The sequence below is a fragment of the Rhinolophus sinicus genome, linkage group LG11 (genome assembly GCF_036562045.2).
Source record: "Rhinolophus sinicus isolate RSC01 linkage group LG11, ASM3656204v1, whole genome shotgun sequence".
Taxonomy (NCBI): domain Eukaryota; kingdom Metazoa; phylum Chordata; class Mammalia; order Chiroptera; family Rhinolophidae; genus Rhinolophus; species Rhinolophus sinicus.
In genome coordinates, this window is record NC_133760.1 from 39,743,383 (window position 1) to 40,023,776 (window position 280,394).

At 51.7% G+C, this 280,394-nt stretch overlaps 9 protein-coding genes and 1 pseudogene across 31 annotated transcripts in view; 4 read left to right on the plus strand and 6 right to left on the minus strand.

Moving 5' to 3' along the window:
- Window positions 1-21,761: 21,761 nt before the first annotated feature.
- MMP15 (matrix metallopeptidase 15) lies at window positions 21,762-41,646 on the minus strand. Its single transcript, XM_019754714.2, has 10 exons — window positions 40,931-41,646; window positions 30,318-30,466; window positions 29,601-29,729; window positions 28,052-28,359; window positions 27,580-27,741; window positions 26,518-26,771; window positions 25,931-26,069; window positions 25,133-25,283; window positions 24,879-24,994; window positions 21,762-23,786 (listed from the first exon to the last, which is right to left on the minus strand). The coding sequence occupies exons 1-10, from the start codon at window positions 41,222-41,224 to the stop codon at window positions 23,320-23,322; spliced, it is 2,169 nt and encodes a 722-aa protein (XP_019610273.2). The 5' UTR covers window positions 41,225-41,646; the 3' UTR covers window positions 21,762-23,319.
- A 1,085-nt stretch (window positions 41,647-42,731) lies between these two features.
- Window positions 42,732-61,199, minus strand: USB1 (U6 snRNA biogenesis phosphodiesterase 1). 8 transcript variants are annotated; one of them, XM_019754700.2, is made up of 8 exons: window positions 59,598-59,748; window positions 59,353-59,401; window positions 58,581-58,747; window positions 56,893-57,076; window positions 55,688-55,741; window positions 53,325-53,430; window positions 51,991-52,074; window positions 49,790-50,888 (listed from the first exon to the last, which is right to left on the minus strand). In XM_019754700.2, the coding sequence occupies exons 1-8, from the start codon at window positions 59,665-59,667 to the stop codon at window positions 50,784-50,786; spliced, it is 819 nt and encodes a 272-aa protein (XP_019610259.2). In that variant the 5' UTR covers window positions 59,668-59,748; the 3' UTR covers window positions 49,790-50,783. The 8 variants fall into 8 exon arrangements, with proteins under 8 accessions (XP_074170909.1, XP_019610259.2, XP_019610251.2 ...); XM_074314808.1 differs by lacking the exons at window positions 49,790-50,888; window positions 59,353-59,401 and adding an exon at window positions 42,732-46,692 and having other exon boundaries at window positions 59,588-59,752; XM_019754692.2 differs by lacking the exons at window positions 59,353-59,401; window positions 59,598-59,748 and adding an exon at window positions 60,851-61,199.
- On the plus strand, window positions 60,316-66,669 carry ZNF319 (zinc finger protein 319). Its single transcript, XM_019754644.2, has 2 exons — window positions 60,316-60,768; window positions 62,802-66,669. Exon 2 carries the CDS (start codon window positions 63,041-63,043, stop codon window positions 64,796-64,798), a length of 1,758 nt encoding a protein of 585 aa, XP_019610203.2. The 5' UTR covers window positions 60,316-60,768; window positions 62,802-63,040; the 3' UTR covers window positions 64,799-66,669.
- Window positions 66,670-71,787: 5,118 nt separating this feature from the next.
- CNGB1 (cyclic nucleotide gated channel subunit beta 1) lies at window positions 71,788-145,571 on the plus strand. The gene is made up of 35 exons (XM_074314810.1): window positions 71,788-71,837; window positions 86,940-87,115; window positions 88,748-88,805; window positions 89,091-89,163; window positions 89,951-90,041; window positions 90,155-90,197; window positions 90,395-90,431; window positions 91,054-91,129; window positions 91,403-91,442; window positions 91,823-91,982; window positions 92,558-92,633; window positions 93,922-93,958; window positions 99,517-99,682; window positions 100,530-100,613; window positions 104,758-104,845; window positions 105,523-105,550; window positions 107,157-107,414; window positions 111,334-111,496; window positions 114,535-114,642; window positions 116,649-116,806; window positions 117,910-118,065; window positions 119,077-119,285; window positions 120,348-120,398; window positions 120,681-120,767; window positions 123,029-123,093; window positions 123,878-124,000; window positions 127,962-128,103; window positions 128,877-129,036; window positions 130,748-130,845; window positions 130,946-131,029; window positions 133,882-134,000; window positions 134,272-134,418; window positions 140,378-140,591; window positions 142,854-143,728; window positions 143,902-145,571. The coding sequence occupies exons 2-34, from the start codon at window positions 86,948-86,950 to the stop codon at window positions 143,094-143,096; spliced, it is 3,810 nt and encodes a 1,269-aa protein (XP_074170911.1). The 5' UTR covers window positions 71,788-71,837; window positions 86,940-86,947; the 3' UTR covers window positions 143,097-143,728; window positions 143,902-145,571.
- On the minus strand, window positions 73,852-81,041 carry SPMIP8 (sperm microtubule inner protein 8). Its single transcript, XM_074315906.1, is given in 10 exon segments — window positions 73,852-74,020; window positions 75,126-75,158; window positions 75,546-75,610; window positions 75,832-75,880; window positions 75,959-75,971; window positions 76,355-76,529; window positions 76,789-76,850; window positions 79,944-80,193; window positions 80,900-80,938; window positions 80,940-81,041. Coding segments are annotated over 10 exon segments (819 nt in total). The 3' UTR covers window positions 73,852-73,989.
- On the plus strand, window positions 107,429-110,315 carry LOC109459805 (small ribosomal subunit protein eS25; annotated as a pseudogene).
- Window positions 145,572-163,894: 18,323 nt separating the features above from the next.
- KIFC3 (kinesin family member C3) lies at window positions 163,895-226,914 on the plus strand. 11 transcript variants are annotated; one of them, XM_019754527.2, is made up of 22 exons: window positions 163,898-164,187; window positions 195,487-195,691; window positions 198,280-198,422; window positions 202,099-202,234; window positions 205,301-205,503; window positions 214,786-214,851; window positions 215,388-215,531; window positions 215,653-215,892; window positions 216,406-216,579; window positions 217,130-217,277; window positions 217,359-217,489; window positions 219,267-219,378; window positions 220,629-220,810; window positions 221,657-221,761; window positions 223,048-223,178; window positions 223,739-223,862; window positions 224,093-224,222; window positions 224,312-224,541; window positions 224,826-224,960; window positions 225,386-225,494; window positions 226,036-226,063; window positions 226,255-226,914. In XM_019754527.2, the coding sequence occupies exons 1-21, from the start codon at window positions 163,945-163,947 to the stop codon at window positions 226,038-226,040; spliced, it is 3,096 nt and encodes a 1,031-aa protein (XP_019610086.2). In that variant the 5' UTR covers window positions 163,898-163,944; the 3' UTR covers window positions 226,041-226,063; window positions 226,255-226,914. The 11 variants fall into 11 exon arrangements, 10 of the variants coding, with proteins under 10 accessions (XP_019610093.2, XP_019610086.2, XP_019610077.2 ...); XM_019754518.2 differs by having other exon boundaries at window positions 163,900-164,187; window positions 202,096-202,234; XM_074314813.1 differs by lacking the exon at window positions 163,898-164,187 and adding an exon at window positions 179,358-179,373 and having other exon boundaries at window positions 202,096-202,234.
- An 877-nt stretch (window positions 226,915-227,791) lies between these two features.
- KATNB1 (katanin regulatory subunit B1) lies at window positions 227,792-247,318 on the minus strand. Of its 3 annotated transcripts, none has more exons than XM_019754618.2 (20): window positions 247,190-247,318; window positions 245,808-246,108; window positions 241,748-241,878; window positions 238,740-238,857; window positions 233,797-233,897; window positions 233,415-233,456; window positions 232,696-232,779; window positions 232,366-232,481; window positions 231,858-231,929; window positions 231,548-231,698; window positions 231,247-231,437; window positions 230,999-231,129; window positions 230,563-230,613; window positions 229,839-229,906; window positions 229,598-229,666; window positions 229,360-229,509; window positions 229,056-229,132; window positions 228,901-228,975; window positions 228,551-228,667; window positions 227,792-228,211 (listed from the first exon to the last, which is right to left on the minus strand). In XM_019754618.2, exons 2-20 carry the CDS (start codon window positions 245,845-245,847, stop codon window positions 228,079-228,081), a joined length of 1,917 nt encoding a protein of 638 aa, XP_019610177.1. In that variant the 5' UTR covers window positions 245,848-246,108; window positions 247,190-247,318; the 3' UTR covers window positions 227,792-228,078. The 3 variants fall into 3 exon arrangements, with proteins under 3 accessions (XP_019610177.1, XP_019610157.2, XP_074170917.1); XM_019754598.2 differs by having other exon boundaries at window positions 229,598-229,717; XM_074314816.1 differs by lacking the exon at window positions 247,190-247,318 and adding an exon at window positions 246,300-246,620 and having other exon boundaries at window positions 229,598-229,717.
- A 3,199-nt stretch (window positions 247,319-250,517) lies between these two features.
- Window positions 250,518-268,750, minus strand: DRC7 (dynein regulatory complex subunit 7). 4 transcript variants are annotated; one of them, XM_019754504.2, is made up of 19 exons: window positions 268,678-268,750; window positions 266,891-267,073; window positions 265,925-266,156; window positions 265,356-265,530; window positions 264,102-264,227; window positions 263,168-263,362; window positions 261,436-261,594; window positions 260,300-260,518; window positions 257,799-257,927; window positions 256,557-256,629; window positions 255,527-255,655; window positions 255,210-255,338; window positions 253,967-254,187; window positions 252,926-253,141; window positions 252,233-252,343; window positions 252,032-252,142; window positions 251,700-251,894; window positions 250,879-251,018; window positions 250,518-250,784 (listed from the first exon to the last, which is right to left on the minus strand). In XM_019754504.2, exons 3-19 carry the CDS (start codon window positions 266,119-266,121, stop codon window positions 250,691-250,693), a joined length of 2,619 nt encoding a protein of 872 aa, XP_019610063.1. In that variant the 5' UTR covers window positions 266,122-266,156; window positions 266,891-267,073; window positions 268,678-268,750; the 3' UTR covers window positions 250,518-250,690. The 4 variants fall into 4 exon arrangements, with proteins under 4 accessions (XP_019610063.1, XP_019610056.1, XP_074170919.1 ...); XM_019754497.2 differs by having other exon boundaries at window positions 265,925-266,159; XM_074314818.1 differs by lacking the exon at window positions 265,925-266,156.
- A 5,769-nt stretch (window positions 268,751-274,519) lies between these two features.
- Window positions 274,520-280,394, minus strand: part of ADGRG3 (adhesion G protein-coupled receptor G3) — a 15,494-nt gene continuing 9,619 nt past the window's right edge. The window contains exons 8-11 of the mRNA XM_074314819.1: window positions 278,389-278,669; window positions 278,105-278,198; window positions 277,128-277,402; window positions 274,520-274,874 (exon numbers count right to left, since the gene is read on the minus strand). Coding sequence (XP_074170920.1) covers window positions 274,759-274,874; window positions 277,128-277,402; window positions 278,105-278,198; window positions 278,389-278,669 — 766 coding nt within the window. The 3' untranslated portion in view covers window positions 274,520-274,758. The remainder of the gene's footprint in view (window positions 274,875-277,127; window positions 277,403-278,104; window positions 278,199-278,388; window positions 278,670-280,394) is intronic.

Sequence of the window (280,394 nt, forward strand, 5' to 3'; positions counted from 1 at the left end):
AGGAATGATGGAGCTGCTCTCCCCTTCTCATAGGGAGAGGGCTTTGCCTAAGGACCTCGCACTGGGCCCCGTCAAACTGCAAGGGAGGGATTGGGCCACCTGAAGCTCAGCACTGCCTCCAAGGGGCACCTTGAGAGCATTCCCTGAGGGCTGAGTCCTTCTCTCCTGGGCAGGGGCCTCGTGTGTGGCTGGCTGTCACAGGGAGGTCAGGAACACACTGGTTAAAGGCATGGCTTTTGGGGTCAGACGCCTTGAATCTGAATCCCAATTCAACCTCTTTCTCACAGCATAGCTTGAGAAAGACCCCTCAGTTCCCAGATGGAGAACATGGTGCCTCCCTGTCAGGGTAGCAGAAAGGGGAAATGCAATGATCTGTTTTATTCGTCCATTCAAAGTAGTGTTCATTGTGCACTGGGACGTAAAACAAATGAAATAAATGGATGTAAGTTCTCTCATCAGACATACATTCTAGCTGGGAGACCGACAATAGAACGTTGACATGACAAATTACACGACAGACTGGAAGGTGGGAAGGTGGGATAAGGGAAAGCAGAGCGGGGGAGGGCGGGAGGGAGCAGTCAGAGTGGGCTCCTTTGAGAAAGTGGTGAGCAGTGCAGACTCTGAGGGAAAAGCGTTCTAGGTGGAAGGAACAGCATTGCAAAGTGCGGGGTGGGCTGTGCCAAGTGGTTCAAGAAACAGTGAAAGCGATGGGTGAGGGGAGAGCAGGTGAGAGTGCGGTCAGCGAGGTGGGGGGACTGCCCCCTCTGTGACCAATCCCACAGGAAGTTGCTCCTTGGCAGCCGTGAAAGGTCAGAGCCTGTGGACACAGGACGCGGCCGATCTAGCTCCACTTCCGCATCCTGCAATTTGAGTGTGTCCTTTCTCCTTTCCTGCCATCACATGGCCTCTTCCTTAGGTCCTAGGGCCCAGAGGCTTCCCCAACTGTGACCTGTGACAACCCCCACCCGACCCCCTGGGCAGAGCCTCCTGCCACCGCCTCCTACTTGGGGAGGGCTCTGCGTCTGCTCTGGCCAGTCTGGGAGCACTACAAAGGCGCCTTTCACCAGAGGGCATTGTAGGGGGATGGGGAGGGATGTGGTGCCCTCCTGCCTATGGGCATAAAGACCCCCTTTCTCTTCTGCTGCGCCAGCCCTCCTGACTGGCGGGTGGAGCAGTGGGATGAGGGAGATTCCTGTCCTGCATGAGCAGACAGGGCCCGGCCAGACAATGGTGGCGATTTACAGTCTGCTGGGCTGCCGGGCCGTCTGTCGGGGTGGCAATGGCCAGCCAGGAGCAACTAGGCACAGGGAACCCCATGAGCAAAGACAATGCTGGGTCTGGGGGTGCCTGCCTAGGATCCCGCAGTGGGAGTCCCGACTCACCTGTCAAGTGAAGGAGTTGGGCTGGAAATTTCAGAGCCAGCACCTCCCTCCCCTCCCCGGCCCAGAAGAGGGATGAGCCTGCAGTGGAGATGTGGCTGTAGTGGGCGAAGGTGCCTGGCGAGGTTGGCGGGGGGTGGGGGGTTGGGGGGAGCAAGTTCTGCACCGGAGAAGGGACCTCATCAGGAAAGCAGTGGGCGCTCACCAGGGGTCTGATGTGAGCCTGCAGAAGGAGGAGACTACAGGGGGCGACGGAAGCCAGGAGATGGGTCACAGCACAGGGGAGACAAGAGCAGAGCCAGTGGGCATTGGGGGGGTGAGGAGGTGGTGTTTTCGCCCCTGATGGGGCCCAAAACTTAAGTAAATGGTACCAACTCAGGACAGTGCCTTGGGTTCTGGCCTGGGCAACAGACGAGCTGGGGGTTACACCAGTGGGGCTGGGATCCTGTGGGGGGGGAGGAAGGAGGCTGGCTGAGGACTTGGAGGAACAACATGGCGACATGCCCACAGGACAGCTGAAAGGCGGTGGGGTAGTGCTGGAGAGCGGGAGGAGAGAGACAGCGGGGGAGGGAAGGATGGAGAGACAGAAAAAGAGAGAGAGAAGGGGTCTTTCCTGAAGGAGAAAGCCAAGGGAAGTGAAAGTGAGTTGCTCGCACATAGAAAGAGAGAGGGGACACAATGAGAGGGAACAAGAGTTAAATCGATTGAGAGGGAGAGTGAAGGAGAAAGCACAGGGAGAAGGCAGGAGGGGAGAGGGAGAGGATGAAGTAGAGGGAGAAGGAGAAGACGGGAAAGAGCTGGGCCAGAGCTGCAGGGAGTAAAAAGCAGAGAGAAAAGCCGGGGGACTTCTGCTTTGTCCTTGCTGGCCTTGACCTCCCCCTGCGCTTGGCGCCCTGCCCTGCACCCCAGCCCCCGGCCTCGATGGCCCGGGGAGGGAGGCAGGCAAAGTGGACGCTAGTCTGTTCCCCAGCTCATAGAGGAGGAAGTGAGGCGATCCAGGTGGACACAGCATCGATTTCGGGATTAAGCAGCAGAGCAGGCCCACAGGGAAGTGGCCTTCGCCACTTGACACCTGGCCTTCCTGAGGCAGGGGACTGGCCACGTGAACCCTTGGAGGGCGTGGACTGTACCATGTTACTCTAGGTTGACAGAATCCAATGTGGAAGAAGGTGGTTTTCAGACCACCTGCCTCAGTTTGTCTCCATGAGGCAGAGTTAGGGGCAGGGGTTCAAAGGTGGGGTGGGGCGGGGGCTCTGGAGCTGAACTGAAGCCGGGCTGGTGAAGTCGCAGTGTGTTCTCATCCAGGTGGGCCTGGGAAACTTCTCCTCTCCAGCCCCAGCCTCTGTTCCAGGAAAGGACAGCAGGGGAAGAGGGGTGGAGGGCAGGAGTCCACTGAGTGTTTCCAGGGAAAAACTGATCCTCGTGGAACACGTACAGGCAGCTGGCGCCTCCCCCCCCCCCTCCCATCCTACCCGCCTCCCGCCACCGCCTCCATTCCTTCCTCCCTCACTTTCTGGCAGAAGGAGCCCAGCAGCTGCAAAAACCATGCTCTTCTCCCAACTCCCACCCTTAACACTGCTGGGCCCAGGGTGGCCCTGCAGAGGGGGCAGGGTGTGTGTGTGTTTGCGTGCTGCCTGGCCGTCATCACCTGTAGCTATGGGGTGGGAGAAGCAGGGTGTATCAATGAGGAAGGAAGCAACCACCTGGGGCCTCAGTTTGGTCATCTGAAATATGGGCGTGACCCTTGCCCTGTTTCCCTAAATAGAGCTGATGTGAGGGTCATAGAAGCCATGGTGGGAAGGGCAGGCACCTGTCCCTGAGCCTCCCGGATACCAACCCTCATAGCAACCAACAAGGCAGGTACTGTGACTGTCCCCACTTCCCAGTGAGGAGCCTGCACCTCGGAGATGTCAGTGGCCCACAGCTGGCAACTGGTTGACCTGAGACTGGAACCCAGATTTGACTGACTACAGGGTTACTGACAAGGTCCCCGAGGGATGGGGAGGAGGCGGTCACTTCTTCCTCCCTCCGAGGCGCAGGCTGCGTGTCCGCCACCTGGGGAGTTGCCTGTCCCCTGCCTGTAGGACCTGAGGGCCTTCCTGACTTAGAGACTTTCTTCAGGTTGTTCCAGGCCATGAGCTGTTTTTCTCTCTTCCTTCCTTCAAGCACTAACGGGTTTCTAGAGGGGCTAGCCTGGTCCCTGGTATGACTTGTGTAGGGCTGATGCCCGACAGAGAGAGGAGTGGGAGGTAGATAGGGCTGGGGAGAGGTCCAGAACACCCTTTGCTTGACACACAGCCAGGCTGACCCACCTGACCAAGAGGTGGGAAGGTGGGACCTTCCAGAAGGAGGTGAAGCCCAGGGGCATAGACTCCAGGCCTGCTGGGAAGGAACTGTGGCAGGGTGTGACGCCCACAAACCTGGGCTCAGGCCGAGAAGTCAGCCACGACCAGAACTGAAGCTGCTGCCCTAGGCTCAGCTGTTTTTCAGATGCTAAGTGCTCTTCGGTGCCCGGCTCTGAGCTCCGCTGTGCCTCAGATACCGCACCTGCCCTGGGCAGCTCACACTAGGTGGGGCCCTGGACACACCCTGCCGCAGGTGCTGTTCACATCTGTCCAGATCCCCAGGCTGGTGTCCCCTTCCCTCAGCTGCTCTCAGTTCACCCCCTTCCAAAGGCTGCCGTTGGGTGATGGGCGTCACGTTACCTGGACACATGGGGGAGGTTCTGAGCAGTGACTGAATGATGTGCGTGTATAGCAGCTCTGTCCCTTTGCCTCCAGAGTCCACAAATTCTTTGGTACAATTCACAGTCCGGAGCTCCCCAGGGGACCAGGCTGAGGCAAGATTTCTCCTGATTCCACGTCTGGCTCAGTTCGTCCTCTGCCCGGCTCTCAGCCACTCACACAAAAATTGTGTCTCCAGCTCTGCTTCTAGGGAGCTTGACCTGAGACACCCACAAACTTGACCTGGTGGTCTTTCTTGCAGAACGTTATCAGGGCTGGATGGGGGGGTACGGCCCAGTCTTGGGGGCACAGGAAAGCCTCCCAGAAGTGACATTTGAACTAGGGCCTTAAGTAAGAATGGAAGAATGGTGGAGCTGAACAGTGTCTGCTCCATTTGAGAAATCTTGCCTGATTTAACTGCTGGGGACGAGGGACAGACATAAGAGGCCAGAAGTCAACCCGAGCCAAGGTTCTGAGACAGGGAACGGCAAGGCCTATTTCAAAGAGAGCGTGAACCTGCAGCTCGAGGGGACGGCAGGCAAAGCAGGAGGAGACGAAGCAAGAAGGAAAGTTGGGGCCAGAACTGTCACCATGCTGCAAGCTCGTGTCACTCACCATCACACAGCGGCCACGGTAGATGGACTGTCATACTTTTTCTTGCTCAGCCCAGATCGAGCCTTCGAATCTTCACCCTGCGCCTGGCAGACTCTCTGAATCTATTGAATTAGCATGTGAGGTGACATCCATCTACTGTCCCTGCCTCAAGGCAAGCCCAGGCTGGGCCTGTGATGTGCTGTGTGGCTGAGTCCAGAGGCCTGCAGAGGATGGCCCAAGTACAGTAAGGGCCTCCCATGGCAGCAGCCATTGTGGCCCATAAATAGGTTAGGCGGTCAGGAAACAGGAAATCCTGACAACACAATGAAGCCTGAGGCGCAGGGGTTTCCTCCAGGCTGGAGGGCTGGACCAAGGATGCTTCTTGGGCCAAAAGCCTTGCTGAAGCAAGACTCCCTGACTGCTGGCCCCAGGCGCCTGGCCCTTCCCACAGTCCTCAGGGACCTCAGGGCCTAGCCTCACCCGACCCGGCCCAGTCAGGGCAACTCAGGACAGGCCAAGACAGGCCAAGACAGGCCAAGACAGGCCAAGGCAGGCCAAGGCAGGCCAAGGCAGGCAGAGGAACCCTGAGGAGAGAGTGATTACGGGCTCAGCTCCCAGCTGAGCCTGGAAGGAGGCAGTGGGGGTGGAAGGGTGCTGTTGGGGCAGTCAGACCAGGGACCAGGCTAACCAGGTCCCCACCAGGATCAGGGGGTATTTCCGCCAGACCCTCTGACCCCAGGAACCCCAGGAGCCTGCACACCTCTAATGTCTGCATCAGGGGCCCTGTCCCTGCCCTGGGCTCTCCAAGGGCATAGCAAGCACCAGGCTGACCCTCTCTGGACCCTAACAATGGAGAAATAATATGGTTCCTTATTAAAGAACCAGGCAGCCTGTAAAACCACATCCCAGAAGAATTTTATTAAGAAAAGCAAGTCACAAAACACGATATCCTATAGGATCCCAATTTTTAAAAAATACACACATGTGAAAATCTGTGTGACTGTGTGTGTGGCTGCCCACACTTGTGCACAGAAAACACAGGAAGAAGGGCCAACGAAATGTCAAAGTGGTAGGTTTTAGGGGATTTTATTTTCTTCTTTATTCTTTTCTGTACATTCTAAGTTTCATACAGTGAATTTTGTAATCATACAAAACCCGACCCAAATCCTGCAGTGCCTGTTTTCTTTGAAGTACAATGTGTACAAAGCTTTTAAAATGGGGAAACGTGGATCATGTAATGCTGAGGGGAAAACAGGATACAACATTGTATACATCACATGTAGGGGACGAGCTACTCAGGGCAGGAAGGGGACAGGAAGGAAGCACACGGGGTGTCAGGGCTGATGGCTTTGGCAGAGCCACCAGCGCAGCCCCAGCCACCTCCAGTATATGAGGATCCCACACTCTTGTGTACACTGGGTATCACAAGTCTCGAACATTTTTGGCGATCTGGTGAGTGGAAGTTAGAGTCTCGTAATTTGATGGAATGGTTTGAAGCTGGAGTCTTGTAATTTGCACATCCGTGATCACGGAGCCTCTCCCCGCCCCAATTTTTATTATGAAAAATTTCAACATACAGAAAAGAATTGTACAATAGTACCCATTTACCATCTATGTTCTGCAATTAACGTTTCACTAGCCTGTGGCTAATGTGAGATGAGCCACTGGGGTGCACGTGTCGCTGAACCAGTTTCAACCCTTCCAGTCTCTTATTCACTAGGAAGACACACTGGGCAGGCACAATTCTAGGGGGTAGCAGAGGCGGTCGGCCCCCTGGTCTTTACTGGCTTAGGCATGCCGGCCCCACTTCCAGAGGCCAGCTCCTGTGCTTCTTTAACTTGCTGTAGCTGCAGGAGAGGTGAGGTCCAGACAAACAGCAAGACTGAGGTGCCAGAGAATTGACACTCCCCTCACCCCCCCAGCAGTTGTTGATGGGAGTTGGTGTTTGGTATCCCCAGCTCCTCCACTCTGAGGCGGGATGTCTCTGATGTGTGTTCTACATCAGCCCCCAGAGTTCTTTAGGGGGATTAAGCTCGGGTTACCTGCAGTGGTAACCAGCTTGATAACATACTCTTTATTTTCTGTCTTCCCTTATCACTTTTCCGGGCCTGTACTCTGTTCTTGGGTCACCAGCAATAGTACTTTCCCTGGAACCCTTGTCTCAGGGTTGGCTTCTGGGGGAACCCAAACTAAGACGCAGGCGTATCCTTGCAGCTGCTTTCATTGGTTTTGAAAAGCAAATCATTGGCAAACTTCTGGTGAGAAACAATACAAATTTGTGTGACTCGGAGCCTAAAAGAGTTCCAAGCCTGGGGAGCGACCGTTTTGAGGAAAGTATTTTTGACTGCCTCTGTGGAGAGTGGTATAGAGGAGAGGCGACTTGGGAGGGGAGTCTCCTAAGAGGCCTGAAACAGGGCTCTGTGTGGGAGTGGCTGCTATGGCCCTGGAGGAAGGGTGGAGGGACCTCACTTTGCACGCAGAGGACCAGGGACACTAGAAGGGCGCATTACAAGATGGAAGCATTTGATCACATGCTGGCATGGTGTGCGTATTGGGGAAATGGGCACTCTGACACACTGTTGGCGTTGCTAAGAATTGAGGCAACCTCTATGGGAGACATTTGGTGAATTTAAAAATGCACATATCCATTGATTCAGGAATTTCACTTCTAGAAATGTATCCCACAGACATGTATATTTGCATATGTATGTTGGGATTTAACACATTGCCCAAATATACGACAATCTTCTGTTTCCAAAAGAGATCAAAAACAAAAACAAAAGCAATATCACATCTAGGATGTGACACTGTCACTAGGATGGCCACTGTGAAAACCCAGAAAACAAGTGTTGGCAAGGATGTGGAGAAGTCGGAACCCTTGTGCACTGTTGATGGGAACGTAAAAGAGCGCTGCTGTGAAAGCAGTGTGGTGGCTCCTCAAAAAGTTACAAATAGAATTTCCACACAGGATCCAGCAATTCCACTTCAGGGTATGCAAAAAGGACTGAAAGCAGGGTCTCAAAGAGATAGTTGTGCACCCAATGTTTATAGCAGCATTATTCATGATAGCTAAAAGGCAGAAGCAACCCAAATGCCCATTGATGGATGAGTGGATAAGCAAATGTGGTCTATCCATACAACGGAACGTTATTCAGCCTTTAAAAAGAAGGGAATTTTGATACTTGCTACACTATGGTTGAAGGACACGAAGCTAAAGTGAAATAAGCTAGTCACAACATGACATACTATATGAGTCCACTTATGTGAGGTAGGTAGAAGTAGTTAAAGTCATAGACAGAAAAGCAGAATGAAGGGTGGTTGCCAGGGGCTAGGGAGAGGAGGAAATGGAGAGTTATGGTTTCATGGGGACAGAATTCAGTTTTACAAGATGAAGAGTTCTGGAGAGGGATGGTGGTGATGGTTGCACAACACTGTGAGGGTACTTCACGCCACTGAGCTGTACACTTGAAAATGGTTAAGATGGTAAGATTTCTGTTATGTGTATTTTACTACAATTTAAACCAATAATCAAAAACAAAAACCAACAACATATTCATGGGCCCGCTCAGATCTATAAATTTTAGATTAAATATCAAATACTTAAAATATTTAATGTATTAATTTAGCTACACATATATATTTTAAAATCATGTATTAAATAAAAGAATACATCACTTCAGAGATAGCTTTTGTCCACTCTGTCACATTCCATTAAGTAATTATGTTCTACTTTTTGCATTATACTTCTGCCCACTCATCTCTGTCCTCTGTTTGTCACTGTCACTGTGATCACCCTCAGCTTTCCAGTGTTACTGCCATCTAAGTGTTTGCAACAGGCACCTAAGATGCTGTCCCCCAAATTTAACCCAGGTCCCAATTAGCCATTTTCAAAATATTAGTTTCTCTAGGTATATGTTCTCTCTTCATATGCATACAGAAAAACACACAAATATTTTGATGAATTTCACAAACAGAACCCATCCATGTAGATCAAGAAACAATACGCCCAGCCCACCAGAATCCCCCTCACGCCCCATCTGGCCAGTCTCCCCCACCCCAAGGGGAACCACTCTCTTGACTTCTGACGCCAGAGGTTTGGTTTGGCCTGGGTTTTTTCCCCCTCTTGACTTCATTTCTTTATTTGCAACACAGGGATCTTTTCTTTTTTTAAAAAAAAAAGTTATTTATTGGGGTAGCATGCATACTTTTAAACTTGCCATTTAAACCATTTTTCGGAATAAATTTAGTGGCATTAATGACATTCACAATGTTGTGCAACCATTGCCATGACCTATGTCCAAGCTTTTTCATCATGAAAACAGACCCTTTAAGTCCCCATCACCTCAGCCCCTAATAATCTCTAATCCACTTTCTATCTCTACAGTTTCATCTTCTAGACATTTTGTATAAATGGAATCATACAGTATTTGTCCTTTTGTGTCTGCTTCCTTTCACTTAGCATGATGTTTTCAAGGTTCATCATGTTTTAACACGAGTCAGAACTTCATTCCTTTTATGGCTGAATAATAGTCCATAAAAGGACACATGTTCGGACATAGCGCATTTTGTTCATTTGCTCATCTGTTCATCAGTCGTATGACTTTTTGGCTAGCTTGGCCTGCTTTTGAATTTTATACAAATGGAATCATATAGCCAGCACTCCTTTATGTCTAGCTTCCTTTAATCGTGTTTTTGAGAGTCTGACTTGCCATTACCTCTAGTCCGAGTTGTTCAAGTTCAATGCTCTATATATTTGTATGCATATTCCACAATTATCCACAGTGCTATGGGTGGATACCTGGTTTGTTTACAATCTTTGGCTGTTACAAATAGTACGTCAAGATCCTGACACCATTTCTGCTGTGTGTTTTTTTCAACACCACTAAGAATGAACTCAATTCTGACACTGTCTACCTGGAGATAGCATTAGATTCCCACAGATTAAGGGCTCAGTCCTACAAGACTACCAGTCAGACGCCAATCAAAAGTCCAGGTTGTCACCTGTGCTTCTGCCCAAGCAGCTATAGATCGAAGGTTCCAGCAACCACCTCCTTGGTGTTGGTTAATTCGCTGGAGCAGCACACTTGATATTGTCTCCCTGCTGGCTCAGGAAGTTGCACGTGTTTTCTTATGCTTATTGGTCATTAGGATATGCTTTTTAAATAAAATGCTGACCATGTCTTTTATCCATTTTCCTTTTAGATCATCTGCTTTTTATTTCTTGTTGTTTTGTAGGAGATCTTTATATATTTTGGATATAAGTCTTTTGTTGGACACACACATTGCAAGCAATCAGCTTCTCCCGCTCTGCAGCTTCTCTTTCATTCTCTTAATGGTATCTGGTGAATGGACATTCTTAATTTGAAAACAGTGCTTTCTAAAGTAATCTTTAAAAAGTTTGTTTACAGCGTTATTTAACACTTGCAACTGTGAAGTCATATCCCCAGGAAAAACTACTAAATGTGTGTTAAATATCTGCCTTCTTTTTCCCCCCAACAAATTCTGTTGGGTGTCCGCCACAAACCTCCAAAATTAGAATTCACTGAGGTCATTTCAGGCTATTGTGTCTTCCGTAAATAGTACTTCCTTGTTTAAAATAAGGAACCAGAAAGCATCAGGTAACATTAGAGCCTTTATCAGAACTTGTATATAAGGGGACTTCTCTTTTGAGGGATTTTTTTGGATGGAAAAATAAGTTGTCTAATATTCAGGCATAACCAGTCTGTATAGAGGTATTCTCTGTGTTACTGTTGTAATAGAAAAATATTGGAAATACTCACGTGTCCTAACTGTGAATATTCATTCAATGGAATACTAAAGAGCCATTCAACAAAGAGAAGATGGGTTTATGCCTTAAACACAGACTTATATTCCTTACTGAGGGGAAAAATCCGGCAGTGAAACAGCATGTGTGATAAAGCACAGGGATTCACCTCTTCTTGTGCACACACTGTCTGTTTGGAGGGAATTGCACCAGTGGTTGCAAGGGGGCTGGGGGTACTGGGGTGGGAAGGAGAGTTACATTCTTTTGCAAATCATCTGGGGCATGTAAAATATGCAAAATATTTTTTGACCCATGTGCATCTATTATTTATTCCAAAAAACTAATTAAATTTTTGAAAAATACAAAATGTAGCAATTTGAAAGGGAATAACATTTTCCATCCTAAGAAATATATGCAGTTATTTTTGCCTGAGCCCTAAGTGGTTTCCTTCAAAGCCATTTCTGCCCCACTGCCACCTACTATGTGGGTAAGGACCAAGGTGAGGGCTAAACACAAGGGTGTCTGCTTTGGGGGTCTATTCTCAGCCACGTGGGCCCCACGTGTGGCACACTCAGGGCTGACTTCTCCATGAGACAGTGGGGCCAGTGCCTAGGATCCATAGTAGTTTTAGGAGCTCATGGAAATGTTTGAATTCATTTAAAGACAGTAGAAAAAATGAATACAATCCAACCTGGATTATATTTGTCTTTATACCAACACAGTCATAAAATATAATTATATATTATATAATATATATTAAATATTGTGTAGATTATATATAATTATATTTTATATTCATATTATATTAATTTTATTTTATATTTATATTTATTTATTATACATGATATAATTATGTATTATCTAATATGTATTATACTAAATATTATATTATATTATATTATATTATATTACATTATATTATATATATTTTTCTACAATGAAAGTGTTCATAAAGGTGCAAAACTGCCTAGAAAGTCACAATATAGCCCTGGGCAAACTTTTTGTGATGGGTCCCATAGTAAATATATTAGACTGGGGGCCAGATGGTCTCTGTTGTGACCGAACCCTGCCCTGTAGCAGAAAGCGGCCATAGACGTGCACAAATGGATGACAGTAGCTGTGCTCACAAACTTGGTTTACAAAAACGTGCAGTAGGCAGGGCTTGGTGGGGGGCCAGCCCTCTGCAGTGGGTGCTGGTAAGTCTCAGTGTTAGCTGAGTGAATGAATGGACTGGAGGGGAGGGTGGCTGCCAGGCTCGATCCCTGTCTGGTGGTTCAGGTTGGGTGGGTGGGTGGGGTGGACGTCGGGCTGGGGATCAGTTTTCACGCTACCCCAGCCTCTTGTTACGTGGCCTTGGGCAAGCTGCCATCGCTTGCTGGGCCTCAGCCCTCATCTGTAAGGTGGAGGCCATACCTCCCATTTGCTGGACTATGTTGAAAGAATGAAATATTAACAGAGGATACGGAAGTGCCTGGAATAGGAAAAGGAGATTCCCACTGGGCAGCTCAGGGCAGGAACGGCCAGCTTCCTGGAGGCCTGGCAGCCCAGGGAATGTCACTTTGGCAGAGGAAAGAAGGGGGTTGGGGCAGCCAACAGTGTGACCCGAAACACAAACAATCCCAAAGAGAGGCCGAAACTCTCAGCTTGGTGAAAACACGCTTGTCAGGTTTTTGTCCTGCCTCTGAGCTGGACAGGGGAAGGTGCCTCAGGCTGGTCTCAGTTGGCAGTGGCTGTTAGTGGCTGGCAGGGCCTGGGCCCCTCACGTGCTCCTGGGCATGCGTCCAGCCAGAGGTGGCCCCGGTGCCCCAGTGTGTGATTGTCGATCAGCCAGGACACTCGCTCCAGAACCTGAGGTTGCAACTCGGGAGCAGCCTCCCAGCTCCATGGAGGGAGCCCCATACCCCCATTTGTCCTCAGGGCTGCCCAATAACCTGGTCAGACAAGCTGTCATGCGACCTGGAAGGGCAATTTGGAAGCATGTATTAAAATAGACAAAACACATTTCCAGGGATCTGGGAATTTCACCTTCTCTCCAGCTGGATCAGTCAGAGCTTTGGCAGGATACAGAATTCACTCCAGACAGGCCAGACAAAGTGTAGAGTTTTAGTGACTTCCAGAGGTGTGGTTAGGGTCACCGGACAATACAAGGGAGGTCGAGGTCCCAGACTATCCCAGTGGGGTGCCATTGCCACCCTGGGCCTAGAGGGCAAGGGGAGGGAGAGCACGCCTTGATGCCAGTGAGGGCTGCAGTGTGTGGGCCTAGGCAAGGGTCTGGGGTCTGCCTGTGGGGAGCTGTACGGCCATGGCCAGACACTCTGAACTCAAGCAGGGATAGGGCGGGAAAATTACCCCAACTCCTCTCTTCTCCACCCTCCAGTCTCCTACAAGCAGCTCCTATTGGTGGAACCTAACTGAAGCCTGAGGGAAAGAGGAATACAGTCCGTAAGGGCCAGGCCCCCAAGGCAGGTGGAGTGGAGCAGAGATGGATGTAGAGGGACAAATGGAGAAAAGCTTAGAGAAATGCTCGTGAGAATGCACGAGGAGGTGTGTGTGGGAAGAGTAATTGCACCACTGTCTGTAGTGGAAACATGTTAGGGGGATCCTTTTAGTGGAGGGAACTGTTTTAAAAGCGATTACACCCAGACTGTGTCCATCAGGTCAGGCAACATCAAGCTGCAGAAACAACTTAACTCTGAAATTTCCATGATTTAACACATGGTTTTCTGTGTTCTGTGAAGGCTGGGGTCGGGGGAAAGACACATCCTCGGCTCCACAGAGTCACTCAGGGACTCAGGCCCCACCTTCTCAACAAGAGGCTTCAGGAATCAAGCTTCCAGGGGGAGGAGAGAAAGAGGGTTGAAGCCCTTCTTTTAACTGCCTCTCACTGAAAGTGATACTTGTCACTTCTACTCACAGCCCACTGGCTTCCTCCTAAGTACCTAGGAGGTGGGGCTGCCTTCCTGTACCCTCAGGGTGGAGAGGAAAACTTGTTACCCTTATTTCTAGCAATCTTTGCTACACAAAATTGGTAGCATTACAAAGAATGAGGCTGATCTTTAGGTGCTGACATGGAAAAATGTCCAAGACATAATAATGGGTGAAAAAACAAGCTGCAGAACACTGCACCCATTACAACAACATTTATGTTAAGCAGACAAACCCCTCACAAAATAAAACTGTCTCCATTATGAATACATAGATATATAGTATGTAATTGCATAGAAGTGGTCTGAGGTGACGTAAGCCACAATGAAAGAGCGGTTATCTCTGAGGAGTGAGAGGGGATCTGGATTCTAGCATTATCCGTAATGTTTTCACTTTATATACAGAGAGTGCATGCACACGCTGCACTTGAGCAATTAGGAGTGAGGGCTGGGACCTGCTCCGTCCTACAGGGACCACAGGACCATGTCTCAGTCTAACTCTGCCACTAACTTTCTCCAGAATCCTGGGCAAGCCACAGGTGCCTTTTTGGACCTCAGTTTCCCCAACTAGAAAATGTACCAGATGCTCTTGAAGGCCCCTTTCCACTTAGACCCCCCTGTGGTGCTAATTGTCCCTTTTCACCCATCCATCTTCTGTCAGTGCCCAGCACAGCCTCTCTGCCCTGGTGGCCATATTCCATGTTTCTGCATGGACAATTTATGGCATCACCAGCTAAAACTTGTTGCATGATATTCCATCAAAGAATATGCCACAACTTATTTAACCAATGTCCTGTTGTTGGATCTTTTGTTTGTTTCCAGTTACTTCCATTGTAAATAAAGATAAATAAACATTTTTGTGCACAAAGGTTTTCCCATGCTTTGAAAATATACTTCCTCAGTATTGATTCGCACACGGCTCAGTGCTTTTATGACCCTGAACAAGAGCACGTGTTTGCAAACCTTTTGTTAACTTGCAAGGTCACGTAGATGTGAGGGACAGGGACTAGGGCTGCACATCATGTAAACCGGGGGCTCCTGGTGAGCAGGGCATTGTGGCGGGGGATGATGTGTCTGGCTTTCTGTGCCCTCACTCTCCTGCTAAGTTATATCTGACCTGGGATCAGTCTGTTCTCATTGAGCCCTAGACTTTGATGATGAAGGACTGGATTAAGTGACAGTTGTATTTGTATTTGTTTTCAGTTACAAATAACAGAAATTCCAAGTCAAACTGGATTGATCAAAGAGAATATTTATTGACTCTTACAAAAGAGTAAGGGGTGACAGTGTCAGGTCTGGCTGTATCCAGGGGCTCAAACAATACCATCTTTCTGTCTTGTGACTCTGTTCCCTCATGTGATGCTTATTTTCATGCAGGCTGTTCCCATGTGAGGGCAAAGGCCAGAGGGGACTTGAACCATTGCCCATCCCTGGTAGGGATGAGGAGGGGAGAAGGGACTCGCTGTACCTGGGTCACACCTTCCCCTAGAGCTAAGGAGAAGGGCAGCCTTTCTGCAACTCATGAACACATAGTGGGAGAGGGGTGGCTCCCTAGAGGAAAAGCAAGGTGTGTAGCAAAGAGGTGGGAGGATGGGTGCTGGGTGGACAAAAACACTGATGCCACCACAGTACAGACAGCCTCATGTTTGCACGCGTTTAAGTCCATCATTTCGCCGATTCTTAGCACCAACTCTGGGAACTGAATCCCCATGTTACAGCAAAGGCTGAGAGCTCCAGTGAGTTCCCGGATAGAGCTGGGCTCCAGCCCAGCGTTTCTGAGCCCTGATCTAGGACTTTTTCTGATTCACCTCACTGCCTCTTCTCTGATGCCTCCTTAATGTCTGACGGCCTGCTCCTGCAGTCCTGCACTGCATAGAACAGAATACGGGTGCAGGGAGTGTGTGGTAAACCTCCCAATCAAATATGTGGCCCCTCCCATTATCTGGGGACAAGGGGAGAACACGGACACCACCCCCTCATGCTCCACCACCCACCCCAACCAAGAAACTCAGCTCTGTTCCCTGGGACCCATTCCTCCATGGGTGACATCATCCGCACACAGAGCCAGTTGTCTGCAGAATGTCTTCCCAGTAAGAAGCTCTGGTGGGGAAGTGGGTGTGGGGGCAGGGGAGAACCTGGAGGGGCTGGAGGGAGGGGCGGGAATCTCTCTAGGCAATGAACACAACTAGCAGAGCCATCTTTCTAGGACAAGCATGGCTCCAGAGAACTGAGAACACTGATTAAAGCCAATGCCCATTCTTGTCTGAGCCTCAGTTTACCTATCTGTATACGAGGGGCTTGAGTTAAGAACTTTCTAGCTCTGAAACTCATTGAATAACAAAGGGGCAATTTCCTCACACTATAAAGAGTTCCTACAAACCAACAAGACAAGTCACCCCAAAATAAAACGGCAATGGGCATGAGCAGGCAATCCTCTCCTCCCCTAAAAAAATCTCCAAATAGTTAATAACTGACATGAAAAAATGTTCACACTCAGCGACCATCCAAGGACTGCAAGTAAAACCAACAAAGCAATATTACTTTCCCTGATCATATTGCTAAAGATGATCTCATACGAAGTGCGTGTGTCGGGGGTGGGCACTCAGCCACTGGGGGGAGCAGGGAGTACAAACAGGTGCCACTTTCTTTCTAGAGGGTAATTTGTCAGTATGTAATAAAAGCCTTAGAACATTGTGGGCTGGCAATTCCACTTCGATTCTGCTTTTAGGACTCTCTCTCTGAAGGCAAGAATCATGGATGTTTGCAAAGGTAGTTTATACAGTAGCCAGAGAAATATTCTTAAAATCAGATTATGCCACCTTTTCCCCCCATCCCTTAAAATGCTCAGAAGCTTTCTTGTCAGGCTTAGAATAAATTCAGCTCCTCACCCAGGCCCTGCTCCCTCTCTCTCTTCCTCTCACCCCCTTCAGTACCCTGCCATCTCCTTCTGTTCCTCATGCCAGGCCTGGTCCAGCCTCAGGGTCTTTGCACTGGTTGTTCCCTCTGCCTGGGATGCCCATCTCCCTTAAATGTGAGCCCCATGAGCGAGGGTCTCTGTGTGAGTCACTGCTGGATCCTTGACCTGACCCCTGATATCAATAGATGGTCATTGAATAAATAAACAGCTAAGAGCATGAGCTTTGGGGTCAGAAGCAGGTGTGGGCTTGAGTTCAGGCTCCATCATTGATTCGCTGTGTGACCTTAAGCAAGTTCCTTCACCTCTCTGAATCTTGGGGTCCTCCGGTGGGAAGTACAAACAGAAGTACTTATCAGGATTAACTACAGTAAAGCATATAAAATCTGCAGCAAAGTGAGCCCCTGAGAACTATTTGTGATAATTATGGATGTTTCCAAAATATTATCTGTAATTGTCCTGCCATGGTTGAGGAAACTCCTCAGGGCCATCTGTAGGACGCATCCACTGAAAGGATGTTGTAGAAAACAATTCGTGGACATGATAAGTGGTTAAAGATACACTGCTTACTCACTTATGTCCTCATTATGGGCATATAATGCATGGTCATGAAAATTCAGGCAACAAATAAAGGGAAAATCTCCTACATCTCATGTTTCTCATCCAAATCTCATGCTAAATGAAAAAGGCATGACTGCTATGAACTCACGTTTTACAGATAAAATATATTAATACATATTCATAAAGGAAAGCCTGTAGGATTTACCAGAAAATGTTAAGGTTGTTTGGCAGGAGAGTAGAAATTGCTGGCATTTTTCAGAATCATCTTTGGGCTTTTCTGTGGTTTCTTCATTGTCCATGTGTTACCATTTGCAATCTGAAAGAGCCTTTGTAACAGTTAATGGAGCCTTCCTACACACCTGCCTGCTACCATCTGGCTATTTGAGTCCCAGGGCCTCTTGAGAAGACTCAGGTGTCCTGTGTTGTCTTAGGCAACTGAGGTGTTGTGTCAGGGACCCCAGAGCAAGCCTTGTTTCTCAGTAAACAATCAAGGGTTGAAGAGATGGGTGCCTTGTGGTCGGGGTTTGGTGCTATCATGAGGAGAATCTTAGATTGGCAAAAATGCACTAAGCTAAGCACACTTTAGAACTCAGGGTACGCTGGGCATCAGCCAGGAGAAAAGTTAAAAAAACAAAACCAAAAGCAAAACCAACTCACATTGGCTCAAGAAATAAGGGGAGTTTATTGGTACATGTAATTGAAAGCCTAAGGCCCAAGAGCTTCAAGCATGGCTGGATCCAGGTGCTCAAATGGTAACTTCCAGAATCTGCAAGGCACTATTTTCCTCTGTGCTGGCTCTGCTCTGAGGCAGGCTCTCTACATGTGGTGGCAAGATGACCCAGGCTCAGGGCTCATGCTCCAGTTGCATAGCAATCCCACCAGACACAAGGCTTCTTTCTCCCAGAGCCTCCAGGAAGAGTCACAGGGAGGCCCTGATTGGCCAGACTTGGGTTTCCTGTCCACCCTTGAACCATGCACTGGGGCGCTGATTGGCTGGTGCTGGTTCACAAGGTCATCTGGCCACCAACAGGATGGGGTCAGCTCTAGCAGAACCCATGGACTGAGAGGGAGGGAGGGGTTGTTCTCACAGGACAGTGGGGAGCTATTTGCAAAGGGCAGAGCTCAGCTCCACCAGCCAAGTGAAAGGCTGTGCTCCACGAAGCACAGAAAGGCTCTTTATCAGGAAAGCTGGATTCATCAAAACACCCTGCCCTCAGCTCTTCTGAAGAACAGAAGAGGGAGGCCCCATGTGGGGGTGAGGTGTGGGGGTGGCCAAAGGGGGGCTATGCAGGAGAGTCCTGCCTGGGGACTGGAAGACATAGTTTAGAGTCAGTGTCCAAGCCTCAGTCTCCCCATCTGTAAAGGAAGCTTGATCTGACTGAAGCCCACAGTTTTAGGATGGTGCTATGTATTTTTTGATGAAAACTTTAGGGGTACAGCTGCCCTTCCCTTTCCACTGACTCGGAATGATCTCTTAATGGAATCCAGTTTATTGCTGTCATCCATGCTGGCAAGGCAATGATATCGTTTTTCCAGGAGGGGCCTGTTAACTTGGCTATAAGTAGAGTTTGGAGACTATTTCTGGCAAAGACTGAGGTGGGTGAAAATGTGGAGGTGGGAGGTGTCAGGGGCACTTAGGGAGGAAACCTGAGCAGGGCCTCCTGCCCAGGGTCTGGGAAGCAGGGCTGTGCTGGGCTGAGGAGGGGCTGGGCCAGGGCAGCCCAGGCCCAGGGCGGGTAGGGTGAGGCCTCAGCAGCTGGGAGAGGAGCTGGGGGACAGGAATGTTCCTCTTCCCAGCACCTGTCCCAGGCTTGTGACCGTTGACCCTATCCCACCAACGGTCCTGGAAAGGAAGGCAAGGCAGGGAGCCTCCTCAGGGCCCACCAGGTACCTGCACCGAAAATATATTCGTAACAAATCATTGAGACCCATGAGCCAAGAGCTGGTCTAAGTCTTCACAAGGATCAGCTCAGTCAAAACTCACAACCATATGAAACAGGCTTGGCTATTAGCTTCAGGCTACAGATGGAGAATCTGGGAGCATCTCAGAGAGGTAGTGACTTGTCCAAGGACACACAGCCTATGAGCCCATGATGGAGCCACAGTCAGCATCTGGATACCTGTATGGATGGTCAGGCTGGGCTCAGAGGCAAGGGATGGCCAGGGTACAAGTGCTGGGTGAGCCTGAGGGGGAAGGAAACTCAACCACCTTGAGGAGGGAGGGTGAGACTCTGGAAACAACCCTTAATCTGGGCCCTGAAGGATTTATGCAATTTGGACAGGATGAAGTGTACAGAGAAGGGTTTTCCAGTGGGAGGGCAAAGGCATAGAGACAAGCAAAGTATAGGGGACGTGTGGGACAGGGCGAGAAGCCTGGCAGGGACCTCTGCCAGAGTTTTGTGGGTCATGAGGTCACTTGAGCAGTGGGCTGAGGGTGGCATTGCTGTGTCCTCTGAGTGTCTTGAGGCCTGGAATCCCCAGAATTTTCTGGGACAGCCAAGAGGTGGCTGACCCCAACCCATTGTGTGGTTTCAAGGGTTGGGAGGCAAAGCCTGGCAGCCTGGGGCCCCAGAGGCAGGAATGGAAGACGTGGAGGGTGAGGAAGCCTGCTCCTCTCGGACCTACACGGAGGAGTCCATAGAGTCTGGGCGGCTGTGGATGAACAGGAAGCCAGCCATTCCTCCCCGTGAGCTGGAGGAGAATGGCTTCTGTGTGAGCCACAACAAAAAGGCTTTTCTGCCAAGTCAGAGGGGGAGGAAGCGGCCAGCTTGGCCCCTGCCCCAGCCTGAAAGGAGGCTCTGTTGGTGGCCCTGGGGTCTTCGATGCCTAGAATGAGCGGGGAGGGAAGGCCGGCATGAGCAGGGCCTCCTCATTTCTGTCTCAATTCTCCAGCAGCACCAGGGTGGGGTGGGGCTGAGCTTCTGTGCAAGTCAGTCCGCCTGGGTTCTAATCCTGGCACGGCCATGTCCTAGCTGTGTGACCTTGGCAAAGTCACCTCACTTCTCTGAGCCCATTTTCTCATGAGTAAAATCTAAGTGGGGGAGCACGCAAGTCGACTGGGGTTGCACTTGCACACGGACCAAAGTGCTGGCCAGGCACTATCACCAGCACTTTACAGCCACCCGTCCTCTAGTCGTCTTCCCAGCAGCCTGGGAGGTAGGTCCCGTTACCCACTCCATTGAGGTTTAAGTTCTGGCAGCAGCAGGGCTGAAACCCAGGATGTTTCAGACTCTGAAACTCCAAGCTGTGCAAATGCAGAGGAAAAAAATGCTGGAAGGAAACACAAGCTGTCAACAGTGACTGGGATTCAGGTGACTTATGTTCTTCTTCCCTTTGTTTATCTGTAATATCTTAATTGTCTTACTTGGGAATTAGCAAATATAAAGGAACAAACAATGCTGAGGGAATGGAGGCTGTGAGAGTCCCAAGATGAGTTTAGGTTACAGCCACAATAAACAAAAAAACAATTTAAAGATGCAGGCTGCTGTTTAATAGTGGGGAGGAGGGGTTCTCAAGCTGGGGCCACAGGGCTCTCTGGGGATGGGGGGGCAGGCTGGGGTACTCCACCCATCCCTCCCCACATACCTCCTTCTCACATCTGGTCCCAGAGGGAGAAAGGGGCTCCTGAGATGGGCTGTTCCTTCAGCCACTGGGTTTCTTTGAGATTTTACCAGAGAGCTTGAGGGTGGAAGGCTCCTCAGGCAGTTTCCTGAGGAGCTGACGCCTTTGCCAGGTCTCTCCTCTGGCCTGGGCTCTGACGAAGGGCTCAAGGAGAAAGGCCTTTCATCCTCTCCTTTCTCGTCCCTGTACCCCACACTGCCTCCACCCGCTTGGTGACCTCTGGGCTTCTGGGTGACTCTAAGGCATCAGGCTTCAGGCAGACCTGGGTGGGGCCCTGTGGCTTCTGGTAGGAAGGCTGACAAGATGACGTCTGCCCTGGACCCCCATGCCGCCCACCAAGGCCCCTGTGTGTGGGGGTTGCTCACAGGCCATTTCCTAGCTGAGCCTGAGGCCTTTGGGGCTTCCCAGAGCCAGCATTTCCTACCCTCCTCAGCCAGTTTTCAATACAAAGAGAGGAAAGGGTGGGATCACGGGGGGCAAAGGAGGGGGTATGCAGCTGTGGGGGCGGGTGGGGCCTGGAACAGGTTTGAAGGACCCTGCTGAGGCCTTGTGGAGGCCTGAACTGCTCCATGCTTGGAGAGGGGAGCCCACTACAGCGGATCATTGCATTCCTGGGATGCAGGCCAGAACCCAATAGGTTTGGCCCAAAGGATGGACGTGAGGTTCAAGGCTCACCCAGACCTGGGGGAAAGCAGTATTTGTCTCCTGCTCTCCTGGGCATCATCGGCACCCTGCTCAGGGCGAGAGTCTGCTGCTTCAAAATGAGAAGGCAGACCTTGGGTGCCCCCTCACCCTCTGAGCAGAGCATGTGGTGAGGGGAACTTTTGGAATTCACCATTGGCACCATTTCCCATCTTCTTCCTATCCAAACTGGGTCTTCAGTCTGCCCAGAACCCAGTCTGGATAGGTGGAGGGCCAAGGGGCCTGGCCTGGTTCTCCCACCCCTCCTAGACATGCAGGAAATGTGGGAAGCTGAGTTGTCCTTTCTCACCATGAATGAATGGCAAGCATTTTCCCCATTCCTTCCCTGTCCCACCCCAGTGGGGCCACCTCCAGTGCCCTACCTGGCCCTCCTCAGGTCTATTGAGGGCAGCCACCTCTCACTCTTACCCCAGCTCCTCCCCTTCCAGGACCACTAGGAAGGAGCCCCCGCAAAACTGGGAATGAGGTCTCTTTGGTGTGGGGGCAAGTTCCCTAATCCCCGCACAGACTCCACCCTGTCACCTGCAGCCCCTCCAACTGTAAGCTCTGGCGCAGGGCCCCTTACAAAGGATGTCACACTCGCCGGCCGTACAATTTAATCAGTGCAGATTATTTACAGAAAGAAACATATGGGGGTAGACATGGACCCCCCTCTACCCCTTGGCTGACTCTCCTGTTCTGAGGATGAAGGGGGAGGAAGCTGCTGGACCTGCAGTCGGGGGCCAGCCCATGAGAAGCCCCTCCCTGCAAGGGCCTCCTGATTCTGGTGGCAGCCCCGCTTGCTCAGAGCTGTGGGAAGCAGAGGGGACAGAGCCGGCTGTACAGTACCATTTCCCACAGCAGTCTCCCTCTGCTTGCTTTGGGAAAGAAAAGAAGGAGGAAGCGTCTCTGCCCTCAGGGCTGAGCCCAGGAGGAGGGGAGTCTCCAGGCTGTAGACTCCTGGAGCCCACAGCCCTCCCAAAGTCTGCGTGGGGGACAAGCTGCTGACCTCTCCCACCAGTGCCCTGGGGGACAGGGAGCTGGAGGGGAGGAAGCCCCCAACCTGGTATGGGGTGGGCTGTGGACACTCACACAGGTGGGCATACTCTGTGGACATCTACCACCTCAGCCTGGGCACCTATCAGCCCTGTCTCCCAGAGAGAGCCAGGACACTGGCAGCTGGAGACTGAGGATGGCGGAGTTATGAGACTCCTGAGGATGGTGGTGTGGGTGAGACAGGGTGGGAGGAGGCCCCGAAAAGGAGCCCAGGTGGGTCACAGCTCAGAGGAGAAAGTAGACAGGGAGGGGCTTGGAGGCCCAGCCTGGGAGGCGAGGCTCCTGGGGTACAGGGGCCTTGGCAGACCTCTTTTGGTCCTTGATAAGGTGGCCCAGAACCCCTTCTCCAGAGAGAAAAGGAGGCCTGGGCTCAAGGGGAACGCAGCAGCTGGGAGCGTCTGGCTCCTTGGCTGGCCCGCGGCAGGGAGGGGTGGGGTCCTTAGGCACAAGGGGCCCGGGCTACTGGGGTTGTCAGAGGTGGGCTGGGAAGGACCGAAATGCAACAGAAACTCACAGCCAGTGGTCACCTTTTCCTCTGTCCCCTCCCGCCTGGGACTAGCCCTGGGTGAAAGCACTTCTAAGGCAAAGAGACTCAGGTGGGTAAAGACCAGTTAGGCCCCACCAGTCTCCAAAGCCCACCAGTCTCCTGGGGCTCAGGCTGAGGAGGGCCCAGGGTGGGCAGAACCTGGACAGCTCGACAGCATGTCAGCCGCTCTCCCACCTGGGCCTTCTGACCCTCCACTAGGCTGGCTGTTGCCAAGCCAGAGGTGGGTGGGGGCCTAATTCCCTGTGTGGAGCAAAACTCCATTAAGAAAGGTCGAGCCCCCTACCCTGAGGGACTGCCCCTGGTCAGGAAAGTAGAAACAAATGCTCAGTTAGTGTGCAAAAAAAAAAAAAAAAAAAAGATACCTGGGTATAAATAAACAATGGGGGCAGGGCTGGCAGGGATGTTGGAGGGCCTGGGGGGCCCCCCCCCAGAGGCTGAGGGAACCACCAAAGGCCTCTGCTGGGTGCCCCAGGAACCACCGACTCAGAACCACTGGCACCACCGGCACCGCCAGCCTGGCCCCTTAGCACCGTGAGGAGCAAGAGGGGCCGTGGGTCAGACCCACTCCTGCAGGGAGCGCTTGCAGTAGAGGAGCATGCGTGGAGCGCCCTTGCGCTGCAGCTGCACCAGCGCGTAGGTGAGGCCCAGGATGAACAGGAGCAGCAGCAGCGGGGGCACCAGCACCATCACCATATTCACCGTCCGTGTCACTTCCTCCATCTGCACCACCACGCGGCTGCCCCCATCCACGTCCGGCCCCTCCCCAGAGTCCCCCTCCCCAGCACCTGGGCCAGCCTCATGGCCCTCATCACCCTCCTGGCTGTCGCCGCCTGCCCCAGGCTCTGCACCGCCATCGGGGTTGAAGGGCGGACGGGCCACATCAGGCCATCGGGGTCCCAGCTCCACATGCTCTTGGCAGCCCATGAAGTCCCGCAGGATGGACTTGGGGTAGCCGGGCTCCATACGCATGCGCTCGTTGTCAAACTTCCAGTATTTGGTGCCTTTGTAGAAGTAGGTGTAGGCTGCAGGGGCAAGCGGGCCAGAGTGGTGTCAGGCCAGCCAGAGACACGCAGGGACCAGGATACGCTGAAAGGGCCCTGGCTCTAAAACACCCTCCTTCTCACTTGCTTCCCTGAGCAATTTCAAATCTGCCGCTTCCCAGCTTACAGGAGACAGACCCGGCTCAGAGAGGGGCAGGGTTTGTGTCAAGTGCACCACTAGCATCCTGTGCTTCCTAGCCAGGCTGACACTGACTGGGGCAGCACATGGCGGAAGGGTGCTAAGCTTGCTGGATCGGGGGCTGCAGTCAGGGACCCTGCGGTCCTGTTCCAGGACTGGCTTCACCCGACATGAGATAGGCCAGCCTGCAGTGGGCCTGGAGTGCACCTGATACGCCTCGGCTCAGCTCTCTGGCCTTGGGAACTCAGCCCAGGAAGGGCCAGGTTTGAATCATGGGGGAGTCTCTGCTCTGCGGAACACAGTGAGATCAGAGCAGCTGTAGAGTCACGCCGTCACACACAGAAGCCATGTGACCTGCCCGAGCACTGGCAAAGGCCCTGAGCCTAAAAACCTGGAATCTCAGAACCAGGGCTATGGTTTTTCTTACACTCACTAGAGACCCTGCTGGAGAAATAACAGCCACAGCGCCCTGTCATTTGGTTATAAAGACAGAGATTAGGCTTCCCTTCCAGGAGGGTCAGCGGGTACCCCGGAAGGACTCTCACTCCATCACTCTGAGCCAAGCTCAGGCTCAAGGCTCCCTGTGGGCTGTGCAGAGGCAGCTGGACTCTGCGAGGAGCAGGGCAGTTCCAGGCATCAGCTCTGGACACAGGCAGCCCTGGTAGGACTCCTGACTCCACAGCTCATTGTAGGATTTGGGGCCCTTTACTCAGCGACATGTGTTAGTGCGGCTGTCTGTAAAAAGGGGATGGTGACAATGCAGGGAGGACCCGGGGAGTCATGCTCCAGAAGCTCCTAGCAGCCCAGGGACTGACACTGCTGTGTCCCCCATATATGCCATTGCAATGTGTGGTGACCTCGGGCAAGCCCTGTCCCCTGTGTGTGGAGGAGGGGCGTGGTGAGTACTGGGCAGACTGGGGGTGCTGGCCTGGTACCTGCATCATTGCTCAAGAAGGCCCCTCTGGGGGAGACGGGGATCCCTTGCCAGATACTGATGGGCTTGGGGTAGCCAGGATCTCCACGTTGCGTCTCCTCATTGAAGCGCCAGTACCTGTGACCAAAAGCACCAGGCTGTGGGCCTGCTTGGGCCTGGAGTCCATTCCCAACTGGCAGTGAGTTCTCTCTGGGTAGGTCTGAGGGTAGAAGGGCCTGGTTGGGGCCTTTTCCCTTTAGGAGACAGGGTGCTCACCTGTCCTCTTGGAAGAAGAAGGTGTGCCCTGTGGGCTCCCACCAGATGGCCGTGTCGATGCGGTCGTAGGGGATGCCCAGGCCATAGCTGGCCAGCGGCTGTGGGTAGCCAGGCTCTAGATTCGCTTCTCGGAAGAGCCAGTAGCGGTCACCTGTGGGAGGAGCGGGAAGTGGGTGAGGACAGGCCTGGGGCTGAGGGGAATGGGCAGGGAGGGGGCACAGGGACTGCTATTCTGGGCCCACAAATGCATTCACATCCACTGCCATACTGACCACACACACACACACACACAGTTACACATACACACAATTACATGTACACACACTCACACAGGACAGGCCCTGACACCCACATGCCCACGACAACACACAATGCAGCTCACCTTTGCGTCACACCCATTCTGCACACATGGACACCTGTGACACGCTCCTTTACACACACACGTCAGATGCTCACAGCTGTATACACACCATAGTCACACTACACATGGGCCTGCATTCCCATGTGAACGTCTGTCCCCCATACATGCTTCTTGTAGAGAAAGGAAATCGGGGGAGCCCTGCCTGGCCTCTGGGTCTAGGGGCTACATCCCTAGGGCACACCAGTCCATGGCCCAGGGCTCCCCACTTTTGGTATGGGCCCAGCCCTGTCCTTGGGGAGCTCCCCGGGGGGGCTCTGGCCCTGGGGGTGCTGCCCTGATCCATGTAACACAGCTCTTTTGCTCTCCTCCTCAGGCCCAGGTGGGTCAGAGGTCGCGGCAGGAAGGCTGCCCAGCTCCTCCCACCTACCCCAGCTTACCTTTGAAAAAGACAAAACGCCCATCTTGGCGCTCGTAGGCAGCACTGATGTCACTGGGCAGACCACGCCAGAAGTGCCCGATGGGCATGGGGTAGTTGTCCAGGACGCGGTTGTGCCGGACCCGCCAGAACCAGCGGCCCTGGGGAGGGTGTGGGTGTGAGCAGGCAGGGCCTCCATGCTGCCTTGGCCTGGGGGAGGCCCCTCCCGGGACCACTCTTCCTGGGTCAGGGAGTGTCCAGGGGAGGCCACTGAGGTCCTGAGGGCAGCACCAGGGCAAGAGCCCTGGGTGGAGGGGTGGGTGGCTGGGGTGGACCCCTGGGCTTGCTCTGTGACCCCGGGCAAATCCCTCGGGCTGGTTTCTTTTTGGACTAACATCTGATGGCTTTCCAGGGACTGCTCAGTGAGGGAGGGGTGGGGGTGCTGAGTAGCCAGGTGGGGCAAGGCTCTGGGATGGGATGGGGTCCTCTCCTGCTCTGAGCCTGGGCCGAGGCTGAGGGAGGCAGGGACAGGGGCTCTGGGGTGGGACGGGGTGCTCTCCTGCTCTGAGCCTGGGCTGAGGCTGAGGGAGGCAGGGGCAGGGGCCAGACCTTGAACACGAACATTTCCCCGCGCAGCATGGCCACCGTGTCAAAGTCCCCGTCGCAGATGTTGGGGCCATACTGGTCAGGCCGCTCCGTGGCTCGGGGCTGGACAGGGGGGCCTGGCTTTGGGGGCCAATCCGGCTTCCCACCTGGGGGTGGGGGCTGGGGAGGTCTGGGGGGCCGATGGTCTGGCCGGCCTGGCCGCCGGGGTGTCACAGTGGGGAGGGGCCGGGTGGGCTGTGGCTGACCGTCTGGGGTGCCTGTAGAGCCAGGAGGGAACAGGAAGTGAGGGGGCAGCCCTAGAACCCGCCCAGGACTCCAGGTTCTCCTACTCGGAACCCTAGGACCCCAGGGCCCCCAGGCTGGAGAGACACATGCCCCAGGTGAACGGCCCTGTCTGTCCACAGTAGACTCCTCCCTTCCCCCCATAAACCTCAGGAGGACCCTATCCTCTTCTGTACAGTCCCCTCCTTGACTGTAGCCCCACACTGGGCTTGGGTCACTGAGCTTCTGCCTCCACTAGCCTTCAGGTACCCACGAAACTGGCCCTCAGGAGACCTCCCCACTGGAGGCTTTCTCGAGTAAGGCCTGGTGTGTGTGTGTGGGTGTCACCTGCCTCAAAGCCACTGGGAAGTGGTAAAACAACACTCAGCAGAGATCCCAGGACAGACTCAGGCTGGGACTGGCAGTGGGAGGAATAGGGTCCTGGAAACCCAGAGGCACCTCAGTCTAATAGGAATATCATTGAGGCTGAGGAGGAAAGGGGGGTCAGTGAGGGGCCCTGGTGCCACCTGTGTCCCCTAGAAGTCCAAGCCTGGAGCCACTGTGAGAGCTCTGGGTGTGAGACTTGGGTGAGAGCTAGGCCCTAGAGTCGGTTGGCTAGTCCTGAGTTTGATTTCTAGCACCATCAATTACTCACTGAGTGATGTGGACAAGTTACTAATCCTCTCCGGGCCTCAGTTTCCTCATCTACAAAATGGGGACAGCAGTTGTACCTATGCCTCATAGGGCTGGGAGTTGAGAGCAGGCCTGCAGAGCCCACTGGCCACATCCAGGCCGCCCGCTCACCATACAGCTGCTGGATGCCCCGGAGGTCGTCCTCAGGCAGCTGGAAGTTGTCGGTGTCCATCCACTGGTAGAACGGTGCCATGATGGCGCTGGGGTTGTTGGAGTGCTCCAGTCCCAGTGCATGGCCCAATTCGTGCACGGCTACCAGGAAGAGGTTGTTCCCTGCAGTGGGGCAAGCAGCATGGTCAGCTCTGGCCTGGCGCAGGACCTGGCCACCCCAGACTATAGGCAGAGGCTGCAGAGGGCCTGCCCTTGTTTCACTCTTAGAAGAGGCTGAGCTGCTCCGACTTCTGGACCTCCAACTTCCCCATCTGAGAAATGGGTCCAATGATCCCTTCCCTTCTCTACCACCCCTTGACTACAGCCTGAGACCAAGAATCAATGCTCAGAGAACCTCGCAGGGGAAGCTCTTCCCTCCCAACCCTGCAGCTCCTGTTCTGCCCACCCCCCCACGCTGGCCAGCTGATCTCACCATCTAGGTCAGTGCTGGAGAAGGTCCAGGGTTCATCTGCGTCGAAATGGGTGTCCCCACCCAGACCAGGGCCAGGGAAATAGGCGTGGGCCAGAAAGCCACCAGTGCCATCAAAGGGTGAGCTGTCGCCATGGAAACCAGAGGCAAAGAGTACCATGATGTCTGCCTCCTTCTGTCGCCGCAGCCTGATGTCCTCGTAGGGCACCTCCTGGAAGACCAGGGGCGTGGCCTGCTCCCACACGTGGAAGGCCCTGCGAACTGCCTCCAGCGAGTGGTACCAGCCCAGCTTCTCCGTGTAGTTCTGGATGCTGCAGGGGGGTGTGGGGAGACATGGGAGTGAACCCACGGGGTTGGAGGCTGAGACACATGGTTCCAACGTCTGAGCTGGTTAACGGACAATGCCCAGTATCAACCATTAGTTCACTTCGATGTGAATTTGAAAAAGAACTAACACGTCAAATCCAGGAGTTCATTAGGATATCCCCAAATAAGGTTGCATTGTGCCAAATAAGCTTATTTTAAGTAAGAAAACATTAAGTAAATAAAAGTACATAGCTGAGAGAAAGACCTACAAAGCAGGTGCAAATGGCTGAGGTTTGGGGAACACAGGCCATACACGAGTTCTGAACGTTGGGCTCCAGGGTCAGGCTGACCCAAGTTCAAGGCCTGGCTCTAACATATCGGTGCAACCTAGGGCAAGTGAGTTAGTCTCTGAATTTGAGTTTCTTCATCTGTTCAATGGGAAAAGGAGGGTAATGCTTTCGTCATAGGGTCCCTGTGAGGATTAAATGAATTAACGCCTGTAGAACACGTGCTACTGAGCCTGCATGTGGTAAAGTGTGAGGAGCCGTGTCTGTCAGACTAAGCGTCTGCGTGCTGGACAGACTTCCAGTAAAGCTGGTTGGACCATGAATTCCCTCTGGGGGCCTGGGGTCTAAGAGGCCGTGGGAGCTGCTCTTCCTCAAGAGATGGAACTCTGGTGGGGCCATGGCTGGACTGGGACAGGAAGAGGAGCCCTTGGGGACCACCACGTACTGGAGGCTCAGAGGAGTTTCTTGCCCAAAGGCTCAGCAGAAAGGAGGAGGGCGCCTGAATCAGGGTTTCTGTAGGTGATGTGCTGCCTGCCCACGTGAGAGATCCTAGAATTTAGGCCCCCTGCCCTCCTCAACCCTTCAGGTGTCTGAAGCCCTGTGCCCTGCACTGTGGGGGCCCCTAGTTCATGCTGGTGTGAGAACATCTGGGCCAGTGAGCCAGGCTGGGCTGCTGGCGGGTGCGGGGAGGGAGGGGAGGAGGTGAGAGCGGAAGCAGCTCCAAGGTCCTGACCTGCTCTGGAGGGAGACTGCCTGGGGTATGTGGCCCTTATCATGTGGGAGTGGGAGCGGGAGCCGGGTTCAGGCTGTCTATGCCGGGCACCCTGGTGGGTGGGGAGGGGGATCTGCTGGGAAAGGAAGCCTTCCAGACAAGCCCACTGGGAAGGAAGCCTGAGGCCTCAGCCCAGATGGGGAGATGCCCTGGGAAGGATGCCACCCTGGGCAGCTGCGGTCCCTACCTGAAGGTCAGGTGGGGGTTGTTCCACTTCCTGCCGGTGAGAGCATAACGTTTCCGCCGCCGCCGCAGATTGGCTTTCACCCGCACCCCGAACTGGTCTGGCACCCCACAGCGGGGCCGTTTCATCCACCTAGGTCATGGGCATGGAGGGGTGAGCCCAGAGCTTCCTAGAGGCAGCCCACCTTCTTCCACCCTCCTGCCTCTGGCCTTCAGCTGGCTCTTACATGGGTGTGGTGGGCGGTGGGAGACTAGCTAAGCTCAATTTCCTCATCAGGAAAATGGGCACAGCGATCTTGTACTGGAGGACAGGGTGCCCAGCAGTAGCTCCACAAGGGTGAGCCCCTTCGCACCAGTGTCACCCAGGAAGGGGACAGTCCTTTGGCTTTGGGTCACATTCCCTTTGTCAGAGCAAGGCCTAGCTGGCTGTCCCACCCAGGGCATGTGTGCCGTGTCTGCCCATTCCCATGCCTGTGGCAGACATTGCTAATCACTTCTATGCAACTTGTGGCCAAGCCAGGATTTGGCCTCAGGAGCTTTCTCAACACAAGGCCTTAGGCAACCACTCCCAATCAGAGCTAGCATGGAGGACCAAACCACCTGCCATCTCTTATCTAGGCCACTCCTTTCTGGAGACCTCACATGCCAAGGACTCGTCAGAGCAGGCCGGAAGGGGGCAGGTGCCCGGGGCGTCTGGGATGGGCCCAGCAGAGGGACTCACGCCTTGGTCTCTTCGTCGAGCACACCGGTGACAGGGATCCCGTAGAAGCGCTGCATCTCCGCAAGGGCCGAGGCCAGGATCTGGGCGGAGCGCATGGTGGACATGTAGCGACTGGGTTGGGGCAGGTAGCCGTAGAGCCGCAGCCAGTTCTGCAAATGAGAGGTCATGTCCCAGTCAGTGGGTCCTGGCATGGCTGGCTCCCAACATGTACAGCCTGCATCCGACCACTGCCTACCACCTCCGCCATTGTCACTACCACCTCCCTGCTTCCACCTCCTGTCATCTGCTCCCACACAAGAGCCAGAGCAAAAGGCCTTCACAAGTCAGGTCTGGTCTCCTGACTCAAAGACTTCTCATCTCAGAGGAAAAGCCAATTTTTCAGGAGCTACCAGGCCCCACCCGAGCTGTAAGACCCCACTCCTCCCATCCACCCAGCCAGGCCCTCTCCTGCCTCAGGACCGTTGCACATGCTGTTTCTGAGCGCTCTCTCCCAGATATCTCCATGGCCCATTTTTTCAGGTCTCTACTTCCACCTTACCTTACTGGAGGGGTGTCCTCTGACAACACTATATAAAAAAGACCCTGACATGCCATACCCTGTAGCCCCTCTCCTCCTTCCCTGCACTTGTCACCTTCTGACACACCATACATTTCACTTAGGTATTTATCTCCCCCATTAGGTTTGTCTCCCCATTAGGATGGAAGGAGGTGATCCCCAATGAGCCACAATGAGTTCTAATAAGAAACTGCCCACTTCATGCCCCCAAGGCCATGAGAACATGATGACCACTGTGAGAGGCGGGTGGCACTGAGGCCAGGGAATGCTGTGGGCCTTGGCCACATGGAAGTGTGTCCTCTGCATCTTTCCCGGCCCACCCTGGGTCTCTGGGGGCCCCCAGATTGAGGGGACCTGAGGGCCTGCTCTCTGAGAGGCCCTGGAAGGTGAGGTCTGCACATCAAGGACCCACAAGCAGGTTGGTGGCCCGACATAATGGTTGCTCTGGGCGAAAAGCCACGTGTCAGCTGGCCAGGGCCACACCCATAGCTGTCTGCCACCAGTGTCACAGCCAGCTCCTCAGGTACTTGCTCTCTCAATGCCATCCGTCAGCCCAGCCCTGGCATCCAGCCAGGACTCCGTGTGGAGGGACTGTCACATTCCGTGGCTCAGCAGCACCCACACTGCCATTGGAGGGAGCTGCTGCTGAGCCAAAGAGAAACTGCCAGAGAAACTTCCAGAGCCTTAAGGCCTCTCAGGGCCATGGGTCGTAGCCACAGAACCAGAAGGCAGAGACACAACCATGGCTCTGGCTCTGGTGACAGACAGGGGGTGGGGACATATGCCAGCCCAACTTCTGAGACTCTGTGCTTCCCTGTGCCTCAGTCCGTCAGCAGTGAAAGGGGGTTATAGTAGGACCGGCCTCATCTCGGGTTTCTGTGAGGATTAAATGGGGACGTCCACACTAGTGTTTGGCATTGTGCTGGGTATGGGAAAGTGCTCAATAAATGTACCATTAATGAAAGCGGCAGGGGGACGACCTGGTTGTCCCTCGAGCGGCAGCCTTTGCCTCTACCTGCAGGGTTGAAGGTTCTAGGCTCCAGCAGGGCCGGAGCACAGTGTCGCCTCTGGTGAGGGATGGCAGTTGAGGCAGGCAGAGGAGCCCGTGGCCTTCCCTGCCAGCCCCCATCTGCCCTCTGGCCTAGGGCTCCTTTCCTGGGTTCCACCAGACGTTTGCACTGTCGTGGGCACCCTCCCCATTCTTCCCCAGCACAGGAGACCTTCCTAAAGCTCCTGTGTGTACGTAAGGGGGACGCCCACGGTTCTTAACGGATATGGTTTTCCTGAAGAAGCTTGGAAAGATCTAGAAGGCGAGGCCAGGATGCTCCAGCAGTGAAAGGGATCCAGCCGGAGGTGGGGGAAGAGGTGGGGCTGCCTGCTGCTGGCAGATGAGGGCACCTCTACATCACCTATTTGCATAAGGTAAAAATATCTCAGGGAGCGCAATCACAGGCCACCAAGGGACTGATTAGCAGTGTCTGCAGAGTGACAGGGCAGGGAGGAGGGCAGGGAGGCACAGGCTGCGGCCCTGGGGAGAGGAAGGGAGGGGAGCCTGGCCTGTCTGCAAGGGAAGGCTCCAGAACCCAGTAGAGGGCAGTTCAGGGGCTGATGGGAAGGTCTCCAGGGTGCCTGTGGACCCTCCTTCACACAGGTGAGCACCTTTAGTCTCAGGGAAGTCAAGAGCTTTCATCCTGGTATCAGCCAAGCCTTGAACCCTCAGTCTCCTGGTGACAAATGCCTTGTGGCCATTGTCACAGTGAGAAGCCAAAGCTGAGGACCAGTGGTATGGGGGTGGGGGGCAGGCGGTAAGCATAAAATGCTTTGGCCCAGAGCAGCCAAACCTCCAGCTGACAAGGCGAAGACGCTGACAAAGCCTGCCTGGCTGCCAACACGTACTCGGGCTGACCACCAGGTGCCAATCTATGCTACCAGGATAGGGCTGTGGGCTTGTACTTTCCAAGTTTCTAGCACCTTACTGCTGTGCTAAGTGTGTCAAGGCCAGGGAGTGAGGACATGGAGGGACAAGACAGCATGGGACAGGGGTGCACAGGTGCATAGCAAGGGCTGCTGCCTCCAGGTGAGAAGGGGCTGCTTGAACCCTAAGCTCCGGCTTCTCGGGGTATTCTGCTGCCATGGGAAAAAAGTGGGGAGTGATTTCCAAGGTCATGACTGACCTCTTGGTCTCAAAGTAGGGGAGGGGCTGTGTTCAAGCTCTTGCTGCTCCGTCTGTACCTTACACAAAAGGATAGGGCCTCCTTTTCCTCCTATCACCTATTCTCACAGGTAGAGTGAGTCAAGCAGGTGAAGCTTTGTTTCTCAGGTGGGGAAACTGAGGCTTGGGGAGGTCAGGGAGCAGCAGAAGTAAGGACTGCCGTCCTGTGGGAGTCAGGGAAGGTCCTGGAGAGAGGTCTGGGCCCATGAGGGCCCTTCCTATCTGCAGCCCCCCTGGTTCTTTCAGCCATTTCTTTCTTGAGCTCCAGACCCCACCCCATAAGTATTGATACATGCTTCAGGGGAGGGGCTGGCCCCAGGCAAAGAGACCTGGGACCATGAGGAGGCTGAGGGGGGATTCCCGGCCTCCTGCCCCTAGAAGAGGCCATCAATGCAGCAGCCAAGGGCTGAGAACTGCCATGGGCCAGGCCATCTGCTCATCACCCCATTCAATGCTCCCAAGTACCCCATACTCATTATATAGACTGCAGGTTCAGAGAGGGGGGGGTGGCCCACCCATGGTCACACAACTGAGCTGGCTAGAACTAGTGCCCATGACAGTACTATTGGACCATGCTGTTTGTGAAGTAGCATCACAAACAGCATGGCCTGAGGTGGGGACAATGGGCTCTGGCCTTCTCAGGAACAGTGCCCAGCACAGGACTGGGGGACAGCGTCTAATCCTCCCCACACTCACATCTCCGACTGGGTCTGGGCACTGGGCCACATCAGCAGGGCTGCCCCCCAGGACTGCTGAGATAATGCCAACGCAGGCCCGCAGGGAGGGTGTGTCTGAGAAGGAGCTTCCAGATCAATACTGTGCATTAAGCAGCGGTGGGGGCAGGGGGGTGAGTGCAGCCGCCACCACAGCCAGCTCCTCCAGGGCTCAGAGCAGTGGAGCCCCGCCCACAGGCCTTATCAGACCTCGTGCACTAAGGACAATCTCTGCTGGGCTCTGCTCTGCCTGTCACCCACAGCTCTCTGCGCAGTCCAAGCAGACGCTGGCAGGGCTGCCCAGACAGACACAAAGGGCATCTTGTCGGGCTCGCCAGCAATGGACAGACCTTTCAGGATGCTGTGAGGACCTCACCGTGCCTAGCTCCCCACCCGGTATCGCAGTCTGAAGGCTACTGGGCACAGGCCAAAGCCATGCCGGGCACAGGGTTGGTGCTGAATGGAGGATGGGCTGGAAGAGCAGGGCATGGACCTCAGGTCCCTTGGGCCCACCTCTGTTCAGGGGTTCTGAATCAGGACCCATTCACTAGCCAGGTGACCCCGACCGAGCAGGCCTAGACTCTTCCAGTCTCAGGCTGGAAGGGACCGCAAGGCCATCAAGTCCAGCTACCCCAAGGAAGCCTCTTGGACCACCACTGGGCCAGGGACCCATGCAGCCTGCACCCCTGCAGAGACCGAGCACTCACTGCCACCGAGGTACCCCATTCTGTCTCTGGGAGCCATGACTATCAGGTCTTCCCGAGGCTGAGCAGAAATCTGCCTCCCCGGGACATCTGCCCCTTGGTCCTGACTGCTTGTCCACAGAGCAGGCCTTTGAGGAATGGATGAGAACTAAGACAACTTCTCCGAGCCTCTGACCCCTTCTCTGCAAAATGGGGTCACATTTTTCACTTCCCAACTGCCTCACAGGGATGAGAGCACAGATGACATAACTAGCCCCAAAACCAGTGAAGAAAGGGGGCATCAAGCCAGGGCACCCTGTCTGTGGTGGATCATTTACTACCTTTAGAGGCAGCACTAATCTCGTTCTAGAAGAACTGCCCTCCACAATGGGACAGTTGCAGGTGGGGTACGGGGCTTTGGGTGGCAGAGAGAGCGGGCAGGGTGGGGGATGTGCCTCCAAGGACGCAGGAAGGAGGTAGACATCCTGAGTTTCTGCCACTTCTGTACCCTGTGGCCTCCCAGCTTGCCCTGCACTGGAGGAAGAAACAGATGGGTCCTTTTCGCCAGTGGGCAGGCAGAGACGGGGTGGAAAGAGCCCTGTCTGCCGGGGGTTCCGGGGTGGCTGAGGGCCAGACCTGGGGCTTCACCTGGAAACCCCCCTGTAGGGGTTGCCTCCCGCATGCGGTGGTCCACAGGGCAGAGTCTGGGTGGCTGGACGGTTGGGGGGAAGACTTCAGGCTCACCCAGCCCCCCTGCCCCCCCCACCACCTCCTTCCCACTTGGCTTAGGCCCCGCAGGCTCCTGCCTGGCGGCACTTGCACACAGCATGGCATTCTGGGCTCTGACCTGCAACCTTTAACCCAGTGCAGGGGCTGGGAGGTCAGGCTCCAGACCAGACAGACTGGGTTCAAACCCCAGCTCTGCCACCCCCTGGATAGGGAATTGGGCGTAATTCCTCTCACCTCATATGGGGTAATGATAGCACCTGCACTGAGAATCAGTACCAGGATTAAATGCGAACGTGCTTACAAAACAGCTCTAGACGATGCCCAGGATAGAACCAAATATGCTGAAGGTGCTCAAAAATAGCACCGGTCCTACTGGGCCACGTGAGGGCCACTGCACGGCTTTCAGCATTTTACACATAAACACACTGAGTGACCCCTAGAATTCCATCCAGTAGACGCTGTTACTATTCTCATATTGTACAAAGGGAAACTGAGGCTCAGATGGATTCGATGACTTGCCCAACAGCCAATGCCATTTGCTTTTCACTGTCACTGTTTTGCCACTAGCTTGCAAGTGCTTCCTACACACCAGGTGCTATGCTCACAAGAGCTGGACGTGAAACTGGGCTCTCATCCCCCCAGGGTGGCAGTCACTCCTGGGAGGACAGCATGGTGCCCAGGGTGGACGGCCGGCCTGGAAAGCTGATCCAGACCCTGGCCTCTAGGAGCCATAGCTCCAGAAGATCAACCAGCAGATGGCAGTGGGACATAGGGCATCTCCAAGCGCTGGCTCATGCTGGGAACCAGGTCCTCATCTGTCTGTCCAGATACTGGAGGCTGATACTTGCTCGTTTCCTGCTGTGCCCACGCAGGGAATGGGATCTGGCGCAAGGCATCCCTCCTTGTCTCTCTCTCTGATCCAGGCCCAACTCACACACCTCTGCTGCTCTTGCCTAGGGCTGCCAACTCTGTGCCTCCTCCCCCAAAGGGCCCAGGCATCCCTGGAACCAGTGTCCTCCTGGGAAGTGGCCGGCTTCCTGTGAGCCCTAACTCGGGGCTTGTCTGGCCAGCGTGTGCCCGTTGAGTGAGGAAGGCCTGGAGCGTTCAGCCACCTTCAGGGTCCCAGGTCCTCACATTCATCTGTAGCGTCCTCCCAGGCCCCTCTTGGTGATGGAGAAGGATCCAAGCAGAGGGTGGCCCCTGATCCTTCTCTGCTTCTGCTGACTCAGAAAACACATCTGCACACCTGAGGCAGAGCTGGCCATGGGCCTTGGCCCGTGCCTGAGTGTGAGCCGCATAAAGCTTGGGACGGTATTGAAGAGGCCAACTACCTCAGTCCCTTTGGGCTACTATAACAAAAATACCGTAAGATGGGTAGCTTATAACAACAGACATTTATTTCTGACAGTTCTGAAAGCTGAAAGTCCAAGATCAGGGTCAGGTCCTGGTAAAGGCCCTCTTCCTGGTTGCAAACTGCCGGCTGCTCACTGGTGGAAGGGGCCAGGGCGCTTTTTCCGGCAGCTTTTATAAGAGCACTAATCTCATGCTTGAGGGCTCTGTACTTATGACCTAACCACCTCCCACAGGTACCTAATACCTCCTAACACCGCCTCCTAATACCATCACCACCTTGGGAGTTAGGTTTCAACATATGAATTTTGGGGCAACACAAACATTCCATCTTACAGCAACAACTCTAATGTGAGCTGGGGAGCAGAGGTGCCTCACAGTGACCACCACAGCTGGCCTCGGGTAGAAGTCAAACTCGCAGCTGGGCAGAGGTGAAAATGGCAGGGAACAGCTGGATTAGCCACAAAAGGGGCATGAGGGGGTGGCCAGGACCAAGCACCTGGCAGCGTTGCCCTTCGGAGTTGGCATCAGAGAACATGGGCAGTGGGTGCTGGGGTTCAGAGGAAGGCTTATCTGCGGGGGGATCTGGGTGTGTTACTGTGTTGTTTCCTCTCCACCTCCTTGGCGTGGGGCAAAGGAAGGTGTTTGTGTCCAAAGGTCATAATGGCAGGTGGCACCGATGCACTGTTCAGACCAGGAGCACACACTGGGCCGTTCTCTCCAAGGAGGCAGCTGACTAATGGAACCCCAGGGCAGCCCAAGCACAGGGACCTGGCAAAGGGCTGGGCATGAGGGCCACGGCCCAATCGGATCCCGGGTTCCTGGCTGTGTGTGGGGACAGAGCCAGGAGTGCAGTTTCCGAGCTCTCGACCTCACGTGGAAAGTTGCTGGCTAAGGTAGTAAATGGCCATCAACTGTGAGTGGATGGCCATCAGCTGTGGCTAGTTGGCCGTCAGCTGTAACCAGTGAGCCATTGGCTACTAATATAACTGCCGTGGCTACACTAGCAGAAAATGGGGACCAGCAAGAAGATGGTGGCTGAGCTAGCAAGCGCGGATTGCAGTTAGCACGGCGGATTACAGCTAGCAAGTGAGGTTGGTTGGCAGAGAGAAGTGGACGGCAGGTTGCGGATAGAGTGGCTCCTGCTTCCTGTGTTTCCAACCCAGCCGCCAGCGAGAATATAGTGGTATGACTCCCCTATCTATGGCTCCGTGGGTGTTCCTTTTTGGCCTCACCATATCCTGCGTTCTTATGTGGGGAGCGGGAGCTGAGACCCTACATGACACCCTGCATGACACTGTGTCAATCAGCCTAGTTCTCTGGGGTTTTGAGATAGATGGTGGAGGGGTGGTTTGTTAGTAGTAAGAGGACAACAGACTAAAAAGCAGGGATGGGTAGGGGAAAGAGGGAAGATTCCGCTTCTGTAGGTTCCCAATGACAGGCTCTCACATTTTCCTCAAGGGTGAGGATGGGGCATCTGTCGTTTCTGTTCCATACTCATATTTAAGAAAGGGTATTAAGAAGTATGCAGGTACGGGGCCCCCAGGGGCCAGCATGGAAGTGCCAGCAGAGACTGGAGCATAGGAAGCCTGGGGCTATGGCTCATCAGTCATATCTGAAGGTCAAAATCAGAATTCAAGCTGATCCCCACCCCTCTTTTTGCTTCTCTTGTTCAGTTGCCAGGCAGGGGCAAGGAAGGTGTGGGAGTCTGTTCAAGGAAGGTGAGTGTGTCCATGTTTTAGTGGCAGTTGCATCACACCTGTGAACTCAAAGCCTGAGTCACCTGTATGAGGCAGGCTGAGGGCCTGAGGTTATGTCTGGGGAGGACGGGGGGTGGGAAGAGACCACGGCTTCTCTGGTGAAAACCAAAGGCACTTTTGCAGGTGAGGTACTGTAGCCAGCAAGAGCAGGACAGAGGTCTGAAGGGGGTCCTGGACTCTCAGGCCTGGGAGGCCTCAGTCAGCTGAGGCCTTCAGCTGTGCAGGGGAACAAGGCTCTAGCCCTGAACAGCTGGAGACTGGGACCTGACAGCCAAGGGAGGGAGTGTGACAGGGCAGAGTAGCTCAGCGGTGGCTTCCCCCTGGAAGACACCCTTTTCCAGGCTGGGGCCTGGAAGGTTGTACGTGTCTGCTGGCTTCTAGCACATGCCAGACTCCCTGATGCCTTAGTCTAGTCAAACTGCTGTGGTTTCTGCCCTGGGAGGGATGAGGGGCTTTGGCTTAGTTACCAAGATGCTCTGAGAAGTCCCAGCTATGACCTGATCTGAAGTCTGGAGCTGTGGGGATTCTGGGAGGCTCTGGACACAGGATGCAGGCCAGGCCCAGGAGTCGCTAAGGCTTGTGCATGGAGAGTGTGGACCTGAGGACAATTGTCTCACAGCCTCCTGGCAAATGCACTGGCTGCTGAAGCCACTCAGCTCTTTGGGTCTAGATCTTGCTAGACCTGATGGGACTCCAAGGAATAGCCTGTACCCCAAAGCCAATTCTAGGAGCTGGGACAACCCACCTGTCTCTAGCCCTTCATCTACCTTGGCTCTCAACATTCAAGGGTCCCCAGAACCTTTCAGAATCTCTTGCAGCAACAGCAAAACCCAAATTTCCCCCCAGGAAAGAGGCTGCAGGTCACTCACAGAATCTCTGACCAGTGCCACCAAAGGTTTAGGGCCATGGTCTGAAGCCCCAGTGCAGACCCTGGGCTATGGGTACTCTCTCAGCTGGGAGAAGAGGGAGTGATGGAGGAGCAGAAGCAAAGAAAAGAGAGAATGAAGACCCTCAGACCAAAGGTCCCAGTGGCCCAGCTCCTGGCCATCTAGGATGCATGGCCACCAAATTCCAGCTTGGCCCATAATTACCTCCTGTGTGGAGATGCCCTTCCTAAACAGATTATAAACTGCTCAAGGGTGGGTTTGTGACTTGCAGTTCTTTGGTACTCTACTCCAGAGAGTGGCAGGTGGGCCCAAACACTCTTCACCCAGAACTGGGATCACAGGCTGAAGGGCAATCCCCACCAGCAGGAGTCCCCTGCTTGCCTGTCAGTATGAATGAGGGAGAGGCAGCTGGACTGGGCATGGGCTGGGCAACCACCCCACCTCCTGCCAGGACCTGGCTCCCTGCAGCTCTTCTTGGCCTGGCCAGGGAGGGAGGGTAGAGCAGGTGGGGAACTGGCTAAGAGGTGTAACTTGAGCCGGGAGGAATTCCCTGCCCTTCCTCCAAGCTTTTATTAAAGTAGGGCGGGGAAGGGCAGGCTTCCATCGGAAAAATCTCCCAGGCCCAGGCAGTAGGGGGAGGTGGGGAACCCGCGGGGGGCTGGGAGGGAGAACCGGCCCCGCTGCAAATAGAAACGGCACTCAGGCCAGCAGCCGGAGGCTCCAGGCCGGCCCAAGGGCACTAAGGCCTGAGCCTACCCCGAGAACGCAGAGGCGGGTCTCCCCCCACTACCCACTCTCCTCTCCTACTGGTCTGGCGCAGGGAGCGGGATTTTAGAAGTCGGTTAAGAGTGGACGCCGCTTTTGCTCTGGGGCAACGGAGCTGGTGCCCTCACTGTCCCTGCTAGGGAGGAAGGCGCTGGGCTACCCCATGAAGCCGGGGGCGCTGGCTGGACCCAGCTCTGCGCCAGGAAGCCGCGCCTGATCACCAGCGGGACCGATCCAGAGAGGCGGCCCCGTAGAGACGTCAGGAGGGCTCCGGGTTAAAAGATGCGTGGAGTCTGCCTTTTGCGCACCGGGCCTCAGATAGGGAGCTCTGGTGGGAGGAAGCGCCGGGGAGACTGGGTCTCTCTAGTAGACTCTACCTGGCCGTGGCGCGGCTTCCGTGCAAGAGCCCAAGAAAGTCGCCAAAGCGCCCCTGCGACCCGAGTGGAGGTTCGCACCCCTTCTCCCCATCCCGGCCCGCCGCGCGCGGCTCAGTGTCTCCCAGACCAGAGGCTACCTAAGGCGGAAGCACCGCCTGCTCAGCCGTGGTACCTCCAGGCTAGCCCACTCCCCACTCGCAAAGAACGTCATCGCGCCCGCAGGGCTCTCGAGGAATCGGCCTCCCCGGAGAGAGTGCATTAGGAGAGCAAGGGCTGGGGGCGGTAGAAGCGGCTCCCAAACGCTGGCTGGGGCGGATCAGTGCCCAGGACAGGGCTGGAAAGGTAGAGAGAGGGCGCGAGCTACGCCCTCCAAGGTTTGGGAAGAGGTGCGCTGCAGAGAGCAAGCTGGGCAGAGGGACAGCTTGCCTGGCCCCTTTCTTCTGCTCCCCTCCCCTGGGACAGGTGGCTCTTCTCCGCGCCCAGTACCTCCTGGGCTCAGGCTGCGGGCGTGGCTCTTACCCCAGCAACCCCCCTCCAAGCACCCCCAACCCAAGGCAAAGGGACAGGGCTGGGGTCCTTACCTCGGCATTGACTTCTGCGTCCTCCGCCGCTGCGTCGCGGCCCAGACAGCCCAGAAGCACCAGCAGCAGCGGCAGCAGTCGCGGTCGTGCCGCCTTCTCCCGGTCACCAACTAGGCTGCTTGCCCAGACCCGCCGTCCGGGCGCGCTCCGGTCTCTGCCCATGCTCTCGGCGCCCAGCCGGGCCCCGAGCGCTGCACGCGGGGCTCGCCCACTCGTAGGCGCCGGGTCCCCACACGCGGCTCGGAAACTTGCGACGCTCCCTGGCTCCCCGCCCGGCGGGCGCGCGGCAGACATCCCGGTCCCGGTCCCCGGAGCCGCTTAGGTACCCTCGGCAAATTCCCACGCTCGAGAAGAAGCGGGCAGGGCAGGTCCGGGCACAGCGAGCCGGCCCACTTGGGAGAGGGCAGCCGCCGGGTCCCGCAGCCTGGGCACCCGGGGCCCGGTTCCCGAGAGCAAGCGCAACTCCTGAGCCTTTGTTTGGCTCAGCGCTCCGGCCGCCCGGTCCCGCGGCGCCCCCTGCGCGCCCAGCTCCCTCTGTCCATGCCCAGGGCCCGGCGCTACCCAGAGCGCGCGCCTCCCGCCCGGGGACTCTGCTCGCCCCGCGCCCCACCGGGCCCGGGTCCCCGCGCAGTCCCGGGAGGAGGCGCAGGGAGCCGGTCAGAGCGAGCGAGCGAGCCAGGGAACCGGCGCCCGACGTCCCCGGCGAGTTCCGCGCAGCTCCCGGCGCTCCCAGCCCTCCTCCCCGCGCCGCTGCCGCCGCCGCTCTTAAAGGGCCAGTGCTCTCTCGGCGCGCGGCCCCGGCGGGGGCTGGGGGCGGTACCTTAGCCAGAGGCTTCTCGGTAGCAGGTGCGGACGGTGGAGCCAGGCAGGCAGCCCTTTTACTCTACCCAGACAGCGGCAGTCCTCCCCAGCCCGCCTCCGTCACTCCCATCCTTGCTTTTGAAGAGCGGGGGTTGATCCCCAAAGCGACCCCCTACAGAGGGAGTAAGGAGGAATGAAGATTCCTCTTTCTCCCACCTGGTGGGGGGGGGATGGGGATATTGAGGCAGCAGTGTGCAACCAGGAGGACCCAAATGTCCTGTTTTACGCTTAAACAAACAAAAAAAGATAAAAACCTAGAGATTTGTTATTTTCTCAAAAGCCTCAGGGTGTCTTTGGCACAGTGAATTTCTTCAGTTGCAAAGTGAGGAGTTCGTACCTTGGGTGCCCCGTGAGGTGACTCCTGCGTTGCCATTTACCTGCGGCATGGGGGTGGGCAAGTTACTTAACTTTCCTGAGACTCTATGACCTTATCTGGAGCGAGGGGCAAAGTTAAGGGTTAGGTATGCTTTTGGTTCCTGGCCTAGCACACATTAGGTGCCTAAGTAGAGGACACTATTTGTGCAAGTGGAATGTGACAATGCTGCATGACAAGGCTCTGGGCAGGTGGGCAGAACTTCCCACCCCAGTGGAGCTTACACTGCTAGATTTAATTCAATTCCAGGGTCAACTTGAGATCCGGTAGGTGTGGATACAGAAGGCTTGAGGTAGGGGGAGCCGAGGCCTAAGGTCCACAGAGGCTGCGTCCAGACCAAAGGCAGCCCTGGCCCAACAGACTGGTGGCAGGGGCAAGAGCAGGAGGTGAAGGTGAAGGTGCTCCGGGAGGGTAGAAGGGCAGAGATCTCCCCTCTCCTCTGCCACCTCCCAGCTCTGGAAATGGGCACAGATCGGGCAGGGCTTTAGAAATTGACCTGTTCACTGACCTGCCAGGTGAGGGGAAAAAAAGCACCATTAAAGAGGACAGATAGAAGTTAAAGCGGTGATGACGGACTTTATTCAAACAAGAAGAAGAAAAAACTATAGCAATAGGGAAAGAGAGACTCACTATAGAACTGGGCCTGATTCCCACTAACAAGCGTGTGTGAGGGGTGGGGGTCGGGGGGCACAGGTAGATGGAAAATGACTAAGAGGAGACATCAAGTCTGGGGGGATTCTGGCTGAAGGCAGGCCAGGGTGATCAGATACCACCTGAAAGGTAGTGGGGATGGGGCGTTTGATCAGATATCAAGGGTGGGGAATTCTGACTAACCTGATTTAGCAGGATTCTGGATAAACCTGGATTCTAGAAGGAAGTACATGGATGGGCCTTGCTGGGGAGAGGGTTCAGGGAAGCCAGACCAAAGTTTGGTCACGCAACAACTCTTTGTTAGTCCCCCCTCTTGTTTCAGGGAAGAAGAGGCATTCTTTGCTTTGATCAATGTAAGTCCATTTCTCATGTGGTTGCCTTTATTCATGTAGAACCAGCCTAACCATCTGGTGAGACTTGGTGACAGTTGATAACTGCTGTACTATACGACCCACAAGGCATTTAATGAGAGGAATACTTTGAAGATAAATGGAAAGATGAAGATTAGAGGCTAAATCGATTTGTGTGCCCAACTTCATAGACCTTCAGGATCTACCAGAAGAAATCCAGGAGCTATTGTCCTTCCTGGTGTGGTCACCATGGCAGTGAGGCACACATGTCTTCATTCACCTCTCAAACCTTCCTGGTTATGGCAAAGATGTCAGGTAGATTGCTGGGGACAAAGGTGCAGCGCTTGCTTCCGACCACTGTGCAAGTGTCCCCCTTCTGCACCCAGGGTCATATGGAGGGCAATGCAGTTATGGAGAACAGCACACTGGATTTCTCATAGTTGGTGAGTCACCAATTCAAGGCCAGTGGTGAAGTTATCCAGGGAGAAGGTAAAGTGCTTCAGCAATGAGTCCTCCCTTAGCCAGGATTTCACTTTCTGTGGTGTCAGTTACCCGCAGTCAATTGTGGTCTGAAGATATTAAAGGGAAAATTCCAGAAATAAGCAATTCATATGTTTTACATTGTCTTCGTTCTGAGTAGCATGAAGAAATCTCGTGCTGTCCTGCTCCGTCTTTCCCAGGACGTGAATCATCCCTTTGTGTAGCGTATTCACCGTGTACATGCTACCCGGTAGCTTAGTAGAATCTTCTACTAGACTAGCTGAAGAAGGCGTCCTCATGGGCCTTCCCAAGATAATTTCAAAAGATGGTCACTTACCTGGAGATAGGGGTGAACATCTCAGAGTCATAAGAGCAATGGGCAGCCATGGTAAGTCCAATTCTGGCCGGTTAGCCAGTTCGGTCTTGAAGATGCTGTTGTATCTTTCTATTGCGACTGATGACTGAGGGTGGCAAGGGCAGTGGAGACTTGGACTAACGCGTTGTCTTTCCGATTTTCTGTGTAATTTTCCCAAAGAAACATGATCCTCTGTCACTAGAGATGGTAGAGGGGAACCCCAGGTGGGGAAGATTTGTTCCGGGGAAACTTTGGCAACTGATGTTGCTGAGGCATTCGGCAGGGGGAAAGCCTCTAGCCATTTAGAAAACGTGCGCATGAGAGTGAGTACATATTGGTAGCCTTGTCCTTTTGGTACTGGATAGAATCCATTTGCCAGTGAGGGGAGGGTCTGAGGGGAAGCCACTTCCCTTCCTTGCCCACTTTTACAGTTTTTCCAGGGGTGTGTTTCAGCATTTGAGGGAAGTGGCAAATGCTTGGTCCAAAAAAAGACCAAAGGGCCTAAACTACTGTTTATCTGATATGTCACACATTTTGTCCTTTCCATGTGGTGTAAACTGTACACAATACTCCAGAGAGAGACAAAGGAACTGCCAAGCCACCATCTTGGTGTTTCCAGAATCCATCTGAATGGCTTGGTCATCCAGTTCTTTCCCATCCAGTTGTTTCTGAATCTGAGGCTGTTATTTGGGCCATGTGGACAGATTTCTTTTGTGATTTCCCAGGAGTCATCCTAAATTAGTGCTCTCCCTCAAGGGAAGGTGAATAACCCCACTGGGGTCTAGGGCTTCCAAGCAGCCTACAGGGGGCATAGTCCCAAGGCTTGGGAAACACTTGGATTTCTTTGCTGACTGGGGAAGAGGCTGCTAATTTAGCATATTTATCAGCCCATCTATTTCCTTGGATCTCATCTGGATTTTTTGTGCTATGTACCTCAGTTTTAACTGTAGTGGTCTGCTGAGATAATAATACCTCTAGAAGTTCTGCTATTAGGGGTTCATTTTTGACTGGGGTACCAGCTGCAGTCATGAATCTTCTGTGTTTCTATAATGTACCCAAATCATGTATTTCCCTGAAGGCACAGCAGCCATCAACGTAAATGTTAACCTTAATTCCCTCTGCTTTAATGCGAGCCTGAGTAAGAGTAATTAACTTGGTTTCCTGGGCTGGTTTGACATTTGGCAGGGTTCGGTATTCTAGAAGTATATGTTGATCTGTAATGGCATATCCAGCCTGGAAGGCCCCATCCTCAATCCGGAGGTGTGAGCCATCGACATGAAAAGTGAGGTCAACTTGGGGGAGGGGGCTTTCTGACAAAGCCAGCCTAGGGCAGGATAGTAATCTAGTGTTAATGACAGTCATGATGTGTCCCATCAGTGAATAAAGGAAGGCAGGGTTAAGATTTTGATGGTGATATATGAAGATGTGAGAGGGAGAGAGGAGTAAGATTTCACAGGAGGTAAGTGGAGATGCAGAAAAGTGCCGTGTGTTTTCATTAAGCGATAGGGTCTGCACAGCCTGAGAACATGGATGTCAAGCGGATGACCTAATACTCAATCAGAGGTAGCGTGGACAAGTTTGGTGGCTGTAGCCATGGCTCACAGGGGGCTATGCCTTGGCAACTGGGTCCAAGGCCAAACTATAATATCCCAGAGGTCTTTGGTGTCCATTATGCTTCTAGGATAACATTCCAAGGGAATGACCCTTTCGTTCATGCTCAAAGAAAAAGGCAGGGAGTCACTGGAAAGTCCAAGGGGGGGAGGTGAGAGTCGAGAGACCATTGTTGGATGGGGGGTCCCAGACTACTGCATCTGGGGATGCCTCCTTGATCATGGCATAGAGAGGTGAGGCAAAAAGAGAAATTAGGTATCCATGTCCTATCCCGCTAGACCTCAAAAATGTGTCAGTTGTCATTTTCTGTCAGGAAGAGAAAAATGTTGAATAGTAGAGGCTGTCTGTGGCGGTAGCTCTACCTGCAGCTGAAATATCGTGACCCAGATATCAGACACACAGAGAGAACTGTTGAATTTTGTCTCTAGCCACCTTGTGGCCTTTTCTTGCTAATGCCTTAAGAAGGTATGCAATGTCCAAAGGACTTGTCATAATTGTCAGAACAGAGAAGGAGGTCATCTACATAGTGGATTAAAGTGGAATCTCCTGGGAATTTTAAGTCTCCCCAATTGGCATTTAGGGTGTGCAAGAATTAAGGAGGAACCTCAGTAAACCCTTGCGGCATAACAGTCTAGGTATATTGTTGGTTATCCCAGGTTTAGGTAAACAAGTATTGGGATTCCTTATGAAGGAGAATTCTAAACCAGGTGAACATAAACCAAGGACTATGGAATATTGGGTGTTGGAAGGAATAGCAGACAGGATAGTCAGGATTAGGCACCAAGGCAAAGGCAAACCTGGGTTTGACGATTTTGATAGATCTCAGATCTTGGACTAACTCATATCCTTGCCTGTTTGGTTTTTTGGTGGTGACAATGGGAGTATTGCATGGACTAGACATGGGGACGAGAAGGTGAATGGACTGTTTTGTCTAATAAACCTTGGATTATTGGGCGGAGTCCCTCAATTCCTTTTGTCTTTAAATGATATTGGGGAATCATGGGGACAAAAGGTCTAGGTCACACTGATTGTTGCATCTGAGGGTCCGATGGTGGTTCTGATCCAGATCTGAGACATGTCACTAAACACGGTGAAAGAGAACCAGAGATGGACAGAAGTTAAAGTGGCAAAGATAGATTTTACTAAAAAAAAAAAAAAAAAAATCGCAATAGAGCGACTCCAGTAGCCAATGGGGCTCAATACAAACACAACCAGAACAAGTGGAGATTTATAGCCCAGGAACAAATTGTGTGTGGGGGGGAGGGGCATTGGTGGATGGAAAATGACTAAGGGGAGACATCAAGTCTGGGGGGATTCTGGCTGAAGGCAGGCTAGGGTGGTCAGAGTCATGTGGCAGGTAGTGGGGATGGGGCGTTTGATCAGATATCAAGAGTGGGGAATTCTGACTAACCTGATTTAGCAGGATTCTGGATAAAATTGGATTCTAGAAGGAAGTACATGGATGGGCCTTGCTGGGGAGAGGGTTCAGGGAAGCCAGACTAAAGTTTGGTCACGCAACAACTCTTTGTCAGCATCGACAGTGGGTGGACATTATCTGGTCTTTGGCAAAGCTTCCTCAGGGAATGAAAGTTGGGGTTTGGAGAAAAGGTTGGGGCAATTTCACCCATTTCCACTGACTATATTCTCTGTGGAGTCCCTCCTTTGGGAAATAGATTTCTAAATTTTTTGCTTTGAAATTTCCTTTTGGGAAATGTACAGTGGACATCAGAAATGGACAACAGGGTTGTCTCAGTTTCACTGAACTCATCGCAATCTTTCACAATGTTTACTCCCAATCAACCAATTAGAAAACAGTTTGCATTTGGGGGGCTACCTAATAAAGAGAGGAGCCCAGGAACCATGAGCAATGTGCCTCCAGGCCAGCGGTCAGACCAGTTTAGTCAGTGTTTCCTCTAGGCTGCAGCTTCCTCTCTTGGGGAGAATCCTACCTTAAGGAGATGGCACCCCTGTGACCAGACCTTGAAGCTCCCAGTGATTGGTTCTGGCTCCAACAGGTGGCTTGAAGCCAAAGTGGGTTTGTACATCCATCCCTCCCAGGGTGTGGCCAGCACCCCAGGCCTGGGGACCAGAGGGACTGAGATGAGCGAACGCCAGCCCTTTTGTCAGCCGGCTTTAAACGTTAGCCACATCTCGCCAATGTCATTTCATCTAGACCCTGACCTCCCCCACTCCCTTTTTCTCTTGGAGCCTTTTGAATTAAAGCCCAGACACGTCATTTCACAGTAGTTTCCTTCTGAGACCCTGATGTGGTATGAGGGGTTGTTTAAACAGCTCTGGATTAGAAGCCAGGCCACAGGGTTCCTGCCCCAGCACGAATTGAGTGGCAATCTTGAGCAAGTGACGTCCCCTCTTTGGGTTTGTCTCATTTGTAAAAGGAAGGTTCTGGCTCAGGTAGTGGCCGAGGTCCCTTGTTTAGTAAAGGAAAGGCCCAGTGGATTGGGACCAGGACCAGGGCCCCCACCCCCACCCCTGGCCTCCCCACCACAGGCCTCTCAGGCTCCTGGTACCAAGACAAGGAATAAACAAACAAGCCGAGGTAATTTCCCTCTTCCTTGGAAACAAAGCTGGGGTGGTCTGGAGAGGCGTGTGGAGAGCCAGAAGTGCCAGGTGGAAATGGGCCAAACAGGCCGAGGGATGACCAGGACAATCCTTTCCCTGCCCTGCAGGGAACATCTAAGGACACCGAGGCCAGATGTGTTGATTTTGCGCTCTCCCCGGTGTGACACAATCCCCACCAAGAGCATGTCTTTACTCCTTGCCAGCCTGCCTGGGGTAGACCCGGCCTACTCTGGTCGTGCCTCTGTCTCCAAGCACATCTCCTCTTATGGAAGAGCCCCAGCTGCTTCTGCACTGTCAGCGGAGCCTGTTCTCCAGCAGCACACTCAATGTCTGGGCACGTGCCAAGCCCCTGCTGCCCAGCCTCCTCCGGCCCAGCCTGCCGCACACCCCCTCCCAGCGAATCTCCTACTTCCTTCCTCTATCACCACCTTTCATGCTCCATGGAGGAGCCAGTTATTGATCTTGGCCTATTTCTCCAAGTTGCCACACGCTAATTCCATCCGAGCCACATCCTCCCCCGTGGGACCCGTGGGTCTGTCCTCCCAGGATGGTGGTGGTGGTGCTACATCACACCCAGCCTCCTCCCAAGAACAGCGAGCACCCAGGATGGAGGCTGGGTGTCTCCGATGAGAAAAGCCTGGTGATCGGTGCCCAAAGGACCTCCCTTGTTGGACGCTGGCTTCCATCCTAAAATTGGAAACTGCAGGAAATTTGGTGGCAGAGAAGTGCAAAGTTGGGGATGGGGCTTTTCCTTTGCACACCCTGCCTGCCCCCACCCATGCTGAGCATCCAGAGGGCCAGATGAGACTGAGTCACCCGCTGCCCAGGTCAGGAGCTGGCACAGAGCAGGTGTCATTAAGTTCTGGCTGCACAGCCGGTTTGCTGTGTGCCTTGCATGCTGGGAAGGAAGCCTGGCTTCTTTTCTCCAGATGACCTCAAAAGCCAGAGGAACCGACTGACCAGTTAGAATTGAATCAGCAGATCCATGCAGTGGGGTTGGGGAACAAGACACAGAATATGACTTCCTGGGTCCTTCAGTGCAGCAGTGGTTGGGAGTTTGCCTCAGGAAGCACAGAGGTGCAGGAGGCAGAGTGGGGAGCTAGGACGACAGGCCCCCATTCCCCACACCTTTCCCTCAGGCTTGGGGTGGAAAGGGGGAGAGCAGGGCTGACCAGGAGCCTGTGGGCAGGACTGAAGTTAGGCAGAGGTCGGGCCTTGCCTCTGGATTTTCATACGACCTCAGGCAAGTCACTTAACCTGTTCTATACGGGTGGAATAATCATTCCTACCCAGCTTACTTTTCAGGGGGGTTATTGGGAGGAATAGCTGAGAAGGTCCTAGAAAGGGCTTTGAAAAGTGTTCATAGTATCAGGTCTTACACTGATGAGGAATAGGGGTGGCGACCCCTGCTAGGTGCCAAGTCCTGGGCTAGATGTGGTCCGTGCGACCCGCTGGTGTGCAGGCCAGGTGACCCCACCCCATCATTACCGTCTCCAAGGGTCCCCCCGCCCCGTCCCCAAACTGTGAAGCACGCTGGAGAAGGTGGTGTAGAGAAGTCATCTTTTCACCTAGGTGAACAGAAGCAGCCCAAAACAAAATCCAAAATAAAAACTGCAATTTTCATTTGTTGAACATAATTTAAAACGGTAACAAAAATGTCTCTTCATCCATCACCAGAAATCCAGATGGCAACTGGAAAGGACTGGTCCTTCGCTCTGGTGAGGGCTTGAAGAATAAAAATCCTGTGCAATGCCTGGCCCTTCCTCACGTTCCCTCAGAAGACCCACAGGCCACGGCAGGCACTTGGAGGCCGCAGAAAGTGAACTCTGACCGGGGGAAGGCGCCGCTCTGCCTCTTTGGGAAAGCTGATGGGAGCCAGAGGTCACAGAACGTTGGAGGCCTGGCTTAAAGCCACCAGCAAGGCCAAAATGAAACATCTGCTCAAGTCTCCCCAGGCACCTGGCTGGGGGGGAGTGGGAGGAAGGAATGGAGAAAACTCATGCTGAACCTCCAATTAGCACCCTGTACCTGGGCCCTGAAATGTCCCCTGCTGGCATAGGAGGGGATAAGACTAAAAACAAATAAATAAAAGTGGCATGCTTTAAGGCGGGAGGGTGACAGACCCACTGAAGCTTCATCCTATGTCCTGGCTTGAGCAGGGATAAGCCAGGGCACAATGGTTTTAAAAATGCTGGTCTGAGGCCAATGGCATCACAACACAAACAGCTGAAGGGGGGGTGGGAGAGTGTGAGGAGGGGCCATTTGTTGGAGGGACTACAGTGGGAACTGTGGCTGAGTATGGGTGGGCTCACCCAGTGACCCCATTTTTTTTTTGCATAACCACCTCAGACGGAGAACCAGGAAGCCCAGGTTGCCCTCTACTGGTGATTTCTGGGAATGACCACACCACAGCAGGAGGGAACCTGCAAGCCAAAAGGGCCAGGAGAGAACCAGTCCCTGGGACCACCAGGAGGGGCTGTACCTCCAGCTGGGCCTCCCAGTGGTGGGCTGGGAGCATCCCCACCACTTGAGCAGGCTCCTCCATCTCTGCCCGGCCTGTAGCAGGGCCTGGGATAAGGAGGGCCTCTGGTGTCACTTCAAAGGTATCGAGAAGAACTTGTTCCCAGACTTGCAGCGGACCTGCTCGGCGTGCACGCGTAGCAGCATCTCGGAGTCTTCAAACTCATCCACAATTTCCTTAAACCAGGAGCCGGGAGAGGACAGTCACTTTAGGGGAATCAGGGACCCAGAGGGCACTGCAAACAAATCCGGCCTACTGAAATCCTTCAGAGATTAGGCACCGCTGAGGGGAGACCCGAGGGCCACGCAGGCTCCAGAGTCTGCACCTAGTTATCTTGTCTAATCGGCTCTGCAGTCTTGCAAGGTCGGTCCTATCACCCCAATTTTGCAGAGGAGGAAATGGATGCCCTAGATTACAGAATCCAATAAAACCAGAATTGACATCTGGGTCTGCTGGAGCCCCACACCAGAGTTCTCTGCCACATCCAGCACCATCAGGCCAGGAGCAGAGGTAGCCACGTGATGGTGGCCCATGCGATGTATCTACCTAGCGTGCACATGTGTTGTCTGGCTTGCAAAATGATTTTTAAAAAAATACAAATTAGTTGCCAACATTTAAAAATAGGGAGATTATACACAAAAATCTGGATTTCTGGCTTTTCTGGAAAAATAGGAGTGGTAGCAACACGAGGCCCACATTCCTGCACAGCAACACTCCCCACTGCCTCCCCAACCGGAGGCGGAGTGTCAGCTCCTCTAAGGGCTGACGGGAAAGTGAAATATTTCACTTACTTATCAAAATATGAGAAAGGCTACAAGGGTAGGATGTTCCTTATACCTGGCACGTTTCACTCATGTCAAACACCTGCCAGACCTGTGGGCACCCACGCCTTTGACCTCTGGGCGAGGGGCTAGGACTTCAGGGCAGGCCTGCAGCGTCCTCTCAGATCAGCGTTCCAGGGCAGCGCTTCTCACATATGATTGTGTACACAAATCCCTAGAGAGCTTGTTACCATGCGAGTCTGAGTTGTTAGGTCTGGGCTGGAGCCTAAGGGTCTGCAGTGCTAATAAGCTCCCAGGTGATGCTGCTGCTGCTGGTCCAGGGTGGCACTTTGAGGAGCCAGGTAAGGTGGTGGGGTCCCCCACCATGTCAATGATTTCCCTGGGATTCAGGTTGGCATGCCCAACCCCCAGGGCCACTCAGCTCCCGTCTGCTCCCCAACACCTATCCCATTGCTTCTGGAGTTCGGCACCCTCTGCCCCCGCACCGGAACCTCACCTGGAGTTCCCTCAGGCACTGCCCTTCCAGCTGGAGACGCGCATCACCCACACACCACGCCAGGCTGATGTGGAAGGAAGGGTCCTGCAGAGGGGTGGCAGGGAGGCAGGTGGTCACCCAGGTGCTGTGGCAGGCCCAGACCTCACAGCGGTTTGTGACAGAGCTGTCATGGCAACCCTGCTGGATCCCTGGCCTGCTCCCTGGGAGACCAGAACCTCAGTGTTGATCAGTGTTGATGGCAAGCATCCTCCACAGAGGGACAAAGTAGCCCTGATTTGGTCCTTGCTGTGAACTGAACTTGCTATGAACTGTCCACCCTTTCCACTCCAATTCACAAGTTGAAGCTTTAACCTCCAATATGATGGTATTTGGAGGTGGAGCCTTTGTGAGATAATTACGTTTAGATGAGTCATGAGGGTGGGGCCCTCAAGGTGGGATTTGTGCTTGTGTAAGGAGAGCTTGTTTTCTGCTGTCAGCCCTATGAGGACACAGAGAGAAGATGGCAAGTCAGAAGAGAGTCCCCACTAAAAACTGGCCATGTTGACACCTTGATCTTGACTCCAGAATCGTGAGAAAATAAATTTCATTAAGCCGCCCAGTCTATGGTATTTGGTTATGGCAGCCCATGCTAAGCCAGTCCTGTTCTAAGCCAGTCCTGTTCACAGAGGCTTTCTTATACATATCAGCAAGTCATTAAATCTGGGATGTGGAAGACAACCCAGGCTTCGAGTCTATTTTCTGACCTAAAACATCTCAACAGATGACATGCTTTTTAAGATAAAATAAACAAAACCCAAAATGTCTAAAATTATGAAGAAATAGTAATTGTTCAAATTCATACTTACATATGTCAGAATGGTTTAAAAAGAATTTATCGAGCAAAACAAATGGCCCTTTAAAGCCGTGGCATTCAACTTGGAGTTGAGTACCCCTGGAGGGCATGGGGCAAAAGTGCAGGAAGGTATGTGACGCTACAGCCTTCCTGGAGTGTCAATTTTACTAAAAAATATTGGGGAGAACTACTTTTTTAAAAAAATAAAAATAAACGTGAATACAATACGGAGTAGAAGATATACATCATGTATATATTTAGGATCCAAAAAAAGAATTCTAAGATTCTAAGAAATGTTGGACTTTGGCTGGGCTGCATCTGACCACATCTCAGACCCTCAGCTCCCCAGGACTGTGTGTCCTCTGAAGGCTGGCATTCCGGACACTTAATATGGGAAGGTTCTGGAGGGCTCTTCAGTTTGCCTCTAACAAGGGCTACTTGAAGGCTTGTTTTACTCCAGTTAGAGATGGGCCAGTGGAGAAGAAAAGGGCCCGTTCATTACCTGGTAGAAAGTCGTGAGGTCAAATTCCTCCATGACTCTGTCTACTTCTGAAACCAGGTCCAGGAACTGGGTGTGCCCTGAGGTGACCTCGAGCCCAACAAAGGTCCTGGAGGGAGGCAGAAGTGGAGACGACATGGGTGTGAGATGCAACACCTGAGAACATAAACCCTCCGCAGTGGCACAGAGGATGCGACAGCCAGGAAGCTGAGCAGTCTGGACCATGAGTGCTTTCTTACCCCCATCTCCTGGTCGGTTCACTTTCCTGCTCTCTCACTGCCTCGTTCATCCACCCCCTCCTCTGGCTGGAAACCTTCCTTCCCCAGTTCTAACCACACATCTCCCTTCCCTCTCCAGGGTCTAATAACCCTTGCAGGAACGCCTTCATCTGCCACTGCCAAGTCTGCAAGCCCCAGAGCTTCTGCACCCGTGCTCTCTATCATCACTCCTGGACCGTTTCTGGAGGACTTGGCTCTCTGGCACCAGCTACCCTCCCATCAGCACTCATGTTCTCTCTCATCTTTAAAAACCCTCCGAGACCCTTTCCTCTCTCTCTCAAACCACACACTCCACAGTCCTGGTTTGATGCCCCCCTTACCTCCTTGTCCATCCTCCTCCACTGCCCTCTTTTCTTTCCAACCTCTACACGGCCAAGGGTTGCAGAGCTCAGTCCTCAGCCCTCTTACCCTGTTTCCCCGAAAACAAGATGTAGCCAGACCATCAGCTCTAATGCGTCTTTTGGAGCAAAAATTAATATAAGAACCGGTGTGTTGTGTTATGTCGTGTTGTGAGGTGAGGTGATGTGATGTTATATAAGACCGAGTCTTATATTAATTTTTGCTCCAAGAGACACATTAGAGCTTATTTTCGGGGAAACACGGTAGCTGCATCCTCTAGCAGGCAGATTTCACCCAGCCCTGCTTTAAATATCACACAGGCGCATGGGTCCCAAATTTCTATCTCCCGCTGGCACCTCTCCTGTGCAATATAATTGAGTATGTGCCATCTCCTGGGGGTCTAACAGGCAGTCAAATCTAAGAGGCACAAAGCAGAACTTTTGATTTTCACCCCACCAGTGCTTTCTATCACAGAAAAATGTGGCCATTATTTACCCAGTTATTCAAACCCCAAACCTAAGAATCCCCTTACTTTGCACAGGTCCAACTCCTTGTTAATTCCAGTTGAGTCTACCTCTAGTATATTAGGAATGTGTCCAGTTCTTGGCTTTTCCACTGCCATCACCCTAATCCAGGCCACCACTGGTCCTTCACTTGGATGGTGACACCTGCCTCCTCTCTGCTTTCCGTGTCTACCTTTGCTCCCTTACACCTCTTCACCACTCAGCACCAACAGACAGACATGGTGTAGTCACACTGACATTTACAAACATAAATTGGATCATGTCTCTCTTCTGTTCACATCCCTCCAATGGCTTCCATGACACTAAAAATCCAAACTCCCTATCTTGACTTTGAAGGCCCTGCATGAACTAACCCTGCCGAACTTACCGCCTATCGCCCCTCCACCTGCTCCTCAGTCTCCTCAAAATCACCAATTGGACTCTTTCCTGCCTCAGAGTCACCTTGTTTGCTGTGTCCTCTGCTTGAAGGTTCCTACAGCAGCTCTTCCCAGGGTCCCCGGCAAATGCCACCTCTCTGGCTACTTGCCTGGTACCCTTCTTGGCTAACTGCTCCTGACTGTCACATCACACAATAGTTATGAATAATCTCATTTACTTTACTATCTGTCTCCCCTGCAGAATATGAGATCCCTAAGAGCAGAGACTGTGCTGAGCTTTTCATTGCTGAATCTGTAGGTGCTGAATAAATCTGTGTATAGAGTGAGTGAATGAACGAGCCCTCCTTTCAGAGGTGCTCAGAGAAGGCAGCTCAGTGAGTGGATCAGACAGGGAGGCTTGCTCTAAAGCCCTGATACTAATAATTTCTCCTTATATTCACCTAACACTTTAATACTTTTCGAAACTTGTCTGGCTTATTTGAACCTCACAAGGGCCAATGATGAATGTATCAAGGGCAGGCATGTGACAGCCTGGAAACGGAAAGTCACGGAGGTGAAGATATGAGCTAAACATTAAATTGTGGCCAGAGCTGGGCAGGAACCCAGGTTTTCCTTCAGTCTCAGGTTTTTTTTCACTACACCAAGATGTTTTTGTCTACCTCTGCTCCTTCCTGCATGCCCCTCTAGTTATTTCTCTTAATGAAAGGTTCAGATTTGGAAACAGCTGCTTTTGTAAAACACAAACAAACGAAAAACTGCAACAGACAAGGCCAAAAGCAAAGCACCCCCTCAATATTTACTCCAGAGACTCTTCTGGAAATGACTGGGGGCAGAAGGGGGAGACTCACCTTGTTTTCTCTTGATTGGTATAAATCTTTACCCGGTTGGCAGTAAAGCAGAATCTAAAATTTAGAAAAAGAAAAGACCACATTTCAGGAACAATAATAATAAAAAAAATCAGGGAAAAAATTTATGTTAAAAAAAAGGACTTTGAAAATATAGTTAACTCATTTTATACTTAGTATTGTCACCCTATTATACAGGTGGTAAACTTAACCCTAAAATATTAGAGCTGGACAAGACCTTAAATAATCGCCCAGTTTAAGTAATACAGTTCCATCTGGATGCTAGCAAAATTTTTATTTTATTAATAGCAGTTCATTCCATTAAATAATGTGAGACCACCTCAACTTTACTCACGGGAATTGTGAAAGTCTAGTTCACCAAGTAGGTGATAATAGATCATTTAAGGGCCAATCTGTTCCTTGCGGTTTAAAAAAAGACAATTCTGATCTAGTCAAAGAATTTTCCCTGTGTGGCTGAGCTGAGGGCTTTGTGCCTGGGTGGCTTTTTTTGGCTTCTAGAACCAATGTCAGAGGATCTATAAAGGATGGCTTCCGGGCTCCCTCTCACCTGCTGAGTCATTCAATAAACATCCCTTTGATGCCTATCGTGAGCAAAGCACCTGGAAAAAAGATGTGGGGTAATTCAAAGATCAGCTGCATTCCTGGGCCTACAGGAACTTGGGCTCCAAAGGAGAGACGGACACAGGAAAGGCTGGGTACCAGGATGAGTAAAATGAGCTCTAGGGTGTAAACAGCCACAGGACCGGACGATCCCCAGGACTTGGGGACTCTGGGACAGTCTCAGTGAAGGAGCAGGGCTTCGGTCTGGCCAAGCCTCGGCGGAAAGGCATGCCAATTAGGAAGAAGTACAAAATAGTTAAGGGAAAGAAAAGCCCTAGGCTGGCAGCCAAAACCAAAAGTGGGGTCCAGTTCAGATCCTTCGCCAAGTCCCGCTTGAGGCAGCCACCACCACTCCCATGACCTGCACACAGATAAGGACTTGGAAGGCTTCCAGAGCTTACATGGCGTGCCCAGGTCACACAGGATGAGGTGTACAGCGGGTACCTCACGTTCGGTGTTCTAACCTTTAGGTTTGGCCTGCTTGCTGGAATAATACACTCAGACCCACATGCCCACAGTAGCTCAGGACAGGAAGAGGACCTGGAGGGGAGCGAGATGAGAGGCAGAGGGGATCACTAGGGACTCACCTCTGGCAGGAAGCCATGCGGTCTTTCAGAGCCTGCACGAAGGGGAGGATCCAGTGATGACGCAGAACCACGTTCTGGGACAGGCTAAGGTGGAAGACCTCCATCCTCACCAGCCGCGGGACATATGTCTGGGCATGGAGCAGCAATGCGTCAAGCAGCTCCAGGAAGTCCTCCCTGGCTTCATCTGGAGGGGGAGAGTGAAGAGCGTAACACACATATACTCATTGTAAAGAATTCAAGTAATAAAGACATATGCAAAGGAGAAAGCAGGGGCCCCTGAAATCCCATCACCTACAGCAATGGTCTCCAGACTACTGTGATCACACAGGCCATTAATAAAACAAGTTTGCACACATACCTGCAATGAACTTGTATTTATTTATAAATTATGAACGTGTGCTACTCTATAAAATTACGTGTTAGAAAATGCACACTCTCAAGAACAGAATTTAAAGATGAGATAAAAAGATATACCTAAAAACGTCCTAATAGCTCTTCTTCCCACACCTTAATGGATCATTTTGACCTCTCCCCCAGGGCACACACACCCCATTTTGAAGCCACTACCCTAGAAATAAACACTGTAAAATTTGGTTGCCTATTTCCCCAGTCTTTTCTCAATGCGTATACTAATGTATATATTTGATTTGTTAAAAAAGACGAGCGTATACCATTCAAACTGTTCTTCCACTGGTTTCTTCATATAACACTATATGTTAGAGATCCTTCCTCTCAGGATAGAGATCAAGCTCATGATTACAGCTCCACAGTAATCCATAACGAGAAACAGTGCATTTCTTTAATCGGTCTCCTATTACATATTTAGAATCTCCTGATAAGACATTTAGCATGCTCCCAATTTTTCACAAATACATAGAACACTACAATGACCACCATCTTATGTTCACATACTTATTTTTTACCAGGCATGTGCCTAGAGCTGCGTGGTTAACAGTCTGTTCACACCCAGCATGTTACTCAATTTGCCCAAATGTCCTGGTGAGTAGGTATTATAGAGAATCATTCCCATCTATGGCTGGGGAAATGGAGGTTCCAAGAATTTACTTGACCTAACACAAAATAGTAAGAGTCACCACTTCGTCTGTGTATTGTGATAAGAACTTGCATAGATGATCGGATTCAATCTTCACAAAAGTCCTAGGAGATAGGTATTACTATTATCCCCATTTTAGAGATCAGGACACTGAGGGTCTGAGAAGTCCAGTAACTTACTAAACAGCACCCAGGGTAGTGGATAGTGAAGTGAGGTCTGACTGTGAAGCTTGGACATTTTCTACTTTCTGCCTGCCACTCACTTCTTAGGGTTGGGGTGGGACTTAAACCCAGCAAACCTAAGGCCCTCTTAGAAATCAAGAAGTGCCAGCTTCAGCAGCACTCTGGGATGGCCCTGACACTCTGACCTATCCCCTCCCTTGGTAACCTGCTCATGAGCATGGAGAACATTATACCCAGGGTTAATAAAAAATATTTCAGGCAATGATTTGAAAACGGAAACTAATGGACAGAAAAATTCCCGTTCTTGAACTTCATTCTCTCTCTGCTGAGTTGATCTCTTTCCCACCACGAATGTCATGGGCTTCTGGCTTCTTCCTCCGGGTTGGAGTCAGCTTCCTCCCATCAGGAGGCACCTATCAGTCTCACCACTTGCCTCACCACACAGTACTCACACGGTGTGTAGACATGGGTGGCCCAGTTGCCCCGTTCGTGGGGAAAGGTGCGCACGCGGCCCCCATGTTTTGCACTGTCATCTTCAGGCGCCTCCTCGGTGCCTGGGAACATGTGCAGCACACTGTCTGGTACTGGCAACCTCTGGCTGGGAACGGGACTCTGGCCACTGCAAGAGAGTAAAAGAAAACAAGCACATATATCCTCTGAGCATTCTCCACCTCTGTAAACACAACAAAAGTTGTAACCCCTTGTACAGGGTGACTTCATATCTATTTCCCACCAGCTGCTATAAGCAGCTTCTAGATAACCACAGTGCTCTTTCCCCAGGATTGTTTCATTGGGGTCTCCCAGGGAGGTGCGTGGTCCTCACCAGAAACAACTGAGCAGGCAGCAATGTGGGGTTCAGAGGTCACCTGCCCTAACTGGACAGGGATAACAAACTGAGCTGGAATAGCACTTTCTAGCTCTGTCGTCGTGGGCCAGTCGTGTGCCCTTTGTGGGCCTCTTTCCTCTTCAGGTACTTCTACCTGATAGAACTATTGTGAGATCAACTGAGATAATGCTTGAAAAGCACTCAGCAAGCATGAGGCCTGGCACTTAAGAGACTAGGCTCCACGAAGTAAAGGACTTCCATGGTTTTGTTCACTGCTGAGTCCCCAGTCCCCAACCTGGTGCAGAGTGGGTGCTCAATGACTACTTATTGAGTGAATGAAAAAACTCTCCAACGCTTTAGCTATTACTACTGCAACTGTGTTAAATGAAAAAACAGACCTAGAGTGGTAGTGATGCGTGCCGGGAGGTAGTCGACCAGCGGCAGAGGCTGGACCAGAATCCATGTTTCCTGTCTCTTAAACCTGGCCTAGCCAGGGAGGATGGGCACCCAGCGCCCCTTCTCCTTCCCTGCGGAGCAGCCCCGCATCCTCCCATCCTCCCCCAGACACTCTGGTCCTCGTCGGGGTCTCACGCGAACCCGCACTCTCCCACGAAAGGCTGCTTCGCTCCTCACCGCGGGCAGCCTCCAGCCCCGGTCTCGGCCTCATCCTCAGAGCCGCTGCTGCTGTAGCCCACCAGGGGCGCCGCACTCATGGGGCCTCCCCTACAACAACAGGGCAGGCCAGGCAGCAGCCACACGGCGCACCCGGAATTCCGCTGCGCCGGAAGTGCCCCGCTGGGGGCGGGACCTGTATTAGCACCTCCTCGGGGCGCGGCCTGGAGGGGCGGGGCCCGGGACCCAGCAGAGACTCTACCCACCGAGACCACGCTTCCTGACACTCGCTGCGCGTTGAGGGCAACCCGGAGGCTCCCAGTGCCCCCCGGCCTCCGTATGCCCACTTCACAGATCGCTCCGGGAGCTGACCTCTGTCTGCGGCTCTGTCTGCAGCCACTCGGGATCAGACCTCCCAGCCACGGAAGGTGCCTGGGTCAGCGGTCAGCGCATTTTAGACACAGCGGGGATTCCTGCCCGAGAGGCCCGGTCGGGATCAGAGGTCCCGGAGCCCCCTACTCTACACGGCCCAAAGTCCGAGCTCCGGGGCCCCTCCCCTAAGAACACGCTGAGCTGTCAGAGGCGTGTCAGTTCCAGAAAATCAGGGTGTCTAGGAGGCCCCTCCTCTCAGGTGCAGGGGTCGCAGGTGCAGGGGTCGGGCCGGGGGCCGGGTCCCGAGAGCCCCTTCCGGTAAGATCGAACAGGGTGGTCGGAAGCTAAGCGCCCTCCCTGAGTCAGCTGAGGGGTGCGGGCCAGGGCTACTGGAGAACCGCCCCGCACATCCGGCTGTCCGACCCGGCCTGGCCTGGCAGAGGGGTCCCCGGCAGGGGGCGGCCTCGCTCCGCGCGGTCCGCTCCTCCTGCAGCCGCCGCCGCCCCGGCAGCCGCTCCTCCTCCGGCCCCGCCTCCCTGGCCCCCGCGCGCCCGCCTGTCCTCCGGTCTCTGCAAGGCCATCAATCCGTTCGCCCGCCCTCCCACCGCTCCTCCGCTCGGACCCGCTATCCCGGCCGCGCACGTCGCTTCCTCGGTTCCAGCCACCACTAGCCCGTCCCACGCCCCCGGGCCGGCCGCCACCGCTACTCGAGGCCGGGGATTGGCAGCGCGCGTAGGCCGCGTCGCCGCGGATGGAGCCGGAATAAAGGGGCGGCCGAGAGAGCAGCCGGTCGCCACTCGCCCCGCGCCTGACCCCGCGGCCTGGAGCAGGTGAGCGGCGGAGCACCCGGGGCCGCGTCTTAGGGCCACTCCCGCGCCCGCCGCACGCCTTCCGCAGCCAGCCCGGCCTCACCTCCAATCCTCTGGCCCGACCCGGTGGCCTCTGAGCTTCTGGGCGGCCCAGTCCGGCCTCGACGCGCAGCCGCTTCCCGGGCCTGGCCTGCGGCCCCGGGGCCTTCCTCGGGCCCAGTCACCCACGGGGCCCGCGGTCGGGTAGCAGCGGTCTGGCCATTCCCGGCGAGGGCTGACAGGAGGCAACCCAGCTGGGCGGGCGGGCAGTGCCGGCCGGGAGGTGATCGGCTTTCATTCGGTTTCCCAGAGAGGAAGAAGGGCAGGGGTGGGGCGCAGGTGGGGGCCTCCCCTTGCGTTCCTTACCCTAGTCTCTCCTCTTTGCGGAGTGATCAGAGGCCTTCTGGCTGCACCTTCTTGGAGGTGGGCAGTGGAACTGGGGGCCCCGGGTCGGGGACCTTGTGTCTGGCAGCTATTCATGACCGGGGAGGCGGGGTACTGGGGGGGGGGGGAGAAAAACAGTTGAGAGTTGAGTTGGCGCAGCTGGACGTGCACCGTGCTCGGAGTAGCCCTGCCTTCTCTCTTTCCTGGGAAGACTTAGGCACTTGCTTGCTTTTGCAACCTGCTGCCTCCATCCAGAGCAGCGCTCCTTTCCTTCTTCCCTTTCCTGAAGATGCTGAGGATGACAGCTTTTAGCCTGACTTATACTGCTGTGGCAGAACAGTTAGAGGCCAGACTGGCCTGTGAAGGCATCCCCCTCCGTCTCCTCTTTCCCTCAGGAGAAAACTTAGAAAGTTTTCAGTGTTAGAGGCAGAGGAGCTGGGAACCTGAAAGTGGGTTACATATGATTCTAAAAGTTTCTCCCTCTCTGCTGTCATTATCTTATGCTGCCACAAAGTGGTGAGTTAGAGATTTGCCTGGGCTGGATTGTCTTTATCTTCCATTGATTATCTAGAATGTTATAGACTTGGAGCAAGGGAACAACAGGGTTGTCTCAGGAAAGGTGAGGAGAAATCCTCTGTGGTTAGCATGCTACTTCCCACATTGCAGAGGCAAACTCATACTTGCTTACGTCTTCCTGCAGGCCTTAACGCCATCAAATTCAGAGGATTTAGGACTTTTTTTGGTGCGCTGGGAGATGACTAGAGTGGGGAAGTTCTGCTGTGTAGACATCGAGGCTAGGGATGGGGGGGTCTGTGGACTTATCATCTAACCCCCATCATGCATTGGCTTAGGCTTAGGTCCCTCAAGGCCCTCCAACCTGTTGTGTGGAGAGAGAACGTGGTCAGAGTGGGCAATAGTTGAGAGAGATGTGGGCCAGCTTCTCACAGGAGAAGGTTTCTGAGATGGTCCTTGGTTCCATGTAGTTGTTTTAAATATTGACTGACTGAGGCCGTCTGCTGTTGGGCCCTCAGATCTGGGAGGCCTGGCCTCTTAGACCCAGTAGGCTGTTCTCCTGAATTGAGATCCAGGGCAGCAATGGGAGAGGAGCTGGCAGGCCCCAGGGAGGCCTCAACCAGAGCCTCTCTGTTTTTATCTAGATTTTGAATATATTGGGCTTCCAAGTAAGAATTTATTTGCAAAAAAGGTTATGCTGCTAAATTATTGTTTTGGACATTATGGCCCTAACTGATCAGTCTTCCCCTCCTTCTTTTCTTGGAGCATGAGCAGAATTTGTGACTTCTTTGTGTTGTGGGCAGATCCATCCCAGACTCCCACCTGTGAGACTGCTGATTAAAAAGGGTTGGCAGTGGGAGGCTGTGATGCCCTGACCCAGGGATGGGGAACTGAGGGTAGGTGGCTGTGGAGGCAGCTGCCATCCCCTTTGTTGGAGGAGCTGAGCTGCCAGTACTTCTTTAGTGTGTGTGAAGGGAACAGCCCTCCCAGCCCTGAGCCTCTCTCTTTTCCCTGGTGTGGTTCGTATTAGTGTGGCAAGTGCAGGTACGACAGGGAGAGGGCCCAGGGAACAGCTGCGTGTCCCTGCCTCAGTCTCACGATTTCTCTCTTCTCTACAGAACCCATCATCGGGGAAGGCAGAGCCTTCCTGGCGTTGCGGGCACCCTGCCTGGAAGAGCCCCCGTCCTGTAGGCAGAGTCTTAGTTAATGACTGGGGCCGTCTGACCAGTCCCTCTTCTGTGCCTTGTCGGGGGTCCTTGTCCGTCCCTGAGCCCAGGCAACTTCTCTCTGGGTTGGTCCACTTTAAGCGGGGAAACTGAAGCCATTACTCTCCAAACCCTGTTTCATCTTCCCAAGCATGTCAGAAAGCTGGCAGCAACCACCACAGACGCAGCCACAGCAGCCACAGCCACCACAACCTCAGCACCACGCGGAGCCACCGCCGGCCCTCGCGGAGCATGCGCTGCCCCCAGGCACAGCGGAGAACCCCCTGGGCTGTGCCGTGTATGGCATCCTCCTGCAGCCGGACGGGGGCCTGCAGCCGCCACAGCACACGTCCCTGCAGGCAGCAGGCGAGCCGGGCCCCAAGTGTGGTGTATGCGGTCACGACCTGGCACACCTGTCCAGCCCGCATGAGCACCAATGCCTGGCGGGCCATGACCGCTCCTTCCAGTGCACGCAGTGTCTCAAGATTTTCCACCAGGCTACTGACCTGCTGGAGCATCAGTGTGTGCAGGCCGAGCAGAAGCCCTTTGTCTGTGGCGTCTGCAAGATGGGCTTCTCGCTGCTCACCTCGCTGGCGCAGCACCACAGCGCACACACTGGCGCCGGTGGCCTCGTGAAATGTTCCATCTGTGAGAAGACCTACAAGCCCGCCGAGGTGGCGGAGCCCGCGGCCACCGCGGCCCCCTCGCTGCCCCCAGCGCCCCAGCCGCCTCCTGTCGCCCCTGCTGAACAGGCCGACAAGCCCTACAGCTGCCCCATCTGCCAGAAGCCCTTCAAGCACCTGTCAGAGCTCTCCCGGCATGAGCGGATCCACACGGGTGAGAAGCCGTACAAGTGCACGCTGTGTGACAAGAGCTTCAGCCAATCGTCGCACCTGGTGCACCACAAGCGCACGCACAGCTCGGAGCGCCCCTACAAGTGCGCGGTCTGCGAGAAGACCTTCAAGCACCGCTCCCACCTGGTGCGCCACATGTACGCGCACTCAGGTGAGCACCACCTGTTCCGCTGCAACGTGTGTGAGCTGCACTTCAAGGAGTCCTCGGAGCTGCTGCAGCACCCGTGCACGCCTAGCGGGGAGCGGCCCTTCCGCTGCGGGGAGTGCCAGAAGGCCTTCAAGCGGCCGTCGGACCTGCGGCAGCACGAGCGCACGCACAGCGCCGAGCGGCCCTTCAAGTGCGACCTATGCCCCATGGGCTTCAAGCAGCAGTACGCACTCATGCGGCACAGGCGCACGCACAAGACCGAGGAGCCCTTCAAGTGCGGCCTGTGCGAGAAGGGCTTCGGGCAGCCCAGCCACCTGCTCTACCACCAGCACGTGCACACTCTGGAGACCCTCTTCAAGTGCCCTGTGTGCCAGAAGGGCTTCGACCAGTCAGCTGAGCTACTGCGGCACAAGTGCCTGCCAGGCGCAGCCGAGCGACCCTTCAAATGCCCCGTGTGCAACAAGGCCTACAAGCGGGCGTCGGCCCTGCAGAAGCACCAGCTGGCCCACTGCTCGGCAGCTGAGAAGCCCCTGCGCTGCACCCTCTGTGAGCGCCGCTTCTTCTCGTCCTCGGAGTTTGTACAGCACCGTTGCGACCCAGCCCGGGAGAAGCCGCTCAAGTGCCCTGACTGCGAGAAGCGCTTCAAGTACGCATCAGACCTGCAGCGGCACCGGCGCGTGCACACCGGCGAGAAGCCCTACAAGTGCCCCAATTGCGACAAGGCCTTCAAGCAGCGTGAGCATCTCAACAAGCACCAGGGCGTGCACGCCCGCGAGCAGCAGTTCAAGTGTGTGTGGTGTGGCGAGCGCTTCCTGGACGTGGCGCTGCTGCAGGAGCACAGCGCACAGCACAGTGCTGCTGCCGCAGCTGCCGAGGGTGCCTACCAGGTAGCTGCCTGCCTGCCCTGAGGTCCCTAGTGGCCCACACCAGGCCCAGCCCAGCCCAGCCTCCTCTTTGGAAGTCCTCACCCAGCTCACCCAGCTCCGTGTTCTGAGACCTTCTGCATGAGAACAGAAGGGCACTGGGCAAGTGGAGGGGCCTGGTACTCCTGAACCCCCCACCCCTAGAGGTGGGGGTTCCAGATTGCTGTGGCTGGTCTTAATTCTACAAACCACTTTCCCCTTACAGGATTTGCTTTTTGAGAGCCATCAGCCTTCCTTGTGTCTGGGGGCCTGGAACCAGACTGGAAGTCAAGTGGCCTCTCTCCACCCCGAGGAGGGGTTGGTGCCAGCCCAGCCCAACCTTCCCAAACTTTTCAGCCTAATTAGAAACCAGATGGATTAGGAAACAGGATGGTTGTGGTAGGGCCTGGTAGAAGGCCTGGACCAGGAGGTGGGCTGGGTGTAGGGCCCCCCTTCAAGTTGCTGTTTGAGGGGGAAGCCCAGCTTCATAAGGTAGTCTTGGAGACAGGAGGGCAGACCCTGAGCCACAGGCCTCCATCCAGGGGGAATGCATCCTCCAGGTTTCTGACAGGTGAGATGAATGGGAGGGCTGCACCTCTGTGGGCTGGGTCTGCCTGGAGAGCTATCTGCCTAGCCAGAAGGGAGGAGACAGTTCTCCTGTGACACACTCAGCCAGGACAGTGCCCAGTCTGGACAGTGCTGTCCATAGGGAAAGGAGGAAAGGCAGCCTTTGTACCGAGGTCTAATCCTGGTGTTTTGGAAGCACCTCTCTCACCTTTGCAGCATGGTTCCGCTCTCTGGTGGAAATGTGCTCTCAGCCAGACAACTGCTGATGTGAAAGAAGGGAATCATTAGACCGCCTAGTGCCCCCAGAGGAAACAGGCCCCAAGCCCATGATCTTCCCAGTGGATGCGACAAGTGTCCTCCCCCTTGAATTATGTGAACCAAAGCGTCAAGGGCAAGGCCCCAATCCGCACCCAGCCCTGTTTCAGGGCCAAGACCAGCCCTGGGTATTCAGGGTGGGGCAGGTGAAAGGACTGTGTAATTGGCCTCTGACTGTACAGAGCCCACCCACCCATGGGAACCCATCCCCATCAGGCTGGCTGCTGACCTGGACCCCAGAGATCTTGCATTTCCAAGATGCCCTAGACAATATCCAGCTTCTTCCAAGGCCAGAGAAGTCTCCCCTGCATCCTCCTAGGGTCCCCCAGGTCTCTGGCTGACCACAGGGATCATATTGCTGCGGGTGTCCAGGGCATAGGAAGCAGGCAGCAGAAGAGGCTTGTTAAGGAAATCAGTAGGTGGATGGAGTCAACTGGTGTCACTGGGTGGCAGGTACCCTCCTTGGGAAGCCCAGAGGACTTTTGTTGTCAAAATGATGATTTTGAACCCAGCTTTGCTCCTGCCCTCTTCCGGCCCCCTTCCCTGCTGGTGGGTCTTAAAAGAAGACTAGCCAGTGCAGCAAAGGCCCAGAGGAGCTGAGAGCCCTGTCTTGTCCCATCTCACCTTAAGAAGTCTGAAAAGTACACATCCGCCACCTCCCTCTGACCGGGTTCCCGTCCTGTGCCTGCAGAGGGGCTGTTCCTTGCCCTCGGTGCTGACTCTCAGTCACAATGCCTGAGAAGACATGGACCCCAGGCTGACAACAGTCCCAACTGCTAATGTTTTCCTTTCGTTTTGCTTTTTAAAAGCAGTTGTTATACTATTCCTAACATTGTATAGTTAATTTCACGTCATTTTGGCTCTTATATGAAAATGTGAGAATTTGGATTTTTAAAAAGAATGCCTCCCATTTTAGATAGCCCCCTTTAATGTTAATATATAGTGAGTCCAATGTATGCTTTAGAAGTAAAGACATTGACCATCACAGACCAAAACACCACATGTTCTGGTCATTCTTCCACAGGGGGAGATGGGACGTGGGGAGGTAGAGGGAGGTGTGCAGGCTTGGGACTGGGACATAAGGCTGGGTTCACATCCTGAGTTTTGAACATTTTAGTTGTGTGACTTTGGGCGATCACTGGGAATTCCCTCTCTGGGACTCAGTTGCCTGTTTGTGAAATGGGGAGGTCAGCCCTTGCCTTGCTTGGCTGTTGCAAGAATTAAATGGAATCATGTATAGAGGCTGTGGTGGGGAAGCTACAACGATGCTGATGGCACCAACTGCGGGACACCTGGGACCCTCGGAAATGGCCCTGCAGCCGCTTGAACTCTTTGGGGTTTAACCGCAGCCCTGGCAAAGAAGCTGGGTCGGGCGGGACCAGAAGCTCATGGATGGTCAGAAGCTGGGGACAGCCTGGTAAGCATGAGAGCTTGCTCAGCCCCAGTGGAAAACCAGGGCCCGGCCAGACAGACCCTGCCCCTGAGGATCGCCTGCTCTTGCCCCACTCCCATTCTCTCTGTCACACAGCGATCTGCTGTGTGCCCAACCCTGCCGCCTCTCACCTCAGCCCTTCTACACACCTTTTCTTCTGTATGTACCCCTTTCCTGTCTCTCAGTGGACCACTGCGATTTGGGCTCCTTCCATTTCTTAAAGGGAGGGTGGAGGTGGGAAGAGAGGGAGAAACAACCTCCACGGACCTGGGCATCTGAGAGCAAGTGGAAGGTGGTCAGCAGGAACACCCTGCCCTGGGGGTGGTCGTGGGGTGAGGGTAGAAAGTCAGGAGGACAGGGAGCTGCCCATGCCGCTGAGGCTTAGTGAAAAGGCTGCGGGGACCCCAGATGTGACTCAGACCCCACACGCATTCCCTCTGTGTGTTTGGCCAGAGGAGGTTTGGCCTTGAGAGGCCATGTTGTTCCTTCCTGCAGGTAGCCGCCGCTCAGCAAGAGGACACCCAGAGCCCTGTGCCAGGCTCGAATCCCAGCTTCCCTTCTAACTGAGTGGCCTTAGGCAAAACCCACCCACCTCACAGCGATGTCTGGAAAGCACTAGCATGCTTGGTGCTTTATAGTTTCAGGTTGCCCTTCCTGCATGGATGACGGTCTGCGTGTGCCAGAGGCTGGCTGAGCATGGCTGAGCTCACATGGAGCTTGCAATGACTTGTTTTCCTTTGTCCCCACCCCTGCCTCCCCTCACATAGCAGTGGGGCTCCTACAGCTCCCACTGGCCCTCAGCCTCTGTGCTCCAGCCTGAGCCCAAATCAGGACAGTGGATGGAGCCCTGGCCCGGGAGGGAGCCTGTATGCTCAGGTTCAAGTCCTAGCCCTTTGTTGACAAGTGACCACAGGCAGATCTCTGCCCACCTTGGAGCCTTAGTTCCCATCTGAAGCATGTCTTGACTCCTGATCTCTGAGGGTCCTTAGAGACCTGACGCTCTGATTCTGGGAAGGTGAAGGGTCCAACTTTTCCCTCCCTGCCTTTCCTGGCTCTCGGCCTGCTCTTCTCCGTCTCAGTCTGGTCTTTCTTGGTTGTGACAGGAACAGCATGAACTGGCGTAAGCAGCTGCCCATTGCACCTGGCTCACACAGGTACCTCTCCCACCTACCTGCCCAGGAACCCACAGCTTCCTTTCCCATATCTGATGCGACTCTCCCTCTCTTAGAGCATAACATTTTCATAGGGCAGCTTCAGACATTGTGATGAGGGGTACAAACTAGTGCTATATTTAGTCTCTGGGTAATCATTGCTTTGCCCCAACCACTGACAGGAGGGCAAGAGGGTGGTACCTTGGGGTGAGGGGTGACGTGGATGAGAGCCAGAGCTGAGAGGAGCGAGAGGGAGAAGCTGAAAAATTTCACATTTTGGAGTTAGTAATTTCTGCTAGCTAGGGGAAGAGGCATTCTCCCAGGTCCTAGAAGTCGTTGCCAGGGCAGGCGGGGCCACCAAAGACAACTTTCCTAGGGAGCCCATCATCCCAGCAGCTTTGTCAAACTCCCACTGTGCGCTGGCTCTTAGCTGGCGCTGCTCTCCGGGATTGGAGCCTGTGCTCATGAACCACGGTGGCAGTGGCGAGATGTCATGGTTAAGAGCACCAGTCAGACCTGGCTGGAGTCCTGCCTCTGCCACTCCAGCAACAAGGCTTTGGGCAGGTCGTTGGACCTCTCTGAGCCTCCCTTTGTTCATCGGTGAGATGGAGCCCGTAATGCTTTCTTCTGGGCTTAGGGTGAGGGTATAGAGAAATGACCTGTGTGGAGTGTGGCACTCAGTGGCCACTCGGAAGCAGAGCACTGGAAGAGCAGAGGTGGGAGGGAGCCAGCCCAGCGCTTCCATCTGAATGTCACGAGCTCTCCCCTCGCCGCCTCCGACACCCTGTTCACAAGACCTTCCCCATCCACCAGCTCATCTGAGCCTCATGCCATCTCTGAGGTGGGCAGCGCAGCCCTGAGGATGCCCTTCATGCTGATCCTAGAGATGTCCATGGGCTGCCCAAAACCAGCTAGTGATGACAGTGGCCTGGACCTGTGGGGCTTAGCCAGGCAGTGAGGGCCAGGACAGCTTGGGCTCTGAACCTCACAGGCCTCCAGCTCCAGCCACTGAAGCCTGGCTCTGGCTCCAACCCATTCTTTGCTGACCAGGAAGCGGGGAACAATGACCGGGGAACAATGGCACTGGGTCTGGCCAGGGGAGCAGGAAAGCTCTTCTCCCGCAGGCAGAGGGGGTGGCCAGCCCTCTGGCCTGCTCTCAGCTCCTTGAGGGAGTGAAGCCACTGTGTTCTGTCCTCCCATCTGTGCAGAGGCTGCTCCATAGGGAGCCTAGGCCTCTGCAGGCGCCATTATGGGAGGGTCTTCTGTCTCCAGTCCTCCATCCTGACCTCCCAGCCCCCACCTCATTCCTTCCTCCAGAGCCGACCTCAGACAGGACCAGGGGCTGCGTAGGCTTTGGAACTTTGCCCGGGGCCTCCCAGCCTGGGCCAGGCTCCCCATGATAAGCTCTGAATCCCATCCTCAAGCAGGCAGTTTCTTTGTTCCTTAAAGGTCATGCCTCCAGGAAAAACCTTGGCTGTGACTGGTCTTCAGCAAATCTACACAGATTCACGCTGGAATGCCCAGTCCTCCTCTGGGCCTTGCAAAGGTCAAAGGTATAGGCCAGGTGGGAGGGGCCTGTGGGGTCTCCCTGTCACTGTGTGTGTGTCCATCCCCACCCCGGGGCTGCATTTCTGCCTTTGTTCCTCCACAAGCTTTACTGAGGACCTGCTGTTTGCCAGGCATTGAGCTGGTGCTGCAGCCATGAAGCCAGAACTTCAGAGAAAAGAGTTTTGAAGTTTTCATGTATCAAAAGGTCAAAATGTCAAAGCTGCTGATTTTCATATAAAATATTACCTGTGAGAGTTGTCGCTGACCTTTACCACCCCACCCCATCCCCACCCTCCATTGGGACACTTACCCATCCCTGGTCCTCCCGGACTGCCAGCCCCAGGCCCTGGCTGAGGATGTGTGTGGGGACTGAGTCCCAGAGAGCAGTTTCCAGGCTCTTGGCCTCACGTGGAAAGTTGCTGGCTCGGGTAGTAGATGTTGGCCATCAGCTGTTACTGGTTAGCCATTAGCCACAGGTATAACTGCTGTGGCTAGGTCAGTTGGTTGGCAGGCAGAAAAGTGGATGGCAGATTGCGGATTGTGTGGCTACTGCTTCGTGTGTGTGCCTCGCCCGGCTGCCAGAGAGACTGGGGGGCAGGAAGACCCCTTGTTGGGGTACTGGTAGCTGTTTATTTCCTGTGCCTCCAACCCAGCCGCAAGCGAGACTATAGTGGTATGACTCCCCTACCTATGGCTCCGTGGGTGTTCCTTTTTGGCCTCACCATATCCTGCGTTCTTGTATGGGGAGCGGGACCAGAGACCCCGCATGACACCCTGCATGACAATGTGTTTTGTGTTACTTTGTAATAAACACAACTATTACTTTGTAGTATTGTTTCCTTTACTCCTGATCTGTATGTTGGTTCTGGGAGGCCCGGGCCCCAGTCCTGAGCCCCAGGTCCGCTTGGAGAGATAAAAGGAGAGTGCAGTGTTTCCCGAGAGCCAGAAGCTAGGAGTTAGTCCCTCCAGAACAGCTACGGTCCCTGTCCTTGTAGTTTGGGGAAAGAATGGGGTGAGAAAGCAGGACTTGAAAGAGGCCTGCCTGGAATAAGGAGGGTGGGGGCTGGGATTTGGGTAGGAAGAGATGGGGAAAGCATTGCAAGGGGGAAGGAAGGCTTTGAACAAGGGTTAGGAAGCAGAGAAGAGCCTGGGGTATTTGGAACAGCAAGGAGGCTGGTGGTGGGGTTTGTTGGGGTAATACATGCAGGCCCAGAGCCAGGGTCATGGATTGGGGTCAGGCCAGGAAGGCCTGGAGTTGAAGCCATGGAGGCTGAGCTGTCCCCACGGCAGTGGTCACAGGTAGGATTTCTGATGTGATCTACTTATGTTGAGCAAAGAGCGCCCTTAGGCTCAGGGGCCTGTGAGGACAGTGGCCCATCTGGGTAGGGGCGGGGACTCTTTCCATCTCTTGGCCTCTGGGTGGGATTTTCAACCTGCAGACTCTGCCACTGCCAGCAACTCCAGGAGAGCTTTCTGGTGGGATATCTCTTCCATTGAAGCCCTGGTCAAATTCCCTATCCCCAGGAAGCCCCTCTGGTTTCCTCTTCACTCTTAGCTGACATCTGTCTCATAGCAGGAAGGCAGTAGTGTGTGGTGGCCACAGGCTTGGGGGTCAGGCAGGCTGGCTTCAATTCCCAGCCTGTGTGACCTTGGGCCAACCACTTAACCTCCCTAAGCTCTTTTCATCATTTGTAAAATGGGTCTACAATTACCCTCCTCATGGGCCCTGCAAAGTGCTTAAATACATTGCCTTGCACTTAAAAAATAGGAAGTGCCTAATAAATCAGGATCGTTAAGTTCATCTGCTCTGCATTTCCTTTGTTCTTGGGCATGCGTTTTCATATTTATGACATCAGATTTCAAAGTGCAGCTGGTGGGCAAGAACCTTGTTAAGATTGCTGGTGTGGGTTACTGTTCGCAGCTCCTGGGTTTGAGGAACACGGTCTAAGTGTGCTCACGTTCTCACCTTCTGCTTTCAGGTTTGAATCAACTGGGCCTGCCTTTCTCCCCCTAGACTGGAAGTACCTCAAAGGTAGGGATGGCATCTGGTCTGTGTCCCTCCAGCACCCAACGCAGGGCCTGGTGGGGCCTCAAATGTCTGCTGAGCCAAATACCCGGATGGACTTGCCCAGTCAGTCAGTGTCAAGGAAGCAGAGCCAGGAAAACTCCCAGGCACTTGATTCCCTCTGGCATGCTTTCACATGCTCTCTGGCTGTCCCCAGTCGCAGGCCAGGACTCCAGCATCCCTGCTGTGAGCCTTGGGGAAATCCAGCTCTTCTCTGATTTGGCATGTCCAAGGGAGCTCTCAGAGCTGCAGAATGTGGCCCTGACATCCCAGGGGACTCTGCCAATGGCTTCCCAAGGTTCAAGCTAGGTGGACTGTCTGCTGGGCTTGGAGGAAAGGCCTTTTTCCTGCATGAAATAGGGGGAGGCTGAGTACCTCCTGGACAGGGCCCCAAGGAGGAAGGGGGTGTGCCCTGCTTACTACTTCCTGTCAGCTCCTCCCCATGCTCGTCTCCTGCCCTGTTGCCATCACAGCCTCATACTTAGGACAGAGAGGTGGACACCATGGTCCCTCACCTCGTTATAAAAGGTAATGGCCATCACCTCCGCCCCTAAAATAAATTAAAATCAGCCTCGAGTCTGTAAGGCAGGCTCTGTCTGCATATTAGACAACACAACTCACTTCCTTGTTTAATACCCAAGGTTGAACAAAAGACCCCCATTCTGGGAAATAATTCATTGTACAAATATTGAGCACCAACTATATGTGAACACTGTCAAGTGCTGGGACACGCTTTGAGTACTGGGTTCTGCATTTGGCCAGAGGCTCTTTTCCTGATCTGGGCCTCAGTTTTCCCATCTGTGAAATAGGGTAGTATTAGTGCTGCTCACTTTCCAAGGTGCTTATGGCATCCGAGGAGATCAGGGATCACATGATAATGCGTTCCGAACAGTGTAACACGGGGTCCAGAAGTGAGGGGCTGGTATTATCCTTTAAATTCCTTCCATCTGAGACCTGGCTTGCATGTACTAGGTGCTTGGCAAATATTATGGAAGGGGAGGAAGAGCGTGTAAGTCAGAGCTTTCTAACCTTTGAGGGCCCTGACTGTCCTGAGAATCAGATGAAAATAAGGAGCCTTTCCATGGAAATGCACACATATGTGGACACACGGTTTTGCACATGATTTCAGAAGGTTCGTGACCCTAGCACCAGAAGTCCTATTTAAACAGTTCTTGAGATTGGTGGCTATTTTGTTGATCTGGGTCTGTCCTTGAAGACTGCCTAGAGGTGGGGTGCAGGTGGGATATGTGCAAGGTCCAGGAGCTAAGTGCTGATGCTGTCGCTGTGACCCCCTAACCATGCCATAGACGTTCTTCCTTAGCCAGTTTAAGTGGGTGATTCTGGACCAGGCCCAGGAGTGCCCATGGCTGTACTCAGGACATGGCGCCTTCCTTTCTGTAGGTTGGTGGGCAGATAAGGGCTAGTCCTGAAGCCACGTGGACAGAGCAGACAACTTTTTGCTTACATGGTATGTTCATTGGTGATGCCTTGGGGAGCAGGAAACTTTTCTTCTCTGAGTGGTCTCGGGTACCTCATCTTACTTCTATTCTCTGCTGCTGCACTGGGAATAGAGGCCACAGGGCTGGCCAGCTCTCCAGAGCCTGCCTCTACCTCTCAGGGGATCCTGGGCCCAGGGCAAACACCCAAAGTACTCTGGTATGAGAGAGGTGTCTAAAAATACTTTGAACCTCCTGTTTTTCTCTTTAGGGCTCAAGTTCAGAGAACAAGTGGAGGGGGCTTGTTTTTGGGGCTGCAAGCAGGGGACAGGGACACAAGGAAAACCCAACTCTCAGGCCTGCCTCAGCATCCCACCTCCGGCTGGGCCTTGGGGCTTAGATCCTGACTCACTACGTGGGGGTCACTGGATGTCTTTCTCTAGTCCCCCGCCAGTCCTCCAGGAGTTGGTAGTGGGCAGGTAAGGGTAAGACATCGTCATCTTGAGGTCTTGACTTTCTCAAAGCCTCTGCAACACACACACGGGCCCAGTGCCTCCCTGGGGGGGAATTTTGTTTATTTCCAGTCAGGCTGAACTCTTAAGGAGATGGGTGGGGCCATCGTCCACACTCTGTCCTGATGTGGAACCTGAGGTGGCATGGGCTGGCAGCCTCCTTTTCACAGATTAATGCCAGGGGGTCAGGTAGTTGACGCGACTGTGGAGAGAAACAGGGATGAGATGAGGGCCTCCAGGGTGTCCTGGGGGAAACTCAGGTTGTCATTCACTAGGCTACGCTTTAAAACCCACCTCCTGCCCTCAAGGCTCTGAAAACACAGCTTCCACAGAGTCTCTCTGTGGCTCAAGAGCCTTCGATGGCTTCTGATTTCCTCTTATATATTTTCAGCTATTCTGCTTGAGTTTCAAGCCCCACTTCCAGTTTACATCATCTTCGTCTCCCTCTGATCTCCAACCATGTGCTGCTTTACTCATTTTTCAATCCCTTAGTGAACCTACTTTGGCAGGCATCATGTAGTAGTAAAAACACAGGAAGCATAGCCCTGTGTGTGCACAGGGTGAGTGAGAGAAGGCAAGCTTCCCGTCAATTATGACCATGCAATAGTCTGTGGGCTACCAGATAGGGATGCACAGGTGATGACCAACTAGAGGGGGTCTGAGCTGCAGGGGAGAGGCAGAGGGTCAGGGAAGCCTTCAAGGAGGATGGCACTGGGCTTTAAAGACAGGCGCAGTTTTTCAGGTAGAGAAGGATCATCTAGGTGCTGAAACAACTCAAGCAAAGGTGTGCAGTGTTCGGTGGTGCTGGTGGTTTGGGTCGCACCCAGGAGAATGCTGAAGTATAGGGAATGGGGCTGGAGAGATGGGAGACAGCCAAATTATGAAGGTATTTGAATATCTCGCACATTCCAGCTGGGAACACTAGCCCCAGCTCTTACCACCTCTCTGCATCCTGGAAGGCAGAGTCTTGGCTCCCTCCATCCTGTCTGTCTCTCATTTGGCCCTTGCTCTCCTCCCCACATTGGCCTAGTCTGGGCCAAACGGGTGGGACAAACTCTCTGTTCCCCCTACCTCACAGCTCCCCCTACCTCCTAGTGGGCTGCACTTTTGCCTGGAGCGGCTGTCTCCGAAGGAAAGCAGCTGTCGCCCTTTGAAATCACCCAGGGGAGAAATCAATGCACTGGAGCCTCCCTCCAAAGGCCGCGCGAGCGGAGTGGGGTCTGAGAATCTCGGGAGCGGGAGACCATCGGTCCAGGCGGGACCAGGTCGTGACCAGGTGTGGGAAGGGGGTGGAGTCAGTCCCCTACCTGTAGTGCGAGCCGAAGCGTCGGAAAGCGTTCCTGCCAAAGAGGGAGGCGGGTGAACCCGAGGTGGAGGCGCGACCCTCTCAGGGAACCTTAGGCCCATCTGGGGAAGACACCACGCCGCCAAGGACTACACTGCACCTTCGCCTCACCTAAACGCCTCCACCCCGAAAGGGTGAAGTTGCCAGAGATTGGATGACAGGGTGCTCCATTTGGTAGGAGTTAAACATTTATTCATTTTGAAATTGGGATTTTTTTCCTCCCCCTTGCCCCATCCGAAATTGAGATTTTCTTGTGGTGTATTGGAGCCAACCAATTCTCCCAGGTCTTATATTTTCAAGGGCCACTGGGTGTGTGCTGGGAAAAGCGGCCGAGACCCCCCTCCTTCAAGTATGGGGACCCGGGGCCTGTGGCGTCACTTACAGGGAATCGAAAGGCAGAGGCTTCTGTCCATACCGGTCCAGGCTGGGGTTCTGGTTAAGACAGTACTGGGGCGGGCCAGAGAGATGGGGGCTCGTGAGTGGGGGTTTACGGACCCCCGCCCCACGCCCTACACAGCGCTCTCAGCCGGAAATCTTGGCCCTGGAGACTGGGAGACCCTGCTCTCCGTCTCCTTTCCCTGCTTCCCACGTTTAACCACACCACACGTTAGCCGTCCACTCCACCCCGCTGGGCCCCCAGGGACGGGTCACCACGCAGCTCTCCCTACCCGCCAGTTCTGGGTCACCTCGGGCTTCAAGTGTCGCACCGCGTAGCCGCTAAAACTCGCAACTGTAGAGAGAGCGCCCATCTCCAGCCCCCTGCTCGCTCGAAACAAGTCCCTCCCCCGCTCTTACCTGAGCCCCTCCCCTAGATCAAGCCCCGCCCCACACCTGCTCTAAGAATCTGTCCGGCCTCAACTGCCCGGCCAGAACAAGCCCCGCCTCTAGACCCTGCTCCGCGAGTGACAGAACCAACCCCGCGCTCAGTTTCCTCCCCAGTGGTTTCTGGCGGGGACCTGGTCCCAGCCGGATCCCCAAGACGAGCTCCGCCTCCATGTCCCTCAATACATCTCAGCCCCACCCGCTCAAAGTGCCCCCACTGATCCCCAGTTTCCCCGTCTTGTCCTTGCCGGAGTTCACCTCGGATGGCCCCGTCCGTCCGCAGCCAGCGCTCCGGGTCCCAGCTCCAGGGTCCCGGAAGCTTGGCTGCCTTTCCCGCCCCAGGGTATCCTCCATGCCGGATAGACTGACCTCTCTTGCTCGGGCAGGGCAGCTTGAACTCGCCGGCCGAGGACACGAAATGGGACCAGTCCTCGATGGCGCGCGTGAAGCAGGGCCAGTCGACCCGGCTGATGCCTGGCGCGATAGACGCCAGCTTTCCCTTGCGGCACCTGTCGCGGAGCCTCTGGCCGGTCGAGGTGATATCCTGCTAGGGCGATGGGAGTCAGGGTCGCAGGGGTAGGCACAGAGGCCTTGGAGGGCCGACCCAGACCCCTCGGGAAGACGGAGCTGACCTAGGGGCGCCTGAAGCCCGTGATGGAGATGGGAAGGGGGCGTGGTCCCAAGGCGGCCGCTGAGGAAGTGTGGGGAGTGGAGCCCAGGACTGAGGTGCTAAGTGCTGGTGCAGGAGGGGTCTTCGCCCCCTCCCCTGAGCAAACCCAGGGCCAGGGACAAAGGACACTCACTAAGCACTGCAGGGGTTTGTTGGGAATGCCGAGGAGTGTGAAGTAGGCATTGTCAAAGTCATCTGAAGAAGGAAGAGAAAAGGAAAAGAGGTGTCTTCTCCATCAGGAGTCACACAGGAGAGGTTTGGCCCATACCTCTTTAAAATTTTCTTGGAAATATTTGACAATTTCAAAACAAAAATCTAAAATAAAGTAGATTTTTACTGAACACAATTTACAACAGAATAAATTCCAAATAGATCAAACATTTCATTATATAAAAAAAAAGGAAACCATAAAAGTACTAGAAGAAAACATGGGTAAATTCCTTTATAACCTTGGGGTGGGGAAGGCCTTACCAACTCTTATTCAAAATCCAGTAACGGATGTTAAAGAAGAGAGTCATAGCTTTGGCTCCATAAAAAAAAACTTCTGCATGACAAAAGCAACATGAGAAGTTAAAAGACAAATAGGAAAAATCTTTCCACTTATTTTACAGATGAAGTGTAATTTCCCTATTATTGAAAGAACTCCTAGAAATCAAGACCAAAAAGAAAGAAAGAAAGAAAGAAAAACAATGGGTAAACAGCATGCATAGATAGTTCACACACAAGAAATCCAAATGGCCCTTAAACATATGAAAAGGTGCTCATCCTCGTTCATAATAAGATGAATGCATATTCAAAGTACATTAAGATATCAATTTTTGCTTATCAGATTGAAAACAATCCAAAAATTAGTGCGGTTACTGGACACAGGGCATTGCCATATGTTGCCAGAGCAGGTATAAATTGATTCGAGCCTATGGAAAGCAATTGGCAATATCCATCAGAATTACAAATACACATACCTTTTGACCCCACAGTCCTGCTTCTGGGAATTTAGCTCACTTGACAGCTGCCCAACTGGGAAACGATATGGGGAGGTTTACCCATTCCAGCATTGTTTGTAATAGTGAATGACTGGAATCAACTCAAGTGTCTGCCATGTAAGGATTGGTTAAATAAACTGATACACCCTCACTATGCAGCTATCAAAAATAGAGGAAGTTCTCGATGCATAACTATCTGAAGTGCAGAAGTATATAAGCCGTACGCTACGTTTTGCTTTAAAGCCTAAAGCTGAAACTATTGGAGGTAGAAAAGAATACACACTCAGGTCACCACCTTAACCACGTCATCAAACTTAGCATCACACGTAGTGGGACAATGACATTCTGTGCCTCCTGCTGAAGCATTATGGCCAATAGGGCACCCCTCACCTCTGAAAGATTCTGGCCGCTGATGTTTTACCTGGCTAATCAAGTCCCTACACCTAGCTTCTCGTTTACAGAAAATAGATTATCAAGGTAAACAACACCATAAGGAAACACAAGTTTACAATGTGGGACTGTCTACAACATATTTTTTTGAACTCTAAAAAGTCAATATTATGGGGGGAAAATGGAAAGTGGGGAAACTGTTTTTGGCTGAGACTAAAAGGACATAACAACAAATTGCAATGCACAATCCTAGATTGAATCCTGGTTCCCCCCAAAATTTTAAGCTATAAAAGATATCTTGGGGGTAATTGGAGACATTTTAATATGGACTGAATATTAGATGTTAGGAAATTATTGTTAACTATCCCAGATGTGATAAATGGTGTGATGTCATAGAGGAGATTCTTATCATTGGGAGTTGCTTGCTCAAGTGTGTGTGTGTGTGTGTGCGTGAAAGAGAGAGAGAGAGAGAGAGAGAGAGGAAACAAATATGGCAAAACATTAATGGAAACAGGTGGAAGGTAATGGGTGTTCATAGTATTATTCTTTCAACTTTTCCTATGTTTGAATATGTTCATAATAAAAAGTTGGTGAGCAAAATAATACACGTTTGTATTTGCAATAGTAAACAATGAGAGGATACATTAGAAACTAAAAGTGGTTACCCGTAAGTGGGCGTGGGGGAGAGGGAGGAGTAAGACTTGTTAAGCGTACATTGTTACAGCACTTCCAGTTTTAACCATGTGACTCTATTACTTTTATTAAAGCATATACTTGCAATAAAATATATATCTAAACCAAGGGCAAGCTTTCCCTAAAAACCTAGATTCCAAGAGAAGCCAGGAAATTGGAAGAGCTGATAGCTGTGTGGACCCTTCCCACGCAGCACTGGGGTAGGGTGGGGGAGCCCAGTAGCTGCCTCCCTGTGGAGGGGCAGGTGTGGGAGCTCCACTTCATCTTTTGCCCCTCCCTCCCCTCTGCTTCCATTTCCCATATTTGTGTTTCCCATCTTGGCCCTGCAGGGTTCCGTGTGGGACCTCTGGCAATCTCCATGTAGTCTGTGACACGCTCACTGGCCTGTCACTGAGCCAAAACCTCTGTGTCATCCCCACTCTTGTCTCCCTACCCACACTGGTACCAAATCCTGTTACTTTGTCTCCTAAATACCTTCCGAAACCCTTGCCAGTGGCCAGGACACTATCACTCCTTCTAAAGACGGTGGCCCCTCCCAGTGTGCTAACCACGCCCTCCCCACATTATCCACCTCCAGTCCCTCTGGGCCAGCTTCCACCCCCCCACCCCCACCCCCACCCCCCCACCTTCCCCCACCCCCCACCCCCGTGCTTAGATCTCTTTCCTGCTTCAAGTCTTCAGAGGTTCCTATTTCCCTCCTGAGAAAGTCCAGGCCCCTGAACTTAGTTTAGCATCAGGGCCCTTCCTGAGCTGTGCCCTGTCGTCCTTTCCATCATGGGAGGCGTGAGGAGAGTCTGTCTCTTCCTTCGCCAGATGCAGAGGGGGTGGGCAGAAGTTGTTACCATTGCAAATAGTATTGCTCCTGCTGCTGTGACTACTTCTGCACAGTTCTCTCTTCATTCACAATAATAATAACAACATCAACAAAAATGTGCCCAGTTCGTGCCAGGCACGACTTTAAGTGCTTTTCCTGCTTTGCCTCCTGTTAATCTCACACTTGTCTGCGAAGCAGGCCCTGTTATCATCCCCACTTGACTGATAAGGAAACAGGCTCAGCCCTTGGGCAAGGTTCCCTGGGTAGAAAGTAGCAGAGCTGGGACTAGGCCCTTTGAATGCTTTCACCTGCCACTCACGGCTTTTCCCTCCCAGATCTCTCTCCTCAAAACCAGCTCCCCCCTCCCCAAAGGTAGGGGCCTGGCAGCAGCGGGTGAGGTGGCAGGACCTTTGCAGCAGTAGGTTGTGGACCGGCAGTGCTCCTCTGACAAGCAGGCCCTGGCAGAATCCATGTCCATGCGACGCAGGCTGGGCAGGGCCGGGTGGTAGAGCTGCTGCTTCACGCTGGCCAACTGGTTGCGTGGCTGTTCCATCGGGAGCAACATGGCTGGGCACGCGTACACTGCGGTGGAGCCGTCGTCCCAGGGCACCAGGTCAATGATGCGGGCCATGGCTGGGGAGCAGAGAGTAAGAAGGGGCTCACCTGGGCTCAGGTCAGCCAGACATGGGAACACAACCTCGGCCAGTGCCTACTTGTCCACTGATCCAACGTTTACTGACCACCTACTGTGTGCCAGATCCTATTTTTCAGGAGCTCCCCATATGATGGCAGGGGCATTCAGACAACGTGACACACACACACAGGATGTGCTAAGGGCTCTGACACACATCAGTACAGGGCGTGTGTGTCTGGGGAGGCTGGGGTGGGGGCATTCAGGGAATGGTCTAAAAGAAGCGGCATTTGAGTCTGTTCTTAAATAATGAGCAGGAAGCAGCAACAGCAAGTGGGTTCATATTTAGCTCAGAATGCCTCTGGGTAACTAGTTATGAACTTTTGGCTTTAGCTAAGGTATCTGGCATTTACTCAAAATTCTACAGGGAGACAGAAAAGGAGGGGAGAGACAGATAGATATGAACTAGGAAAACATTGCCTCCCTTTAAAAAACAGGTATTCTCAGGAGCCATTCAGCCATTTAAACTTCAGTGAGAATTTGTTGACCCCGTTAGAGGTGAGCGATAGAGGTGGTTGGCAGGTAGGACCATGGAGGAGTAGGGAGAGGGGATGAGAGCAGCGTGGTGGGGGGGGGCCCTGCAGGGGGGAGACAGAGAGTGGAGCAGTAAGAGGAGGGAGGATTCCCTTCTCCTCACCCAACAGAGACAGCGGCTACCTCCTCTGCAGGGCACAAGCCCCAGGTGCACAGGCTTATAAGGATTTTCTGCTCTTCCGACTGCTCAGTGAGGAGAAGAGGCCAGGAGATGGGCCAGGCCCCAGTGCCTTATGAGAAAGTAGGTGGATAAAGGAACATTCCTCATAGACAGTGCCCATTGTAGCCTGATTGTGAGGGCACCCCCTCCTTGGCAACCCTGGCAACCACATGCTCTGTGGAGAAGTACCTGCTGCCAGGGGTCCTGGGCACTGCCCCCTCACCCCCACTTCAGACTTCCCGAAGGTCGCTGTCTCCTGGGCGTCAGCCCAAGCCGGGCGTTTTGGGAAGTGTCGGACAGGGAGATGGGACTCCCTGGGGGTGGCCATGTCAGGGCTGGCCAGGGCAAGCTGTGGGACCCTGGACTGGTTACTGTCTCTTCCTGGGCCTCAAGGCTCCCGTCTGTGTTAGGCAAGGGCCTTACGTCCTGCCGTGAGGGGTGTCTGTGAGCTGGTTCCTGCAAACCTCGGGAAAGAGGGCACTGCCCTGCCTGCCAGCCCTTGGGGATATAGGGGTGGAGATTAGCCATGGCCAGTATCTAGGGCCAGCTTAAGGGGATCAGGGAGAATGATGGCCTCAGCAGGTCAGGGATTAGCAGGTGATACATCATCTCCAGCCCCCTGCAGGTCTGCAGCCTCTGTCCTTCTGTCCCAGAAAAGCAAGGTCACAAAGTACCTAAGCCCAGCACCCCAAAGACTTGGGGAATACCCACCACCCTGGAGACAGACCCCCAGCCCTACCCCAGGAGAGGAAACCCTGGGAGAGCCTCACTTGTTTGCATTTATTGCATACACCTGCCCAGAAACTGAGCCTGTGAGATCCTGTAGGACTTGGCTCCGCAGCTGCTCCCCCCACAATGCTCCATGCAGCCCCAGAGCCGCGTCCCCAAGTCCCGGCCCCAACGTTCCCTGAGTTGATTCTATTCACCGCCCCAAATTTATTTTTTAACTCTTTTAAAGTTATAAAAAATAACAAAATCCAGAAAACGCATAAATAAATAGTGGAACCAATAATCTCTAAAATGACACCCTGAGTAACTGCCACTTAAGAGTCAAGACATGGGGTACTACTTTGCAAAACAGTTTAGCAGCTTCTGAAAAAGTGAAACACACGTTCACTATATGACCCAGCAATTCTACCTCCAGGGATCTTCCCAAGAGAAATGAAAATATACGTTCACACAAATATCCTTAGCAGCATTCTTCATAGTAGACAAAAAGCGGAAAGAACGCAAATGTCCATTGACTTGTGAACAGATAAACAGACTGTGGGATAGCAATACCACGGAATGCTCTTGGGAATTCAAAAGAAACGAAGAACAGATACAGGCTACAATGTGGATGATCCTTAAAAACAGCAAGCTAAGTGCAAGAAATCAGACACAAAACCCTGCACCCATTGTATGATCCATTTGTATAAGCTGTCTACAAACGGCAAACCCTTAGAGGCAGAAAGCCAGTGGTTGCTTGGGACTGGGGTGGAAATGGGCAGGATTGTCATTGAGCATAAGGGATCTTGGGGGTGATGGAGTGTTGGAAATGTCCTAAAACTAGATGGTGCTATTTAATAGTCACCTAGCTCAGGCAATTTACTAAATCACTGGGTGGTACACTTAAAACTTTAGGGTGAATTTTATGGCATATAAATCAAACCTTAATCAAGTTGTTAAAAAATATGCCAGCCAAAGAAAGCAAATAGTGCCCCGCCAGCCCCTAAAAGCTTCCACAAACCCCTTCCCAGTCGCACCCCCAGTCCCCTGCCAGAGGTAACCGCGCTCTTGCCACATAGTGTAACCACAACTTTTGTTTACAGTTTTGCTACCTTTGTTTGCAGCCGTAGACAAGACAGGCTACTCTGGCCCTTTTTGCACTTTGTATACATGGACCACTGGGGTCTTTTGAATCTGGCATCTTTCCATATATATATATCATCCAAACAGGGTGGCTGAGCATTGTTCATTTTCCTCTCCCTACAGCTCTTTCCTCTTCACCCAGGCCCGTCGGATTTTGCCAGCCCCCCAGGGGCTCCACTGTCTGCAGGTTGCCCAACCCAGGGGCACACGTCATGCCTGCGCTCACACCGCTCACACCATGGTCCCCTCGCCACACTGACCCCTCTTGTCGTGCTGCACACTCCACTCCCTAGTGCTTCTCCTCCCTCACTAGTGGCTCCTTCAGTCTCCCATCCTAGCTCCTCCTTTTCCCAACCTCGTCGTGTGCCAGAGTGTTCCGGGAACCATCTTTAGTCCTGTTCTCTTCTTTATGTGGGATTCCCTGGGTGACCTCATCAGTCCTATGGTTTAAGCATCATCTACAAACTGAGCTGATGCCCCCAACATCTCTGTCTAGTCCACAAGCTACACACACACACACACACACACACACACACACACACCCCTCACCACCTACTGCACATTTCCACTTGGATGTCTCTCAGACATCTTAACAAACCAGAGTTTTTGATTTCCGCCCCCCCTTCTTCCCAGCCCCAGCCCCAGGCTTCCCCTTTGTGGTAAATGGCACCACCTGCCCCCAGTTGCCCAAGCTGAGCCCCCTCCACACTTCCCTTTTCCTTCTCCTCGTCTTTCTGTCTGTCTCTACTGCCACCTATCTAGTCCAAGCCCCGTCCTCTCTGTACCAGCCTCTGTTAAGCCAGACGAAGGGTGAATGTCACCCGTGACACAGGCCATCACCTGGAGGCCCAGGCGCAGCCACGGGGAGGAGCCGTGACCCCCTGCAGCCTGGCATATTTACAGAGGACGGGCAGACGCCACCTTGAGCTTTGCCACTGGTGTTCCGCCTTGCTGGCAGAAAGACTCCTCTCCCTCACTGTATCTCAGAGTTCCGGCATAGGCAGGAGAGCCCAGGGGTCATCTAGTCGCAAATTGAATTGTCCCTCTGCAGCCTCCTAAGTAGTTTCCTGCTTCCACATCTGCCTACACACAGATCGCGTCCAGACTCTGTTCAAAACCATCATGGGCTTCCATGGTCCATCAACCAAAACCCAACCTGTTTGCTGTGGCGTACGGGCCCGTATGAGCTGTCCTGGCCTACCTCTGGACCTCATCTCCTGCCACGCACCCTCCGCCCACAAAGCCCCTGGCCTCCTCTCTGCTCCTCAGGTGCATCTAAGCTCATTCCAGCCTCAGGACCTTGACGTTTGCAGTGTCCTCTGCCTGGAACGCCATTCACTCAGATTTTGCTTTTCATGTCTCAGCTCAAATATTTACCTCTTCATAGAGGCCAGCCTAGCCCCCGTTCCCCACCACTATGTACATGTCTCTGCCCTGTTTGTTTTTTCATGGAACTCAGAATAATTTGCAATATTTCTTTGTTCATCCTTAATCTGTTTTGTTTCTGCTTCCTCCATGAGGGCTCGCCCCATGCCCGTCTTGTTTGCATGCTGCCAGACACATGGGAGGGACTAGAGAAATGCTATGAATGATCGAGTCAGATTAGCTCCCCTTTGCTGAACATCGTTTTGCCCTACCCAGCCCCTGTCACCTCACTGAGCCCCCCTCCACTGGGCCTCTGTCCCTCTCATCCTCTCTCCCTTGATCTCTGTCTCCCCTCTAGGGTCCGACTTCAGTTCAGGGGGCCATCTCACACGAAGTCAGTTATCCGTCATTCCCTGGATCCTTTCTAAGGGCCCTGCCCTGGGACCACAGCCATTCCGGTAGAGCCCAAGGCAGGGGCTTCTGAGGCTTTGCCCAAGCTACAGAGGAGTCTGGACCAGAGAGAATCTGCCTGAATCCCGGCATTGTGGTTGGAGAGCTGGGGTGTGCCTCCTGCCACTGCTGAGTGAGAGTTGACAAGCCCCTGCCACCTTGAGGAGTCTCCCAGAATCACATGGGGACTCCAAGCTGTCATTCTCACACCAGCCACTCTGCAACTTGGCCAAGGTATGTGGTGAGCCAGGCCCCTGGTACCTGAGCAGGTCCTCTGGTAACTCATGGTACCGCAAACCTGGGCCACCTGGGGCTCCTTCCCTGGGGCCCAGATGCCTGCTGGCCCCTGGGGGGCTGCTGTTGGCTCCCTGGCCATCAGCAGCTTCTCTCCCACCACCACCTCCCCACCCCTGTTTGGCACCTTCTAATCCTTTGCACACGACCTGGCCCGGCCGCGATTAATCCCCACTGCGTTTGAGAGGCTGCGAGTGGTAGGGAGCAGGCACTTCCTGGCTGGTCGACAGCACCTGAGCAGGTAATGCAGGATGAGATGGCGGCTCAGGGGTGGTGGGACAGCTTATGGGATCCCATGCTCTCCTTCTAGTAACGTGTTTAGACCTGGCGAACCAGGCAAGGCTGGGAAACCCAGGGCTTCCTTCTCCCGGCCTTCCCAGGGGGCTCAACACTTAGCATGCATCAGAATCTTCCAGGGCAGCCTGTGAAATGCAGATTCCGGGTCCCACAAAGGGTTTGGAGGGATGTGGGAATCTGTATATATCCCAGCTTCCCAGAAGATTCTGAAAGACTGGTGGTCCACGCATCACTGTTGTCCTGGACTGCCACTCTCAGGTCCCCTTCTTGCCTGATCCATGTGGCCTCATCTAAGTGGAGTCAGCAGGGACATGGCCAAAAGATAGGAGGGACTTGCAAAGGTTCCCATTCCGGAGGAAACGGCTGAGTCTGGGGGAAGAATTAACATAGGGAATGAGGAAGGCTTCCCTAGTCCTCAGAAGGTTCAGAAACCTGAGCCAGAATTCCTGGCTGCCGGGAGGGGGTTTGCAGGACTGGCCCACAGAGGAAGCAAATGTCAGTACTACCCGGTGTAAATGTGGGACATCTGGAGTCAGGCAGACCTGAGTATAAACTCCGCTGGGCGGCTCACTGGCTGTGTTCTTTGGGCAAGTCTACTGACCTCTCTGTGCCTCCATTTCCTTTGCTGAAAGGTGGTGATGAAAACACTTATTTTTACCGGGGCCAGGTGGGAGGTGGTGAGAATGAGGATGAGGGTGATTGTAGGCAGAGAGAACTTAGGTCCATTTTGGCTTGTGAGGCTCCCTACGGCTTGCTGGGGTCCGTGAAACCCCCCATCCTCACCCGTTACCTTGGGTTCTGCTGACCTGACCCTGGTAATCAATGTACCCCTACCCAACGGGGAAATGAGAGAGGCCATGTCTCTCCCAAGTTCACCTTTTGGGGGACTGAGCCAGAGCTGTCACCACCGACCGCCCAGCCTCTCACAAGAGAAGCTGGGCTGCTGAGGCCAGAGTGGGGACCAAGTTCAGTGCGGACTGAATTCAGAGCTGTGAGTAGAAGAGCAGGCAGCAGGCCCAGGGGCTGCGGGCAGCTGGGCACTGGAGCAGGGCTCCCAGGCTCTGTGCCTGCCCTTTTCAGCCTAGGGCCAGCGTCCCTGGCAGAGGAGGGACAGAGAAGTACTCCGCCAACACCTGGCTGCCCATGCTGGGGCACACACTGAGAGCTTAATAAATGTTGGCTGTGACCATTACTTGGTGTCAAGTAAAAATGCTGATTGTGGCATATTTCAGTTTATTTCATTCTCACAATCACCCTCACAAGGTAGGTATTATTACTGTCCCATTTTACAGACAAGCAAACCGAGGCACTGGCCTCTGTTACTTGCCTCTCAAAGCAAAGAGTTTAACTCATTTGCTCATGACTAGAGACTAGACCATGTACATTTTTCCACGTTGGTTCAAACAGATCTACTTTCATTAATGGCTCCATAATGTGCCATTATTGGATGTATTATAATTTATTTAATATGTGCCCATCTTACCGGTGAACATTTAGGCACTTTCCAATAACCAGTCTTCTACTGATGGATGTTTGAATGTTTTTCATCTTTTGCTATAACACTGTTGTGACCAACCTCTTTATATACATATGTTTGTGGGATTGAATATTTCTATAAGATAAATAAATACCTGAAGATATAATAGCAAAAATATTTTAAAACATGTGAGGTTAGGGAAATGTGTAACCCACAAAAGTGGTCCCCAAGGCGTAGGAGCAACTGGGAGCACTGTGGGAGGTCTAAGGACTCTGTCCCCTACAGGTGTTGAGATGTTGGCCTGGATCCAGAGGGTGCTGCCTCAGCCCCCGGGGACCCCTCAGAAGACCGAGATGGAGGAGGAGGAGGAGGGGCCAGAGCCTGTGCTGGAGGCGGAGCTGGAACCAGAGCCCCAGCCTGAAATAGCCGTCCAGGAGGCAGAGCTAGGGGAGGAGCCCCTGGTAAGAAACAGGGCAAGGAAACACACCCTGGCTGGCCTTGCTGCTCAGGGACGGCCCAGCTCGGGGCAGCTGCCCCTATGAACCTTCCACAACAGAGAAGTTTGGAGCCAGAAGGAAACGTGGAGGTCACCTGGTTCTGTAACACACTGGCCAGTAAATATTTTCGGCTTTGTGGGTCATGCCATCTCTGTTAATTACTCAACTCTGCCACCGTCCTGTGAAAACAGTCATAGACAATATGTAAATGAATGAGCATGGCTGTGTTCCAATAAAATTAATTTACAAAAACAAGCAGCAGGCTGAATTTGGCCCACAGGCCATGGTTTGGCAATCTCTAGAGCAGGGGTGTCCAAAATTTTTTCAACATTTTTCACCAAGGGCCATATGCGGTAAAATACACAAACAGCCGGGCCACTCACTCAAGGTGAAGTACGTATTGCCTCACCTGGTTTATTTAAGTAAACTAAATATATTTTTGGAGTTTGTTGCGGGCCAATAAAAAGTGGATTGCGGGCCGCAGTTGGCCCGCGGACCGCAGTTTGGACACCCCTGCTCTAGAGTCTAGAACGGAGGTACTGGAAGTAACCAGTCCATGATGAGATCCAGAGCTTGCTAGAATGTAAATCTATCATGTAACTAGGCATACCGCTTAGTTTCAGGTGGTATTTGTTTTGCAGTAAGACTTTCTTAGTGAAGGAAGTAGTATGTTGATATACATTCTAGTACAATCTGCTCATTCACTGGTAACAGTAACAGTTTGCAGACTGACACTGGTCCATGGACCACAATCTGAGTAGCGCTGCTCTAGAACTTGCCTTCAAGCAGATCAAAACCTGCCAGTCTGCATCTCATTCATTCAGGAAGCTGATGACAACTAATTCAGAAGCTCAGTTAAACAGATTTGATTTAGCTTTTAATAGATGCCAGGCTCTCAGTGCTGGGAGCATAATGACTAAAGCATTGTCCCTGAGAGGTCAGCAGATGAGTACCTGGCCAGGTCATTCTACAAGGAGACAGAGGTGATGAGGAAATGCGGTGAGCTCCAAAAATGGCCTCAGCTCTACTCTTCTGGGAGGGCCAAAAAAGCATATCAGACTAAGAACTGTGGGAGCTCAGAATAAGGAGTCATCTTATCTTTGGAGATTGAAAGATGGCAGGGTGTGCTTCCTTGACACAGCAGGCTGAGCTGAATTATAACTGGAGTTGACGAAGCAGTGGAATATCCTAGCACAGGAAAATGTATTACTGGGGTAGTGCATGCTGTGTGTAGGAAACAGTGAGCTACTCAGGTATAGGATTTGTGTGCATATGTGTTTGCATGTGCACACATGTATGTATGTATATGTACATGCCATGTGTTCTTAGTAATATGTTTGTGCATATGTATGTATTTACAAATTGGGTGTACATGACCACATGCATGCATATTTATATGTGTGTATGCACAAGCATAGGTATCCACACGTTTGTGTGTATGTGTATATACATTAGTGTGTCTGTAGTTCCATGTGCATGTGTGGCATGTTAGTGTGTGTATATGCACATGTTTCTGAGTCTGTGAATGTATGCATATGTTTGTGTGTCTGTACTGGTCTGTCTGAGGGCTTACATGGTGCTGTTTGAACCCTCCAGCCACCTGAGGAGCCGTTTGAAGGGGAAGAAGTAGCTGCAGCTGACCCAGGCCCTCAGGGTAAGTGCCAGAAGCCCACACTGGCAGGACCGGCAGTGGGAAGGGGCTGTGTTCTCCCTTGAGAACCTTGCAGAGGAACCACAAGGCTGGCAGGCCCATTTTATAGATGAAGAAACTGAGGCTGAGAGAAGCGAAGGGTGGGCTCTTGGGGACTTTTTAACTGAACTGAGCTGGAACCCCCTTGGGGTTCTCCTCTCTCCCCTGCCTCTGACTTGACCTCCTCAACAGTGCAGAAATGGGCCTCTCAGAGGCTCCAGATCTAAAGTGTGAGGGACTCTTTTCCAGACATACAGAAGGCTGTCTCTGCTCCACCCACATCCCTCCAGGCCCAGGTCGCTGTGGTTCCTGAAGTGAACAGGTACCTACCACCCTCCCTTTCCTTAGGGCCAGACCCAATGCAAGCTAGGGAGCCACTGGGTGGTGGGGCCTGCAACTGCTCTCAGGCCCACAGTCATTCCCAGGCAAAGTTTGGGACATCTTGAGAACTGGCGGAAGGGAGCCTCAGGCAGAGGCTGGGGGTCTTGTGGCCCAATGGGCAATGTGACCAAGAGAAATGGAGGGTGGGGCCAGAGGTTTCTCAGTGCTTGGGTGAAGTGCTTGTTCAGTGTGGTCAGAGCTTGTGATTTTTCCCCCTGAAGCCAGAAATCCAGACTTTTTCTCAACATCTCCTAATTGGCTCAGACATTTTGGACCATTGGTGCTCGTCCTAGCGAGCCTGTCCGCGGCTGGGACTGGCCTCAGGCAGTGAGCCTGTGACCCTCACGTTTAGACTGATCAGCCTCCGTTACAAGGACCCCCTCACCCCCCAGGAAACCTTCAACCCTTCTGGAGCACAGATGTGTGCCAAGTGCAGGACGGGGACCCCTGGAGCCTGACTAAGGGTGATGGAGAGAACTGGCTGCTCTTGCTGGGCATATGATGAGGGTGGGCTTGGGATGGCACTGGGCATGCCTGACTCACCAAGGGTTGGTGTCCCCCTCTTCCCAGAGAGGGACACAAAGCTCAGGGGGAAGACACGTGGCTGAAGTCTCACAGTGGGGACATAGAGGTTTGTGATTCAAACCAAGTTCTTTAGCTGCGGACTCACTCTGACCAGGTGGGGGCTGGGGAGTTGACCGGGGGCTGGTATCTCTGTCCCTCCCCAGTTCCAGAGGCTGGGTGCTGACTTGGCTCAGGAAGGGTGTGGAGAAGGTCATCCCGCAGCCTGCTCACAGTGGTTTGGAGAGCTCTGCTCAGGTACTGCTGGGGCTGGGAGCTGAGGCGGGGAGTGAGAGCCCAGCACCTGGGCTTTCTGCTGACTTCTGTCTGTCTGTCTGTCTGTCTGTCTGTCTGTCTGTCTGTCTCAGCAGGCAGGAGCACAGATCCTTGGGCACTGCAGCACTGGGGGCTTAGGTAAGGCCAGGAGATAGGATGGCTTTACAGGGGTGGAGCTGAGGGGTGGTTGGGCTGGGCCCTGCCTATGGGGCGAGAACACAGGAGCAGGGCTTCTTATCTGACTGGCCCCGGGTTTCACACCTGGTTTTGAGTTGGGCTGCCTGGGGGGCTCTGGGCAGGTGTCTTGCTGCTGACCCCCTTCCTTTCATCTGCAGATGGACCCAGTGAGGCTGATAGGGTCCAGGATACTGGGTGAGTCCCCATCTCTGAATGCTGGTTTCGGAGCCCCTGAGCCTCATCTGTAGTGTGTGTGGTGGGGGAGCAGGGTGTTCAGAGCCCAGGGTCTTGTGCTTAAGGGCAGATCCCACCCAATCCACCACCACCTCAGTGTGTGATCTTGGACATGCCTTCCGTCTCTTCTGGACCTCACATTTCTCATCCAAAAAATGGGGAGGATGGGCCCTGGGCTACCCATGGTTTGTTGTATTGTTTACTGGGAGATCCCCAGGTGGGGGCCACCTTCTGAGGATAGGAGGAGGCATGGAGGAGCTGCGCATGGATGGGTTTCATGTTGGGTGGGTGCGTGTGGAGCCCAGAGGCAGGGCCTGGGCCACTGTGGGGACATTAGGGTGCCCAGGTTGGCCTCACAGTTGGCAAAAGCTTCAAACTTCTCAGAGCTGACCGAGACAGGTGGCTACCTTGTCATCAAGGGTGGCAGGCTGAGTATGAGAGCCACTGAGCAGAATGAGAGCCGAGGGTGAGGAAGGGCTGGGTAAGGAAGGGCTGGGCGAGGCCTCGGACCCCAGCAGGCAGTCAGGACAGTGTGGCTGGCCACTCTGTCAGGCCGCTCAACTGACCACCATCCCCTCTGTAGACCCGGGCCCTGGCTACTCAGGTGGTTTGAACAGAATCTAGAGAAAGTGTTGCCTCAGCCTCCAAAACCCTCCAAGGTAAGTGGGGGAAAACGGGTAGCAGGAAACTGACCACATGGGAGGATATTTGGGGTCCCAGGAAGGGCCCACCTACTCCAGCCGTCTATCCCCATGCCCCATCCCCAGGGCCGACGGAGGGGGTGATCTCCCCCTTGGAGGGTCCTTGATGGGAAGAGTGACTGCAGAGGGACAGGGGCTCAGAAGAAGGACAGTCCAGGGCACAGCTGGCCAGGGGAGGGAGTGCACAGGGCTTGCTTCTCTCCGTGCCCTCACTCCCTGTTTATGATCTAGGGCTGCAGAGATGGACATGCAAATGCTGCCTTGGGCCCAGGTACAGGTAGGGGACCAGGGAAGGGACTGCCTGGGATGGTCATAGGCTGGGCTGGGGGTACAATTGGAGCCTGGGGATCCTATGGAGAGGTTCAGTGCTTGCTTGCCAGGAGTGGGTTGTTATGGGGGGCTTTAGAACCCCCGCCCCAATCCGGACTGGGAAGGCAGTGGCCTGGGACAGCCTTGTGAGGTCTTCGACAAATCTGTCCCCCTCCCTGGGCCTCAGTTCCATGTCTGTCTGATGACAGGTGTGGGTGGGGGTGGTCCCAGTGGGCTCCCCAATCAGTCATGTTGGCCCCTCAAATCCGGACCCCTGTGCCCTTGAGAGCTCCCACGGAGCCCTGCCGTGTCATCTTTAGTTTCCTGCTCTCTGCTGCTTAGAGCCCCCAGGACCACCCTTAGAAACGGAGCCCAGGCTGCAGGCCCCAGAGAGCCTCTCGCTGCCCACTCCTGGCCCCCTGGAGCCCGAGGAGGAGCTGACTCCAGAGCCCCAGCCTGACTTCCAGGCTTCCTCCCTGCTGCCCCCGAGGGACCCTGCCAGGTGAGCCCCCCAAATACCACACCTTCCATGGGAAGCAGGATCAGTGCCTCATCCCTGCCCAACACCTAACCTGCACCAAACTGGTTTGTTAAATTATAAAAGTAACACATGCCCCTGGGAGAAAACTGAAAGGGGTTTCCAGGGCCCCTTCCCAGGGCAACTGAATCGGCAGCTTCTCTTCCTTCCCCAGTTTTCAGGCACAGACGAGCTTGTCAGTACATTTCACGCTCCTCTGACAATAACAAACCACATATACTGTTCTGCATCTTGCTTTTTTCACCCGATAATATATCTTCGAGGAGGTTTTATGCATCTAGGTCTGCTTCATTCTTTCCACGGCTCAGTAGTGCTCCATTGTATGGATGTTCCAGCTTTTATTTAACCATGTGCATTTGAGCAGCAGTCAGAGACTTACCCAGGGAGGCCAGGGAGGGGAACAGTAATCTTTGGGGGGAGACCTGGTTCCAGTCTGCCTTCTGGCAGGCTTGCTGTCTGCCTTTGGGGGCGGGTGGAGGCGGAATCTGACTCTGGCCTCACTTTCCCACCCGGTCACGGCTGCTCTCTCCCACCCACAGGTTGGTGGCCTGGCTCCTGCATAGGCTGGAGATGGCCCTGCCGCAGCCAGTGCTCCATGGGAAGGCTGGGGAGCAGGTGGGTGCTGCGCTGGGGGAGTGGGGACCGGGGGTGGTGGTGGGAGGGGTCTTGGGAGCTCAGGTAAGGGTGCGATGATTGACCGGTGTCCGGGCTGGGGGGTGGGGGGCAGTCATATAGAAGGAAGAAGGGAGCCTGCAGCGGGAGCCCAGCCTCCCTGCCTGCCTGTCTGCACAGCTCACATTCATTTTACACACAGTCTCTGAGGCACTGGCCACAGGGCTGAGGTGTGCTGGCCCAGTCCTGCCTGTTGGGAGGTCCCAGTTGCACAGTTGGTGGGTGAGGTGTTTCCCTGATGGGGAGCAGAGAGGACGTAGGGTGCAGAGGAGGCATCTCCAGGGAGCATCAAGGAAGGCTTCCTAGTGGAGGTGGTTGCAAACTCAGACTTGAAGAAGTACAAAGTGGGAAGGTGAAAGTGAAGGCAGGTGGTTTGGAGAGTGCCGTTGAGGCAGAGGATCGGCATGTGCGAAGGCCCAGAGAAAAGAAAGAGCTGAAATGTTCTGGGAGGAAGGGGGGCTCTAAGGAAGCCCTAGGGTCTCTGTGTGCATCGTGACAACCTAGGGCTCCAGTATGTCCATGTCTCTTCTTCCTCTCCCTCTCCAAGAACCTGGTCCCTGCCTTTCTCCCTTGGGGACAATTGGACACCTTCATAGAAGCACCTGGAACTGGGAGGCAGGAGGCCTGGTCCCAGTCCGGGGCAGAAGGAGTCGGACAGGCAGCCTCAGGGCCCCTTCCCTGCAGGCTGAGCCCTCAAGCTCTGCATTCGTGCAGCCTCTGCAGGTGGCAGAGGAAGCCTAGCTCTGGAGTTTTCCAAGAGGAGGAAAGGGGGCCCTGGTGGCAGGAAAGATTAATCCGTGGAGATGCCTTCACAGAGAGGAGAGGTCCCTGAGGATAGGAGTGGGGGGCAGAGAAGGTGTGGTGCTGGGGACGGAAAGGCCTTTGTGCAGATGGAGCTTTGAGACAACCTCTCAGGGAAGGATGGGAGGAGGTTTATTAATGGAGGGAGAGAACCAAGGAGAGGGCATTCCAGACACGGAGCCCAACCTGGGCAAAGGCGCTGAGGTGGGACCAAGCTGTGGTCCTGGTAGGAGAGGGACTGGAGCAGAGGGCGACCTCTGAGGCAGGAGAGGAGAAGCAGAGAAGAGATGAGCCTGAAGCAAGGGCATCTTCTGTGGGTGTCCTAGGGGAGGAGGAAGACCCTCCTGCACCTGCGTGAGCTGGGGGGTCGTTGAAGCAGGAGGCCAGTGAAGAGGCCACAGCAGTTGTTTTCCCCTTTGTTCCTATGTAGGAACCTGATTCCCCTGTGACATGTGACGTGCAAACTAGTAAGTGACATGTGAATGGGTCCTTGTGTGTGTCTTTGGGAGGATTGCTGGGTCTGAGCATGCGTGGGTGAGGGGGCTGTTTCTAGCCAGGCCTGGACTTGCTCTGGGGGCACATTCAGGGTCTCCTAACCTGGGGCTGTGGGAGCCCATGGTCTGTAGACCCCATCTCAGGTCAGCCTGGCCAGGTAGCCAGAGCATAGCCCAGAGCCAGATGGTGGCTGGAAGCCCCTGCTGGGGGCTGGGGAGAGGGTGGGGGGGAGACCTGGCCTGCCTTCCTGCTTCCATCCAGAGGAGACAGTTCTGAGGCCAAGTCGATGGGCCTCCTTTCCTGCTGACAATACCCAGAGAGAGCTCCCCACGACCCCCTGGCAGCTGGGCCAGTGGGTTTGGTTAAGCAGAGTCCCTGGTTGGGGGGTGAGAGGAGAGGGATGGGGTCTCCCTGGGGAACTGCATCCCATAGACTCCAGCTCCCTTGAGCTGGGAGGGCACCCCCAGCTTATGGCTGGATTAGGGAGGTGCATGCTACCTTTCATGCCAGCCCTGCGCCAGGACCGGGGAGCAGACTGAGGCCAGCAGGGGAGGGCTAGGGTCCAAAATCTGCTCTTCCTTCATCTCATGGCCTTTGGAAAGGCATGTGGTGTACAGAGCACCCATCCATCCATCCATCCATCCATCTGCAAAGGGCCATGGAGGGCCTGCTATGTGCCAGGCCTGTGATGAGAGCTAGAGGTGAGCAAAGTGGAGTTCAGGGCCTGTGGGTAGTGGCCCTATTCCACCCTGACACAGGCCCCATGACACGCTCCTCACGTGTCTGCAACCCCAGCCCCACTGGGCCGATGGTGGTCTTTACGAGCACCCTATGACCCGGAGAACAGACAGGCCAGCTGACTATGGATCTTGGGTCTGAGAGCGGCCATGGGAAGAGATGGGGTGTGTATACTTGTGACTACTTTGTGAGGGGAAGGCCTCAGAGCAGGGCTCACTCAGTCTCCTGGAGCTTGTGCCTATCCTCGAGGGTACAGAGCAGGGACCCCCATGGCTGTTGGGGCAGGCAGAGGGACAGAGACAGGCCCAAAGTCACAGAGCAAGTTCTCACGGAGCAGAGATTAGAGTCCGCTTGGCCTGGTAGCAGTTGCTCAGTCAAGCTGAGGTTAGTGAACAGAAAAAACAGAGACCCTCCCAGGGGCTGCTGAGAGCTCTGAGGATACAATTCCTGGCCCTTCTCATCCTCCTCGCTGCTCCTCTGGAGGGAGGCAGGATCCACAGGCAGCTGTGGACAGGGCCTCCCTGTGTGCAGGAGTGTGGGTGTCAGGGGTGGGAGTGGGGCAGCAATGGGGCGACTCAAAACCAGGGCCAGAAACTGGGCATTAGTTTCCTGGGACTGGCGTAACTAAGGACCACAGACTGGGCACCTTGAACAGCGGAAATGTGTTCTCTCATAGTCCAGGTGGCCAGAAATCCAAACTCCAAGTGCTGGCAGGGTTGATTTCCTCCTGGGGCTCTGAGGAATAAACTGTGCCCGCCCCTGTCCTGGCTTCTGGTGGCTGTGGGCCATCCTCGGTGCCCCTGGGCTTCTAGCTTCCCTGTGATCTCTGCCTTTCCGTCTGTGTCTGTCAAATATCCCTGTCCTTTCCCTTATAAGGATACCAGTCACTGGATTGAGGGTCCACCCCGAATCCAGGATGATCTCTTCCTGAGATCCTTAACTAATGACAGCTGCAAAGACCATATTTCCAAACAAGGTCACACTCCCAGGTACCAGGAGTTAGGACTTGGATTGTTTTGGGGGGATACTATGAAACCCACTCACTACACGGGGTGACCCTAAGGGTCTGGGGGTGAGTGTCCCTCCACTCTCCCCACTCCATCCCCCAGCCCCCCCTTCTTCACTCATTCAGGCGCTCATTCATTCATTCCCTCTACCTGTCCACCCAGCCACCCATCCTTCTGTCTTCTCCTGTGTTTCAGGGATGGCAGCAGCTGGAGGCCTCTGAAACAAGGGAGAAGGGAGCCTGGGAGAGTGCGGATGGACAAACGGACAGATGGATGGAAGGAAAGAAGGGTGTCCTGAAGAGAAGATCTGCAGGGAAGGGGAGAGGGGTGACCGTTGACCTCCCACCCTCCTTGAACAGTGACCCCTGAACTTCCCCAGGCTCCCAGGCAGGACGAGGATGAATCAGAGCAAACTCCTCCAGTCCCAGAGTTGCTTCTCGGGGACCAAGGCCGGCCCCTTTCCAGCAGAGCAAGGGGAGCCTGTGGCACTTAGGCTAGACAGCAGGAGGACTTCCCACCAGAAGGCGGGGAAAGCCTTTGAAGGAAGGGCTGAGGGGACATCTGCGCAGCGTGGTGCCTGCCACACACTTGGTGCCCCCCGCCCCCCGGGACAGATTTTCCCACAAGGCTTTCTTCTCAGGCTTGGCCATGTTTTCTCTCTCAGAGGGCCAGAGCCACCCATGGATGGCAACCGATGCTTTCGTAGATATTAAAAGCATAAATTAGCACGTTGAACCTGTGATTGCATGTTACTGCTGCAGATAAGCTAAAATGAGCACTTAGGCTTGAAAAGTGGGAGGATGAAATGAGGCCGTGATATGGGGGTTGCAGGGAGGAGCAGTAGCCAGGAGTCCTGAGCCGGTTGCCCTGGGTCCCAGCTGGCCCACGGGTGTCTGTGTATGAGGCAAGGAGGGATTTTAAAAATTAGAATTAGTTGCCAACATTTAAACATCAGGTGGCTTTACGTAGAAGTCTGGCTTCTCTCGAAACCTGGGAAGATCCAGTTGTAATGGGCTCAAGCTACACTTGTGAGGACAGTCTGAGCAGCAGCTGCCTCCTGCCCTCCACTTCACCCATATGCACCATCTCCCTGGAAGGGTGGGCCTTTGAGTTTGAGAACCCTGAGGTCTCAAACTGGTGGTGAAGGGAGGGCAGCCTGGTAGAGGAAATCAAGTGAGCAAATGTCTACAGGTAAGAGAGGGAGAGTGGTGGGTACTTCAGCGAATGCCAAGTCCTTGATGCAGAAGGTAAAGCTAGGGACTGATTTTAGGGGACTAGGGTGTAGGCAATGGGGAGCCATTTAAGGTGGTTGAGCAGGGGAGTGACTTCACAAAGGTTACTCTGAGGCTGAGCAAGCGTTGGTGGCAGGGAAAGTGATCAAAGCAGGGTTCTTGAGCTTTGGGCCCCATCTGAAGTGTCTTGGACTTTGGCCTGCCAAAGAGGGTAGAGGCTTTGAGCCACGGCTTGGGCTTTGCCAACAGCCCAGGGTCCAGGTGGGGCCTGGAATCTGTGCCCCTGGCTCCCTGTCCGCTGGTCCTGGAAACAGGAGCTCTCTCCCGAGATGGGGCTGATAATTTTCACAGCTGGAGTCAGAGCCCCAGTCCCCATCCAGCGGCCCTAAGGGGCATCTTAGGCTGGCAGAGATGATGCTGGCCAGGAGGTGGAATGCCCGTGAGGGACTCCAGGGGCAAAGTTTAAGCCCTGGATGGAGCAGCAGTTTCCACATGAGCTTGAGCACCCGCAGTGCTTTAATGGGCCATCTGTGACCTGAGTACTTGGGGGGCCTGGAAAAGCCAGGACAGCTGTGAATCAGATGCCTGAGGAAAGGGGGTGAGACGGTGTTTTCTTCACAAGGCCCACTCGGGGCTCTGAATCAGGATCAATGTGGCCGATTGCCCTCGGGCTGCCCTTCCTGGCTGGTACGTGGGGCACCATCCTTCTCAGCACCATAGACTCTTTGACTGTAAAACAGGGATGTTTTAGGGCATGCCTTGAAGGCCTAGCACAGAGCTGAAAGGAGAAAATGCTTGTAAAATGCTTACTCACTAAATAGTACATAAAAAGAAAAGGTTAGTGAAAAGAAAAGTGGAGATGTAAGCAAGGGTGCATCAACTCTTCAGGACGCCAAACGCTGGGCTCAGCGAGCACCCATTACGGAGAGGCTGCCAATGCCAGGGAGGCCCTCATGGGGCACATTTATCACTTGGGATAGCACATCAGGGAAAGAGGCAGGAGTCAGGAGACCTGGCGCTGCCTCCAACATCCTGTGTGGCCTTGGACAAGTCACTCAGCCTCTCTGAGCCGCTCTCTGGTCTATAAAATGGAGAGAGTACTGTTCTCAACCTGCAGGGTTGCCGTGAATGCTAATAAGCTCACATGCCAGGGGATGTTCTGTCCCCTGCTATGTCAGGCAGGAACTTGTACCATCGTTGGACAGAAACATAGAATGACGTACGACACATCCCATTACCGGATTTAGGGTCACATGTGGAGAAGCCTCCCTGGTCAAAGCCCAGGGCTGCTTATTGGGTCAGGGGAGCCAGGACCAGCCGTGGAAAAGGCTAGTTCAAGGTATATGTGGGAGGTTTCCCTAGTGGGGAGGCAGGTGCTCCTCTGTGAAGCAGTGTAACGTCTGTACCTAGAAGCCAGAAGGCAGGAAGCCAGGAGTGAGGTGACTCTTAGAAAGTATTCAGCCTCATGCCTGGTGCATGGGAAGCACCCCATAAAAGGTGTTGACCTGTGTCTCAGTTTGTTTATCTGTAAAATAGGGTATAACATATAAAAGAGGGAAAGTCAAATGGGGATAATAATTATTCCCACTACAAAAGGTTGATGTGAGGACTAATTGAGTTAATCGACGTACATCACTTAGCACAGGGCCTGGCACATAGTAAGTGCTCAATAAATGTAACTGCTATTAGTATTATTAGTATTATTACTGTTCTACAGTAATGAACAGTAACTTCCAAAGTCACAGGGTAAGACTGGAGGCCAGCTTCCATTTAAAGTCACCATTAGTAATTCATGCTTGGCTTGGGTGCCACCAAGGCCCCTGGAGCTTTTTGGAAACACCTAGTATCCAGGCAATCACTCCCTTTCTCCCTTTCTCCTGCCTGAGATGCCCCTGCACCCACTTCTGCCAAGCTCACAGCCCCACAGTGTTTTCATTGTCAGGGAGCATGGCACTTGGAGAAGTGTTGAAAACTGCAGACTCCTCTCTGAAGGTGGGACCAACTCCATGAGAAAGTTGAACCCCTCAGAGAGTGGAGCCTCTAGGTCCAGCAGGGAGAGAAAGACTCCCAGAAGCAGGTGTTGAGATAATAGGCATGTAGTATGCTGTCACCAGGGGGTGGCATCTAGAGTGCCGGCAGTGGGGAAGCTCTCCCTGCAGCCCTTGGGACATTCCAGGCCACCTGGATGTGGCAATTGAACCCTGAGCCTGGGTCTTTTGGCATCACCTGCAATACCCTGGTTAGGAGCATTGTTTCTGCTTCTGCACAAACTTCAAGGAGGCCCCAAGGAGACTAAGACTACCTGTAATGGAAGCTCTGTTTCAAGAGGAAAAAGAGGGGGAAACTAATGGAAGAAGATAGGGCAAACGATCGTGGACTTCAGCCCATCAGGTTAGCACCACTCTGGTTGCCAATGTTCCTACTGATGATGGAGGCGTGTCCTCTGCTTGGCTGAGAGCTGGTGCATGGCTGGTGATGGCCAAGGCTCCCTGTGTGGTCCCTGGGACTCGGAGCCCCAAGCCCACTCTCCCTCGCACCCTGTGTCCCCTGCAGTCAGCATCCTCCCTGGAAGGCCAGATCAGCCGGATCTTGTCCTGGAGGAGGTTGACCCTCTGGGGGACATAGAGGACGAGCATCAGGATGGCAGCACCAGCCGGCAGGACTCAGAGGCAGCTCCAGCTTGTGACGCGGAGAACGAGGCCGGGGAGGAGATGCCCAGGTAGGAGCCAGAGAAGGCCCTGAACAAATGATTGGGAAGATAATAAGCACATAGTGTAGAAGCAAAGGCATAAACGGGCATAGAGTGTGAACAAAACCTGCCTTCCCCTCCCCCTCCCCCCAGACACCCATCCTTCTTCCCATGGGCACAGCAGCTGCCAGGTTCTCTGCCATCCCAGAGACCATCTGAGGATATACAAGCATGGATGGACTCCCCTCTTTTTCTTTTCTTTCTTTCTTTTTTTTTTTTGCACGAAAGATAACATATCACATGAACCTACCTATCTGCACCTATATTCATTCAGCAATGTACTTTGAGGTCTTTCCACCTTCAGTATGTAGAGATCATCGACATTTTCTTTTACAGCTGCCATTGTAAAAGAGGGAAATACACTGCCATTGTATTCCATTATATGGAGGTCCCAGAATTTATTTAACCTGTCCACTACTGATGGACATTTAGCGTAATTCCAAAATGGTATTATTATAAGCAATTCTACAATAAACACTCTTGTACATGCATATGAGTACATCACAGGATGTCTCGGGTTCTCTGGTCCATGACCTACGTTACAAAGATGGGGAAACTGAGGCCCAGAGAGGGTCAGGGGCTGACCTCAGGTCACCACCAGGATGGTGGGGGCTGAGACAGGCCCTTCATGTCGGGAAGAGGCCTTGTTGCTAGAGAGAGCCCAGGGCTGCTCAGGTGGGAGGCCCCAGGTTGATTCTTGCTTGAGGAGGCCAGGTCTGGTCTCAGCGGCCACAGGACATCCTACTAAACATGGGGCAGGAGGTAGACTCAGGTGCACTGCAGGTGGGCTCACCTCTTGCCTCTGACCTCATCTCAGGGGGCTGCCCCAGATCCAGGAAGAGAAGGAAGATGAGGAAGAAGACAGAGAGGAGGAAGATGAGGAAGAGGAGGAGGACCCTGAGTAAGGCGCTTGTGCCCCTGGCTAAGGGGTGACCCAGGGAGGTGGGGTTACAGGGAGGGGTATCTGGCTTCTGGGGTAGGAACGCCTTCCTTTCTTCTGTGCTGTGTGCCACGGGGCACTGACCAGAGGGGCTGGGGAAGCTGGGGTCCCCCCCTGTGCTCATAATGACGTCGGACTCAGTACCCACTACTCAGCACCCCTCCACACACACACATGTGTACAAGCAGACACTAGCACTGTCTCCATGAGGGTGGGGAGTTTCGTCTGTGGTGTTCACTGCCATGTTCCCAGAGCCTAGAGCAGTAGCTGGTTGAATGCACGGGTGGATGGATGGATGGATGGATGGATGGATGGATGGATGGATGGATGCATGGATGCATGGATGCATGGATGGATGGATGGACACACGCAGTGGGCTCCTGGTTCTTCCTGGGATTAACAAAGCCAAGGCACAGAGCTTTCTTTCTCCCTCGCTGCCTCCCCAGTGGTCAGTCCCATCGTTGCCTCTGATGCCTTGTAAGTCTTCCTGGATTCTGCTCCAGTGGCTGATTCTCCACCCACACCCATAAAGTTTGCAACATCCACACACACACAAGAGTCCAGTTAAGTAAAGGTTAAAAATGGAGATCAGAAACCACTAAAAGTTATAATCATCAAATGTGCTAAAAGACTAGATCTTAATCATTCCGCAGGAGAGGACCTTCGACGCTGCCCAGCTTCCTTAGTGCAGCCTTGCTTGCCCTCTGCTTTCCACCTGCCTCTGTGTACAAGAGCACACAGTAGGGAAGTTGTTCCCCCACTAAACCTGTGTGCCCTGCACAAAGGCCTGAAACCCCCTTTCTGGGCCACTCGTCTTGAGCTGAAACACCCCCTGAAGGCCAGTGAGCCAATGTGCTCACACACATGCCTATTCACTAACTACACGTGTTCTCTGTGCACAGTGCACACAGGTACATATGCTCGTACACACGCTTCTGCACTGCACATACACAAACCGACACACACGCCAGGTTAGGAACACTTTATACCCAGGCATAGCCTGCATACATGCACAAGCACACACAACACACTCTCGTGCACACATGTACACTCACAGGCACACACGTACACACTTGCACATACCCACACTGCATGCTCGCTCACCAGCACATGCATACAGTTACCCACAATGCTGCAGGCACACACACGCTCACACAAACGTTTGCCCAGAGTTTCAAACTCAGGGAACTTATAGGTCCTGGGGCCTCAGGTAGGGGCGGGGACACTGGTAAGAGAGTGATCCCAGAGCCAGGGCCAGAGGGTCTGGTGTGGGCAAGAACCTGGGCTGTCACAAGCTGGGGAAGGATGCTCCTGGCCTGCTTTGCAGAGGCACAGGGGTTACTGATGACGTGCGGGCCCTGGTAACAGATAGATGGTCGCCTAGCGACCTGGTCTCTGCTGGCAACAGCTCAGCTTTTCCTAGCAACCACAGCCTTTTGGTCCCCACCTGGCCTCCCTGGGGTGTTTCTGTGAGTTCCCTGCACATCCTCTCAATCTGATTAGAAGCAGGAAGGATCAGTGGCTCATCCACCACCCGAGCCACACTGGCTCCAGAGCCAGTCTTGCAGGCTCAGGGCTGGGCTGGTACTCTCCAAAGTCTCTTTGTATGCACTGTCCCGGGGCTTGGGATGAATGTCGCCGTCCCCAGCTGAATACCTGCACCATGGGCGTCCTTGTCGGCAAAGACAGCGAGACCCAAGTAGGTGGCTGTTCCTCCTAAGGGCTCCCCTCCTTCCTTCTTTTGTGGTTGGAGTGCTAGGTGAAGAGTCTGCTGAATGCAACAGTGAGAAACTTAATTTGGGGGCACAGCCTGCTGTGTGACTTGGGGAAGGAAGAGTGGGCTATAAACCCTTGCAAACGGGCTGCTTCTGCTACTCCCTGCACCATTAACTTGGAGAGCCGGGGTTCCTCTGGGATGCCCACCTCAGCCAATCTGATCCTATACTTGGAATTCCCTGGGATTTGGAACCTTCTAGAAGTCAATGGCCTGGTACTTCTGGGCCAGACAGGAGGGGCTTTTGGCAGGCACTGGGCATACTGCCGACCAGGGGCAGCATGGCTTCAGGTACATAGGTCCCAGGACAGGCCCTGGTGCTGCTGGCAGCACCATGGTAGGGCTGGGTAGGTGTCTCAATAGCTGGAGATGTTTGTGAAAAACATTCCACAATCCACATGCGTGATTCATAATCCTGATGAAGGCTGCCTCCTCTGGGATTAATAATAATAATAACAAAAACAATCACTATAACAGCTGCCATTCAATTAGCACTATTTCCTATGCCAGACATGGTGCTCAGGCATCTGTTATTAACCCCATTTCATAGATGAGAGAGCCCAGAGAGGCTCAGAGACAGTACGCTACATGTCCAGGGGTGCCTGGCAGCGAGTGCAGAGCTGGGCTTCTGTCCCAGGTAGTGCTGGCTCCAAAGCGAACACTTGGTACCACAGACAAGGAAAGCTGCTGACCAGTCTTGACCAGAGTTGAGAATGACCCCTGACATGGGGAGTCTTTTTTGACTTTTCCATGAGACTCTCAGTGGCCTTTCTGACCTCGCCCAAGTAAGTCAGGCTGGGCAAGTCCAACCCACTTAACAGATGAACAAACAGAGGCAGCCCAAGGGCTTCCTGGTGACTTGTCCACGGCCACACAGTGACTTCCTGGCTGATTCTGGAATAAACAAGACCCAGAGAAGCCTCTGAGTAGACTTTGGAAAGCTCGTTTCCTGGGCCTGTCTGCTCTGAGAACCCAGGAGGGCATAGTTCCCACAATACTTTTAGGAGCCCACAAGAATCTTTTACTTTCTTTTAAAATCAGCCCAACAACAACAAAAAGCTTTTAGATGGAAAAGAATATTTTAATATATAATATGAACATAAGAATCTTCACGTAAATATAGTCACAAAATATAATTTTTAACGTATTTTTATGGAGGAAGTGGCCCGTGAAGGCTAATGTGCCCATGCCCCATGAAAGTCATAACGTGCTCTTGCTTTCATAACTGGAATCTCTTTGAGGCAATCTGTTTCTTCTTGGGCAGGGTAGAGAATATGACCCTGATAATTCAGGCCCCACATGATGGAAATAACCATACAATGAAGAGAAATACAGGTGTGTGAATCCTCCAGACACTCACGTCACTCTTCCACGTCACGTGTTGCTGTTTAGACACTGAGAGGCAGGCAGCGGAGTGTTAAGTACGTGGCCCTGGGGTCGGAGACACCTGTGTTTCATCTACACATGCCTTATACAGGCCATGTGACCATGGACAGGCCACTGGACCTCTCTGAGCCTCCGATTTCCGAGGTAGAATGAGATGAGTCGCAGCCCTGGTCTTTCAGGGTAATATTTGGGTGAGGGTTCAGGGAGAGCTGAGCATGCAAAGTACTGGGCCCAGAGCCTGGCACACAGCCTGTGGGAGCAGCTGCGACAATACGATTGCCGATTGCCGGTTGATTCTGCTCCCAGGCTGCTGACTCCAAACTGACTGGGGCTGCCGTCTGGGCCCACCGCCCCGCCCACCTCGGGAGGGCCCAGAAGAGAGGATGGGGAATCCAGGTTTTCTGTGGGATTTTGGTCAGGTCAGTTCACCTCTCTGGGCCTCACTTGTCTCATACTCTCTGCCCTGCCTACGTCACCAGGGTTGCCTGGAAACTCTCAGAGGGGAAATGCCAGGCATATATTTTGAACACTATCCAGCGCCCTTTGGTCACACCCCAGAGGACAGTTTCTCAGACCGTCCTCCGTGCTTTCTTTACGCGTGATCGTCCCCTTTCCTGATGCCCTTCCTCACCTATTTCTCATGGTCAACTCATCATCCGTGAGGCCCAGCTCACAGGCCACCTCCGCTGGGGGGCCCTCCTTCCTAAGCAGAATTGTGGCTGTGCCTTTCACAGCCCCTTGCTCCAGCACATGTCAGACTGGGAGATGGTTAGCAGGTCATGGGGTCTGCCACCCGCCCTGTGCTGGAAGCCTCATGCGGGCGAGGACCGATTCTCAGGAGTATTTGTGTCCCAGCTCCCAGCACAGAGCTGGCACTCAGCAGCGTTTAGGAAATGTTTAATACCCCTAACTCCAACCCTTTCCTTCTCCCTCTCTGGGTCACAGTGTGCTGCTGGAGAGCTGTCTGGTGACACAGGCCGGTGAGGACCTGAGCAGTGTAGGCGGGACTGAGCCCCGGAGGGCCTCACGCCAGGTATGGATGGGGTGGCACCAGGCCTGGCACCTGGCTCCCTCGGAGGCCTGGGCGGGTGTAAGCGGAAGGGGCTGGGTCCCCCAGGGGATGGTGACAGCTCACCAGATAGAGGGGAGCAGGGTGGGGGGGTCTTGCGAAGCCCTGCTCATACCAGGGTTCAGATGGTGTTAGCAAGGGCCTTGGGTGACACAGCTGAGGGTGGGGAACCTGCACTTCAGTCCCCACATGGCTGTGCCACCCTGGACAAGTCACCGCCCCATTCTGGACCTCCGATTCACTCAGTGGCCACCTTTGTAAAATGGGGCTAAACCCCCTCCCAGGGTGTTGTACGTAGCTGTACACTGTGAAGTGCAGTGCCTGGTGGGGAAGGCTGTGGGGCTGCTTTAGTTGCTTTGTCCCCACATACGCAAAGCTGCATAAGAGCCCCTTGTTATGTGTGACAAGTCCAAGTGTTGGGGCCTGGGGATCCTGTGTGCACCGCCCTCTGCAGCATGGAGGCCATCTCCCTGGATGCCTCAGAAAGTGGGAGGGCAGGGCCTGGCCAGCTGGGCAGGTGAGGAGTGGACTTGGGGCCCAGGGGGACCCCTGAAGGCAGATCTCCTGATAGGGGCGGGGCTGGATGAGGGCTGGGCAGGGGCTTGATGGTCACAGCTCTGTTTCCACTTTATATTTTGCAGGAGGAGGCCGTGGACGCCAGCTCAGGAGGTAGTTGTGTGTGTGTGGGTGGGGGGCAGGGCAGTTATAGAATGTCCAGGATACTTTCAGGCTGGTGGCAGCCTGGCACAGGGGCACCCTACCTCCTATCCCTCCATCTCCACCCTCCCTACACCGCTTCACCTGTCCCATCCTCAGGCAAACCCCTCCTCTGGGTCTTGGGGCCACATTATCAGAGCCTGGTGATGTATTTCAAAGGCTCTAGGGGAATTACCCTGAGGTTCCAGGGTTCCAGCAGGCCTGGGGAAACCCTGCTCCCAGCCAACCCTTCCTGCCACCTCCCTCACTGAGAACACAGTTTTCCGGGCTACCAGCCAGCAGCGGTTTGGCTCAAACATGACATATCTGAGTCAGAACTGGGGCCAGAGCTTGCTAAGGACATGTTCTAGACTCCACATCTCTCAATGAGCTTTTTCTTACTGCTAAGAGCTCCAGGCTGGACCCAGCATAGGCACTTTGCTTTTATCACCGCCTCCGATCCTGAGACCCCAGGCACTGGAGGGACAGAGTCCAGGGGAGCTGAGGACATCTGGACACTGAGTGAGGAAACAGTAATTGTACCATGATGCTTGTGTCCCAGCCGGCCAGGGATTGAGATGGGATTGGAGCCAGGGATCCTAAACCCAGCATCTTGAGCTTGTTCCCCATCTGGCCTTTGAAAAACATCCCTGTCCATTTCAACATGCATCTGTAGGAAACCTACTAAGTCTGCACCCACATAGAGAGATAAGGCCAGGCTCACCTGGGTGCAGACTCGGGTTCCAGGGCCTCTGCCCCTTCCTCAGGTCATTTGGAAGCAGGTGGTCTGGGCACCACACTCTGAGAAACACTGAGGCACGGCCGTTTTCTGCCACTACTCAAAAGTGTGGCCCTAGAACCAGCAGCTTTGGTGTCACTGGGAGCTGGTTGAAAATGCAGAAGCCCAGGCCCCATCCAGATCTGTTGAACCAGAACCTGCATTGTAACAAGACCCTTGGTGATTTGTCTGCGCATTAGTGTTTGAGAGGTGACGGCTTTGAGCCCTGGTTCTCACACATGCCCGCATATCGGAATCATTTGGGGATATTAAAATTCCTGGTGTCCAGCCTGACCCCAAACCATTACATCAGAATCTCTGGGATGGGCCCCAGCCTCAGACATTTCTAAACCTCCCCACGTGATTCTGTGTGCAGCCCAGTTGGGAACCAGGGCCCTAGGAGAAGTTACTGCTTCTGTTTGAAGTGAAATTAATTAAGCTCCAGGGTTTCTTTGGAATGGAAAATCCTACCAGGCGAGGAAAGTTTGAGTTCTGAGTCTGTGAGTCTAAGGGTCTGAGGAGTTCCGGGTTCTTTGATTCTGATTTTTTGAGTCTGAGGTGAGAAATGCTACTGGTGGTTGGTTAGCAGAGAGAGCACAAGCGTTGGGGGGCTCGGGCTGTCCCTCAGAGCTGTGGGGCAGACCAGCCACATGACATGGTGGTGTGTTCGCCATTAAACTCCAGGGACGAGCGTGATGCTCCAGACGTTGGGTGTAGCTGCTGCAACTGCAGGTGGGCACCGGGCTGGAGCCCCACTTCCCCTGCCTCCCCCAACTCTGTGCTCCTCTGTGCCTTTCCCAGGGCCGCGCTTCTGCCTGAGACCCTCTGGCCTCAGCACCATGGCTAAACCAGGCCAGGATACGGAGCTGAATCGCCTGGTCCAGGACCAGCTGCCTGGCCAGGTGGCCCCCAGCCTGGCCCCCCCAAACCTGGTGGACCACCTCCCCAATGTGCCCCGCTACCCCCCAATCACCCGCATCCCTGTGCTCATCTCCCGGAGGACCGCCTTGTCCAACTCCAGCTTCGCCAAGGAGACCAGGAGCGGTGTCCGTCGCCTCGGTAGCGTGAGCTCAGCCACCCACATGCTCGTGCCGTGGTGTGTGCTTTGCATGGCTTGGGCGTTCCCCGCATGGGAGCCATGGGTGTGGTGTGGGAGCATGGATCCTCTTCCTCTGCTGACCAAAGCCTTCATCGTGCTTTGTGGCGACTTGAGGGCTATTAGTTCCAGTCTCTCTGTGCCTAAAATTCCACAGTTAGCAACTCGTTTCTTTGGGTTAAACATTGCTTTCTTCAGATCGTCATTTTTCTATACCAGTAGTCATTCAGACCCCGGTTTAAACAAGTCACTCAGATCTCCAGGTCAAGAGGCTTGGGGCAGGGAGCTGGGCAGGGGAACAGCGGAGAGGAATGGAGCAGAAGAAGAACATGGAGATTCATTGCAGACACTCTTCTGATCTTGAGAGTTTGCTGGGAGCTAGAATTTCTGAGGACCGTTGATATCTGCCCTGAAAATTCCATTTCAGGAAAGGAGAGGCTCCCAGGTGCTGACAGGTAGCCCAGGAGAAGAAACATCCTCAGGGGCCAATGCAGCCGTTTAATTGTGACAAGTTCCCCTCAGGGGCCTCCGGGCTCCTGCTGCTTGCTGCTGCCTGATGACAAAGCCCTCAGGAACACACTGGCACCTCTGGGCAACCCCTGTCACTTTCTGCCTTACTCAAGCCAGGCCTGTCCACTTTCTCTCTTGATTTGATTGTTTATTTTGGAATGACACTGGGCTAGGTTGCCTCTGAGATCAGCAAGTAGGCAGAACTGAACATTTCATGAGACAAGATCCACTGGTACCTTCTCTCCTCTTCCTGGCTTGGCGTGGGCACAGAGTGGGGGTGAGGTGGCACCCTGTCATCCCCACGACGAAGGAGGACACCCAGGGTCAGTCTTCAGGGCAAGCCCAAAATCCACTCACTCCAAAGGGTCCCCCCACCCCGCCCTGACCTCCACCCCAATATCACTCTATGTGTGCTATAGTCTGTACCAATTCACTTTTATTTACTTACTAGTTTTTGTTCAATGGATTCTCTTTGTAAATTTAATTCAGTGTATTCAAACAAGAAACTCGACATTACCATTAAAATGGGAAACCAGCATGACTTGCCATCAACAGGAGGCAGAAATAGAAGTAACCCCAAGTACAGTGAAAACCAAGGCGTGTTATGTTAGTGTCTAGTGAAATATGATGGCAGCCGAAGGCTCACAGCTGAGGCCCGCTATCTCAGCCACAAACTGGGAGTAGGGTGAGGCAGAGGGGTGTTAAGGCCACGGCAGCACTCACCTAAGTCTCCTTCTCTGGGCACTCAGGATCTAGAGAAAGTTGAAATGGGAGGAATATTTTCATTATATGCCGTGCTTTACCTGATCTGTGCCATCTAACGTCATCTTGTGTCATCCCTGGTCATAGGGAGCCCCACACTTTGAAAAAATATTCCCAGTGACACATTGGGACAGGGGACTGAACTGGCTGTGAGGTGACACTCAATGATTTTAGATGCTGCAGACAAGACAATGACAGCGCATAGTAAGATCATTAACCCCATTTCAATGATGCTGCTTGGCACCCAGTGAGGTTTTGTTTAAACAGCCACTTCTGTGTGTGCTGGTCCCCAACCTCAGGATGGGGTGAGAGTTTAAGCTCTGGAGCCAGGCTTATCCTGCCTGGGACCAAATCCTGCCTCTGCGGCAGGTTTCTTACCCTCTCTGTGCTTCAGTTTCCTTTCCCACAAAATGGGGACAGCATAGCAATAACCTAACAGCGTGGCCAGGAGGGGTCAAAGAATGAATGTATATAAAGCTCTTACCGTTTAGTAAAACGAATGCCTGACAGACACATAGGAAGTGCTTAACAGTAAACATTTTTATTCTCTAAGCCAATTTAATCATGACTATTATTCTTTATGTTCTTAATCATATTATTGTTGTTCTATAATTCAATATAATATCAACCAATATAATTTCTACTGTGAGTTCCCAATCTCCCAAGTTGGTAGGATACGAAACACCAGGCCTAGGCGTTTTCTCTCCTCCCCTGGGCGATCGAGTTTGCAGGGTCTTACTCAGGGGGTTGGGAAGTACCTGCTCCCTCCCGGGCTCCCTGAGGCAGGCTGGATGGGGAGGCCAGGGCACTTTCTGCTGCCTGGCAGTCACGCTGGGGGGCATTGTGGGGCCCTGAGCACTTGAGAGTCCTGGCTGACTCCATGCCCCCCGCCCCTTACCTCCAGCTCACCTCTCCAGGAAGCAGGGTGAGGTACCCTCTGCTCACGCTTTCTCCTGCTTTCTGTAGCCTGGGGCATCTCTTGTTAGTCTGACAAAACTTCTTCAGTTTTTAAAAACTTCTCAATTCCTGCTCATCCTCTTCTCCTGGGAGCCCAAGGCCTGGTAAAACAAATGCCCTGAAGTCTCGAGGCCTGCTCAGGTTCTCTCCACCAAACTCCACAAAGTACTGGCTGTCCCCGTGGTGGCCATTTAAAACGAAAAGTCACATAGGACATCTTAGCGAGGCAGCAGTGGTAGCATCTGCTCTCCGAGCTTCACTATGCCGCCCGTGGACGACGAGAAGAACAAAGATGCCGAAAAGTCGGCCAAGGAAGACCAAGCCCCAGCGATCACATCTGGGGGCAAGGCCAGAAAGAAGACGTGGTCCAAGGGCAACGTTTGGGACAAGCTCAGGAACCGAGTCGTGTGTGACAAAGCGACATATGACCAGCTCTGTGAGGAAGTTCCCAACTATAAACGTATAACCCCAGCTGCTGTCTCTGAGAGACGGAAGACCCATAGTTCCTCACCAGCTCCCTTCAGGAGCCCCTTAGTACAGGGCTTATTGAACTAGTTTCAAAGCCTAGAGCTCAAGTCATTTCCACCAGAAACACCAAGGGTGGGGGTGCCCCAGCCGCTGGTGAAGATGCATGAACAACAGGCCCCACCAACTGCACATTTTGAAAAATGAAACTGTATTAAATCAAAGAAAAATAAAGGCACATATCCCCGTGTTTCCAAATGCTTCCCCTCCCCATTTAGGGGATGTACGCCTGCCTTGCTGGTACCCAGGCCTGCACCTGGCTGCGATGGGAAGGTCCTGCCCACGTGTGCCTAGGAGTCGGGCACCATCTGAGCCCCTCGGCATCCTCCGAACTCCGCCTCGGGGCAGACCTGTCCCCACAGTCCCTGGTGAAGATAACGAAGGCTAAAGTAGGGCCACACCCAGGCTTCCTAAGGAGGACCCGATTCTTGAGATGGCAGATGCGGCACTGGGCCTCTCAGAGGTTGGGAGAGGGGTTGGGTTAATGAATTTTGGCATGCACGAAAACAAGGAAATACCAAAACAGGTACCCAAACATGGGTAACACACACTACAAAGGCAAGTATTTCTCTTGACTAGAGGAAACTTCCAAATGTCTCCATCTGAGGCCCTTTAAGAGTGTGAGGCCATGTACCTTCTTGCCCCCTGCCCTCTGGCCTGGGAAAGTATCATCACCCCTACCTTGGGACGGGGAAACTGGGTTCAAGAGACGGGAAGCAGCTGATCCAGGTTGCGCGAGTCCAGGTCCTGGGACTTGGGACCTCTAGGCTCCCCATGCCCTCTCTGAGGACCCCAGGGTACCCCCCTTCCCCAAGCTTGAGTCCTTAATTGGGCGTCTTCAGACCCAGGGAAACCAGGTGGTATTTCAGAGACCGGGACTCCAGGCTGGGTCTAGGTGCTCCAGTGTGGTTCCTGGACTGGTGGCTGGGGTGACATGGTCCTCAGAGGCCACTGGGCTCTGCATTCTTGCACCCCCTGCATGGAGCTCTCCTATGGGCCCCATTGGGAGGTGAGGCTGCCAGAGGCTGCTCCAAACATCCTGTCTGTGTCTTCCTTGAAGAACACCAAGGCCCCTGGGACCTGGCTTCTCTCTCTCTCTCTGACTGTCTTCTCCTTCCTCTCCCCAAGTGCCTGCCACGAAAGAGCACCCAGAAGTGCAGGTGGAATATGCTGATGCTGACAGCCACCCCCTCATCATTGAGGACAACCCACCCTCACCCCAGCTGCCACCACCTTCTCCTGCCAAAGCTGACACCCTCACCATCCCAGGATCCACCGAGGGAACCCACAGGTTAACTTTTATGCTTCTCCTGGGCTTTTCACAGCACTGTGTCACCTGTCCATTTGGCAGATGAGGAGACTGAGGCCAGAGAGGGAAAGCAGTTGGTCCAAGGTCACTCAGCGAGTTGGTGTTAGAGTGGGGACTAAGCATCCCTTCCTGTTTCTCCTAGTTCCTGGCATAGGTCTCTATAGAGAACTGTCCAGGGAAGCCCTGTCCCAGATACCCTCAACTGTCTGTTAGAAGGGGGTAATAAATGTGGCGAGGCTAAATTCTAACACCACCCCCGTTTTATTATTAAATAATACAATGGAAATACCAAAGAACGCTAGAAAAATAATCATCTATAGTCTCATCACACTAGGTGGTGTTTTTATTTTTCTGTTTTCTCTTTCATTCCTTGATTGTGGGCCCATGCTTTTGTGTGGTTTTAATTGAAGCAGTGATTTGGATCGCATCTCATTTGAGACGACATCCCATTCAGTGATCCCTTTTGTATATTGCTGGGCTGTCTCCTTAACACACATTTGTGATTGTGTGACATTCTTCCAGTTCCATGTGCCAGAATGGACTTAAATCCCCTCTTATTGGTCACTGTCCGTAATCGTGCTGTGAACAGCTCTTTGGTCTTCTGCTCTCTGTCCTTGGGCTCCTTTCTCAAGAGTGGGATTCTTGGTCAAGGTTGCACGCATTTTTATGCCTCTTGAGATCAATTTGTTGCTGCGTGGTCAGAGTTGGTTTTGGGCGACCTGAGCCAGATCCTGCATACAGCTGTAGGCAGACTGCAAAGTACAGCACAGTGCTTTGTGAATGACTATGTTTAAGCTGAAGAGGAGCTACCAACGCTTCTCCCGCACCGGCTGGATTGAGAGATGATTCTTTTTCCTTGATTAATTTTTGCTCCCATCCATGGGTCCTTGAGTAATTTCTCACAGAGGCCAGGAGCCTTCCAGAATGGAGATGGCTAGATGTGACAAGCAGGGGACTCTCAGAATTTAAAAGTAGAAGAGTCATAATCTTACCCAGCCTCAGAACACAGATCACAGCTCCATCAGTCCTCATGTTTAATTCACTGAATTACATACAGAACACAGACAGCAGAAGAAATGGTGCCACTATGGTTGGAGACATCTGGTCTACCTCCTTCTGTTCTCTTTATAAGGGTAGGGAAACTGTACAGGCTGGGGTGGGGTGGATATTGGGGGGCTGGGAGGGGGCTAAGATCACTTGGAACTAGAACCCAGGCCTCCTGCCTTCTGCTTATGGGCTGGGCCTGTGAGGTTCCTCTTATCCCTATCATTCATTCATTCATTCATTCATTCACTCATTGTTTTCATCTGCAAACATTTACTGAACGTCTTTCATGTGCCAGGCTCTGCTCCAGGTGCTGGGGATGCATCAAGGAGAAGCCTGACAGGGGCCTGCCCTCACGGAACTGACATGCTAGTGGGGCTGAGATAGACAATGACCAAGTAATCAAACAAACAAAGAAGACTATTCCCGAGAGTGCGGAGTAGAATGTGATTGCGAGAACCTGGGGGAGCCTCTGCCTGAGCTGGGCCCCGAGAGCGGAGAATTCTGATGCCCGATGGGGAGGCCAGTGGGGCTGCCTATGGTCAGGGATGGAATGAGCATTGGAGGCAATGGATGGGAGCAGAAAAGCCACCAAAACCACAGGGTCTGACAGAGGGGCACGTGGGCACGGCCCTTCTCACAGCTGAAAGCCGTGGTTTGGAGTAAATCCCAGCTCAGCACTTACCAGACAGAAGGCTTGAGGCAAGTCATTTAACCTTCCAAGGCCTCCATTTTCCCATTGTATGATGGGAAACACCACCTGTCTACCAGGATTGTTGTGAAAACTGACCCAGTTACTGCACGTGTGGTGCTGAGCACGGGGCCAGGTCCTAGGAAGTGCTGGGGGAGCTGGCTGCGGATGTAGTTCCCCTCATCGTTCCCAGGGGCAGCGTGTGCTCTCCAGGCTTGGGAGAGGGCACCAGGCTGGGCACAGGAGGACTGAGTTTGGGTCCCAGGTGTGGGACTTTGACCCCATTCTTCTTGTGTGGATGGCCGTTGTATTAATTAGAGTGTGAAAGAGATGAAGCCATGCATTTTGTTCTCCTAGGTGAGTTGGCAGAAGGTAATAGGATAGTTTCAGGGCCTTCTGGAATAAAGCAACTGCTACCCATCCCTCCTACTGTGCCCCTCTAGAAGCCCTACTGGTAGAATCCAGAGTCACGGGGTTGAGGATGAAAGAATCCCAGGTGGATTCCAACCTAGACATCACCAGCCTAAACACCAGTGTCTCCAAATATAGCACCTCATGGCAGACTGGGACTGAGTGACGGGATAATTTAGTCTTCATTCCTCAGATAGGGAACCTGGGGCTCCAGGTGGGGATGGGCTTGTCCTGGGTCCTACCATAAACTAGAAACTGGACTCCATGGCCACGGACAGTTACTTTTCTACCTGGTTCACATCTGCAAAGGGAAGGAGGCTGACCTTCCAGAAGATGGAATGAGAGCCCTCCAGTCTTCATGGTAGCTGAGAGCGTGGTGTGATAGAGAATGGAGTGGGGTGAGATGGGGAGGCCAGTGGCTTTAGACTAGACTCGGAGGGGAAAGGGAGAAGGACATTTAAGCTGAGGCCTGACTGAGTGATAAGTATCTGGTTGAATTGGGCAGATTTAGTCCCATTTTACAGAATAGGAAACTGAGGTGGCTCAGAGAGTTTAAGTAACTTGCCAAGGTCACGCACTGGTAAGAGGCAGGGCTGGATACAAACTCAGGTTTGCCTGAGACCGGGTCAGTGCTGTGACGTTTATGCCAGGCCATTGAACAGATGTGGAGACTGAGGTCCACAGAGTGGCTGTGTCCCTCCCTTCTCCCTTTTTGTCTCCCTGCAGGCAAGTGATGACCCTTAGGCAGCACCATCCCCTGTCTCATCCCCTACCCAGGATTTGGCTCTGAGTGGTCTGCAGGGGTCAAAGTTGGCTCACTTTCCCCAGGGCCCCTGCTCTCGCTGAAGGCCCCTCCACGCCTGTGTCCTTGCAGGAGGCGGCTGCCCTCCCAAGATGAGGAAGCTGAAGAGCTAAAGGCGCTGTCACCAGCTGAGAGCCCTGTAGTCGCCTGGTTGGACACCCCCACCCCACAGGGCACTGAGTGAGTGGGGACGGCCTCTGGGATCTCAGAGAGTCAGAAGGCTGGGTGGGGATGGGTGGGTGAGAGGAAGGAGTGTGGGGGGAACATGGATGCTTTTAAAACCTACCACAAGGCTGACTCTGCTAGTGGCTTCTGGGCAGTGAGACAGGGCTGGGTCTCCGGCACAGGCTGCTTCTGGCTGGCCTGGGAGTTCTACAAAACCTGCAGAAAGGGCTCATTCACACTCTGGATCGAGCTGTGTGCATGACATGCGGTACCCAGAGGAGTAGGCGTCTCTGTGCAAAGGCTCTGTTGTAAAGGAGAGGCTGAGGGGAGCCACAGGCAGGGGTTGGGTCCTGTTCCTGAACCCCTAAAAGAGTCAGTGGGGAGAGGAAGGACCATGAGGATATCCAGGAGGCCCCAATCTGGGGAACTTGTTAAAAATACAGACACCTGGGCCCCCCCAGACCTGCTGGATCAGAAGCTCAGTCAGTGGGCCCTGGGGAATCCATCTTTCCAAGCTCCCCAGGTGAGCTGATGCAGCTGGTGTGTGGAACAATGTGTAGAGGCCACTCACTGCGAGGGCATTGGGACCTGTGTCTCTGACATCTAACTGTCCCAAGGACTGGGCCAATGGGAGATGTTTTCCTGAAGAGTTTTCCTGAGTAGCCGAGTTGATGGTGAGTCCTCCCCACCCCACCCCCGGGCTCTGGTGTGGAGTCTCCATCCTGCTCTCAGCCACAGCTCTGGAGTAGCCACAGGACACTCTGAGCTTTCCTTCCAGTCTTTTCTTTCTATACATAACTTTTGGAATTTATGTTTAACGGAGTTATGGAAAGTTCAGAAAAGTTAAAGAAGCAATTAAAAAAGAAAACACCCCAAACCTCACCCACACTCCAGTGGTCTGTTTCACCATACAGTGGACTCACATCTGATGCAGTAGGTAAAGAAAGGGCTAGGGCGTAGTATCAGGAAATAAGGCAGAAATCAGTCGTAATAATAAAAGTTACCCTTGGAAACTCTCAAGGAGGTGAATAGGGAGACCCGTGTATTAGCGAGGTAGGCTAAGCGGCTGTAACTTTTAGACCCCAAAGATTCAGTGGCTGAAGGAGCAAAAGATGTCACATATGTCATAGTCATGTCACTCGCTGAGTGTTTCGGGTCAGTGGAAGGCTCTGCTCCATGCAGTTGCTTAGGGACCCAGCTGACAGAGGCTCTACCACCTTCGTATGGCTCCCCAGATCCTGCTGGTCACCATAGAAAGGGAGAATGCCAGGCCACTCTTGGACAAGGAGGCCTGGAGTAGCACGGAGCATATCTACTCATGTTCTACTGGTGAGAGCTCGTGTGGCTACAGCCAGGAAACGTAGTCTCTCTCTCTCTCTCTCTCTCTCTCTCTCTCTCTCTCTCTCTCTCACTTTGAGTGTATACCGTTTAAACTTCTTTTTTTTTTTTTGCGATTGAAGTTTATTGGGGTGACAATTGTTAGCAAAGTTACATAGATTTCAGGTGTACAATTCTGTACTACATCACCTTTATCTCACATTGTGTGTTCACCACCCAGAGTCAGTTCTCTTTCCATCACCATAAATTGGAGGTTTAAATCTCTATACGTAAAAAAGATGTATAATGTATCTGCCCTGTTTTTTCCACCAGCTATTTCTGAAGCCTAAAAAAGTAGTCCTGTCCCCTCTCTAATCTGTCCCAGACACGTATCCCACGTGAACCCCACACTGGAACTAACAGCCCTGAACTGAGTTTCCTCCTAAATCACAAGTGGAAGCAAAGAAGTTTCAGATCTGCCCATCTGAATTAGTGCCTGCGTGGTACATTTTCTAAAAGCTGGGTCCCCAGGTGTTATCTGCAGATCGAATGTCCTCCTAGGGGATATTAAAGCAGGTTTAACAAAAACTGGAGCAGGATTCACGTCCTTCAGGCCAGGTGGGACACAGATGCTGCTCAGCTCTTCCCTGGGGGCACTAGGTCCCTTCCCACTCAGCCCACTCACCTTTGGGTGGTGTTTCCAGTGGCCAGGACCGGGCATCCTCCACGGCCAGCCAGAACAGCACCATCATCAATGACCGGCTCCAGGAGCTGGTGAAGCTTTTCAAGGAGCGGACAGAGAAGGTGAAGGAGAAACTCATCGATCCCGATGTCACGTCCGATGAGGAGAGCCCTAAGCCCTGTGAGTCCAGAGCTGAGGGTGGCCCGCCCAGCCAGGAGGGGGATGGGGACCCGAAAGCCCCCTGTCAACTCATGGTCAGGGTGGCCCCCCAAGGAAATGGCTGAGGTGCTTGAGATAAGCTCAGATCCCCACTCTCTGGATTTTGGGGTTCCCGTATGTATGGGTGTAGCAGTAGACCCAGAGTGGGAAGGTTGAATCTCTGACCAATGACCCAGTTGTACTTGGCTCCCCCTCTTACAGGGCAAGTATCCTCATTGACCCTTCTGCCTTTTTCCCCGCTGGCAGGCAGGTGGTCCACCCTGGGTATATCTTATGGTCTCACACTCAGATGGTGTCCATAACCCACTCTAGAACCACACAGTTTTATTTTTCAGAGGCCTCAGTTGCAAGGTTCTTATGAGGCTATCTGAAAGTTTTCTGTTCTCAAGGTACCAGGAGGAAATAAGAAATGTGCTCTGTTGTAGTGGGGGGTGGGTTCTAGGTCTTTCCAAAGGAGACATCCCCACCTTAGCACTTACGATGGCAATAATGAACCTCGCAGAGGCTGACTTCACAATCTTAAAGCTAGAAACAGCCATATTGAGCCTGTAAGAGCCAACCTCTAGGTCACCAGTACCACCGTAGATGCACAGGGAGGCTGTGGTCCCATTCAGCGTCTTGTTTTAGAGACTGAGGAGCTGAGATTTCTGTGCTGAGAAAGCTGGAGCAATGTTTCCCTCATTTCTGACCCTGAGTGGCAGAAATCCTGGGTATGAAATGCTTCCAGCCCTCAGAGAAGACCAAAGCTATCCAAACACAGACACACAAGCAAGCACTTAACTGGTACATCCAACTTGCTCAGAAACACTTCATTTTCAGCAGTTCCAGATTGATAGCCAGGGAGGGTTTCTAGACAGGGGCCCAGGTGGCTGTTAGTGCGGGAGCTGTGGGGTTTGCTCCAAGAGAACACCCTGGTTTCTGCACACACAGCTTGTAGCAGGTTGTGGGATGGTGCCAGAGTCTCCTCAGCTTCGGGTTCGGGGACTATGGTTGGGAGCCTTCTCTCTGCATCCTGTACCTGAGCCTCAGGGTGGGGTCGGATGGTCACCAGTGTTATCCCATAGCCCCAGCCAAGAAAGCCCCAGAGCCGGCCCCGGACACAAAGCCTGCTGAGGGGGGGCAGGCCGAGGAGGAGCATTATTGTGACATGCTCTGCTGCAAGTTCAAAAGCCGCCCCTGGAAGAAGTACCAGTTCCCCCAGAGCATCGACCCGCTGACCAGTGAGTCCTGGGGGGGTAATGGGCATTGCTACCATGTAATATGAGAGGGCAAGAGATTGGGAGGGGAATGGACGGGGCAGTGCAAGAGGTGAGGCAGTGCAACCATGGGCAGCCAAGGTTCCTGACCCCAAAACAAACAAAACACCCCTGGAATCAGAATATAAGATCAAATCCATCTTACAGACAAGGGAACTAAGGCACAGAGGAGTTAATGAGTCTAAAGACATAAAACTGCGCAGTGGCAGACCCAGGACTCGAACTCCTGACTCTTGGCAAAGTCTTTCTGCTCTGCTCTTGCCGGTTCCTTCTTGGAGCTGCTGCTCTCAGCAGGAAAGGAAAGAAGTTCTTCCGATACCTAAAGTGAATCCCCTCTCACTTCCCTTTTAGCCCATTTTATACGCCTCAAGAGTAACAACCTTTCATATGTGCACAGTACTTGACAGTTCACGAAGGCTCTCCCTGCCTTTCTTATCTGACCTCCGCTTGTGACTTCTTGGAGGAGAGTAGGGCAGGTGCCAGAGATAGACTTTCCTAAGTTTACACAAGAAGTCATTTAGGGGACAGAACTCCAACTCCGGTGTCCACTGGGCCTCTAAAATGACCAGGTGACCCAGTGGTATCCATCCGTCTGTCCATCCTTCTATATATCCATCTATCCATCTTCTATGCATTATTTACTGTTGTGTATGTAAGCCTTTCCTACTAAGTCAGGAAATAGATTTTTGGAAAAATTTCAACAAGAATGAAAGCAACAGGGTTTTCTAGTTAGCTATTATCTAATAATGCCCCCATATCCCCTCCTCAAGATGCTCTGATTTATTAGGGCCTAGCTGTGATTTATTTTTAAATCAAAGATAGTTTTACACCACCACCACCCCCAAGTGACAGAAGTGTCACATATAGTGCTTACAGGAAAGTACAGACAGACGAGTGGAAAAGAGAAAGCTCCCCCGTGAGGAGCCCTTCTCCAGCTGATGTTCTAGCATGTTCCTGCCCCTCCCTTCTGCACAGACCTGCTGTACATCCTGTGGCTGTTCTTTGTGGTGATGGCCTGGAGCTGGAACTGCTGGCTGATTCCTGTGCGTTGGGCCTTCCCCTACCAGACGCCAGACAACATCCACTTCTGGCTGCTGATGGATTACCTGTGCGACCTCATCTACTTCCTGGATGTCGCCGTGTTCCAGATACGCCTGCAGTTTGTCAAAGGAGGGGACATCATTGTGAGTCACAGGCAGGTGGAGGGCGTGACTGGCGGCAGACTCTGTAGCCAGAGCCTTCAGGGGACCAAACCCTGATGTTTCAATAGACAATAAGATAAACGAACAAGGAAATCTTGGAAACATCTGCCCTTGCTTGTTCAACAACATGGTTACTTATTTTGCACACCTTTGATATATTCAAATTACATGCATCAAATACCATTGCTGGGTGAAATGATTCCTGGATCACTTGATGGAATTAGAGATGGAGACGTGGTCCAGAGAATGCCCTTTAGCACAGGCAGACCTGGTTCAAATCCCAGCTTTACCACGACTAGCTGTATCACCTCTCTGAGTCTCAGTTTCCACATCTATAAAGTGGGGATAGTAAATATCCCCTCATAGCATCACTGTGAGGATTGACTGAGGTGATGCATGCAGAGTGCTCAGCACAGGTAACTGCTGGCAATTGACATTTCTTGGGGGTCCTGCAAAGAGTATGATACTTGGACCAGTTTGAGACCCCGTGCTCTGGTGTAGACCCTACTTACCAGAAAAGGGACTGAAGTCCTGATTTGGGACTTGACAGAAGCAGGAGGCATGGTTCCTATCTTCCTGTGCAGGTCACTTTTTAAAATTCCACACTGGCACCACCTGCTCCTCTGTGTGCTCACAAATTGAGCTTGTGCCTCTAAAACAATTTAGAAGAAAAAGCATTTCCTGGGCAACCCCTCTCCTGGTCTGATCAGAGCCATGCCAGTTCCTCAGTAAATAAGGTGGCAAATGGGTCCAGTAAGACCAACATGCTGAGAAAATGAGCTCAGTAGCCTTGCCTTCCATCCCAGAAGTTGGAATCTAGCTCGGTGACCTTGGACAGCTCCCGCCCTGCTGGGGGCTTGACCTCCCCATCTATAGACTGTGAGGCTTTCACCAGAGCTCAGCTGGTCCCTTGGGCTCTCTTCCATGGGGCTGTTACTCTGGCAGGAAAGTAAAGGGTGTCTGGGGATTTCCATTGTTGCTCCCATGGGATTAAAGGATTAAGCTCTCAGGCCATTTCACGGTCATTATTCCATTTTCTTCCAGACGGACAAAAAAGAGATGCGCAATAACTACCTGAAATCTCCCCGCTTTAAGGTGTGTACCAGGGATGCAAGCGTCCACAGGGTCTTAGAAGGTTGTGTCTCAGGGGACCCTGGGTGCCTTGGGGCCAGGTGTGGTGTGGTTCCCCCAGGACTGGCACAGGTTGGGCAGCCGAACAGAGGCCTGTGGGTGGGATGCTTTCTGCTCTCGTTTTAGGCCCTCCTGGGGCATTCTGAGCTCACCTGTCTACTGAAGGTAGAGGCCCACTCACTCACCCTGTCCCACAACGCTGGGGTTTCCTGTTTTACACACTGTGATGCCCCACTGGGATTTCAGATGGACGTGCTCTGCTTGCTGCCTTTGGACTTTTTCTACTTGAAACTCGGCGTGAAGCCCCTCCTGCGCTTGCCGCGCTGTCTGAAGGTAAGACGAGTGGGCTTCCCCATCCAAGGCCTTCAGCTCTTACCTGCTCTGCACCAGCACTGGCACATTCATTTCTGCCCTGAGCTGCACTGGGAAGTGGGGGGCATCAGGGAGGGGGGTCCCAAGGGGAGATGCAAATTCCTTATAATTGTTAGTGCTTCTTAGTGGTGCCCTGTGTTAGGTATTGTTCTGGAAGCTTTACAGGTGCCATGTGAGTGTTGGTAGTACCAGCATTTTACAAATGAGAAGTCTGAGGCACAGACAGGTTAAGTAACTTGCCCAAAGTCACACAGGTAGAGTCTGCATTTGAATCCAGACAGTCTGTTTCTACTGTCTATGCTTTCAGTAATTGTACAGACTCCTCAGAGGGGCTTCTACTTTATGTTGGACTCCATCATAATGTTGGTTTCTCCAAGATGGAGAAACTGAGACTTGGAAAGCTTGGGTGGCTTGCTCAAGGTCACAGGAGCCAGGAAGTGCTGCAGATAGATTTGAATGTACAGCCCCACACCTGTTTCATCGTTGGTTGTTGCTCAGTGTCATTACGGCCATTCTTCCTGCCATGAGGGCAGAGCTAGTGTCCCTGGTGTGACCAGTGTGGACAGGCTGGTCAGAGCGCTCAGAATCCTCCAAATGGATTTTTCTGGTAGACCAATTAAACTCATCTCACTTCTTACATGATGGCTGATGTCTCTTCCCCAAAATGGCAATGAGGGAATTTGCGAAAGAGACAAAGGCAATCTCCTTAATAAACCCAGAGAAACAGGGCAGCAGAAAGTAGGAAGAATGCAAGTATCCTGCTGGAATTGAGCATGGGCCCTGCTGCTGAGCTTCCTGGCTGCCAAGATGAAAGAGGAAACTGGAAGCGTCACCAGTCTTATCTGACTGGTGCCAGCTTCCTGGGTGCTGCTGAGATTGCTTTAGAGCCAAACATCACAGTGGGGAAGGTTGATCCATAGCCCAGGTTCCACCCCAGATGCAGAGGCGAGACCCGTATCTTGGTTCACGTGGAGGTAGGGGGTGTGCATCACTCACACACCTAACATTTCAGCACGTCTCAGAGGACATGATTCTTTGAGCCTAAGGTGAGGGATTCACGTCCGTGGTCCTTCTACATCCAGTGCAAACTCCGGATGGAAATCAGAACGAACACCTGGACGATAGCTAGGTGTTCCCCTAGGAAATCTTCATCCATGTTATTTTTAAATGTCAAACAATGTGTGCAGCGACCTAAAGGCAGTGTTGCATAATGGAAAGAGCTTGAAGTCTGAATGCAATCTGGGTTCAAACCCTGGAGCTGTCACTTACCAGCTGTGTGCTTTAGGCAAGTTACTGAACTTCTCTGAGTGCCAATTTTCTCTCTTTATGAATGATAATACATACCTCACATGTAAAAAAGTAATAAGGTAATTTATATACAGCTGACCTTGAACAACGCGGGTTTGAATTGCACAGGTCCACTTATACGTGGATGTTTTTCAATAAATACATACAGTACTATAAATGTATTTTTTCTTATGATTTTTTAAATAATATTTTCTCTAGCTTACTTTATTACAAGCATACAGTATATGTTCTGGCATTGAACATATAGTATATGTTCATATAATAATGCATTGAACATACAGTATATGTTCAAAATATATGCTAATTGACTGTTTTATATTATCAATAAGGCTTCTGATCAACAGTTGGCTGTAAGTTAAGTTTTTGAGGAGTCAAAAGTTATACATGGACTTCCGACTGCAGGGGCTCGGTGCCCCACCCCTGCATTGTTCAAGGGTCACCTGTAAAGTGCAGCCACCAAAGGTGCTCAGGAAGGAAGAACAGTTACTATTGTACATCAGCCTGGAAGGATATAAGCAAGGGTGTTATGGAGGCTGCTCCTTTATACAACTGTTTCTTCCTCAACATTCACAACAGTGTCCTTAACCTGGGACATATGTACCCCTAAACATTTCGTGGTTGGATTCAGAAGGTCTAGGAGACCCCTGAAATTATATGCGAACTGTAAGGACATAGTTACATGTCATTTCCAAGGGAAGAGGTACCATGGTTTCCATCAGATTAGTAAACGGAGTTGCTGGCCCTGACCTCTAAGGGCTAAAGACGTCTGATTTTGAACATTCCTTCTCTAGCCCCTCACGCCGGGGGCTACAGAGAGAGACCAGTCTGGGCACCTAAGGGGAATGGGCCGGGGAGGTGAGGGCAGTGTGTCACCGCACACAGGGGCCGCCCTGATACCTTGTTCTTCCTCCCAGTACATGGCCTTCTTCGAGTTTAATAACCGCCTGGAATCCATCCTCAGCAAAGCATACGTTTACAGGTGAGATTCCCTCTCTCTCTCTCTCTCTCTCTCTCTCTCTCTCTCTCTCTCTCTCTCTGCATTCTCTACCCACCTCACTTCCCTTTCAAGCTCCCTGGCCCGGCACGCCTCACCACCACCGGAAGCCAGCCTCTTCCTCTAAAGGGATGTTTGTGTTTTAGAGAACCAGGAATGTCCCATTTCCCCCAATTGTGAGAAGGGCACACATAGATTGACACACACGGCTCACCCACATTTCTAGGGAGCTAGGCCTTATTTTGGTCTCAGCTCAGGGAACTGACCCCACCAAACTGCTTGCAGGACACAGTGGGCCATCTGGCAGATGTCCAAGTGTGGAACTTGAGACCAGCCAGGCCACACTGGGGGACAAAGCTCCCCTCCACCCCTCTCATGAAGTGGCACTTCTCTGCACGCATCTGTCCCTTCTCTTCCCCTTCTCAAAGACACATTCTCCTTCTGGCTCCTCCACACCCTCCCAGAACTGTCTGCACGTGTAGCGTTGAGCCAATTGCAGCCCCGAGTCTTGACAGCTCTCGGTTCAAACATCACCATTCCTAACTGGCAGAGTCTCAAAAGAGCATCCGTTTGGCCCAGTCCAGCCACTGGCTGGTTTCCATCGGACATTGTCCACCAGCTGGGCAGGGCCTTGGGGCTCCAACAGGGGGCTCTATGGGGTGGGCATCAGGGAAGTGAGGACTGGCTTTCTCTCTGCGTCCCCACCCCTGGGCGAGCTGTCCTGGCTGCCCTTTCTGCTGCGGCATTCACACCTTTCCTTCTTCTGCAGGGTGATCAGGACCACAGCCTACTTGCTCTACAGTTTACATTTGAACTCATGTCTGTATTACTGGGCATCCGACTATCAGGGCATTGGCTCCACTCACTGGGTTTACGATGGCGTGGGAAACAGGTAAGCCACAGTCTTCCTCCTGGCGCCAGAATTCCTGGATAACATAATATTGTGCATGTTTTCCCATCATTAAACCTTTAGCACCATGATATCAATACTCCACCATACAGATACACCACCGTTTATTTAACCATTTCCTTATCATTGGCCACTTAGGGTGTTTCTAGTTTTTCACTATGACACATGACACTGCAGGGAACATCTTTGTATACGAAACTTCATTCTCTGGTCTGTTTCCTTATAATAAATTCCTAACGGGGAATGGCAGGGTGAAGGGTAATAATAATAATTTTTTTTAAACCTTAAAAATCTATGGACATATTTTAATTAAACTTTTAAGAGCAGTTTGAGGTTTACAGAAAAGTCGATTGGGAGGCACAAGGAGTTCCTATATACCGCCTCATTTTTCAGGCTTGGAGGGTTATTGAAAACTACCCCGTTTGTCCTCTCACCTCTTGATTTTCAAAGCCTTTTAAGCCAGAGAATGACAGGACCTGGGGGACCTCGGAAAGATAGCTGGCGGGAGGAGAACTGGGAGGACAGGCAGGAAGCAGAGGAACCAGTTAGGGGGACACTGGTCTGTCCCTTAGAGCAACAAAAGAGCCAAAACAAAGGGTTTTGTGACGAGGGGGAGGGAGGGCAGTGTGGGAAGCTGAGAAGACATGGGGTCTAGAGCAGAGATGAGCCTGGAGATTCAGACATAGGCTTTAGGGACCAGAGTCCAGGGTGTGACTCCTGGAGCTGCCACCTGCTGGCAGTAAACAGGTGACATCTCTTTTCTGGGCCTCAGTTTCCTGACCTGCAAAATGGGGCTGATAATGGGACCCACATCTTGAAGAGGTAACTGTGAGAATTAGGTGCATCTGTGTCATTAGCCCAGTGCCAGGCCTTAGTGGATGCCCAGTCAGCTGTGGTGACGAAGAGGTAGAGGAGGAGTCCAGGGGTCAGTTAGCCATCTCAGGTGGACCCTGCCTTACGTTGATCTGTGCCTACTAGTGACACAAAATGCTCTCAGTACAGCTGTCAATACTTTGGTCTCCTCCACACTTGCTTCCAATTGGCACTAGAACAGGTGGTCACTTGTGTCCAAGGTGGCTTCTTTGTAGAGTGGTTTGTCTCAGTATGGATGCCCCAACCTGGTCACAGTGGCCATCACTTTTTGCTGCCATCACTCTTTGCAGCAGTGGGCTTGTGGCCTGAGGGGCAGCCACACCTATAGAGAGATGTCCCAGAGTCTAGGGCAGCTCCAGCAGGCAGGAGGGCAAACCCGACATGGATGGTGGGTGGAGTGTGTTGGGAATGGGGTCAGAGCCTAACACCCCTATATCACTATGGCTCTGGTCTCTGTTCCCCTCGACAGAATCCATCTGTAGCCCTGCTCTTGATCTCATTACTAGACCATTCATTCATTCATTCATTCACTCATTCATTCATCTAACAAGGGGGCAGAGAGAGCACTCAAAGTCTTTTTCTAAGCAAAGGGAACAACAGAAACTATTCATTAAATCTTGCTCTGTAAGCTTGGATAAAGCCTTTACCCTGGGACTCAATTTTCTCTTCTGTAAAATGGGAGTAGTATTGCATTCAGATTTCTTGTGAGGAAAAATAAACTAATGTGGGTAACCTGTCTAGTCGTGCCTGGACAGGAGTCAGCGACCTCATTTCCTGGCTATGGCCATTCTTATGGGGAAGCCAGCATACTAGGAAAGGGGTTCCTAACCTGGGGTCCAGAGATTTAAGGGGTCACATCCCCCCAGAAATTAGAGCTCAATTTTGAGGATTGACTGGCTTTTCCAAGGAGAAATTCCTGGCTTTCCTTTGATTCTCAAAGAAGTCTGTGCCCCAGTAAGCTAGGAACCTACAGCCCAGAGCTAGGGCTGGCACATCTGACATGGGCAGACCTGGGGAGGAGTGGCAAGCAAGGAGGGGAAGACAGGGGACGGCTGTCCTGTCTAGGACTTCATTCTGCAGGGCCCTTGGGAGCTCTTGAAGCTCAGCTTTGAAGGGACAGGCTTTCATGGCATCACCACTCTTTTCCAAGTGAAATCCTACAGGGGTTCCCAATATATACTCAAAGCACAAGCAGTGAAGGAGGAGTCTCTAGAAATCCAATATCATGGATAATAATAACTTTCAAAACAGTGACCATTTGTTGAGTGCGTGCTGTTGGCCAGGCGCTTGAGGACCCAAGTTCGTACATTCTGGGTCCTGTCTCTTGCTCAGCCTCTGCCCAGGCATCCCCATTGGCCCAGTATCATGGAAGACAGAGACTTCAGGGACGCCCCTAAGACGTTCCATGCCAGTGGAAGAATCCTCTAAGCAGGAAGGGTTTGGAGGAGAGCCGGATGTTTTTTGGGCATCGCTCCTTTTGCGGCCCAGCAGCACCCACACCCAGCTCTCAGACAGCACCCCGTTCAGTCCCACTGAAGGCTGTTTCACGCGCCCTCTGGTGACCAGGACTGATATGACGGGGGTGGGGTGGGGAAGGGTGTGGCTTAACAGCAGGCCTGTGTTGTCCTGAGATGTCCATGCACCTGGTGGTAATGAGGTACAGGGAGACTCACAGCCAGTGAGAGACAGAGACCCCTCCTCCACGATTCCCAACAACCTCTGCTTCCCTCTCCCAGCTCTCATTGCACATCTGCTTGCCTGTGCCCACTAAATGGTGAGCATCTTGAGGACACAGGCGAGTCTATTGTTCCTGCTGCAGGCACATGACAGGTCCCAGCAGCCAGGAAGACTCTGATAGCTGACATTTCCTGAGAGTCCGCCCTGTGTTAGGTGCTCTTCTAACTCTCATTCTGTCCTCATGCTCACCTGTGAAGGATGTTCTACTGCCATGCCCATTTTAGGAGAAGGAAGCCGCGGCTCTGTGAGATTGAATCATTTGTCCAGGTTGTAGAGCTGGAAGGTGGCAGAGCCGGCTGTGAGCCCAGGGAGTCTGGATCCAGAGCGCATGTTCCACCATGCTGCATAAATAGCTGGCGGATGGTGCCCAGGGGAGGACGGGTGTGGGGTCATTCTCAGACTGGATGAGTTGCCCACTAAATGATTATTCTCGATTTTAGGGGGACCCTAAACAGGGACCCTGAAAGTGTGGGTGTATCAGGACACTGGAGCTGGGGCAGGCTCTGGGCGGCTCCTGGGTCCCTGGTAAGAGGATAGGAAAGCACAGAAAAACCCACTGGGATTGGCCCGTCTCTCAGCCCTGCTGACCTCACCCTTTGCTGACCCCGGGGAGGGCACAGCCTGAAGGTGTGGATGCACCCGTGAAGGACTCTTGCCACTTTGTGATAATGAGACAAGTTCGGGCATGTCCTATGCCTTTTACCACACAGTAGGACCACATCACCCATACCTCCCTTCCCAATGGTTCACATGTCTGTGTTGAGGGGTTGACAGCTCAGCAAAGCAGATGACACCCTGGGTTTTAGTCCCAGATCTTGCCACCTGGTGACCATCTGTGTTCCCTTTCCCTTTGAGGGCCTCACTTGCACTCTCTGGAAAATGGGTAGGCATGGGGAGGGTCAGCCAAGGTGGTTCTTAGGCTATCCTCCGATTTTGATGTGGCTCTTGCTTTTCATGAACCAATATGATTGCATAGCAAAGGACAGACTGTGGAAATGGACAGAATACTGAGGGTAATGGAGGGAGCCCAGGCCAGGAATCAGAAGGCCCTAGTCTGTCCTTCTGCCAACTCATCCTACCAATCTTCTGTAGCCTCAGTTTCCACATATCTCTGCACGGTTGGGGCAGAGCCATGACCAAACCAGTCAGCATCTGCGGATGTGCTCTACAGACGACAGAGAGTCCTTTGGGTGTGACAGGTTGTCTTCCCTGAACTTCTAAGCTGTAGAGGGTTTTCTTTCTTGCATAGTGCACATCTGTCAGAGCCAGGCCACGCAGGGTTGGCAGGGTGAGACCTGTGATGACTGAGCTCCCCTTCCTGTTTTCTCTCTAGTTACATTCGCTGCTACTACTGGGCTGTGAAGACCCTCATCACAATTGGCGGGCTGCCTGACCCCAAGACACTCTTTGAAATTGTCTTCCAGCTGCTGAACTATTTCACGGGTGTCTTCGCTTTCTCCGTGATGATTGGACAGGTAGCTGGATCACTAGTCTGGCTTCCCACCTACCTGCCTACAGGGCTGCTCTCCCTCCCCCTGCTGCCAGAAATGTCCCATCTGTGCCCTGGCCTTTTGGACTAAGCCCAGGAAAGAGCAGTGGACGTAGAGCCAGGAGCCTGGAGCTCTAGGACCCGCTGGGTGAAGGGGGTGGTAGTGGACGCCTAAGTCCCATTGTCTCTGAGGTTGCTTCCATCAATCCCTTTGGGATATCTTGGAGAGCTGGGTTGAATGGCTTTCTGCCAAGGCTGAGGCTTTGGGCTGTTCCTTTGGAGAGAAACCCCTTGGGGTTTCTGTTGTGCTGGGGGTACATCTCATGTTCTAGTCAGTGCAGGTGACAATTGGTGGTCCTCAGAGTTACCTTCGAAGGGTCCTGCCCTGAGGAGCTGTACACTGGGTGCACATTTCCTCCAGGGTTTGATCAAAGTGACCTCTGGCACAGAGGGGCCATGTGGTACCAGAATCAGCCCAGCCCAGCGGAGCATGCCTTCCTTATGGCCCCAGGGACCTGCGGCCGCCCAACGGGCCAGCAGCCTCCCCACTCTCCTCCACCATCCTTGCTGGAGGCAGAACTTCCCCATTTACAAGACCTTCTCTGTGTGTAGACTCGGGTCTCGCTCTCTCCTGAGCTCCCCCACTGCCTTAAGCACACACCCCTGCTCTGTGTAAAGTAAATGTGCTCATGACACATGGCCCCAGAGCCCATGTAATGACCCCACTCTGACCCTTGACCCCCCCACCCTTGCCCCCAGATGAGAGATGTGGTGGGGGCTGCCACCGCAGGCCAGACTTACTACCGCAGCTGCATGGATAGCACAGTGAAGTACATGAACTTCTACAAGATCCCCAGGTCCGTGCAGCACCGTGTCAAGACCTGGTATGAGTACACCTGGCACTCTCAAGGCATGCTGGGTAAGACTCCTGCTGCCTGACCCTCTGCCTTCCTGGGCCCTGCACTTGTCCTGTGTCCCTGAGGCCTGCGCCCTGGGCCTCTCTTGGCTGTGGCTTCTACATTTAAGTGAGAGGGACCTAGATGGAGACTTGAGGGGCCTGTCTTGTGGACGCCTTGTTCACCTCACTTCACCCACCTTGAAAAGTGTGCCCATTAACGATGGAAGTACAGTTGAACTCAGGAGAGAAGGAAGAATCTTCCTCTCTCTCCATATGTGTGTGTGTATATATGTGTGTATACACACACACACACACACACACACACACATATTTTCTTGTAAATTTGTTGATGTTATACTTTGCTTCTGAAACTATTTGGCTATAACAATGCATTTAATTCACCATTGTTTTTGCTTTTTGACCATGATGGTTGTGCCCAGTAATTGTTATAAAGTAGGAGAATCTTACCTGGAAATTATTTCCAAATGCAGTGAAGTTTTCATGGATTCTAAATGGAGCCCTTAATTAAATTTGAATGTGCTAATTATATGTTAATTAATTAAGTTTCACACACACAGAGTTTCTGTTTTATTTTGGGGAGCTGGTAATTTTGTTTTCAGAGCCTAGTCATCATTTTGGAGGCCTCTGAAAAGCCCATACGTCATCAGCATTGTGCCTAGAGTCCCCCCAACTTTCTCACTCAAATAAAAGGGCCCCACTGCCCCCATGGGGTTCCCTGTGGTCTCAAAGAAGCCACATTTAGCCTCAAGGTCTCCTGAGCTGGGGGTGTTAGCAAGTCTGTGGACAATGAGTGTTAGAATCTTCATTATTATCTGCTGTTAGTGTGTAGGACTCTCCAGTGTACAAGGCATGTTCATATCCATTGGCCCATTTAGTTCCAGTGACAGCTTTGTGACATCTATATCATTGCCCTCTTTCACAGGAGCGAATATTAAGGACCAAGAGGGCCCTGACCTGCCTAAGCTCCCACCGAGGTTGAGCCCATGAATAATTGTGGTGCAGTGGGAGGGGCATTGGGGTTGGGGTCAAGCAGAGAATTTCCTGTCTCCAGTTACCAATATTCATTCCGTGCCAGACTTTCTGCTGGGTACCACAGACCCCACGATGGGCCAAACAGACTAGGCCCTGCTCTCTGCGAACAGGCTCTGAAGCCCCATGGCCTGGGTGGGATCCTGAGTCCATCCCCCTGGGCAGCACTGCATGGCTGTGGGCATGTCGCTGCCCTCCCAAGTCTCCCTGTCCTTGTCTGTAGAGTAGGGATTATTATAGTGGGCACCTCTTGGGTTGCTGGGAAGATCTGATAGAATCATCTTTGTAAAGCACTCTGTAAAAACAGTGCTCGAAATACTTGAGTTCTTGCTGATGTTGTTCTGCTAGTGTGAGTAGGGAAGATGGATCATTAACAAACAATCGTAGTAATGGGTGCGATAAGTGCTAATGCACAGGGACTGTTAACATAGCTGGGTGGGTGGCCTCAGGGAAGGCTTCCTAGAGGAGGTGACATTAGTGCTGCTTTCTGAAGAATGAGTAGGAGTTCACCTGGAAAGTGCACACAAGGGAATGGCATCCACAAAAGCGAGAGTTGATACTCTCCCACATTAGAGTGGTTCTGGGTGCCAGAAGAATGGTGTGTCAGGGCCAGCTGGTGTGGCCCATTTGTTGGCGAGGGGCCTGGCTGTGCCTCTGACCCCTGCCAGGGTCTTGTTCGCAGATGAGTCAGAGCTGATGGTACAGCTTCCAGACAAGATGCGGCTAGACCTCGCTATCGATGTGAACTATGACATTGTCAGCAAAGTGGCACTCTTCCAGGTACGACAGTCCCGGCGCCCTTCCCCCTCATTTCTCTGGGAGGTTCCGAGCCCACACCTTCCTCTGAATGGGGTCTCCTTTCCTCTCCTTCTCGGGACAGGGTTGTGACCGACAGATGATCTTTGACATGCTGAAGCGACTTCACTCTGTTGTCTACCTGCCCAACGACTATGTGTGCAAGAAGGTGAGTGGCCCAAAGCAGCTGCAACGTGGTTTGGCATTTACTGCCCCCTGGCGGTGGGGAAACTGGGCTGCAAGGGGTGCCTTTGACAGCCCAGTGAGGTTTGTGCGCCCAGGTAGAGCGGAATTGCTGGAGTGGGAGAGGAGAGGCTGCAGCTCTGTGCACTGGTCAGTTGGCCCCAGAACTCTGGGTTGTTTGGCACAAGGGGGCTTTGTCCGGCTTCGGGCATGGAACTCAGATATGCCTCAGGCTTTGCTCCCTGGACACAGGACCATGGGGGCCAGGATGAGGAACCCCACTTTACAGAAAAGGAAAGTGAGGAGCCTAAAGAGGGGCAGAGCCTTGACTGTATCGATGGAACTGCTTCCAAGGACTTGGTTCTGATACCAGGAAAATGGGGTGGGAGAAGGGGTGGGACATGACGAAGGTTGCAAACTGATGGCCCTCTTATAGGAGCCAACCCAAAGGTGTTTGTGATTTGTTTTTATTTTGCCTGATCTTAAAAATAACAACAATAACAAAAAGAGTGGAATTAGTCCCAACCTTTAAAAGTGGAAGGTTTTTACATAAAAATCCAGATTTCTGGCTGAAAACCAAATATCTGCTAGCACCGAATCTCACTTTCCCAAATAGCTAGAGTTAACTAGGGAGGAGAAGGCACTGCCCTCCACGGGGGACAACGTGCTGTCTCCTGACGCTGCAGGCCCCACCACTCCACACCGTCCCACACCTTCGCTCTTTAACATCACCCACCTGATCCGGGAAAACGCCTGAATCCCAGGGCTAGACAGTGTCTCGGGCCTTTTTTGTTCCCACTCTTTGGGATTCAAGGTGAGACCAAGGTCACTTGGTAAACGAGTGGTCAGGGAGGAGGAACAGGAACCAGATTTCAGACCTCTTGTTACAGAACTGTTAATAAGGCCAGGGCATGGTGGTGAAAATATTGTCCATGCAACCCCTGTAAGACTCAGGAGCCCTCAGCCCAAGAAGACCCCTGTTTCCAGATTGTATGTTTCACTGAAGTTTCTGGAAGCAGAGCTGGGGGAGGAAGGGAAAGCGTACTGTAGATGGCTAAGAATTTAAAACTGCAGCCTTAGAGGCTAAGAGGGATTTGGGTGCCATAGAGTGATTTGTCTGACACTGCAGCTACTTCCTAGCTGTGTGGACTTGGGAAAGTCGCTTGCCCTCTCTGAGTTTCTCTCTTCTCATGGGTAAAGTAGGGATATTGAAGGTACCTCCTTCGTGGGGTGGTTGTGAGAATTGAAAAAGATATGCACATGGAGTTTAGCACTGTGCCTGGCACACAGTACGTGCCATTGCAGCTGCTGTCATCCTTGCGGGTGATGTAGAATTTGCTTGGGATGAGGAAAAGTGCAGCAGGTTGTGGGGGAGTTGGCAGTTGCAAGTTGAAGTGAGAGCTTGGTGAGCATGTATGAATGGCGCCCTCTGCTGTCCAGTTTTGCTCTATGACGATTTTACTGAGACACCCCCAGGCCTCCCCACCCACTTAACACATACCCTGGTTGATTACTGAGGTGAGGGTGAACTCTTTAAACCCCTCATACTTCAGCCCTATGTCAAGTCGGACACAGGGAAATGAGGCTTTCTTCCTTTTTGTTAAGAAGGTCATACATGTGTGAGATACCCAGGAAACTATGTCAATGAATCAAAAGTCTAATCTACTTACCTGTCCTTGGTCTCTCTCCCTTTAAACATGGCTGGTGAGACCGACAGGTACTCGGCCAGGGCAGGGGCCTTTGAAGCCAAAAGGATAGGAGGCTGTGTGGTAGACTGGGTATTTCCGATTGCAGTACAAAGCAAGCTGTTATTCATGCATGCATGCATGCATTCATTCATTCATTCATTCGTTCGGTTTAACTTGAGATTAAGGCCATTGTAGTATTTGCCATGGCTGTTGTAACAAGGCACCACAAACTGGGTGGCTTGAACAACAGAATTGTACGTTCTGGAGACCGGAAGTCCTACATCAAGGTGTCAGTGGGATTGGTGCCTTCCGAGGGCTGTGAAGGAAGGATGTGTTCCAGGCTTCTGTCCTTGGCTGCCGGAAGGCCGTCTTCTCCCCATGTCTCTTCACATCGCCTTCCCTCTGTGCCTGGCGCTATGTCCAAATGTCCCTGTCATATTGGATTAGGGGCCCACCCGACGCCTGTCGACCTCATCTTAGTTTCACTACATCTGCAATGACACTACTTCCAAATGAGGTCACATTCTGAGGAACTGGGGGGTTAGGACTTCAACAGATTGGTGGGGGTGGGAGACGTAATTCAACCCATAACAACCATGAACTCTGGAACCAGACTGGGTTCAAATCCCGGCTCTGCTTCGGCCAAGCTTTGTGACCTTGGGCGAAGGGTTCCCACCTCCTAGGGCTGTTAAGAATTAAACAGGCTCAGCCACATAAAGTCCTGGGAACAGTGGCTGGCACAGAAAAATGTCACGTAAGGACTGGACATTTTTATCGTTCCTATTTCAGTTAGCAAATGCTCACTGAACTCCTGGTGTGACATGTGCTGGCATAGATGTCAGTTTATTGTATAAAGCACTGCTAGCCTTTCCATGCCTCTGGACCCTCCATCCGTGTGGATAATTGGGAATATGCAGAATACCGTTACACCTGCACTGTTACATCTAGCACTTTCCTTTTCATCACCCCACTAATTCTCCACTGTAATCCAGTTAGGCAGCTGGAGGGATGGTCATTCTCCCCAATCCACAGATGGGGAGACCGAGACCCCAAAACACACACCAAGTCCATGGCAGGGCTGGGCCCAACCCTGCTGCTTCTGTGGTCACTTTTAGTGATGGTAGAGGGTCTCTCCCCTTCTCTGTTTCAGGGGGAGATAGGCCGAGAGATGTACATCATCCAGGCAGGGCAGGTGCAGGTCTTGGGTGGCCCCGATGGGAAGTCTGTGCTGGTGACGCTGAAAGCTGGATCTGTCTTTGGAGAAATAAGGTCAGAGGGAGCCTGGGATGAAGGGTGGGGACCTGGGCAAAGGCTGGGGAAGGGGGTGGGATGGTCAGTAGGTGGGACCTCGTCCTCAAGGGCCCTTTGGTGGGTCTGCAAAAACTTGTGGCTGCAGCCTCGGTACCTGCTGACATATACAGGGTAGGCCCTCACCTGTGTGTGGCTACCATTGAGCTCCATGCAGGGGTGGAAACGAAGATTTTAGTCTGCTTAGGACCACAGCTTCTGAAGGGTCTCACCTCCCTCCCTTCTCACCCAGCTTGCTGGCTGTTGGGGGCGGGAATCGGCGCACAGCCAACGTGGTGGCCCACGGGTTTACCAACCTCTTCATTCTGGATAAGAAGGACCTGAATGAAATTTTGGTGCATTATCCCGAGTCTCAGAAGTTACTCCGGAAGAAGGCCAGGTACATTTGTTTTGTTAATTAAAAAAAAAAAAAATCCATCTGCCCTTCAATGTGCATTTCTTATGTAATACTCTCTTATGTAACCATAGGACCTTCATCAAAATCAGGCAATTCAATACTGAATCAATACTACTGTCTCATCCCTAGTCCATGTTTGAGGTTTGCTAGTTGTCCCAACAGCACCTTTTATAGCTTTTCTTCTTTTCCATCCCTGAATAAAGTCGAGGATCCTATTGCACTGATGCCACACAATCTTTCGTCTCCTTTGATGTGGGAGCAAAGTTTCTCGGCTTTTTCCTTCTTTAATGACTTTGCCTTCTTCGAGGAGGACAAGCCAGTTATTTTGTAGACTGTCCCTCAGTTTAGGTTTAGCTGATGTTTTCTCGTGGTTACATTTTTGGCAGGAATCACTCAGAAGTGATGTTTTGTCCTTCTCAGGGCAGCGTGATGTTGGTGTCTCCCAACATTCATGGTTTTTTCACTTTGATCATTTGGTTAACGTTTCTGCACCTTAACGTTACTATTTTTCTCTTTGTAATTAATAAATAACTGGTGGCGGGGAGTCACTTTGAGACTATACAGTTCTGTTCCTCGTCAAACTTTCACTCACTGCTTTTAGCATCCACTGAAGATTCCTCGCAATGATTACCATGACGGCTGCAAAATTGTGATTTTCTAACGTCATCACACCTTCTACATGTATTAGCTAGCATTCTACTGTAAGGAAGAGCTTTCTCTTCTCTCCCACTTACTCGTTTATTCATTTATCTATTTGTATCAGTATGGATTCACTTTATTCCATGGATATTCTGTTACTATCATTATTTTGATGCTCCAATTGTTCCACATTTGGCCAGTGGGCACCTCTTCAGAATGGCTCTAGGGACCCTTTGTGATGTCCCCGTCCTATGTTAGCAGTTCCCTGCTTACAGGCACAATAAGATACCCTGGGCTCATCTTGTACTCTCCCTGCTGCATCCCTGGAAATAGCCATTTCTCCAAGGAGGCTTGATTCCTTTTAGAGGGGAATGGTTGTTAGAAACCAAGATCTGAGTACTAAGTTCATTGCTATGGGGGTGTTACTAGGCCTCCAAAGTGGACAGAGCTGGGAGCTACACCCACATACACACCTGTGTGTATAAATGCAAATATATACATACATATACACACACACACACACACACACATATATATACACCTACATATATATCAACATCTATTTTTCTGTCTGTATCTAGCTCTTGCTACCAAAGAATTTCAATCCAACACCACAGAGTTCATTCTAATCTCCTTTTCCATATTTGTAAATTCCTTCTCCTGCACTGAGAATTTTGGCTCCCTTTATCCTCGTCACATTTATTCATTTGTTCAGTCCCACAAGATAGAGAAAGTAGCATCAGAGTTATTATCCGGTACCACTGGAAAAATGAAAGAGCCCAATCTCAGTTTCTGCTTTTTCCTCCCTGTGTTTTCTTTGGCAAAAATGGCAGGTCTGTGAATATTTTCTTATTTCCCTTTCTGTCTTGCACAAAAGGTAGCACACGGTGGATTTTCTTTTGCACTTTTTTCTCACGACCACAGATCCTGCAGTGCATTCTCTGTCAGTCCATAGACAGCGTCCTCTTCCTTTTGACAGCTGCAGAGCATTCCTGCAAGTGGGCATTCAGGCTATTTCCAATATTTTGCAATGAATAACTTTGTGCATATGTATTTTGTATTGTTGGGGAGTAGGTCATTTCTTGGAAAAGCAGGTTTTTGCTTTCAAACCCTGAGATCAGGTTGTTAATAGAGTGATGGAGGCCACATGGTGTGGTAGAAAACCCACAATAGGCTTGGGAAGCTGATAGAGCTCAAATTTCATCCTTGTGTGGTGCTGGCTGACCTTGGAAAAGTTACTTTACTTTTCTGGTCTCAGTTTTCTCCAATATAAAATAAAGGTAATCACCCCCTTTTTTGTTGTTGAGAAGATTAAATAAAACAGTGTGTGTGAATGTCTCTAGGAGGGTGCCAGGCACATGAGCAAACTCGATAAAAATGTTAATAGTAATAATAATCATTCCTCTTTATCCATTAAATTCCCTCGTAATTTTTCCCTTGGGTAAAGCCTTTTTAATCCACATGTCTGGTTTTCTCCCTTGCCTTTTTTCACATGTTCTTATTTTCTACTCCATTCTATGAAATGACACCATAAACAAACTGCACAGAGAGTGGTCATGATGAAGGGAACAAACTCACCAACAGCTATCTATTCATACAGCACAATCATTTATTGAGTACATAGTTCAAGACTCTGGGGACATAGCAGGGACCAAACAAAGCTGACATTCTAGTTGGGGAGACCAACAATGGAGACATGAATGATTATGTGATGTGTCCACTGGGGAGAAGGGCTATGAGGAAACATAAAGCCACATGAGGACACAAGTTGACTGAGGGAGCTATGTGAGATGAGTTGGTCAGGAAAAGCCATTCCAAGGAGGTGGCATTTCAACCAAGACCTGCACAGAATTCAGGAGTGAGCGAGGGCACTGCCAGCAGGGAAGAGCATGCCAGGGAGAGGGAACAGCATGTGCAAAGGCCCTGAGGAGGTGCAGGCTCAGTGTGTGTGCAGACCAACCAGAAAATGAGCATCGCTTGATATGGAATGGGAGAAGCTGGAGGGATGAGATTGGGCAGAGCCTTGGAGGTGAAACCTCAGGATGGCTCTGGCTTTTACTCTGAGGGAAATGGGAGCTATGCAGGGTTGTACACAGAGGGGTGACTTATTGTGACTTAGATTTTTACAGGGTCACTTTGGCAGCTCCCAGGTGAGTGGATCTAGTGTTGACATTAGAGCATAATACACACAAGGCGCTGTGGTCTCCTGGGAAAGGAAGCTGCCCATTTTCCCTGGCAACTCTTAGCGAAGCCACTGGGCCCTTCCAAAGGCTGAACTTTTCCCACAGAATCGGCCCACTTCCCCCTGCTCCCCAGAGGGATAGGAAAGGATGGCCAGTCCTCCTTATTCCTGGATTCCATATTTGCAATTCACCTACTCACTAACGTTTATTTGCAATCCCCAATCAATACTAAAGGGCTTTCATGGTCATTCGCAGACTCGTGTAGAACAGTGAAAAATTCGAGATGCCTGAAGTGCACGTGCCCAGCCGGCGGTGAACAAGGCGGTGTTCTGCCTTCTTGTTTTAGTTCGTCCTGAAAACAAGTGTCTTTTTTGTGGTTTATCATGTGCCATGTTTCTCATATTTTTGTTGCTGATTTCACGATTTAAAGTGGCTCCCGAGTGTAGTGCTGAAGTGCTGTCTCGTGTTCCTGAGGGCAGGAAGACCGGAACGTGCCGTCATTCAGGCACGAGCCCGAGAGCTGTTGGCTATGAGTTCATTGTTAATGGATCGACAATGCCTGGTAAAGGAGATGCCTATAAACAGGAACACACACAAGACAAGGTTCTGTATTGATCAGCTGATAAAAATGTGCGAGGCATGCAGAAACCTAATCCTGTATTTCCCCCAGAAGCCATGGCTCAGTAGTCACTAATTCAGTGTTTGCATGGACTTTATAAAACTTACCAAATAATAAGAATCGACTGTTTATGTCTGACAACTGGCTCCAGGTCGCCTCCCTCCTGCAGGAGGATGCTGAGCGTGGCTTCCCGGGCCACGAGCCATGCTTAGAGCTGTCATCCCACTCCTCTGCCTGGGGTAGGTGAGGGTTTGGCAAATCAACTAGGATCTTACAGAGGCCTGGCCTTTCTGCAGTGTGATGATATGAGGCAGCCAGAGGAAGGAGGGGCTGATTCCTCAGAGAGACTGGTTCTCTGGACAGACAAGCCTTAGGAGAGAGGCAGGGGGTCGCGTATGAGCTCTGCCCATCAAAGGAGACATGCAGTCTGAGAAGCACAAGGCCCTGGGGGGTCTCAGTTGGTGAGAGCCCCATGCGGGATTCTGTCTAAACTCCCCACTTTATGGGAGACCCGAGGTCCCAATGAAGCAATGAAGTGTGGTACTCAGCTCTCTGACTTGAAATGGGGCAAAAAGTTCTCATGCGTGTCCCTTTCTGCAGGGTGAATGTTTGATACTAATTGTAGTGAAACGCATGCCGTCTGAAGATGAGGCTCAATTTCCTTCATCTGGAACTGTCCCAGAAGCTAGCTCACTGTTTCAAAACAGAGACAGCCATTCGCAATTAGCAAAGGTCCTATAGATAGTTCTTTTGTGTCATTTTAGTACCACGCTGAGCCTTCCCACAGAGTGGTGTCTGATGAATTATGGACTCAAATAACACAGGTGACAGAGCTGTGCATGTCAGAGGCCTCTGATGAATTATCATGTTTGTGTTCTCCTGGGGGAACTCCAGCTAGAAAATGCAAGACTTGGGCAATTAATATCAATAGGCAAGATTTAAGTCCGTTGCCTCTGATTAGATAAGCAGCCAGGAATGGCCTCATTTTTAAACAAACAAGTTTTGCTGGAACCCTGATGAATGAATTTGCCAATTAGTAGTCTAGGTCTGCTAGATTGCAGGCGAAATTCATTTGTTCTTGAGCCAAACCACTCATCACATATTCTGTTTGATGGAAAATCCTATCTTATGTAGAGAAGCAGGGTGATATATTGTATGTAGTCTGGGTTGTTATTCTGTCTCTGCCAACTTCCTAGCAACCTTGGGCGTGTCACTCCCCCCATTCTGAGCCTCAGTGTCCCCAGCTCGCATAGGTACAATAATCCTAGCCCTTTTCATGTCACAGGAGTAGTGTCAGTGTCCAAGAAAATAATGACTGTAATGTTGCTTTGTAATTAATCATTAAGATCTGGGGTGCTGGGGTCAGAGGCATGGGTTTGAATTCCAGCTCTGCCCCTTCCTAGTTATGTGTCCTTTGGGATTTCCTCACCCCCTCCGGATTTCCATATCCTCATTTGAAATGAGGGAAAATAATAGGACCTACCTGAGGATTATTGTGAGACAGAGTGTGTATCAGTTCTCTATTGCTACATAACAATATTACTTCAAACATAGTAGCTTAAAACCATGCATATTTATTATCTCAGAATTTCTATGGGTCAGAAGTCTGGGGACAGCTTAGGTGGGTCCACTATAAGGCTGTAATCAAGGTATTGGGCAGAGCTGGGTCTCGTCTCAAGTTCAACAGGGAACAGTCTGCTTCCAAGGTCATGTGGTTGTTGGCCAAATTCAGTCCCTTGTGGTTGTAGGACTGGGTGTCTCAGTTCCTAGCTAATTGTTGGCCAGTGGCTGCCCTTAGGTTCTTGTCATGTCACCTCCCCCAAGGTAGCCACTTGCTTCATCACAGCCAGCAAGTGAGAGAGTCTCCATGCAAGACACAGATCACAGTCCTATGTGATATACTCACAAACATGGTACTCGATCACTCTTGCTGTATTCTACCAGTGGAAAACAAGTCATATGTCCCGCTCACCCTCAAGGGAGGGGAGGGGATCACCCAGAGGCATGAGCACGAGGAAGGGAGATCACAGGGGCCACCAAAAAGTGCCTGGAAAGGACTGAGCAGAGGGACTGATACCTATAGATACTCAGTAAGTGCTGCCAGTGGTGACAGTGTCGATGGTGAAATGACAGCGATGCAAAGAAGGAGCAGCAAAAGGCTTTGGGCCCTTTTTCATTTAGGCATTCTAGTTCTGATTCTGCGTATTAAAGTCCCCTTCATTATTTCCGGCGTGACCTCAGAAAAGCTACCTATGCCCTCTGAGCCTGTTACCTCATCTATAGGTGCAGACGGTAAGGCCCACATCATTATGGCTGTTCTGATGGTTCAGCGAGATGCTAGGCATGAAACATTTAGCACTGTGCCTGGTTCAGAAGAGGCACTCAAAAATGGTTCGCCAAACAACCACCGTCACACGACTCCAACTCAAAAGGCTCCATACAAACGAGCCTTCTCTCCCGGAGTGTGCTTGTGCTGACAGCAGATACTGCTTCCTTTCAGGCGCATGCTGAGAAATAACAATAAACCCAAGGAGAAGAGCGTGCTCATCCTTCCTCCCCGGGCCGGCACCCCCAAGCTCTTCAACGCTGCCCTGGCCGCAGCCAGGATGGGTGCCAAAGGGGCAAAAGGCGGCAAGCTGGCCCACCTCAGGGCTCGACTCAAAGAACTGGCTGCGCTGGAGGCGGCTGCAAAACAGCAACAGTTGCTGGAACAGGTAATGCAGTTGGGAACTCAGCCACCCATCCACTTCAACAACATGCCAGGAAGAAGGCCGGGGGGCCTCAGGGAGTAGACCACACATTTAATTTTAGCAAATTTCCCCCCTTCTTTATATCAGTCAGGGCTTGTTTGGTTACAAGTGACAGAAATGCAAGTGACACTGCAAGCTCAAATGAGCTTGATAAAAAAAGAATTTATTGGGTCGAGTAATTGAAAAGTTTGAGCAAGGCTGGGTCCAAAAGCTCAAATGATACCAACAGGACAAGTTGTGCCATTCTATCATCTCTGCTTTCCTCGGGCACGGCTCCATTCCCAGGCAGGCCCCCAATTACTCTTTCCCAGTAATTCCAGCAGAAGTCCCAGGGCTCCTCATCATTGGACAGAATTGGGTCACATGTCAATTCCCGAGCCTTCGATGGAGTGCTCTGCAGAGGCCTGGCTCACATGCCTATCCCTGGACTGAGAGTGGAGGGTGGGTTCCCCAAAGGAAAGTCCTGGTGTGGACAGAGAATGTCCCTCCCCAGGCGATGGTGATGTTCTCATATTTAATATTGTCTCTGTGACAATTTGAAAGATTTGAAAGGAAAACCAAGGCGACAGGCACCGTGCCGACTGCCCCCACCCCCATAAATCTAAAGGGAATTTTAAAATTAGTTCTGGGAATTTTTCCTGTGACTAATGCCAAGAATGCCAATTAGAATGATTGCATTAATTATGGCTGCTCATTACTGTCCTTTAGGGAGGCTGTGAGGAAAGGGGGGATGGGATGAGGCAGGAGCTCTGTGGCTGGGAGGCGACAGCAATCCACATGACAGAATGCAGAGGAGCCCAGGGAACTCAGGCTCAATCTAGGCTGGTGTCAGAGTCCAGGGGACCCATCCAGAAGTCAATTGACAGCAGTAGTCTGAGGAGTGATATAAAAGCAACCCCGGGTTCCAATTCTCCAGATAGTCACCAATGGCTCCAGACTGAGGACAGACATGATTGTGTGGCTCACGAATTGTCAAGGGCAGCTTCAAGCTGCAGGTTGGGGTCTTAAGGGCTGGCTGGTGTGTGGGGTTTTGTGGATGTGAGCTCCAAGAGTAACTGGCTTTATCTGAAATGATCTCCTAGTGTTAGCTCTTCACCAAGGCAGCTTGCAGATGTGAATTAAATTTGCACTGAGTATTCCAATAAAAGGCATTTCCCCTGCAATTCAGAACAAGGGCAGAGTGGCAGAGTGCAAGGAGCTTTTAGATAATTGTTCAAAGACACAGGTCAAGTGCCCGCTCCGTCACTGCCAGCTCTGTGACCTGGGTAGCTCCTCAAGCCTTCCAAGACCCAGGTTCCTCATGGTTGCCAGATGGGGTGGTAGAGAGGAAGCAGGATACTTGGGATACCGTTTATAAAAACATTTTGACCATGGCAAAGCCCTTGACCAAAGTTCCCAATTCTTCTGGTTCCATTTATATATAGCAGGATGCTTCAGGAAGTCCCATTATGGGCACCATCTGGGCATCGTGCCCTGGAAGTGCATTGTCAGAGTTTAGAGTGGACAGGGAAGGGTGGAACAGCAGGCAAACATGCAGAAGCACTGAGACAGAGCTGCCTTGGGTTCTAGGAGCATCTTACCCCCCACTCCTACTTCCCTTTCTTCAACTCTATGACTTGAGCAAACTTCAGGTTGTTTGTCTTCCCTCGCACGCACGCTGACTGCTCTCGCCTTAACTCACTCCCACCACTTCACGTGGGTCTTGGACAGCTGTGGACCACCGGGCCTCCTGGTCTGGGGGCTGCTCCCTCCCCAGTGTCCTTCCATGCAAAGATGGGGTCAGACAGGGCAGGATGGGCCCTGGGTATCCACAAAAGCTTGGGTTTTCACCCAGTCCCCTACTGATACACAGACCATAGCCAGCGTCCACGGGAACCTGGTACCGGACACAGCCTCTCCCCTTCAATAGCTCAGGAGCGAGGCTCGCCCCTTGAACCAGCTACTTGGCTCCACTTCCAGCCCCGCACCTCAGCAGAGACCAAAAATATCGCCAAGACTTTCCACTAAATGCAATCGGGACTTTTAACCCTTAAACTTCCCCCGTAATGTACTGTCTCTACCAAATAATCCTGATACGGCTCCGCCCAGCCCTCCACCCGTTGGATTGCACCCATTGAGCGCTCTGCCATTCTCCTCCTTGGGGTTCAACAAGGACGACAGCGAGGTAAGTGTCTAACACCCCTCGGACATTCATCTGCCTCATGAGTCATCCTTTCCGGATTCCAGGCCAAGAGCTCGGAAGGAGCCGCGGGAGGGGCGATCTCGGCCACTGGCGACCAGGCCGCGCCCCAGGAGCCCCGCGCCCCAGGCTCTCCTCCACCTGCTTCCCCTGGGGGTCCCCCGGGGGGCGCCGAGGGAGCAGCCGTGCCGGAGCAGCACTCGGTGCAGACCCGCATGAGCCCGGGCCCGGACCCAGGCGAACACATCCTGTCGGTGGAGATACCGGAGGAGAAGAAGGGGGCGGAGTGAGGTGTCTCCGCGCGCCCGCTCACCGCTCACCGGCGGCCAAAACGGGGGCCCTCGTGGTGGCCTCAGCAGCGCTCAGATGACATTCCTGCCCTAACATCAGCTTCTCCCAGAGCTGGTCTTCAAATCAACCAATTTCCTAGTGTCCGTGTCCCTAAGTTCCCGCTGTCACTTGAGGACCCTACCTCTCCCCACTGTTACTATTTTTAAGAACAAAATTCTTTTCTATTTTGAAAGTTCCTAGGCAGTGGATAGAATGGGGGCTTTAAAACCATGGGACGTTTTGTTAGAGACGTGAAGTTTCCCTTCTGGAATTTGTCTCCCACATTTCAAGGACAGAAAACTTTTTAGCAGAAAAGCTGGCAGTTGCGCGATGCGTTTGACTCACTGGGAATTAGGCACATGTGACCCCATCCTCAGACGCTATTTTTCGTTGCTGGGCAATCACAAGAGGAACACGGTGAGTAAGGGTGGGTAGCACTTACCTTCCTTAGACTTTATTCTGTTCTGAGTCGATGCTGTTACCCCAGAACAGATCAAATGGAAATGGATGCACTGGCCGGGGCTGTGAGCGTTTCTGAGCAGCGCCCCTGCCGGCCATCCAACTCTCATCAGCAGGGATTAACCCACAACTTGCTTTTGATACCCTTGCTATAGAGATGATGGTAGCAATTTAGATGAATCCTAGAAGATGAAATCAGACAGCTGGCACCACTGAAATTCCTGACGTTTCTCTAGATCACATCATGCTGCTTTTAGAATTCAAAAAAAGGTGTTGGGTGGGGGGACGGGAGGGGGGTGGGGGGAGGGGGGAAGTGATTCAGTCAATGGATCTTTATTGAGAGGATTTGATCTGCACAGTGAATGGCTCTTGGGCGAGTGGGTGATTAAAAACAAAACCTAGTTTCCACCAGCAACAATGAACCAAAAGGCCCAGATTTCCAATAGGTACTGCCCATTTTATATAAAATTACAGACACATTACCACCTGAAGGGGCCGTTGAGGGCTCACAAACGTCTGTATTTGTCCATCAAACTAAAAGCAGAATATTTATTTCCCCTGTGAACAACTTAAACAGTACAGGAGGTCCCAGGCTGGTCTAAGCATTTCCAAATTCCAGGGTAATGAACAGATTTATCTAGTTGATGACATGTCACGTGGTCTGACTAATCATCACATTGAATATAATGATGAGCAACATTATTTCACCCTTTTAAAAAACTGCTGTCAATTTATTTTAATAGGTAATAACATAGTTACATGGGTATGAAAGGATACCCAGTAAAAATTCTTCCTCTTACTCCTGGCACCTAACCTCCTGGGCCTCTTCCTGGAAGCAACTGCTATTATTAGTTTCTCGTGTATCCTTTCCGAGATATTTGAAGCTTATACAAGGAAAGGTGTAAATTCATTCTTGTTAACCTTCTTTTTGGTACTGTATTGGAGCCTTTGTTATTTTTCACTTGATTTATTTTGGAGCGTCTTCCTTTTCAGTACATAAAGGGCATGCCTATGTTTTTCATGACTGCACTCCCGTTCCATTGTATGCAAATACCGTGACATTGAGCTGCTGTCTATTGATGTGCATTTGCATTGGTTCCAATCTTAAGCAGTTAAACATAATGATGCAATAAAAATTGTGTACAGACATAATGTCACAGGTAAATACTGTTTTAAAATAGGAGAAGTCTGGAGGTTTGGGTTTTTTTTAAATTTTTTCTTTACCATCCCCATTTATTATTCCTATATTTGCACTACATATTCTAAGGTCCAGGTATAGTGAATGCTTCCACCTTTAGCAAGTATTCCAGATATATCAATAAAATAAGTGTATTGCCCTCCAGGAGATGGCAAATTGTTTCAAGGGCACCGACACTGTGAGATCCTACTTTATAAGGAATTTTTTTATATGAATGTACTTACTCTTTTAGATATCAAGGCTTGAATGTATACTGCTTATTATATAAAGCAAGATATTTTTGAGGTTCCCAAGAATTGTCCTGGAGAGAAGATTGATTTTGAAATGAGATTAACAGTGTCTTAATTTCACTGAGCTATCTCATTAAACTTGACACTTGCACAAAATGTGGATATCAGATCAATTGAATTTGAGGCTGGCACTATTATCAAAATAGAATTGGACAGGTTGATTGGCAAGGTATGGATGGCATAGCTCAGAAATACTGTAATTCTGCAACTGAAACAGGACCTTTATTTATGTGTGTTGAATTTCTACTAATTTAAAATGTCTCAACATTTCCTGCATTTTGGTAGAAAATGAATAGCAAGCTATTTTTTTAACTACTTAAATATTTTAAATAACATTAAAACCAAGCAGCTGTTTAAAATTTTGTTACCAAATATATTCAGCTACCTGGACTATTTTTATCTGTTTTCTTAGTAAACGTGAACACTATATTGTGCAGTCTGGCTTTCATCCTATTACAATGTAGTTTAATTAAAAGTATCTAGACACATGTTCCTGGCTTGTGGATTCATTTCAGAAACTGACCATGTACGACAGACACTTTTGTGAGAAAAACTACGCTTATTTCCTGGCTTAGCCTCCCTGGCTCATCTCCTATTGCCATCCTTGAGGCCATCATCCATCCTGTATTCCTGTGGCTGAGTGATAGCCCTGTGGCATACCTTATAAAGCCTCCCTGGGCTCTAGGAGTCTAAGACCACCCCCCGCCCCAGGCAGCCCCTTTATGTCTAGTCTCACCTGCTAGTCTTACTAAGCCAACTGCTTCCGATTTCCCCAACTCCATTAGACTTGTTCAATGGTGCAGACTGCTGACACACTTGGTCTCTGGGTTCAGACTACCTAGCTTCTGACCCCTGATCGATCATACCGCACAGATGACCACGGACCTCTCTGAGTCCCAATGACCTCTTCCATAAGATGGACATAATACATTGCATCACACAGGGCCACTGTGATGATCAGAGGATAGACTATCATTGCCAAGTCTGAGGACATGAGGACTAAAGCCAACTCCCTTCCTCTGCTACACTTGGAGTAGAGTGGAACCCTCCCTAGAACTCTGTCTTCTCTGAATTCTGCCTCTGCCCTGGGTTATATGCAAAGAAAGGGTGTGATCACTTCTTTCTTTGCTCCTTAACTGAGAGTTGGTACTAGTAGGTTGGTGTAAAAGTAATTGCGGTTTTTGCAATTGTTTTCAACCTTTTAAGCTGCAATTACTTTTGCACCAATCTAATCAGACCTGGATATATACAAATCACAGCTTTCCCCACCATCCACCAATGTATTTAATCAAGGCCTATCTTTGGTGCATGTGGAGAGAAGATGCAAGTTCTCTGGTGTCTCTTCTTATAAGGTCACTAACCCTATTAGATCAGGGCCTCACCCTTATGACCTCATTTAACCTTAATTATTTCCTTAGAGGCCTCACCTCCAAACACAGCCACACTGGGGGTTAGGGCTTCAACATATGAATTGGGGAGGGGGGGACACATTCAGTCCATGACACATATAAATTGTGGATGTCAACATTTTCTGCATTCAGTATCCTGAGCACGATCTCTTCCAACATCCTTTTAGAAATGAAGAGAAAACAGATCTGAATGCCCTTTTAATTGTATTCTTTCAATGGGCATGAGATGTTGCATCTCCAAGGGGTCTTCCCTGGTTACCATGGTAGAATGCCAGATTTAGCAAATAAAAATACAGGATACCCAGTGAAACTTCAATTTCAGATAAACAATGACTGGAGAGGGTGTTTTTTTTAAAAAAAAACACACCATAAGTATGGCTGTGGGGACAGAGCCCCAGAAAGTAGTTTCCAGGCTCTCAGCCTCACACAGACAGGTGCTGGCTCAGGTAGTAAATGGCCATCAACTGTGATTGGATGGCCATCAGCTGTGGCTAGTTGGCCGTCAGCTGTAACCAGTGAGCCATTGGCCACTAATATAACTGCTGTGGCTACACTAGCAGAGAAAGAGAGAAAACGGGGGCTGGCAAGAAGATGGTGGCTGAGCCTGCAAGCAGAGCAATGAGGGTTGACAATTATGTGGCTCCTGTTTCCTGTTTCTCCAACCCAGTCGCCAGCGAGAATATAGTGGTATGACTCCCCTACCTATGGCTCCGTGGGTGTTCCTTTTTGGCCTCACCATATCCTGCATTCTTGTGTGGGGAGCGGGAGCAGAGACCCCGCCGGGTCCCCTGCACGACAATGGCCCATGCAATATTTGGGATATACTTATGCTAAAAATTATTTGTTATCCAAAATTTACATTAAAATGGGTGTCCTGTATTTTATCTGGTAACTCGACTGCACTGTACAGCAAAGGCTGCAGCCTCTGCTGTGGACCTTGGCCCTGAGGCATTCCAGCACCTCTCACCCTAGAAAGGCAGGAATAGGCTTTCCATTGGAATGCTCCCTCTCTCCCCTCTCCTGAGTTGGTCATGATTGGTAGAGGAGGAGGGAAAGGACCCACCCCAGTCTGTTGTCAGTGTTTGGTTTTTAATAGTCATCATTATTAATTTTATCCTGAATGCACACACAAGCTATTCTGTATCAGAGACAAATTGCTTATTCATTACCTTAAAGTAAATAATAGGTACATCACTCCACATGCACCTCCCCCAAGTCTTACCTCAGGCAAAGGATCAAGTGTCCTGTGTAAATAGCCGGACAGGTGAGAAATGAGGAAAAAAAATGTTTGTTTGCTTATCAAGAGGAAGGAGGTAGCTACCTACCTCCCTTCTTGAAAGACCCTTCCTGAAAACCTGACAGGCCTGACACCTACCTCCCACACTTTGATTTGTAAATAGTCTCCCCAGGAGCTAGGCAGCCCCCAGCATCTCTGCTTTCACTGCCCATAGAGTCTCCTAGTTCTGGGACTTCACACCTTTTGATGTAAATACTCAGGGAGATAGCGCTGATGTCTTCTGGCTCTTTAGGGCTTGGCCTAGGGACCTAGGCCCAGCTGTAGCCATTTGGTCCTCTCCCTGAGATAAAAGGAACTTTATCATGCTTTCAGAGGAGAGCAATTACCTAGACAAATGGCTACAGATCTAATTATCATGGTTTGTGCAGAGTCCCAGGAGGCTGGAGCTCTTCCCCACAGCCCTGAGAAATCCAGGGACATTGCGTTTCCCCTCAGTCTCTAAAAATGTGCTTGTAGACTGCTCTGGGCACCCCACATCTCACACTTCCAGACTTCTGAAACTGAAAGTCTTGTGCTACTTAAAGGGAAAAAAAGAACTTGACGTGTTTACAGACAGGTCCTAAAGAATGACTCAGGTTATACTGAAAACTTCCATACAGAAGCCTAAAGAAAATAAATAGTTTTAAAATCAGACTGACCGCGGAGGATAATATATTGAATGACTTTTTAGCAAATTTGAAATGAACAGAACCTACCAGGAAAGAAACTGCCAAGGAGTATGAGCCACAAAAGTACCAAAAAATAACACTTTGCCTTTTATCGGAATCTAAGTTTACTCGAAAGGTTGGAGTTGAGAATGTAGGTAAATCCTTTTTAAAATTACCCCTAAGGAATGTTACATGATAACTATGAAGAGAACATTTTTGAAGACTAGTAAAGGAGATTAGAAACTTTGTCTGATTCAGATTTGAATTATCCATTGTGATCTGAGGTAATTCTTCTGGATATGAGTAATGCCCCTGAAAACAATGAACTGAAACAAAGAACAGCCCTTGTTGAATCACAGAATTCCTCAGACTTCCTTAGAAGGAAATCAAAGGTCACCCACCCACCTTTAATAACAGGACCATAACAATATCTCCATGAGATTTTAATATGAAAGAAAATAAGGCTATGTCTCTTAATTTGTCAGCAGATAATATGACGTTAAACGGCACAACTAACAAACAACACTCAACGCTATGTATGCTTGGCTCTTCTGCTTAGTAATTTCTTTTTGATGTTTGTAAAACATTTCGCAAAAGAGGCAATTAATCTTTTAAAATAATAAAACAAAATAAGGAAATGGTCAGCTGTAGAGACTTTATGTATTTCTTTAATGTTTTGTTTCATCTCAAACTTTGGTTTCTGCTGAAAGCTTGCTTAAATCTCTTTGTATTCCTTAGAATACTGCGTCTTGTGGTATCTTCAGTGAGCTTATACTGTATTCAACTGAGCGTTTCCTGACTTCCGCTTAGCACAGAACTGCTGTCCTCAATGCCATTGGAATGTCAGTGAATGATATCCACCTTGTCCCCTGCATTGTCATTGGGCCTTTGTTGGGGTTTTGACTTTTAGCCTTGATGTTGCTCAGATTTGGTATTTATGTGACCTAAATGTCCCTGTCTGATCAGCCTCTGCCAGACCTGGAAACGTCACCCTGTGCTTCTTTCCCACTGGACACTGTGTCTGCTTTCTTGCCTCTGGACTTATATTCCCTTTCTTATTATTTTGTAACATTTTAGATTTTTATGGTTATGGAAATGATGTATGCATGTACCCATACTCTAGCTTTTGTTTCTTTTGAGGATATATCTCCAGGCAAAGTATTTTTTGCTTTTCTTCTTTTATTTGGGCCCTAGCATGGCCTTTGGTACTTTCCTTTAGTCACATCGTGGAATACATTTTTTGAGCTGGTCCACTGTTTCATAACTTTGGGACCACTTGTATTCATAATCCCCTTGAAATTTATTCTACCCAAATGGGTAATTTTTCAAGAATATCGTCTACGTAGAAGCTTGGAGTAGCACATAATTCATCTGTAATCTGAGCATTCAGGTTGTTCCACTGAAATGGAATCTGACAACATAAAAGCACACTTACAATCGACTCTCAAAGCACACAGCCTTCACTTTTAACTGATTCTATGTCTGACTTACAAAAGCAAAATATTTTCATAAGGCTTTTATTTTTTCCCCTCTTAAACAACTCTCTTCTTGCAAGGCTTTAGCTCCAGGAAGGATCTAGAAAACAATTAATGTTGTTTATATTGATCTATACATTGATTTCAATAGTCGGGGAGCAGTTCAGCTGACAGTGAAACAATAGAAGGAAAAAGAAAAAAGAAAACTCCTCCACATATGAAGTACATTATTTGAACAAATGAAATCATTTCTATTGAATTAAAAAATTCAATTATCTGCTTTAGTGTACCTTTCCTTATTATTAACCAAACCCCAAATGAAATACCAGGTACATTGGGTAGGTGCACAAAGCTCGTCCACCAGAAAGGCTTGGACAACCAGGATAAGAAGGGACATTTTTTTAGTTGAGCCTTTGTTGTGTGGTATCAGCTCGTCGAGTTGACAGGTCCATTAATCAAGGGACACTTAACATCCAGCCAGCTGAAGAGACAGGCTTCATTTGCTGAGTATTCATTACAGGAAAAATAACTTATTAAAACCTCTAAGCAGAGCACACTTATCAACAAAACAGAGGTAATGACTGTGACATCTCTGGATACACAGAAATTCCAAATGGAATTTCAGGACCAAAAAAAAAAATGGAGGAGATTGGAGAATAAGAACACATTTACATTTCAATGGGTGCCAATTCAGACGGTAATTTTTCACAGTAACCTAATATATTTTAAATTACCATGCAATTAATTGCAGGTGTTTTTCTTGTTTGGCATTTATTATAAAGCTGATGACTTTGCACTAGGTTCATGGACCTTCTCCCCAAGTGCTTTAGTTACCTATTTAAGCATTATTAGAATTTAAAAATTTTTTTATTTAAAGTTTGTTTTTCAACTCTGTACGTTAGAAACTCTTTTTGAATTTGTCAGAAAAAACTGAGCTGATCCAGATAGAACGTAGCCTCCTTTATGTAACAGTATCAGGCATAGAAGAGGTACGTCTAGTAAGTGTACAGGTCGAGGCACATATTTAACAGCAAGTAAAATATAAAAATCAGGCACAGACCTGTCTCACTCATCACCCACAACTGGCTACATTCCTTTATGTTGTTAACGCCTGAACCGCCTGCACCCAGCAAGCCATCCCCTTCCTTCAAAGCTGTCTCCGAAACCTGCCCACTGGATCCTGATGCCGGTCATAAAAAGGCCAACTTCTTTCTGCCTCCTGCAATTTTTGCCTTTTTCAAACACTTCTAGATTATAAAATTCCCAAGAAAGAAATAATCTGGAGGTGATATGTATTGGCAATTTCGGTTTCCCCTTTGTCTCTATGTGCCCATTCTTGTCAATATAAGTGGTCTTATTTCGGGCCTTATTTGGGAAATATGGTCACCGTAGGGAAATGGTCCAGTTTCAGTGTTATGCTTTATGTGTTTCTGGGGTCATACAATAATAATGACTGTATATGTGAGTTATCAGTCAATGGATCGCTACCGAGATTCTGTCAGACAGACCCCAATGAGGTGTGATGTATAAGAACAGATTTGTAAAGTCATGTGCTCTGCAGATGTAGGCTACTATTATTTGCTAATATAATTACAATGGGATCTCCCTTTAGAGACGGTGTAAATGTAGGACGGATTTGTCTCCTTTTTCCACTCAAAGGCCCTTAAAATTACTGTAATGTCTGTAAAGTACCTACCCTTTGCAATGTTTGCTTTGCCTAGAAAATGGTCTCAAGAGCATGGCTCTGGGGACAAATTATAGCAAAGCTTCAGCGTCATTCCCCTACAGTAAATGTTCAATGAAAACAAAATTTTTTTGTTTGTTCAGTTGTTTGGCTGATTCTTATTTTTGGCAACTAGAAAGTACTTTCAAAGTCATATATGAGGTTCATAAAATTGTTAGGTCAATGAGTTTTAATGGAACTTCCATACAAGCACGATTTAGACGCTCGTGTTTTGTCACTGTTTTGCTGCGTCTCTCAGAATCATCCTCAATATTTTTCATAATGTTAATTGGCCATATTTGGATTTTTAACATTTCTGATCATACTCTGATGAAGGTAAAACAAAATTTGTGAAAACTACATATTTACTCTTAATTATTTAATCTGTGGTTTTATTGGGTTATTAGAATTGTATGCCACAGGCTCTTCAAAAGTACACTTCCTCGCAAGGAACAGATTTAATGAGGACAACAGCCAGTACACTGATAAAAGAGCAAGAGAACCACAGTAGACAGGAATTGTGTTGCTGCCTTTTCCGTATTCCAGGCATCCTAACTGGCTGCCTCATACTGGTTCTGAGGGTCACTGGTTATTTCATCACCAGGATAAAGGACTCAAAGTCACTGAAATTAGGCCTCTTGGTTTTATCTTCACATTGGACCTAATTTCTTGCTGCCTCGTAACGTAATTAAGCTTGGAGTTTCCCTCTCTCATTTACCCTCCCGCTCCCTGGCCCTTCCCCCCACTGCTGCTGTGCCGGCTTATCACTAGATGGTGCTAAGACTCGGGTTATAACTGTTAGAGGGCTGGGGCAGGGAACCGAGTGCCTGGAGCCAAGAGGTTGGACTTGGAGAACTGGAAGAAGCTGCCAGGGCGCATCTGGGCAGCACGTTTGTTTTTCAAATGAGGAAACAGAAACTCAGTGGACATAAGTAATTTGTCAGAGTCCCATAGGCTTTTCTCCTCCTTTTCCTCCCCTTCCTCTTTTTCTTCCTCCTTCTCTTCCTTCTGGTTTGTTAATAGCTCCCAGTGTAACGCCATCATCTGAGGAGCCCAGGAAGGAGGACTATAGCTCAGAGAGTGATGCGATCAGATTTGCTTTGTGGAAAGAGCTCTGGCAGCTGCAGGGTACCATTCATTCATCCAAGAAGCAGTTATCGACTATGGACTTTATGCTTTGCACAGTACTAGGCACTGGGAATTAAAAAAAAAAAAAGGCAAATGAGACGAGGGTCCTAGGAGCTCATATTCTCTTAGGGAATACAGAAACAAACAAAGACACAGAAATCACACCCTAAATTAAAGATGCGGTAAAGCGGCTGATTACAGGACGCTGGTCACTTAGAGGAATTTGAAACCAGCTGCGTGAGGAATTTAAAGGGGAGATTTCAGAGAGATAACATTAGAGGCTGAAGGACGCATCGGTCTCGTGGGCTGAGAAAGAAGGGCATTCCAGGCCTAGAGGAGCATGGGTGAAGGTGGAAAGACTTGCCGGAGAGCAGCTGGTTGGGGCTGATGCCCAAAGGGGACAGGCCAAAGCCAAGCTGGCAATCCCGGAAGGGGGGAAGGGACAGCTAAGGCCTCTCCGAGGTGTTACCCTTAGGAGTTTGCCCTTTTCCTGAAGGCTGAGGGACAGTCCAGGCAAGAGAACTATAGCTCAGAGAATGATGCAGGCAGATAGGCTTTTCAGAAAGAGCAACCTGGCAGCTGCATAGAGGCCCAGAGGCGAGGAAGGCTGAGGTTGGAGGCTGGTGTCACAGAGCAGTGCCAGATGGGGTGGAGCAGTGGGGTCAGGAAAGGAAGGCATGTGGGTAAGAGATGTCAGGAATAGAACCAACAGACTTCTCTTTGAAAAACAGTGATTGGGACTGTAGCCAACGTCCCTAGTGCTTCAATTATTTATAAAGCATTGAAAAAAATAAGTTTTCATCATGCACACATTACTTTGATAGCATCTTTGAAATTCTGTTTAAAGTGTAATTTAATGGCATTCAAAGTTGAAAAAGATAAAATCTTCCTATAGAGCCAACCCCCTCCAACCCTATTCAAATGGATCTCCAACCCACATCCCCATGCCCCTCCCTCAGCACTGACTGGTTAGAATTAGGAAGAAACAGACCTCTCTTTGCCACCTTCTCCTTGCTCTTCCTCTTCTGGGACATGCCCCTGATGTTTTCCTTCTAATTGTCCAAATTCTGTTTCTACCAGTGCCCTCTCCTGCGGGCTGACACCACTGATGGTGGCTGAGGACATTATTTTTGTCTCCTGTCACCAAGACCAACCTGAAGTGATGTGCTCGGTGGAGAGCAGTGCCTTTGCTTGTAGCTAGAAGGGCAGAACTTGGGGGGCTGTTGCGGGAGCTGCTCTGGGTAGGCTCCAAACTGTCACTTGCCCCTGGAGGACCTTGTCTTTTTAAGAATTTCCAAGTCCAGAACCATCCTGTTTTCCTTTTGTTCTACTCAGGCACTAATTAGATTTGGGGGGGGGGGGATTCTGCAAACTGAATTGTATTGCAAATGTGTCCAGGAGGCTGTGAGTGCAAAGAGGTGCAGCAGAGGCTTGGGTAAAAAGAGGACCCTTTGAAAGTTTTAAGCACATGATAATGTCTTTGCTATGTTTGCATAAATTTCCAAGTTTGGGGTTTTCTTTAAGAGGTAATAAAAGCTCTCATTTATTAAAGGCTTACCACGTGCCAGGCATTTTCAGTGTTTTGTCTCCAATTCTCCAGGATCCTCCCCTGCCAGGAAAGCTTGGCTCCCCACTGCACGCCCAGAGCCCTGCTCTGTGTCAGCTCATTATGTGGGCTCAGGGCAGCTGTGTGAAGAGTGTTGACTCTCCCTGTTACACAACAGGAAACCAACTCAGGTTATGGGCTCTGTTTCTTTATTGATGCATGTACTAAATACAGAAGGTGCCAAAAAAAAAAGTATACACCTTTAAGAAAGGAAAACGATTAAAATTGTAATACTCAATATATACCACTAACAAAAGATGAATACAAGTCACGTTTGCCTTCTGCAATTACAAGAGGTGCTCAAAGTGGTTCCCATCAGCGTCCAAACACTTCTGATTACAGCGAACTACTGCTTGAGCAACGTTGACCACTTGTATACATTTTTTTGGCACCCTCGTAAGTATTTAGTTTAGATAGGGAAGTTAAGGGAGGCCACTCTGAAAAGGTGACACTTGAGCTGAGACCTGAAGGATGGGAAGGAGCTACCATATAAGGAACAAAAGAGCGCTCAAGTTCAGGCTGCTGCCAGTAAACTCACTCTGCCGGATTTGCACCGAGAAGCTCACCCTCACTCTTTGATGCTCTGTACACATTACTGACCAGTCCTGCTTCTGGGAACTTGAAGACATTTTACCTGCAGCAAAAGGTTACTTTGACCACACAGTACCCTCTGCCCTCCTGCCCTTCGACACCACGTGAACACTGTGTCATGAGTGTCCACTGGGAAAGTGCCAGCTGCTTGGTCCACCTGCCATATTTCCTCGAGAACTTCCCAGCCAGTCATTTGCCCTGGTCAATCCCATTTAATTTATGAGACCGACAAATTAATGATCTAAGGTTTCATGGAGATAGAATTAGAGGGAATAGAATACTGATTATAGTGATGAGTGGAAAAAAGTGAGTTAATTTCTTTGAATGCCCCATTTGATTTTCTAAACTTCATTCTGCCCTTGCATAATTTCCTTGGTAAGGATTGGGAACTCTGTCTGCTACCCGTGTTTTTATTTCTTTATTTTTGTAGGCAATGTGTTTTGAAATGGATCCAATAGTTCGGAGGTTTTAGTTACCTACACAGTTGCCCTCCCATTGTAACTATGGTAGCACTTCAGGGGTGTGGGAAGAGAACTGTGCGAGGGACGTTCTAAGGCCGACGTAGACAAAGTAATCTTGAGGTTGATGGCAGCTCAGTAAGGAATGGATGAGCCCCCTGGTGGAGTTTCTGAAAGCTTGGAGTTTCTGAAAACAGCTATAATTATCTCAAACTAATACCCTCTTTACTCCCAACTAAAGCCATTCATGCCATTCGAACTGCTCTCACCAAGTGTAGGGGAAGGGAGGGAGAGGAACACCGCCTTTTCTTAAAACTGGAAGTGGAAATGGGAAAAATAAGCAGAGACTATACATTGGTAAACTGTCTATTTTTGGTGTGTGGAAAATAAGTGCTTTTAGTGTAGACATTTCTGGAAAGGCTTTGTCTTTCCTCTTTGGGATCAGGCCTTTAATAGTAGTTTTGCTCCCCACCCGTGTAAAGTTGTAGGGAAGCCAGCTTTAAGGAAATCTAACTCTGACTTCTCCAAAATAGAAACTGTTTAAGTCTTTTCTGAAATAGAGAGGTGGATATGATTGTATGTATTATTTTAAGACTCTAAAAGTGCAAAGTAAAAATCTTTTTGTTTACTTTCTTTTGTCATAAAATGGAAGACTACTCTATAGAAAATTTTCCATTTGTCTGTCTTGATATGCATGTAAATTAAATTTGTTTTGAGAATTCTCATTTAAATGTGTTAAGGGAGCAGAGGGTTAAAAAAAAAGGCACGCTTGTTAATTAGTGAACAATAGAAAATAAATGGCATTTGATTATATACCTGGAGCACAACACCAGAGGAAGACAATGCAGGCTGTCATGACGTGCATTTTGTTTTTCTAGGAGTGATACTCCAAACTTACATTGCGTGTCTTTCTACTGTTGAAGTGTGACAGGAAGGAAAAAAAATAAAAACAAGTGGAACAAAAAGCAGAAACACCACAAAACAAAACCCTAACACTGGCTTCGGCTTCTGTATTCTGGGGAAGAGGAGGCTTCACTGAGGGGCAAAGTGACCTTCACCTTGGGGAGATTTTATTGATGGGCTTTTGAGGGGTGGAATGAGGCTCTGAGATGAAATGATACAAATTTCTCTGCTTACTCTCAGGAAACTTGAAAAGGGAGAGAAAGGAAGTTTGGGAGGGTCGTAGGACATTCTGAGAAGAGAGAAAGGAGAGAAGAGTCTCAGAAGGCCGGGCTGAAGTCAGGAGCCTGGAGCAAGGCTTTCCCCAGGAGGAAGGGCGGGCATCTTAGGGATAGTGATGCTAGACCTTCAAGTTCACTCTGTTTCCTGGGGAGATTGGCAACAACCAGGAGAATATGTGCTTCCCTTCTGGAGATCCTTGGAAAGACACGCAGCACACAGGGAGAGCAGGCCTGCGCCACTCTACCTTGAACCGAAGTCTTGATATATCTTTAGCAGATGGATTTTGTGATGTGTGGTCACTTATTGGCATTACTAATACTAACATGTCAGCTCATTTTATTGGTAGTGCTGGCCTCATAACATGCATTGGGAGGTGTCTCTTGTCTATTTTTCAGAAGAGATTGTGAAGAACTAATGTTATATCTTTTCTAACTGGTGAAATTCACCACTGAAACCATCTGGGCCTGAAGTTTTCTTTATCAGAAGAATTTGACTATGAATTCAACTGCTTATAACAGATACAGGACTGTTTAGTCTGTCCATTTCTTCTTGGGTGAGTTTTGGTAGTTTGTGGCTTTAAAGAATTAGTCCGTTTCGTCTGAGTTGTCAAACTTGTATGTAGAGTTGTCTGTAATATTTTTTTATTATCCCTTAATGTCTTTGGGGTTTTTTAATTATATCCATGCTTTCATTTCTGATATTGGTAATTTCTGTTTTCGCTCCGTTTTTTTTTTTTTCTTTGTCCGTCTGGCTAGAGGTTTATCAGCTTTATTGATCTTTTCAAAGAACTAGCTTTTGGTTTCATTGGTTTTTCTTTATTGTTTTTCTATTTTTAACTTTATTGATTTCTCTTTATTATTTTATTGCTTTTGCCTGCTTTAGATTTATTTATTTTTCTAGTTTCTCAAGATGGAGGCTTAGCTTTTTGAGTTGAGAATTTCTTTTCTAATATAAGCATAAATTTAATGCTATAAATTTTCCTCTAAACACTTCGTATCTCCATCCCACAGATTTTCATATATTGTATTTTCATTTTCATTCAGTTTAAAATATTTCCTAATTTCTATTGAGGCTTCCATTTTGATTCATGGATTATTTAGAAATGTATTATGTAATTTCCAAGTACTTGGAGATTTTTCCAGATATTTTTCTACTGATTTCTAGTTTAATTGTTTTATGGTCAGAGAACATACTTTAAATGATTTAAATTCTTTTTTTTTTAATTAAAGTTTATTGGAGTGACAGTTGTTAGTAAAGTTACAGAGATTTCAGGTGCACAATTCTGTATTACATCATCTATAAATCCCATTGTGTGTTCACCATCCAAAGTCAGTTCTCCTTCCATCACTATATATTTGAGATTTAAATTCTTTTAAATTTGATACAATTTGTTGTATGGCCCAGAATACGGTCTATCTTGGTGAATGTTCTATGTGCGCTTGAAAAGAATATGCATTCTGTTGTTATTGGATGAAATAGTCTATAAATGTCAATTAGATTCAATTGGTTAATGGTGGTGTTTAATTCTGTATCCTTGATGATTTTCTGCCTACTTGTTCTATTAATTACTGAGAGAGGAAAGTTGAAGTATCCAACTATAATTGTGGATTTGTCCATTTTCTCCTTTTAGTGCTATCAGTTTTTGCTGCATGTATTTTGAAGCAGTGTTGTTAAGTGCATATACATTTAAGATTGTTATGCCATTTTGGTAACTTGGCTCCCTTATCATTATGTAATGTCTCTCTTTATCCATAGTAGTTTCCTAGCTTTGTAATTTGCTTTGTCTGATAATAATATAGCCACACCAGCTTTTTGTTTGCATGGTACATATTTTTCCACTTTCATGCTTTTAACACATCTATACCATTATATGTAAAGTGAATTTCTTATTTCTTATAGGTGGCATATAGTTGGGCCTTTTTTTAAAGTCCAAGTTAGAAATTTCTGTCTTTTAATTGGTATATTTAGACTACTTATACTTAATGTAATTATTAATATGTTTGAATTTAGGTCAATCATTTTATTATTTGTTTTCTGTTTGTCCCCTCCATTTCTTTGTTTCTCTATTTGCCCTTTCTTGCTTTATTTTAGGTTATTTGGACATTTTTAGTATATCATTTTAATTTATCTGTTGGCTTTTTTATTTTATTTCTTTGAATAGCTTCTCTATACAATTTTTTTTTTACTTATATACTAGAACATACTAGTTTTAGTTCTATACAAAACATTTTCTAGCTGTTCCATACAAAGAAATATTCTACAAAGAAGTTTTTTAAGTTGCTCTAGGAATTACAATTTACATATCTAACTTTTCACAGATAACTTATAATTGATATACCACCACTTCCAAGTAGAATGTAGAAATTTTTTCATCATATAGGTTCCTTCACTCTACCCCAGTTGGGATCATTGGAGCTTATGGAGCAGTTATCGCTCATAATGTAAATGTACTTAGCATGAAACCTCTTGAAGCAAACTATGAATGTGTAAGATTTCTAGTTAAGCATGGAGGCTTGAGCATATGCATTTCTTTTCATCCATCCCTGAACCCAAATGAAATGACTGTAAAGGAATGAAAAAGTAAAAACCTATAAGAATGAAGATAATAGAAGAGGAAACAACAGCAGACAAAGATGTCAAGGAATCTGGACTTAGAAACAGGGGAGTGGGTTGACGAGACACCAAACCCAAAACAGGAATTAAATGAAACTCTGATTTTGAACAATGAGACCTCCAGCCTCCTTTCCTCGCTTAGGTCTCGAAATATTGGCAGCCAGGATTGAACCCAACCTAGACAGGAGATGGGATGATTCACTTCAGGGGAAACTGACCAGCTCAAGAGAAAAGACCTAATACAATTGACAATGAAGGCCTTCCAATGAAAGGTCCTGGTCCCCACTCCACCAGCCTACAGGAAGTTCTTCAATCATGAGCTCTACCCACACTTACACTTTCCAATTGACTTTGTAGTGTCCAGTCCTTAAATATGAACAGAAAGTCAAGAATAATTTAACATGAAGTCTCTAACTTAAAAGTAGACACTGGAACAAACAGGGAAAAAAAGAGAGAGAGAGAAAACAAACAAAGCAGCAAAAGAGAGAGGGGAAAAAACAAACTCCATAATTAATAGTCCCAGAGAGACGAAATGCAATTGTACCCTTGAAATGCTATTGATAAATGAATAGTCAGGAAACAAGAAAAATCTCTGGGGAATTAAAAATATCATGTGAGAGGGGAAATCAATAGGTGGGTTGGAAGATAAAGCTGAGGAAATTTCTTGGAGCTAGAACAAAAAGATAGATATGAGAAATGGAAGAGAAAAGCAAGGTAGAATCAAATCAGGAATTCCCAAAATGGACCCAAAAGAATTCTGGAGAGAACCAAGAAAATGGAAGGGAGAAGAAGAAAAAAAATCAAAGAAATAACACAGGAAAGTCCCCACAACTGAAGCACGTGAATTTCTAGATTGAAAATGTTTTGCTGGGTGCCGAACGCAATGGATGATTCATTCTTCAAGGAATCATGTATCTCAGGTATTTCCAGGTATTTTTACAGTGTGTTTTACTCAGAGGTTTCTACCACTAAGTGAAAGAGAAAATGTAGTTTATCTCTCCCCATTTTAATAAAGTTTCCCCCTTTAAGAAATTTCCCATTACAAACAAGAGTGACCCACTGGAAATCTTTTGAATTTTAACATCATGCTGGAAGAACATTCAACACTCATTCTAAGCACCTCTGCTCACCATCTTCTATTCTAGCAGCAGGGAGTTAGTTGATGTCCTTCCCTTCATAAAACAAAGGGCACTACTTCTGTAGTTTAAAAAACTATACTGACTCAGATTCTTGGAGAACTGCCACCATGCACTCACTGAGCACTTTAAGTGCCTGAAAATCATTCCATCAGAAATGAGAAAGTAAATGCCTCCACGGATGCACACCCGCAGAGTTTATCTCAATTGATCTGGCGTGTGTAAGAAACTCGGCATTGTCATTATCTACGAGGTAATTTATCTCAATTAAACTGATCTGTAGAGAATAAATTGATGAGTGAAAACTGGGTTTCGTTGCTGTGCTTATTTACAACTGACCCTTTCGACTGAGGTCACCAATTATCAAGAAACTGTTACGGTAGTTACCTTGAATTGGTTAAGGGTTTTTTGGTTTGTTTGTTTTTCCTTTTTTGTCTCTATCAGTGGGACCCAAGTTCATACTATAGATATAAACCTCTAAAGCTTACTACTAGACTCTCTGCTAATCCCTGTATCATCTGATCACTCAATGCTATTTCTGCTGGTTAAAGAGCAACAACAAAGTAGGTTACTTACCATGACAGCTAAGGGGAGAACATTGTGAGGATTCTAGGATCAATCTTTTGTGGACGGGAGAAAAAGAGAGACAAAATTTAAATCATCATAGACATCCTCTCACAAAGCTTAATTTTATATGAATATTTTCTGCCTTGAAAACAAAACAAGTTTAACGTGGCTGCCTCCAGGGAATCTAAGTCTTTAGATTTTTTTCTTCTAATAGAATTTGACCTTGAAAAAGCATGCCTAACCTCTGCTGTTTTTCTTCAAAGCTGCTGCCTGAAGGTATCACAAGCATAAAGTCCTCAGACATGGTAAACGTTTTTGTTAAAAATACTATGTAGTCATTCTCAGGGCTTCTGTTTCGTGAGAGAGACGCGTCAGTGGTCTGCACACAGAACTGAAAATGAGATTCACAGGGCATCTTCATCGGGCCCTGAATTTCAGCTCTCTGTGTGGTCCTTCTTCAGTCAGTTGAATCCCTCCTTGTTCACTTCCAGCTTTCTTTATACTAAAGCAAACAATGACTAAATTACAATGATTCTGGGACACTCTTACTTCCCAAGGGCATCGTAATAACGTGAACACCCATGTGGATAAAACGAGCTTATAGCTTTAGTAGACTCCCCAAAATGTACGGCAATTTCAAGGCATTAGATATAAAATGATGACTGTGGTAATAAAACTTTGGCTTCTGATTTATTTTTTAATTAACAACATTGTTGCTCCAACAATAATTTTTCAGAGTATTTTTAAATTGTTTTGCAAAGGATTCTTCTAACCTCTGCACGGAATCTGAAAGTATATACTCTCGAACAATGAGATGAAGGAAACAAAGTCTTAATGTTCTCTTAGATACCCATAGTAGCATCTGCAAATTTCCTTATCGGACTTGCCTTTCCTGCTTCTAACAAAAAACTGGACGGCTCCATGTGTGTTTGACACACACAGACTCTGTTTGAAATCACAAAGGAAAACAAATTCCTTTTTATTGGTCATATCTTTGTTTTGCTCATAAAAGAGTTACTCCAGGTCATAGTCAAGCTCATGAAATTCATATAAGTAGAAGGTTTCTCAAAACCCAATACCCAAGTGTTTGTTTGGGGAAGGAAATTGGACCTGTCCGAATGGAACGAATGTAGACCGTGGTGCAGCTCTGAACCAGCCCCAGGATTGACATTTCTAATCTGCTTTTCTCGTTAACACCCAGATGGAGAGGGAGACAGGGGAGGCAGGACGGGCTGTCTGTGACCAGATTCATTAAAGAATTGGGGCCTGGATGGTTTGACGAGAGAATTTGCACTTGTGAGGGCTGTACTGGGCCATCCTCTCTTCCCTGGGTGTCCAGCTTTCCCAGCGGGACATTGCCTTCTAGCATCTGCAGCAAGGCCACTTCTATTAGGATCACTTTCTACTATTCGCTTTCTTCAGCCATCAGTATTTATATGTAGAAAGCGGAGTGCCTGGTGCCCCTCGTCCAAGTTGGAGGTCCCTGCAAGGTCACAAAGGTCACAGGTAGGGAAAGACATGTCCTTCAGCTCTGTCTGCTTCTTCCAGTCAGATTTTGGGTCTGGAGCCAGGAATGTCACAGTGCTCTCAGGACAGCTGAGAACCCAGTGGGGGGGGGGGGGGGTAGGCAGAGGCTTACAAGTGGCTGGAGGGGGGCACCTACATGGTCTCCAGCCCCTCCTCCGACACTCTCTCCCCCATCTCATCTCCCCGAGGGGCAAGAAAGCTCAAACCTTTCCTCTGTTCCCTTTCTCATGTTTCTTCAATAGAAATTCCGTGCCTCGCAGGGCCTCCCCTTCATTTCACAAATCTTTACTGAGCCCCTTCCACAGGCCAGGCTCTGTACAGCTGCCTGAGATATCCTGGCAAACAAAACTACACCTTGTAGGTTTTCTCCCCTTCACATGGGAAAACAGACTACGAGCAATAGGCACAACAAATAAGTACATCATTCACATGTCACAGGTGTTAAAGGCAAAGAAGGAAGAAAGGAAAACCAGAGCAGGGTGTGGGTTGGGGAGTGGAGGTGGAAGATGAGGGGTGAGCCTCCTTGCGGAAAAGACGCCTGAGCAGGTGGGGAGGCAGGGGCGGAGGGAGCCACATGGATATCTGGGGAAAGAGCATCCAGATAGAGGGGAACAACCTGTGCAAAGGCCTTGAGGGTGCCTGGTGGATTTCAGGAGCAGAGTGGAAGAATAGAAAGTAATGGGAGGTTTGCAGCTGAGAGTCCTGAAGGGCCACTGTCAGACTTGGGCTTTTCCTCAGAGGGACCATGGGAACCATCGAAGGTTCTAAGCGGGAGATTGACATGATTCGACTTTAATTTTAACAGGACATTCTGGCTGCTGAGCTGAGAAGTGATGATAGTGAATAAAGGGCTGGAAGTGGGAGACCAGTGGGAACCTACTGCAGGCATCCCGGCAGGAATGGTGGGCGCAGTGGGGGTGGGAAGAAGTGGTCAGATTCCAGATGCTATTCGAAGGTGGAGCCAGTCAGACTTGTCACTGGTAGGATGTGGGGTGTGAAAGAAAGAGACAAAGATGCCTGCAGTTTCCGCTTGAGTCACAAGAAGGATGCTGTCGTATTAGTTGGGATGGGAAGGCTGGGGGAGACGCGGGATTTGGGGAGGGGTGAAAAATTTGGGGAGAGGTTCAACTGCCGATATCTTGAGTTGCCAGTTGAATGTCAGGAGCCTCATTAACTTTATTTTTGCCTCCCCTGCTATAACAATTTGAATTCTTCTCAAGACCGTATTGACTGCAAAGGAGACCCACTGGCTAGAAAACTCAGAGGACAATATTTCAAGACCTTTGCTTGTGTTGCGTGTGACCCGGGTCATGCCCTGGAAACTAAAGGGGATCCTGTCCTCAAAGCCTTTTAATTGCTGGACTAAAGACTGAATGCCTGCCTTGTTCAAAACCAAAGCCACTGCTGGTCCAGCTAGGAATTGGTGAACCAAGCAGAAAATTCTGGGGCACAGACCGTTGCAGGCCCCAGTTTGGAAGATTCTGTTCCCACAACCTGACAGCATGAGCCAGCCCATGGCTGCCATGTTCCTGGTTCCAGCCCTGCTCCAGCTGAGCTTGAAGAGTTGGGCCCTGTGGAGGGGACGAAGGGGAGAACGGGAGACACCCCCCAGTGCAGGCCAGGAGGAGACCTGTGGCTGGCACTGGCTTGGCCCCGGCACCTCCAATGGAGCTGTTCCTGTCAAACTCCAAACCCCTTCCCCAGGAAGCATCCTGGTCTCAGAGACAACGGTCCATGGCTTACAGGTAAGGAGCAGACCTTGCCAAGGGGGTGGGGGGATTCACAGTTCACAGTGCCTTTAGAGAAAGGAAAGAAACTTCTCCAGGATGAAGTATGGAGTTTTTCCTTCAAGTCTTGTAAACATGTCTGAAAGTTGCCAGATTTAGGCATTTCTAGTATCTTCTATACTCTCAGAAGCTCCTGGCAAATGACCGGATCTAACCCAGAGTGCTAGGTTTTTCCTGTGATGAATATCTGTGCAGCCACGGCTGAGATGAATACTTCCTGGCCATGGGACTTTGAAGAAGTTACTTAATTGCTCTGTACCTCAGTTTCCTCATCTGTAAACTGGGGATAATAATGCATGTAAAGTGCATAACCCTGGGCCTGGTTGACAGTGAGTGCTCAATAAATGGTTATTTATGTTCACATTCCGACTATACTGTGGTTGGGTCTCTTTCAAGTAGTTCAGAATGAATCCAAAATCCTTTTATCTGAACCCTCCCAATGTGCCTGTGAGGTAATCTGTTTTTGAAAACCTTTCTTACACCAGCTCTATAATGTTGCTTTAGAGGAATTTGAATACAGATGTGTGGCCTCCTGTTAGGATCCTGACTCTGCCCCGAACTGGCTCTGTGACCTTGGGCAAGTCACAGAACATCTGCTATACCTCAGTTTTTGGACCCATTGAAATGAGGATAACAGACTATGTCTCATTGGATTGTCATGAGGTTGAGAAGAAATAGTAAATGCCAAGGGCTTTGAATTAATGCCTGAGTTATTTGTGTTGTTTAAACTGTTTTATTGAATTGGATCATAAAATACAATTATTGAATTATTATTGATTTTTTATTGCTATTGTTGTTGTTGTTCTTATTGATAAAATGGCAGAGCCTGAGATTAGTTTTTGAGTGATTCCCACTTTGCTGCTCTGGATTGCATTAATTATTTACAAGTTCATTATCTAGCTCTACTTGATTGATTGATTTCTTCACTCAACAAATATGTATTGAATGTTTGGTCTGTACCAGGTCCTTTTCCAGCCTGTGAATAGGCCAACACGATTCTCTGTCTTGGAGCTTGCACACCTGGTAGGGGAGGCAGACAGAAAACAAGATAATTTCAGACTGTGATAAGAGTCATGGTAACAATAAAATACAGAAAGAGGGCAGGTGATGGGAGGCTGGGGTGGTCAGGGAAGGCCTCTCTGAGGAGCTGACATCTTTAAGACCTGAGGATGGACAGGAGCCAGCTTGAGAAAAGGAGAATGAGGGTGTGGGGATGTCAACCCAAATAAAGAGATAAACTGAGGCAGACTCGAGTGACCAGAAATTGAGTTTATTCAGGAATAGCAGAGGAATTGAAACGCGGGGAACACATGTAGCAAGCTATAGGGGAGTCCGTTGAGGGTTTGGAATGGGCTGTATTTATGGGAAGGAGTATAAAGAGCGGGAAGTCTGGCGAGAGACCAAGCAGAATGTTCATTGGCTTGAGGATGGGAAGAGATTCTTGGTGGATGTCCATGGTCAGGAGAGAAGTCCGGGTCTTCTGCAAATCAGGCGTTTATGGGAAATCAGTCTCCGTTCCTAAGTTCTATTCTTCTGAGGGCACATGTGGGACAGTCTGCATTTCATATCCTTTGGTTCCGTTTCAGATTGAAATCCTTTCCCAGGTGTGTGTGTGTGCGCGTGTGAATGGGTTAGCCCAGACAGTGGAGCACCCTGAAATGGGAAAGAGCCTGGCATGGGTGACAGACTGAGCGAGGCCCATGTGGCTGGAGAACAGAGGGACCGAGGGTAGGGAGTTGGGGTTTTATTTTAATGTGATAAGGAGCCATCAGCGGGTTGTAACTCTTCCCCCAGGTATGGTATGAATCACCCTCCCACCTCCTTAAGGTCTCAGATGCCCCTTTCAGTGAGGCTTTCCCTTACCACCCCACCTAAAATTGCAACCCGCTATTTAAAGGGCTGGAATGAATTCTGCGACTCACCACGCTCCAAGTCTTCCTTCTCTGGGTTATTTTTCTCCACGGCTCTTATCTGCTAACACTCTACATTTCACTCTTTAATTTTGTTGGTTGTCTTCTTCCGTGATAAGAATGCAAGGTCTAGAAAGTGCTGACCCAGAGTAAGTGTGCAAATATTTGTTGAATGCAAGACTGAATAAAATGACATATTGTAGGTCATACTTTTATACTAAGTCTCTCTGGCTGCCTCATGGCTCAGGGACACAGTTAGGGGACAGACACAGGAAGCCTAGAGAGGTGACTTCTGAAGCCCTCTATTATAAGGGTGGGGGAGGTGGTCTGGTTTGCCATTGTCCGGCATGTAGGGCCCACCAGACTTGCAAATGGTTGGGGTGTGGGTTTGAGGAGCGGGAGGACTCGCTCTAGGATTTTGACTTGAGCAACTGTGACCATCGACTGAGACTGGGAAAGCTGGGGAAGAATAGATCGGGGGGGTGACAATCCAGTCAGAGGAATCAACTCAAGGAGTCTATTAGACAGCTAACAGTGGCGTTTTCAATGGAAACGACGGTGATGAAAAAGAAAGTGCTTAAAATAGTACAGAAACAGTCAAACTGACAAATATGAGTTGGTCAAGTACGTGGAATTTGAGATCCAGAAAAAAATCCAACACCTAGATCTGAGTAACTTGGGTAAATAAACTTGATAGTTTGATTACATTCAAGTACAAAGCATCGAATAATAATATTAGCCAAAATGCCTACATTTCAGATCACGGGAAGTGCTTCACAATAAATTTCAATGGAATTTAAAATAAAATCAAGGGCATGACAATGGAAGAGGTCTCCAATTTATAGGATTTTTTTTTCCGGCCTTTCAGTTACAGAGACAATTACAAATAATCTTTAACATTTGGTGTGGGGGGGATTACCACCCCAACTAAGGGTTATTTTCCAGAATGCTGCTCTCAGTTTTTAGGAAAAGGCCCACTAAGTTTTTTCTCTGCGTGGGACTATTCAGGCCTCCCTCAGATTCCTCACAGGCCATTTCAACCAGGTCACCCTTCCACCGAGAGCTTCATCCATCTACACACAGTGGTGCCTTTTTGTTGCTTGGTTTTCACGCACACAGACACTACAGATCTTTCTATGACGAAACTTGTGATAAGACACAGGCATGGTTCCAGAAGTGGAGATGACAGTGGCCAAACCTGTGAAGAAATGGATTAAGTAAACCTATGATACCGTCTAAGCTCAATGGGTTTCTGGAAAGCATTTTGCTTTTTAAACAATGGACGCTGCAGCCTCATAGCAATTTTAGCCCGTTCTTTCCTCCCGGGGAAGTCATCAAAGCAGTATTTTCCACCTCAAGATGTTCCTGCCCCCATGAAAACGATGTGCTGACGGCTCCTATTTTCCCACACGGAGCTGTGATTTCCACACACCGCTTGTCTACAGACGCTGGGTAGCAGATACCATGAAGCCTCGCCTTTGAGAGAAATTGCTGCAGACAAGCTTGGGCAGGGCTGTAATCAGGTGGCCGTGTTGGGAGCTCAGGGGTGTGTTAGCATTCCATGTGCATCGAGGCTGCGAGGACCCAGCCAGGGCTGTCTCGGTAACTGCTGTATACAGCTCCTGGGTCACACACATGCCAAATCTCAGAAGCTGCTTAGAGGAGGTTTGTAGTTAAAATATCAGCTGCTCTTGTAAGTAAATCTGCACTGAATTCCACCTCCCATCACCGAGCTTGAGGATGACGTTTTCCCTCACGTCTCTGTTCTCTGTCCTCTGGTGGCAGATTGGCTGGCAATGTGTGGTTTGGTGCAGAAAACGACTAATCCTAGGGAAGGTAAAAGACGGCCCTGCCCTGCCCATGGAGTTAGGCTGTGCGAAGCTGCCTAGTCACTTTGTTTTACCCCGAGCCCCTCTTTTTTGACCCTGGTTCAGCAAGCCAGTGTGCAATAGCTACTAGAGGTCAGTGGATGTGCATGACCTTGCACCTGAGCCTCAGTGTCCCATCTGTACAATGAGGAAGTTCAGGAATAGCATCGCCTCCAGCTCTGTCACACAGTGATGACGCTCTGCCTGGCATGGATGCTCAGAGACATGGGGTTCTCTGTGCCCAAGACCCCAATTCCTAGAGCCCCCCAGTTACGAACACTGACTGTGACAAATGGGCACAGCCTCATCCTCACACATCCCTCAGGGTATATATCTGTCCATACCTGCCCAGAACAAATGCTGGGGAACTGAAGAAAATGTCAATTAAATGGTTGCTACGGCAACCCAATCTCATGTTTGCTGCTACATGTCCAGTGTTGTGATTGTTTTGTTTTCTACAGAGTTGATTGAATTCCTCAGTTGTTGAGTCCTTCCCCAACTCTGTCACCTTTTCAAAACACACTCATATACTCCCAAGTACTCACACACTACACACACTGGTTTGTAAAGACTAGGAGAGTGTCTGATGCTTCTTTTAAGGACTGGTGAAACTGGGAGAATGCTTTTGGAGCAAGAGTATGCATTTTTGTGTTCTTTTGGAGACTTTTTTGGGGTAACTTAATGAGATAAAAGAGTTTTCAGCCCAAGGCCAGCAAAACTCTACCATGTAACTTCCTTCTTGACCTTTCATGAGCTCTCCAACTTCCTGAGTGGGAGGTTCAGCTCTCTATCAGGAGAAAATAATGCTTTTACTCCTCCCTGGGCAGGTGGGGAGGGTCTGAGAAAATATCTGCAACTTTGTGTTTCCCTAAGAGGAGTGACCCGCGCACACAGCGGGGCTGGGTTTCACTCTGCAGCAGGGGGAGGAGCAACGGCCTAGAGACCAGTGTCAGGGTGGGAATCGAGTTTTATTAGGCGCAAAACTTTGAGTCACTTACTCTCCCTGTTAGTCTATGAAACTGGCCGACAGTACATTACCAGTTCTGATCGCTTAGGGAACTGTCATCACAAACACTGGCATGTAAGAAGTGCCCAAAAGATGATTGCTCTTACTGTATCGATGTTGGTGTCTTCAGGAAATCCACAAAGGGAAATTGTATTGTCAGCTTGTCATACTCAGAAGACTATGTGCTTGAACTTTGCACGTGTGTGTCTTCACTGCTTTTCAGGACACATTCCAGTTTCATTTTCAGAGCAGGCTGGGCTGCAGTAAACACACGTGCATAGTTTTTTTCTGCCAGTTGAGAAAAGAGCTGATATGATTTTGGTATTTTTCAACTTTGTTCTGTTTCTTGAAATTCTTTTATTATTTTTGCATTAGTTTTTTAGAGTGAGGTCACATTGGTTAATGACATTATATAAATTTCAGGTGTACATTATAATTCGATATCTGTATACTGTATTGTGCGCTCACCATTGAACCTAGTTGCCTTCTGTTACCATATATTTGACCCCCTTTACTCATTTTACCCTCCCCCTTCCCTCTTTCCTCTCTGATCACCACCATTCTATTGTCTGTATCTTTGAGTTTGTTTTTGAAAGAAGGTTTTTGTTTGTTTCTGTTGTCAAAACCTGGTGATGACTGATGGGCCTTGGGGGAAGAGGAAGTATTTGTCCTACAAGTGTGTGCCCGAGAACAAAAGAAGGAATGGTCCTCTGTTCTTACTCACAGGGCAGAGAGTCTCAGCAAGGACCCAGGGAGTCTCTGCAAAGAGGAAATCTGAAAGAAGGAAGCCTGTGGGATGCTTTCCTTATGCTGAGTTTTCTTGCCCCGGGTAGTTATCTCCTCCTGTTTCCTAGATCTGTGTTCTTGGCGAAGGACACTGGGCAGCAGTGAGAGTGCAGGGCTGAGGCTTGCTCATTTATTGCTGCTTCTGCAGGGTAGAGTGTGGTAGAGACACCCATTCTCGACGGCAGCTAAAACTATTACTATTTTACAGAAATCTCAGAAGTTTAGCACTAAAAAAAAGATCAAGATGAATATTTTACTGAGTAATGAATGGACTGTATAATGTATGTAACCTTTGCTATACACACACATATTTAAAAATATATGTATATATAATACATGTATATAAATAAATATATACAGATATATTTTAATGTTGAAATACTGTCAGGGTGCACAGTTTTCTCAGGGACAAACTGATATTTCCTAGGCCTAGGATAGTTGAAACATGGAGAGCGCCACTAAGAAACAACACTAAGAGACTTTTTTAGAGATCGTAACCTTTAGTAATTTTTTAATCAATTTATTTGATAATGTGTTTCTAAACCACAGCACGTGTATTACTTTAAAAGTACAGTGGTAAATGCTTTCCTAAATATTAAATATCGTTAAGTAATGTGCAGTGGATAGAACACCACTTTAAAAATTGCTATTGATGCTTTCCAGTTCTGTCCCCAAGTTCCCTTGAAGAGGGGGAGCCAGAAATTCCTTTGCAATACCTTTGGGGCGCCTCCCCCTCCCAGCTATCACCAGAATGGGGAGTAAGGGCTCTGCATTTTAATGTCATGGTTTCTGATGCTGTGACACCATGGATGTCCCAGCCTTTGGGTCCCGAGGGGAGGGGTGTCTATGGGGGCCACTTCCAGGTGGAGTGAGCTTGGGGTGAGGAGCCCGGAAAATGTCTGGAAGTTCCTCTCTGAGGTCCACCCCTGCCCTGCTACCTCAGTCACGTGCACAGCCCTGCTCCCCACTGCAGGGCTTGTCCCCTATGCAAAGAATCACCTTAGGGTGCTTGGACCTGCACCCCAGACTGTTATGGCTAAGCTGTCTGTGTGCAAGAACTAGGGGACACAGGGTCCTGGTGGAGCTGATGGGGAGGCTGAGGGCCTCCATGCTTGCCTTTGGCCCATCACTACTCCTGCCACCACGACATCTTGCACAAGATGGGAAAGGGGAGCCACTGTCCCCGCCCCCATCCTGGGCCCCTGGGCTTATAGTTTTATAAAAGAAAAGAAAAGCCATTCAAAGATGATTCTGCAAAACTCCCTCTTTTAAAGTACTTCTCCATAAGCACGAGCAGGGAGGTCCCAAGGTAGGTGGGTGATTAGGAGAAGAGGTGATGGGAGAGGATTCAGCTTTATCCAGAGCCTTCGGTTTTTTAAAAGGAAAGCACCTGATGACTACAATAAATCGTGCGTAATTTAAAAATCTTTGTGGCAAGACAGCACCAAAGGATCTTGCTAGCTGCCTGAAAGGGGTGTGTGCAGGGGAGTGGAGGCAGTGGGCATGCTGGGAGGAAAAACTAACCTTTCAGTAAATTATCCTGCCACAAACGTTTACATTTAATTCATTTTGTACCCCATCTCCCCTGAACCCTCCCCACACCCCCCAAAAAAGAAACCATGAGGATCTAGTTTATAGTAGTGCTGCGGGTTCTTTGAAACCCAGGCTCTGGAGTGCAAATGCCCAGGGTTCCCTCGGCTCCCTGGTGAAGGGCAGCCCCGGGTGTCGGTGGGACCAGGGGAAACACTAATTCCTTCCTTATTTTCACAACCCCCCCAGGGCTTGCCAGAGGTACAGAATCGCAAGCCCCACTGAATCTTAAGCAGCATTTTAACCACATTCCAGGTGATTTGTGTGCACAGTGCAGTTGAGCTGAGCTCAGGGGGAAGTGCTAGGGCGGGGTGGGAGGGGTTGTCATCCAAGAAGGCAGCCTCCTGCCCAGCTTGTTCTGACCCCCTGAGAAACTCCATTGTTTGTTTCACAAGTTTCAGCCTCCCTGCTGTGAGCAGATGTGGTTCTAATTATAGCACTGAGCTTGGTGGTAGACAGGCTCACCTGCTCACCTGAAAGGAACCCCAGGGTGGCTCATGCCTCAGACTTCTGCTCTCATTTCACAGTTTCTGCCTGACGTTGTGTAATCCTGGATTTGCAAGGCTCACGTGTGGCATCAGCCACCGAGGCTGATGAATTTCCAACTTTTGTGAGGCCTTAATTAAAAGCGACGCACCCCTTTCATTAATAAGGATTACCTCCTGTCTCGACTGCCCCCTCAAAGACTTAGAGGGCAAAGGAGGCTGACCTCATGGTGTGGCCTCAGTGATGGCGGCTTTGGTGGCTTCTCCAAATTTATCAATGTCATGGGCAAGCCCACAGCATAACAGTTACTCAAGGCCCTAGAGATGTGGGCATCAATTTTTTTTTCTTTCCCAAAAAAGAATATTCCTCTGGCTTTTTCTAGTTGCAACTGTTTCTCTCTGCAGAAAGCATTTTATTTCTGACAAGTCTCACTATAACCCTATGGGGTGTGTGTGTGTGTGTGTGTGTGTGTGTCCCCATTTTCCAGAAGGGAAAACAGAAAGCTAAAGTAACTTTCTCAAGGTCACACAGCAAATTAAATAGCAGAGTGAGGACCTGAACCCAGGTCTATGTGACATCCAAGCCAGGACTCACTGTCCACCTGGGTCATACCTGGACTTTCAAGGGTAGAGCTCCCACCGTCAGTGGAGGCCATCTATTGTTTTCCTTCAGGTGAGGAAGAGACGCTGGAATATTCCCTGGATGATCTTTGTCGTTCTTTTCCTGCTTCTCCCAGGCAGGCACGTCCAGTGTCTCATATTGTTCCTTACCTTCTCCCCACGAATGACTCGGCCCCTGAAATGTGGCCCCAATGCTCCAGTGGCTTCTTAGAAGGTCAGGAGCTGAGCCCAGGCAGCTTGCCCACCAGGGATAGTGGCCAGCAGGCCGAGTGTCCATGGCCGAGCAGCTGTTCTGGCTGTGGCCCTCCCAGGGACAGGTACACACCCAGCTCCCGGGATTGCCATGGGTGTTCCTTTGACATTGGGGGAAAGGCTGGGTGTTTCTCTGACAGCCCTGGCCTTTGGAGGAAAACAGATCTGGGTTCAAGTTCTGCTTACTCAGGGCGGTATGATGACTTTCATGAGCCCAAGCGCTTTTGTCTTTCTGGGCCCCTTCCTCCACTAAAAAGAAAAATCTAAAAATATATTTTACCACTGCATTGGTGTAAAAAATGAATATATTATAGTACTTATAAAAATATACTTATATAAATTAAATCTTATATATTAAAATTTTTTCTTCACCCTGGAAGTTTATTTTCCTTCTGAATTTTAAGAGAAATTAAAACATTTTCATGGGCCCCTAAAAGTACTGTAGGCCCTGTGCAGTGCCTACTGCACCTACTGGATGAGTTGGCCTTGTGCTTACTGGGTTTGTGGTGACCTTGAACAAGTTGTTGGCTTTCCTGAGCCTCAGTTTCCTCATCCATAAAATGGGTGTAGTGACAGTGCTTTAATCCATAGCAAGTGGCTTGCGTAGAAGTAGTGCCATGGCACCTGGCATGTAGTTAGTGCTCAGTCAGCAGTGTTTCTGTCAGCGCCCTCTGCTGGGGGGTGAAAGGCTTGCTGTAGAGGGGACCAAGTGCTTCCCCTAGAGGTGGGCTACTTCTCAGGCATGTATTGAAAGGCCACTGGGTAAAGGTTTATGCTGTCTGCCCTGCTTTCCGTTCCTGTGTCACAGGAGGGGCCAGAAGGGTCGGTAGAGCCTGCCCTCTGCCCAGGCCTGTGAAGAGACTAGATCTATCAGGGCAGAACTGGGAGGAGAACCCAGGATCAGACCCCAGTCCAGAGCCACTGGGCCCCACTCCAGGCTGTCTCTTCATGGGTGTCACCCTTAGGGAGACAATTACAAGCAGATCTCCTTGGCAAAGACAAAACAAGATTTTGTCACAAACCTCCCTCCTGCCGCCCACATTGCCTCCTTGGCTTTTCCCCCACTCACTTTGTGTCCTCATGGCCCTGTCTGCACGTGGGCTGCCACGTGCAGCGCCCGGTGAGGGCCTGGCCTTTGAGATGGCACAGCTCTGAGCCAAATCCTGGCTGTAGCGCTGAGATGCTGGGCAGGTTGCTTCACATCGGCATCCTCGCCTGGGAAAGGGGCATGACCATACCTGCTACCTCACAGGCAAGTGCAAAGATGACATGAGATGGTGCAGGTAAAGCTCTCGCTCAGTGACAGGCACACATGGGGATCCATCATGAGGATGAAGGCCGTGAGGGGGAAGAGGGACATGGAGGTCTGTCTTCCTCCAGTCTCCTTCAGGAAGCAGCTCCGGGGAGAGGCCCTCGGGGTCCATGGCTGAAGGGGTGCAAATCCAAATGGGATAATCCTAGAATTTACCTCAAAGGGTCATTAGGGGGAATAAATAAGTTAATACATCTAAAATGCTTACATTGCTACCTGGCATGTAATGACTGCTCAGCAGACATTTGGTGTCTTTTTCTCGGTACACAAGCCGCAGATGGCTAAATGATTTTGGCCTTCAGGACCAATCCTTTTGGAACTTACGTGGGGCTCCAGGAATGGGAGTTCTCAGTGCCTTCCTCTCCAGAGTGTGAGAGACACATTCTCTGCCCACTGGGAGGTTTGTAGCTCAGGGAGCAGAGGGGAGTTTCTGACCATCCATGGCCTCATGGTTGCCAAGCCCCAGGCTGATGACTTCTCCGCCTCAGAAAACGGCCCTGTCACCATGGAGGCTGTAGTCCTGAATGTCCCCGTGAGGTATCCTACAGGCAGCATGAGGCACTGGAGAGAGTTGAGCTCCAGGGACTTGAGGAAAGGAGAAAGGAAGGGAAGGGGTGACGGGTGTGCCAGGCACCGGTGGTTCTTTGGCTCAGCTCTGGGTTTATGGAAATGGCCCTGCGTGAGGCTCCTGGTGAGTGGCCCGTAGACTGTCAGCCAGGGTCTCTGGTTCTCTGGCTCAGCTCTTGCCATGTCTTCACTGTGGTCAGTGCCCTTAGACTTAGAGCCAGCTGGACACCAAGATGTAGCCTGTGGCCATGGCCCCAGGGAAACGCCTGGCTCCAAAGGCACCAAAGTTAGACCCCGATCCACTGACACTAGGCTGACCAGCCATAGGCTGTTTGCACATGTTTCCTTTTAGTTTTACTCTCATGGGTTGGATCCCTTTAGTCTGACGTGGACCCTGAATGAGTGGTGATGCAGTCTGTGCTCTCTGTGTAGTGTGCTTTGCTGAAGAGACTTTTGTTACCCTAAGTTCTTACTGGCTGCGGCATAAAATATTAATACCTAACTGAGCGTGTGAGCTCTCGAGCCTTCCTGGTGCAGAGTCTGGTTTCAGAGTCCTGAGGCGGCAGCTGCAGGCAGGGTCCCCAGCAGGGCCCAGGGCCCCAGCGCCTCCTCGGTGCCACTGTGGGGAGCAGTCCTGCCCAGCACTCCTGCTCAGCAGCCGCATTCTGGAGATACAAGGTCAAGGAGCATGACGGCTGTGAGAGGTATGTACCCTGGTAACGGAGCGTGATAAAGAATCTGACTTCTGGAATCTGAACTGAACTCCGCTGGCTGTGTCTGTGGTTGTCAGCGGAATCACGGGTTGCTTCCTGTATAACAACTGAATCAAACATACACACAAAGTGATGGTCAGATGCACTTGTCTTACACATATTCTTTCCCCCCATACGAAGACGTCTTCATGTGGAGACTGTGAGCCTCCCTCCAGAAACTGAATGCAAAACTATTGCATAGGGTTTTTTTCTGGAAAGAGGATTTTTATTTTTCCTTAGATTCTCAAAGGGGTCCGTGGTTCCTCCCCCAAATTTAAAAACTATCATGCCAGCAATTCCACTTCTAAAAATACCTATGACGACTTGTGAGAGCCAAGATCCAGGTACAAAGACATCGCTGGAAGCATCGTTTGTAGTTGCAAACGACTAGATGTGGAGGGCTCTCCAGGAGGGTGAGCTAAGAAAAGCAAGTGCAGAACAGGGTGTGAGTTGTGCTAACATTTGTAGGGGAACGGGGTGTTTCTTCATGTGAGTTTCCACACGGGGACTATCTCTGGGAATCTGCCAGCCACTGGTTGCAATGGTTGTCTCAGAGGAGGCAGATGAGGGGACAGAGGTCAAAGATGGGGGGAGATTTTCTTTTCACCAGAGTTTGTGCCGTTTGAACTTGTGTGGCTTAAAAACAGTCCAACAAGAAAACAACCCCGCAGGGCAACATGCCAACTTGACTTTCAAAAGAACCTGAGCAGAGAGAGGCATGTGAACGGCGAGACTGAGGCTGAACAAGGGACAGCTAATTTGGGTGGGCAGCTGCTGTGCCTCTAAATTAAGAAGGTGGCGAGGTCAAGGCCTGACTCAGACCTGACCCACAGTGGCCACGAGAGTTAAATGGAGTGGCGTCCTCCTTGCACGGTGTTTAATAGTCTGCCGCATGCAAGCTCATATCCTCGCCATAATCACAGTATCTGGGGCTTTCATGGACAGAGCTCAAAGCTTGTGTGCAAACCTCGTTTACCCTGCTCGGAGCCCTTCAAGGCTGGGGGGCTGGGCTGTAGCACAGACACTCGGCCTCTGTCAGGGAGGGACAGGAAGAAAGGGACTGGAGGGTGACTGGAGAGGCCTGACAGAGGTGACTTTGCCTCTCAGCACTCAGAAGGGAAGTCCCCCAGGAGGTCGCCCCTGGGCCAGTACCAGGCAGCCACCACCCTGCCAGGCAGGCTGGGCTGAGGTGAGTTGAGTTGTAGGACGCATTCTTTGGCCATGAAACGCCTTGTTGACAGGGCCAGAGCCTGGTACCCATGCACACTTCACACGTTGGCTTCCTGTCATGGCAATAGCTGAGTAGGCTTCAGATGCAGGTTAACTATTTGCCTGAGGCCAAGTGAGGAACTGGTTAAGAGGTGGGATGGGGCTGGCCTCACCATCGGCTTCGTTCCACTTAGGGACCTCAGTGGTGATCCAGGTAAAGGGCCGCTTGGCCACTTTGAAATCCTGTTCTCTGAGGTGAACACCTCATTTTGCCAGTAAGTCGCTGGCTCGGCTCTTGGTGGGTGGGATGAGACGTCCAGCCTGCTTTCTGTCTGCTCACAGCAACCCTGCCCCTGGCCGATGACGCGGCCTCGAGGACCCCTGCAGTGGCGAGGCTCACGACCTGCAGAGGTTCATCGTGTTCCCACAGTGTTCATCTTCCTGGAGAGGTTTGCCTGGAAGTAGGGGACCCAGCATCCCTGTTCACACAGGACTGCAGGATTTCTCAGGATGCAGCACCTTCAGAGCTGAAACCAGGACAGTCCTGGGTAAACCGGGACAGCTGATAACCCTCCCTGGTAGCCTGTCAACAGAGGAACACACTCTCTTCTGGCAGAGGGACATGCCAGGACTCTCTGTAAACTTTCAAGGGAACGAACCCTGCATTTCCTATTTTTTCTTTTCTTTTTTTTTAATCTTTCATAATTACAGACTTTATAGAAAAGTTGCAAGTGTAATACAAAGAATTCCAAGGTACCCTCCCCCAAGACCCTCAAGTTTTCACATTTTACTACACTTGCTTTATCCTTTTCTCTCTCTGTCTCTGAGCTTAAAGAGTAAGTTATAGGCATGATGCTTCTTTACCACTAAATACTTCAGTACGCATTTTCTAAAAACGAGAAATTTTGTTTTATAACCATTGTACAATGATCACAATCAGCAAATTAATGTTGAAACAATAATACTATCTAATCTACAGAGCATACTGGGATTTTGTCAGTTGTCCCAATAATATCCTTTATGGCAAAAGGAAATGCCAGCTCAGGTATAGCCTTCAATTGTCATTTCTCTTTAATCGCCTTTGATTTGCAACAGTTCTTTGCTTCTTCTGAGTTTTTCTTTGTATTTCATGACCCTCTGACAGTGCCTGGCACATAACTGACCCCTAATAAGTGCTACCATGTATTGAGCGGAACTGTGTACCAGGTTCTTCATACATTATCTCATTCATCTCTTCAACAACTCTTTGAAGGACAAATGATATGATTGTCCCCATTTTGCAAATGAGGAAACAGGCTCAGGGAGTGCAAGGGGCTTATCTGAGATCATCCAGGCAGTGGGAGGTGGGCTTGGATTTTAACCCCAGAAACTTCTCTCCTAAACACTGGGCCATTGTGTCCTGGGGAATCTCCTGGGCGTTCTATTTGCAGGTGTTGTTTCTTTTGACTTCTGGAATTCTGAGGTCAGGAGGTTGTTGTCCAGGTCGCCAGCTATTCTCCACCCAGCACTGCCCCCAGTCACCTATAGAGATAAGACTGTTTGACCCTTGCCCTTTCCCCAGGCTACAAGAAACAAGGTGGCAATTACCATTCCGAGCCTGGGAGAGATTTCGAGAAAATGCACGCAGAGGACTATAGGGTGAAAGTTCACCTTTGAGTCTGAAAACCCCTGCCTCCTCATCTGAGTCCCAGTGATTGGTGGAGCAGGACATGGACCACGAAACCCTCTCTGCTCTGGTCCCTATGGCTGTGGTCGGAGCTGAAACATCAGGGAGTTACCCGGCTCCCCTTCCTGCCTCCTTCCTGAGCCCAGAGCTGCAGCCTGAGGCTGAGCACCCTCTAAGGGGTCTGGTTAACCTTCTCTAGGAAGTCTTCCTGGCTCGAGGCCCAGCAGCCCCAGACAGACCCTCCTCCTTTACCATGTCCCCATCCCTGTCCCCCATTCTGCCCCCTCTAGAACAGTCCTCCTCACTCACTGTATTTAATAGGTGTTTGATACCTATGAATGAATGAATGAATGAATGAATGAATGAATGAATGGGCTTAGGATACCTTGGGGTCTACCTTTCACTTGTCACCTGACAAGTGACTTTTAAGCTCTCACCAGCCTCTCTGTCTAGGTCTCATAGGCCCACCAATTGGCCAGGAGGTCTCTCTCATCTGCACAGCTCTTGAGAAAACAGCCTCCTTTCTGTCTGTTTTTGCACTTGTTTGCGGCCAGGCAGCCCCTCATGGCTCAGACACTCCTCTCCGCTCTTCTCCCAGGATTTCCCCAGCAGCTTTCACTCGGACCTTGCTCTCAGTCTACCTTCTCATCACATTATAACTGCAGCCCAGTCTTCTCCTGGTCTTTCTCTGAGTCACTGTATTTCTATTGAATTCGTTCATTTATTCATTCAACACAGAGCCACTGAGCAACTACCGCATTGGAGGCACTGAGCTGGGTCAGCAGGGAACAAGACAAAGTCCGTGTCTTCCTGGGAGAAAGACAATTAAGGAGCAAACAATAAATAAACAGGGCAACTGTAGGTGTGGTAAATGCTATGAAGAACAGAAAACAGAGGGATTTGATGAAGAATAACTGGGCCCACCAGGGAAGGCCACTCGAGGAAGGGACAACTGAGTTGCGATTCTAAGGATGAGGAGTCAGCATGCACAGACTTGGGGAACGGCATCCTAGGCAGAGGGAAGAGCAAGTGCAAACACATGTTTGGGGAACAAGAAGGAAGCCTGTGTGGCTGGAGCTGAGCTGAGCTGAGAGCAGCCCTCCAGGGCCTTGTTACCGAGGTAAGGAGCTGGGATTTGGTTGTAAGCTCCATGGGAAGCCACAGGCATGTTTAAAGTTGAAAGGAGATGTGGTCTCCTTTACAAGTTGCAGACTCTCTGGTTGTTGTGGGGGTTCAGACAGGAGGTTCCCAAAGCTCCCACCCTCCTGCCAGGGCCCAGTTATGTCCTCCCTGCCCTGCATGGCTTCAGAGTGCACTGGCTGGCTCTGGCCTCCTGGTCCTCAGTCCTGCCCTCACTCTCTCATTTCCTCCTCCAGCCCACCCGGCCCCTGCATGCTCTATGGTACATGCTCTCACCACAGCAGCACTCTTGCAGCCTCTGGCCCTCCCTGAATGCCCTTCCTGCAAACCAGACTGGGGCTCTGGACTCAGGCAGACCTGGGACCAAGTCCGGGCTTGGCCACTTGCTGGCAGAGTGACCTTGCCTGAGCCTCAGTTTCCTCTTCTAGAAAAGAAGGAGTACCAATAGTACCTACTTTGTGGGGGCACTTGTGAGGATTAACAGAAAAGGCTAGATCGTGCCTGGAGCCTGCTGGCACAGAGCCAACAGTGGCCTGTGTCCCTTCTCACCGGAAGCGATGAAGGAACAGTGGTGATTGTATCTCTTGCTGCTGCCCAGGCTCGGAGGCTCAGCTGTGAGCTGTGAGGGCCACATGGGTTGCTGACCTGGTTTTACTCTGCTTCTAACTGCCCAAACAGCTGGCTTTGCTGCTGGCAGAGAAGTCAGGGACGAGGGGCTGAAATCTGAGGAGGTGAATTTAAGCCGCAGATTTACAATAGCTTTTATGAGCTTGGCAGGTGTAACTGAAGTGGGTATTATCAGTAAACACAGCAAGGCCATTGATCACGCTGGGTAAATTACCCCCACTGGTTTGGCAAAGATTTGGAATGTTCCCGTTGTACCCCCATTTGAAACTATGTAGTGGAGTGTGCTGGACCTAGGGTCAAAAGACTGTCACTCTTCAGCTGTGTGATCTTGGCCAAGTTAATAAACAGAGCCTCTGTTTCCTTTGTAAAACCACGAGCTGGGCCCCTCAAGTTTGTGGTGGCAAAAGGAAAATGTGACAATGACCAGGAGAAGTTTTGCAGACGTTGAACCACCAGGCTCTGTGAGGAGATGGTGATGAGGATACTGTCTAGGACAACATAGCATGGGTTCTAGATTCAGAGAAACTGGGTTCCAGTCCAGCTGTGTGACCTTGGCCAAGCTGCTTAACCTCTCTGAGCCTCAGTTTTGTTATCTGAGTAGTGGGGATAAGAGCAGTATCAGTGTTCTTGGGAGGATTACATGTGATATACTGGGTTGAATTGTGCCTCGCATAAATTCATATTCCATTTGGAACCTGTGAATATGCCCTTATTTGGAAATAGGGTCTTTGCAGATATACCCAAATTAAGATAAGGTCATATTAGATTAGAATGAGCCTTAGTCCAATATGACTGATGTCCTTAGAAGAAAAGGAAATTTTGACAGAGACACAGACACACAGAGAAGAGAACAGCATGTGGAGATGGAGACAGAGATTGGAGTAATCCATCTACAAGCCAAGAAACACCAAAGATTGCCAACAGCCACCAGAAGCTGGAAGAGGCAAGGAAGGCTTCATCCCTAGAGCCTTAAGATGGTCCTGCTGACACCTTGAATTCAGATTCTAGATTCCAGAACTGTGAGAGAATAAATTTCTATTGTTTAAGCCACCTAGTTTGTGGTAATTTGTTATAGCAGCCATAGCAAACTAATACATGCACCAGAACAAGAGCTCAGTGTGGTATTTGGCATGTAGTAAGCACTGTATTATTGTTTTCATTCTTATACCGTCATGTGCCACTTCACAACGGGGTACATTCTGAGAAACGCGTCGTTAGGTGATTTCATCGTTGTGCAAACATCATAGAGTGCGCTTACACAAACCTAGACAGTAGAGCCCACTACACACCGAGACTCTATGGCATAGCCTATGGCTCCCAGGCTACAAGCCTGTACAGCACGTTACTGTACCGAATACTGTAGGCAATTGTAATGAAATGGTAAGTACACATATTTGTGTATCTAAGCATAGAAAAGGCACAGTAAAAATACAGTATAAGAGATAAAAAATGAATACCTGTATGGGGCCCTTACCATGAATGGAGCTGGTAGGACAGGAAGTTGTTCTGGGTGAGTGAGTGAGTGAATGGTGAGTGGTGAGTGAATGAGAAGGCCTTGGGACATTACCGTCCTGTAATGAGTTGTGCTATGATGTTACAGCAGCTATGACATCACCAGGCAACAGGAAATTTTCACCTCCATTATAATTTTTTAAGTTAATTTTTTGGGGTTGACATTGGTTAATGATAACATTATATAAGTTTCAGGTGTACATCTTTCTAAAACGACATCTGTATACCCTATTGTGTGCCCATCACCCAAAGTCTACTCTCCTCTGTCACGATCTATTTAACCCCCTTTTCCCTCTTCATCCTACCCCCCCACCCCCTTCCCCTCTAGTGACCTTATTGGACCACCATCGTTTTGTGGTCCATTGGTGTCTGAAATATCGTTATTCGACATATGACTGTAATTATGCTTAGTGATGGTTCAAGGTAGGTTGTCATGGCTACAGACATGGTTGCGGGAGAACCCCTGCAACATCCTTCACCTCAAGCCTTGCTGGTGGCTGCCCAGGCCATGGTCTCCACGTGCCCTTGCCTGGATGAGGTGGCTGGCTCCCATAAATCTGGGGGGCAGTTTTTGAGGCTTGGTGGGCAGGGGGGCTGGTCTCCGTGAGCCTATGTTGTGGGGAGGGGTGGTGACTGCCCTGTGGCGGTGGCCTTCTGGGAGCCACCTGGTGTGGCAAGAACCCAGGCCTGGTTTCGGGATCCCATCTCAGCAGATGCCTCATAAACCTGTCTGGCAACAACATTCCTCTGACTCCTAGAGCAGCTGGCTGTCACTCCACAGTCCCTTGGGGTTTTGTAACAGGCAGATGAGGAACGTCAGCTGCAACTCTCTTCGGCAGTTCTGAGCCCAGAGTTTCCCCTGTGGCCAGCAGAACCGTTGCCTTCTGCCCAGCTTCTGGTAAGAGACCAGAGGCAGGTCTTCTGAGGCCTTTCTCACAAGGAAAGGAGGGAAAGAAAGGCCTGGGGGATCCTTCAGGCGTTCGTGGACAGATCTGACTCCCTTTCCAGCCTTCCTCTGGGGCCTGTCGCAACTTCTGGGTTTGGGGCGAGGAGTGTCATGGTGTGAACTTCAGGTAAGTGTGGTTTGGGGCGAGGAGTGTCATGGTGTGAGCTTCAGGTAAGTGTGGGCAGTGAAGAGAAGTGACCTCAGAATAGCTGGTTGTGGCATTTTCCTTGAACTGGCCACTTCGTCTTTTAGGGCCTCGGTTTTCTCACCCGTAAATGGGAATATTTTGATGACTTGAGGAGCTCTCAGAAGTGGAGGGCTCACTCCCTCCCTTCTGCCCAACAGTGCCAGGCACATTTGTTGATTGACTATGAGGGGCAGGAAAGAGTTTTTGACCACATCCTTTCCTGTTCATGTCCACTCATTTACATCAGGGCCAAGGTGGTGTCAGGGGGGAAAGGGACAGGACTCCTGACTGAAGTTCAAGGATGTAAAAGCCTGTCTGCTGGGCAGGGCAGCCCGGCTGTGTTCATCCTGTGCACGGATGTTGGGGCCCCGGGGCAGAGCTCACCACAGAGCACAGACTTAATCCAGGCACCAAGCGTTGCATGTGTGGCTGGGTGGCAAGGAAAGGAGTCTGGGAGCCTTGGGGACATTGTGCTAAGTCAGAAAAACAGACGCCATGAACCCAGGCAACTTTGCCATGGGACAAGCCAGACTGTGCGTAAAGATGGTAGACCACTCTCCCCTTCTTCCCATGCGCCGAATGGAGGGTTTGTCAGGAGCGTGCGCCTCACCTTGACTCACAGAGTCTGTGTTTCCATCACTGGGTACAGCACCCATTTAGGGGCACCCCTAGCCTCCCTGGTGGGCAGCTCAGGTATCTGGTCAAACAGTCCAGGCCAGGAGCTGATGTGACCCCAGCTCAGCCAGTGGGGCTGGTGGGCAAAGAACCTTGCAAGCAGCCCGTAGGCCTTCTAAAAAATGTTTGGAGTGGAGTCCTAGAAAACACTGGGGTGCAGACACAGAAACATGGGCCATTCTGTCCCTGTGGCTTTGAGCTGACCAAATCAACCCTAAAGCGATTCTGGTTACAGATGTGCACAAATTCTGCCCCCAGTTCGCCACCTAGGACTCACAGAGCCTTGGTCACCAGTTACCCAAGAGGCCTGTTCGCCGTGGGGCTCTGAGCATTGCAGGGCTCGTTTGGGCAGAGTCTGTTACTTGTGGGTAAAGACAGGGCTGATGGGAGAAGTGAATACAGACCATCCCAGGTCCCCAGCCTCGACTGTCTGCTGGCATCAGGCTCCACAGTTGGTATCATTCCAGCCAGGACAGGGCTAGCTAGCCCTGAGCATTCAAGATGAGCAAGTATAGGGCTCTGTTGGTGGAACTCTGCCCATCCAAGTCCCCTCCCATTTTCATCCACACTTGAATTTAACAAAGAGGATTTCAGTATCTGCTGCATGCTAGGCTTTGTGGCAGAAGAAAGAACAGCAACGATAATGGTGGCAGTCCTAAGAGCAGTGATAGTTTCTTCATCTGTAACATGAGATAATAATGATACTCACCTTCTAAGTTGCTGTAAGGATTAAATGAGACCTTATACATAAAGGACCTAACATATAGGAAGTGCTTAATGAATATTATCCATAATAATAACTATTATTATTAGGGGTGCCATTTATGAGGATGTTGAGGTTTCCCTCTGTGGAGTGGGAGGCACAAGGAGGTATGGAGAGGGCGGGGGGAGTGGGCTGTGACTCAGAACTCTCTGGGATTCTCCTCTTTCAACAGTAAGTTGCCCTAACAGCAGGAGTGGAGTGAGTACTTGCCTCTTGGTCAATTTTGCCCTCATTTTGGGTCCCCTGCACCTGGGCACCTGACTCAGAGTCCAGTCTGGGCTGACCTCTCCTCTGGAATGGCTGCATCCATCTGTGACCCCACTGGTGCTGAGCAGAACTCAGCTGTACTGGTTTGTGGGGTCTTCTCAGAAGCTGCAGGTTTTTCTTACACACACTTTCTGGAGTGCCATGATGTTTCCAACAACTGAGAGAGCCCCTGGCCAGCCCGGTATTTCCGGGCCATACTCTGTTTCTAGGGCCTCCCCATCTGAGCAACACCTGGCCCTGACTCTCAGGGTCTCCTCCTTGACAACCCTCCCCTCCCCAACCCCATCCATTTTGTCATCAATGCCCCCTCCTTGCACTCTTCCCGGCCTGAGGAGGTCAGGGAATCCTATCACTTCTGGTCAGAATCTGGAGCCATCACCTGCTTCTTGGGTGTCTTCACACACACCTTTCCCAAGCTCTGGAGCCTGGGTGCTCAGAGGAGAGATGACTGGGGCAGGGCTGGGTGCTGAGGGCCCACTCCCAGGAAGCAAATTGCAAAGGCAGCTTTGGCCCAACCTCTGTGCGGGCCTTCCTTTCTCCCTTCTTCCTTCCTTCCTTCCTTCCTCCCCCTTCCCTTCCCTTCCTTTCCTTTTCCTTCCCTTCCCTTCTTCTCTCAAACAGCTATATTGAGATATAATTAACATACCACAAAATCCACCCACTTAAAGTGTACAAGTCAATGGTTTTTAGTGTATGTTCAGAATTGTGCAACTGTCCCTATAGTCTAATCTTAGAACAGTTCATCACCCCACAAGAAACCCCGTTAGCAGTCATTCCCCATCCCCCTCCCACCCCAGGCGACCACTGATCTCCTGTCTTGTGCTGGCATTTCTTTGTGAAGCCACTGTACAGAGTGAAGGCAGGGCCCCAGGTACTGAGCTGGAAAGACCCCTCCCTTGGACCAGGCTTTCGGCAAGCAGAATCTCAGAATTACAGTCATCCCTTCCAACTTGCTTTAGTGCTGGAAAGGTCACCCGCCCACCCTCCTCACTTACCCAGGGAGGGATAGGAGGCCCAGAGAGAGGAAGAAGTCTGCCCAAGGTCAGGCAGTGATTGGGAACACAGCTCCTGCCTGGACTACCCACCTTTTTTCCAGCACGCCAAGCCTTCCCACAGCTGCTGCTTATTCGTAGGCCTCCCCTAGCCATTCTTATAACCTAGTACCTCAGTTTCTCGGTCTGTAAAATGGGAATGATAATATCTACTGCACATGTTGTTGTGAGAATTAAATGAAATCAAAGGCAATCTTGTATGTAAAGTGTTTAGTCCAATGTTTGGGACATAGCTGTCCCTTAGCAGATCCAAGCTAAATCGAATTAATGTCCTACCCTGGCATTCCAGACCCTGTACATGCCAGTTGTTTGGGATGGGTGGAGGTTTTCCCCTCCCCACTGAAATGAGGAACGGAAGCCACTGAAACTATGGAAATCCTAGTCATTTCTTCCCCATCACCTGGAAGCCGGTGACGTTGGCAGGGCAGGCAGAAGGTTGAGACTTGTCGTGATGACTAAGAACCCCGAGCTGTGGGAGTCTGGTTAATCAACAGCGTCAAAACTTCCCTTGGCTGTTTGCAAACAAGGGCCACCCTCAGAGGAGGAAGACCAGAGTCAGGGGGAGAGGCCCCGGGGCTGCCGCAGCACCTCGCTGAGTGACGGTGGCAGTGCCAAGCGGCTGGCGGGGTGGTCATGAACTATAGCTGCAGTTCCCTGGGAACACACGGCTTCCATTGCCTGGCTGCTGCTTCTGCACACCCTGCTTCCCCCCAACCCCCAGCCTTCCCCGGGAACTGAAAGCTGACTGCAGATGCCAGACTCCTCTTGAAGAAGTCTCTTCCCCAGAATGACTGATGGACTTATTGCAAGAAGCCAGAAGGAAGTGTCAGGCTGGTGTCAGAGCTTAGTAATGCTGATGGCCCCCAACAGAATCTTCCCGGGCCGGAGATGTTCCTCCTGGGAAGGTGTCAGGGGGCCTAAAAAGCAGACAGGGAGGGGGTTCGCTGACTCAGTGCGCTCAGCCCCGCCCCGCCTAGCCCAACAGACAGAAACACAGCAAAGCAACCAAACACTCTCTTCCCTTGACAGCCAGGGCTTAGATGTCTTTTTATATGTCTCATGCCTCACAGGGGAACCAGCCGGGGTAAGAATTCCATATCTAAGAGAAAAACTGTAAATTAGTACGAAAAGTAGTTCTCAAAAATTCTGCCAGTGACAGTGTAAAGTATAAATTTGGTGCAGCCCTTCCTGATGACAATCTGGCAACATGTTTAGAAAGCGTAAAAAAAAAAAAAAAAAAAGAATGCTCAGACTATTCAGAAAGATGTGTATGAAATTAACAACCCCACTCTCATCCCCGCCCCTCCCAGGGAATGAACAGGCTGTGTGTGAGAAAGCGGGGTGACGTCGCAGCAATGTTATTTATAAAACTGCAAAAATGGGAGCTACTCACGATCTGACCCCATGGAATGGCCAGCTCAGTTGGGGCAGACCTGTTCAGTGGAATACCATGCAGCCATTTAAAATAATTAGTCTTTTCATGTCATTTCTGCTGAGCGCTGCTGGGTGTGTCCCCTGACACTGGGACCCCAACGCTGAATGGGACCTGAAGTTCCCGTCTGGGGCCTGAAGTTCAGAAAAGTACAGGCCGTAGTAGGAAAAAGTAACTCATAAAATGCTTATTATATGATTTTAAGTGAGAAAAAAACAAAGTAGAACATTCTATGCGCTCTGCCTCCCACTGTAATTGCAGCTGGTGTCTGTGGAACGCTGTCTGTGTGCCAGATGCTGGGCTATGGGTATCCCGTGTCTGCTCTTCAGTTCTCACAATAAGCCAATGGGGTAGGCTTTAGTACTACTCCATGGACACAGGAGGAAACTGAGGCACAGAGGAAATTACTGAGCCAGGGTTCAAACCCAGGAACTCCCTGGCTCCAAAACCCATTTTTAACCATTGCTACACACTATCTTTCTTTAATAGAGAAATAATGTCTGCTCAAAGTCAAGTATCAAAAATAAAATCTGGGCCAATGACAATAAGGGTGGTAGGATTGGGGGCTTTTTCCACTCTTGGTTTCTACTACATTTGTACAGGAAAAAAAAAAAGTCAATAAAACCAATCCAGACACCTAGAATTCGCAGCAGATGGGAAGAAATGAATGGAGAAGTTGAAAAAAAAGTGAGGACGAGTTAATAATGCATGCCTTGGCTTAGAACGTGGAGATAGAATGATTTAGGAGCAAGAAATGAAGTTGGGAGAGGTAGGGTGCTAGAGCCCAGGCGTTTGTGGATGGTCTTCAGGAAAAGTGACTCAGAGAAGGAGGGGTGGGGGCAACATTATCTCCCCCTGCCATTCTTGCTAAATCTTTTTATCACCTAGTGCTTAAATACACAACTCCCTCAGTGTTTGCATTCCTCTCATTTCTTAGAGTACAGGAAATGACAAAGGGGGAAAAAACCCTGTTTGCTTTCCACCCTGGAGCACTGGGAGAGGGTTATCTCTGCCAAATTCTTTCTCAGGTCATAAGAGGTTTTAGGTTCCCCTTACCAAGAGCCTGGAAGCACCCCTGAGTCCAATCTCCCTGGCCAATGCAGAAAGGAGTCACTGTCTAGAGATTTGAAAGCAAGGTGGTTTTATTGGGGAGAGGGTTGCCTTGGTTCCCTGCAGAGACCTTTGGAAATGGGAGAACCATTTTCCCTGTCAACACAGCTTTTAGAAAGTAGGCACCTTTGGGTAGGGACGGGGAGGGAAAGAGGGAGCTGAAAGGGGAGAGGGGAGAGAAAGGTATCATTTGTTCAAATAGCTATTGAGCACCTAGTGCCTGTAGGAGCTGAGTCTGTAGTAGCCGAGAATGACAGGAACTTACAGTCCAGCCAAGGGCTGTCCAAGACCCCACCCTTCATGTCCACTGAGGAGGGTGGCTTCCTGAGAGCTAGCAGGTGGGAGCCAAGAGCCAGCCCACCCACTATGCTCAGAGGTTGAATGCCCAAGTTCTGCAGCTAGGGGTCAAATTCATGCTTGCAGGGCAGGGTGCAGAGCCCCTGCCTGCCCCTCCACGGGATCCTTCCCAGCTGTTTCTGCACCATCCATGATGGACTATTTCAGGGGTGTTGGAAGACGTGGACTCTAATCGAGTCAGGATGACTTAATATGTGACTCTTAAGTCCAGAATCATGCAAGGATACACACTTTTCACAACTGCAGGATACTCCTTACTGACCACATAGAAACAATTGCTTAAGGATGCATCTCTTACCTCCTTTTGATAAGAGCTATCATTAATTTACACAAGAAAATCTGTTTGGATATGTTTAATGTGCCCTGTTCTTCCCCTCTGAATTATACCTGATCTATTTCTTTACTCAGTGAAACAATAGGTGATATCAGACACTGCAGAGGCCTTCCCGGTGATCCAGTCAGGAAAGGGCCCCTCGCTCAAGGAGCTGATGATGTAGACAGGGGAGGTCATTACAATCCAGTGGGGAGGGGGCTGCAGGCGGATGAGCAGCTGGGGGACTGTGGAGCCTGGGAGGGTCAAGGGAAGTGACCTCTGTGCTTGAAGGACTTGAAGGAAAAGCAGGAGTCAGCCAGGTAAAGGTGAGGGGAGGCAGGTGGAAGCGGGATAAAGGCAAGAGGACTTCTAGGCAGGAGAACAACATAGTAAAGGCCTAGAGGTGATCGAATCTCAAGTTAAATCATTAAAACTGGAAAATCATGTAAGTCTTACGTATGTTTTACTCTGGGTTACTCTTGAGAATCAGATCAAACAAAATCCAGCTTTTTGCTTCCTCTGGGCAGAACCCTTGGGCACTTGGCTACCGGCAAATTCTCCACTTTCCCTGTGACCAGAGGATAGCTGGCAGTCTCCATACAAGCCATCAGTGAAGTTTTTAAGATAGGAATGACCTTGAAGCTGTTGGTATGTAGTGCCTGGTGACCTTCCTTGTGCATTCTTGAACTAAATTCTAACAATCAGAAGGTAATTTATTTTTACACTTCCAGTCAGAGTGTTGCTAGAATTCTGCAAATGCCTCCTCCTAATATCTCACTTTTCTTTTTCCTTCACTGGTGTTTTGATCTTAATAAATTCTTGCACCTATGTACATATGGTAATACTATATGTTTGTGTGTCATAGATCTACACACACACCTATTGGTTTCATATCTCAGCTCTATCACACACTGAGTTTATGAATGAACTTTCAGAGGCTGTTTCCTGAAAGATGGGGCTATGATGATGCTTAGTTTGTAGGGTGTTCAGGGTTAAATGGAATCTTGTTTATAAAGAGCTCAGAGCAGTGCCTGGCACGGTGTTAGCTTTGAATAAATGGTAGCTATTATGTGCATGGAAAAAAAAAAAAAGACTGTCCTAAAATGTTGGCAGCATTTATCTCTGGTGGGTGGGATTATGGTTACAATGAACATCTATTACTTTTGTAATCAGACGAAAAGAACAACAAATATTATTATTAATTTAAAAATCTGTCTTTGGCTTTGTTGGAAGAAACCTGCAGTTGTCGGTGTACCAGTGTCAAGTAAGACAAGGCCTCCAGTGTTATACCAGGACTTTTGAAGTCCTACGCCACCTCTACCTCCAATCAAACAATAGGGACTATAACAAAGGGAGAGACTTGGTCATGAATCTAGAGAAATTTCGACCTCATCCAATCTTGCAGTCTGGAGGGCAGGCAGGGGGATTCAGAGAAGATAACTCAAATTATGGCCTTCTTTCCCATTGGGAGGGTTATCCATGGTTCTTAGCTAGAAACCTCTAACTCTCCAGGGAACCATTCCAGGAGAGTGACATTTATCCTCTAATGGGCCTTCACTTAGGCATCTCAATTAGGAAATAAAACACATACTAGCCCACTTCCAGTAGGGGGGCTGCGAGTGTCCTGGCCTAGCATCCAGAATAATCTGTGGCCCAGAACCCTAGCTCTGTCTCTGGTTGAGATTCTTGACCACCAGCCCAGTATCTGGGCAGCAGCAGGAGATAGAAAGTCCTGGAGCTACATGACCCCCTTCAGTCCCTTTTTCTCCTCCTGGGCCAAGCATGACGGGCAGAGTACCCACCCTCCTCAGATTATCTGCGGAACCATCAGCCTGCACTGGGCTGCTTTCTTTCTCCTCCTTCCGCACCCTGGAGGGGGAATCTTGCTACTGACTCGGGAGTAAAATGCTGCCTCTGTTTGGGAGACAAAGAACAGAGTGGCTCCTCGGGGTCAGCTGCCTCTCCTTGGCTGGCTCCCTGGCCTCCCCCAGGCATCTAGTATGAGGGCCTTTGGGCTCTACCCTGGGAGCTGCTGCGCTCCAAACTGTTTTCACTGGAGCTTAAAGGAATATTTTACCTTAAAAAATCCCAAGCAGTTTTTTTTGGCTCTGGAAGATATTAACTTCCCCGGGGGGAGGTGAGGGCCATGGGGGTGCCGTGGCTGGGGAGGCAGCCAGGCTTCTGTATTCCTCCTCCTAGAACTAGTGAGAGCAGGTGTGTGAAAACATGTGATAACGTGTGAAAATGCATGTGTGTGCACACTAATGAGAGTGTAAGAGCATGCATGAAACTGTGTATTGGTGTGTAAAAGAATGTGTATACTAGAGTGTGAGACAAGAAGTCGCAGGGCATGTGAAAGACTGAGCGTGTGGAAGTGTATGCGTGTACTAAGCGCGTGTGACATATTTGTGGGAAAGCATGTGGGAAAGCCTGTACACAATACGATAATGTGAGTGCGTGTGTGAATGTGAAAGTGTATACGTGTACTAGCTAGAGTGTGTAAGAGTGTGTGTGCAAGCGTGTGCTAGTGTCAAGAAAACGTGTAGTAGAGTTTGTGTGTGAAGGGCAGTGAGGACGCACAGGTAAGCGTATGTGTGAGTACTAACTAGTGCATGTGAAAGTTTTGTACTAGGGTTTGAGGATGTGACTATTAGAGAACATAAGTTTAAGTGCAAAAGTACGTATGTACGAACTAGTATGGGAATGTGTCCATGTGTATTAACGACAGCATGTGTGAAGGACGTGTGCACTCTTGTGTGAGAGTCTGTGCATGGAAGCATGAACACGTATGACATGCGTGGGCCCTGGTGGGCGAGCGTGCACGTGTGTATTAGCATATATGGATTGAAGGGAGCCAAGACACCCAGGGTACGGTCTGGGCGGAGCATGGGCGGTTGTGGAGTGGGCAGCACCGCGTGTGTAAGTGCGCGCGTGAGAGTGTGCAGGAGCGCGCGCACCGCCGCCATCGCCCCCTGCTGGGTCGAAGCCGGTTGCCATGGGAACGCGCCGCGGCCCGAGTTAATCATTTCCTGTGGAAAGTGTGCGGGAGGGGCAGAGCGGGGCGGGCCGAGGAGGCAGCGGCGTGGAGCTGCCTCCTGCCGGCTGGCCGGGCCGAGCCCCCGGCGCTGCAGCTACGCCGGGATCCTGCCTCCGCCAGGCGGGTGAGTCGGGGGCCGGTACCAGCGGACGAGCTGGGGGTGGGCTGGGCGCTCGGGATCCTCCCGGCCCACTGTTCGGGGCGCCGTGTCTGGGCCCACCCAGCCCGCGGGACCCCCTGATCGGACCCGCCGAGGGGCGCAGGGAGGGCCGGGCCCCGGAGACTCAGCCCTCCGCGGTTCCCTGCCGCCTCCCTCGCAGTGCAGCCGGAGCCTAGGACCTTGTCCAGAACAAGGTGGCAGCCACGTCCCCTGTGGTTGGAGCAGCCTCGGGACCCCCGTTCCGATTTCATTGGCCCGGAAAGGAAGACCCTACCGGGAACCGCATGTCCGTCAGGGAGGCCCCCTCCCCTTGCGGAGGTTCCCCCCTGCACCCAGGGCTCCCTTGAAGGCTGCAGTTTCAGGCCCTCCCACCATGTACATCCCCTGGGCAGTCCGCTTTCCCCCTTGCAGGGCCGGGGGTGCTGTGGGCCAACCCGGAGGTGAGGAAGGAGGGCCTGGGCAGGTGCCTTTCTGGGCAGTGGGGTAACTGAATGATTGACAGCGGCTGCCTGGGGGATCCCAGAAGGGAGGAAGAGCCAGAAGCCACCTCCTTTAACCCCCAGTTGTGAGTTAGAGCAGAACTCTGGTGCAGTGAAGGGCCTGGTGCTGGGAGATTAGGAAGCTGTTTAAATACCCGAGTACTCCTCCAACCTCCAACACTGGTGTCTCAAGGTTGTGGGTAGTGGCCCCCCTGGCCTGTCCTATGCCCCAGCTCTACCACTGTTTGAGGCCGGGTGAGCACCTCTCCTTGCCCAGGTGTATTGCCAATGCCCTTGATAAAGTAGCTGTCTCCTTGACCAGGGAGAGTCCTTTGCAAGGAATGCATTCTCAGAATGGGGCCCTGTGTTTGCAGTGACTGGACTTGAGGAAGGTAGGGTGATGAGTTCTGCCGTCCTTATGGGCTCTAGGGAGCAGAGGTTTTGAACTTTGAGTTGTCCTGGGAAACCCGGGATGTGTGACTGTGTGCAAGGGAGATACCAGCTCCTGTCCAACTCCCTGACCTCCCTGATCTCCCAGGGAGACCAAGCCCTCCCCAGCAGCAGTCTCTGGGCAGTTGTCAAGTCTGTCCGTCAATCATTGCAATATTCCTGGTCTGGGGGCAAGGGGGCTGCAGCTTTGCTGCTATGGCCTGAATCCCAAGAGGTAGTGCCCCTCTCTTGAAACCAGTCTCTCTGCATTCACCCACCCCTGGTGAGAGATCACTGAAAAATGAAATTGTTGAGGTCTTTGTATATGCTAGTATTGTTCTGAACACTTTATATATGCATTGTCTCATCCTTATACCAACCCCACAAGGTACAGTTCTCCCCAATTTCAGAGGGAGATAATGAGGCACAGAGAGGCAAAGTAATTCTCTCAAGGTCACACATCTAGTAAGTGGCAGAGCCGGGTTCTGAACCAGCTTTTGGTCACAGCCACTCCAATACAGTGTCCCCATTGCCCTATCCCACGAGTCCTACGTTGGTAGCAGCTATAGCCTTGCGCTTACTTGAGTCCTTGATAATTTTGACCGTCACACTCCCCTCTGCTAAATTCAGCTGCTTTTTCCTCTTCAGGATCTTGCATACACCCTTCCTCTTTCTTCCTGATATAATCCTGGCTGTCTCCCTGACTTCCCTTCCAGAAATTCACAGAAATATTGTCTCTTCCTGTCCCTGCTCCTCAGACTTAGCTGATCTCCTTCAACGTCTTTTCCCTCAGCCGTGGAATTGACCTTGAATGCCCTGCCTGGCATGCAGGTGGAGTCCATCTCTCTCTCCCTCCGTGCCCATCGGGCAGCTGGTCATCAGGCTTGTGTGCACATCTCTGTGCCAAATAGCCTGGAGGAGAGGACGTCTGTCTGCTCCCCTTGGTTCCTTCCACTCCACACTTGTCCACCTCCAGTTCCTCAGTGGAGTCGGCCCAATATTTGGATTAACCTCCGCCCCATTCTTTGGCCCACAGTCCTGCTGCTGTCCCAGTGAGACTGCACCCAGGAGCCTCCTCTTCCAAGTTATCTTCCTCAGTCAAGGAAGGCAAAGACCATGAGTCCCTAGACAGGAGCCTGGCATTCTTCCAGGGCTCAGCTCCGTGAACATTGGTCACCAGATCTTCGGGCCACCTGTCCCTGCACTCTTACTTTTTGCCTCTCGATGCATCAATCATTCCTTTCCCTCTGTTGACCCAGCATGCTCCAATATCTCCTGAACACCACGTCCTCTTAGTTCATCCTCCCCTTCCCATCGTAGCCAAACTTCCCAAAGAGAAGGAAGTGGCGACTTCCTGTAGCTCCCACCCACCCCTTGGTTTGCCCTCTGTCTTGCTCCCCAGACATTCTCCCTTAAAGAGACCTCAGGAGCTTTCTCTCAGTTTGACCTCTCTGGCATGGTTCATTCACTGGTCACCTCAGAGGACTCTACACCTGTCTGGCTTTCCTTCTTCTCCAGCTTTCTTTCTCACCAGGAGTGAACTCTGTCCTCCCTGGTTGCCTCTCGTCTTGCACAACCTTTGGTGATTGCATCCTCCCCGGTGAAATAATGGCCTCCCAGCTCTGAGTCTCCATCTCTAGCCCTATTCTCTTCCATACTTTTCAGCCTAAGCCTTGGCGTGCGTTGATTTCAGGACATTGAACCAACAAGCGTTTGCTGAGTGTTTGGTGTGAGTGTAGCTGCAACTCCAGGCTGGGTGCTGTGGGCTTCAAAGATGAACATTCTGTGAGCTCCGCCCTGGGGAACCATAGAGGGTCAGGGGAGATGGACGCCATTCAAATAGATATCGTTACTGCCTGGTGGAAAGCAGTCAGTGAAATGAAGGATGGAGAAAGTGGTCTTCAGTCCAGGTAGTGCCATTAGGAAGTCCTTGGGTACCTACAATTCCATTTTGAAACCCAAAGCAAGCTTCATGTTGCCTTTCTGAGATGACTTGGCTTCTTCTGTAAATTGCATCACTGTCCGAGTCTGGGACTATAGCTTGGTCACCTTAAATGCCTTCAAAGCTGCTTTGCACACATAGGTGCTCATAAAGATTTGTGTACTGAATGCTGGAAATCTGTTATGTTCATTTGCTCAGTTTATAAGGGACCTATGGGCTTTCCATCCAGACCACCCCCATTTTCCCACAGCTGCTGGTGCTTCCCTGTAGCCTGTTTGTGAACATTTTTTGAAGTATTTACCTTCCTCCTCACAGGGAGCTTTGAGGACACATTTCTCCTGATCAAAGAGGACCCCTGGCAGGTGCTTGGCACACAGCAGGCACTGGATAAATAATAATTAAATGAAGAATTTAATTTGTATCTCAACTCCTAGCCGATTGCCTGCCATGTTGTAGGAACAGAGTGAAAGCTAGTTGGAATCCATGAATGAGCTAACTTTAAGAGAATCTGATATATGTGGGGCTGTGACCTGGCATGTCTGCAAGCTGCCAGGCTCCAACTGGATGGACAGATGTGGGGTTTCTACATCTTGCTGCAGACACACCTTATCAGCTCCTTGCGCACTTCTGAGCCTCCCTACTCGATAACAAGCATCCTGAAATGGTGCAGGCCCGTTTCTTCCCTTGAGACTCGGGGTCCTTGGGGGACTTTGGAGTTGGCACACACCCTCTAGATGGCGGGCTCCCATCTGCCCCCGTGCGGGCCACCGGTCTTCAGTCTCATTTCCCCGTGCTCTCTCCGCAGGCTGCCCGGCCCTGGGAGGAAGCTGCTGAGCCCCAGGCCATGGTCCAGTCTCGCCGGACCTGGAACCTGGGAGCCACGCCCTCGCTGCGAGGCCTGTGGAGAGTGGGCCGGGCCCCGGAGCCCGAGCCGGGGATGGCTCGCCCCGCCCCAGCCAGCCCTGCCGCCCGCCCTTTCCCACACACCGGCCCGGGGAGGTTGAGAACTGGTGAGTCCGCATTTTTAAAATGCCTCTTTATTTCTCTTCCTTCCTCCAGATACCAGAGATGAGAGCGAGGTTTCTCGCAAGTTCCTAGGCTCAGTCAGAGCTGTCAGGTAAATTACAGGGTCCGGCAGCCCGCCGAGCGGGGCGTGGAGGCAGGGCGTCAATCTCTCTGGGCTGCTGCCCTGCGCTGTCTGTACAGAGAAGTCGCGGACGCTGAGTTAAACTTTAACGCAGTCCCTAAAGCAGGGGGAGACCGCCTCCAACAGCCACGCTGTCCCAGCCCAGCCAGGTCGCGGTAGCTCCGCGGTCCGCTGGTCCTTGGCGGAGTACTCGGGGTTTCCCTCGGTTCCTTCCCGCAGCTGGTAAACAAGGTAGGTGAAGTGGCTGCCTGGCGCCCTGCGCGCCACTGACACTTGATCCCGCCTGGGCTGGCCCGCGGATGGCGGGAGGAGTGGACTGAGGCACTCCGGAGGGAGGCCTGGCGGGGTTTGGGTGCTGTACGCCCAGTGTTAGGTGCCATCCAGGGCGGCTTCTGTGGAGGCCCCGACAGCAGGTGGGCAGTGAAGGAGTCCCAGAGTCTGGGCCCCCTGCTATCCCCCTGGGGAAGCTGTCAACACCAGCTCTCCTTTCTGGGTCATGTCCCCTGGTACCTCCAACATCAAGAAGTGAGCGGTAACTCTGATTCTGGGTTAGGGCTAGATTGTCTGGCTTGTCAGGGCTGGGAGCTGCTCTTGACCCTCTTCCAAGTTGGACTTGGGCAGGTCATCCTGGAAGTGTCAGGAGAGAGAGATGTCTTCAGGCAAGAGGCCTTTAGGTGTTTGCTGTCTTTTGATCTTGAGGTACAGGGTGAAGGGTTTAGATTACCAGCCTGTGGGAGTAGCAGAATCCCTCCAGGCCATCAGGTCCAAGCCCCTCAATGTACAGAAGGGGAAACTGAGGCCCAGAGCAAAACACAGCAAACTCCTGTTGGGTTCCCTCTCTCCTACCACATTTGTGCCGTCAGTGGCAGCCAGAGTGATGCCCTCCAAGGTCTCTCTGCAGGGGACAGTGAGGCTGGGATGACCCTGGAGGCCTCCAGAAAAAGCTTGTGCTTTGGGGTCAAGTAGCCCCAGTTGTCTGGAAGGGGCTGAAGATGGTCTCTATTCCACAAGCGTGTCCTAAGGATTACATATGGAATATGAACAAGCATGGCTTTTCTGGTGAAGGAAGGAAGGAGGGAAAGGAGGGAGGGAGGAAGGAAGGGAAGAAAGGAGGGAGGGAGGAAGGAAGGAGCAAAAAACAAAAACACGTTCACTTGAAAAACGAAAACCCAAAAACCTGAAACCAAAAACACAGAAAAGTAAAACAGGAAAATAAAAATCACCTACAGGCGTACCTTGGAGATATTGCAGGTTTGGTTCCAGACCACTGCAGTAAAGTGAGTAGTATTGCAATAAAGTGAGTCATAATTTTTTGACTGGTGGAGGGTCTTACCTTCAATTTGTAAAAAAACACAATATCTGGAGTGCAATAAAGTGAATAGCAATAAAACAATGCCTATATAAGCAAGTCACTAAACATTTTATATAGTTCCTTCCAGTCTTGTGTGTACGTGCATGTGTGTGTGCATATAGGTCTATCAATTGAGTACTATGAGGATTATATTACTACATAGACTTTTATCTACTTTTAAAATTCAAGACAAAGGTCAAATCAGATCCTGTGTGTGAAATACTAAGCATAGTGCCAGCCACCGGGTAGGGTTTCAGCCAACTTGGTTGCCCCTGGGCCCGTCAGCCCCCATCTTTCTGGGTGCCTGGTCCTGTGTGAGCACTTGATGTGTGTCACCCATTTTGTCCTTACCCCACAACTGAGAGTTTGGTTCCTTATCCCTATTTTACTGACAAGGAAACTGAGGATGGAGAAGGGCGTTAAGGCCTGGGATGCACTTGGCCCAAGGCTGGCATTCAGCATACAAACCAGGGTTGTGGCTCTGCTTTTGGCCCCTGTGAAGCGAGCCCTGCCCCCTCCTCCGCTGGCCCCACAGGCTGTGGTGTGGTGGATGGGGTGTTGATTCCACAGTCAGTCCTCTCCCTCATCCAGTGGGGGAGGCAGAGTGTCAGAGGCATGAGGGGATGCACTCTAGTGGGTTCTCAATATGCTTTTGGAGCCTGCAGGGACTAGGCCACCTAGCGTGGGGTTGGTCTTAATGAAGGCAGGGGAGAAATTGCCACCTAGAGGCAGCCTGGGTAATAAAACCGCGGCCCCGGGGGGCACCTCCTCGAATGATTAGCACTACCAGCTTGGTACCTCTTCCTTCTGCTCTCTGCACAGGGTGCTCATGAGCCAGTGCCAGTCCTCAAAGCCACCATGGAGTGAGGGGAGCCCCCACGGGGACTTGGGTGGCCTCCTGTAGAGAATCTTAGGGTGGCTTTTGGCAAGAAAGGAGCCAAGCCTTCCCTCTCTGCAGGGCAGCCGTGTGAGAGCATGTGCGTCCCTCCTGGCTGCACCTGGGTTGGCTGGAATGTTCAGCCAAGTTCAGCCATGGCGCTGCCCAGTGGTCCATGACCCGTGGTCTGAGTGTCTCATCTATCTTTTCTGTTTTGGGACAGGACGTGGAAAAGACACCCTGGCTGGCGGTGACGAGGACTCTAGTGCCCGAAGTGCAGCTCGCCCAGCTCTAGCTCAGTGCCGAGCCCTCAGTGTGGACTGCACTGGCCCCGGGAGCCCCCGCAGGCTCTACCTGAGCGTGCAGGTAAGCCCAGGGGCCTTCAAACACATGAGGGGTCCAGCTGGGTGCCCGACAGGCTCCTCCGAGGGAGGAAGCACCGAGGGAGAACTTGGGACCTGCTTTGTGCCGCTTTGTGCTGCCAAGCTCCTCGCAGCACATCCGCCTGTGAGACATGGATGGAGCAATTGCTTTATTAGTTATCGTGGGGGGAAATCTCACAGGAGATGACAGAAGTTTTTCAGCCACACCCTGGCTGAGGTGTTAAAATGGGAAACATAGGGCCTTTTCTGAGAAGCTGTTAGGAAGACTGGCAGTTTTTAGGGTAGCTGTTTATTCGCCCTCGGGCATGGGAGTCCATGGGATAATACTTGTATTTCCATATTTAAAGAGGGAATCCAAAGCTAGACAGAGGGCTTCACCAAAACTTGGGTTCTTTTCTCTTGCAGTTATCACCATGATTTTCAAAAGACAGGCTTTACATACATATGTATATTTGTATATAGAAATGATACCTAATGATACCATTAACAGTAGCTATAATTTATTGAACCCTGACTTTGTGTCAGACTCCATGTATTATATATCCCACATTAATCCTCAGAACAGTCTCAAGACACAGTTACTATTTTATCTGAATTTTATGAGTGAAGTAATGGAGGCTCAGAGAGGTTAAGTAATTTGCTATTGGTCACACAGCAAGCTAGGATCTGAACCACTAAACATGATGAGCTTTATAACATATGGTATAAAGAATTCACACAGGGCAGAGATGTAATACCTAGAAACTGAATGCCTCCTGTATCTTTGAGAAATCTGCTATTAAGAGTTTGGTGTTTATTTATCTTTCCACTTAATTATATGTATATAATTTTTATTATTTATTTTCATATACTATTCTGTGGCTAGCTCTTTCCCTCAACAGTAAATCTTGGTGATTTCTTCATGTATATCAGTATACAGACATTCTTTTAAACTACTGCATAATATTCCACTTCAGGTTTACCATGAATTTTCTAACTGAGCCTCTGTATTATTTCTGATTGCAATGAGCTCCTTAAAGATCTCTGCGTTCATGCAGCTGTAACATTGTAATTTCAGGACCGCACAGGCTTGGCACTTTTTAAATGAATGCATTTTGTTAACATCTATTTGTGAAGCGCCTACTCTGTGCCAGGTGCTGTGCCAGGTGCTGACACACAGCAAAGAAGAGGTACACACCTGACAGTCTAGTGGAGGTGCCAGCGTAAGCAAATGATCACAAACATATGAATGCAAACTGGGCAAGGGCCACTGATGGCAGTGGCAGAAGACGAAGGACCAGAGTTATCAGGGCATGTTGCCAAGGCCCAGCCTCTTCCCCCCAAGAAAGATCGTGCATGAGAGGGCCTACCTTTGGAGGGACATGTGCAAATAGAAGGCAGGATAGAGTGTGGGAAACACATGTGCCCTTTGAGCATGTCCTCCGTCGTGCAGACAAAAGTCCAGGGCCTGGGGTAGCATGTGCGCCAAGTCCTGATCTGAACATGGGCCCAGTACTTGATGTTACTTCAGAGAGAGTCTTGGGCTTCTTGTGTGGTTCATCCGAAAATTGAACCAAATGGTCCTTCTTTCAGTCAGTTCTGTGAGCAAAGCAAGTCTGGTGCAAGAACAGTTAAACCCGAGAACCCTTTTTTTTCTCTGACTTGAGCCATTGGTAGTTAAATCAGGAGACGTCAAAACCAGCTGCCTTCAGCTGGGCGGTGGCTCTGTTCTTGAAGTTTGATTATGGGGTGTTGTGTTGTGGTTGCAGCCTAGTCCTGGGGTCAGCACATCTGCTGTGGATCTCTGAGTAGCTCCAGCGAGCAACAAGTTTCCACGATCGTGTCCTTCTGGGTCCCACAAGGCTATATTATTTATCGGGGCTTTGAGGTTGGGGACGTGGGGCCGAAGTAAGGATCCAGGCACAGTGAGGGGACTCTGTAGGCTTAGTGACCCTCCCTGCCAGCCTCTCAAGCAGCTAAAACCTGAGACGGTCCCTATGGAGGCACTGCAGAAATTCCCAACCCCCCAGGGGCCTGTCTGCCCTTCCTGTGGCTTGGCCAACAGGCCAGAAATAGTGTAACCTTTGCTCTGGTCGGCAAATGGAAACTTCCAGCTGCCACCGTTGCCGCCACCAGTGACAAACCTGCTTGTGATGATATGGCAGTTGGTCAAAGAGTGGGGACAAAATAAAATTGGCAGAATTTTCCTAAAAAAACAAAAGATGGGCGTCCCACCCTCCCTTCTCAAGTAGAACGTGGGATCGGGAGAGGGAGGGAGTGGATTGCAAACTAGCCTGGTGATGTTGCTTTTTGCTTGTTTTCAGTTCTCTTTATTGGCTTTTTGATGATAAAAGTAAAATATTTGGAAGACTACAGAAATAATATAGTGCTAAATGGCTACCTGATATGGAGCTCTTACTATGTGCCAGACGCTGAGTATTTTGCCTAAGTTATCACAGTTACTCTTCACACCAGCTCCATGAGGTGGGGGGTTATTATCATTTCCATTTTAAAAATGGGGAAAATGAAGCTTCAGGGAAGGTAAGAAACTTGCCCAGAGTCACAAGCTCAAAAGAGGCAGAGCCAGGCTTCACACCCAGGTCTTTCTGACTCTAGAGTAGGAGAATTTTTAAAAACATAGCATTTATCTTTTTGTTTTGAATACGGTGGGCACGAAGACACACAAAACACATCTGGAATCTCTCTTCCTAGATGACTTCTGTTGATGTTAAAACACAAAACAGAATGCTGTAGATGTTTATAAGGTTAAAAATGCAAACACCAGCAAGATTCAAAATGAAATGAAAAGCCTCCTTTCCTTTCCCTTCTTCCCACATTTTCTCTGTTAAGTTTCTTTTTATTCTCAGAAAAGTTTAAATGGTATATGTGTCTCCTCATAGCCACTGCATCATCACCCAACCTCCCAGAGAGAAGTATTGTCTTTATATTTCCCTAGATTATTTTTTGAGGCATATTTTATTTCCATTATCCTGGAATGAGATCACACTTTATATGTGGTTCTTGCTTTGGACGTCTTTCTGTGTGAGCTGCAGGTGTTTTCTCTGGATGGAAGACGCTTTCTGCCCCTCCCTTCCCTCTCCCTGCCTGGCCATCAGTCTGCTCTGTCTCAGCCTTCTTTGCCTGGGTTCTTTCTTGACCAGGAGACAGGGTCCAGTGGTCCCCAGATAGACATGGTGGGGTGGGCCGTGGCTTTCCCCTGCTTGTGTGGACCTGTGTGCCCCCTCGGAAGCCCCAGTCTGGTGCCATCTGGAAGTGGGGGCAGTTGATATGGGGGGGGTTGCCCTGAAATTGCCATGTGCCTGGTGGGCTGGACAGGCCTGTGAATCGGGGGCTGTGGGCCTGGCACTGGTGATTCATGCCCCACAGGGCCCACAGGATGCTTGCGTGGCTTTTGCCTGAGGATTTCTAACCTTTTTTGCTGGTGGAGAGGGCTGGCTACTGATGGGGGCCAGGGGAACACACTGCCACTGTCTTGTAGGATCTGGGCACGCTTTCTTTCAGTCTCTGGGACTCCATGTCCCTACTAACCCACGCAGTGAGGATGGATGCAGTGGGTCATGGTCCTTGCCAGCTCCAGGAGTGCACCATCTTCAGGCTCAAGGGAGTCTCTCCTCACTGCAGTCCCCTTTACGAGGATTCTGGTTGTGTCTTGGCAGCAGGCCCTGCAGGACAAGGGGTGCAAGAACAAGAGTCAGGGGACGAAAGAAGAGAAGCTCCTGAAGAGGCAGGCGCCGGCCCCCAAGCGGGACCGGGAGGCCCAGGAAGCTGGTGGCACCATGAATGTAGAGAAAACAGGTAAAGGAGGTCTGCCCACCAACCTGGAACAGCCCTAGCTAGAGCTGGAGCTGGAGGGGAGGCTCTTGTGGCATCTGAGCTGTCCCCACACCCTGTCCTTCTCACCTGGAGGTGGTCCATCCAACTCTTGGATGCCTTGACCCCAGCTTGCCCATCCCTACTCCTGGGACACCCTCTTCCCAGTGCCACCGGGGCCCCACTTGGTGATAGGAGGCTTTGGCTAGCATGGGCTAGGGTTGAATTTCCCCACTTTTTGTCTTTTCCCCAGCACCTGTCAAAAACAGGGTGAGGGTGGCAGCATCAAAGATGCTACCACTGCAAAGAGAGGCCTGGTCCCCTTGTATCCATGGCCCCCCCGGGGACCCAGAGACGCCAGGACAGGGCTCCACTCTACTGCTCCAAGGCCGGGAAAGGAGTTGGTGGCTCCACTCTTCTCTGGCAAGGCTGACTGGTTCGGGAAGATTCTATGGGCTTTCTTTGTGGGATTCCCCAGTGGGAAGCCTGAGCACTGTGGTAATTGGGAAGGAACATTCTCAGGGAGCCTAAGGGGAAAGTCAACAGCGGTGTGTGGAGAAAAAGGAGCTGGCCTTTCTTTTGTTTTCCTCCTTGTCACCAGAGGTTGATTTGTGTGTCTGAACTTGCTGGGAGGTGGAAGGATCTACTCCCTTCTCTGAGGTTGTGCCAGAGCCGCACTCACCCATGTTCAGTGGCAGGTCTTGGACTGTGGCTGAGGTGTGGGCAGATGGGCCTTGGGAAAGAGGGCATTGTCCAGACAATCAGGTGGGCTCTCCTACTTTGCCAAGAGGAGAGAGGCCAGTTTCAGTCAAGAGTGAAGATTTGTCATCAGGACCAGGGCCGGGCCTCGGTCTCTCTGAGCGTGAGTTCCCGTGAGAGGGCAGTGCCCAGGCAGGGTTCCTGAGGCACACTGTCTTTTGAAAACTTGCATTGATGACTGACCTACTAAGAGGTGTGCAGCTTCCTTCGTGCAGGGCCGCTGAGTGTTTTCCCCAAGTTCCTCTTTGATGTCACCTCTCCCGCCCTCCTCTCCTGCCCTTCTTAGCTTCCTCAAGGTCTTGTCTCCCTCAGCAGGCACTCTTCAGGCCCTGTTTTAGCTCTGCTGGCACACGGGCACTGTGCTGAGGTCAGGAAGAACACCACTAGGTGTGGGCGGGCTCTGAGGGTGTCTCAGAACGTCCTTTGTCCCAGGTGAGAAGGGCGATTCCATGTCCTGTTGGGTAACACTCGCTCACACCTGCTCATCTGTCATGGTGTCCAGGCTCCTGTCCCAAGGGCGCCCCTTTGGGCAAGGACCGTTGACCCTATTTCACGAAGGAAGACCCCGAGGGGCCTCTCCCATGTCTTTTCAGTGGCAGAAGCCACCCTTGGACTTGGAGTGCAGTGCATTCCCTCCTACTCACAGCAGTCTGCAAAGGGCTGAGGGCTGTGCCGGTCACGCGCTGCCCATGGCAGCCCCATGTGCAGGTCTGGAAGCATCCGTCTGACCTCACACTCTCTCTAGAACAGATAGCAGAAGCTTGGCCCACTGTGTGTGACACGTATAATGTGTCACATGCAGGCCACATGGGCCACTAGCCAACCAGTGACTGCACCTGCTTCAGCTCTGTAGAAGGTCTTGAGTTGAAGCTGTTCTCAGGGGTTGGGAGGAAGGGAAAAGCTAGCCTGTGTGTGCTTTGCCGGCTCTCTTTAGACTGGGAACACGGGCTTCTCACTTTCTATCCCTCCTGGGGACAGTGCTGAGACTTCCTGGTCAAGTCTAGCCTGGAACCAGCTCCCTCCATACCCCCCTGCTCTAGCCCAGTCCAAAAGCCAAGCTGCATTATGGCTTTTCCACAGTCTCAGGGAGCATACTTGCTGCCTCCCATGGGTTGAAACTGCTAGCGGGGTGTGTGACTTCAGGTTTGGGTGGCTTTGTTCACAGATTCTGGGGCTCCCCAGTCCTGCTCACACAGGGCTGCAGCTCCAGTGACCTGTTGTGGGGGACCCCAGAAGCCTTGGTGCTCCAAGGTAGAGTGGAGGCTTCCAGACAGCGATTGTCACTCTTCCCGCTTACCTCGTGGACACCCCGTTCTTGGACGCTTCCTTCTGCTCCTGGGGGCTTTGGCCAGGACTGACTGGGTTGCCCGAGGGCAGAGCCAAATCCCCTGCCTTCCACCCTCTCCCCTGCTTCTGTCTCCCTCCTCCCAAACTTTTTGCCAGCTCCCCACCTGCAGAAACTGTGGCCATTCTCAGTGCCAGGCCCCATTAGCAGGTCACAGGCTTTGATTCTGTATCTGTCCTTCTATCTGTCTGTCTCTCTCCTGCTCCTGGTGACAGGACAGTGGAAGATGGTGGCAGGAGGACTCAGGTGGAGTCAGCCCACCCTCCGTCCTAGCACTTCCTCCGTCCTGTGCCGTCCCTGTGCTCCATCCCGCCTACTGCAGGTGTGTCTGCCCCAGGGCAGGCCTGTCTGTCTTCCTGCCCACGCACTGTGTCTGTGTATGTGTCCCGGTCTGTCCCTTGTACACGCACATTCTCCCCTTGCTCCTTCTCTGTGTGCAGGTGACCATTCCCTGTGGAGGGCAGGGGGCAGGCTGGAGAGCCCCTGCCTCTCTTCTCTACTCTGGAGAGGGTTTGGGGTTAAAGAAACCATGTTCCCCCAAGAACAGTGTTTTCCAGGGAGAGAACCCTGACTCCTCAGCTGCTGCCAGGAGACATGTCTTTCTCAGGGGCAATGCCTTGCAGGCTGGCCATGGAGAGGGTAGCGCATCAGACCTAGAACCCGTGCTTTGAGGGGAGTATTCAGTGCCAGTTGCCTTCCTAGGTCCTGATCCAGGCAGTTCCATGCCCCAGAAGCTGCCGGCTGCAGTGGCTTCCTCGAGGCAGGCCCTGGAGCCCCCTAGCTCTTGCTTCTGCTGCTGCCCACAGCCCTCGCCCAGCTCCTCTGCTTGCATTCCCTCCCTGTCCTGTTGGGTAACACTCACCACATGGTCTGTCCTGCCACGATAGGCCCCTTGGTCAGGGTGGGACCTCTGCTGCCCTGCTGATTGGCCACTACTTTGCTCATAGGTGGGCGGCTGTTTGGCAGCGGGAGGTGCTCGAGCCTTTCGGGGCCCCCAGGTGCGGCCCCTGTGGTGCATAGGATGGTGGAGGCCATGTCCCAACTCCAGGAGGAGAAAGCCCGACTACAGGGGGAGCTGGCGGCCCTACGGGAGAGGCTGGCCCTCCACGACAGTGACCAGACAGCCACGTCTACCCAACTGCAGAACCAGGTACCTGGGGAGGGTGGGACGGGCAGAGGCCACTGCCCACCTGGAACAGGTCAGCGGCCCTCACTCAGGTCACCTGGAACCCACAGACCACCAGCATAATCGCAGCTGGGGAATGCATGAGAGGACAGGGTGGAGGGAATCGGAGGCCTGGACCTCCCATCCTGGTCATCTTTGTGCCCCACTCCTCATGGCTGCCAGGGGCCAGGACCCACCTCTCCAGAGTGACGGGCAGGACATGTAGATGTGAGCGGAGCAGGGAGGTGCAGGGACTCTTCCTGCCCCGAGTCTACCCTCTTCCAGGCGCCCTGGCCTGGGCAGCCCGAGTGGACAAAAGTCATTGCAGAGGTCACCCCCTAGAACACCGGCAGGAAAGGAGAGACTGGTGTGAAAGCATGTGGGAGGAGGGAGTGCAAACCTCTGGAGGCCTGGGAGAGCCGAAGGTTCAGTGAACACGTCTCCTTCATTGACACTTGGGAACTCTGAGCCCCTGTGCACACCCCGTGAGCCTGACCACTGGCCCTCCTCTGCAAGCCTGGCTGCGTCACTGCCCTCTCCTTCCCCATCTCCACGTGGGCCCTGAGACCCGTTTCCTTGGGCTCAGCTCCCCACGTCCATTGTCATGTCTGTCTCCGTGCTTATGTGTGACTCTCCCCCGCTTCCCCAAGGTCCCCAACCCTGTCTGCCCCATCGTCCCACAGTGGATCCCTGCCTAAGCTCTGGGCTTGGTTTGTGGAAAGCCCTGCCTTTGGGTGGCGCCATGTTCTTTCTCTGTGATGACCCCGCATGTGGCATTTGTCTTAAGGGAATATCACCGAATACCTAAGCTTGTTCTCAGTTCCAGGGACAGCAGATTATTTTTATGCACTTTTTTAAAAAAAAGATTTATTGGGGGAATATTGGGGAACAGTGTGTTTCTCCAGGGCTTATCAGCTCCAAGTCGTCCTTCAACCTAGTTGTGGAGGGCGCAGCTCAGCTCCTAGTCCAGTTGCCGTTTTCAATCTTTAGTTGCAGGGGGCACAGCCCACCATCCCAAGTGGGAATTGAACTGTCAATCTTGTTGTTGAGAGCTTGTGCTCTAACCAACTGAGCCATCCAGCTGTCCTTATGCACTTTTTAAATGCAACATTTTTTCTAGTTTGCAGGTGTGCCCTCTTCTCAAGAACTAACTGTCCTGACAGCTATCAGCCCCTTGCTGAGTTGGGTGGCTGTCTTTGGGGCATGCCTAGTGTCCTCTGTCTCCCTCTTATGCCCTGACCCCATTGCTTGCTGCCTCTGGGCCGGTCTGCACCACTAACGGTGGCTCCTGTAAGGCAGGGTGTGACAAGCAGTGTTGTATCACTATTGCCTCCTGCAGTGCCCACGTGCCTTCCTCCCTCAGATGTTTGCTGGATGTCTGGTATGTACAGGCATTGCGAGCAGCACTGGGGATGCCTGGGGGGCAGGCACGCCCTGGACTGTGGAGGCTGCAGTCTGGGGGAGGACAGACATTAGTTACATGCATCCGTGTAAAGTGGAAAGAGTAACAAGGGCTTTGCAGGTGGGCCTACAGACAGAGCATGAGGGCTTGTACCAGGGGCTTTGTCTGGGAGGTTAGCACCTGCTGGGGAGGTCAGGGATGGCTTCCCTGAGAAAGTGACACTGGACCTGAGGTCTGGCACAGAGCAGAGGAACTGTTTTCTAAGCTGAGGGAACAGTCTGTGCAAAGGGACTTTGCCAGGAGGAGCAAGATGAACACATTAGGTATGAGCGGGGGGTGGGGGTGGGGGGGGGTTTGCTTCTAGGACCCCAACCCCCCGTATCAACATCGTCAGATGCTCAAGTCCCTTATAGAAAATGTAGTATTTGCATATAACCTACCCACTTCCTCTCATATACGTTAAATGATCTCTGGATTAATGATAATACCTAATACAATGTAATGCTATGTAAATAGTTCTTATACCCTATTGTTTAGGGATCTACTTCCTGGAATATTTTTTTCTTTCTCAAATATTTGTGATCTGAGGCTGGTTCAGTGTGAGGATGTGGAACGCTAGGATACGGAGGGCCGGCTGTATGAGGATGGAACCAAGGCCTGTGTTGCTGGAGCATGGCACGAGGGGTGCCCAGGGGGGCTGTGGGCTGGTGGTGCAGGCCCCACCCGGCAGGACACACGTCCGACCGACCGCGGCAGGCGAGGGTTCCTGAGCGGCCAGCTCTGCCCTCCCTGACCTTCCCCACTTCACTTTTCAAACAAGTTGTTTTGTTTCTGAGACATAATTCACCTTGCCAAAAAATTGACCCTTTTAAGGTGTACAGCTTAATGGTCTTAAGTGTATTAAGATAGTGATGCAACCACCACCACTGTCTAATTTCAGAACATTTTTCTCACCCTAAAAACATCTATTGAGTCATTTCCCATTTCCCTCTCCCCCCAGCTCCTGGCAACTGCTGATCGGCTTTCTGTTTTATGGATATGCTTTTTTGGAACATTTCATATAAATGAAATCATAATAATATGTGGCCTTTTGTGATTTTTAAACCAAGTTTTTAAAAAACACTCTTTTCCTTAATAAGCAAAATGTATGTACTTTTTAGAGGAGAAGATGAAAGTGAAGCCTTGCAGCCTTTTTGGTGTCTGTGGTTCTGCAGACGTTCCCAGCCCCCACCCCGAGTCCCCACCACCCTCCCCTCCCCTGCTCCTCTGGACAATTTGGAGACTTCAGAATGGCGCCTGGTCTTTGCTTACTTTGTTTTATCCTTGAACTTTCTGACTGCCAGTTGTTTTCTGCAAATCTCTCAGGGGACGTACCTGAAGCTTCAGGTCTCTGAGCCACTGTCTGGAGGGTCTGGCCCTGTGGAACTGGCCAGCCGCGTGGGCCTGGAGCAGGTTCATACCCCGACTTCAGCGCCCTTCATGAGCTGTATGACCTTGGGCTAGTTAATCACCATTGTGTGTTTCAGTTTCCTCATCTGTAAAATGGACCCAATGAGATGATGCCCAGTTATTGGTGTGGCCCCTGCCACTACCGTCATCGTCACCTGGAAGAGTTTTGTATTTGGAATCATGGGAGCAGGATGCTGGTCGTGGCTGTGCCACTCGCTGACTGTGCAGCTGTGGGAAGTCACTTCTTCTCTGAGCCTGCATTTCCCAGTGTCTAAACCGATAAATGTTGTTTCGTGGTTGTTGGGCAGATCAATGGTGAGACTGGACAGAAAAGTGGGCGGTCACCTATAAAGTTCTGTGCCTTGTGCAGTGTCACTGCTGCGTGCTCTGGTGTCCTGTCAGCCTCCCTGTGCTATGACACAGATTGGCTCTCGCTGGTCTTCTAAATGTTGATTCTCTGAGAAAAGCCCACCATGGGGTACAGCACGCCACCTGTTCTCATGGTGCCTTGTTCCCAGCCTTGACCAGACTCACCTTTTGAAGGGGCTGCTTTCCCACATTGCTCTTCCTGAAAGGCAGTGTGACTAGTGGTTAAGAGTGAGGGCTCCGCGGGGGTCATTTGGAGGGGCCCAGGTTATAATCCTAGAGCAAGCTGTTAATCAAGGCTTAATCTCTTGGAACCTCACTATTCCTTCCTCTAAAATGGGGATAATGATAGTACCTACCTTAGAGGATTGAGAGGTTCAAAGTGTTGATCTTATGAAGACCCCCTTCCCTGCTGGCAAAGCCGAACTCAGTAAATGGGGCTGCCGTGGCACTGTTGGAACCTGGACTTGTGAGGGCTGTGGGAGTCTTGTCAGGCCTCCCATTGGTAAGTGGCAGGTGGTGGTGTTTATATTAATCTGGAGCCCACCGTGCCCCTTGTGAGGAGCACTCGGGCCGGAGGTCCTCAGTCCTTGAACACCCAGCTGACCCAGGCCACAGAGGCTGTTGGTCTTGGCCTGGCAACCAAGGGAGGCTGTGGCTAGAGCAGGTGACCCTCCCCCACGTTGGCAACGATAGCCCCAGGTCACATCCTGGTACCTCGCCGTCCCACTCTTGTGGATGTCCCTGGAGTGACGGCCTCCACGCTCCCATGCTCCTGCCAGTGTTACAGACGCGCAGACTGCATCCCGCCCCTTACTGCCTCTGCATCTCAACATAGAACTGTAAAAAACTGTGTTCAGAGGCCACAGACGAGCGGCAGCCTAGATCCTGCCCTCAAATGTGTCGTGTTTTTAACCGTATAAAAAAATGGTGGTAGAATGCACATTATATAAAATGTACCATCTTAAAACGGTTTTTAAGGGTACAGTTCGGTAGCATTAAGTATATTCACACTGTCTCTCTGAATTTAGCTACTCTGGAACTTCACGTAAGTAGCTTCATACAGGATTTGTCTTTTAGTGACTGCTTTATTTCACTTAGCATAATGCCCTCCAGGTTCATCCATGTTGTTGCAAATGGCAGGATTTCCTTTTTTTAAGGTGAAATAATATTTCATTGTGTACACACACACACACACACACACACACACAACCACATTTTGCTTATTCATTCATCCGTGGGCTCTTGGGTTGCTTCCACAGTTTAGCTATTGGGAATAATGCTGCTATGAACATGGGTGTACAGTTATCACCTTGAGACCCTACTTTCAATTCCTTTGGATATATTCCCAGACGTAGAATTGCTGAATCATACAGGAGTTCTATTTTCAATTTTTTGAGGAATCTACCATACTGTTTTCCACGATGGCTGTACCATTTTACATTCCCACCAACAGTGCACAAGGGTTCCAGTTTTTCCATATCCTCACCAATACTTGTTATTTTCTTTTTATTTTATTTTATAATAGCCATCTTACGGTATGAAGTGGTATCTAATTGTGGTTTTGATGATCATTTCCCTAGTGATTAATGAATAGTGACCATCTTTTCATGTGCTTATTGGCCATGTATCTTCTTTGGAAAAATGTCTGTTCAAGTTCTCTGCCCATTTTGAATCTGACTTTTGTTGCTGTTTTTGAGTTGAAGGATCTTTATATATTCTGCATATTAACCCCTTATCAAATATATAACTTGAAGATAGTTTCACCCATCCCATGGGTTGCCTTTTCACTCTGTTGATATTGTCTGTTGATGCACAAAAGGTTTTATTTGGATGAAGTCTAATTTATTTATTTTTTCTTTTATTGCCTGTGCTTTTGGTGTCATGTCCAAGAAACCATTGCAAAATCCAATGTATAAAGCTTTCCCCCTATGTTTCTTCTAAGAGTTTTATAGATTTAGCTCTTACATTTAGGTCTTTGATCCACTTTGAGGTAATTTTTGTACATGGTGTTAGGTAAGGGTCCAACTTCATTCTTTTGCGTGTGGATATCCAGTTTTCCCAGCACCATTTGTTGGAAAGATTGTCCTTTCCCCCACCGAATGGCCTTGGCACCCTTGTCAAAAGTCATTCGACCATATATATGAGGGTTTATTTCTGGGCTATCTATTCTATTCCATTGGCTTATATGTCTGTCTTTATGCTAATACTACATTATTTTGATTACTGTAGCTTTGTAGTAAGTTTTGAAATCAGGAAACGTCAGACCTGCAATTTTTCCAGGTTGTGTTGTCGATTTGGGGCCCTTTAAGATTTCATATGAATTTTAGGATGAATTTTTCTGTTTCTGAAAAAAATGTCATTAGGATTTTGATAGGGGTTGCATTGAATCTGTAGCTTGCTTTGGGTAGTATTGACATCTTAATGTAAAATTTTCCAATCCATGAACGTAGGATGTCTTTCCATTTATTTATATCTTCTTTAATTTCTTCTAGCTAGCAACATTTTGTAGTTTTCAGTATACAAGTCTTTTGCTTCCTTGGATAAGTTTACTCCTAAGTATTTCATTCTTTCTGATGCTACTGTAAACGTAGTTGTTTTCTTCGTTTCCTTTGTGGATTGTTCATAGTTAGTATATAGAAACACAACTGATTTTTAAGGGTTGATTTTTATATCTTACGACTTTGCTGAATTTGTTAGTTTTAATTGGCCTGCATTTTAAATGATCCAATTGTTTGCCAACATTTAAATCTTATCTAAATTCACATAAAAATCTGGACGTTCTTTCTGTCATAAAATATTGGAAGATGTGGCACCTTGGGACTGACATTCTGCATGGCACCCACTCCCTGGCACCTAGTAGCAGTTCCCACCTTTAGCAGAAGTGAGCATTCTTCAGCGTGCCGAGCCCCCACCACCCCCCTGCCCCACCAGCTGCCCAGCGGCCTCACTCGTAGACCCTGCTTTACCTGGCTCCTGATGCATTCAACATTCTTTCTGCATGTATTTACTCAACACCTACTATGTGCCAGGCACTCAACACCTACTATGTGCCAGACACTGGGAGTACATTGCCTAATACAATAGACAAATATCCCTGCCTTCACAGACTTTCATTCCAGGAACAGAACTTATATGTGCTAGGCCTTGTCCTAAGCACTTTGCATGTGTTATCTAATTTAACCTCACTTAATTCTTAAGACCCCCTCAGTGAGGTAGCATCATTATACAGATGAGGAAACGAGGGGCTTGGTGAAGCTGAGGCTTGTTCAAGATTATCTGGTTATCTGTCTCCTCACTGCTCCGAGCCAGTCTGCTGTCTCCTGTCTGTGGTTCTCTGGATGCCTCCGTTTGTCTGTCTTTTTTGCTCATTGTTTCCTGACCCTGGCACCTTCCCTCAAGCCCTCCCAAAGCAGGCCCTTCTGGGCGGAAGGCAAAGGTCCCATTCCTGGGCAGCATGGGTTCCTATTTCCCAGCCCCACATGGATCTGGCCTCCCGGAGCTCAGTCACCACACGGACACCACTGAGAGGTTTGTGCCTGACTGGCCACCCCACCGTGTCGGACTGTGTCCCCCTGCTGCCCTAGACAAGTCAGGAGATGAGTGAGTGTCTGACCTCTCTGACAAAAGGGGTCTTTCACAGCCCCCCTCCCCAGCCTCCTCACCTAGAGCCTCCTCCCCCCTTTGTAGCCACCTCCTTAGGGCACCCCTCAGAGTTCCAGACAGAGCCAAGGAGCACCTAGGGTTCCGATTGTGATGCAAGAGGGAAACAGGAGCCTGGGCTGCAGGCAGGTGGCAGGCGGGTGTCCTGACCCCCAAGTAAACACTGGAAAATCCCACTTTCACTGCACTGGGGTCTAAGTGCCATTCAGGCAATGGCATCGGGGACAAGCGAGGTCAGACGACACCCAGCCTGGTACAGAGGACGCAGCCTGACTCGCGTGCTGGTTCAGTGCAAGTGGCCCATGCGGGGTGATTTCTGACGGAGGAAAGTGGGGTGGGAGCGGGGCCTCCACCCTTTCAAAAGGAGGTAGACCCACTTATTTCAGGGTTGGGGGAACGCAAGAGGAATACACATTCTTTAGCACTTAAAAATTACTGAAAAGCATAAAGAATTTGTCAAATGTAATTCTACAGTCCAAAGACCTCTGCTTGTTTGTACTGCACACAGTTTTGTTTTCGGAGTTCTCCTTGATTTCATGTGATGAGAAGCTTACCCCCACGTCATTTAAGGCTCCTGCTAAACATAACTAATGACCACCCGGTAGTCTATGTGTGCACGTCCCATAATGTCCCTAATCCTTCCCCTAAGGTTGGGCATTTGGGTGATTCCCTATTTCACTACTAAGGAATGGAATGCTGCCGTGTGCAAACCTTCCCTCACTCCCCTCTGGGGCCAGAGGAGCTGAGCACCCCACGCACCAGGCCCTTAACAGAAGGGGGTACTGACAGTGTGCAGAGAAGTGGCACACGCTTTGCCATCCTGCTTGATCCATGGCCGAGTGCATTGCTAAGAGGGAACGTGCTGGTGGAAGAGGTGACAGCCCTTAGGTTATCTGCTTGTCCACCAGGAGGCTTTGGGTAACCAGGCTGGGCCTCGCAGCCCCTCCCCGGGTCTTGTGTCTTGGAATCGCCCGCCCCAACCATGAGTGAGCTGCGCTGGGGTCCCTGGCCTTTACCTCAGAGGTCGGGGGTAGGGGGGGAACCCATGGCCCACTTCCTTCCCTGACCTGCCCAGAGAGGCAGAGGCCCAACTTGTGGTTCAGCCGCCTTCTCCAGCCCCGGGAGACAGTGAGCTCCAGTCCGGCCTGCCCACTGACTGTTGATGGCACCTCAGCCATTAAAGTGGGGAGATTTTACACACACACACACCCTGGAAATCCCAACGTCTGGCTTCACTTGAAAGGTTAGAAGTTTGGCGACACTGGGCCTGTGTGTCCCCCCCACCCCTGGCGCAGTCCGCATGGTGGCTGCCTCCTTCAGGTGGATCCTGGGTGCCTGGTCCTGTGCTGCCCCTCACCTGCCTTACCTGGCCGGCCCCTATAGGCCCCTTTGTCATTATTGTTTAGTAATAAGGACCCAGTGCTTCATGGCCTGCTGTGTAAACCACACCTCCTAAACCTCCGCAGAGTGAGTCTGACTCTCACGGTGCCTTTTCCAAGGTGCGGGTGGTCACCACAGAACGTTCTGCAAGAACAACCCCAAACATGTTCTGATGAACACAGGTGCCAAAGCCATTGTTTGCATTTTGGGTTATTTCCCAAGGAGAGATTCTTGATGTGGAACCCAGGTCTGGGGCCTGCGGGGAGGGTGGCCGGCTGGAGGACAGCTCCAGGGAAGGGTCCCGTCCTGAAAGCTGCCCCTTCAGGGCTGGTTTCCCCGCCCCAGGCTCCAGCTGGGCCAGGTCACCCTTGCCTGCCGATGGGGTGCACACCCCCTTCTCTTGCTAACAGCCTCACTGGCCATAGCTTTCCCGGAAGGCAGGCTCAAAGTGGAAAATTCTAGGGGCTGGGCAAGGATAGATGCAGGTTTTATAGTGCCTGGAGTTTGCACAATTTGGGGGCCCTTTTAAGAAAAAAGAATATAGGAGGGTATTCACTTTTTCTTCCTGTGATGCCCTTACGCTCATAATATTAAAAATTAAATAAATTCGTATACCTTTTTTCCTGTTAAAAAAGATAAAAGAATATAAAATTACAAACAGAAAAGTAGGTACAGAGCTTGGCAGGGGCCTGTGTAAGGCAGGCATCCTGAGGGTCAGCCTCAGGTGAGGCTGAGCTGTCCCTGGCGTGGGCCCAGGGTGGCACAGGGGTCACCTCTGCTGCACTTGCCCCCCAGACTTAACTGAGCCCAAGCTGGCCGGGTCCCGTGGTGGGAGAGGGTGCTGATGGCTGTCAGGACCAGGCCAGGGATCTCTCACCTGGAGTCCCAGGTGTGGCCTGATGCTTGAACAGAGGGAGGGCTGGGGCTGGGGGGTTGGGCAAGAAGCCTGGGTGTGGGCTGGAGCCGAGGAGCGAGGCTCACCCGTGCCCCTGGCTTTGTGCTGGCAGGTGGAAAACCTGAAGGAGAGGCTCATTAGCCAGGCCCAGGAAGTGAGCCGCCTCCGGTCAGAGCTGGTGAGACCAATAATGCATCCTACATGGGGTGGAGGGGGGCTGACTCACCCTGTGCAGACTGGCCCCTCCACACGAGGGGTGTGACCCCATCCAGTCCAAACGGGGGCTGCATCCTGTCTCGAAAATGCTCCCTAAATACATGTCACCAGTCACTAGGCCCTCAAAGGTCGTGTGATCACCACGGGGAGGGAGGTTACTTCTCCTCTGCTGACGTAAAATAGGAGTGTGAACTCTGTATAAATGTGACTTTTCTTGTTACTTTCACACTCAGGAAAATAGAACGAAAGGGGTGGAGTGCCGCAAGGAGCACCGCCCTTCTTGCTCTTTCTCTCCGCTGTCTTCATCTGTATTTCTCTCTCTCGAGCCCCTTCGCTCTTCTCTCCCTCACTCGCCTTTCTTTCCCTTTTCTCCTTCTGTCTTTCTCCCCACCTCTCCCGCTCTCTCCCCTGCCCTTGCACGCTCTCCGCCCCGGCCCCCTTTCTTCTCTCCTCCCCATCTGCCCTGGCCACATGCCCCCCTTGGCTGTGACTCTGCAGGGAGGCACCGACTTGGAGAAGCACCGGGACCTGCTGATGGTGGAGAATGAGCAACTGAGGCAGGAGATGCGGCGCTGTGAGGCTGAGCTGCAGGAGCTGCGGGCAAAGCTGGCGGCCCCCTGCACGGGCTGCGAGCACAGCCAGGTGGGCACAGGACCAGGGAGGTCTGGGGGGTGGGGGGCTCTATTCCTAACAGGGACCCCTGCCTGCAGGTCTGTCCATCTGTCTGCTTCACACATGTCTGGGCCTTGTCTCCTGTCTGCAGGAGAGCGCCCAGCTCCGTGACAAGCTATCACAGCTCCAGCTGGAGGTGGCGGAGAACAAAGGTATGTTGTCAGAGCTGAATCTGGAGGTGCAGCAGAAGACCAACCGGCTGGCCGAAGTGGAGCTGCGGCTCAAGGACTGCCTGGCCGAGAAGGCGCAGGAAGAGGAGCGGCTCAGCCGGCGCCTGCGTGACAGCCACGAGACCATCGCCAGCCTGCGGGCCCAGTCGCCACCTGTTAGGGTGAGCCCCGGGCTGGCAGCCTTGTGCCGTGCCCATGAGAGCCTGGACTGTGCCTCAGTGCTCAGCCTCTGGCTCCCAGGGCAGGGTTGGCATGTGGAGTAGGCGTGAGTGGTTGAAGGCAGCATTCCAGGTCTGCACTCGGACCGGCCCCTTCCCCTTTTTGCTGTCCAGGGCTAGGCATGTGGTAGGCATCCAACAACCAATGCTTGTGCCTGGTGCTCGGGATGTGCCAGGTGTGGACGTGATGCATCAGTAGATTCTGCTCTCATCTTTGCTCTTGTCTGTTCTGTGCCCAGGCTGGGGCCACAGTCAGGCTCAGAGTGGGCTCATTAAGATGAGACGATTCCAGGAGGCCCTTGCAACATTCTGGACAGTGGGACCTCCTGGCTTCTCTAGTTTTATCCAGTGGCTCTTGGTGGGTTGTACCTCCCCAGGCCAGCCATGGCTCAGGGCCCCAGGGTGAGGTCAAGGTGCCCCACACCTCCATGTGCCCGTCCCTCTCTCGTCTGGCAGTACGTCATCAAGACGGTGGAGGTGGAGTCGTCTAAGACCAAGCAGGCCCTCAGTGAGTCCCAGGCCCGGAACCAGCACCTGCAGGAGCAGGTGGCCATGCAGAGGCAGGTGCTGAAGGAGATGGAACAGCAGCTGCAGAGCTCCCACCAGTTGACCGCACAGCTCCGGGCGCAGGTGTGCAGGCCGTGTGGGGTGCGTGTGGCTGCCGGGGAGCACGTGCACGCAGCGGGGGCGGGCCTTCAGTGCAGGGCAGTGTTTGGCATTTGGGGGTCCGACAGACCCAGGTTCCAGTTGCTCCTCTCCCCGCTGGCTCTGTGACCAAGGGCCGGTTTTGTTCAAGTCTCTCTTTCCTTGTCTGTAAAATGATGTGATCTTGGAACCCACCTCCCGGCGGGGCTCAGGGACAGAATCACAAGAGGCTCTTCATACAGGGCCCAACACACATGCTCTTGGAAAGGTGCTCTAGTCAGTATCATAACCAATGCTCTTCTTGCTTTCCTGGGGCTTGTGCATCTGTTATGTGCCCAAGGACCCAGGTTGGTGCTGGGGCAACCCAGGGAAGTAGCTCATAGCCCGGTGGGGGAGAGAGATGGCCATCCTACCCCTCTCCTGTACGTGTGTGTGTTCAGGTGCATTTGTGGGGGTAAGAGGCGGGGCTTCTCTCTGGCACCCACCCTACTCCCTCCTGAGCCTCATGTATTGAGCTTCTGGCCTTGGCTGCCAGATCGCCATGTACGAGTCGGAGCTGGAGCGGGCGCACGGGCAGATGCTAGAGGAGATGCAGTCCCTGGAAGAGGACAAGAACCGGGCCATCGAGGAGGCGTTTGCCAGAGCCCAGGTGGAGATGAAGGCCGTGCACGAGAACCTGGCAGGTGAGCCGGCTCCTGGGCCCTGGCTTGCCCCACGCCAAAGCCTGTCACCTTATGTGCTTCATACCCCTCGTGTCCCCTTAGGCGTCCGGACCAACCTGCTGACACTGCAGCCAGCCCTGCGGACCCTCACCAATGACTACAATGGGCTCAAGCGGCAGGTGCGCAGCTTCCCCGTACTACTGCAGGAGGCCCTCAGGAGTGTCAAGGCCGAGGTGAGTGCAGGCAGTGGGGTGTGGGGCTGGGAGAGGCCCCGGAGCCCTGGGCAGACGCAGCATCCACCCAGGGCTCTCTTCCAAAATGCAGACAAAGCACCCCAGACAACAGCTTCCCCCTCAACACACACACACACACACACACACATTGCCACCCTCAGACCCTGTTAGAAAAACAGACTGTCAGGGACAGGTACTGTGTTTCCCCGAAAATAAGCCCTACCCCAAAAATAAGCCCCAGTTAAGATTGTCAGCCAGATGGACGCATTTAGTATGTTATGACACTGTTCCAGAAGAAGATGACGTAAATGTATTTGAATAAATGTAGATTGTTGTACATGAAAAAATAAGACATCCCCTGAAAACATGTGTCTTTTGGAGCAAAAATTAATATAAGACCCAGTCTTATTTTCGGGGAAACACGGTATTTGGGCATTTGACTTATTATAACTTTTTTTTTTTTTAAGATTTTATTGGGGAAGGGGAACAGGACTTTTATTGGGGAACAGTGTGTATTTCCAGGACTTTTTATTGGGGAACAGTAGTGTGTTTTTCCCAGGACTCATCAGCTCCATCCAGGTCAAGTTGTTGTCCTTTCAGTCTTAGTTGTGGACGGTGCAGCTCAACTCCAGGTCCAGTCGCCATTGTTAGTTGCAGGGGGCGCAGCCCACCATCCCTTGCAGGAATCGAACCGGCAGCCTTGTGGTTGAGAGCACACGCTCCAACCAACTGAGCCATCTGGCCACCTGGGAACTCAGCGGCAGCTCATTGACTTCATTCTAGTTGTGGAAGGCGCAGCTCACTGGCCCATGTGGGAATTGAACCAGCAGCCCTGTTGCCCAGAGCTCACACTCTAACCAACTGAGCCCCCCGTCGCCCTGTTATAACTCTTTAAAACGTGTTACAGATATCCTTATATCTCAAGCGTGCTACATATATTCTTACATCTGTTAGGTTTAATTTAATTTTTCAAGCTGTGCTTGTACAGTGTGAGAACAGCCAATGTCTCTTAAGTGCCTCCTACTTGCTGAGCCTTTTATAGCCGTTGGCTCCTTGAATCTGTACGACTGCCCTGCAGGGTAGAGAGACTGATCTATTTTAGGACTAGAAGATAGTTCTCCTTTACAAAATTATGTCAATACTACATGGCCATGGTAGAAAGTTCAAACCCTGCAGAAGGGCATCAGATGAAAAGAAAAGGCATCTCTCTGCCATCCGGCTCCCCACAGGAGAGCCTCTCTGCCAACATCTCCCCCAGGGTGTTCTGAGTGTGATAAAACATACTGTTGCATATGTCCTCTTAACCAACACGGGGGCCATATGTACATGTGGTCTGCATCTTGCTTCTTTCCCCTATGAAATGCAACTTAGAGATTTTTACCTACCAGCTTTTATAGCTCATGAGTTAGATGGTTTTATCCCCATTTTGCAGATGAGAAAATTGAGGCTTGAAGACATTGAGCCTATTGCCTCAGGTCCCCTAGCTACTCAGGGCAGAGCTGGGATTTGGGGCCAGCTGAATCATGTCATCAAGTGTGAGTGCTGTGGAGTGAAGCTGAGTCCTGGCTCTTTGCACATTAGCAGGGCAACGTTGAACTATTGGCTTAGCCTCTCTGGGGCTCAGTTTCTTCCTCTGTAAAATGGGACTGGTAGCAGAACCTACCCAGAGGGGTCACTAGAAGAATTTGACATGTGACAGTGTACATCAAGGACTGAGCTCTGGGCAGTTGGTCAATGCAGCTTGCCCAGCCTGACGGTGCTGCCCATCCCCCACCAGATCGGCCAGGCCATTGAGGAAGTCAACAGCAACAACCAGGAGCTGCTGCGCAAGTACCGCCGGGAACTGCAGCTGCGCAAGAAGTGCCACAACGAGCTCGTGCGGCTGAAAGGTGGCTGCTGGTTGGGCTGGTGGGGGTAAGGGGTCCTCAGCCTGGCTCTGAGGTGATCCGGCCCTTCCCCACGGCCCCCAGCACCACTCCTCGGAGCTATGCCCTGTCACTGAGGTGCTGCTGTCATTCCCTCTTTGATGATAAGGTAGCAGAGGTGCAGAGAAGTCAGGGACTTGCCTCTGTCCAATGCAGACGCCCTTGTCCCAAGGCCACAGCAGGCAACTTCCTGGCCCCGGGTGGCCACCGGCTCAAGTATCGGAACACTGGGTCGTGGGTGGCTGGAATGCCCCTTGTTCTGACCTAGAGCTTGGTCGAGTTTGAGATTTCTCGTGTTCACAAAAGTCTGGGGACCACCTGTTCTGTGCCTGGTGCTGTTCCAGACACTGAGATATGGTCATGGGCCCTGCAGATGCCATGCCTGCCCTCACAGTGTTGACTTCAGCTGGCAGAGTGGACAGTGGTCGTTAATCACCCAGAGAATCCAATACTGACCTTGTTACCAGGGCTGGGGAGGAGCTCCGAGAGCCCCTGGGTATCTGACAGTAGGGGGTGTCGGGGCTTCCCAGAGGAGGTGAAGCTAGAGCTGAGACCTGGACTGTGAGGTGGAGTGGACAGGTGAAGGGGGAAGGTGGGCCCAAGCTGGCTGTGGTGGAGAATTTCCTCTTTATTCCAGGAGCACGGGGATCCCACTGAAGGGCTGGAAGCGAGGGTGAGGGGTGTGATCAGATCTGTGCCTCCAAACACCTCTGAGGTTGCCCCATTGCCTGTGCCCATTCAGTGGGCCACCAGTTTGTCCACCTGCGTCTGGTCCTGTTTGCCCATCTGATTCCTGCCCTGGCATTCACCGTGCCCATTTACAACAGTATAACAAGCCCCTTGTTATTCTGGGACCCAACCCCTCATTGTGTAGATGAGGAAACTGAACTACGGGGAGGTAAAGAGAGTGTCCACTTTGGTATCTCAACCAGACTGGGTGTAGTGTCTGAGCCCCACATTGCCCTTTCCTCCTTGTCCTCAAGGTAAAACTCCCTCAGCTGGTTTGCTCAGGAAGAAAATGTACCAATAAGTGAATTCATAATATAGTGTGAGTGACTGGTAACAATTCGTAGGCCACCTTGCCCTGGGGGGCCTTGCGTAGAAGTCAGGGGCTCCTGAGCCCCTGGGCTGCTTAGGACACCAGGGGACACTGGTGTGGCAGGCTGCTCTTGACCTGGCTTATGCTTTTCTCTCCCCCCCGCCCCCCAATCCAGGGAATATTCGGGTGATTGCTCGTGTCCGGCCCGTCACCAAAGAGGATGGGGAAGGACCTGAGGCGACCAATGCAGTGACCTTCGATCCTGATGACGACTCCATTATCCACCTGCTGCACAAAGGAAAGCCTGTATCCTTTGAGCTGGACAAGGTCTTCTCCTCGAAGGCCTCACAACAGGACGTGAGTATGGCTGTTGGGTCAGGGGAAGGAACAGAGAGAAGGGGAGACGTATAATTGATACTCGTCAGCAAAGGGAGAGGTGGTGAAGGGGTGGATAGAACGAAGTGTAAGAGTGGGGGAGTGACAGGATGGAGAAGGCTGGGTGTCGCTCTTCTTCCTCTCTGGAGAGAAGGTGGTGTGGGAAGCTAAGACTGACAGCCTTAGATGCCTCTGTGGGAAAGGAGATCTATGCACAGCCCCACCCACTCACGTGGCCCCGCCCACCACCACAGCCCCGCCCACCCATATAGCCCCTCCCCTCACATCATCCTGGGCAGCGTTGCGTTAGGCCCCTCCAGCCTGTGAGACCATCTGCTGTTCTCTCATCTCTACTAAGGCCAACCTGCCAGTCCTGTCTTGCCTGTGCCCTACTGTCTCCATGCCTGGCTTTATCTTTGCCCTTATCCTCTGTCCACTGGCAGGCAGGCGGACGAGATGCCAAGCACCTGCTGGCTTCTGACTTCATTTTGTTGTGCTGTCCTTGAATTCAAGAGAATCTGGGTCGGGGTGGAGGTGGGTCCTAAGCTCTGGGGATGGGCGGCCCCTTCCTCAAGTGTTGGCGGCAGTAAGCGCTGCCATATCTTCTCTTCCATCTCTCAGGAACCAGGTTGCCATTGATGTCTAGTGCAAGTGACTTATTAGTCACCAGTTCTTCCACAGTGAGCCGGCTGTCCACAATTACATGTGTTGTAATATTGCTGAAGGAGAGAGCAGTCGGGGGAGGTAGCTGGACTTGGAACTGGTGGGGCCCCCTGGTCCCAGCAGCCCTGGCAGCCCCACACCCTTCATCCCACGTCTCCTCCCCAGGTGTTCCAGGAGGTACAGGCCCTCATCACCTCCTGTATTGATGGTTTCAACGTCTGCATCTTTGCCTATGGCCAGACGGGTGCTGGCAAGACGTACACGATGGAGGTGGGTGCCTGCTGGATGGATGGGGCAGGTGTTCCGAGAGTGAGGACTGCCCCCTTGGTATTGTAAACGGGGACTGCCCTCATTGGTCTCGGGGTTCTGTGTGGTGTATGTTTTGCTTCACTGGGTCTTCATAACCACCTTGGCAGCAGAGCCCCCAAGTCACCAGGCCTGAAGAAGGGGCGCCTTGCCCAAGTGCGCCTGTGATGGTCCCAGTGGGTATGGTGAGGGGCAGGCGTGCCGATAACAAACTGGCAGCAGAAGGATGCTGGCCTAAGGTCCGAGTCCAGGGAAGACCACTGCCATGGTCTCTCAGGACAGGCTTCCATTGCCTCACCCACATGCATTTATTGGGCCCCTGCTGTGTGACTGCCCTGTGCTGGGCCCTGGGGCTCTCAGGATGAAGGAGGGCAGGTCTCAGCCTTTGAGGAGATCTCGGGCAGTGGGAGAGACTGACCTGTGAAGGCTGTCGGGGAGCGCCCCACTCTTAACTGCCGCTCCCAGGGCAGAGCTTCATCTCTCTGCTTGTGGCCATCCCTTCTCCATCGGGTGTAGCTGGGAGGAAGACTCTTGACTGTAGGTAAAAAGGCTGACCCTTGGGGTGTCTGGTTTGTTAGCATTTCCCGGGCTCTTGAGGGGGTGCTGTCAGGTTCCTGGGTAGAGGAGGAGGGCAGGTGTCCTGGTGTCTGGGCAAGTGGAGTGAGAGGGCCCTTTGGGGAGGCTGCCAGGTAGCAGTACTTGAGTCCTGGCAAGGAGTCCTGAGCAGAAGCGGTAGGCAGGTGGGAAGTGCCATCAGAGGGGAGATTTCCTTTCAGAAAGGCCAACCAGCCCATCAGGCCCCGGGGCACGTGCCAGCTCTGCCTGTGCCTCCCCTCCCTCACCCAGAGCCTTGCCCATGACATCCCTGACATTGGGCCCCCCTATGGGCAGTGGCAGGGAAACCATAGGTTCCCAGTGCCCCTCCCAGATGGCCCACAAGGGCCAGGTACACATCTGGCGCTCAGCAGCTTCTTTGTGTAGTCCCCTGCCAGGCTGTCACCCAGATACTCTGCTTTAAGTCTCAGGAAAGTCCTGGCAGGGTGGTGCCATTGTAAAGGGGGAAGTTGCTTGCAGCCAGTAGAGGGCATTTGGGGGGAGAACAGCACGCAGGTGGGAGCTTTGGGCAGGGAGGTTGGCTTGTGAGGGGTAGCTGGAGGTGGGTGAGGGCCATAGACACCTGTGAATATCTGCATGGGCACCCTCATGGTCAAGAGAGGCCCAGCTCACTGGGGCCTTGCTTCTGCCCCCAGGGGACCCCTGAGAACCCAGGCATCAACCAGCGGGCCCTGCAGCTACTCTTCTCTGAGGTGCAGGAGAAGGCATCCGACTGGGAGTACACCATCACCGTCAGCGTAGCCGAGATCTACAACGAGGTCCTCAGGTGGGAGGCACTTAGCGGGGCAGCCCTGGCCTGGGTAGAGGCCTCCCAGGCAGCTCTGTGGTCCTCAGGAGCCATGTGGGATGGGAAGTGGGGTCTCCTTGAAGAAAGGGGTGGGGGCTATACATCAGGACTCTGCCCAGAGGGTTTGCTGGTCCCTGGCCCCTTCCCCCCACCAGTGGGCAGAGGGAGGAGGGGGAGGAGGGCTCTCTCTAAGGCCTCCGACCGAGGCACTACTTTTTCCCTTGAAGTGTCCTCACCCTACCTGCAGGCTATACCAGGTGGTGATAAGTGAGAGTGGGGGGATTGGTGGGGTCTGCCCACAGGGGCCAGTGCATCGTGGGGGCAGTAGCACCACCACAGAACTTTTGGGGACTGGTTGGTCTCTGCCCTTCAGTGGACTGAGTGCCGGGGAGGAGCTGGAGGAGGACGCGGGGCTTAGCCCGTTGGTCCACGGAAGGTTCCTGAAGGTGTGATGTGTGAGGGAACATTTGTGGCTGGGGGGCGGGTGCAGTGCAAGCAGAGGCAGAAGGAGGGCGTGACTGTCCCACCTGCCCCTCCAGGGACCTGCTGGGGCAGGAGCCCCAGGAGAAACTGGAGATCCGGCTGTGCCCAGATGGCAGCGGGCAGCTGTACGTGCCAGGGCTGACCGAGTTCCAGGTGCAAAGCGTGGACGACATCAACAAGGTGTGGGGTTGGGAGGCCTGGGGGCAGGGAAATCTGGGGACATCCTGCCCACGAGCAGAGCTGCTCTGGAGTAGGTCACAACAGGCGGACGCAGGCTCTGCCATGTCTCCGTGCCTCTCTGAGCCTGTTTCCTCCTCTGCACAATGCAGAGGGTGACACCCCCTCACTGGGGTACTCCAAGACCTCCTCCAAACCCTATGCCTCTATCACGTGCCTGCCCCCACCCCCAGGTGTTTGAGTTCGGCCACACCAACCGCACCACGGAGTTCACCAACCTGAACGAGCACAGCTCCCGCTCACATGCCCTGCTCATTGTCACCGTACGCGGCGTGGACTGCAGCACTGGCCTCCGCACCACCGGTGAGTGAGGGCGACGGGCCCCCTGGCCTGAGCACCCCTGGCACCCACCCCACTGGGGCGGCCTTAACTTGCCCGTGCCCTCCCCACAGGGAAGCTGAACCTGGTGGACTTGGCCGGCTCAGAGCGAGTGGGCAAGTCGGGGGCCGAGGGCAGCCGTCTGCGGGAGGCACAGCACATCAACAAGTCACTGTCAGCCCTGGGGGACGTTATTGCTGCCCTGCGCTCACGCCAGGGCCACGTGCCTTTCCGCAACTCCAAGCTCACCTACCTCCTGCAGGACTCGCTCAGTGGGGACAGCAAGACCCTCATGGTGGTACAGGTGAGGGTCTCAGGTGGGCCAGGTGGTGGTCCTCAGTGTGTACGGGCTCGGCCAGCACCCAGACCAGGGACCCCTCTCAGGGACTCCAGGTGGGCAGGGAAGTTAGTGACGTGCACCCCTCCAGCCTCCCAACAGACCTGGCCACGTGCACCCTATGTGCCTCACAAGTTCCTTCATTCCCTCTAGAGTCCCCTGGCCGTGAGCGCCCTCTGGTGAGCATGCTGCCCCCTCCAGTTCTGTGGGGGTGGCTGGCTTGGGTGGGGAGTGAGTCCTGTGTCCCCTAGGTGTCCCCCGTGGAGAAGAACACCAGCGAGACGCTCTACTCCCTCAAGTTTGCTGAGAGGGTCCGCTCTGTGGAGCTGGGCCCCGGGTCCCGCAGGGCAGAGCTGGCATCCTGGTCCAGCCAGGAGCATCTGGAGGTACAGGGATGGCTCGTGCCTGTCTCTGGCGGCACTGGGCCGGAGTTACCAGGTGGGGCAGGAGGGAGGGTCTGGGAGCAGAAGATGCCAGCGGTGCTGGAGCTAGAACTTGAACCCAAATCCAGTAGCCTCTTTAGTCCAAGGATTTCTTCTTGGCCTCAGAGTGACCTGTGGGGTCATCAGCTGGTTGGGGGGGGGTGGGGTGGACGGGTTGCAGGCTGGCATAGAGCTGCTCAGTAGTGATTGGTTCACTTCTTTACATGGATTCTCTCACTTAACTCGCAGTAACAAGTGGGGTATCATCTTCATGCCCGTTTTGCAGATGAGGAGAGTTTCAGGAGGCTGGAAGGGGAGTGGGGGGAAATATGGTGGCGGGGGGGCCAGGGCTGCATGGCCCCAGCCCACCTGGTCATCTCTGCCCACAGTGGGAGCCAGCCTGCCAGACGCCACAGCCTTCAGCTCGAGCCCATTCGGCCCCCAGCTCTGGGACCACTAGCCGCCCAGGCTCCATCCGAAGGAGGCTGCAGCCCTCGGGTGAGCCTTTAGAGCGTGGGAGGGTGAAAACGTTTCTTTTTTAAAAGTTTCTAAAACTTCTTCAGAACCTGTTTCACAACCTTCCCTGGTCCTGGGAAGTAGTCAGGGCAGACAGTGCTGGGTCCCTTTTACATACGGGAAATCAGAGGCCCCTTGGCGAGGGGGTAGTGTTTAGAAGAACCCAGACCTCAGGGCTCCTAATGGGCTGCTGACTTGAGAACCTGACTTGAGAACCAGGACGAGTCTCTTAGGCTGGGATGGCTGGGCTCATGCAACACGCCCTCCAGAGCAGGCCTGGCATCGCCAGCTGTGGGCCTCAGCTCCGGAGGGTGGAAAGGGCAGGGCTCACCCCAAGTCCCAGATGAGGTGTGAGCCCTGCTGTAGAACTGGAATCCAGGGCTCTAGCCCTCCACTTGGCCCCACTCAGGGAAGGGCCTGGCAAGTCCTTAGAGTCCAAAGGGGTAGATAGGGGCAGCAGGGTCCTGAGGGGTCCTGGCCCAAGGCAAGCCCACCAGTGAGACGCCTGTTGCTTTGATTTCAGCCTGAGGCTGGGGCTGCAGAGTCTCCAGGTGAGTGTGGGGCCAGTGCCTCAGGCCTGCCTGCCTGCCGCGTGCCCGCCTGCCCATGCCTTGGGTTGCAGAGCTGTGCTGGGAGCCTGCTGCTCAGGGCTGGGTCTGTCCTGCTGCCCGCTGTCTGTGTGCTTCTGCCTGGCTCCCTCCTGCTTAGCCAGAGGCTGACCAACACCTCTCCCCACCTGCAGGGAAGTCGAGGCCGTTGCCTGTGTGATAGACACGTCGACCCTGCCGTGCCAAGGGCTGGGTCCCGAGGCCTCACTGGCTGACTCCTGCTGCAGCCCAGAAGATGGAGGCCAGAGTGGAGGCTCCTCTTCTCTGCCTCCCCTCAGACATGAGAAACATGTTCAGAAGGAAATGGTGTCTCAGCTGTGGCTCTGGGTACAAATGGCATGGGATGGAGGGCAGGAGTGGCCTGCTCCGCCTGGCAGACCCAGGCCTTCAGAGGGCCCTCACAGGGAGGGCAGCAGTGGGGGAGGGTGGGCCCGCGCCCAGGCTGGCCAGATCTCCCAGCCTGCAGGGCACCCTCTGCAGTGGGTGACCTGGCAGGCACAGGACCATGGGAATGGGGCAGTTGGTGGGCACCCCGGGGCAGCCCTGCCCCCCCACGGGGCATGTACATAGTGTTCATTAGTGTACATAAGAGGCCGGCCCTGCCTGCCACGGGCCGCACTGTATTTATGGCTGAGGCCAGAGGGCCGGGATTCTGCGGCTGCCACCATCTGCCTGACACCAGGCTCTCGCCTTGCTCACTGGCCTCTTGACATCGTCCTCCCTCTGAAATCCTATTTAAGAACTTTTGGAAGCTTAGCCATTTTTACTTATTAAAATAAAAGCCTTTTTACACACATGTAGCCTGAAAGAGTCGGTCTTGTGAGCCCCGGTCAGGTCACAGGAAGCAGGGCATCGGCACATGTAGTTGGCTCCCCACTGCTGGCTGCAGTGTGGATCGAGTCCTGAACATCCACGAGGGGGTGTGTCCCCCCCACGCTTATCACAACATAAACGCTGCTGTCACCTCCATCATAGATGGAAAAGGAAGGCTCCTCCCAGCCTTGACCAAACCACGAGTGGGGCCCTGGACTTGCCCCTGGTGGCAGCTGAGCGCCACCTTCCTGCCAGGCCCTATAGGACCCCAGACAATATGCAGGGCTACCCCTCCACCCCCCACAAGGGGGTTGTGTTGGCCTATTTCTGTCCCAGCCTTGGGGTAGCCTCCCTCCCACTGGGGCTGAACCCACCAGCTGCTGTCCCAGGAGCAGAAGGGATGCCACTGAATTGGGGCAGCCTGTCCAGGCCAGCCAGTCCTGGGGGCTCCTGCAGGGAGGGGCATCTGTTTAATCATGGGTGGATGGGGCAGCTGCCCTTCCAGTCCTGTCCCTGGAGGCCTCTTGGGGGTTTGGGGGGGCATCATCCTGCAGGGTACAGCTGTTGGCCTTGGAGGCATCCACGGGACAGCTGGGAGTGAGGCTGGGACGGGGGATGGTGGGGCCCAGCCTCACCTGCCTCCCAGCCATAGAGTTGCTGCCTCCCACTCCTCCCCCAGAAGAAGTCTGAACTGGCCCTGTCCTGACGGGCCAGCACTCTGCTGGCCCCTGCTGGCCCAGGTTGGCACACCACCTTTGGGGCTTAGGGGGTGGTCTCTTCTCTGCAGAGGCCAGGCAGGTCATCTGCCTGGGAGAACCACATGGCCAGAGGTTGCCCCTCCCAGCAAGGAGATGAGGAAATAGTTACAAATTTAATAAAATTTGCCTTATAAATTACAGCAGCAGCCCCAGGGCTCGGTTTGCTGCCCCAAGAAGCAAGAGTTGGCAAAGCTGGGCAGCCGTTGCTGGAGAGTTGTCTGAGAGTTCGGGGCTATGGAGGTGGCCAGTGGGCCAGCGCCGCCGCCTCCAGGGTGGCAGCAGTGGGGGCAGGGGAGAGGCTCATGGCCAGTGGGAGCACAGGGAACAGGTGGAGGGGCTGAGGCCAGGCCCTGAGGGCTGCCAGGTGGCCCCCACGCACTGGAGTCCTCAGTCCAAACTGGCCATGAGAAGGTGCAGCTCCCGGAAGGCACTGCCATGGCGGCCGCTCAAGCCCGACTTGCTCTTGACGAGGCCACTGATACTCTTGAGCTGCTTGTAGCAGAGCCGGCACTTGTGTAGCCTGAAGGCAGAGGGGCAGCGTTGGAGGTGACCAGCTGTGTGGACACCATGACGGCCACGTGCCGTGGGGCCTTTCCTGTCTTAACCATTCTCGCCCCTCTCCCAGGCCAGGCCAGGCCACACCAGGCCACACCAGGGCGCAGGGCAGAGCCAGGCCATAGAGGAACCCAGGCTCTGGCTGTCCCCACCCCATACCCTGAGTCAGGGACTCTGTTCTAGGCACAATGACCTTCTCAATAAGCTGTTTCAGCAGTGCCATCAGGTGGGCTAGGCCCGCAGGTATGTTCTCGCTGGGCGTGGCATCCCCACCCCAATACCTGCATGCCGCCTGGCCCCTCACCTCTCCTCCCGGCTGATGTCCACACCCACAGAGGGCGGGGCCGCCAGGATGTCCGTGATCAGGGGCAGAAACCGCTGCAGGATCAGCTTCAGGGAGGTGCAGCCTGTTTGGACATAGCTTCAGAGGCAGACGGATGGATGGAGCCCCAACAGAGAAGCAGCAAGGCACACATGGCAGAGGGGCAGAGACGGACAGCGGATCAGAGGCGGCACAGCTTGTTTTCACTCTGCCCTCTCTGGAACTCGGAGGGGACAGTAGTGCTGCACAGGCACCTCACGTGGGCACCAGCCCTGGGGGTCTTTCCCGTGCTCCTTGCAGGAGCCCCTTGCCACCTCCCCTCCCGCACGTACCTCTCATACTTGCTCTGCAGAAGCTTCTCAATCTGCGGCAGCACCGTGGTGCACAGGTCCAGCTTCCACAGGGAGCTGGGGAGAGGGCCAGGGACGTACGCCCTCAGCACCCGGCCCTGCCCACTCCGCCCGCTCCACCCGCTATGGCCACTTACGCTTTCTGGTTGACGATGTTGAGGAGGTCCACCACCACGGACAGGTCACTGATGGCCACGGCCGAATCCACTGACGTCTGTGCAAACAGAGCGCCTGTCAGAGAGCACGGGGGGCACAGCGGCCCCTGACGGATTGTGGAGTGATGATGGGGTTTGTTGTGGGCTATTAATGAGACCGCCCCTAAAGTGACGAGTGCAAGACCCGGCCTGTACACAGGTGCTCAGTAAGTGGCAGCTTGAGATGGTGAGGATGGAAGAAACAAAGGTGAAGCCAACCATGGTGTGGTGACAGGCTGGCACTTGCCTTGATGTTGCCCGTGGTCCACACGGCCCGCACGGTGTCCAGGTTCTTGTGGCGGCTGGTGAGCACCACGCACATGGTGTCATGGCCTTTGCGGATCTGTGACATGGCGTCCTCGTCGACCAGCTCCGTCTGCTGGGAAACCTTCACGGCCTGCTGGGACGGGTCCAGATGCTGGCAGCAAAGCTCTGCCCTCGCGTCACGGACCTCCACCCCATCCTTGGGCTGGGACCCCACTCACAGGCAGGAAGTCGGAGGCCTTCAGCCCGATGGGCTCGTTCCGGGTGGCAGGGATGATGGCAGGCTCGGCCTTGAGGGCAGGGGTAGAAGTGACGACTTGGGCCCAGGGCACGACCTTGAGCTGGAGGGGTCCGGAGCTCAGTGGCGGCCAGCCTGAGGCCTCCCTCTCTACCCCCCAACCCTGGTTCAGGACTCCAGCTCCTTTCCGAGCCCCACACCACGCCTGCTCCACCCGGACATACGTTTGGCACCGGGAATTGCGTGTCCATGGCTGGGCTGGGCTTTGCTGCCTCCTTGGCTGTGGCCATGTCTGGAGACAAAAGGAAAAGATCTCTGGGTCAGGAAGAAGGCTGGGCTCAGCTGGGACTCTGGGTAATTGAAGGTGATGGAGAAGAAGGAGCTGGCGGGCAGCCGGGAAAAGAGACAAAGAGACATTGGTAGCACGGTGCTAGGGAGGCCTGAGGGTGGGGGCTGGGCCTGTCCCCCTCTCCACTCACCCCCAGGTCTGGCAGAAAGCAGGTGTTTAGCACTGCGTGAGGATGGGACCCGGGGAGTGCTAGGCAGTGGCAATCAGCCCCTCACTAGGAATGTGTGTGTGGTGGGCGCCGGTGGTGAGTGATGAAGAGCCGGCGGCCCCATCTACAGTGGCCCCTAGTGACTTCTCTCACTATGACCATCTCCATCCTCCACAGCACGTGTCCCATTTCTGGACCCATCTGTGTGGTCGTGTCTACCTTCTGCCCTCCTCACTAGAGTGTGGGCTCCTGAGAGGAGCACCTGCCTGCCTTGTTCACACTCAATCATCAGGGTCTAGCCAGGCACACAGTAGGTGTTGTTGGGCAAGTTGAGGGAAAAGATCCAGTGAGAGAGAGAGATTGTGCCACAGGAGGGGAGGCCAGGGGCTCAGAGAGGGAAAGGACTGGGAGCTGGGGACTCTGTGAGGCCTGGCTCTGCCTCCCGACTCACCATCTTCCGGGGGTGCTGGGAAGGGCTCACTTCTCCGGGGTGGTGTCCTACCTGTAGAAGCGAAGGGGGTTGGGGAACTCACGTTGGCCAGCCTAGGGCTCCTATCTGAGCCCCCAGGGAGGGGGTGGCCTGGGAGCCAGGGCCCTGTCAGGACGCAGGGGATGGAAGCTGGTTCCCAGGCACACAGTTGCAGACCTATGACCCTGTCCCAGCCCCATGAAGCCTTGGGCCTGCCCCTAAGGCCTCAGGGCCTTGCTTTGTTTAGGGCAGGCAGGGCCCTCCGCTGGGGTCTAGAAGGCCTGGGACCAGAGCCTGGCCTGGAGCGGGTTAAGCATTGAGCTAAGCAGTGACATGGATGCTGTCCCCAGAGAGGATCATCTGCCTCCATGTCATAGGTGGGGACATGGGGGCCTGGGGGGCGGCAGCCAGGTCTCACTGATGCTGTTCTTTGGCTGGAAGATCTCGTTGTAGTCCTCGGCGTTCCGGATCTCTGCCCGCGACTCCCGCTCGTCCCGGTCGTCCTCGCTGCTGGGGCTACGGCGCTCACTCTCCGAGTTCTGCTTCACCCTGGGGGTGGCCAAAAGGGGGCCGGGGCCCTGGTGAGGCCGGCTGGGCTTCCTGAAGCCTTCCTGGGCTGGGCCTGCCTCCTGTGCCCCCCGGTGCCCTCTGAAGCCCCAAGCCCACCTCTGAGGCTTGCTGCAGGCTGTGCTGGGCCGCTCGTAGATGCGTCGTAGGGGAGCACTGGGGAGGGGCGGCTGCTGTGCCAGCAGCTGGCTGTCCTGCACGGGGTCCTGGGCCACCGTGCCTGTCCTGGTGACCCGAGTCAGGTCCACCACGTAAGAGGAGACGTTGCTCTGGGAGAAGGCCACACCTATCTGCAGGAAGCGGCAGAGCTGGGGTGGGGCCCTCTGCAACAGCAGCTGGGGTATGGGTGGGAGTGGGGGCCTGAGGTGGAAGGGGGATGGAGGCCCGGTGGCTTTCTCACCAGCTGGTCGTTGCAGATGGCCAGGTCGGCCACCTTGCCCCAGTTGACCAGGACCACGTCAAAGCAGCGCTCCGGTTCCCAGCCATAGACACGCAGTGAGTCCTGGCAGCCACTGTATAAGCAGCAGCCATCAGGGTTGAAGAGGACACTCCTAGGCCAGGCGAGAGTGGATCATGGGTCTGAGAAACCTGAGGAGGCTGCAGGGACCCCAGGACAGGAGGGAATGGAAGTGGAGATGGGAAAGGCCCACCCAGGTCCACATCCCAGTTCCCAGGAGGAGGCCGGGCCTACCACCCAGCTACCTGCATACCTGACGGGCCCTGGTTCCCCTTCGATGCAGCTCACCACCTGGAATTTCTCCAGATCCCAGAAACGGATGGTCCTGCAAAGGCAGCCAGGCTGTGCTAGGAAGCCAGGGTCTCCCTCTGGCTCCTACAGGCCTGTGGCTGGGGCAGCCCGCTTGTCTCCAGACACCTGTCCACCTCCCACCTCCCTCTCAGGGCCATTAAGAACAATGTCTAGGGCAGGGGCTGGCCCTGGGCAGACAGGGGGAGGGGATTTAGAGGGTGGGAGGTAAACATGGGCCTTGGATCTAGACGTGCCCTTGAAGGCCCAGACTGGGGCCAGGAATCAGACTCAGGGGACACGGGACCAGGGTCCCATCTTGACTTGGCTGGCAGTTAATTCAGTCTACACAGGTTCATCAGGCGTATGACACCCTGGGACAGAGAGACAGATAGGGGACAGATATACATAGACTCAGAGGATAGAGATGAGAAGGATGGCAGTCACGGGCAATGGGCCCTGCTCCTTCTCACCTGTCAGAACTGCCAGAAGCCAGGAGGTACTCGTTGGGGTGAAACTCCACCACGTTGACAGGCCCCGTGTGGCCAGGGAACTCAGACATCATCTTGCCAGCAGTCAGATCCCAGAGCTGGGGCAGGGCAGGGTGGAGATCAGGACCAGGCCGGACACCAGCTGCCCACTCGCCCTCTATTCCAGCCTGAGCTCTTTATCCACACACCACCTTCCACTCTGGACAGGCTTGGGACATGTAACCCCAGGCAGGAGGAAGGTGAGGCCCTAGCCTGAGGGTGAGCAGCAGACGCCAGTCCCCAGCCCTGGGCCCAGCTCAGGCCGGGAGCTACCTTCACTGTGTGGTCATCTGCAGCTGAGGCCAACCACTTCCCATCGGGGCTGAACCGGAGACACCGCACGGCCTGGCTGTGCCCCTGTGGAGAGGACAGAGCACTGGGCTCACCCAAGGGGCCTGGTGCCTTCCCCACCACCCACTCTATCTCTGCCCTCCACAGGCAGTGCTTCCTGGGGAGTAGGCAATGAGGGGCTGACGGGGCTGACGTGCGGGAGATGATGTAGCGACGCTTCTCCATATGCGGTCACAGATTCTGAGTCCTGCAGGACGCTCCAGGAAATCAGGGTTGCATGGTCACATAGTTTGGGAAGCAACATAGCTCATGTCTCTTTTTGGGGAGTTAAATGCCCTCTCTTAATGCCAAAGGGTCTAAAACCTCTAAAAATAATTCTTTGTTAAACTCAGTGCTTCAAACTCCTATGACTGGGCACCCCCTTCACCTAATGATACCTATTACCTGCCTGTAAAACCAGAGAACGGAGCAGTCTGGTGAACACAGCTCTGAGGGGATTCATGGAAAGCTGGGGTCCAGGTGGACCACCCACAGCACTCCTGCTCTGCTCCAGAGTCACGGTTCTCGCTGGGGCTCTCGTTTCTCATGTTCTCACTCAGGGTGGACGGCCGTCCACTCCAGCCCTGGCCAGTCCAGACACCACCCACACCCCATGTCTGCACGGTGCTTGTGGAATGACCACCAGAAGGTGCCCTCCTTACCCTGTATCGGAAGACACAGCCTTTCCTCCTGATGTCCCAGAGCTGTGGGGGGAGGAGCAGAGGGGCAGAGTCAGGACAGGCCCCGAGCAAGGGCGGGCTGGGGTGGGGGAGGCCTTGAGCCTGGGCCGTCCTGGAGCCTGGGTTGGAGGGCAGTGTGCGGCTGTGAGCAGTGAACGCCCCTGGGCGCCTTCACGTCAGTACACCCCAAAATGACAGGGGTCTAGAAACTGTACACTAAAGCTGGGAATTCTCAGGAGAAATCCTGCCACAGAGAGGGAAGATGCCCCCACGCAGAGCTGAAAGCCCACCCTCTCAGATAGGACACCCGGCCGATCCCACGGCCCGCTCAGTGGGAGACACAGGGCTCAGAGTGGGCTCTCACCTTGATGTTTGTGTCCTGGGAACCCGAGGCTACGAACTCGCCATACGGGTGGAAATCCAGGCTGCAGATGTTGGCTTTGTGTCCCATGAGTGTGCGAAGAACTAAAAGGAAGAAAGCAGAGATGATGGCGTGAGAGGTAAACAAGACGGCTGACAGAGAAGGGCTGTTGTCTTCATGGTGTGTGGGCTTTAATATAAACTGAACAATAACACACATTTTAACAATAGGGGGAAAACATCAACTAAGGTCCTACCACCCTAACAACCTATTTTCCTATTTTTCTCCTGAGAGGCGATAGCCATTTCTGTTACTAGGTGAGCCCCCCAAAAACATTATCACGCACTGCCCCCACCTTGTGCTGCTGGGCTCGTCCTAGTGTGTTCATGCAAGTGCAAAGGATGAGGGAGGATGTGATGTCAGGCAGAAGGAAGGGTGGGCAGGGGCCCCAAGAAGGGCAAGCGGAGGGTGTGCCTGGGGTGGCCCTGACGCTCACACTGGTCCCGTCCCAGGGATCTTGAGGGCGGCTGAGAACATGCTGTGAGAGCCGAGAGCACAAGGAGATGACTGGGGCCTCAGAACCCTGAGGGGCGGAGCGTGAACCACCTTCTGCTGCCCCAAGAAACCATGTCTCCCATCCTCCAAGGTTTTGTAGGCCGCTCCATGGCCCAGTCCAGCCTGGCCCACAGGCAAACTGTGTGTTTCTGTTTCTGGTGCCACTCAAATTTGTCTCTTCTCTCTGGCCTCATATGTCTTGCTTTTTAAAAGATTTATAATTCCACTGTCTGAATGAAACTGATCACCCCATGAGAGCTGGGGCCAAGTGGTACAGGAGTCCAGCCATCCTTAGGTTTGAGCCAAGGTGAACCGGGGTACCTTCTGAGAGGTAGTGAGCTCTCTGTTGAAGGAGGTGTTCAAGTAGCCTCCAAGCATAATGCTTTAGGGATGAGGGTCAAGCTCAACGCAATGGGTAAATTAAACAAACTCTATTGTATGACTGTCTGCATCCCTCAGGTTCAGGTCCAGGGCTCTGGAGACAGAATTGGAAGCAGTCCTGGCTCTGCTCCTTGCTTGCTGTGTGACCTTGAGCAATCCCTTACCCTCTCTGAGTCTCATATTGGTCATGGCCAGGATTACGTAATAAAATGGACATAAAGTTCTTAGGATGGGCCTGACACATGGTTAAGTGCTCAATAAATACCAGTTATAATTCTCATTATAATTTCTTCCTGCACAAGGCCTGCCTTCATCCTCTCTGTCGCCCAAGCTGGACCTTCTCTCTTCCTCAGGCCTCAGAATACTTGTCCTGGTTCTCTGTGTTCTGGCCCCAGTGGTGACTACTCAGTGCCGTGGCCTTTCGGGCACTTCCCTCATCCCAGGATATCTGCCGAGCACTTCTGATGTTCACAGAACAGGCTGAGTGATTTCCGAGCGTGTCTCCCCCAAGCTCCAACACCACCAGGAGGTGGCCAAGGGCCTGAGGCTCAGAGGGGGAAGCAGCGCACTTCCGGCCGGTCGGCAAGGTACAGAGCCAGAATTTAAAGCAGGCACCTGACTCCTGAGCAGCTTGCTTTACCGTGTGACCCTCTACCTGGGTCACAGTTGTCTAAGGCTCCTAGGACAGGCCAGACACAGCTGAGAGCAGAATAAGTGAGCTGTTCTAGTTGTCATCTGCCTTGAAGACAGGGTCCATCCCACTGCCGATGCCCTTCCACCCATCCTACTCGGGGCCCCTCTGCACAGGTCCTGTGGGGTGCTGAGCTGGGACTGACCTGCCTTTACATCCTTCACGGAGTGTGTCAAGGCACCTGACACATCTCTTCTCGGAGTAGCTAACTTAATTGCACCAAAACCTGAGCAGCTGCCTCTCCTCGCTCTGTAGTTGTCACATGCCACCAGGGGCTCAACACAGCCTTTCTGGGCAAGGAGACCTCGAGCACATGCTGACCAATCCAGGGCCTGGAGGGGGCACTCATGCTGGCTCCTGCTTCAGCCACTCTGCATCCCACGCCAGTTTCCAGAATCCTGCCCCGCCCCGAGAAGACGTGGAGTCCTACCCTGCGTGGGCCGCCTTCCTGTGCCATCCCCGGCTGACCCACCCTCACCCTCTGGCTGTGCCATGGAAAGCAGGCAGGACCACATTCTTCTGGCGTGACTTCTGCCCTTGCTCTTCAGTCCCAGGAGGGCCTCTGGTCGCACCTGGGAGCTGCAGGATGGAGGGCCCCTGGGGTCTGTGTACCCCATTCAGGAGCCTCCAAGCTCTCCCAGCTGAGTAGCTACTCAGCTATAGGGTCTTTACCAAGCTTGGTGTCCTCCCTGGGCCCCAGCATGCCCATATGACAAACAAAGGGGCTCTGCCAACCTGGATCTGCTTCAGAATCACCTGGAAGCTTATTGAAAGCCTGATTCTGGGCTCACCTGACTTCTGAGTCAGGTGTCCTGGGAGTGGGGTCTGGGCCGTGTATTTTTAACAAGCTCCTTGACAGCAGCTAGCCGTGGGAGCCCAGTGCCCAGGAATTCCAGAGGTCTTCCATTGTTATTCTTTGCCCACCTCAAGGAAGTCTCGCATTCCCCTTATGCGCGAAATAAGTGTGGCTGAGAATGCATGGTGCCCGTGTCTTCTTTTCCCTTTGCTCCTCAGTGAATGGTGCTGTCCACTGGGATTTGAGTCCAGGAAGAAGTTTCCCAAGAAATGACCCACCCTCGGCCCGGGCCTTTCTGCTTTCTCAGCTGGACCCCGGCCAGCCCCTCAAGTCCAGTGATGCCAGCATAGATGCGTGCGTCCTGCATGTGGCCAGGCAGTGGGACCGTGTGCTCAGATGCAAAGCATGAGACCCATTTGTCATCCAAGAGATCCTGGGCGCTTTCTTAAACAGCCCATCACCGGGTAGGCAAGCATCACCCAAGAGGCCAGGGGCACCATATTTCTGGAGGATACAAAACCACTGCCCTTGGGAAGAATAAACCTGGCCGCCAAGTGTGCGTGGCCAATGGCTGCCATCCTGCAGCAGAGGCAGAGCACGCACCACAGGAGAGGCCCAGAAGGACCTATAAGTCTCAGTCAGGCATGGGGGCTCACTTCTGGGTAAAGCAGCCTTGGCAAAATCTATGCCACCATTTCCTCTCCTGTCCTTCAGGTAGCAATGGCCTCCTGGAAGGTCCAGAATAGAGGCTGGCAAAAAGCAGAGAGCAAATGGGTTTTACTTAAGACTTCTCAGCGTTGACCTGTACGGTGTTCTGAAAAAATGTTGAATTAGTTGTCAATATTCAGAAATGGGTGGATTCCACTTAAATTTCCAGATTCCCAGCTTCTGTTGAAAAATCCATAGAGCTGGCAGCACCCACAATGCCGTGTGGCAACACTCAGCTGAGGCTGAGAGGCAGACCCTCTTCTAGGGACGGCGAGACTCCCCACTTGGCCCAGAACCGAGGGCATGAGTTTACAGACTGAAAGGACTCGGCAAGGATCTAGCACAGGAATAAATGTTGACCAAGGTTCATCACTACACAACTTCAGGACGCTGGGACAAAGATCCTACAAGCCTGCAGCGAGAGAGGCAGAGGGAGGAAAGCAGCAGGTCCCACATGAGGGTCCGGGAGGAGACAGCAGTGGTCTCCCAACAGCAACCCTGGAACCCAAAACGCAACGGCACTGCACCTTCAGAACTTGAAGGGAAAAGTATTTTCAACCTGGAATTCTATACTCGAACTGTTAAGAGAGAGGATGGGGTAGAATAAAGTCATTCTCAATCATGAAGGTCTCTAAAACTGCCTGTTGTGCACCTTTTCTCAGTAAGCTATGAAAGAATGTTCTCCACCAAAGAGGGAGAAAACCAAGAAAGGTGACAACGTGGGATCAGAGCAGCAGATGGAGAGAGTTCCCTGGAGAGGAGACCAGGAGAGCACAGGATGACAGCTGGGCTGCAGGCCCGGGTGCCCCCAGGCCACTAGGACCTGGGGGACAGTGGCTCTGAGAAGAGACCTTGATTATGGGATGGGTTTGAGGGTAAACTGAAGGAGGAGGTTTACTCTTCTGGCAGAGAATTTGGGGATGAATTAGTAATAAAGATGTAGGAAACATGCAGATGGGGAAAAAAACAGTTATTAATACCAGAGAAACAAAGTTATAAAAAGAAGATAAATATGGTGAGCCCCAAATAATATCTGTATGGTCCTGAGACTATAAACAATGGATATTTAAAAGGTGGAATTGGGAGGATGGAGAACGCTGGGAGTGGCTCCACGAGAGCTAACTTCTCACCTTCAGTGGTCGGAAGGCAACAGCTAAAATATAAAATGTTTTCTAAAAGAAAGTGCAGTATAACCACGTTGTTTAGGAAAGTAGAGGGAATCAGCAAAACTCCAGGTGAAAGGACAGAAGGTTGAGGAGTGGAGCAAAGACTTCCTCTTTCCGTTGTGAGTATTTGTAGAACTATCGGTATCTGACTTTTCAAAGTACGCATAACTCCTATAAAGGTGAAAACTAAACTAAAAACAAACAGAGCACAAGGAAACAGAAGGCTGGCCACCCCAGCCCCATTCCTGCAGGCAAGTTGCCAGAACTGAGCGGGGGCCGCCTCCAAGTCGGCGCACACTCCCCACTGCGCCCCACATAGCCAGCTCACTCGTTTACATGTCCTGTGTGGCCCCTGGTGGCACTTGATGTCTTTCCAGGCTCTGAATCCACACAGACATCCACCTGCCCACCCACACAGTTGTCCATTCAGACATTTACTGGGCACCTCTTCAGTGCCAGCACTCAGACAGCAGTGCACGTTGCTGCTGCGCGGCCAATGGGGACGGGGGAATCGCCACGCCGTCTGGGCAGCGCTCCAGGAGGGAGGCATCCAAGCTAGTCAGGCTTCCCGGAGGAAGCAGCTGGACAGGAGAGCCAGAGACAACAGGCCCGCAGGCTGCGTATAGGGGAGGCGAGCGTAGATGCCTACTTTTGGCAGCTTCCAGGTCCCAGACACGGATGGAGCCCGACTGGGAGCCGGCCACGATGAGCTCCTCAGGGGTGTTGAGGCGGACACTCTCCACCGGGGACGTGTGACCCGTCAGGCTCTGTGGAGAAAGGGTGGCAACTTTAGCGCACTGCGTGGACAGACCCTCAGCTGCTGCCCCAAATTCTGGGGTCCCAGAAAGTGTGTCAGAGAGAAGTGACCCAAGCACAGAGCCACACCCAGGCTCTCCACAGCTGGCTGAGCAGCCGCTTCTTTCGGCCTCAGCTCCCAGGGCTAACAGTGGCCCAGATTCCACTCATGCTCCAGCCTCTCCCACTGCCCGCCATGCTGACATGGATGTCACCTACAGCAATGGCCCTGGCCCCTTGGAGGGGAGCAGCTGACCCTTTAGTCCTGAGTCCAAACCACCACCCACCTAGGCTCTGCTCCCATCTCCAAGCCCCTCAGGAGGGGAAACATGGCAGAACCGAGGCCTGGCTCATTAGCAGCGCATGTCTCACCCTCTGGAATGCCTGGATCCCTGGGGCTGCCCCTGCTGGAGGACCCAGCCATGCTCCCAGGCAAGGGCTCTCGGAATCCAGAGGGACTGGGAGTAACTGTGCTGGAAAACCCGGACTCTCACCCAGCCAGGGCTGGGTCGGGCTGAGCCCGGGAGACGGGGTGGGAGACGTTGGTATTTCCAGATTTCTGGAGAGAGGCCAGAATCTGAAATCCATGGTGTCTGTCACTCCCCGCCAGGCGCTGGCTAACCTAGGGCACAGTGGTGACTCCATCAGTGTTTGTTAAGACAACATTCCCCATGGGGGTTGGGGACCTTAGGGGAAAACTGCTCCTCAGCAGAATTACCCCAAGACCAGGCAGTCACAAGCAGTTTGTCTGATTCCCAAACATCACCGGCAGGAGTGTAAATGGGTACAAGCTACACGGAGAGTAACTGGGCACAATCTACGCACATTTAGAAATGCACATTCCTGCACACCAGCAGCTCTGCCTCTGGGAGCTTGCCCTATACACACTTAAACACATGTGCAACACACATGGAAGGTTACTCACTGCAGTGACTCTTTTGGACAAAAGACTGGAAACAATGTAAATACCCAGCACAAGAAACTGGTTGGATAAGCTACGGTCATCCATGGTCACCCGTGCAACGGACTGCCATTCATTCAGCCTTAAAAATGTATGAGGCCACCCTCTGCATATGAGAAACACTAACCTCCGTGATACTTTCAGGCAAAAAACGATGGAGGCAGTGTGTACAGTATGATACCATTCATGTAAAAATAGGAGGCGGAGGGGAGAGGCATGCACATTTGCTCGTGAATGTACAAAATAATTCTGGAAGGACACAGAGGAACCGGAGGCCTGGTTGTCTCCAGGGCGAGAAGTGGAGGTCAGGGGAGGAAGGAAGATGCTTCACTGCTTCCTGCGTATCATTTGGAGGTTGAACTGTATGAGTTCATACATACTTAGAAATGCACAGAAATAGACCAAAGTGCACTGCCTGCAGAGGGAGTAGCACGTGCATAAACCTAACGTGAGAAAGAACTTGGCAAGTCTGAGGCTCCGAAAGACCTGATCTGTGGGGAGTCAGGGGAGAGGCTCAGGCTGAGGCCTGTGGGTGGCCTGCGGGCTGCAGCTGGTGTGAGAAGGGAAGTCTGGAGGCCAGACCCCAAACTGCACTGTGCTTCCCTGGGGATGAGAGCCTGGGTGCACTTGGTGTCCATTCTTTGTGAGTCCTTGTTGATTCTTTTTCAGATCTCAGCTCTCCGCTGGATCTCTCCCAAATCACTGAGGTAATTAAATGTCTACTAATAAATATTACCTCCCACCTCTTTTTATCTGTGTCTTTACTTGGTCAAGAGTCAAAAGCATGACACTGCCCTGTGCTGCAAGGCTGGGGAGGGAGACGGAGGTTCCTGTGCTCCTGGCGGGAATGTAAATTGATTTCTGGAGGGCACGGGGGCAGAATGTTTTGAAAGCTCTTTAAAAAGTGCACACCTTTGGATTTTAATGCAACGATCACAGATCTGCTTGAAGATTTAGGCAGATGAGGATGTTCGGAGGTAGATGACCACGTGGCTGAGCAGGGCCAAGACTGCAAATGCCCTCCATGCTGGGAACAGGGCGGGGCTCAGCCAACTCCAGCTCATCGCCACAATGGCACACCACCGACGCCATTAAAAGTCATGTAAAAGGGTATGTGTGGACATGGGTAAATGCTCACACATTGTTATTCTAAAAAACCAGGCCACAGAAGAGTGAGCTAGCATGCTAGAAATATACTGTCATATATTTACGTGGGGGCACATGTATGTTTGCATGTGTGTACATGTACATATATGCACAAGTCTGCACACATATGCTGTGCAGCACGTGTATGTATCTATATCAGCACTTAGAAAGACACAGATCAAAGCACCAGCTATAGGGGTCTCTGGATAATGGAACTACATGTGATTCATTTTTGTATGTTTCTTCCTTTATGCCTTCTTGTTTTGGAAAGGAAAAGTTTTTGGCACTGAATGTAGTTGTTTAACCAGGGGAAAGTGCTATTAGAGAACCAACTCTCTACCCAGCTCCAGCCAGGTGCCCTGAAATCACTTTTGTGGAATGAGGTAGGGAATGAAGCAGTCAGCCCCACGTACAGCTGACGGACGAGCGGATGGGCTGTGGGCAGGGGAGGCTCAAACTGGGGCCTGTGGGCTCATTTCAACCTTCTCAGGCAGGCTCCCTACAGTACTGTCCTGCAGCCAGGTGACGCCCCCATTCCTGAGCACTGGCCACTGTCCCTGCCATCCAGGCTTGTTCTTGGTCTTCCTGAGCAGACAGCTGGGGAAGGCGCAGATGGTGTACTATGTCCCCCTGCACAAGGGCTGGGTACCCTCAGGCAGGGTGCCTACAAAGCCGCCCGCTCCTTACCCCAACCCCCCCAGCCCAGAGTCCCTCCCATCCCAAGCCCCTGTGCCTGCTGGCCGGCCGAGGCTCACCATGATGCAGTTGGGCTTGTTGATGGACCATAGGTTGACACGGCAGTCGTCCCCGCCTGTTGCCAGCAGCCGCCCAGAACCTTTGCCCAGCACCAGCGAGGACACATTGCTGGCATGGGCGACGATCTCCTCTACACAGGAAAGGGCAAGGGGAGAAGGCAGTCAGGGGGCTTGATGGGTCACGTGGTGGAGGGGTGGGCTTGGCCCTGCGTGGCCCCCAGCTCCAACACCGGAAGCCCCATGGGAGGGCTCTGCCCCTGTCAGCTCCCCTTTGGTATCCAGACACCCCACATGACACCAGCTGACAAGGCAGGGCCTGGGCTTGAGGCAGAAATGACTATTTCTCAACTTCAGTCATTCCTGTCCCACCCTGAGGCCTCATGATTTTTTTCTCTTTTTCTGCACATCGACTGGTAATACTAGGCTCAATTTTTTTTAAATCACTTATTTTTATTTAGCTCTGTCTTGTAAGCAATAATATCCACGAAATTACCAGTTTGATATGTTCATTACACTTTTTCCACAATATGAAAACAAGTATTAAGATAAAAAATACTGACCTATGTACCACCTAAGCACCTCGCCACTCACTGCACACACAAACCTCACTTTGGGGAACACACTTTAAGAACCACTAAGGTCAACTCTAGCCAAGCTGTCCCAAGGGGAGCTCACCCAGGGCTTCAGCCCACAGCCTCTGAACCATGGACCAGGTTCTGGCCTGAGCTCTGCTATTGTAGGCTGTGTGGCCTTAGACAAGTCACTCACCCTCTCTGAGGGCTGGGTTCCTCGTCTAGTAAATGGAGATAACAACAGTGCCTGGCTTATTGAGTTGCTGAGGATTCAGTGAGAACATGCGTGTGAGCTGCTGCACAGGAAGCAGGTGCTCCGCGGTTGGTACGCGGGCTCAGGACTAGTCACCACAGAGAGTGGGTATTAGGGCCTCAAGTGGGCACAGGAGGGTGGGCTTCATGAGGAGGGGAGCAGGAAACAGCTGACTGAGAGGTCTGGGAGTGAGGGGACAGAAGTGACGGCTGCCAGGCAGAGGGGAGATACGGTCGTTGTGGGCAGCCACGAGGGCCCCTGGCTTGTGCTTTGGGGGCAGCAGACAGAGCCTCCGGGGGCATCATCAGTGCTCCAAAGGGAAGAAAACATGGGCAAGGAACCAGAAGGCAACCCAGGCCTCCGAGCTCATCTCTGCGTGAGTCCCTCTTGGGAACAATAAGGAGACAAGACAGGTCTCCCCACACAGACGGAGGGAAAACCCCACCGTGCTATGCTGAGGCACCTGGGAGGCCGGCTGGGGTGAGGGCCTACACCCTGCCTGGTGGCCTCTGTGGTGTGGGCTTCAGACCACAGGGAGGTTGTGAAACGAGGCCCAGGAAGGCTGCTTGCCAGGCAGCCTGGTTCAGCAGGGCTAGCAAAACTGCCCGGGGACCAGGCCCCAGGCTTGACCTGAGTGATGACACCCAACCTCATGGCCCAGCCAGGCACAAACAGCATCCAGCCCCAGCCTGGGCAAGAGTCCCAACGTCAGCCAGGGCCTCAGAGACCCTGTCACTCAATCCAAGGGACCAGGGCCCCTCTCTAATCTACATCTCAACCAAGGAGCCTCTGTCCTCTGGAAACTGTACGGGTAGATGCCTGGGGTTCAAGAGCTTCTCTTTGGCCAAAGTGACTGCCCACCCCAGAAAGAAGACAAGCCACCTTCTCGCTGAGCACTGTTCCCAAGCCTCAGGTCCTCTCCCCTTCTCTGGAGACACTCCACACATGCACTGCCCTACACCTCGGACCTACTGCAGGCCTGAGTGTCTACCTCAGCTCTCACCCTTCTCAGGGAAAGCTCTGGCTGCCCTACGTCACTGGGCCTTGTTGGGCACACTGTCATCCCTCTCTGGGCCTCAGCACGGCTGCCCCTGGAGACAGCCATTAATTCATAATATATATGATTCCTGGGTGCCTATTCCAGGCCCAGAACTGGGGAGACAGTGGGGAATGAGAGTGATTAGATTCCTGTCTTCATGCTACAGCCTGATCGGATGGTTTCTGGGGCAGGGCGTCCAGCTGGAAGAACCACACTCTGAGGTTAGAGGGATTCGGAGGTTGAGCCCTTCTAGAAGGGCTCAGACCACTTCCCTCTAAGAAACCTGACCCAGGACTGACTGGAGCCCCTGGAGAGACCAAGGGGGAGAGCGGACACACCATGGGTACCAGGCAGAGGAGGCCTCAGCACAGGGCACCGACCTAAGAATTCCCCTCTGGCCTAAAGGACAGCACCCACCCATGGCCCAGGCTTGGGTAACACATTTTAGTGCAAACAAATAAAGATCCTCACAGCACCTACAGGCAGGCCAGGCTGGCAGCTGCTGCTTCACCCTGTGGCAAAAGCCCATGACAGTTTCCCAAGCACAGGTGGCACGACTTGGGCCCCGTGTCCCAGCCAGAGCTGGGGACACAGCATCCTGGCCAGAGGCACTGAGGACTAGCATCCCAAATGGAAGGTGCAAAGAACGGGCTTCACGCTGGCCAAGCACCTTCTGATCCTTGCGAGCTCTAGAGCCACAGAGTCCGAGGTCACTGGCCTTGGGCTCTTCAGTTAAAATGCTGTGCACATGACATTGTCAGCAGATGCCCAATATGAGTCGATCACGGTACCTCCCACTTGAACAGTTTCAAGATTTGGCTTTGCCTTTCAGATAAAGCCGAAGCCTCAGAAAGCTCTGTGGCACCACATTCTCCTCAACGCTGTGCTGCTGCCCATGGCTTCCTTTGAGTCCTTCCCATGCACTGACATTCCTCCCTCAGGGCCTTTGCACATGCTGTCCAGCAGCCTACAATACTTCCCTACTGCACCCCCCAGCACCTAGTGAATTGATCAAAGCATATGTCCCAGCTTCGAATTCGATCAAGAGAAACAGAGGGGTGGGGTTATTCCTGCCAGTTGCTCTCCCCAGGGTCTGCGCCCCATTGCAGAGCCCTTGTCTATTTTGCCCCCACTGTCTCCCTAGTGCCTGGCTCTATGCTGAGGAAAGAGCAGCTGTTGAAGGGATAGATACATAACTCCTATAAATATAAAACCGCTCTGATCAAAGTGTGCCTTCCTTGGGAGCCATGAACAGCATTCTCCCAGAACAATTTGAAACAATTTGAGGAACCACTTGAAAATAGCCCAGGCCTCTCATTTAACAAATGAGGACACTGGGGCCCAGCTAAAAGCTTTGCCCAAGTTCCCACAGTTAAAAGTGAAGGAGCCTTGCCCAAGCTTCTGAAAGCAGCCCAGGGACAGCTCATAGCACAGGGTGACCAGTCTGGGCACACTAAATATATGCCAACCAGTTATTAAAGGTGGGGCAGGGCCCACGGAAGCACTAACGAGTAGGGCCGCAGTCCTGAAAATATGATCTGGGGAACCACCACTAATGGCATGCTTTTCAATGGCTCAGTGTTTCTAACTGATAAATAATGATAGATATAACTCCCATAAACAAAAACTCTTTGGGATCGTCAATAATTTTTAAGAGTATAGAGAGGTCTTCAGATCCAAGTTCACAATTGCTATGTCGGGGAATGGTGGCAGTGGCGGTGCTCCAACTCAGTTACATTCCAGAGCCCTGTCAACATCCCTCTGTTTACCCCCTCACCCCCGCCCACCCCCAAGATGCCCTCAGCTTAACTTCTCAGAGGTCTCAAAATGCAAAGAACACCTTTCAGGATTTTCACCCATCCCGGCTGTCAGCCTAACTGGAAATCCTACACCAAGTGACTTATTATATGTTCATTTTCTCACGTGAATCTCATAACAACTCTAGAATGTATGTATTGTACAGATAGGAAACTAAGCCTCAGAGAAATTAAGACATTGGTCAGAAAGTAAGTCACCTGACCAATGTCACCCAGCTAAGAAGGGCCAAAGTCATGATTTGCATCTTGGTCTATTTTACTCCAAAGCCTAGGAGTCTCTCACCCTGTGCCAAGAATAGAAGACAAAGCTGGGGGTTCAGGAACCCAGCAGCAAACAGCTAACAGAGTAAATTGGTGAGAAAGAAAGAAAACTACTCACGCAACTTCCAGGCTGTTTTGGTGACTACAGGGGTGGCCATCCTTCAGCTGGCTGGCACCTGAAGCTCCCACAAAACAGACTGTGCTTTCCTCGTGGGGTGGGGGTGGATCCCCCCCAGATCTGCCGATCAAGTTGGCAGGGAGTTCCCACACATCCAGGCAGAGGGAATGCCTTGTCTCCTGGCTCTGGATGGACCTGTAGTTTTAAATCATACACAGCAGCCACAGAGCAGCCTGTGCGCACCTTCCAGGATCCTGGATCATGGAATGTCAGGCTTGAGCCATCTCAGCTCAACACTGGGCTGGAACACAAACAGAGGGGATGGCTTGTTAGGAAACACTCAGTGGGAGCTCAGGGGTACCCTGATATGAAGAACTGCAGCCACAGCTCCCTGGATCACCAAGGCCACTTGATAAAGACAGACACCCACTAAAGCCAACAGAGCCAAGAGCTGCACAGCAAATTGGGTGTGAGAATCTGGAGGGGGGGCACCTCAAGCAGGGAACAGGGATAAAGGTCCTCCCAGAGGCCAGGATGACGGGAGGAGGCTCTGTTCCAGGAGGCTGGCTGCCTGAAGTGCGGCAGCCGCAGTGGGGCGGGGAAGAGCACATGTCTGCAGTTCCGACAGATTTCCAGGAGTCACTGTTTTGTCTGACCTATGGGAAGTGGGTGGAGTCAAGGCTAAGCTTAGGGGCCCATGTGAGGCACCCCAGATAGGCACTGAAGTCTTCTCTAGGGGGAATCTCAAATAGGGCCCTGAGGATCTAACCCCCCCACCCCCAGTGTGTGGCAAAGGAACTACTCCTGGTGCCTGTCATGTCCAAGGACAGTGCTGGGAACTAGGCCACCGGTCGGCATGAGTCAGTATGATCCCCTCAACTCTAAAAAGCCAAACCATTTCCCATAAATCCTCTCTGTCCCGTTTCTCCTGGGTTCGCCAGTCCTGCCTCTCTAGTCCTCCATTCACTACCCCTTCTCCCTGCCTGCTGTGCTCCCATTCGCGCACATCCTGTTTCCTGAGCTCCCTAAATTGGCCCCTGCCTCGCCAGACCCCCTTTACTCTCCTTTCCCCTCTGCTACCAGTATCCCCATTCATTCATTCCTGTTTCTTGTGTTCCCATTCATCACCCATCCTCCTGCAGACCCCCGGCTCTGCTTCCGGCCTCCCTGGTTTTCCCCTCAGGCCTCCTCGTCGGTTCCGCCCCTCCCGAAGCTAAGTCTGGTCCCTCGGCCTCCCCTGATCCTCCCACTTCTCTCAGCTTGCGGGGCAATGGCTCCAGCCTCCCCGCGCCCAGAGCCCTCTCTGCCGCAGCCCGGCCCGACACCGCCAGGCTTGGCCCAGTCCAGGGCCCCTCGCCCCCTCGTCCCCTTGCCCACTCCACCTGCAGCTGTGGCTCAGGAATCCGAGGCTCCGCTCCAGGGGCGACCCCCACTTGCCTCCATCCCCTGCCCTGATTGGCCGCTGCTTGACAACCGACCCTCACAACAAAACCTCCGTCTCAGAGCCCTGCCCAACTCACCTCCCGCACCAATCAGCCGCCACGGGCGCTCCACCTCCCGCCAGGTTTGACCAATCAAAGCAGGCGCTTCTGCCGCTTTTCCCAAGTACCCGCCCTCTCTCCCTGAATTGGACTAATCACGAGGAAGGAGAGTTCAAGAGTCGCCCCTCAGCCTCTAATGAACCAATACGGGCTGCCGTTTCATTGGTCCCGCCTCCGCCTCAAACTTTCCCTTCCCTCCCCCTTTCCTTCTCTACCTCGAACCTACTTTGCGTTTGAAAAATTTTCGAGACGCCCTCCAATGGCGGCTGCACCAATCACTTTATCAACCGTCTCAGCTCGGCCAATCAGCATTCACATTATTGGAAAACCAATTCCCAGACAACCAATGGGAAGTGGACATTGGGAACTGCGTGAGGCCGCAGACCTTCCATCTTTGTAGTGGGGCGAAGCGGGGAGGAGTCCTTAGTCAGCATTTTGCCACGGTTCCTACTTCTTCCATTTACCTCTGGCAGTGCTTCTTTGGTCTGAGGATTTTGCCCTCTTCTTTGGCTCTAACACCAGCTTGAATCTCCCACGGGAGACCTAGAAGGAAACGGAAACTGATTCCAGGTCGAATGAGGCGTGGAGCCCGGAAGTGTTGCCCCTACAGCCGAGGTCTCGGTGAATGGATGAGAGGGCCGCTGCTTTAAGGGGATCACCGACTAGGAGTCCGAGAAAGGCCGACTTCATTTGTGATTCGTCGATGGGGTGGGCCTAGGAAAGGGCCATAACCGACCAGAATCGGGCCACTCGCGTGGCTGCTCCTGGGGGCTGCTTAGGGGGAACTCGGCCGCCGCCCCCCTCCCCCAAGCGTCTCCTCGGGCCAGGCCCTGTCTGCCGGGAGGGTACGGCCGGCCTTCCCAGGGGCCGGTGCCTAAAGGCCCTCAAACCTCCCCGTTTATCCTCTAGCCAGTCAGTGCAGCTCAGGGTTGCTTGATCTCATGTAATGCCCGTGACAACCCCAAACGGTGGGAATTCTGTTCCCATTTACAGATGGGGAAACTGAAGGCCAGGTTAAGGTGCTTGTAAAAGGCCACACAGCCAAAAAGTAATGAAGTCAGGATTTGAACCCTTGTTCTTAAAGCAAAGCCTATGAGTTTCTCCAATGTACGGCACCCTGTCTGCCAGAGAGAGGCAGAGGGTCCACCCCTCACGTTGTACTTTGGGAAGCTGTCCGTGATGCGTATGGGCACCAGCAAAAGAGGTCTAGATTAGCAAAATAAAATCCGGTCAAAATTGTCCACCCTGTATTTTAATATGCTTTTAATATGAGAATTTCATAGACAAGACTTGAAAGAATGCTATAATGATGTATAATAGTTTAATGATATCATGATGACCCAATACCATGTGGATTTCAACACTTGCTAACATCTTGCCATATTTGTTTTGTCCATGTGTATTTTTTTGAGCTATTTGAAAGTTGTAGACATCAAGACATTTCACCTCGACACTAAATACTACTGAGCATGTAACTTAAAAAGAAGGCCCTTGTCCTACATAACCACCGTGTCACCACACCGAAGAAAACTAACAGTCCCCTTCCAGTCCAGATTTTCCCAATCATCCCCCAAATAACTTTTTTTCCTAACTGGGAAACAATCAAGATTAGGCACACGTGGCTCCTTTAGCTCATTCTATTTCTGTTCCCCATTTTTTTTTTTATGACATTGATCTTTTGAAGAGATAGGGCCATTACCTTGTAGACTGTCCCACATTATGATTTTGTCTGACTTTTTTCTTCTAGTGTCATTTACCTTGTTCCTTTTCCCCTGAATTCCTTGTTAAATAGAAATTAAGCTTGATTACATTCACGATCAGCATTTAAAAACTTCATATTGCAGTATAATACATATACTCCATATGCTATAAGTGTACAGAGTTGATGAATTTTCACAGACTGAACATAATCAGGTCAAGAAGATGATTACCAGCAACGCGGAAGTTCCCGCATATTCCCTGCCATTCACTAACCCTCACACCACAAGAATGACCAACCACTCTCCTGACTTCTAGACCATCGATTAATTTTGCCTGTTTTTGTTCGTCATATAAATGGAATCATGCAGTATGTACATTTTTTGTATCTGGAATCTTTTAATACTAATTTGAAGACACCCAAGCATGTCTTTCATGTTGTAGCTCGTTCATTTCCACTGAGCCTGAGCCGGGTTTCTCAATTTCAGTGTCACTGACATTTTAGGCTAGTAATTATTTGTTGTGGGGAGCTGTGATATGCACTGTAGTGTGTTTAACAGCATCTCTGGCCTCTATACACTAGATGCCAGTAGCACTGTTCTCATACCAGTTATAACAACAAAATGTCTCAAGACCAAATCCATGTATTCATTCTACTCTTGAGTGGCATTTGGGCTGTTTCCATTTTGGTGCTGGTATTAAGAACGCTGCGATGAGCATTCTAGTTCACACCTTTTGGTGGAGATGTATGCATTTCTGTTGAGTTGTTCATTACTCTTGTTCGATGGATGGATGGATGGATGGTTGATGGTGGGTGGGTGCGTGGAGTGGAACCTCGGAGTAGAATTGTATGGCCATAGTGTAGTTTTAGCAGATACTGCCAGTTTTCCAAAGTGGTACTGATTTACACTTCCACTAGGAAAATTATGAGACCTGTAGTTGCTCATCCTCACCAATACTTACTCATTTTATCCGTACTAGTGGGTGTGTGGTGACATTTCATGTCCCTGAGGACTAGTGCATCTTGACATTTTCATGCCTTTATTGGCCATTTTTTAAGCTACCATTTAATGAGTGCGTTCTTCGTGCCACTTGCACTCGTCTCTTTACAAGTCTTATTTGATACAATTTTTTACATCCCATTTTACAGATGGCTACACAGTGGCTGGTAAGTGGCTGCAGTCCCCTGCATTCCAATGTGAAGCCTCCAAGTTTGGGGGTATGTACCTTGGCCTTGCCATTCCCACTTTGTGAGCTGGGCCACCCTAGGCACATTTTGATCTGACCAATTGTTTGAAGGTAGCTGCCGTCAGACCATCTGCAGAGGTGCTGCAAAGGCTCAACATTCCAATGGAAAGGACAGGAAGTGAATGAGGAAGGTGGCCAAGACGTGGGCGGGGGTTGTCCCAGGCTATACATGAAGAAGGGAAGGAAAGGCTGGTGCTGGAGCTTGTGAAACATGAGGTACAAATGGCAAATTAAAAGTGTTTATTTACAGGAAAAATCTTGAGAAGTAGGGACACACACAGGGCTGCGGGGCAGTGAGGTCAGGTCATTAGCTGGGTGTAGGGAGGTTGCTTTCTCTGGCAGCTTAGGCAGAGGCCCCAGGAGAGGCATCAAATGGCCAGAGGTGCAGGAGGGGTATTAAACATAGCCTCTCAGGAATTCCACCAGGCGTGGGTCCTTGTGGAGCTTTTCCTCCAGAGCCAAGTACTTCAGTGGAGCCAGCTCCTTGTGTCTGAAATCAGAGGGAGGAGCGAGAGGTGGTGGGTGTACAACGCTGGTGTTCCAGCCTCCTAGTGGGTCGACCTCGGGTTCCCCTGCCCCCTCACCGATTGAGCCGCTGTTCCAGGATGCGGATGCGGAACATGGCCTGAGAACAGTAACTCAGGTACAAGTCTTCATCCTCGGCTGTCAGGGTCACCTGGTTTTCCTGGTACCACTGCTGCTTCTTCTGCAGCTCCTGGGTCTCCTGTGGGCATGGGGAGAAGAGCAGGACGGTTGATGAGGTCTGACCAACCCCGCCCAGACTGGAGGCTGAGATCCCACTGGTCATCAGACAGTCAATGGGGGTTGGCCCCACAATCCCCACCCAGAGAAGCCAGAGGAGCAGAGGCAGAGGCCCCAGAATGTCTTGGTGGGAACCACTTGGGTCATGTCTAGAGGGATATCACGTACAAGAGGTCAGCAGCATTCAAGACAGACAGCCGTGTGGCTCTGGACAAGTTACATTTTCAGAGCTTCCAATTTCTTGTCTGCCCAATGAGGGTCATTATATACACCCCCTTGCCCCCCACAACCACCACCATAGAGCTCTTGGTGAAGATTAAATGAAGCATTGCATGGGAACTACATAGGGTAGTCCCAACTAACAGAAATGCGTCAAGGACTAGGAGTTGTTACAATGCGCCACCCATCCATCCATCCATCCATCCATCCATCCATCCATCATGCCACCTATCCACCCACCCACTCACTCATTCACCCTCCCACCCAGTGAATACGAGTAAGGAAAGACAACTTGGTTGTTTGGAAACTCCAGGCAATGGAGTCCCCTCGTCACTCCCTCACTAGTCTATGAGCAAGCAGCCCTGGGCCCATTTTCTGGATGAGGACACCAAGGCCCCCTCCCCTCACCAGGACCTGGCCACACCTTCTCAAAACGGGCCTGGATAAGGTTGGCCTTGTCGATGAGCCGCTGCTTGAAGTCACTGAGGCACTCGTCCTTGAGGCGCACGGCCTGCCCACGTGTCAGTTTCTCTCCTGGCAGGAGCTGGGCCAGGAACGGGGCAAGGTAGTCCAGCTGGGCTTCCACCTGCCGCATGTGCTCCTCGTGCATCACACGCTCCTGTGGAGGGGGAGGAGGAGGTCAGCTGGGGAGGGGCAGCTGGGGAGGGGCAGCTGGGGAGGAGCAGCTGGGGAGTAGCAGCTGGGGAGGAGCAGCTGGGGAGGAGCAGCTGGGGAGGAGCAGGGCCAGAGGCTCACCATGGCCTCCCGGTGCTCCCTGCTCTTCTCGTTGCGCTTGGTGTCATAGATGGAGATGGTCAGTGTGTGTGCTGCCTCCTCTTCCTCTAGAAGCTTCAGGATTTCCAACACCTGAATTGGAAAATGGGGGCGGGCATGATTAAAACCTCCTCCACCCCTGCCACCTCCCACCTGCTCATGTAGGGTTCCAGGGGACCCCACCTCGAGCTCTGACTCCCAGGCCTGATGTCTGGACAACTTCTCCTCATTCTTCAGCTGCATCATGGCCTCATACTGGTAGAGAAGCTTCTTGGTGTACTCCATGGGCTCCACCTGGAACAACAACAACCACAGTGACACAAAGAGGCAGCAGTGGCTGGGGTCGTGGGCAGACTCTGGAGCCAGACATCTTGGGTTCAAATCTTCCGCTGCCATTTTTCTAGCTGTGTGACCTCAAGCAAGTTGTTTAACCTCTCTGGGCCTCAGTTGCCTCATTTATAAAAACAGAAAATTATTGAAGAGAAACTAGAGACTCAGAAGAATGTGCCAGGAGAGTGAGGATTTGAACTCAGAAAGCCAGCCTGGTGGAGGTGAGGGGGTCTTTTCGTACTCCAGTGCTGGTTCCCTGATCTGGGGTATGCTCTGCCCAGGGCTGGGGTAGGGACAATGCAGAGTAGTCATGGCCTGCTGGGTTGTCTTTCTTGGTGGAAAAGGCAAGGTTTTCAGGGAAACTGCAAAGAGAAGGGTCCCCGGATGGGGTCCCTTAATTTTCCCAAGGGGCACAGATGAACTTCCAGGCTGGGAACTAGGAGTTTCCATCCCGGTTCTCTTAAATCGCTGGGACCGGGCAGAGAGCCCCAGCTCCTTCTCGTCATCCCGCCCTTTCACCCCGGCCCGCTTGGCTCCCAGGCCCACCTCAAAGCTGATGCACATGTCAGGCGTCATGATGATCTTGTTTCCTTTGCTGTCCACGTCCGTGCGCTGCAGGAACTCGCGCTTGGAGGCGGTGATGTAGTCCTCGCGGCAGTGGTAGCGCAGCTGGATGCGCTCCTCCAAGATCAGAAATGCGCGTTCCGCCACGTCCTCATCTGCAGGCTTCGCGGGGTTGCGGAAGAACCGCTCTGTGATTTTCTGGGAAGCCAGAACATGCATAGGATGGGCATAGGTGGGAAAGGGGATTTGTGCATGCCCCTGAGGGCAGCAGCAAAGGACGCTCAGGGACACGGGTCTGGGGTCATTTGGGGGTTTGTGTGGAGCAGCCCCTCCTAGCCAGACAATGGCTCTCATGGCCCCACAGGTTCTTGCTTCTTGCAGGCCACTCCAGCCCTGTGTGGTGCTGGATTTCTTCTCTAGCTCCCTCCACAAGACTCTGCTTGTTCACCTCCAGAGATGGGGAGCTCACTACCTCTCTAGGCAGCCTGCTCCATCACTAGACATCCCTTACTTTGGAAAGAGGTTTTATTTGATATGCAGTCATTAAACACAGTTGCCAAGTAATTTGTGATGACATGGAGAAAAAAAAAAGTACAATTAATGTCAAGTGGGTGATACAGGGATTCTACCTACCTCCCTACCCACACCCACCCCCACACACACCCACACACACCCCTCACTTAAATTAGAAAAGACTCAAAACCAAACCTATATTACATAGTCATATCTACTAGATGCCATTCTGAGATATTTTCACTTTTCTCTTTATATTTCTCCATATTTTTCTAAATGTTAGTCATCAGTGTGCACCTTTTATACTAGTAAGGACATAATATCTCCCTGCTGGCCCAGTGGTGGGGGATACAGTCTGGCGTCAGACAGCCCTGGGATCTTGCGTTGGTTAAAACAGCAAAGATCATTTGGCAAAGGTGCCACTCCTGAGCCGGGACTGTCCCTATCTGCGGGTAACCCTGGCCTGCCAGGGCAGGTGGGCACCCTGTCTTAGGCCCAGTGAGTGCTTACCACCATGGGCCGGGGGTTTGACTCTGCGCTGTTCAGAGTCAACTTTTTGACCCTGGGCCCGAAATTGACATGGCGGTAGGAGAGGAAGTCGGCCCGTCCTTGATAGTACTCGGTCATCGTCTTGGGCGTCTCCTCCCGCTTTATCAGGCCGTCCACACGGGCCTTTTCGTAAAACTCCATGATTCGGTCCGTCTCAGGTTGCATGGACGTGTATGAGTGCACTGCGGTGGGAGACAGGGGGTGTGGGGGTGGGGAGATGGCTGGGTAAGCACCAGGAGCCACGGCGGCTGGCTCAGTAACCCAGCCCCGACACCCCAGGGAGAAGGCACATCCATGAATGCTCATGGATGAGTATTAGGTGTATAACCAATCCCCCACTGATGGGTATTTGGCTGTTTCCAACCTTTTTGTTATAAACAACAGCACGATGAACTTTTGCACGTGCGTTTTTTTAAATTCTTGCCCATTATTGGCTCAGGACAAATTCTGAGCAATAGAACTGAGCAAAATAAAATACGTATGCTGGTCAGAAAGCATACTTATTTTAAGGCTGTTATTAATGATCTTGCCCAACTTCTCTCCAAAAAAGTTGTGCCAATTTGCTGTCCTACCAGTAGTGACAGGGAGTGTTTGTGACACTTGCTCACTCCCTATGAGACCATTTTTTCCCTTTTTGATAACATGAAGGTTGTAAGATGGTCCCTTAGTTATTTAGTTTTATTTATTTATCTTTATTTCAACCACCAGGTGAGGTTGATCATTTTTTATAGTTTTAGATGATATATTGACCCTATGTTTCCTTTTGGGATTTCTTTGTTAGGATTGTTGATCCTTTCCCAAGACATGTCTTTCCCTCCCTTACAGGCTCCTGGGCTCATGGCCATGCCCACACCCTCTGCCCTCTGCATTGCCCCTGTGGGGGCATTTGTTGATTTAATTGCTCAGGCATCTTGACCCCCTATACATGGGGCCCCCACTGTGTGCCTGATCCCAACCACAGAATGGGCATGTGGTCCTGGCTTTGACTTTCCTAGAGGAGCATTTGTCATGTGCTGTGCTTCTCCTGACCGCCCACATCTGCTTTGCTGAGGGAGGCAGGGGCGGTTTGCTCGCCACCAAAGAACCCTGTCGATACATAGATAGTGCTTCCTCCCACCACACACCAGCTTCATGGAGGCTGCTCTAAGGAGCATGTGAGGCCCCACCTGGGCCCCTAGCGGGCCTGGCAGTAGGATCCACTTACCACGCAGAGCCTGGGGGTGGCCTGGCTTGAAGTAATCGATGACCAGGCCTGTGATCTCGTTTATGTGCTTCAGCTCCAGCATGTCCTCCCGGTTCTGGTACCACTCCTTTATCTCCAAAGTCTGGGTACCTGTGGGACCCATCAGTGTTGGCTGCAGCCAGGCCAGCTGCCCCAGCCTCCGTCTCACCATTCCCAGCACACAGAGACCAGCACGGGACATACTCACACCGAGAGAGGGTCAGTAACATGCCCAAGGTCACACAGCATGTCGGGGAACCCAACTCTGCTGCTCCCCGAGGCCTGGCTGCCCCTCTTACACTCCAAGTCCCTGTAGGTGCTGAGGCGGCACACGAGGCCGTTGCTGTTGAGGTAGGGGGTCCACTTCTCCAGCTTGGCCCGCTTGTAGTGTATCACCTTCTTCCCGTTTGGGCAGCGGGTCTCAAATGCTGTGGATACAGAATGGGCTGGGGTGAGGGACCCCCCTGCCCCCAGGTCAGCCACTCATCCAGCCACTGTCCAATGCATTGTTTGCTAAGCTCCGCCAGGCCCCAAGTCTGTTCCAGGGAGGCAGAGGAGAATGGACACCAGGGCTGGCTCCTGCCCTGGCGGAGTTCTCAGGTCTGAGCCTAACCAGAGGACCTGCACCCGCCACACCACATACTCGCTGCCAGGCCTTTGCCTGTGCAGGTCTCTCTGTCACAAACACCATCCTCTCCTGCCCTAAGTGGCCTGACTTCTGATGTGTCAAAACTTAGCTCAAATGATCCCCCTTCTCTCTGCCCACCCACTCCTCGTCCCTGACCCTCGGGCTGCACTGGGTCTTCTTTCCCTGGGTTCCTGTGGCACCCTCTCTGGCCCTTCCACCCCATTGGAATGGCTTATGGTCTATGCCCGCCCTCTGGGTCTAGGCACTCCCAGATAGGAAACTCAGCAGCCAGCAGATGTTGGCATGGGGCACACGCATTCCTGTCCTGCTTTCTCTGCTTGCCCCTCCCAGGTCCTCATAGCTCCCCTCCCCTGTGCCATCTGGCCTCCTCCTGGCAGTGGGTGGGGGTGAGGGAGGGGAACGGCTGTGTCCTGGTCCTCGATCCTCTAACACCTCCCACTCTCCATTATCCAGTGTGTGTTAACTGAGCCCCTTCCTGTATGCCAGACATGTGTCAGGCCCTCAGCCACAGAGCTGCATGTGTGTGCCAGGAAGGAAGGACAAGGGGCCACAGAAAGCAGGAGGGATGGAAATGAGGGGTCCGGGCGGCCTCTGCTGGCGTCCGCCTGCCTCGCTGTTGCCGCAGACCATCCCAGGAACCCAGGTCCTGAGGAGGGGCAGTGAACAGGACACGAGCGTACCTTCTGGGGAGATCTCAATCTGCTCCACCCACGAGTGTGGCATGTCAAAGCTCTTATCCTCTTCCTCCTTGCCCTGTTGGGAGAGGCGGGGGCGGGGTGGGCTGGTTCTGGTCAGGGCTGGGCCTCAGAGCAGAAGTTATGGGTAGAGCCTCTGTTTCATCCCACAGGTCAACCCAGAGTGGCGTGCTAGCTCCTCCGGGGGAGCTAGAGGTCACGGGCAATTTTGACCTAGCCTGTCATGACCCAAGATAGGGAAGAAGAGTTTGTTCTCAGCTGGCTGGGATTTCCCCTGCACCTTCCTGGCTGGGACAGAGCACCCTTGCTCTGCACGCCCCTCTTTCCCTCAGTCGGCAGACGCCCAGGCACAGCCACAGGACCATGGTTAAGAGAGGGACTTCTAGAGTCAGCTGGACCCAGCCCTACCCTCCATCCAACACCAGCTACGGGGTCCTGGGCAAGTCCTTTAGCCTCTGACACTCAGTTTCCTAACTCTTCCTTGGGAGAGTTAACTGACAGACGTTACATAAAGTGCTGGGGACACTGCCTGGCTGTCTCTATTGGTTCTTTTCTCTCTCAAAGCCTTAGTTTCCCTATCTGTGAAATAAGGCCTGGCCTAGACAAATGGTCCTTAAACTAGGTAACCACATAAACTTGGATAAGATTTTCTCAGTTTAAAACTTTTCTCCCACAAACATTGCTCAGTCCTCTGCCAACAGCTCACGTAATCCGTTAACCTTTCAAGGCCAGCAGGGGGCGCTTGTACCCCGGGATTTACTGCACAGAGGAGTCTGATCTCCAGAGCTGAGGACCCCGAGAATGCACAATACCATTTCCAGGCATCTTTAGACTGCTGTGCTTAGCATGTCACACCAATGGTCCTGTTTTGTCCTCAGGCAGTCTCAAGAGGTAGAACAGAGTTGCCATGGAGAACTCAGACTTGTGTAGAGGGTCTTAGCCCCCTGTTTCAAGGCACATACTCTCTGAAAAGGATGGACTGTGTAGGGAAGGGGACCTGAATGAAGGTCACTGGGTCTGTCTAGGCCTCAGTTTGCCCATCTATAACATGAGGGCATGGTCTAGGCCTTTCTACCTTGAGGAATCTGTCGTTAGTCTATCTGGACTGTCCCCTTCCATACACATGCCTGTGGCAGGGAGGTTTGTCAGGTTGGCGTGAAGCAAGACAGGGTGTGAAGCGCCGCCCCCCCACCCCACTCCCCAGCCCCACAGGTGGCTGAGGCTCACCAGATTGTCCTCGTCATCCTCATCATTCAGGTCACTGTCATCTTCCTCAGTCACAGACAGGTAAGGCTTATCGGTCCCCAAGAGCAGGTACTCCCATCTCACAGGGTCTCCCAGGTCAAAGACCAAGTCCTGATGGGCGAGGGGATCAGCTGAGCGTACCCCACAGCCCCCACACCCCCTCCTGTTCTGCTGGGTGGTGGGAAACAGCGGCTCCCAGAGTGGAGCAGGGCTCTGGGCCTGGGTCTAAGAGGGGCAGAATGTCGGCTCCAGGCAGCCTCTGTGAGTCCATGCCCACCCTCCTCATTTCAACAGGAAATGGAGACTCCAAGGAGGGCTGGAATTCCCTTCCCTTTGCCCAGTCTCCCTATGAAAAAAATCCCAGTGTTGGTCTCTGAGAGACTTGGAAACGCTGGCCTGGGATAGGCCCGGATATGGAGCTCGTTCTGCATTTTGTATGGGGGGGGGGGGGGGGATGTCCCCAGCAGTGTTTAGAGCAAATGCAAGATAGTGAGATTTAATGGGAGGGTGAGATGGCAGGTTTGAAAAAAAGGTCTTCTCAGAGTGTTCACTCAGGCAAGGGAGAAGGGAACTGGGCAGGCACCCGTGGAATTGTGGAATCTACAGAGAGCAGGTGTGGGTCCTCCACCTCTTTCATCCCAGCCCCAGGCGTAAGCTGACTTGCCAGATACCTCCCAGCAGGAGGGGAACATCCCACATCCCAGGCTACCTCCCAGGGTAGCAGCCATCCCCAGAATGTGTCCCAAAGTGAGGGCAAAGCCCTCAGAACAGCTGCCCACAAGGGGCTTCAACATGAAACTGCCCTGAAGCGGACCTAATCCTGGTCCTCCCTGTCTGAGTCCTGGAGGGCTCCTGAATATTTCTCTCCTCTAGCTGGGAGGTGGAGGGTTAGAATAGAGGGCCATGGTGGAGGAAAGGGAGGGAGAGAACTACTCATAAATGAAACAGTGATCACCGATAGTCAGGCTTAGTGGAAAGGAACCACATTACTGTATAGATGTTTGCAATCACGTCCTCCATTCTGTCACTTTTGTAAGTAGTAAGCAGTTAGTTCGGTGTTTTGCTACTTAACTTTCTATTTCTATAGGAAATGCGTAACTGAATGGACAACTACCACGTCTCTGAGCCTGGGGTGTCTTGCTGTCTCTGTGTGGGGCCTCACCATCGGTCCCCACCCCCAATGCCATTTCAAGTTTCTTTGAAGGAACAAAGCAGCTGCTCTCCTGCTCATTTGGCAGTAAAAGTGGCAGCCAGCGTCATGCTCGCTTTGTCTGTGCTCTCACTTGGTGATGCAGTACTGCCCCTCTGACTTCACTTTCTCACCGAGCTACCCTTCCATCTCCATCTCATGACTTCTGTGATCCCTGCCATAAAATTCCTTTGCCTCGCACTGGTGCAGGGCTTGCAGGGAGGGGAGGCTGAGGATAGGATCTTCAGCCTGGATAAGGGACAAAGGAGGATGTAGCAGCCTCTCAACGGCAAGTCTTCTTCAGAGGGCACTGACTCCCACGGCAGTTACGAGCCTGGGCTCTGAAGGAGGGCAGTCTCCGCTCTGCCCCCTCTGTGTGGTGTGGGAGAATTTCTTTTTATAAGACGAGAGTCACAATAGCTAACATTTATTGAACGGCCAGGGACTGACTATTCTAAGCACCTACTGAGTGTTATTTCCCACCACCCCGTGAGGTCGGTGAGGGCATAGCAACCCTGGGAATCCCCGGCTAAGGGAGGCCAAGTGGCAGGGGAGATGTTCCTCCTTCATTGAAGGCAGAAGTTTCTCTACCTAGGGACAGCTGACATATGCACAAAGTGGCTTGCACCGGAACAAGCACACATCACCTCTGACAGTTTCCCACAGGGGCGACAGCAGTCCCTTGGACAGGGTCACTTTGGAATAGGGGGCAAAGGACCCAGGATCCACCTTTGGGAAACTGGCCTGGTTGGAAATGGAGGAACTTAGAAACCAAAGAGCACAGGATATGGAGTCTGGAGTCCGTCTCTCTTTTGATTTGTAAACAGCTCAGTAAATTTCCATAAATTGGACACTCTCTGCACCCAGATTAAGAAATAAAATGTTGCCCACACCCCCAGAAAGTCCCCTTGTGTCCAGTTGTGACCTTCCCCGAAATGTGTGTATTTTAACTTATGTAAGTGGCTCGAAGTTTTGTCTATATATGTATATTTATGGAAATTCACTGTGCTGCACACTTAAGCTGAGTGCAATTTTCTGCATGTAGTTGCATTTCAAGGCATCATTAAAAAAAATCATTCCTAAAAACTAACAATCCACATTTTATAAGGCTACACAAACCCAAAGAGAGACAAGAATCATTTGAATGGTTATTTCTGGGAAAAGGAGTGGGCTATGGGGGCCCACTCAGCTCTGGGGAAAGTCTGAAGTCCTCATGGCCTGGTAGCCAGCTCTCCCCGCAGGTCACCGTCCCCTTTTCCTCCAGCGATAACCAACCCAGGCCCCGGCCAGGCACCTTGCAGCAGTTCCAACAGTCCTGCATGTTGACCCAGTAATTCTTGTGGTTCCAGAGGCTCTCGATGCCCAGGAAGTGGTCGTCCTGGGTGCTGTAGCTGCGAGCCGTGAACGGGTCAATGAAAAAGCTCTCAGGCACCTCACGCTTCCCCGACAACACCAGCACCCAGCAGTGTACCCGAAGACCATGCAGAGGGTCGCTGTTTGCATTCTCCACCTCCTGCACAGGGAAGGTGGGTGACCGTGGGCCGGATGGGTGGGGAGGGGGGTGTCAGGAGCCAAAACATCTCCCTGGGGCTGGGGAACTGGCAGGAGAGCTGAGCTCTGATCCAGACTGTACCATTGGCCAGCTGTGTGACCTTGAGGATAGCAGCTCACCTCTGAGCTTGTTTTTTTATCAATAAAATGGGAGGGACTGACTTGATCTGTGGTTTATAAATGGAGCCTTTTGGAGATCTAGGGTATCTGGGATTTACAGGCTTCCTATGATGTGATTCTGGGTGAGATTTCATCCAAAGAAAGGTAGTGGGACACCACATGGCTTCCTGTTTGCCTCCCTCTAGGACTGTGTCATGTTCATTATTGTATCCCCAGTGCCTGGACCAGAGGAGACACTCAGTAAATACTATATGGAAGGAAAGGAAAGGAGGGAGAGAGGAAAAGGTAGAGGGAGGGTGGGAATGTGGATGGACAGGAGAGATGGGAGGATAGATGGATGGATGGATGGATGGATGGATGGATGGATGGAGGGATGGGAGGAGAGTTGGGAGGATGGATGTTGGAAAGAGAGATGGGAGGATGGTTGGGAGGGTGGTTGGGAGAGGGTATGCAGGTAGGTCTTCAGTGAAAGAGTCTGGAATGAGATCACCAGAACTTCCCAGCATAAAACGGGTGGCCCCGGGCAGCAGAGCTCTCTGATATTAGAAATCTATCACCAACAGCTAGCTGACCACTAGGGGGAGATTCCCACATGGCCAGGCAGAGGTGGGGATGGTTGAAGGGTAGAGGAGGGGATTTGGACCTGGGGGTCCACAAAAACACATCCCTTCCATGACCTGTGACGTTCCTGTTCCTCGAACTCCTACCCCACCTGGAAAGCTGAGCTCAGGGGTGGAGGGCTAAGGACAGGGGACCCACCTGGAGGCGTACTTCCTCCTTCCTCAACCGCCTCTCTTCCTCAGCTCGGATCCCCTCCTGCTTCTTCATCTCCTGCTCCTTCTCAAACCTGCTGCTCAGGTCCCTGGGGGGTTTGACTGAGTACTTCTTAGGTGGTGCCATTTCCTTCTCCTGGACTATCTGTCACCCAACGAGAGAAGAAGGATCAGCAGCTGCGACTCTCTGCCCCTCAGACCAGGAGATCACAGCTGCTCCTGGAGCCTGTGGGCTTTCTGGCCTTTAATGCAGGAAGAGCCTCAGCTCCAGCTCCGTGACCTTGGGCAACTCTCCCACTTGCCTAACCTTGGGCTCTTCTGTAAATTGAAATGAGAATAATAAGAACCTTCTCCCCAGGCTTGTTCTCAGAAATCAAGACGAGAAAATACCCACAGGAGGTACCCATCAGGGCTGGAACTAAGGAGATGTGATTTTCTCTTCACTCCCCCACGCTCACACTCGCTGTGATATGGATGTGATCTCGCAAAGGGGGGCAAATGGTCGGGAGTCAGATTTTCCAGATTTTGTCATCGCAGGGTTTCATATGCAGATGTAACATAAGAGTTTGTTGGGCAAGGGAGAAGAGGGCATGCTTGAGCAAGAAGAGAGAGAGAACTGGGTGGTAAGAAAATTGTCCGGGAGAGACCGCCACAGAGGCTGCAGCAGTGGGCTTGTGACAGGTAGGAGGGAGAAGTAGCAAATCTCCAGGGTTTAGAGTCAAACAGACCGGGCCTCAGTCCCCTGGCCACGTTATTTCACCTCCCTATTTCCTCTCAACACACTCATCTGTAAAATCAGAGTGAGAATTCCTCCCACACAGCATTGTTGTGAGGAGCAACCAAATCAATGGACGTAACAGTGGTTCATACACTGGAAAATTCTCTGCATCTGTTAGCTATTGATATCATTTTAATAATGAAAACTTTGGCTGAGATAAGAAGCCTGTGTGTGAGCTCACAGGCCTTTGGAGCCCAAGGTGATGATGGAGCTTTTGTTCCATCTTCCTTGCGGAGGTGGGCCTGAGGAGCAAGGCTCTCTCACCTGCTGCCTCTCTCCACCAGAGCACCATTCCGGGGACCCCAGGGGTTCACCCAGGTGTAACACAGGAACACTTGCATCGCGCTAGATGCCCCAGGCCCCTGGATCCCCAGCTACAGACACCCACAAGTGTTTGACCCTGATTACTGAGTCCTGGAATCAATCCAGTTCATGAAAAGCATTTTCTGCCCAATGCAAAGAGGTGCTTATATGATCCCTAAAATTAAATTCATTTAAATGTTTCTTGTGTTCAAGAAACACTGATCATTATGGAGTCTCAGTCAACAGATATGAAAACACACCACCACCTGCTGGAGGGTGGGAGCCATTTTTTTTTTTTTACTGTTAAAAAGGGGCCTTTTTTCCTAGGAAGGGAAAAAACGCAGAACTAAATGTCCATTTGTCTATTTCTTCCTCATATGAAAACGGCTGGATGGACTTTTGTCAAATGCGCAGGGTAATATGGAAGAGTTTGGCTTATGATAGAAACCACGTGGCGTTCACAGAATTTACCTCGTGGGGAACACAGTAGCTAAAACTGAGTTACGACAAGGGGAGAGGAACAGCCAGGGTGGAGACCGGGGTCGTGTGTGACCAGGGCAGGGAGTGGAGCTGCAGGGACACACGTAAGGATGGCGCGTCTTGTGGGATGCCCAGGGCAGCACATGCCCAACAATACCTCCTTGGGCTTCACGGTGAGCGGGCACACCTCCCGAGTCAGGTCCATGTGGCACAGGTCCTGGGAGCCGTAGCCGTTGACGCAGTAGGCGTCGTAGCCAGAGCCAATGAGCATGGAGCAGAGCAGTGTGCTGAAGTCAAAGCAGTTGCCCTTCTGGTACGTGATCACCGTGGTCGAGGAGTACAGGTGCGCGGGCTGGCCATGGCCGGTTGGTCAGCACTGCCGGCCCACCACCTCCCACCTGTCCTCCCCACAAGCTAGGACCCATGCAGGCTGGACCCCAACAGTGCGCCTCACCTTTGTCAGGTGAAGGAGCCTGGTAAGGATGGGATGAAAACTACAGACCCCGTATCCAGAAAGTGCCACCTACATTTGCCTATAATTTGAAGGGGCCGTGGACTTCTTGCTGGGAAAGACCCTCTGGACTGTAGAAGCTTCTAGTCTAGTGCTCTCTGATAGGCAATTTTAGGGTTTTATTTCAAAGTTGCCCTTAGCTTCTCTCCCCCACATTCTTTCTTTCTCTTCCCTTTCTCAGTTCTCCATTGTGGACCTAGCCCTTTCTCCCTCCCTCTCTCCTTTCTCAACGAGAAGCCAATTGAGATGATCAGAAGCTCAAAATGAAGCTGTGGGCCATGAGCAGCAGCCCGCCCTCCTTTCCCCACCTCCTGGTGTTCTGAAAGGTAGACTCTGAAGGCAGAAAGAGGCAAAAGAGGCAAGGGGGGGGGGGGGAACCAGGAGACCAGTCTTGCTGTGTGACCTCAGACAAGTGGCCGCCTCTCTCTGGGCCTCTTCTCCCAGCCCCACCCTCCACCCTCCACCCCCCAGACAGATTCACAGGCTGTGGCCTGAGCCCCATTGAGCCTTTTTCTCCATATGCCTGGCTTTCCATCCTAGGCCTCACAGACCTAGGGATGCGGCCCAGAGTGGCACTTACCGGCTTGAGGGGGTCCGACAAGGGCACCATAGAGAGGAAGTCTGCAACAAACTGGGCGCAGCTGTCCCAGTTGTAGAGCTCGGGGTAGGGCATCAGTGTGGGCCGGATGGTTGTGCTCACGAACTTCTGCAAGGGGAGAGACCACAGGCCCCTGGGAGGGCATTCCACCTGGGAGGAGGGCACAGTGCTCCCGGGAAGCTGGAGACCTCGGGTTGGGGGTGTGCTCTCTGGGCCTCGGGCTCCTCCAGTTGGAGGAAGGGATCCCTCAAAGCCCTTCCAGCCCAGATCCAGAAAAAGTCTGTGCTGTCCCTAGGTGCTGGGGATGAATCAGGGCCTCCCTGTCATTGTCATTGTCCCACTGAGTACCACCAGACCTGGCATCACCTCCCCAGTCCCCCATAACCTTGTGAGGTCGGTCCCACTGACAGAGGAGGAAACTGAGGCTCCGAGAGGTGAGCCAACTGGCTCAGGTTCACAGTCAGCAGCAGCAGAGCTGGGTCTGTCTGTCTCTAGGCCACCGCCCAGTGTGGGGGACCTAGTGCTACTAGGGCCCTTGAGGGGCTGCTCTGCTACCCGGGGCCTGTAGGCCAGGCCTCCAGGGTCTATGGGGTTGAGGAAGGCCCCACCAGCACCAGGTCCCACATGGCTCCACCTAAGGGGCAGCCCTGGTGCAGCCCTTGCTGAGAGCTGCAGGAGAAATGCAGGCCTGGGGTTACCAGATAAGAGGAGAGTAGGGATCTGTATGTGAGTCACCAAGCTTCAAATGCTAGCAGCTGATACATGTGTTAAAAATCACCATGTGGACAAAATAAAACAGTCTGGGGCTACTGTACAGCCTTCAGATTAATCCTATACCCATCCATTGCTCCATCTACAGATGGGGAAACTGAGGCCCAGAGTGACTCAGGAACATGCCCTGGGTCACCGGGCTGGAAGGGAGGAGTCTAGTGCTTGGGTTCTGGGGCCTATCCCGGTCATTTTGTCTTATTTTTCCTTCCTTCCATGAACAAGGCCAGCCTCTGAGCCTGGAGCCTGCCCTGGGTGTCCAGCTGCCCCTTAGGTGGGACATGGGGTCTCCAGGCTACCACAGCCTCCAGGGATGATTCACACCCAGCCTGCTGGGGCCTGCTGGCCTTTGAGTGCATGCTGCTTCCGGACTATAAGCTCTGGCCCACAAGAGGGTTGTGCTTGGGCCCCGCTCCCTCCTCCCTCTGCTATCAAGCCCCCAGCCCTGCCCTCCAGACCCGGCCTTACGGGCACTTTGCATTCATTCAGTGGGTGCAGGAAGAGGGGCACACGGTCCGGGCACAGGTGGCTGTACTGGCGGGAAAAGTTATCCGCCACCTGCAGCAGGTGCTCCTCCTTGGGCGTGTTGCTTTGGTAGGAAAGGGGCAGATTGGAGGTGTCGACAGTGTCCTCGGAAATGATCCTGTGCCCGCAAGAGGGATGGCATTAATTAGTCTGGCACACAGGGAACCCTCGATCCACCTGAACTGCCATGGGCTCCAGCTCTTCCGTGTTTGAGCCTCACAGTTTCCCAGGTGGGAAGTATCATTATTAGAATCTGCGTTTTTAAACAGATAAGGAAACTGAAGCACAGAGAGGTTGAGTGACTTGCCTAGGGTCACATAGCTAGCGCGGGGGAAGAGTGGGACTTGGACCAGGCAGTCTGAAAGCAGAGCCCTCACTCTTAACTGCTCTCTCTGTTCCTGGTCCTGCCTCCCAGCCCAGGTGCCACCAGCCCTCCTGGCTCCTCCTTCACCCAGCCTTGCTCAGACCGTCTCCAGAATGGCTGGGCCCAAAGCCTCCACCTCAGCACTCACGAGTCCCTGCCTGGGACAGTAATCTCAATCTCCGACAGCTTTTTCTTCAGGTCTCTGAGCATCTCCTGCGTCATGATGGTTCCCTCCTTCCGGATCTCTGATGGTCTCATTATCTTCTCGCCCCTCTCTGCCCGCTCGGCTGCCTCCTCTCGCTCGGCTGCCTCCTCCTCCTCCACTTTCTCCTTCAGGACCTCCATTTTGGCGTGTCTCTGACTGTCTAGAGATGGAGACTCTGCTGGAGGGATACACGCACTCAGAATGGTCAACTTCAGACCAGGAAGGAGCCACCAAGACCACCTGCATCCCTGAGCCGTCATTTTCGGTGTTTTAGATCACAGAAGGAGGAAGTGAATCTCTCTTAAACTTCCTTTCCATTGAGGAGAAAGTCTCCACTTGAAGACTCTCTTTAAAACAAAGACAAGCAGGCCACAGATTGAAAACGATTGTCAGGGCAGGAGAGGGTAGCCCAAACTTACTAATATTGCTTGGCTTTATGCATATTTATTCTGACAGTACCTTCTCTTTATGGCAATTGATGCTAATGCTGGAGGGATTACTTCAATATTATAAAATTTCCTATTTAAATATATTTATTAAGTCTAATAAGTGAATTGGTTTAAAGAAAATTATTCATCATAGTAAGATGATATGGAATATAACAAAAAGAAGGTAACGTCACCAAACTTGGAACTGAGGGACAGAGGGGGCAAAGACAGGGCTGCCACTAAGGCACCTGGACAAAGGGCAGGTACGTGGGGAATAACAGAGCCTGCACTCTCCTGGCCAAGCCCTGTGTCAGCCCATAGAATGAGGTCGTTTGGGAGCCAAACTGAAATGCCATATGTGCTCGTGCGCCCTAGGAAGGCCTTGTCTGTGGTTACAGAGCAAAGCCTCCCTGAGGTGGACCACCAGTTTCCTACCCAAAGATCCAATCCCCCTTTCCATACAACAGAACCCCAATTTTACCTGGGGCAGCAATGTGCCTGGTTTGAAATGTTCAGCTTCCCAGCCTTCCTTGTAGCTAGAGTCAGCCCTGTGATGTAAACCCAGTTCTGGCCGCTGAGATGTCAGTTGAAGTTGCTGGATGTTAAAGGGTAGGGCCCAGTTGGCCCAGACTCTGCCCTTCTCCTGTTCCTGCCTGGGACACAGCTACAAAGCAGGAGGTGGGGCAGCCAATTAATGACTATGAGATGACCACACACGAGGACCAAAGCTGACAGCTATATACGGCAGAGCGACGAGACAGGGGAGCCATGGTCCCAAGAGGTGCCGTGGAGGCCTTGAGTGCCACCTCCAGACTTCCCATCACGTGAGGAGGTTCAGCCTCTGCTTGTTTATGCACGTTCCTGTTAAACCATCCCAACTGATGCCCCAGCCTCCTGCCTCCCAGCTCATGTCTTTCCATCACCCCACCTCAAATATCTTTTTTTTTAAACAGTAAATAAGGCAAAGGTCCAAAGAGGAGGAAAACTGACCTAATGCACAGGTTGTGGTGGGAGAGGATAGTGAGGACTGGGGAGAAAAGAGCAGGCTCTCCCCAGATTTGTCATCACCCTCTGGGGTGGAGCCAGGACCAAGAAGCTGGGCCCAGCTCCCTGCTCCAACTCCTACCTGGGCCGCCTTGGCCTCTTGGGGCAGGCGGCTAGTCACTGACCACCAGCCTGGCGAGGGGGAAACTTGGCTCTACCAGCAGCTCCTGCTGGGGCCTTGGGCCACTCCCTGCCCCTTTCTGGGCCGCAATTTCCCCTTCTGCAATATGAAAAGCAGGACAGATGTTTTCTGTCCACTGCTGACATGCTGTAGGACTCAGGAGGGGCTGACTGCACCTGTTGCTTTGCTGGAGGTCAGCCCACCCTAGTCCCAGGGAGTCAACACCACAACTGAGGCCTTGTGTCCAGCAGGTCTGTTCAGAACCCCAGTTCCCTGCAGCAAACCTGCTGCTGTGCCCACCAGCCAAGCAACACAGCCTGGTGATTAGATCCATTTGTCTGCTTCTTGGGCACGGAGAGGATAAGCTCAGGGCGGGCAATAATAGCTATTACAAGGCACTTCCAGTTTACTGAACACCTACTGAGTCCCAGGCGCTGTGCTAACTAAGGGTTTTACAGAGATAATTTCATTTATCCTCCAATGACTCTGTGAGGCAGACACTATTATGATACCTACTTTGTAGGGGGGAAAATTGAGGCCTAGAACAAGGGGAAACTGCCTAAGTTCACAGAGCTAGTAAATAGCAGATCTGGGGTTTGAAACCCATGCACTTAAGGGCCTAATGAGATGGGGAGGTCTCAGAAGGATGGTGTGGGTGGTGGGGGGAGGGTGGTGAGTAAGGAAAGAAGTAGAATAGGGAGAGGGTCAAGGTATCAGTGGACAGCAGGGGGTTACAACTGGGGCAGACACTGAGGGGCTCTGAGCCTAAGGTCACAGAACACGGTCATCAGAGGTAGAGACGGGCCGGAACTCGTAATACTTTGTTCCCCACAGAGTATTGGGCTGCCTCGTCAGTTACAGCGCAGTTTGGGGAGGGCAGTCCTGCCTCAAAGTTCCCCGGACCCTAACCAGAGGCCCAGAGGCCCAGAGGACCTCCCCACCACCACAGGCCACTTTCCACACACCCCTCCCAGAAGCAACTTCCCCTCCCCAACACACACACACACACACACACACACACACACACGCACTCACACTCACACAAAACTTCCCCAGAAAGATCAGGGCTGAAAGCCCTGGGCAGAGGAAGCCCCCTTACCAACCTTCCCCTCTCCCTGGCAGGCAGGGTCCAATCACCCCCAGTCCTCTGAGGACAGCCTGTACCATCTGTTAGCCTGTCTCCATGGTAACGGCGTTCAGAAGCTAAGGTCTGGTCCTGGGAGAGGAGGCTTCTGGGAAATGTAGTCTTCTGTCACTACTCAGTTCTGGGCCCAGAAGACCCGCTACTGCAGATCCCTTGACCAGTGGCGGCTGGAGCCAGCTTGTGGCAGCTTGCAAGAGCTGATTATTAAAATTTCAAGAATGTTTGTGAGCCAGTTGACAAACAAAGGCATTATTATATTAAAAAGTGAATTATCAAAATGTGTAAGTAGATTATATCTAAAACAAAGGCAATAAATAGCCAAAATGCATCTCTTCCTAATTATTTTACTATATTGTACTATTATATAAGCTCTTGAGGTTATTTAGGCCTATTGTAGCTGTATAATAAAAATATTATATAATGGTGAGAGCTACTCTGCATCTTTTCTCAACTTCTGTTTAGTGATGTCGCATCGATAAAAATTGGCTTAAATTGGCTGTGGGATTATTTACACCACAGAAATTGGCAAATGCTACAGGCCAGGGCTTTTTTTCTCATCGAGCCAGTTAAACATTTACCAGGATACCGCAGCCCTTGCACCATGCACAATCAATGTGGCCTTCAGCAGGATAGATGGAAACCAGTGTGGGCCCTGTCCTGTGGTGAACAGAGCCAGGCTGCCTGAGTCCTTGTTTCTAGTCCAAGCTGGGCCTCTGATTTAGTATAAAGCTCACAGGACAGAGAAAACTTGCCCATTAGGTTAGAGGCCCACGAAAATGTTTCATTTGAATTTCTTCTAAATTCAGAAGAAAAAAAAATTAATAGACTAATAATGGATATACAATGATGAGTCTGATACAATGATATTTTATGACCAATGTAGTCATAAAATATCATTTTGACTGTTTTGTTTTTGGAAGGAGGGGCCCACAAGTCATAATTCGGCCCTGTGGAGGTTTGGAGATAAGGGTATGGAGAAATACTGCAGAGGTCCTGACAAGGTCATATAGTTGCTGTTACTGGTTGAAACATAGGTCACCTCAATTCTCAATAATAAAGAGGATTCTTTTTCTTCTGGTTAGAATATTATACAGTCATGAAAAACAACACGTGAAGGATAAATTAGACTGAGGGAAAGCTCAAGAGACCGCGTGAGGCCCCCAGTCCTGGTGAGCGTCCTGCGATGAGCTCTGTAGGGAATTTGCCAGGGGTGAAGGCAGGAAGAGAAGAGGAAAAGGAAGCAGGTGACGTAGTAGGCTGGTGGAATGGAACATGGGCTTCATTTTTCTCTTTTCCCCACGTACCAGCCCATTTCTTTTGTATATTTATTTATTGCCCTTTATCCCTACACCCACTCATTTTCTGTCCCCATAGACAATCATTCTAGCGTGCATTGCTCTGCATGCTTCTCTTTTTAATTTGTGTAAATGATATGGCGTTCCTATTCCCCGTTTCTTTTATTTTCACTAAGAACCATGTTCTTAAGATCCATCCATGTTGCTAGGTGTCCACAGCATGGATCCACATTCATTACCTCTCCACTCTCCCAGTGATGGACACCCCACTTCGCCACCAACTCCCTTCCATCACAGATAATGTCGCAATGTCATCGGTCATGTCCCTGTAAGAGTTTTCCTTTAGGATAAGTAACCAGGAGCAGGACTGCTGATTCAACAGCAGCACCCTGTTTTTCTCCAGGTAATGAAACCTACCCTCCCCCCACCTTCTGCAATGTGTCTTCATGTGCTAACGTGTTAGTTTTAGGTGTTTCCTTCTCTGAATTTGTCCAACCCATTCCTCTCCATCAGGGATATGTCCTTGGTTTGGTTTGTAGGACGTCCAGATGTTTGTCCCTGGTTTCCCATGTTGCAGATACCTACCCTCATTCTGTCACATGTCTGTTAACATGGCCCGGGGTGTCCTTCATTAAACAGAAAAACCTTAATTTTGATGTAATTAAATTGGCCAGGTTTTGTCTGATGTTTTGTGCTTATGAATTTTTACTTGAGAAGTCCTTCCTTGCCCTTAGGTCACAAACTATTTTCCTACATTAATTTTTATAGTTTTGGCATCTCATTTAGACATTTAATCTGCCAGGAACTCATCTCTGTTTGAGGGATTAGGTAGGGATCTTGTTTTATTTTTTTCCAAGTAATGAGCCAATTTTTCAATGCCATCATCAGACCACCCATCCTTTCTTGATGATGCCACTTTTGTCGCGTATAAAGTCCCCCAGGTGCACATGAGTCTGCCCCTGAGACTTCTGTTCTATTCCACTGGTCTTCATGTCTATCTCTGCACAGACCCCATGTTGGATTTACCACTATTGTCTTGTAATAACTTCTTATCTGCAGGTCAAGTCTTCCTTCTGTACCTTCTTTCATTAGCTTGGCTTAGATGTTTGAGGCCTATACGCCTCCATATACATTTTAGAATAATGTTTTGGAAAGTCTTTAAAAATCATTTGGACTCTTTATTGAAATTACATTGTATTCATAGATTAATTTGTAAAGGATTTTTGTCTTTTTTTAAAAAATATTTTTTAAAAAAGATTTTATTGGGGAAGGGGAACAGGACTTTAATGGGGGAACAGTGTGTGCTTCCAGGACTTTTTTCCAAGTCAAGTTGTTGTCCTTTCAATCTTAGTTGTGGAGGGTGCTGTTCAGCTTCAAGTTGTTGTCCTTTCAGTCTTAGTTGTGGAGGGCGCAGCTCAGCTCCAGGTCCAGTTGCCATTTCTAGTTGCAGGGGGCACTGCCCACCATCCCTTGTGGGAGTCGAACCGGCAACCTTGTGGTTGAGAGGACGTGCTCCAACCAACTGAGCCATCTGGGAGCTCAGTGGCACCTCAGCTCAAGGTGCCGTGTTCAATCTTAGTTGCAGGGGTTGGAGCCCACCATCCCTTGCGGGACTCAAGGAATTGTACTGGCAACCTTGTGGTTGAGAGCCCACTGGCCCATGTGGGAATCGAACCGGCAGCCTTCAGAGTTAGGAGCATGGAGCTCTAAACACCTGAGCCACCGGGCCGGCCCAAAGATTTTTGTCTTTTGATATTAAGTTATCTACCTGGGAGCACAGAGCAAGTAAGTCTTATTTTCCTGTATATTTGGTATATTGTAATGAAAAAAAACCTAGGAATGAAGCAATTGGGGCAGAATGGTGAGAACCAGGGAGCCCGGCCTGTGGTGGTGGAGGGGACTCTTCCATAGCACACAGAAGATTACTGTAGTCCAGGGCCTGATAAGGTGATGGCCCATCTCTGGCTCAGTCACATTCCTGCTGCAACACGTGGCCAGGCGCTATCAACTACTATCTCATTTAATCCTTCATCAGCCCTGTGGAGCAACTACTGCCATTCCTGCTTTACAGGTTCAACAGGTGAAGAATGGGTCCAAGGAAGTGGCAGAGGCACGATCTGGACCAGGCAGGCTGACCCTCGAGTTTGTACTCTTGACCATGGAACTATCCACCTCTTCGGTTGCTGTTGGGAGGGTTCAGTGACAGGGCAACCCTGTACATTTGCGCTGGGCCTTGGGATGTATTTTTCCCATGACCCTGCCTGGCCTTAGCATGTGTTCAGCTTGGCACTTGGAGCTGTTTTTGCAGTGAGCCTAGGCAATGAGGAACCCCAGCCTCTCTGCCCCTGCCTGGCCTTGGGGCGGACAGCCAGCAGCAAAATAGCACATCTGCATTGTTAACTGCACCCCTCAGCTACCTTCTCCGTATGTACCAAGAAACCCAGTCTATTTGGGGCTTGTGGTTTTGTGGGTCCCACATCCCACTGAGCGTGTCTGGGAAAGCCACAGCCCAGGGTTTGCGGGGTTGGAACGAGCTGATAATTCTTGAACCCAGGGAATGCTCTGGGAGAAGGTGCCAGCAACCAAGGGAGGCCCCAGCCTTAGCACCAGCCCACCTTGCAGAGTGTCCTTGTGTACGTTGAAGGGCCTCTCGGGGCCTCCATGCCTCATCCTCACACAGGGCTGGTCCACTTGGCAGAGCTGTAGAGCAATCTGGAAGGAAGCTTTAACCTTCAAACCCCTCCTAGTTTACATACAGGTTGCATAGGATCATGCTTTATACAAGGTCTCCACCTGGTTTTTCTTTAAGCCAAGGGGGCTTCAGGGGGCCAAGACCACTGACTCCTACTGAGTCAGTACTGGGCATTTTACTTTTGTCACCTCACTTAATGTTCTCAGGATGAGGCAAGGACTTGATCTCAATTTTACAGAGGGGGAAACTGAGGCTCAGAGAGGTGAGGCTGCATGGCCAGGGTCACACAGCCCCTAAGTAGCAGAGGCAGGATTTGAACCCAGTCTTGTCAGACGCTGTTGTCTGTATCTGTTCTTCCTGTGAACAGATTGGTAACTCTGAGACTTTGGGATAAGAGAGTGGAGATCTTCATGTGAGAAAGAGATGTCTGTGAAGATAAGCCCCTAAACCCACCAAAACTGCATAAAAACTGATGTGTGTACAAAATGTGGCTTAACTGGTGTAATGTCCACATCCTAGGATTTCCTTTCCAGGAACACGATTTGCATAAAACAAGGACCACGCCTTCCTGTTTTTCATCTGTTTGCTGGTCCAGTTTCTGTCAGAACTTGGCGTCTGGGAGGAGGCTGGCAGCCCAGGGTCTGTGGGGAAGGTCTAACAATTTCTCACCTGTAGAAGGTGCTTGACCATCCCCAGAGCCCACTGGAGAAGGTGGGGATTGGGTAGGGGTGAGATGTCCTCGATGGTTAGTAAGTAAAGGCTACAGTGGGGACATGAACAGGTGGTGTGGGGCCCGGATGCCAGTGTCTGCCCTCCTGGCCAGGGCAGGCTGGGGGTGGGGGGCACGGCTGTCTTTCTGCATCTGTCTCTCTCTGCTTTCTTTCTTTGTGCCAGCTTGTCTGTAATTCTCTCTCTCTCTCTCTCTCTCTCTCTCTCTATTCCTCCAGCTCTGTTATCTCTGCCTCTTTCTGTTTCCTACAGAGGAAACCAGTACATGGTTGCTACACGGAGGTCCAGCCATGGGAAGTGACATACCCAAGCTGGGTCTGGCCAGAGATACTCCCCGAGCTCAGGGCCCCATCAGGCTGGTGCCAAACTCACATCCTCCTATTCAGCCAGCAAATATTTTTTCAGTGCGTGAAATGCACCAGGGCTGGGCTGACCAAGTAAGGCCGTCAAGTTGCCTGCACTGCAGAGCTCAGGTTCTGGGGGAAATGTCCTTCCTCTCTCAGCTCAGCCCAGCCCCCTTCCATGGCCTGGCCCCTCGGCCCTCAGGTGTACAGAGCCCTGGACTTCCACCCCACTGTGACAGCAGGTCAGAGGCTGGGCCACCCACGTGGCAGTCAGAGAGGGGGCTGGGGGCCTTGCTTAAGGTATTACACCACTGAGTATGTGGCATCCTCTGAAATTCAGTGTCCTGGACAGCTGGATGGATGGCAGCCCCCGAATGGTGGGGGCTCTTCTGTGAAAGTAGGCCCTAGTGGGACTGGTTGAGACCAGGAGCAAGCTGGCTGGGAGGACCAACCCCTGCCCCGCAAACAAACCTCCAGTCCACAACTGCCCCGAGTGCCTGAGAGGATGACACATTCTGAATGTCCCTCACTACTGGCAGCCAGAGGTTGGAACTGTAGAAGGGCAGTGACAAGAGGGAAGAGGGGGAGAGGCTGGGGGCTCCTTTGAGGGGCTGTGGTAACAACAAACTCCCCTATTTGGGCTCAGGCCCTTACTGAGAAAGTGAGCGATGGCAGACATAGGCTGCCTTGCTATGAAGGTGGGGAGTGACGCATGGCGGCGGGGATGACAGTGTCGCTCTGTGCTGGCAAGGAGCTCAGTATTATAGAACTTTAGGCTGCTGTTGTCTTGGATGGGTGGACTCTCAGACCATAGATGAATCTCGATGGGACCTTTGATGTCATGTGGTCCAATCTGGTCCCCATCCCCTCCCTCCCCAGCCACATGTACAGACATGGAATCTGTGGCCCAGAGGGAGGCAGGGAGCTGTCCAAGGTCACACAGCAAGTCAGAACTGAGTCCAGAGCACAGGGCCAGCCCCCTATTCTTGTGACATCGTATGGGTCTGCTGCTCTACTCGTGCAGGACCAGAAGAGGAAGACACGTCACTCTGGCTTGGGAAGTAGAGCGTGATGAACCAGCAGAAGATGAAGACACCTGTAGTGGGAAGAGGGCATCAGTGAGCCTAGGGTTTGGGGGGCGACAGGGGGCTGGGCTGCTTGGCTGGCAGCTGCCCAGAGGAGAAATAGCTCCATTCTAAAAGTTCCAGAACTTATGGGAAAACCAGGCAAACATGAAACCTACTTCTGAAAAAGAACCAAATAGAAATCTTGGAGTCCTTGAAAACACATATACAGTACACTTGTGGTTTCGCTTTCCGCGATTTCAGTTACCCGCAGTGAATCATCATGGCTCCCTGATCTGGAATCACTAGACGTAGACAATCCTCCGGCCGACCTATTGTCAGGTCAATAGTAGCCTAACAATAGTCACAATGCCTACGTCATTCACCTCACCTCATCTCATCACATATGTATTGTGTCATCTTACACCATCACAAGACGAAGGACAAGTACAGTACAAGAAAATATTTTGAGAGACAGACCACATTCACATAACTTTTGTTACAGTACATTGTTATAATTGTTTTACTTTATTATTAGTTATTATTGTTAATCTCTTACTGCACCTAATTTATAAATTAAACTTTATCATAGGTATGCATTTATAGGACAAAACATAGTGTATATGATTTGTACTATTTGTGAGTTCAGGCATCCACTGGGAGGGGGCGTGTATTGAAATGTATTCCCTGCAGATAAGAGGGGATTACTGTATACCAACATCTATCACAAATAAGAAAGAACAACATAAAAGGATTTTCAGACACACAACACGACCACCACCACAGTGGGTTTCTCCCACTGCCCCCTTTATAAAGGATTACTACAGGATGCACGTCAGCAAGATGAGGGAAGGTGTGAGGTATGAAAATTATAGTAAATACAGAAAATGATAAAAATAAAAGCTTTGTGTGTGCTTAAGAGAAATTTACAACTAAAACTCTAAACAACAATAAAAATATTGAGAAAGTTCAAGGGCAGTTAAAGTATATGGAGGACTCTATTGTGTTTGAGAGGAAGGTAGAGTACTGAGTAACTCACACTCAGTAGAAACAACTCAGAAAAGTGAAGTGTTCAGGTTTAAATATTATGGGTAACCTCTGAAAGAATAATGATATAATCTACAGCTTTAAGGTAGCGCTCTCTCCAACCTTTAACCTCTTGGCTTTTCCAGAGGTGGACTCATGATTCTTCATCTGGGGACCACTTAAATGGCCTGATAATAATGACTTCTGTTGCTAGTAAGATAGTTTCCACATCCTGAAGGCCAATTAAATCCCCTGTGTGCATTATCTCAGTTATTCCTTATGAAATCTGGGAGATAAGTGTTGGGATTATCACAACTATACAGATGACTGCATGGATCAGAGAGTCTGAGGGACTTGCTGGAGTGGGGAATGGAGCTGGGATTTGAACCCAGGCCTGCCTGCTTCCAGTGCTACCAACCACGATGCCACAGAGTCTCATGAGGCATTGGGATCCAGCCCTGCTTTTGTGGGCTCGCTCATGCTGGATTAGAACACCTGGGTCCCCAGTGATTCCTCTGGACGGGATGAGACTGTGAGTCTAAGTTTGCTTCTCAGCTGATTCCCTCATAGGCAGGCTGTGAGGCTTCTTTAAGCTGTGTGCATAGAACAGGGGTGGGAGGAGCCCAGAGGGCAGGTGGGAGCAGGGACGCCATGACTCACACCTTGGTGCCTGCCCCTTTGCTGGGGTGTCAGAGAAAGGACACTGGCGGCGGGGAGCAGATGTATCAATCATTTTCTCCACTAGTCATTTCCTTCCTGCCTCCACAGCTCCTTAGAGACTCTGTGCATGTCATGTGGCCATCACATCACATGACCCTGCCCTCCTGATCACAGCTGATTGGACCAGAAAATGTGGAAGAGAATGAATCAGACTGTGGTCACTGGACTTGGAAGGTCATGTAGGGTTGAGATGGCCATATTGGCAGCCATTTGAGGGCCATGGGTAGGAATGGGCCAGCGGAGAGAGAAGAACGGAGTTTCCACAGACAGAAGGTGAGAGGCTACATATGGTTCCAGAGGAAAAGATGGATCTGCTTTGGTTTGGGTGGCTTTTCCTGAGCTTGGCACCAGCTCCCATGAGCTTAGCCAGCCTTCCTACCCTGGAGTTCTTGGGAGAGCCCTGGATATTTAAAATCAGTACACTCAAATTTGAGCTGACCTGAGTAGAATCCTGTTTCTTGCAAACCACTTCCCGCCCACCTCCCAATATGCCCTGGTGCAGATGCAGCAGCCTGCTACCCCCGGCTCAAGGGCCTCACCTTGCAGGGAGTTGAAAAGTGCGAATACGTAGATGGTTGACAGGCCCAGAGGCGTGAGGATGGCCAGCCCCCATGTCATGCCCACCAGGCTTGAGAGGCCCAGCAAGGTGAGGAGCCCTTTCCAGTTCTGCCGCTGCTTCTTGCCTGCGGTGGCACTTGACAGAGTGAAGATCTTCCAGCCCACCAGGCTCAGGACCACAGTGCTGAAGAGGAACGTGATGAGGAAGTAACCATGGACAGTGATGTAGAGGGCAGTATCCTCACGGAACCAGCACCTGGAGGCGATGGATGGCCTTTGGAACTGGAACAGGTGCCCACCGACCAAGCCCCGGGCAGTCTCCCCTGACTGACTTCAGTGACAAGAAGATGCTTTTCCCGTCTCCACCCGTCCATCTCCCTGCTCTCCTAGGGAAAGGGCTCTCAGGAGGCTCCAGTCTGCTGTTTTGTTAGATCAGTGGGTGCAAAAGGGTCAATTTGGCCCCAAGGACCAACATTATGTTGTAAAAAATGTGAATTAATGGCTATCCTTTAAAACGCAGAAGGTTTGGTATAAACATCCAAATTTCTGCTTCTATTGTAAAAACATACAGCTCAGTGGATGCCCTCCTGAGCGACAGCAATCAGCTGCCCATTAGATGGGTGTGTGACTGCCAGTCTACTGCAGTCCCCACCTGGGCCACCGCATGCACTTATGTAACCTACTAGACCCGTCGCCCCTGCATTTGAGGCCCTGTGGACAGGACCAAGGCCCCACCAGCCCCTCTTAGCACAGAGTACCCTGGGAGAGGCCGAGCTCTGCCTCACTGCTCCCTGTACTGCAGGGGCGAGAGGCCATGAGCTAGCTGGGTCTGAGGATCTTTTGCCTTGACTTACTCAGTCTCTCCTCCCAGGATTCCCTTCTCTCCCCACCTCCCTCTGGACTTGATATGTGTAACCAAGGACCTGACCTCATCCCTGCTCCCACAGCCACCACTCACAACTCCAGTGAGGTCCTGTTCTCCTTGTCACGAATGGTGTAGTAGCCATAGCTGTTGGCACTCCTGGTACCAATGACCATCAGGGCTGGCAGACCTGGGTGAGGGGAGGCGATATGGCATCACTGGGGCTGCTGCGACCTGTCCTCCTCCAAACCCCGCTAGCTGCCCATCCCTCGAGCTCTGAGCCAATCTGAGATATGGAGCTGCCTCTCTCCCCTAGGCTGTTCCCCTCCCTGTCCCTTCCAGGGTCAGCCATCCCCTTTGCCTGTCCAGGCAGCACCAACCCCAGCCCACGAGGCTCAGCTTCAGGAAGTAGTGCCTGAAGTAGGTGTTAAAGACCCTGATGACGAGCAAGTAGAGGTGTAAGGCTTCTAGGGCCATCCAGGTGAAGACACAGAGCAGGAAGTAGTGAAAGATGGCTCCCAAGACCCAACAGGTGGATTTAGACCCATTCGGGTCATGCCCCACATTGATGAGGAAGGCTAGATTCAGGAGAAACAAGCAAACACTCAGGGTCAAGTGGATCTTGGGGGCATCTTCTGACTTGAACCTCTGCCGGGAGAACCTGGGGAGAGAAGGGCCAGTGAGAGGCTGCAAGAGGCCACAGCATCCATGGCCTCTGCATCCCACCTCCTCTGTTCCACCTCTGCCAACAGCAAGAGTGTGAGGGCCCTCAAGTTCAAGTCCAGGAGCTCTCTCATGGCCGCTCAGATCCTGCGGGCCTCATCCCTCCATTCGTTGCTTTAGCTAAACTGCATAACTTGTAATTCCCTGAATGCATTCTGCTTTTCCACACTTCCCAGACTTTACCCAGGCTCTTCCCTCCACTCTCAATGCCTTTCCCTACTCTGTCTTCAAAACTCTCCTTGAACATTTTCTTCTGGGGACACTGTCTCTGAATACCCGTCGTCCTGGGCTGATTTGGGTTTCCCAGAAGTGCAGTGTAACTGTTTATCTTCCCCTCAAGGATGCATGATGCATAGGATGCAGTAGGGACAGTGAGGCCCAGAGAGGGGCAGGAACTCTCCAGAGTCACAGAGCAGAGCAGGGGCTCCAGGCTCCCAACCTAGAGCTTTTGTCCAGGGTTCACCTCCCTCTCTGTGGAGCTCACACTCTGGATTCTTAGCAAATTAGATCCCGCAGGTCTCTCACATGAGGGATGGGAGCCCAGGGCTGCCTGAGGGGACATGAAGGATAATGTCTGCCTCATCTGAGATGCCAGGCACCACCCTTGGGAGCTGGGAGCAATTCCTCCTGGCACTCCAAGCTGGCTCACAAGGCCCAGGAGTGCAGCCAGCTGGCAAGTCACGCTCAGCTTGTTGGAAGTGGGGGCAGTGTCCTAAACCAGGGTTTGGGGAGGAGTGGCAGGGGTGGCACCATTTACACCCATGGTTGAGCCTGAGATGGAGTGGGTGGGGCCAGTGGGCGCTGCAGCCCAGGGCCAAATGGTGACAGAGACAAAGAAACGTGGAGAAGAGCAGCGGGAGGGTGCTGGACTGGGAGTCAGGGGACCTAAGGGCTGCCCCAGGACAGTCATGGGTCAGGAGGCTGCGGTGTGGGGCTGCTCTACAGGCTCTTTCAAGCTGGTGGTTCCTGTGGGTCCCTCAGCCATGGCCTGGGCCTGGGAGGTCCTGGGTACCGGCAGCAGCAGTCTCTGCTATTTCTGCCCATCGTGTACCTACTCCTCCTTATTCCAGAAACAGACTCAGGTTTTCCTGAGGGGTACCCTTCCCCACTCTCAGCTATGAAGTTTGGGTGGGGTTGGCCCTTTGTTATCTCAAACCCAAGAGCAGGCACGTGACCTGTCCTGACCAATCAGTGTACTCCATCCCTTGACCACAGTGACCTGTGCAGTCATGGGTACATGGTCCAAAGTAGACCAGTAAAACTCAACTTTGGTATACATGTGATAAACTGCACAGAACACACACACAAACACACACGCGTGCGCGTGTTAAAAAAATGGTGAAAACTGAATGAGGTCGATATTCTAAATAGCATTGTACCAAGTCAGCTTCCTGGTTTTGATGTTGTCCTAGAGTTCTATATGATGTCATCTTTGGGGAAAGCTGCATGAGGAAACCAGGGGATTCTATGTACTATTTTCACCACTACTAGTTAGTCTATAATTATTTCAAAATAATAAAAAAAACTTTAAGACCTCAATTCTGGAACTCCATGTAGGATATTAACTGTCTAGTCCACTAAGAAGCTGTGATGCAAGCCTGGGGCTTCCCCTGAGCGCAGAGAAGCTGCCTGACATGACAGGCAGAGGAGAAACAAAGTCCTG

Coding starts and splice junctions, on each gene's coding strand:
- MMP15 (XM_019754714.2), bottom strand. CDS start 41,224: ATGTCTGCCGCGCGCCCGCCGGGCGGGGAGCCAGGGAGCGTCGCAAGT. Junction 26,070..26,517: donor GGGAAATGTTCGTGTTCAAG/GTCTGGCCCCTG, acceptor CACCCTCCCCAG/GGCCGCTGGTTCTGGCGGGT. Junction 25,284..25,930: donor GCGTTTTGTCTTTTTCAAAG/GTAAGCTGGGGT, acceptor CTCCTCCCACAG/GTGACCGCTACTGGCTCTTC.
- ZNF319 (XM_019754644.2), top strand. CDS start 63,041: ATGTCAGAAAGCTGGCAGCAACCACCACAGACGCAGCCACAGCAGCCA.
- KATNB1 (XM_019754598.2), bottom strand. CDS start 245,847: ATGGCCACCCCTGTAGTCACCAAAACAGCCTGGAAGTTGC. Junction 231,130..231,246: donor GCCTGCAGCAAGCCTCAGAG/GTGGGCTTGGGG, acceptor GGCCACCCCCAG/GGTGAAGCAGAACTCGGAGA. Junction 229,133..229,359: donor GGACCACGGGCAACATCAAG/GCAAGTGCCAGC, acceptor CTGTTTGCACAG/ACGTCAGTGGATTCGGCCGT.
- DRC7 (XM_019754504.2), bottom strand. CDS start 266,121: ATGGAGGTCCTGAAGGAGAAAGTGGAGGAGGAGGAGGCAGCCGAGCGA. Junction 256,630..257,798: donor AGGATGACGAGGACAATCTG/GTGAGCCTCAGC, acceptor CTCTCCCAACAG/GGCAAGGAGGAAGAGGATAA. Junction 252,344..252,925: donor ACATGTGCATCAGCTTTGAG/GTGGGCCTGGGA, acceptor TTGTTGTTCCAG/GTGGAGCCCATGGAGTACAC.
- CNGB1 (XM_074314810.1), top strand. CDS start 86,948: ATGTTGGCCTGGATCCAGAGGGTGCTGCCTCAGCCCCCGGGGACCCCT. Junction 91,443..91,822: donor AAATGCTGCCTTGGGCCCAG/GTACAGGTAGGG, acceptor TCTGCTGCTTAG/AGCCCCCAGGACCACCCTTA. Junction 105,551..107,156: donor CGTGGACGCCAGCTCAGGAG/GTAGTTGTGTGT, acceptor TGCCTTTCCCAG/GGCCGCGCTTCTGCCTGAGA.
- KIFC3 (XM_019754518.2), top strand. CDS start 163,945: ATGAGCCAGCCCATGGCTGCCATGTTCCTGGTTCCAGCCCTGCTCCAG. Junction 216,580..217,129: donor CCGCACAGCTCCGGGCGCAG/GTGTGCAGGCCG, acceptor CTTGGCTGCCAG/ATCGCCATGTACGAGTCGGA. Junction 223,863..224,092: donor GCGTGGACGACATCAACAAG/GTGTGGGGTTGG, acceptor CCCCACCCCCAG/GTGTTTGAGTTCGGCCACAC.
- USB1 (XM_019754700.2), bottom strand. CDS start 59,667: ATGAGTGCGGCGCCCCTGGTGGGCTACAGCAGCAGCGGCTCTGAGGAT. Junction 58,748..59,352: donor ACGCATCACTACCACTCTAG/GTCTGTTTTTTC, acceptor ACTCTCTTGCAG/TGGCCAGAGTCCCGTTCCCA. Junction 53,431..55,687: donor ACCAATCAAGAGAAAACAAG/GTGAGTCTCCCC, acceptor GCCTCCCTCCAG/GACCTTTGTTGGGCTCGAGG.